Source organism: Scyliorhinus torazame, chromosome 8 (assembly GCF_047496885.1).
Source record: "Scyliorhinus torazame isolate Kashiwa2021f chromosome 8, sScyTor2.1, whole genome shotgun sequence".
In the NCBI taxonomy this organism is placed as follows: domain Eukaryota; kingdom Metazoa; phylum Chordata; class Chondrichthyes; order Carcharhiniformes; family Scyliorhinidae; genus Scyliorhinus; species Scyliorhinus torazame.
This window is the reverse complement of record NC_092714.1, coordinates 231,704,042-231,992,399: the sequence shown is the minus strand read 5'-3', so window position 1 is coordinate 231,992,399 and position 288,358 is coordinate 231,704,042. Positions and strand designations below refer to the sequence as shown.

Below are 288,358 nucleotides of genomic sequence, written 5' to 3'. Positions count from 1 at the left end.
GCCAAGTTGCAACAACACATCCCTACTTTTATACTCTATTCCTTTAGCTATAAAGGCCAGAATTCCATTTGCCTTCCATATTACCTGCTGTACACTCAATCATCAAAGAAAATGAGCGTGGGGAAAATATTTCACTCACTTCACTGACAAAGTGCAGTATCGGCATCAAAAGAGGAAGTTTTGATTTCTGATTAATAATATTGATATGTTGTGAGCTAGTAATTTGTGAAAAATACTAAGAAGTGCAAATCCAGAGAGAGTAAGATTGTAAGTCAAGAAGTCAGACAATATCTAATGTATGCTATGTGCAAAATCCTGAAGAAGATTTAGTTAGAGGAATCACTGATTTAAACATAGCTGTCTGGTTAAAATTGTACTTCCAGGTTTTGTGACTCCTAGTTGATACAATGGGCATGGTGTGCACCCACATGACACATTCTAAACTTTGCTGTGAAAAAACAAATGGAAAAATAGGATTTGGACGAGCTAAGAGGCTATGGAAGAAGATTGGAAGATTTACACAGCATTACATAGAATACAGTGCTAAAACCTCCATTTGGCACAACCAATCCATGTCATTTATTCAAGATGGGTCAGGCAATCAAGATCAGCTTTAAGATTTAATAATGATTCTCCTTGATAGGAGCAGGGATTGGGGGCATAATCTTCCCCGGCAATGTGAGGAAGAAACCTGTTACGGTCAGCAAGAATGCCTGGTTAGTGGTGGCTTAGGAGGTAAGAGCAGAGTTTATCTTAATTCTTGGATACAGTACAGGAACAGTTTAATGACCTAGCCAGGTCATGAAAAATGAGTACAGTTGCTGAATCACCTATAGCCTGTGGTGTATGACGGCCACCTGCAGTCCCACCCCCAACTCTGTCCAGCTACTCTCACATCGCTCTTCACACCTACTTACATTTCGTGAGCATTCAGGTTCACTTTTTACGTACCTTCTCACCCCCCATTTATCTATTCAAGGCTCACCCCAATCTTTATGCAATGTGGTGTATCTGTCTCATGATGAACAAATTCACTGCTTCCAGCAGGTGAATATCCCACCTTCATTCACTAACAGCTCACACGTGAGCAAACAACCCAAGAGAGAGAAATAGGACTGGAGGTGGTCAGTCACAAATTGTGCGGCTCATAAATGCAAAGGAGGAATCCACGGAGATAAGTGGCATCGCTACATCCCTGATAATCAGAGAGGAAAGACTGGGAACTCACAGTTGCCTGGTGACAGAATGAAAAACATCTTTGACAAATGTTTGACTTTATTTCTCAAATGGCAGATCCATGAGAAGCCGGTGGCAAAATGGTTACTTTGCCAAGATGAACTGAGATTTGTTTCTTCTGTCTTCCAGGACCCTCAGACATGGTGCAGCATTCTGTGGATATGCCTGATGACAATTCTTCAGAGAAGCTTGTACCTTTTGAGGATGTCCCATCACAGAATGTACAATCAAGCTGTAGCACATGTGCACGCACTGTGGGTCCAGTTAGATAGGTAGTTGGTTATTCACTAAATGGTTCACAAATCAACAGCAAGCACACATAGGCACCAGTAGCAGGGGCATCTGTGGAGAGTCCAAGCACCTAGTGGGAGGGCACCCCTTTCCAAGTTTTGCCCAGCTGAATGCAGATACTGAAGCCATAAGGCCATCATTGGAAAGGAGAATGATGGAGGGACAGCAGTGAATTTGCAAAGAACTTACAAATGTGTCATGCTCATAATACTCAATAGCCGAGGAATGGAGAATGTCAGCTCCAAACATCGTGGACAGGTTGTTAGTGTTGTATATTGCACTTGCAGGCTAAAAGAAAGGAATTGCTGAAACACATGGGCTGAACGCAATAATCAACAGGTTTATTAGATGGTTGTTAACTATACAAAGGCCTGATCTAGACTGACTTTAAACCCGCGAAGTAGCCGATGGCGTCACGGACTATCATGTGATTCAATTCTTAATGGGACAGTGGAACAGCACAACAATATCAACCCACATACTTAATAGTTACAACCGGTCCGCAGACGATTTCTCAAATTTGTTATCCCGGATGAGATCCTTAATTTGCTACATTCCGGATGTGTACCCTCAAATTGTTATATCCTCGGTGAGGAGATATGAACTGGCTCCTTTTCTTTATTCAAACCCCTTGAATAAAGAATGGTTGGTCGGAGCAAGATTCATTTAAAAGGAATCCCTTCGCTTGTGGATACCTTTTCCCATCCCAATATATTGATGTTTTAAAAGGAGCTGATTTAACCAGAGTTTCTTGAGTTAAAGAAAGAGTGGGTTTATTAGCTACAACGTGCAAGAAAAATGATAAAGCACATGAATGTATATTTTCACAGATTAGAAATGAGAATTGAGGGGGATCACATGATGTGAGCATTGGAGCAGCTGTGTTTTCGCGAGCTCTGGCTCTGCTCATCTTTTAATCCTATATTTTACCCTTGTGCGCATTTTATAATTGTCTTTTCTTGGGACATATAATATAATAATCCTGACTGGGGTTTTGCGATGGCGGGCCAAGTGAAATTGAAAAGAATGATTGTGTAAGCGAGACGGTCGCAGTTGGATGGGGTGGGGCCCAGCTTGCTGTGGCGTTGGTGCTGATGAGTGCAGCTAAGCCTCGGCAGTGCAGTGGACATCGGGATGATAACTACCTCTGAGAGTGTTGTTCTGGGTTCTGATCTCAGCTCTGTGTTGCAAGTCTTTGGAGCATACATTCAACAACCTGCCTTCGGTTCGTTGAGAATCTGCTGCATATCCTGACATTTATGGGAGGCAAGGGCTGGACAAGACGTGCCCCTGTATCCGGTTTCTGGCAGGAAGTGAGAGGCAAGTTCCCGACTGAGTTTGAAGATTGGCTGCCATGCTTTTGTAATCCTGATTTGGAGGCTGGGTGTAATAGGTTTGACGGAGCATGAGTTATCCAGTCTTCTAGGCCTATATGTTAAGTAATGGTTAAGATAAATTCCAATTAGTTGTCTCATTTATGTCAAGTATCCAATAATTGACACTGATGTGTAAAGAGGCTTCAGGTGGCCTTTGTGTCAAGTGATGTGAAGATAGAGTTTTGTGCAGAGTTTGTTAAAGTAAAATAAAGGTGTTTGTGAAAAGGAGCAGAACCTTTGACTCTTTATACAACAGCAGCTAAATGTCTAACACTATGGGCGGTCGGGCCCACCTAACGCTGGCCTTATATTATCCTGTCTTCAATGATCATTGTGAGGGGATGGAGGTGGCCGGTTGTGTCGAGTTACACTATCCTTCGGCCGGTTCCTAAACTGCTGGTCGCTTGGATGTCGGGGCGACGACTTGGTGGAAATGATTGTGCTTCATTCATTAGAATCCTTGAGAAACTCTGAGAAATGTTTGATGAACTGTCATAGTTTTGGCCTTTTCAAGCAGCATGGATGGTGTCATCATCCTGCGGTTCTTCAATAATCCTGGACGTTTGACAAAGGGTCATCTGGACTCAACATTAGCTCTTTTCTCTCCCTTCAGATGCTGCCAGACCTGCTGAGATTTTCCAGCATTTTCTGTTTGGTTTCAGATTCCAGAATGTGCAGTAATGTACTTTTATGAGTGGAGCCACTGTAGGGTTATGGGTGGATGGTTGGTGGAGAGTTAGGTGGTTGGATTACTTAATTAAGATTGAGAATAGTCCCCCAGTTAGAGCTAATCGTACCAGGGTTTTTTTTCTGAGTTTTTTGTTATTTTGAATTTATCAATCTGTGCCTATCTCTGTCAATGGCATGGCAGATTATGTATCCTGGGAGGATTGGGTTCCTTCTGGCTTTTCTTTGAGATTGGCACACTTTGGAAATGAGTAGTGGCACCCGCTGAGGTGGGCTCAGTTAATCTTTGATTGATTTGTTGATCGTTCCTCGACCCAATCGTTGGGTGTCTTGATGATTTTTCTTCTCTTGGGTGGTGAGATCTCCCTGGTTGGAGCTGGCATAATCTTTTTCAGAGTAGCAATGGGGAAAGTGCACTGCCCTGAGTGTGGTTGAGAAGGTGCAGGACCAGGTGAAGTCTAGGTTTTGGGGGGTATTGGAGTCCTAGGGGTGCGGCTTTTTGTGTGTCGGAGTGTGCTGGGCTAGCCAGCTCTAATGCTGTAGTTTGTTGCCCTCTGGAGCTTTGGATGTCCCTTCTCAAAGGCACTTATTAGGGACATCCTGAGAGGACTCTTCATGTGCAGGGGCCTGGGGTTGAGCCAAGTTCTGTACTTTAGTTGATATCCTGTTGCCCCCCTTGTGGTCGGGACCCTTCTTATTTAATTGAGCAGTTCTTTTTCTCTTTTCCGTTAGGATAGTTGGCATATGCCAGGGGAATATGGCCCATGGTTGGGTCCTGGCTCTTATCCTGCGATCCACTCCTGGTAGTTCTCTTCCCTTTTGTTGGGAGATGTTGAGGGCACTGATCATAATCCGAATACATAACTGCTGATCCTCTCTGTATAATTGCTTGGAATGATTATAGAATCCCTACAGTACACAAGGAGGCCATACGGCCCATCGAGTCTACACTGACCCTCCGAAAGACCACTCTACCTAAGCCCACTCCCCCACCATATCCCCATAACCTGCACATTTGTGGTCACAAAGGAGCAATTTAGCATGGCCATTCCACCTAACATGCACAGCTTTGGACTGTGGGAGGTAACCGGAGCACCTGGAGGAAACCCACGCAGACACGGGGAGAACTTGCAAATGCTACATAGTCACCCAAGGTTGGAATCGACCACGGGTCCCTGGCCCTGTGAGGCAGCAGCGCTAACAATTGTGACACTGTGCAGCCTATGATGTTGGTTCTGTACTGGGCCTGAGCCTCAGGTTATGGAACACCCCTTTCAAACTGGGGTTTTCGCACTTTTTCGTTTTTTTTCTTCTTTTTATGGGTGTGATAATGATTCTGTGATTGAATCTTGCAGAGGTACAGACAGTTCTGGTATCTAGGGGAAGCGGGCAGCAACGCGTCATTGATGTCTCTGGTACTGCTGATGTTGAGGGAGGAGAATAGTGGTACGTACCTGAACATGGCACAAAATACTTATCCTGAACCCTTGTAGTTCCCGCATGGAAAGGTGTGCACCATTTTACCATGTTTTCATGGCCTAATCATGTTTCTCCCTTCTTCCCGGTGAGGCTTTTAGAGATATCAAGTTATGTCTAATGATTGTATTGCCAATTGTACTCCTGTTCTCCTGTTCCCCTCTGTATTCATGTATGTTGAGCCTTTACTTTTTCTTGTAGTGCTGTATCATTCCCGTGGTCTTGTTGCTTTGCTGTTAAAATGTAAAATCTCAATAAATATAATTAAAAACATGAAATGAAAATTGAGTCCAGAAGTAAGTAAAGAAAAATACAAACCAGTTTTGACTTATCCTTGAGGAGTAGATGGTGGAACGTTGCAGCCGTTGCAATTTGTGATTCCAGCAGTGCTGATTTCAGTGAGTGAATAGTCGGTTTTGAGATTCCAGTGTTCTGCAGTTTAACTGAGAAATTGCCCTGTTTCCTTTCCAGCTATAGCTTTACTAAGTTGGCTTCCTTCAGCAAACAAGAGAGAAAGAGTTACCTGCAAATATTTGCACGTGTCTGCTGCTGTTTTCCCGCCCATGTCACATATGAACACACCCAGCACTAGTCTACACTGACCAACTTTTACAGCTAGCTTTTATCCCAGTCTTTGTATATTCCTGGAATGCACAAATCAACAAACCAGTCTGTTTCACAAGACATGATTATTGCTGAGATGATAATCAGCTCCCATTATCCCCACAGGAGATTGAAGTTAGTTTCTGAATGACTTTTGATCTGTCCTTGACTGGAAAAAGGGTGTGATTCCGTTCTCTCTCATAGTAACACCCACCAGCGATTCAACCAAGGATTGACTTTATATCCTCAGCCACCGTTGGCTTGCATGTCCGTTTTGAAAACTACAGGTCTTATTTAAAAGTTCAGTATGCCCATACATAATTCAGAGTTCTCCTCCATCATCACAATAAGGTTTCACAAGTAATTTCAAAATTGCCTATCATGGAGTGAGTTGCCACTTTCATGGAGCTTCAAGCAACACTCACAAATAAATCTCTACAGGTCATAACAACAGCTGTGTATCAGATGTCACCCCACTTAAACAAGATGACGGATTCCTTATCTGTGGCCTTACAGCATGCAATTGATATGTACTGAGCTGCTCTCTATAATTGGAAATAATGATGTGACACTTGTGCAGTAGAGAGATGAGAGCAAAAGAGGACACCACTCAAAAGTTCCTCCACTTCCCATCACCCCCGCCTAAGCACCCAGTACCCTACATGCTGCCTCAATTTCCACTGGCCAATGCACCCCTGCACAGGTACGGGGGAAATAATTTTTGGTGTTGGTGTTGGGTTCCAAAGCCCAGGAGCCGTAAACCAGAAGCATCTCAGCAGTCAATGCCAGAAAATGTGCATCGAACCACTGCCTCTGCTGAATCCACAGGAGTTGCACTTGTAGAAGCAATTGGAAGTGTATGAGAAATCCATCTCAATTCACCAAGGGAATGTTGAGGAGTGTTTGACAAGATGTTATGTTGTGAAGTTTCCTTTTTAATAACATTACATAAAACTTTGTGGTTTGGACTATTTCCCCGTCTTGAGGGCTAACTCACCCTTTCAGTTGCTTCATGATGAATGACAACATGAGACAGGTCCTAATGGGAGATGTACATTTAATTGAAGGATAATTTTGTGCAATGAGAGGAGGGTGGCAGAGGAGTTATTTTATCCCCAGTTTTATTATTTGAAGCTATGAAGACATCCCCAGAGCCCCAAGGAGCAAAGTACAAAGCTGGCCTGCCAATTCTTGCCCATCTTCATATCGCTCTTGATCTTCCTTCTATTCAATTGTCACTTCATCAGAAGATGATTAATGAAGACTCTGTTGGTCATCACCTCTTATCTTTTCTGCTGCACAATGCTGTACAGAAGCCAAGCACACCACTATGATTCTGGAGACCCTGACTGGTGACTACTGAAGGGTTCCTCCAGAACTGTCTCGGCCCTTGAAGCACATTTTTTAAATGCCAGCGGCTTGCTCAGCAATACATCTGTGGTCATAAGGCTCTCGTTGTTGCACTCTTGCACCTCATTAGTGGGATTCCTCATGGTGTCAGTAGCCAAGACTGTCTCCTATCAACTGTCCTTTGAATTGGATTTCTGGTACAAAGAGTGGGATATTAGCATCCTGAGGTATAAATGCAGCACCCAGGGAACCTGGCATGTATCTGCATGAACCTTTTATTGTGATTGCACACCAGCTGTACAGTGATAGAACAAAATCACTTGTAATTGATAAACACTCTTGATTGCTCCAATTGTCTTTGGTTTGTCATGTGTGTGCTATTGATCGCACTCCATACCTGTGGGAAGCCAGCTGGGGATGCTTTCTACATTTATATGCAGCGAACTGAGAGACTCTTAATGTGGCAGAGGAGTTTTTATTAATCCCCAGTTTGATTAATTGAAGCTTTGGGCTATTATTATAAGTTGTTTTTCTTCACTCGATTTATTTATCTTTATCTGATTCAACAAAGATTTATGGGTTCACTTGTTTGCGACAACCCCCCAATCGCAAATCACATCAGTTCTAGAGACTTAACCACATGGCAAGAAAAACACTTTAAATGATGAATTCAGAAAGTATATTAACCATTAAAAAGGTGACAAGTTGGAAAGATAAAAAGCAAAGTACCAATAAGCAATAATTAACAGTAAGAGGATCAGGCTTAACTTTAACTGTTGAAAAGACTTCTCACCACCCTTCTCCGACCAGGTCATGAAGTGACAACATTGAAAACAGCTCTCAGCAAGTCACTCTCTTCCCTCCTCTCTTCTTCTCTACCACTGTCCATTTTTATCCAAAATGACTTCTCGAGACTCCTTTTTATATACCTTACAAATTGAAAGCCCATCGTAGCCAATTGTTGGGAAATAGCCAATTGGTCTATAACCTGTCAATAATGAAATAAGAATTAGCCCATCAGTTTTTAGCGAATTATGCTAACTAGTGATTTTCAAACTACCAACACTATGAATGCATCCCAAAAGTTGTTGATCCAGACAAGACCCTTTAATTTATCACCGTCCGGCTGGGATATCCCCAAATTCTTACAAACCTGGGTGAGGGGGATGACTAGCTCTGTGTCTTTATTCAACCCACCGCTTCTGGTAGCAACAAGGTTTAAACTAACAAGGTTCCCTTTCCCTTGGATACCTTTCCCAGACCAATTAGTTAGGTTTAAAAAGGAGCCAGTTTAACGAGGCTTTCTTGAGTTAAGAGAGAGGAAGTTTATTAACTATTAAAAAGGTAAGGCGAAATGGTAAAACACATGCATCGACATTCATGTGGATTAGAAGTAAGAATTGAGTCTAATAGTAAGTAAATATATATAGTAGGTTATACAGAACAGTCCTTGAGTTGCAAGGAGTAGGTGATGAAGTGTTGAGGCTGTTACAAATTGATTCCAGTATAGCTGACTTCTGCTGGCAAATAGTTGAATCTTCAGTTCAGGTGTTTTGTGGTTTGGTAGACATAGTTCAGGGTTTTTTTTTTCAGCTGCAATCCCTTTTTGTTGGCTGGTTGATTTTTACAATCTGAGAGAGAGAGATTTAGATATTCATGCAAAAGATGGTTATTTCCTTTTGCCATGGCACTGTTTTAGTTACTATATCTCACACCTTCAGTGTGGAAAACATCCAGATACTTTTGTTCACATCACACACACACGTTCAGGCTGGCAGGGCAGACATAGGCAGGCAGGCAGCTGCTCTCTCAGCTAACTTTTTAACCCAGTTCTTTGTGTATTCCACCGAACCTGGAATCCACTAATCGGTCTCGGGAGGCAATTACACCGAGGATCTTTTAGATGGGATGGCCATTATATCACTTTGTCTTTATCGGAGCAGTCTTTGGATGCTTTTACAAGAACTTTGTCTGGAAACACAGGGGAATATTCTATTGTCCCTCAGAGAAATGGCCTGCAGCCATTCCTGTCAGTGGCTAACTACCATCTCAGCCATCTTTATGGTTTGTATCCATTTTAAAATATAAAACTCAAGTCTTTTTGAAGTACAATATTTTTGTGTATAATTCCATGTTTTTTTTCTCCATCATCATAACAACCTAGTGAAGCCCTGGAAAGTGCCAGTGGTCAAGACATTGAGATAGTTAAGTCCGGAATGGGAGGACTGTACAGATGTTCTAGTCCCATTATTTTGCAGGCCACACCATTAGTTTAAAAGTTTAATTCACTCATCAAAATGACCAATTATTTACCTTTGCTGTTGTCAGACCCAGAATAAAAGAGACTTTAATTAAATTTCTTTCAATAAACTCAGAATGATTTACTTATTATAAAACAAAACTTCTTTTATGAAACAAGTTGCAAGAACTGGCACACACATAATTTACTTGGATGTATAACTAGCTATCCCTTTTTTAAAATTTCCCAGCACGCATTTGCGCGCACACACACACACACACACACACACAGCCAAACAAAGGACAAACATGGGGCGCGATTCTCCGCTCCCACAACTATGTGCCCACGCCGTCGTGAATGCCGTCGGTGGGCACCGATCGCGGGCCAGACCCCTATTGAGTTCTACCCCGGTGAAAGAACCCCCCTCGCACCCCCACAGGCCGCCCACCCCCCCCCAGCGTTCCCGTGCTGTTCCCGCCGGCAGTGACCAGGTGTGGATGGCGCCGGTGGGAAGCCGTCGTTTTGGGCAGGCCGCTCGGCCCATCCGGGCCAGAGAATAGCGGGTGTAGCGGAGAATCGCATTTTTGGGTGTCCCGGGCGATTCTCCGGCCTGCGCCGCGCAGAACTTGACGGGGCTGTTCTCGCCGCTTGGGTGAATCACGGGAGGACATCAGACCGGCGTCGCGAGGAAAAATGGCGCGCCAGGCGATTCTCCCAACCGGCATGGGAGCGGAGAATCGCGCCCATGGTTTCTGCAGAATTGGGCTTGGTAGGATTGTCTTTATAAAATTAAAGGGTAAAGTTCATAGGTTTTTGATGCTGTCGATCTGGAGTTCCCTCGTGTGAAAATGGGCCACTTGTCCCAGTAGATCTCTGTAGCTTCAGTGTGGAGTAGAATATAGGACTGGATCAATTCTTCTCATCTCAGCTTTTCAGGTCTCCAAATGCAGACAAGTTATAATCAGATGAGGATTCCCTGGCAGCAGGTTGATAACCACACACAGAATTTCAGGAAAGGCAGGGAGAGAGCGAGTTAGGCCAGCCTTCCTCCTCAGCTTATTCCCCAAACCACTCTAATTTCAGAAACATCAGGTCCAAAACCTAAAGCTTGTCTCTCCCATGTGACTCCCAGTAAATCACTAGCCTTTGCCTTCACTGACTTTTCCCCATCAATTAAAATGATTGTAATTCAAAACAAACAAATGGCTCTTCACCCTCATCCCCCTCAAGTACCATGCTGGTTAGGTGATTTATTAGAAAAAGCATTCTTGTTGATAGTCCAAGTTGAATGCATTACCTTCTACAAAAAAAGTGTCCAAATAATACTTTGTTTTTCCATATTTTAAAGGAAAAATATAGTTTTGAAATATATGATGCTAACAAGATCAGTAATGATTTTGGCAGTTGCTGGCAATATGTGGTCACCAAGTGCGGCAGAGAACAACTCTTCTAGGAGACCACAGATGTCTGCTATCTCTGGCTACCACCCTGAGCCTTCTGAGGCACAGCTCTTCATATAGGTCAACACTTGGCCTGTAATACTCTTACATTCGTAGAAAATAGAAGCAGGATGAAGCCAATCGGCCCTTCGAGCCTGCTCTGCCATTCATTATGATCATGGCTGATCATTAAGTTCAATACCCTGGCCCCCCCCCCCATATCCCTTCATTCCTTTTATAGGATGTGCACATTACTGACAAGGTCAGCATATGTTGCCCATTCCTAATTGCCATTTGAAGGTGGTAATGAGCCACCATTTTGAACTGCTGTAGTCCATCTAGTGTGGGTGTACCTACAGTGCTGCAATAGACCTGGGTTCCAGGATTTTGATCCAGCGACTGTGTAGGAATACTGATATAATTCCAAGTCAAATGATGTGTAGCTTGGGAGGGCACTGGCAGATGGTGGTATTCCCAGGCATCTGCTATCTTTGTGCTCCTAAGTGATAGACATTGTGAATTTGGAAGGTGCTGTCGAAGGAGCCTTGTCAGTTGATAATCATCAGTCACTATATGAAAAGAAACTCATCTCATTTTTTTGCCAATTATCTGAAATCTATGATAATAAAGTCTGTGTGGTTATATATGGCTCTGCTAGTGCATTCAGTTAATTGTATAGCCCATAATGTAAAGATCGGTTGGTAAGGGTTTTTCATATGATCTGAAGCCATGTTAGCACCTGGAATAACTGACCAGGGTTGATTTGATTGTTGGGACAAATGTATGTGGGTCTGAATGTTTTGGATCGCCGGGACCTGACTTGGAAAGTTATCAGGAAACACATGCCCGCCAACCTCAACAGGCCCAGTGCCAATTTATGCTCAAGTGAGTAGTGATTGGCAGCAGGTGGGACATACATCCACTCTTGAAAGGATGTGCCGCCTTGGAGAGAGGCTGACAGCTCTCCAGTATTCCAGACACAGCACTGCAGTGGCCAGAAGAGACAGAACACAGTGCAGGGAGCCAGTGTGAGTTAAGTGGCAAGGTTCCCAGCGAGTGAACATAAGAACTAGGAGCAGGAGTAGGCCATCTGGCCCCTCGAGCCTGCTCCACCATTCAATGAGATCATGGCTGATCTTTTGTGGTCGGGGTGCTCTGAGGAGATGCAAGTGGGTCGAGTGGGTAATCATGGCATAGGCCAGCAAGGGAGGTAGCCAAAGGTGTCCAGTCCATGAGGGGAGAGTGCCCAAGTCAGAAAGGGGGGGGCTTCCCCACTTCCCGCCTAAGATTGAGACCAGTGAATTTTTCTGTTTCCCACCTTCAGTTATTTGGTGCCCGCCACCCTGAAAGTTGAGGGTGGGCAAAAATAGGCCATAATAGGTCAAGGGTGGGCTTCCCATCCAAGACCCTGCCCAACCGTAAAATCGCATTTGGGTAAGGGCGTGATCCCAGAGGGAATCCTGTCCACGCAATTTATGCTTCCCCCTGCCTCAAAACCCGACGAGGGAGCGTGAAATTCAGGCCCTAGTTTAAATTAACCTGGCTGTAATGGACTTTGATCTATGTCTTTACTAAGTTATCATTTAGTTTCTCTTGCTACAATTTATGCATGAAATGCCTTCTGGAAAATTCATACTGACAATATTGAATAGATGGAGGAGGAATAACTGATTCTATATTCATAGGGATGAAAACAGACCTTTCATGTTAGTTCCACCTTTTTACCAATTGCTTGATATTTCATCGTTTTGCTTAATACTGTTGCTTTCCAAGTAAATATCAACTTTTACAAGAACGTTCATTGACATGTCAAACACTTCTGAAGCTTTCTCACAGATATTAAAGAGTACCACTCTGTTAGGAAGGTAGATCGACAACTTCAATGTGCAAAGGTAGATCAAGGACATATATATTTGTAGGACACAAGTGATATCTTGATGTCATAGTCAATGAACGGCTACAGAGTCTTGTTATCTTTCTGGAATGTTTGGGGTAGAAACAGTTGAGGCAGAATGAAGGAGCCACTTTACACACATATTCATGATCTGAAATCCTCTGTTAATGTACATAAAGCATTGTGGAAAGGTATCTGTAGATGTGAATAAAACAAAACGATAGCAACTTGGTAACCTGGTAATGCTGAAAATAGTTTATCTGTTTTCAGATGCCGTTGCTGAGTTTCAGGGAGGTTTAATGAGCAGAGATGTCCAGTTTAACAGGATTACTGGGTGTGTGCAGTCCAACAGTGGGCTGCAGACCCTTTCCCTTGTCGGGCTGGGAGCGTTTGTTTTTAACCGTTTGCAGGATGGTTTGAAAGCAGGAACCAAATTGATACTTATATTTATGCATTTGCAACCGGCAATTCCTGCTTCTGAGCATCTGTAAATCAAGCATTTCAAGCTCAATAAAATTCAAAAGTATTGGGACCCCACCCCCCCCCCCCCAGAAGATTAATACATTAATTCTGAGCAAATTTTACTTTCTATCTGAATGGATGGGCAAGTCGGAGACACTGAGGTATAATTGGTGCTTTTAGATTGACCGATAGTCCCATTTCACATGCCTACGCTGAAGACATTATGCTAATTTTGACATTTAGAATTTTAAGGATTTCCCGTACTCATTTTTTCATCTTTACCGTCTTAAAGATTTTACCAACGCTATTGAACTTCTAAAAGTATTTTATTGCATTTTTAAATCAAACTTTATTGCATTTATTATACAAGCACCCTAAAGTAGACCTTTTTGATTTGTGTAAAAGTGATGCTGCTTTATTGCTAAAACTATGAATTCTATATCATATATTTGGCCTCTAATGTTCTTTAAAATCTTGCCCTGTAGATTACAGATTCAGACTGTTTTAACTGTTAACATGTTTGTTTATAATAGTCTAGGTTTATCAGGAACAGGGGATCTCCTTGTGTGCCACATTGGATATTTTGCTTTGTTCTTCAGCTGAAATGTTTTGCCCAGTGAATTGCTGGAAGTACAAGCCAATGATGATGCAGCAAGTTCATCATGACATACAAAGAACAAAGAACAAAGAAAAGTACAGCACAGGAACAGGCCCTTCGGCCCTCCAAGCCCGTGCCGACCATGCTGCCCGACTAAACTACAATCTTCTACACTTCCTGGGTCCGTATCCCTCTATTCCCATCCTATTCATGTATTTGTCAAGATGCCCCTTAAATGTCACTATCGTCCCTGCTTCCACCACCTCCTCCGGCAACGAGTTCCAGGCACCCACTACGCTCTGTGTAAAAAACTTGCCTCGTACATCTACTTTAAACCTTGCCCCTCGCACCTTAAACCTATGTCCCCTAGTAATTGACCCCTCTACACTGGGGAAAAGCCTCTGACGATCCACTCTGTCTATGCCCCTCATAATTTTGTAGACCTCTATCAGGTCGCCCCTCAATTCCTCTGTCGTTCCAGTGAGAACAAACCAAGTTTATTCAACCGCTCCTCATATCTAATGCCCTCCATACCAAGCAACATTCTGGTAAATCTCTTCTGCACCCTCTCTAAAGCCTCCACATCCTTCTGGTAGTGTGGCGACCAGAATTGAACACTACACTCCAAGTGTGGCCTAACTAAGGTTCTATACAGCTGCAACATGACTTGCCAATTCTTATACTCAATGCCCCGGCCAATGAAGGCAAGCATACCGTATGCCTTCTTGATTACCTTCTCCACCTGTGTAGCCCCTTTCAGTGACCTGTGGACCTGTACACCTAGATCTCTCTGACTTTCAATACTCTTGAGGGTTCTACCATTCACTGTATATTCCCTACCTGCATTAGACCTTCCAAAATGCATTACCTCACATTAGTCCGGATTAAACTCCATCTGCCATCTCTCCGCCCAAGTCTCCAAACAATCTAAATCCTGCTGTATCCTCTGACAGTCCTCATCGCTATCCGCAATTCCACCAATCTTTGTGTCGTCTGCAAACTTACTAATCAGACCAGTTACATTTTCCTCCAAATCATTTATATATACTACAAACAGCAAAGGTCCCAGCACTGATCCCTGCGGAACAACGCTAGTCACAGCCCTCCAATTAGAAAAGCATCCTTCCATTGCTACTCTCTGCCTTCTATGACCTAGCCAGTTCTGTATCCACCTTGCCAGCTCACCCCTGATCCCGTGTGACTTCACCTTTTGTACTAGTCTACCATGAGGGACCTTGTCAAAGGCCTTACTGAAGTCCATATAGACAACATCCACTGCCCTACCTGCATCAATCATCTTTGTGACCTCTTCGAAAAACTCTATCAAGTTAGTGAGACACGACCTCCCCTTCACAAAACCATGCTGCCTCTCACTAATACGTCCATTTGCTTCGAAATGGGAGTAGATCCTGTCTCGAAGAATTCTCTCCCCTACCACTGACGTAAGGCTCACCAGCCTGTAGTTCCCTGGATTATCCTTGCTACCCTTCTTAAACAGAGGAACAACATTGGCTATTCTCCAGTCCTCCGGGACATCACCTGAAGACAGTGAGGATCCAAAGATTTCTGTCAAGGCCTCAGCAATTTCCTCTCTAGCCTCCTTCAGTATTCTGGGGTGGATCCCATCAGGCCCTGGGACTTATCTACCTTAATATTTTTCAAGACGCCCAACACCTCGTCTTTTTGGATCTCAATGTGACACAGGCTATCTACACACGCTTCTCCAGACTCAACATCCACCAATTCCTTCTCTTTGGTGAATACTGATGCAAAGTATTCTTTTAGTACCTCACACATTTCCTCTGGATCCACACATAGATTCCCTTGCCTATCCTTCACTGGGCCAACCCTTTCCCTGGCTACCCTCTTGCTTTTTATGAACGTGTAAAAAGCCTTGGGATTTTCCTTAACCCTATTTGCCAATGATTTTTCGTGACCGCTTCTAGCCCTCCTGACTCCTTGCTTAAGTTCCTTCCTGCTTTCCTTATATTCCACACAGGCTTCGTCTGTTCCCAGCCTTTTAGCCCTGACAAATGCCTCCTTTTTATTTTTGACGAGGCCTCCAATGTCTCTCGTTATTCAAGGTTCCCGAAAATTGCCGTATTTATCCTTCTTCCTCACAAGAACATGCCGGTCCTGAATTCCTTTCAATTGACACTTGAAAGCCTCCCACATGTCAGATGTTGATTTACCCTCAAACATCCGCCCCCAATCTAGGTTCTTCAGTTCCCACCTAATATTGTTATAATTAGCCTTCCCCCAATTCAGCACATTCAACCTAGGACCACTCTTATCCTTGTCCACCAGCACTTTACTGAATTGTGGTCACTGTTCCCGAAATGCTCCCCGACTGAAACTTCTACCACCTGGCTGGGCTCATTCCCCAATACCAGGTCCAGTACAGCCCCTTCAATAGTTGGACTGTCTACATATTGTTTTAAGAAGCCCTCCTGGATGCTCCTTACATGCTCCTGTGAAGAAGGAGGCCATTCGGCCCATCGAGTCTGCACCGGCCCTTGGAAAGAGCACTCAACTTAAACCCACGCCTCCACCCTATCCCCATAACCCAGTAACCCCACCTAACCTTTTTAGACAGTAAGGGCAATTTATCATGGCCAATACATCTAACCTTAACATCTTTGGACTGTGGGAGGAAACCGGAGTACCCGGAGGAAACCCATGCAGACAAAGGGAGAATGTGCATGTCGTGTTGGGTGTTCCAATACACAAATGAACCAACATAGTTGTAGATGGTACAACCCTGTTTTATTGTCTTGAACAATAATAACTAATAACTGCTGGCTGAGGTTCGTGCTTCACCAGCTAACCGGTGGACCCAGCCCTTTCACTATCTTGGTGAGGCACTCAGCACATGGTGTATGTCTGAGTGGCACGCTGTGAGCTCTGTGCTCTGAGCTATCTCCTGGTAGAATGAGCGGGAACTCTGGTGTTCCCTGTTTTATAGTGCGTGTGCTCTCACTGGTGATTGGCTGCGATGTTGTGTGTGTGTTGGTTGGTCCAACTACCTGTCCATCAGTGTGTGTGTGATTGCACCATGATATGCTAATGTGGATATCATGACATCCCCCCTTTTCACAAGGATATTTATTAGTCTACATGCTAATAAATATTAATGTGTACTGAGTGCATCTGAGTATGTGTGTGCAATATTTACAACATGTACATGAGGCTGAACTATATACAGAGCAAGGTGTCAGGTGCAACAGAGCAACGAGGTTGTACCAATAACAGAACAAAAGCAATCAGCAAACGACGAGAGAAAACTTCTGGAACGACAAGAAAGAAACACGTTAACAGTATGTAAAACAATTCAGTGAGTCCAATGTGCTAACAGGCTCATAAGTCAAGTCTATCAGGTGGGCGACGAATTCGGGTTGACCGCCTTAAGGGTGGGTCAGGATCCACCGGCTGAGGAATGGGCCTGGCCACGGGCGAGAGAGGAAGATGCAGAGTGGCAGGAAGCTCAACGAAGTCGACATCAGGGACAACAGGAGGGCGTGGCACCGGTGCATGATCTCGTAGCGAGCTCAGCCGAAGGGCCCTCCGATTACGTCGGCGAATGGAGCCATCAGGCATGCGATCCAGGAACGAGCAGGGAGCCATGCGGTGGAGAACTGCGGCGGTTGCCGACCAGCCACCCTCCGGTAGTTGTATGCGGACGTTGACTCCAGGCGCCAGGGCAGGAAGATCAGTTGCCCGAGCGTCATGTGCCACCTTCTGCTGAGCACGCTGTTGTTGCATCCTTCGCAGTACTGGAGCATGGTCGGGTTCAGGAACATGAATGGACGGCACAGTGGCCCTGAAGGTGCGACCCAACAACAGCTGGGCTGGTGAGAGGCCCGTGGACAGTGGGGCCGAGCGATAGGCCAGCAGGGCTAAACAGGAGTCAGATCCAGCATCAGCAGCCTTGCAGAGGAGCCGCTTCACGATGTGGACGGCCTTTTCCACCTTGCCATTCGACTGGGGATGCAAAGGACTGGACGTCACATGTGTGAAGTTGTATGAAGTGGCAAAAGAAGACCATTCTTGGCTTGCAAAACAAAGCCCGTTGTCAGACATGACGGTGAGCGGAATTCCATGGCGAGCATGCCCGGATGACAGCTGATGATGTCATGTCGTGCAGGCGTATGACCTCCGGGTAATTTGAAAAATAGTCAATCAGAATGACGTAATCCCTGCCGAGCGCATGAAAGAGGACCACACCCACCTTCGCCCAGGGGGACGTGACCAACTCATGGGGCTGAAGTGTCTCAGGGGGTTGCGCCAGCTGAAACCTTTGGCAGGTGGGGCAGTTGAGCACCATGTTGGCGATGTCGTCACTGATGCCCGGCCAGTATACCGTTTCTCGGGCCCTCCGCCTGCACTTTTCAACTCCTAGATGGCCTTCGTGTAGTTGTTCGAGGACAAGCCGGTGCATGCTGTGTGGGATCACAATCCGGTCCAACTTCAGGAGGACACCATCAATGACGGCCACGCCGTCCCGGATTTTGTAGAATTGTGGGCACTGCCCCTTGAGCCACCCTTCCGTCATGTGGCGCATTACACGCTGTAGAAGGGGGTCAGCCGCAGTCTCACGGCGAATATGGGCCAGACGTGCGTCAGTAGCCGGCAGATTGGCCGATGTGAAGGCTACTTGTGCGTCAACCTGACAAACGAGCCCCTCCGATTTGGGCAGTGTGCTCACTGCTCTGGACAGAGCATCCACGGTGATGAGGTCCTTTCCCGGGGTGAAGACAAGTTGGAAGTCATACCTCCGGAGCTTGAGCAGAATGCGCTGGAGGCGAGGGGTCATATCATTGAGGTCCTTCTGAATGATGCCGACCAGGGGGCGATGGTCGGTCTCCACAGTGAACTGCAGAAGACCATACACATAATCGTGGAATTTGTTGATGCCGGTCAACAAGCCTAGGCACTCCTTTCCAATCTGCGCATAGCACTGTTCTGTGGGGGTCATGGCCCGTGAGGCATAGGCGACCGGGGCCCATGATGCTGTGTCGTCCCGCTGCAGGAGTACCGCCCCAATGCCTGACTGGCTGGCGTCAGTTGAGATCTTTGTTTCCCGTGTGGTATCGAAAAACGCCAGTACCGGGGCGGTGGTGAGCTTGACCTTGAGTTCCTCCCATTCACTCTGGTGTGCGGCAGCCACTGGAATTCCGTTGTCTTCTTGACCAGGTGGCGAAGAGCCGTTGTGTGCGAGGCAAGGTTGGGAATGAACTTCCCCAGGAAGTTGACCATCCCGAGAAAGCGCAGCACTGCCTTCTTGTCTGCCGGCTGCTGCATGGCTGCGATGGCTGCCACTTTGTCGGCATCCTGCCACACCCCTGACCAGGATATGTGGTCCCCCAAAAGCTTTAGCTCAGTCTGGCCAAAAGAGCACTTGGCTCGGTTGAGGCGCACGCCCTGATCTCGTATCCGTGCAAAGACACGCTGGAGACGACTGATGTGCTCCTGTGGTGTGGTGGACCAGATGATAACGTCGTCTACATAGACGCGGACCCCTTCGATGCCCTCCATCATCTGTTCCATGATGCAATGGAACACCTCGGAGGCCAAGATGATGCCAAATGGCATCCTATTGTCGCAGTATCTGCCAAATGGAGTTGAAAGTGCACAGTTTCCTGCTGGACTGATCCAGTTGAATCTGCCAAAAACCCTTTGAGGCATCAAGCTTGGTGAATGTTTTTGCCCGAGCCATTTCGCTCGTGATTTCTTCTTGTTTGGGTATTGGGTAGTGTTCCCTCATAATGTTGTTGTTCAGATCTTTTCGGTCGTGCAGATCCGGAGCTCGCCGGAGGGCTTTTTGACGCACACCATGGAGCTGACCCATGGTGTTGGCTCCGTGACCTGGGAAAGCACTCCTTGGTCCTGCAGGTCCTGCAGCTGCTGCTTGAGGCGGTCCTTGAGTGGTGCTGGGACTCTACGAGGTGCGTGAATGACCGTCTGGTTTGAGCCGTATTCTGTATGTGTAGGGCAGTGTGCCCATGCCCTCGAAAACCTCCTGGTGGTGCGCGAGGAGTGAGTGGAGCTGCGCTCTAAAGTCTGCATCTGGGAAATCGGACGTGCCTTCTGGAGACAGAGTGTGTACCCGCTGAACGAGGTGGAGGACCTTGCACGCCTGTGCGCCTAACAGAGAGTCCTTCGAGGATCCAACTATTTTCAAAGACAATGTGGCTTTATGTGAGTTGTGTGTAACCTCGAGCTGGCAGGACCCCGTGGCCGGGATAACGTTTCCGTTATAGTCAAGCTGACAGTGGGATGGCAGAATCGGTGGTTTAACCTTCAAGGTCTGGAAGGTTGACCATGCAAGGAGATTGGAGGAGGCACCAGTGTCCAAGCGAAATGTGATCGGTGATCAGTTGACCGTTAGGGTGGCACACCACTCATCGCCCAGATCAATGCTGTGCACTGGCATCGGCTGGTGGTTCCGACTTGGGGACATCCGGTTCTTGTGGATTACCGCAATGCGGAAGGGTTTCCGGTCGTCGGATTCACAGGTCTGCATGTTGTCAGGATATGACTCAGTGTATGGGGGCTGAATGGCCCGCACGTTCCTGCGAGACTGGCGGAATTGTTGAGAGTTGGCAGGTTGAGCTGCTTGACAGCAGGCAGCGTAGTGGCCCATCCTGCCACAGCGGAGGCATTGTCGCGCTTTGGCCGGACATTGCCGCTTTAAGTGTGCGGAGCCACAGTTGCCGCACGTCGTGACGTCATGGCGTTCGTTGCGCCACCGCGCATGCGCGGTGCGGTCCTGCGTAGAGCGCGCCTGCGCATCCCGTACCTCTGCGTCAACGTCCCCTCTTTTGGCGCGTACACGCGGGGAGACCTCGGAAAGTGCGCGAAATGGCCGCCCTCGTCCGGGCCGCAGGCCGGGAGGAACTCAATCGACTGGAGCCGTTCAGCCTCGTAGGACCCCTGCCGTGCCGATTCGGCCGCCTGGATTTGGGAGTACCAGCTGTTCGCGTTTTCGTGGAGGACGCAGGTCTCGATGGCAGTCGCTAGGGTGAGGTGCTTTATTTTGAGGAGCTGCTGGCGTAGGGTGTCCGAGGTGACCCCAAAAACTATCTGATCCCGAATCATGGAGTCGGAGGTGGCCTCATAGCCGCAGGACTGCGCGAGGATACGGAGGTGTGTCAAATAAGATTGAAAAGGCTCATCCTTACCCCGCAGGCGCTGCTGGAAGAGGTACCTCTCAAAGCTCTCATTAACTTCCACGCTGAAGTGTTCCTCAAACTTTAGAAGCACCGTCTTGTATTTCGTCTTGTCCTCGCCTTCCGCGAATGCCAGGGAGTTGTAGATGTGGATGGCGTGTTGCCCCGCCGTGGAGAGGAGGAGGGCGATCTTCCTGGTGTCCGATGCATTCTCCCTGTCTGTGGCTTCTAGGACGAGCTGGAAGCGCTGTTTAAACAGCTTCCAGTTGACGCCAAGATTTCCAGCGATTCGGAGCGGCTGCGGCGGGCTGATGTTTTCCATGGAGCAGGATGGCGGATTTCTGAAGAGGTGCAGGTAGGTCTCACAGTCGCTGGCTAGTTTCCAGTCCTGGTATCATGTCGTGTTGGGTGTTTCGATACACAAATGATCCAACACGGTTGTAGATGGTACAACTCTGTTTTATTGTCTTGAATAAAAATAACTAATAACTGCTGGCCGAAGTTCGTGCTTCACCAGCTAACCTGTGGACCCAGCCCTTTCACTATCTTAGTGAGGCACTCAGCACATGGTCTATGTCTGAGTGGCGCGCTGTGAGCTCTGTGCTCTGAGCTATCTCCTGGTAGAATGAGCGGGAACTCTGGTGTTCCCTGTTTTATAGTGCGTGTGCTCTCACTGGTGATTGGCTGCGATGTTGTGTTTGTGTTGGTTGGTCCAACTACCTGTCCATCGGTGTGTGTGTGATTGCACCATGATATGCTAATGTGGATATCATGACAGTGCAGAGTCCGCACAGACAGTGACCCAAGCGGGGAATCAAACCTGGAACCCTGGAGCTGTGAAGCAACTGTGTTAACCACTGTGCTACCGTGCTGCCCTTGAGAAAGAAACAGGGGAAGAACTGAGAAGGAAATGGGGTGAATTAGAAAGATAAACAGACTGAGAAATAAAGAAAAGATTAGATTCAAAGAGAAAAAAAGAGACAGAATGTATAAGTAAGAGTAAAAAATGCTGAAATATAAAATTGTAAATATCAGTAACAACAATTTACTTCCTGCTGGAATAGAATCATGGGGCCAGATTTTCCAGTTCCCCCTGCAAAATGGTTTCCGGCAATGGGGACAACACCCCATTGGCCTCTGGTGGGATATTCCTGTCCCGTTGATGTCTATGGCATTTTGTGTAACTTGCCTATCCTGCTGTCAGGGAACCTGCTGCGCACAGGGGCGGGGGGGGGGGGGGAGGGGGGGGGGGGGGCTGGAAAATTCCACTGGTGGGAAGAGCCAGAAAATACCGCCTGTGGTATTTTTAATGTGTAGGCTTGCAGACCCACAAAGATAACAAACAAACAAGAGCTTTATTGGAAAGGTGCTTTCTCACAGGCTGCTAGAATAGACTGACTGTTAGTCCGCCCAAACTGCCGATGACGTTATCAGTATGTTACACGGTAGCATAGTGGTTAGCACTGTTGCTTCACAGCTCCAGTGTCCCAGGTTCGATTCCTTGCATGGGTCACTGTCTGTGTGGAGTCTGCACGTTCTCCCCGTGTCTGCATGGGTTTCCTCCAGGTGCTCTGGTTTCCTCTCACAGGTCCCGAAAGATGTGCTGTTAGGTAATTTGGACATTCTGAATTTTCATCAGTGTACCCGAACAGACGCCGGAATGTGGCGACTACGGGCTAGGGGCTTCACAGTAACTTCATTGTAGTGTTAATGTTAGCCTTCTTGTGACAATAAAGATTATTATTATTATGATCAAACTCTTCCTGTGTATTTGTTAGCGAACCTCAAGTGCCTGCTTTCTAAAAAAACGTTAAAGTACCCAATTCATTTTTTCTCAATTAAGGGGCAATTTAGCTTGGCCAATCCACCTACCCTGCACATCTTTGGGTTGTGGGAGTGAGATCCAGCCAGACACGGCGAGAATGTGCAAACTCCATACAAACAGTGACCCGGGGCCGGGGTCGGCACCGTGAGGCAGCAGTGCTAAACACTGCATTACCATGTTGCCCGGAGTGCCTGCTTTTTCGTGTTGACTGTAATCTCTGGTATTTTCAGTGTATTTTGGACATCATCCATTTGTTACCTCATCTAGAACCAATATAGGATTTGGAGGTTGACTCGGTTTTGAAATGTCCTCAACTGACGTACTGTCTTCCACTGTTGTTTCTGGTATTGTCAGATTCTTAGGTATGTACACATCTTCACTTTGCACAGTTGGCTGTGGACTCTTGGAAGACTCTCTCTGGCAACCTTATTCGAGCTGCTAAAAGCTGTACAGCATGTCTTCTTCACACAACATCACCTCGAGTTTGAACAGTGTAGGAGACCGGTTCTGTCTGTGCTAATATGATGGCATGTATCTACTTCTTACTGGTGGTATAGTTCCTTGCCAATACATCTTGACGTTTATGAAAAGCACAGTATTTAGCCCTGTTCTCACATCACAGAGCCTGATTCGGATGATCTTTTAGAGCTTTCACTTCAGAGGCTAGTTCTTTAGTTCTTGTCCCAGGCTGTCGATCTCAACTGCTGCCCCTCCATCCTGCATCGCAATGTCTCCTTTACCTAAATCTCGTGGCACAGGCTCTGTGGTGCCTTCTCTAGTTTGTGGCATGCCTTTGTCAGACATTGCGTCTCTCCTCTCTCGAGGTTTCATTCATCGCTGCATTCACCTTCGTATTTTAGGTTTTGGGCGCGATCCAATGGCCACGCTGTGCCCGAAAGGCAGCTCGCCCCAGCACAGTGTGGCCAATAAAAGCTGGGAGATCCAGCTCCCGGGATCTACCCGACATGCAACACCTCACTAGATCACTTTTTGCCAAATCTGCAGGTTAGAGCGAGACAGCTAATCTCACTCTAACGTGCAGATTCCTGAGGTGCTTGAGGCTTTGGGATTTAACCCCTACATCTCGGAGAGCTTGTGCGAGGGCCGTTCAGCATTGGTCCCCACAAACAGGGACCAGACAGAACAGCACTCGTGGTGGTCTCCCTGGGGATCGGAGGCCCCCAGCTGCATTGCTTTTGGGCAGGGTGGTACCCTGGCATACTGGTGCCACCTGGGAACCCTGGAAGAGCCAGTCTGGCATTGCCAATGTGCCCAGGTGGCACTTCCAACTGGCATAGGCTTTGCCAGGTTGGCACTGCCAAGCTGGCGTTTTTTGCCTGTGCGCGATTGGGCTAGGGGTGCCCTGTGTGGGGAGGGGGCTGGTGCGTGGGGGCCCTTCCATAGCGCGTTGGGGCTGGGATGGGGTTGGGAGTCGCTTCGGGGGCCTTGGAGCTCCCCAGTGTACAAAACGGTGCTATGTGCGGCCTCGGCCATGCATTCCCTTTATACAACGCGAGTTACAAGTCGAGTTGTATAACCATGTGTTTCTTGGCGCTGCGAGTGCTGGGAAATATGCGACTAAACCCGCTCGCTATGGGGATTTGTTCCCCATTAGTTGAATCGAGCTCCTTGTTTCTGGAATGCAGCTTCTAATCTCTCCAGTTGAAGTTGTTGCTCCTGAGGATTCTGGAAAGATTCTCACCCTTTAAGAACATATCAAATTTAGCCTTTAGGGTTGGATTGTTAAGCAAATTCAAGTTATGGTAATTCTTCTTACTGTTGGTTTATTCATTGAACTTCAGATGCTGCTGTACAGAGTGCGACAGGAGAGGAATATCGGCATTGCAGACAGCACCCCGAGCAACTCCAACTCTTTTCATTTGGTCATCTGGAGCAACTCCCATCCAAACCTCCTTCATGGGTTTTTGTACTGGCTCCTTTTGCTCCTGTTGTTGCCGTTGTTTCTGATCAGCAATCTTTTTATTCTTGTTGACCAGTAATGCAAGAAGGGGGTCAGCAGCTCTTTTTCCAAACTGAATGTTCTGTCCAATGAACACAAGAGTTTCCTTATGGTCAGGTGTTTTGAGGTGTGCCTCAATTTCTCATTCCTCTGTGGTTCGGAATTTACAAGGGGAGCATGTGAATGCATTCCGGACATCCTCAGCAAATTTTTCAGCGTACCGTTGACCTTCATTTTTTGTCAAAGTGTTCATGTGCATCTTCCATAGGCTCTTCATTCTTTGTTTCTTGATCTTGAACAACAATTGTTGCAGTATACTGAGCCATTGCTGTCTTGGTCCCAGCACTATTATCCTGAGCCTTGGCCACAACTGCTTTTAGAGCTTTTTCAGCAGCTGCTACTTTCTGTTCTTTTAGGATTTTGGTCAGGCCTGTTTCGGCACCTTATATTAAATTTGTCTCGGTCTAGTTTTGTTTTATTCTCTCCAGCCAGGTTCGCCCCATTAGGGCGGGATAGTTACCTTTATCGACATGCAGGGAAAGGTCTGGGGCGGGATTCTCCGACCCCCTGCCGGGCCGGAGAATCGCCGGGGGGGGCGGCGTGAATCCCGCCCCTGCCAGCTGCCGAATTCTCTGGCGCCGGGGTTTTGGTGCGGTGGGAATCGCACCGCGCCTGTCGGCTGCCGCTGGCAGCGGTCCCCCCGGCGATTCTCCAGCCCGCAATGGGCCGAGCGCCTGCCTGTTTTAGGCCGGTGCTGCCGACGTGAATTAGGCCTGGTACTTACCGGCGGGACCTGGCTCTGCGGGCGGCCTCTGGGGTCCTCGGAGGGGCGCGGGGGGATCTAGCCCTGGGGGGTGCCCCTATGGTGGCCTGGTCCGCGATCAGGACCCACCGATCCGCGGGCCTGTGCCGTGGGGGCACTCTTTCACACCGCACCGACTGCTGTCAACCTCCGCCATGGCCGGTGCGGATATGAACTCCCCTGAGCATGTGCTGGGATGACGCCAGCACACGCTGGCGTTCCTGCGCATGCACCAACTTGCGCCGGCCGGCGGAGGCCCTTTGGCGCCGGTTGGCATGGTGCCAAGCCCCTTCAGTGCCGGTTGGCACAGTGCCAACTCCGCCGGCACCGGCCTAGCCCCTGAAGGTGCGGAGGATTCCGCACCTTCCGGGTGGCCCGACGCCGGAGTGGTTCACGCCACTCCTCAGCGCCAGGATCGCCCACCCCGCCGGGTAGTGGAGAATCCCGCCCCTGGTGTCTGTCCGTTTAGCTGCACATTTCAATCTATATGGCTCCTTAACGGAACCACTTTGTCGTATAGGTTTTGAGTACAATCTTTGAAGGTTTCACGGTGATATGCCATAGTTTCTTTCGTTAAAAAGTTTCTGGGATCAGTGAAATGGCTGCGCCAGTGTCCACCTCCATTTTCACCGTCCAGTAAAGGAGTGACCCAGTAAAGGTTTGTTGCACCAGCAATGGCCAGCGTGTTCAACTACAGTTCGTCATTTGACTGTGACGCTGGTCCTTTTTCACACACTTTTTGTGTCACGTGGATACTTTTCCCTCTATTTGATTTTTAATTTGGTTCTTGCTTTTTATAATTCTTGGTTGATACATGTTTCTTTCTCCAACACGTACATTCAATGATGGTAGGATTGTCATATGAGGAGTGATTGACTCGGTTGGGGTTGTTCTCGCTGGAGTTCAGAAGAATGAGGGTTATTTTAGCTGCACAAAATCTGACATCTAGGGCGAAATTCTCCTACCCGCCCCGCCACATTTCTGCGCCGACCGGCCAGCGGGAGTCTCCGTAACACCGGCCAGTCAATAGGGTTTCCCATTGTGGGGCACCCCCACGCCGTCGGGAAACCCCCGGGCGCCGGCAGAACGGAGACTCCCGCCGGCGGAGAATGACGCCCCTAATCTCTAACTCCGCCCTGTCCATGTTTAGAACTTTTTCAAGTAGCCTTTCAATCTGTTTGGTAAAGGTTACTGCAGAAGAAGACAAAGAATGTTTAATTTACCTACAAAGAGAAAGTTTACAAGCCATGTCCAAAGTTCCTTTCATGAAGATGACATTTGCCATGTAATGGACTTTATATTATGGAGGGGGTGGATGGCTCAGCCCCGCAGAAGTAGAGTAAGCCAGAAGCTGACTTTCTCCACACCAGCCTGCCCTACATCCATAGCTCGCTGCAGGCAGGCTAAATTGCTAAAGAGTGAGATTCCACTCCACTCTGACTCCTGACTCTGTTACCCTGGCACTGTCAAGGTACCTGGGTGGCAGAAGCACTGCCAGGGCGGCAATGCCAGGGTGCCCAAGTGCCAGTGTGCCCAAGTGCCAGGGTGGCACTGCCAAGGGTCAGGGCCTGAGAGGAGCCATGCCCATGAAAGGAGTGATGAGGGTGGGAAAGGTGATAGGCGGCTACGACAGGGCCTCTGGAAGATTGGTGGATAAAAGGTGGTGGTCCTGGAAGGGGGCGGGAGCCCGAAAGGGGGTGTGGAAAAGCCTGAAAAGGGTGGGGGTGGGGGGCAGGGGGTTCTCACTTGGAGAGTTGTCGGGTAGTGCCCATGTGCGTGGAGGGTGATATTGCCCATGAGTGCGGGGGGGGGGGGGGGGGGGGGAAACCCTCAAGGTCACTTAGCTATCAGAGCATCCTTTCAAAATGGTGACCCATTTCTGTGGAGCTGGTCTGGCCAGCGAGTTCAGCCCACGAGTGATGGAAAAAATTCTAAGTATGGGCAAGCTCAGAGAGAAAACCCCCAAGGCCCACAAGTGTGGTTAGATAGCGGTGGGGAACTCGCTGACAGAGCCGGGGAGAAACTCCAGCCAAACCTGCCTGAAATAATGTTTAGAAACCTTTCCATTTGATCGCGTCCCCAGTCTTTCTACATCTCCATCTTCTACCAGGACCGCGTGAGGGCTACTTATTCCTCAAACAAAAGGTCAAACCTCCCATCAATGGATCCTCACCTGAATAAATTTATTCTGTCATTGAATAATTTATCCTTTGATTTACCTCATTTCCTCCAAATAAAAGTTTTCATTATGGGTATGTGCTTGAGTCCCAGTTATTGTTTGAGTTTTCTTTGTTTCAGTCCTATTCAGGCCCCAAACTCTTTTTCTGGTGCGCAGGTAAGTATATGGGTGCCATTTCCTCTTTTCACATGGAACTGGAAAACTTCATCAACTTTGTTTCCGATTTCTATCATTCTATTACATCAACATGGTCCATCTCTGACACTTCCCTTCCCTTTCTCAACATTTCTGTCTCCATTTAGAGGGAGATGGTATGGAATAGTGATAATGTCAATGGAGTAGTAATTGGAGGCCCAGGGAAATGTTCTGGAGACACGGGTTCAAATCCCACTGGTGGAATTTAAATTCAATTTATAAATCTGGAATATAAAGCTATTTGCAGTGATGGTGATCATGGCAACTATCATAGATTTTCGTAAAACCCCATCTGGTTCACTAAAGTCCTACCATGCTTACCCGATCTGGCCTACATGTGAATCTAGACCCACAGCAATGTAGTTGACTCTTAACTGCCGTCTGCAATGGCCTAGCAAGCTACTCAGTTCAAGAGCAATGAGGGATGGGCAGCAAATTCTGGTCTTGCCAGCCACTCCCGTGTCCCATGAAAGAACAAAATAAATTCTGGGGATATGCTGTCTACTAATATTCATTATAAGCCAATCGACTCTCACAGCTACCTCGACCATGCTTCCTCACATCCTGCCTCTTGTAAGGACTTAATTCCATTCTCCCAGTTTCTCCGTCTTGGTCGCAACTGTTCTAATGATGCAACCTTGCTTCACAACAGCGCTTGGTAAATATCCTTCATTTTCCATCATTGTGATTGTCAGGGTCTTCAACTGCAGCTGACCCATTTCCTGCACTTCTGCTCTCACTACTTCCCCTCCTCCCAGACCACTATTCCATTCCACAAGTCTCTAAATTCAAAGGATCATCCTCCTCCATTTCTGCCACCTCCAGCATGATGCCACCAGCCAACACATCTTCCCCTCCTCTTCCCTGTCATCATTCCAAAAGCACTGGTCCCCCATGGTCCCCTCATCATTCACCCGCAACACCTTGTGCCCATTTCCACGCAATTGCAGGAATTGTAACACCTGTCCTTTTACCTCATCCTTCCTCAACATCCAATGCCCCTAACCCTCCTCCAGCTGAAGTAGTGATTTACTTGTACTTCTTTCAATTTACTATATTGTATTCTCTGCTCACAATGTGTTCTCCTCTACATTGAGGAGGCCCAACGCAGATTGGGTGACTACTTTGCGGAACACCTCCATTCAGTCTGAAAGCATGACGCCAAGCTTCCGGTTGCTTGACATTTTAATTCACCACTTGTTCTCTTGTTCCCATTTCTGTCCTCAGCTAGCTGCACTGTTCCAGTGAATCACAATAAAAGCTTGAGGAACAGCACCTCATCTTACGATTCGGCACTTCACAGTTTTCTTACTCAATACTAAGTTCAAAAATTTCAGACCACAAACTCGCTTCCCCTTTTTGATTTGTTTTGTTTGACCATGTGCTGGTCTGAATCTATTTTTCATGTTTTGCTTTCTGCCAATCACATTCAACCTGGACAAATGTATTGGGTATGATTTTCCAGCCTCGCCTAAAGCCAGGGTCATTCCGGTCCCGCCAATCAATGGACATTTTTCTGGGCCGCCGAATCTCCCGCAACGGTTCCTGCCATGACAGAGCCAGAATATCCCGGCCTTTGGTTTCTTTACTACAACCGTTGCCACTCCTCTGCATTTTGTTCCATGACATCTTTGTCATTTAATCTCTCCCATCCTCCATTCTATCCCAGACCTCCCTTTTTGACATTCCTCCCTTTTAAGGGCAGAAAACCCACCACATTTCTACCTTTCTGAAGAAGAGTGATATTTGACTTGAAACATTAACCCTCTTTCTCTCTTCATAGGTGCTGCCAGACATGCTTTCAACACTTCCTGGTTTTGTTTTAGATTTCCAGCATCTGCTGTATTTTCTTCTGCTTTGGTGCAAAATATAATGACCTGGCTTGTTTCTGTCTTTAAGATGATAAAGAGCAAGTTAGTTGGTCTATTCTATTCTGCAGGATAGTATAGAAACATGTCTGAATGATCATTCTTGAAAACAGTTGTCAGTTATGCAGCTCTCTACTGCCAGCCTTGGTGCCAGAACCAATATGTATTCCAAGAGCCAATGAGGCCATTTTTTGTATCAATCCCAGAAGATTGCGGGCATGAAGTTTCTTATTTCATGGACTCTTTTCCCAGATTGTATTCCTGCCAGGTCTCTGTGGCACCTATGCAGAGGGGGGAGGAGGGGGGCGACACTCATGTGCTGGAGCAGAATTGTTGCCACATCTTCTTGCTTGCTCTTTAACACCCAGAAAATACCTCCAAATTTATCTTTCCGTCAAAAATCACGAGAGTTGGATCTGTCCCCTTGCAGTTACTTCTGCTGCATCTGCATGATTCAATCTCTATATTTTTTCATTAAAATGAAAGAGCATGTGTGCAACTTACTGGGCTGAGGAGGAAGGGAACATATGAAATAAATATAAGGAAAGCAAGTAGATATACAACCAATATGGATATATCAATTTAAACAGTCATCACTGATAGAGAAAAACCTGGAGCCAAACCCATCATCTGGGAAATGCCCTTTGAAGCACCTTTTGACCTTTTTCAGTTCCAAGTATGCTTGTAACATCAGGAGGACTTTAAATAAACTTATGATAAGGCTTCCAAAAAAAATTATCTTTTGTACATTCACTAACATTTGTATTCAAATGCCTCAGCCAATCAATAGTTTAGAATTTGGGTTCCTTCCACAATAGCTAATGTTTCAGCCTAAAGGGACCTTATTTTAATTTCCAACAAGCAATGTTTTTTTTTCTTTTGGGTAACTGTACACAGCTCAAAAGCGTGAGGCTGTAACAGTAATTTAGTTTCGTTTACTGAATTACCTTTAGCTAAATTAAAAGGATTAGAACATTTTGCTGAGAAATTCTGGTGGGAAAAAGTATGTGCTTATTTTTAATTCAGACAGAGAACCAGGGCCTGATAATTTAAGACTGATGGGATGAAATCCTTACGTAAGACTTTTTACATGCTGAGTATTCAGAAATGATTGTTCATATAAATCAGTTCATTTGCCTTGCAGTAATATTTAATTTAATGTAGACGTTGGCAAAAATTCTGAAGGAAGGCCATTTGAAACTGTTATTTAGATACAACAAGCATGTGGTGTGTCCTATTGATTTAAGGTTGCAATGCAAGATTAGAATAAATATTTAACTAGCCAATGCTTAGCACATGAAACACTGAGATGGCAATTGGATTATCAAGTCCATTGCAAGACCCCCCCACCCATGGTCCAGGAAGCCATTGACTGCACATATGTGGCCATGTATGCCCCTCATTTAAGCGAGTGGGGTTCAGAAACAGGAAAGGATTCTAATCCTTCAGTGTACAACTTGTCTGCGACCAACAGCAGTGCATCATTGCAAGTGAATCCCTGTTACCAGTGCATTTATTATGAGACAGTCATCTTGCCAACAGACCTTTGAGCCCCAATACATTGTGCATGATGCTTACTAGATAACGAAGAATATCTTCTGCTGCCATTGTTTTGTACCTTTAAAACATCTGATACGTTTGACCAGTTTACTTACTCAAAAGTTTTACTCAGGTGTCTTTATTTGTGAGTTGAACAAAGGACTAAACAGGTTCACAGTTTAACGCAATTTTATTCACAATTCTATTACTCAAGAAAATATGACTCAGACTCACAGCTGAGCTTTGGGTTTTACCCACACTTAGTAAAGAAGGCTGGCAGGCTTCGATCACTCCATGTTGATGTCTTCTCTGGGTTCAAAACCCAGGGTCCTTTCTTCTTGCGATGGCTGTGCCTGGGCATCTCCCAGGTTATCGCTCAAGATCTGTTCGATGCGGGCTTCCGGTGGCGACCATGGATGAGTAGGTCGCACATTCGATAGCTCCCGCCGAGAACGGACTTTCGGACCTTTTTTCCCAACTTTTCTTGGACTTTAGGGGATAGATCGGTGCAGTGGACAATATTAAGAAGGATTCCCCCTCCGATGTATGGCTAATTGGACTAGAAGAGGCCATGTGAAAAGACTCAGCCCGGATAGAGTGAAGCAGACGGAGCTGGTATCGCGGCATAGTATGGCGGAGGGTCAGGACCAGGGAGCGGGGGCTCGGTGGTCTAAGGAGCAGCAGATGAAGTTCTTTAAGGAATGTTTCGCTGAGCTGAAAAAGGAAACGCTGGACCCGATCAAGGCTGCGATTGATCAAATGGTATTGAGTCAGGTGGCCCGAGGGATAGCGATACAAGAAATTGAGCTGAAGTTATCTAACCAGGAGGATTATCTAACCGTGCTGGAGCACAAGGTGGAGGTGTTGGATGAGCGCCACAAGAGATGCAGGAGAAGCTGGAGGACCTGGCGAACAGGTCCAGGAGGCAGAACTTAAGGATTGTTGGCCTCCCCAAAGGATTTGAGGGGTTGAATGCGGGAGCATATGTGGCAAGCATGCTGGAGACGCTGATGGGGGCCGGGGCATTTTCTCGGCCCCTAGAAGTGGATGGAGTGTATATAGCCCTTGCAAGGAAGCCTAAGGTGAATGACCCGCCGAGGGCCATGGTGGTGCATTTCCACTGTTTTTCAGACAAAGAACTCGTCTTGCGGTGGGCCAAGAAGGAACGGAGCAGCAGATGGGAGAACAGGGAGGTGCGCATCTATCAGGACCTGGGAGCGGAGCTGACCAAAAGACGTGCTGAGTTTTATCAGGTGAAGGCGATCCTCTTCAAGAAGGGGGTGACATTCGGGATGCTGTATCCAGCGCGGTTGTGGGTAACGCACAAAGACAGGCATTTTTACTTTGAGGCACCGGGCGATGCATGGTCATTTATTAAAGAAAAAAAGTTGGATGCGTCTTAAAGGACGCTTAAGTCTCGAAGAAGTTATGTGACGGCGGTTTGTAATCTGTGTAATTTTTGTATTGGTTCAAATAAGATTGTATGTAGTTCTGGGTTAAGTACTGGGCTGGGGTAGTGGTTTGAGGGTGCTTTGTTTTTGCAGGGATTTGTTGCGGAGGGGGGAGGGGGCCCTGAGGTTGGTGCTATTCTGTGGGAGGTTGGGTCTTGTTTAAAGCGATTGTTTCTTCATTGGTTTATGTTAATTTCTTTTACTTGAGGTTGTTTACTTACTGGGGAATGTGTTGTTGTTAAATGGTTTATTCAGGTCGGGAGAGGGGTTTGAACAATAGGGAGCCAGACTGTTTGGCACCAGGGACTGGCGTTGTCGGGATCAGCATGGTTCAGCTGACCCGCAAAAGCGAGGTGGGGGGTGAACATGTGCTAAGATGGCGCTTGACCTGGGGGATCAGGTTTTGGGTGCTGGTGTGGGAGGGGGGGAGGGGGAGGGGGAGGCTGCATCGCTGACAGGGGAGGAACTATTATCAGGGTGCTGCTTGTGGGGGAGCTCGGGGAAGCAGGGGGTGCGGGCTCGGGCTGGCCAAAAAAAGGTTATGGCTAGTCGGCGGGGGGGGGGGGGGGGGGGGGGGGGGCAGCCCCCCGTCCAGGCTGATTACGTGGAATGTGAGAGGTTTGAATGGGCCGGTCAAAAGGGCTCGTGTTTTCGCGCATTTGAAGGGACTGAAGGCAGACATAGCAATGCTTCAGGAGACACATCTAAAGATTATTGACCAGATGAGATTGAGAAAGGAGTGGGTTGGTCAGGTGTTTCACTCTGGGCTGGACTCAAAGACCAGGGGGGTAGCAATATTGATCAGCAAGCGGGTGACATTTGAGGCTGGAAGAATTGTGGCAGATAAAGGGTGTAGATATATATTGGTGAGTGGGAAGTTGGAGGGTGTACGGGTGGTGCTTGTGAATGTATATGCGCCGAACTGGGACGATGTGGGATTTATGAGGCGGGTGTTCGGCAAGATCCCGGACCTGGAGTCTCACGGCCTGATCATGGAGGGGGACTTTAACACTGTCATTGATCCCGATCTGGACCGGTCAAAATCCAGGACTGGGAGGAGGTCTGCCGCGGTGAAGGAGTTGAGGGGTTTCATGGAGCAGATGGGAGGAGTAGACCCGTGGAGAATCGAGCGGCCGAGGGCGAAGGAGTTTTCATTTTTTTTCCTCATGTCTTGAAAGTTTACTCCCGCATTGATTTTTTTGTTCTGAGCCGCCGCTAATTCCGAAGGTGGCGGGGACGGAATATTCGACAATTGCAGTCGCTGAACATGCCCCGCATTGGGTGGATTTGCGGTTGAGTGAAGAGAGAGGGCAGCGCCCGCCAGTGGCGGACTTACATTTTTGGGGCCCTGAAGTTTGTCCCTTCGCAACCAGCAACGAGGTCTGGGTGACGACTGTTATCTTCTTCAATGGGGTTGTTCCACGACAGATCACCACAATTTAAAAAAAAAATTTAACCACTACATCTCAGATTTTGATTAAACTTGCTGTACTGGATTATCTCACATGTCAAAGTCACTGGTGTGAATAGAGATTTCCTATGCCTTGTTGTTTTCGAGTTATGGGGGGACGAAAATTAGGGAAATGTTATATACATGCATGATGCATCATAGAATGATGAAATAAAACATAGAAAAGACCACAGTCAATATAATCTTTTATTTTAGACACCTATGAGAATATATGCTACATGAAGCACATTTTACAAAATACTCTTTTTTCTGTTTTTTCGAGCAACATATTCACATGCAGTTTTGTCATATGAGAGCTTCCTTGCAATGTAATTTTCTAGAGACAATATGCATAAAGAATTTAAGCGCTCTTCAGTCATGGTAGACCAAAATTTGTTCTTTATAAACGATAGCTTTGAAAAATTCCTTTCTGCTTCACAGCTCTTGATAGGCATTGTCAAGTACAGCTTAAGCGCAGTAGTAATATTGGGGAACACTTCAATTAGGTGTTGCTCACAAATAAGCTGAAGAACTTCTGCGCATTGCATTTTAGATGGTGTGTTTTCTTCTGTGTTCTGGGATTTCCTAAGTTGCAAATATTCTTAGAACTGATAACACCCGTTTACTAATTTGTGGTCAATATCATGAAAAATGAAAATCGCTTATTGTCACAAGTAGGCTTCAATGAAGTTACTGTGAAAAGCCCCTAGTCGCCACTTTCCGGCGCCTGTTCGGGGAGGCTGTTACGAGAATCATCTTGTTATTATCTTTGTAATACGATATTATAAGTTTAATACTGTCCTCATCAATTTCAGAATTATTCATAAATTCTGAGAGGAACTTGAACCTTTTTGCAATCTGCTCATATGGGTCATTCCTCTTGCGTAACTGGATTATCAAGCAGTCATAGAGTTTGTCATAATATACACCAGTATATCATGGTGCAGACACCCACTGATGGACAATCAACACACACAACACCGCAGCCAATCACCAGTGAGAGCACACGCACTATAAATACAGGGGGCATCAGAGTTCCCGCTCATTCGAGTTGCAGCCAGCTAGGAGGACAGAGCTCACAGCCTGTAACACAGACATTCACCATGTGCTGAGTGCATCGACTGGTTAGAACAAGGTGAAGGTCTTTAGTTAAAGCTAGTATCGTATAAACCCACAGTCTGAGTATGTTTAAACAGTTAATGATTCAATAAAATAGTGTTGCACTATTTCAAGTGTTGGTGACCTGTATGTGATCCAGAACACCCAACACATCAGAGTTGATATAGAACTTCTATCCTAAATTTGTCAGCTCCTCTCAAAGAAGCAATACCACTTGTTCCATCTGAAAATTCCCTTGTAACAATGCGTTTGGAAGCATCAGAATAACTTGAGGTGATATCTTCACACAAACCTTTTGCTTCTGATTCATAGTGTGCAATCCTAGCAGCTGAATTTTCTCTGAGCTCTTTAACAAACGAAAGTAAAGATGATAGCAGAAGATAGCCTTCAAATACATCAAAACCAGGGGTTTTGAGTTTCTTATTTGTTTTGTTGAAACGTTCCAGCACTTCTTCCAAAATGACTGTTAAAATAGCATATTCCAGCTTTACCAACTTGTAGTATAAATTCTTTGCATCTCGTTTACATTCAGGCTTCTCTTCTGAGTCTTCAAAAATATGTTTGAGAGTTTGTAAAATACCCATATATCCATTTGTAATTCCCTGGACTGCTTCATAGTGTGCAGACCATCTAGTTACACTTAAGCTCTTTAGAGAAAAATGTAGATTGCCCTGTGTGTTTAAAATCCCCCATCTTAATGGAGATCCAGAAAAGAAAACATACAGCTCCTGCAAAATGCCAAAATAGTCAACAACTTCAGGTACCATAGACACTGCCTTTTCTCCAACAAGGTTAAGTGAATGGGCTGCACATGATACATAGTCTGCGTACCTGTTAATGTTTTTAAAGAGTGCTTGCAGCCCTTTCTTTGAGCCCTTCATGTTAGATGCATTATCGTAGGACTGACCACGGATATTTTCAAGTGAAAGCTTATGTTCACCCAGGACTTGTTGTATTTTGTTGAACAAGGTCATGGATGAATGGTTTTCTATCGGTAAAAATGTTAAAAATCTCTCTCAGGGTTTTCCATTACAGCAGTATCGAACCACAATTACCAGCTGGTCAACATGTGTCAGGTCAGGCGTACAGTCAACAATAATAGAATAGTATTTGGTGTCTAGGTTGTTGATTTGATTCACAATTTCATCTTGCACATGTTTTCCCATGATTTCTATCAATTCTTCATACACGGGTTTGGATAGGTAAGTAGCATTTACTTTTTCATTTTTACATTTCTCGAGATGTTCATGCAAAAATGGGTTGAACTCTGCAATGAGTTCAATGGCCCCCATGAAGTTTCCATTATTTGGTGAGCCCCACTTCTCCTCATGACCTCTAAATGCCAAACCTCTTCACTTAAAAACTTTATAATAGCTACAACTCTTTTCAGTACTTCAAAAAGTACTGTATGGTTTTTCTCATCTGTTCTTCAAGTTGCTGATCCACAGTATTTTTATTTGACTTTCTTGTTATCCAACACAACATCGCCCTCTTATGTTCCATGCTGTCTTCATGATTCTCCAGAGTTCTGATTACATTCATCCAGTCCGAAAACCCACCTGTTGTGAGTGATGTTTGGCATTTAGAAAAGAGTTTGCAAACAAAACAGTGTATACAGCTTTTGCTCTTTGAGTAAACTAACCAGGATCTCATCACAGTCTGGCCATTTTTCAATCTTTTTTCAAAATATTTGTTTGAGAAACTTCTGTTTTGCTCCTTGTGATTCAGTATATACATCATCTGTTTTTTTATTTTGAAAAAAACCTGTCTTGCATTAAAAATTCTGTATGAAATCATTATCAACTGTTATGGGCCAGTTTTCGAGGTCACTGTATTCTTTGAAATCACTGAATTTGCTTCCTGTTTCATGTTTCTGCTCAGTCTCTGCTTGTTCCGCAGTACTTTCATGTTGACCACTGTGATCGTCATCTGTATCAAAAGCATCAATATTGCTAGAAAGAGCTCCCACGGTTTGTGCACTATCACTGGCTTCAATGGTGTTTGCTTGGCTTGTTTCAACTGTAGGTGTTGACAAACTTGACATTGCAAAATAGTTTGTTAGTTTTTGACATTTAGAAATTTCATCAGATCGCTTTTCATTGAGTTTGCGTTTTTGGTATCCACTTAAGTACTTCGTGAACTCATTGTTATTCCTCTAGGGTCTTGACCTCTGTTGAAAAGGGAAAAAAATTACATTAGCCACAGCAGAACAGCCAACTTACCGCGACACTCGACCTTTACAACATCTGTGCGACTGGCTCTCAAACTTTGGGATTGTTGAAATATATACAACAAAAAATTAATCAATTTGAGTCATGCGACTATTGTCGCATGCTTTGAAAGGAAAAACATTTAGGTCTACTTTCTGAGAAAGATTTAAAAAAAAAACCCTTCTCAGAAAGTAAAGCGCCATTTTTAAAGATTTGTAATAAATAAGCTAAATAGGCTAAACTAGGTTATGTTCAAGCTAGCCTACGCTAGGCTAGACTAAGTTAGGCAAGACTAGGCCACCACAACTCATAGGCTAAGGTAATGTAACACAATTTCACCATTATTTGAACACTTTTCATAATAAACACCTGTAATTTAACACAAATTCACCCTTTTATTACTTTTTCATAAATACTTGTAATCTAGTGTTAGCCTAGGCTATGCGGTCATAGCCTACCTTCCGTTCACCTCTTCATAAAAACAATAGGCTTAGGCTAATCTAACACTATTTCACCTTTATTACTTACCTTACTTTTCTAAATATAATATTTATTTTTGAGTAGGGGTAATTAAAATATTGTATCCTTATGAACACTTTGTTGAAAAAAATTCTTGTCTAGATCACTATCACGAGTGCTATCACGTTGAAAATTCACGTTAGCATTGTGATTGCCTTTTCAACGGCTCCCCTTTTTTTGTAACAACACGTCATCTACTGTTTGTATTTCTGTCATAAATGTTAATAGTGTTTTAAGTTATTTATAATTATTTTATATTGAATATATTTAGAATGAAACATCCCTAATTTGAACATTTTTTTCGTTTACGGCTAGCCTACATGATAATTTAATAACCTTTTAATTTTTATTTTAACTATTATTTGTATTGAATTACACTATATTATTAATATTTTTATTTTTTTTAAACTCCTTCTCATACAGTAGACCCAAAATTTTTAAGCAATGTGGACTAAAGTCACTTCTGGGGCCCCTCTGATGAGGACCTTTAACGAGGCTAAAGAGAGGGAGATCCTCCCCCCAACGATGTCGCAGGCCTCGATTTCACTCATTCTTAAACGAGAGAAGGACCCGGAGCAATGTGGGTCATCTAGGCCGATCTCGCTTTTGAACGTAGATGCCAAGCTGCTGGCTAAGATTTTGGCCACTAGGATAGAAGACTGTGTCCCGGGAGTGATAGGGGAGGACCAAACCGGATTTGTTAAGGGCAAATAGCTCAATGCTAACGTTCGGAGGCTTTTGAATGTAATTATGATGCCCTCAGAAGGAGAGGAGGCGGAGGTGGTGGTTGCGATGGACGCGGAGAAGGCTTTTGATCGGGTGGAGTGGGAGTATTTATGGGAGACGCTGGGAAGGTTTGGGTTTGGTGAGGGCTTTATTGACTGGGTGCGGTTGCTCTACTAGACCCCGGTAGCGAGCGTGTGCATGAACCGGCTGAGGTCGTGGTACTTTAAGCTACACCAAGGGACGAGGCAGGGTGCCCCCTCTCCCCGTTGCTGTTCACTCTGGCTCTAGAGCCGTTGGCCATGGTGCTGAGAGCATCAAGGAAGTGGCAGGGGCTGATTCGGGGGGTGGGGAGCACCGGGTTTTGCTGTACGTGGACGATCTGCTCTTGTATATCTCAGACCCGGTGGAGGGGATGGGGGAGGTTATGCAGATCTTGGGGGAATTTGGCAGGTTTTCGGGGTGCAAATTGAACATGGGAAAAAGTGAATTGTTCGTGATCCAGGCAAGGGGGCAAGAGAGGAGACTGAAGGAGCTGCTGCTTATGGTGGTAGAGAGGAACTTCCGTTACCTGGGAATACAGGTGGCTCGGAACTGGGAGGCATTACACAGGCTCAACCTAACCTGGCTGGTGGAGCAAATGGAGGGGGACTTTAAAAGATGGGATATGCTCCCACTATCGCTGGCGGGGAGGGTGCAGACCGTGAAAATGACGGTCCTCCCCAGATTTTTGTTTGTCTTTCAGTGCCTCCCCATCTTCATCCCGAAGGTCTTTTTCAAGCGGGTTAACAAGATTATTTTGGGCTTTGTATGGGCGAAGAAAATCCCTCGTGTGAAGAAAATGTTGTTGGAGCGCAGTCGGGGAGAGGGTGGGTTGGCGCTGCCGAACTTCTGCAACTACTACTGGGCGGCGAATATAGCGATGATTAGGAAGTGGGTGGTGGGGGCGGGGTCGACATGGGAGCGGATGGAGGCGGCGTCATGCAAAGGCACCAGTTTGGGAGCACTGGTAACGGCACCTCTGCCGTTCCCGCCAGCCCGTTACTCCACTAGCCCGGTGGTGGTGGCGGAATTGAGGATCAGGGGGCAATGGAGGAGGTATAAGAGGGTGGAAGGTGCGTCGGTCTGGACCCCGATTTGCAATAACCACAGGTTCACACCAGGCAGGATAGATGGAGGGATCCGGAGTTGGCAGAGGGCAGGATTTAGACGGATGGGAGATCTATTCATAGACAGGAGTTTTCCCAGTCTGAAGGCGCTGGAGGACAAGTTCAAGTTGCCGCCGGGGAATGGTTTCAGATATCTGCAAGTGCGGGACTTTCTGAGGAAACAGGTGTTGGCTTTCCCGCTGTTTCCGCCACGGGGGATACAGGACAGAGTAGTATCCCCTGGGTAGGGGAGGGGAAAGTGTTGGATATCTATCAGGAGTCGTTAGAGGCGGAGGAGACACGGGTGGAGGAACTGAAGGGCAAGTGGGAGGAGGAGCTAGGAGGGGAGTTAGAGGCGGGTCTGTGGGCGGTCACCCTAAGTAGGGTTAATTCCTCCTCATAATGTGCCAGACTCAGTCTAATACAGTTTAACGTGGTACACAGGGCACACATGACGGCGGTGAGGATGAGCAAGATTTTCGGGGTAGAAGATAGATGTGCGAGGGAAGCCCAGCAAACCATACCCACATGTTTTGAACATGCCCGAAGCTTGGAGGATTCTGGCAAGGGTTTGCCAAGACAATGTCCAAGGTGCTAGGTACGCGGGTGGTGCTGAGTCCAGAGATGCCAATCTTTGGAGTGTCAGAAGACCCGAGAGTTCAGGGAGTGAAAGAGGCCGACGTTTTGAATTTTGCCACCCTGGTAGCCGGGAGACGGATCCTTTTAATGTGGAGGGACTCAAAGCCCCCGAGTGTGGAGACTTGGGTCAATGATATGGCTGGGTTTCTCCATGCCCCCCTTCTGTTCCTCCCTCCATCTCCCCCTTCCATCCCTCACGCTACCCTCCTCTTCCTCACTGCCCCCCCCCCTCCCCCCCCCCCCCCCTCCCCCCACCCCTTTGGCTTGATAGTGCATACAGAATATTTTATGCTACTGGTAGCTTCACAATGTTGCTAGGTCTATAACAGGCATGGATATTATGGACCAAATGGCCTCCTCTGTATTGACGCTGATCAAAGTTATCCTGCGGGATAATGGCTACCCTGATCAGATTTTCTATGAATACGAATCCTAATTACGGAAACAGGAAATAAAATTGAGAACCATCAAAAGATTTGGGGATTTTTTTTCTCCAGTTATTCTGCTTCTTTTGATAAACCTTTTTCTTGGTTTTTCTGGTTTCTTCTATCCCTCTATTATCTCCCTTCCCACCTGCTCTCTAATTCCTAATTCCCTGAGGTCATAGGTATATCCATGTTTCAACGAGTCTTTCCATAACTGGAAGTTTAAAAGCCGTTGGACCAACTTTGGCAAATAAACTCGAATTCTCTACATTTCCCTGAAGAATTCCGCAATTACAGATAAATACGATATTGCAACATAACCTTGTCAATATTTGTAGTCTGTGACATTTGAACTTTTTCTGTAAATCCTGTTACCAATCATGTCATTGTACCTTTGAGCACTGATTTAACTGCACAAGGTAATTATTCCTATTGCATTTAATTTTTGACAGTGGAAATAAATGAACCTTTAGCATTGCTGCAAAAAGGAGACATTCTGACAAACCTTTTCACCTTGCACTCATCAGATTTCACTGGAGTCTATCCTGTGCTCAAATTCACCTTTGAAATGGAGCAGTCAAATGAGCTCCCTTTCCTTGATGTGCTAGTTGAGAAAACTACCAGTGGGTTCCCTAATACTGTCTACCACAAGCCCACTAACACTGGTCACTATACAAGTTGGGATTCCTATAAAATTGTCCTTATCGGCAACACCATAAATAGGGCTCAAGCCATTTGCTCACCATGCAAGCGGGATGCTGCAATAGAGCTTATCAAAGTTATCCTGCGGGATAATGGCTACCCTGATCAGATCATTTCTCACTATGTGCCCTACAAACTCATGAATGGGCCTAAGGCCGCCATTTTCAGTTCTGAAACGTGTCCAGTTTACCTCAGATTATCCCGGAAGGGTAAAATGTCTCACAAATTGGAGCAACAGGTGAAGTTAGCAGTTTATGCTATTGCTATGCAGTAGTAACATGAGTGGTAGTCTCCACTCACAGGATGCTGCCATCAAGCCAAAAGGACCTACTGCACAAATGAGTAATGTAGTTTATGAGTTTCATTACGGTGCAATGCCAGGTATGTAGGCCGTACATTCCAACACTTGGCAGATTGTATCAAATGTCATGTCCCTTTGGCTGTTCGCAACAGACAAAATACTGACCGTACTCAAATAGCCCGTGCTTGCAAAGCTTAGAAACTATGTCCAACATTAGATACGATTCTGCAACTGGACAAAACTTGCAAAACAATGCTGATTGTGCTAAGAATTACACTGACAATCAATTTAAGGTAATCAGTCAGGCTCGCAGTGTGGCTTGCTTACCCAAGCTAGAAGCTATGTATATTCAGACACAGGGCACTGTTCTTTACAAACAGGAAGAACATGTCAATGCTTTGTGCCTTTTTCAACTGAACGAAAGTTTGGGAGACAGCCATTCCTTGGTTCATTTCCCATGGCAATGCCTTGACCAGTCAGAGTTAACCTGCATGGTAAGAATTTAATCAAATGCTTGCCAGTTAACTGTCCCCTGTTGCATTTTCCATTGCAATACCTCTCCCACCAGAGCCAATTGGCAATCAATCAGCACCCTCTTCTCATGCAGTGTAAATTGTTGTTCTCTTTGAGATTTGGTATTGTGCGAATGTGTCCTGATGAGTGCAAAATGATAAACTTCGATCAGCAATATTTAAGTTCTATACTACCAAATGATTATAAATAAACACTTCCTGTAGTCTTGAGATTGTGTGTATGTCGTATTTTATCCCATGTGTTCTGGAGGAGCAGGTTGATCATGGCTGTTATATTCTACTACCTTGGTAGTGTTCCCTCGCAAAATGCTGCAATTGACACTTAAGCCACTCACCAGATTGATGGGACCAACTCTGCTTTTGAAAGCTGGTGTGGATACTGTGGCAGGGATGAAAGAATAGTTTACGACCAAAAATTGCGCCACACCAAGTAACATCTTACTATAGGGGTGAGAGTCATAGATCTGCTATAAATGTCAAATCAAATAATTTGACCATTTCTTCTTGTACTGTTTATGACAATAGCTGGCCTCACGTGGCAGAATAGGGGTGCCTAAGTTATATTCTCAAATTGTGGAGTACAACTGGAGTTGAGACCATGATCAGTAAGGTCTATTACCATCCTTGTAGAAGTTGATAGTTTTCAGAAGAAGTTTTGAATTTCTAGCGGTTGACTAGAAAGGATCACGCAACAAGATTTCAAGCTTTTAAGGCTTATGCTGTAATAGACAAAATAAAAGCAACCTTTCCTAAACACTATTCAGTAGACAATTTACACTCTAAACTACAGAAAATATCTCCCATTTAACTTTTAAAGATGCAGAAAATTCCTCTCTACAATTAAAATTACTCTGTCCCTTAAATGGGCACTTCATTCTGCAGGAACCAGTCCAATGCTATTCTCAACTCCTGACGATTTGCAGCCAGATAACTTCTAAACTCCAAACTGACTTTCATAGTGAGGGTCAAATTAAATCCTTATGAACTTGATCTCTTCAATCTGAACGTGAGCTCCCAACCACATTCTGCATGGTGACCAAGGAGACCAATATTTTCTTTGCTTAAGGTGCAGGACTAGCGGCCTCCATCACTCTGCTCTTTCCCTCCCTCCTCTGACTGACCTGTTTATGAGGTTCAGGAGTCTTTAAGGAAAACCTGTAAGCCTTTCTATGACCTATTTTCCTCCCCATAAATCCATCTCAATGGCAACATTAATCAATTGGTCTTTGTATCTAGGTAGGAATGCTGATTAAACATCTTCAAACCCCAATTCCATTCTGTCTTGGAATTAAACAGATTATAAAATATAACTTTATATGAAGCCTGACATTCCTAACACCTCCTTGTGGCTTGGAGATTACAGCCTATTTAACATCAGCACAGCTGCCCTGGTCATTGTTCACAGGTGTGAATATCTTGTATCTTCTTCACAGTGAGAAAACCTGGGCCTCTTTTAGCCTATAACAACTAAGCTTGTTGTTGGGAAGGATTCCGAATAGGTCACAGATCCACTTTACCCCAAATTAAAAGGACAGTCCCAAAACATAACAGTCTTAGGAACTTCATATTTGTAATAGGTCCAGTTACATTGGCCTGGGCATATTGTTCACATGTCTGATTACAGAATTCCCAAAGCTGGCTCATAATAATAATCTTTATTGTCACAAGTAGGTGTACAACGTTGAATCTATTTGGCGCATCCCTTAAAATTGTTTTTTTTACAAGTCAGTTACTGTGAAAAGCCCCTCGTCGCCACATTCTAACGCCTGTTCGGGTACACAGAGCCAGAATTCAGAATATCCAATTCACCTAACTGAACGTCTTTCGGTACTTGTGGGAGAAAATCAGAACACCCGGAGAAAACCCACACAGTCACAGGGAGAATGTGCAGACTCCACACTAGCAACAATCTTCAGCCAGAAGTGCCAAGTGGATAATCCATCTTGGCCTCCTCCCAAGGTTCCAACTGTACAGATGCCAGACCTCAGCCAATTCGATTCACTCCACTTGATATCAAGAAATGGTTGAAGACACTGGATACTTCAATGGCTTTGGACTCTGACAACATTCTACTAATAGCCCTGAGGACTTGTGCTCCAGAACTAGCTGCACCCTTAGCCAAGTTGTTCCATTACAGCTACAACATTGACATCTACCCAGCAATGTAAAAACCAGAGCAGGTATGCCCTGACCACAAAAAGAAGGATAAATCCAATCCGGCCAATTACCGTCCCATCTATCTACACTCAATCATCAGCAAAATGTTGGAAGGTGTTGTCAACAGTGCTTTCAAGTGGCACTTACTCAGCAATAACCTGCTCACTGAAATTCTGTGTGGGTTCTGCAGGGCCACTCAGCTTCTGACTTCATTACAGCCTTAGTTCAAACATGCACAAAATAACTGAACTCAAGAATGAGGTGAGAATGACTGTTCTTGATATCAATGCAGCAATTGACTGAGCGTGGCATCAAAGAGCCCCAGCAAAATTGGAGTCAATGGACTTCAGGGGGAAAACTTTCCACTGGTTGGAGTCATACCTAGCACAAATGAAGATGGTTTGGGATGTTAGAGGTCGATAAGCTCAAGGGAGTGTCCGATTTCCAAACGTCTTCAGGTGCTTCATCAATGACCTTCCCTCCATCATAAGGTCAGAAGTAGGAATGCTCTCTGATGATTCAGCAACATTCACAACTCCTCAGCTACTGAAGCACTTCCTGCCCACATGCAGCAACACCTGGACAATATCCAGCCTTGGGCTGATAAATGCAAAGTAACATTTGCACCACACAATTGCTAAGCAATGACCATCTCCAACAAGAGAGAATTCAACCAACTTTCCTTGATATTCAATGACATTACCATTGCTGAATTCCCCACTAAAAACATACTTGGAGTTACCATTGATCAGAAACTGAAGTGGACCAGCCACATAGGTACTGTGACTACAAGAGCAGGTTAGAAGCTAGGAATCCTGCGGCAAGTAATTCGCCTCCTGATTCCTCAAAGCCTGTCCACCACTTACAAGGTGCAAGTCAGGGGTAAGATGGAATACTCATCCAAGCATGTGGGATGAGTATCCGCTTGCTTGGATGAGTGCAACTCCAACATCACTCAAGAATTCAACAACAGCCAGGACAAAGCAGCCCGCTTGATTAGCAACCCTTCCACAAACATTCACACCCTCCACCACCAACGCACAGTAGCAGGGGTGTGTACCATCTACAAGACGAACTGTAGCAACTTCTCAAGCTCCGTAGGCAGCACCTTCCAAACACACAGTTACTACCACCTAGAAGGACAAGACCAGTAGATACATGTGAAGACCACTACCTGAAGGCCCTCTGCAAGTCACTCACCATCCCAACTTGGAAATACATCATTGTTTCTTCACTTGTCATTGGGTCAAAATCCTGGAACTCCCTTCCTAATAGCACAGTGGGTGTACCTACACCACATGGACTGCAGCGGTTCAAGAAGGAAGCTCACACCACCTTTGCAGGGACAATTATGGATGGGCAACAAATTCTGGCCCAGCCAGCGACCACTAAAAAAAACTAAAAAAGAAAAGTAAGATACTTTAGTGTAGAAGACTTCAAAAAGGTGCATCACAGAAGCGTAATCAATGCTTAACATAATCATATCAGATATTTTGAAGTTTATTATGAACACCATTGTAAATGTTTCCATTTGTGATTGGATTACAAAATGAAGTGTAACAATGCCTAATAAGGTGTTTCCTTCATTTCCTGTCTTTTTTGTGGAAACATGCTTTCTTTGCAAATTTAAGTACCTTCAAACTTCCTGTTGTAAAGTCTTTTGGTGCTGTGAGCATTGCTGATGAGGCTGGCGTGTATTGTCTAATCCTTGTTTCCCTGAGAAGCTGCTAGTGAGTCTTCATCTTGAACCACTGAAACCTGTATAGTGAAAGTACTTGAACAATGCTTTTATGGAGGACTTCAGAATTTTCACCCAGCGATACTGAAGGAATTTCTTTTGGCTTGTTGGTTTTTTTCACAAAAGATTAAAGAGCTAGATATTTAAATAATGACAGCTTGGCAGTTCCACACACCTTATCCACTTTTTATGCACATTGATGTCTACTCTGAATAATCCCAAAGGGTACCCGACCACTCCCAAAGGGGATAAAATCTTGCTAAAGAACTCCAGCAGGTTTAGGCTTTTTCTCAAATTTATAAAGCCCATCAGTCATGTTTTAACACCCATATGAACAATATTGTTTCTGAGTGGAAGTGCAGCTGCCTGCATGAACACAGATGGGCAATATACATCCCATCCAGCTGCCAGTGAAAATGGTGGGTGTTGGGTTTGGGGATGTGTTTTCCAGATTTGGGGTTGCAGGCCCATTTTGTCGAAGGCACAGAGCTTCTCTGACTCAGTGAAAATTCAGGCCTTTGTATAATTCAAAATGGGTTATATAATTGAAATATTCCTTTTAGCCTGTGCACCTAAAGAATAGCAGCAATTCCTCACTACTGCACTGATGTGCCAGCCTAGAATGTTTGCTTAAGTTCTGCAATGAGACTTGAACCCACAACCTTCTCACTGAAAGGTATGAAAGCTACAAATTGTCACTAACCAAATTGAGCTACAAATACATCTGACCTGCTCTTGCAACCACAGTATTTATCTGACTAGTCCAGTTCAGTTTCTGGTCAATGGTAACCCCAAGATGTTGATAGTGAAGGATTCAGTGATAGTAATGCCATTGAATGTCAAGTGGCGATGGTTTGGTCTCTCTTATTGGAGATGGTCATGGTACTTGTGTGGCACGTATGCTACTTGCCACTTGTCAACTCAAGCCTGGATATTGTCCAGGTTTTTGTGTATTTGCACATGGACTGCTTCAATATCAGAAGAGTTGCAAATGGCGCTGAACATCCTGGCATCGGACCTTACGTTGGAAGAAAAGTCATTGATGGAATAGCTGAAGATGGTTGGATCTAGGACGCTACCCTGAGGAACTCGTGCAATGAAGTCCCGGGACAGATGATTGACCTCCAACAACCACAACCATCTTCCTTTGTGCCAGGTATGACTCCAACCAGGGCAGCACGGTGGCCTAGTGGTTAGCACAGCTGCCTCACGGCGCTGAGGTCCCAGGTTCGATCCCGGCTCTGGGTCACTGTCCGTGTGGCGTTTGCACATTCTCCCTGTGTCTACGTGGGTTTCGCCCCACAACCCAAGTAGGTGGATTGGCCACACCAAATTGCCCCTTAATTGGAAACAATAATTGGGTAATCTAAATTAAAAAAAAAAGAAAGGTATGACTCCAACCAGTGGAGGTTTTTCCCCCCGATTCCCATTGACTCCAGTATTACTAGGGATCTTGATGTCATACCTGATCAAATACTGCTTTGATATCAGGTTAGTCACTCTCACCTCACCTCTGGAGTTCAGCTCTTCTGTCCATGTTTGAACCAAGGCTTTAATGAGGTCAGGAGCTGAGTGGCCCTGGCAGAACCTAAACTGAGTCAGTGAGTAGGTTATTGCTAAGTAAGTGCTGCTTGATAGCACTTTTGCTGACCCCTTCCACCACTTCACTGGTGATTGACAGTAGACTGATAAGGTGGTAATTGGCCAGTTTGGATTTGTCCTGCTTTTTGTGTATAAGACATTCCTGGGCAATTTTCCACATTGCTGGGTACATGCCAGTGTTGTAGTTGTACTGGAATAGTTTGGCTAGGGGAGCAGCAAGTTTTGGAGCATAAGTCTTCAGTACTATTGCCGGAATATTGTCAGGGTCCATAGTCTTTGCAGTAACCAGTAACTTCAGCCATTTCTTGATATCGTGTGGGGTGAATCAAAGTGGCTGAAGACTGGCAACTGTGATGCTGGGGACCTCTGGAGGAGACCGGGATTGATCATCCTCTCGGCACTTCTGGCTGAAGATTATTGCAAATGCTTCAGACTTGTCTTGTGCTGGTCTCCTCCATCATTGAGGTTGGGGATATTTGTGGAACCCTTCCTCCAGTGAGTTGTTTAATTATCCACCACCATTCACGACTGGATGGGCCAGGACTCCAGAGTTTAGACCTGATCCGTTGGTTGTGGGATATCGTTTTTTGCTTATGTCGTTTGGCATGCAAATAGTCATGTGTTGTAGCTTCACCAGGATGTCACCTCATGTTTTGGTATGCCCTCCTGCACTGTTCATTGAACCAGGGTTGATCCCTTTGCTTGGTGGTAATAGTAGAGTGGGGGGAAATGCCAGACCATGAGGTTACAGATTGTGGATGCGTACAATTCTGCTGCTGCTGATGGCCCACAGTGCCTCATGGATGCCTAGTCTTGAGTTTCTAGGCTTGTTATGAATCTATCCCATTTAGCACAATGGTAGTGCCAAATAACACGATGGCGGGTATATTCAATGTGAAGATGGGACTTTGTCTCCACAAGGACTGTGCGATGGTCACTACCGATTCTGTTATGGACAGATGCAGCTGTGGCAGGTAGGTTGGTGAGGATGAGGTCTAGTATGTTTTTCCCTCTTGTTGGGTTCCCTCACCACCTGTTGCAGACTTTGTCCAGCAGCCATGTCCGTTAGGACTCGGCCAGCTTGGTCAGTAGTGCTGCTACTGAGCCACTCTTGGTGACGGACATTGAAGTCCCCCAAACCAGAGTACATTCTGTGACCTTGCCATGCTCAGTGCATCCTCCAAGTGGAGTTCAACGTGGAGCAGTTTTGATTCATGGTGGACAGTACATAGAACATAGAACATAGAACAATACAGCGCAGTACAGGCCCTTCGGCCCACGATGTTGCACCGAAACAAAAGCCATCGAACCTACACTATGCCATTATCATCCATATGTTTATCTAATAAACTTTTAAATGCCCTCAATGTTGGCGAGTTCACGACTGTTGCAGGTAGGGCATTCCACGGCCTCACTACTCTTTGCGTAAAGAACCTACCTCTGACCTCTGTCCTATATCTATTACCCCTCAGTCTAAAGTTATGTCCCCTCGTGCCAGCCATATCCATCCGCGGGAGAAGGCTCTCACTGTCCACCCTATCCAACCCCCTGATCATTTTGTATGCCTCTATTAAGTCTCCTCTTAACCTTCTTCTCTCCAACGAAAACAACCTCAAGTCCATCAGCCTTTCCTCATAAGATTTTCCCTCCATACCAGGCAACATCCTGGTAAATCTCCTCTGCACCCGCTCCAAAGCCTCCACGTCCTTCCTATAATGTGGTGACCAGAACTGTACGCAATACTCCAAATGCGGCCGTACCAGAGTTCTGTACAGCTGCAACATGACCTCCCGACTCCGGAACTCAATCCCTCTACCAATAAAGGCCAACACTCCATAGGCCTTCTTCACAACCCTATCAACCTGGGTGGAAACTTTCAGGGATCTATGTACATGGACACCTAGATCCCTCTGCTCATCCACACTTTCAAGAACTTTACCATTAGCCAAATATTCCGCATTCCTGTTATTCCTTCCAAAGTGAATCACCTCACACTTCTCTACATTAAACTCCATTTGCCACCTCTCAGCCCAGCTCTGCAGCTTATCTATATCCCTCTGTAACCTGCTACATTCTTCCACACTATCGACAACACCACCGACTTTAGTATCGTCTGCAAATTTACTCACCCACCCTTCTGCGCCTTCCTCTAGGTCATTGATAAAAATGACAAACAGCAACGGCCCCAGAACAGATCCTTGTGGTACTCCACTTGTGACTGTACTCCATTCTGAACATTTCCCATCAACCACCACCCTCTGCCCTCTGTCTTCTTTCAGCTAGCCAATTTCTGATCCACATCTCTAAATCACCCTCAATCCCCAGCCTCCGTATTTTTTGCAATAGCCTACCGTGGGGAACCTTATCAAATGCTTTGCTGAAATCCATATACACCACATCAACTGCTCTACCCTCGTCTACCTGTTCAGTCACCTTCTCAAAGAACTCAATAAGGTTTGTGAGGCATGACCTACCCTTCACAAAGCCATGCTGACTATCCCTGATCATATTATTCCTATCTAGATGATTATAAATCTTGTCTCTTATAATCCCCTCCAAGTCTTTACCCACTACAGACGTGAGGCTCACCGGTCTATAGTTGCCGGGGTTGTCTCTGCTCCCCTTTTTAAACAAAGGGACCACATTTGCTGTCCTCCAGTCCTCTGGCACTATTCCTGTAGCCAATGATGACATAAAAATCAAAGCCAAAGGTCCAGCAATCTCTTCCCTGGCCTCCCAGAGAATCCTAGGATAAATCCCATCAGGTCCCGGGGACTTATCTATTTTCAGCCTGTCCAGAATTGCCAACACCTCTTCCCTACGTACCTCAATGCCATCTATTCTATTAGCCTGGGGCTCAGCATTCTCCTCCACAACATTATCTTTTTCCTGAGTGAATACTGACGAAAAATATTCATTTAGTATCTCGCCTATCTCTTCAGACTCCACACACAATTTCCCATCCCTGTCCTTGACTGGTCCTACTCTTTCCCTAGTCATTCGCTTATTCCTGACATACCTATAGAAAGCTTTTGGGTTTTCCTTGATCCTTCCTGCCAAATACTTCTCATGTCCCCTCCTTGCTCGTCTTAGCTCTCTCTTTAGATCCTTCCTCGCTACCTTGTAACTATCCATCGCCCCAACCGAAACTTCACACTTCATCTTCACATAGGCCTCCTTCTTCCTCTTAACAAGAGATTCCACTTCCTTGGTAAACCACGGTTCCCTCGCTCGACGCCTTCCTCCCTGTCTGACCGGCACATACTTATCAAGAACACGCAGTAGCTGATCCTTGAACAAGCCCCACTTATCCAGTGTGCCCAACACTTGCAGCCTACTTCTCCACCTTATCCCCCCCAAGTCACGTCTAATGGCATCATAATTGCCCTTCCCCCAGCTATAACTCTTGCCCTGCGGTGTATACTTATCCCTTTCCATCATTAACGTAAACGTCACCGAATTGTGGTCACTGTCCCCAAAGTGCTCTCCTACCTCCAAATCCAACACCTGGCCTGGTTCATTACCCAAAACCAAATCCAACGTGGCCTCACCTCTTGTTGGCCTGTCAACATATTGTTTCAGGAAACCCTCCTGCACACACTGTACAAAAAACGACCCATCTATTGTACTCGAACTATATCTTTTCCAGTCAATATTTGGAAAGTTAAAGTCTCCCATAATAACTACCCTGTTACTTTCGCTCATATCCAGAATCATCTTCGCCATCCTTTCCTCTACATCCCTAGAACTATTAGGAGGCCTATAAAAAACTGCCAACAGGGTGACCTCTCCTTTCCTGTTTCTAACTTCAGCCCATACTACCTCGGAAGAAGAGTCCCCATCTAGCATCCTCTCCGCCACCGTAATACTGCTCTTGACTAGCAGCGCCACACCTCCCCCTCTTTTGCCTCCTTCTCTGAGCTTACTAAAACACCTAAACCCCGGAACCTGCAACATCCATTCCTGTCCCTGCTCTATCCATGTCTCCGAAATGGCCACAACATCGAAGTCCCAGGTACCAACCCATGCTGCCAGTTCCCCTACCTTGTTTCGTATACTCCTAGCATTGAAGTAGACACACTTCAAACCACCTACCTGAACACTGGCCCCCTCCTGCGACATGGTAATCAGCAGGACGTATCCTTGCTCATGATTAACCTGAAGCCAAGAGACTTCATGCGGTTCCAGAGTCAATGTGAAGACTCCCAGAGCAACTTTCTCCCGACTGTATACCACTATGCTGCTACCTTAATCATAGAATTTACAGTGCAGAAGGAGACCATTCGGTCCACTGAAGCCCACGCATCTACCCTATCCCTGTAACCCAGTAACCCCCACTTAACACTTTTTGGACAATAAGGGCAATTTAGCATGGGCAATCCACCTAACCCACACATCTTTGGACTGTGGGAGGAAACCGGAGCACCCGGAGGAAACCCACGCAGACACGGGGAGAACGTGCAGACTCCGCACAGTGACCCAGCCAGGAATCAAACCTGGGACCCTGGAGCTGTGAAGCAACTGTCCTAACCACTATGCTACCGTGCCGGGTCTGTCCTGGGCTAGAATGGTGATAATGGTGCCTGGGACGTTATCTGTAAGGTATGATTCCGTGAATATGACTATGTCAGGCTGTTGCTTGACTAATCTATGAGACAACTCTCCCAATTTTGGCACAAGCCCTCAGATGTTAGAAAGGAGGACTTTGCAGGGTCATCAGGGCTGGGTTTGCCGGTGTTGTTTCCAGGGCTTCGTTCGATACCTGGCGATCTGTCCATTATTTTTCCATTTTATTGACTTTGTAGTGGCTTGATACAATTGACTGGTTTGCTAGGCCATTTAAGAGGGCATTTAAGAGTCTAGTATGTAGCTGTGGATCTGGAGTCACATCTAGGCCAGATCAGGTGAGTACTGAATATTTCCTTCCCTAAAGGACATTAATGAACCATCTGGATTTTTAAATGACAATCGACAATGGTTTCATGGTCATCATTCGACTTTTAATTCCATATATTTACTGGATTTAATTTCCACCACGTACTGTGATATTATCCTGCGTCTCTGAATCACCAGTCCAGTGACAATACCACTACACCACCGCCTCCTCTCTTTCTTCTACAACAGTGGTGGGCAACCTGCGGCTCAGGGGCCACACGTGGATTGTCTGGGTTCTGAGTGTGGCCCATGATACATTTTGATGACTGTTGCTCACGCACAGGTTTGCCATATTCCACTGGTTTCCATCCGCATAGTTTTTTTCCTACGGGTATGACTAAAGTGATAAGCGTGCAAAGCAAGGGGATGCAAAGTGAAGTTTGTGCTAATTGCACACGACATTGACTATGAAAGCCATGAGCACCCTCTGCATCTAATCAAAACCAAAATATTAATTTTATTTTTTACCATTTGAGATTGATGACAGTTCTATTAATATGGAAATGATTAAGCATTTTCTCTAACTCATTGTGAAATATTCAGTGTGTATTAAATGTATTTAATCTTATTCATGGGACCATGGTTGGTGAACATGCCCAATTTAATCTTATGGCCCACTGAGGTGAAGGAGGGTCAATCATGTGGCTCACTCACTAGACTAGGTTGTCCACCATTCATCTACAACCTATGATGGACATCACGCAAGTGATGTTAAACAATTCTGAATAATATCCATTCTCAGTGTTTGACCCTCAGTCCTGCCTCAAAATGAAATCCATTGAGCATAAAGTTTAAATAAATGATTAACTACGGTGAGGCTCTTTGGCTGAGATTTTATCACAGACATTAGGAATTATGGGAGATAAGTCACTACTTCGTCTGGCCATAGTCCAAAATCACGTAAACAAAATCAAAATCTCAATCTACCTAATTGAACAATGAGAATACATGAAAGATAATTTTACATTTAAAGTTTTGGGTTAGATTTTATAGTGAAATTGCATCAGATTCTTATTTAAAACATGAACACTTTGTGACAGGGGTGCGGGTGTGCGACTTGGTATAATTTCTGCAGCTGGAAAAGATCAAGTTTGCCATTCGAGGGGGATCCGTTTATTGACTTTCTTAAGGAGGATTAAGCCAGTAGCGAGGTGGAGGGAGGGAGGGAGGGGTGGTTTTGGGTTTTGTTTGGTTTGAGGTGCAGTCTCTGATTGTGTGGGGGGGGGGGGGGGGGGGGTGACGAAAGGTTGGAAACAGAAGGCAGATACCGCGGTGGTAGGCGGGTGAATTAATGTTTTTTGCGGGGAGGGAGGGGTCCTGGTATGCTGGTGTAGCCATCTGGAATGGCCACTTACAAAGGAAACATGGATACTTGCAAAGACTCAAGGGAAATATGGCCAATACAGGATTCAGGCAAACTCAGAGCCTAAATGTATATTTGCTAACAGAGAACCAGACAGTAGCGAAACCCCTAGCCGATTTGCATTCTAATGGCCCATTTTCCCAGGACAAAGGACTGGTACTCGGGTATTAGAATCAATTCCAGACACATAGGCGCCACTCCCTTCACCCAGGAAGCCCAAACAGCCAAGGTCAATGACAGCTCAGGACACGCCCAGCCATCAAGGCACCCGCCCCTTTATTGGCTCAAATCGAAGGCAGTAATCGAAGCCTGCCGAATTATTGGGTCCAAAGCTAAGGACCGCCCAAAAGAGCGCGAAACCCCAAAGGATAAAGAGAGACACTGCCATGTGTGCGATCTCTTTTGGCCCTGGCACACCGGCACTCTGCGGCCCGGCCTATACCTAAAGCCAACTGCAGCACCACGACCAGAAGCAAGTTCAAGATAAACGATCGCTACCAGACGGAGTCCAGCAGAACCAAAGTTACTTCTCCAGACCCAGTCACTCCAGATCCGAACAGAGGCCTTGTTCCTCTGCCAAAGCTGGGTGCCTGAAGTTAAGTACAGGTTGTTGTAGTGTTAGGTATAATTTAGCTTGTAGTGTATTTATGTTGCATGTGTGAGTTAATCTTGTGTGTAAATAAACCATTATTGAACTTGAACTGACTGGTTCTTGGGTCTTTGATCAATATACGGTTGAACCTTGTGGTGGTATCATTTGATACCTGGTAACTCTGAAAAGCAATATCATTATTAATTGGCAACATTCTTGGTGACGCTGGTGGGATAGTATCCAACTCAGTATTAAAAACGGCAACAGTGGTTGGGGCTTGTATTGCTTTGTCCTTTTGGATTTGCCGTTTTGTGTTTGTAAATATTTTAAAATGCCTTCCATAAAATCTTTTTTTAATAAAAAGGACAAGGCTATAGTTTGGCCCTGGAAGCATCCTGGTCATCGTGCTGAGGACCTATCAGAAATGTTAGTTAATTTGAGGCCAAATAAAGCTCTTTCGACTTCTGGTGCTTACATGTACGTGGAGGTCACACGTTTGGTGGCTCCTGCTAGAGCTTTCATTTTTGTGGCCCTTTTCACCCTGATTTTGGGGGAAACTTTATATGGTTGTTCTTCAGAAAAGCTGTGGTAATTAGAGGATGCCGAAAATCCAACGGAAGAATATGGGACGAAAAGGAATGAGGGCGAGTCCACCTGAGAGCTCGAGTTCAGTGCGGAGTTCTGTGGAGGAAAGATGATGGGAGCAAGCTCACCGGGTGGGGCTTCGCCCATTACAGTGGACACACTGGTCAAGGTGATGGTGATGGAGTTGGAGCGGCAGTTTTTCAAGCATTTTGAGCAGCATGGAAAGGAGATGTTAGTAACACTCAAACAGTTGGTGGACGATACGCTGACCCCGATAAAGGAGGCTCTTGGAAAGACGTCAACAGTGGTGCGGGAGCAAGGAGAGGTGTTGATGGGGATGGAGGAGGCATTGTCATGGCATAACAGCCTTGATGGGAGAGGAGCTGCAGAAGGTGGAAGAAAGTAATAAAGAGCTGAGAGCTAAATGGAGGACCTGGAGAACAGGTCACAGTGGCAGAATCTGTGGATCGCGGGTCTGTCCGAGGAGCTGGAGGGCGACGGAGTACGTCTTGGAGATGTTCGCTAAGCTGTTGGGGTAGGAGAGAATACCTCCCTCTTTGAGTTGGATTGGGCTCATTGGTCGCCCCGGCCAAACCTAAAGGCAAATGAGCCACTGAGAGCTGTGGTAGTCTGTTTCCACAGCTATCAGATGAAGGAGAAGGTGCTGAGATGGGTCAAGCAAAATCGAGAGGTGAGGTGGGATGGTAGTGGCATTCATATATACCAGGAAGTCATGGTGGAGCTAGCAAGACGGTGAATGGTCTTTAACAGGGCGAAGGCAACACTTTACAAGAGTAATGTGCAGTTCAGGGTGGTATACCCAGTGAAGTTGAATGTTATGCAAGGATTTAAGGGCGGCACATTGGCACAGTGGTTAGCACTGCTGCCTCACAGTGCCAAGGATTCAGGTTCAATTCCAGCCTTGGGTGACTGTGTGGAGTTTATATGTTCTCCCCATGTTTGCATGGGTTTCCTCTGGGTGCTCCGGTTTCCTCCCACAGTTCAAAGATGTGCAGGTTAGGTGGATTGGACATGCTAAATTTCCCCTAGTATCCAAAAGGTTAGGTGGGATTACTGGGTTATGGGGATCGGGTGGGGGTTCTTTCAAAGGGTCAGTGCAGACTTGTTTGGCTGAATGTCCCCCTTCTGCACTGTAATAATAATAATAATAATGTAGGAATTCTTCATAGAATTTACAGAGGCCATTTGGCCCATCGAGTCTGCATCTATGATTCTATGTCTATACTTTGAGGCGGCGGAGGAGGCGGAGGCATTCGTGAGGGCCCAAGGATTGGGCCCGAAGGGAGTTTGGACTTTGTTTTCGTATGTGATGGTTGGGAGGAGATGGTTTGGGTTTATCATGATTGGTTGTTTAGAAGGGTTGGGGTGTTTTTTTTTTCTGTTGGTTTTTGTACTAGGTATGTGAGGGAAGGGGGCTCTGGCGGGGGCCACCTCACTAGTAAACATGAGTTGGCTGGAGATCGGGAGTGAGGTGGGTAAAGTGGGGTACGGCCAGCCAAACCTGCGTGGACAGGTTTTGATGGGCCTGGAGGTGTGAATGTGGGGGGGTGGGGGTGGGGGGGGGGGGGGGGGAGTCGATGGTGCTAAGGTGCTGGCAGCGTTTATGAAGAAGATGGGGGAGCAGACCCGTGCAGGTTCTTACACCCACGGGGTAGAAGGTATTCCTTTTTTTCCGTCAGTGCATAATGTGTAGTCAAGGTTTGACTTCTTTATTCTGGGGAGGTTGTTGCAGTTGGGTGTGAGGAAAGTGGAATACTCGGTGATTGTCATTTCGGATCATGCTCCACATTTGTTGGATGTGGTCTTGGCGAAGGGGTCTGCACAGAGGCCGGCGTGGTTTGGATGTGAGGCTGCGTACGGATCCGAGTTTTTGTGCGAGGATGGGAGGGATGACTGATGATTATGTGGGGTTCAATAAGAATGTGGAGGTCTTGCCATTGGGGGTTTAGAAGGTGCTGAAGGTGGTGGTAAGGGGAGAGAGCATCGATATAAGGCACAGGTGGATAGGGAGCTCAAGAGAGGAGTGGCAGCGGCGGGTAGATGAAATCTTGGAAGTTGATGGGAAGTATGCAAAAGATCCCACTCTGGAGCTTTTGGTCAGTAGAAAGGTTTGACCTTTTGCCTACAGGGAAAGCGGTATGTCAGTTGAGGCCGGCGAAGGGGGAAGTATGTGAATATGGGGAGAAGGCCAGTCACTTGTTGGTGGGACAGTTCCGTCAGCAGGCAGCCTCACGAGAGATTGTTGAGGTCCTGGATGGGGCGAGGGGGGTTGCTGGTGGTGCCTGAGCTGGTGAACAAGGCATTTGAGGAGTTTTATAAACGGTTGTACACATCGGAGCCCCCGGAGATGAGTCAGATATGAGGGATTTCTTTGGGGGGCTGGAGTGTTTTAAAATAGGAGAGGAGGAGAGGGCATGGTTGGAGGAGTGAGGATTGAGGCGGGTGTACGTACGAATGAGCTAAACTCGAGATATTTTCAGCTGCATAGGAGAACAGGGTAGGGGTGTCCATGTTCCCCTCTCTTGTTTGGTGCTTCAGAAAGGGCGACAATCAGGGGTTTGGCTCTTCCAAATCTTTTGCATTACTATTGGGTGGCGAATGCTGGGGTAGGTAGCCAGAGGCAATGTGGGTGTGGAGGTTCAGAGGGCGAAAGGGAAGATGCAAACGGGAAAAGCACCGGGGCCAGATGGGTTCCTGGTGGAGATATTTGAGCATGCGGTGGCTAAGACGCTGCCCCCTGAGATGATGGGACAGGCATCTATTTCACTTTTGTAAGAAAATGATAAGGACTCGATGGAGTATGGGCCGTATCGGCCAATATCCCTGCTAAAGTGGATGCCAAGATTCTTGCCAAGGTGTTGGTGCTTAGGTTGGAAGAGTACCTTCCACATGTGATAGGGGAGGACTAGACGAAGTTTGTAAATGGTAGGCAATTGTTGAATGTGCGGTGCTTGTTAAACATGGTGCTCTCCCCATCGGAAGGGGGGGGAAGCTGGAGGTGGCGGTGACGTTGGATTCGGGCAAGGAGTTTGATCGAGTAGAGTTATTTGTTTGCGGTGTTGGAGCAGTTTGGGATTGTGCCTAAGTTTGTGGTATGGGTCAAATTGCTGTATAAGGAACCAAAGACGGATGTTCGTATGAATGAGCTTAACTCGAGATATTTTCAGCTGCATAGGGGAACAGGGTAGGGGTGTCCCATGTTCCCCTTTCTTGTTTGTGCTGGCGATACAGCCCTTCGCCATTGCGCTGAAGGTTCGGATAAGTGGAGGCGGATAGCGAGGGGGTGAGGGGGGGGTGAGGCTGAGGGGATAGAGCAAAAAGAGTCCCTGTCTGCCGATGACGTTTTATTGTATATTTCTAACCCGGGTCCTATGCTGGGGGATATAATGGGCTGGTCAAGGTGTTTGGGGCTTTTATGAGATATAAACTGAATTTGGAAAAGAGCAAGTGTTTTTTTGGTTTCTTCTCCGTGGGCAGGAGATGGCTTGGGGAGATTATTGTTTCTTGTGGCGACTACTCACTTCAGGTAATTGGGGGTGCAGGTAGCTCGAGATTGGGTTTGGCTCTGTAAGTTGAATTTTACAAGCTTGGTGGGTAGGGTCAGGCAGATTTGTTGAGATGGGACACCTTCCCCCTATCATTGACAGGTCAGATTCAGGTGGTAAAGATGAATATCTTGCCACGCTTTTTAATTTTATTCCAGAGTTTACTGGTCTTTCTGCCGAAGGCATTTTTTATGGGGTTGGGACCATTGATTTTGTTGTTTGTCTGGGCAGGTAAGGTAGCGATGATTTGGAAGACGGTGTTTCAGAAAGGGCGACAGTAAGGGGGTTTGGCTCTTCCAAATCTTTTGCATTACTATTGGGCGGCGAATGCTGGGGTAGGTAGCTGGAGGCAATGTGGTTGAGAATGGAAACGCTCTTGTAGTGGGTCGGGGTTGCGGGCACTAGCAATGGCACTGTTCCCCGTTTGCCTCAGGGAAATACTCGGGTAGTCCGATGGTGGTGGACATGCTGAAGATCTGGAGGCAATTTCGGCAGCATTTTAAGTTGGGAGCGGGGTTGAGGTTGTTGCCAGTCTGAGAGATTCAAGTGTTTGAGCCAGCGAAGCTGGATGCGAGGTTTCAGGGGTGGGAGGAGCAGGGGAGTGATGGAAATGAAGGACTTATTTTGGAAGGCCGGTTTGCGAGTTTGGTGGAGTAGGGATTCCACGGTGGGAGGCCTCTAGATGTATACAGGTATGGGACTTTGTAAAAAAGTTCTGGTGACTCTGCCCTCCTCGTTATTGGAGGGGGTATTGTCGGTGATGGAGTTGAGAGGGGGTCATCTTGGCGATTTACAAGAAGATTTTAGAGGAGGATATGGCGTTGCAGGAGGAGGTTAAGGCCAAGTGGGAGGAGCTGTGGGTGGCACTGGAGGAGAGGTTGTACTGTGAGGTGCTACAGAGGCCGAATGCCTCAACCTCATTTGCGAGGCTGGGGTTAATACAGTTAGTGTTGGTGCACAGAGGTCAAGGATGAGCCGGCTGTTTGAGGGGGTGGAGGATACTTGCGAGTGGTATGGGAGAGGTCAGGCCAACCATGTGCATTGGTTCAGGTCCTGCCCAAAGTTGAAGAAATTTTGGAGGTCTTTTTTCAGAATCATGTTGCCGATCCTGCACGTTAATTTGCAGTCTTGTCTCCTTGGGGCAAATTTGGGCTGAGGGATTTGCCAGACCTGCAGATGGGAGTGTTAGCAGATGTTTTAGCCTTTGCCTCGCTGATTGCTTGCAGGCGAGTCCTGTTGGGGTGAAGGTCAACTTCTCTGCCCTGTGCCTCAGTGCCTTGGGCAAAAAAAGAGGGTCTGATTAAAGGTCATTTACCTGAAATGTTAACTTTGACTCTCCATAGATGGTGCCTGACCTGGTGAATGTTTCCAACACTTTAGGCTGAATTTTCCGTGGAGTGGCAATCACCATTGGATTGACACTTCCCTCCTTTTGACTTCCTCAGTCTAGAGCTGCACATTTCTCCCTCCAACCTGGTCCTGCTGAGAAATATACAGCGTATCTGCTCCTACAGTCCTTCAATGTAGCACAGGATTGTTGGGGGTAGTGAAGCCCTGCCCCCTTTTTACGGCATTAGCTGCCGTATTCTGTAGATTTGAATGTGCCAGACATTAGGACAAGCTGGGAGAGAAGGTAAGCAAGCATGTAAGGTAAGGGTGTGACAGGGTAGGATTGGTGTCGGCAGGGGAGGGGTAGTCAGGTGGTGGGTTGGGGATGTTAGCCGATTGGGGAATAGTAGGTTAGGTTGGGGGCAGATGGGTGGTCAGGGGGCAGTTGGAGGGTGGTGGTTTAGTCAGGGGTCAGGTGGACTAGAGTAGGGTTGGGGAGGTTGGGGATGGAGGGGCAAGTTGGGGGCTGTGGGTAGTTGGGTGGGCATGGGGTGCGGAGGGATAAGTCAGGGGCTGGAAGGGTAATTGGAGTATCAGGGTGTACACTGGGGCTGGTGGGGATGAGAGGTTTTGGTGACGGTGGGGAATTGTAGTTGGTATTTAGTGGTGGGGGGGGTGGGAGAGGTTAGTTCCGGGGGCGGGGGTGAAGTGGGGGGGATAGCCAAGGGGATTTGGGATTGTCAGTACCATAATTACCCAAGTGTTAGAATTGGTTTCAATCTTTATAACTCTTCCTGGGTAACTATTCTTCTAAAAGAGTCGGAACCATCCAAAGCCTCCTCAGAGTTTTGGAGGGTCCCAATATGCGTTAATTGCCCAATGGAGGTTGAATTTACCCAGGCAATTCCCATGCAGTCCTTGCATGGTGATCTCCAAGGGATGCCCCGGCACATCTTCTGGGGTACCAGTGGAGTACAACCCTCCAGAGATCAGAAGACCTAGGTCTTTCTTGTTTATTACAAAGAAAAGAGCAATTTGATTCACAGAGATAGAGACAGTCAGTTTCTTTCCTCATTCTAATTTGATTTAAAAAAAAGTCATGTTGTTTTTTAAAAGCAAACATGACGCTGAGGGAAATATATTGGTAAGGGTGGAGGGAAATTAACTGACATAGAGGGGATTCCATCCTTTTGGGGTGAATGATTGCAAGTGATTTGAACTGGATATAGAGTTAAAGGGAGATGAATGACAAGTGGAAAGGTTGAATTCAGTGGTTAATGATATAGTTCAAAGGACAAGTGGCAGTGATGTGAGTAAGTAAAGCAATGATAGGAAGGTAAAAGGACAGAGGACAAAATTGTATTTAGGGATGAGGAAGGCACAGTTAATTGGGAACGAAGATGGAAAGTCAGCTAGTCACATTTTTCCCACAACCCTCACCCTAAATACAATCTATATTAACTGCAGCGGACATAAAATCAACACAGAAAATCAGTTACAAATTCACTCTGAGCATGTTTTACGCTGCTGGCACAGAACATTTTTACCCTCCTTATGTTTGTCAAATTTATATTATGTATTTCTATATTTGTAATACCACAATTGGCAGAGGTTGAAATTGCATTGTAACAATTTTAAATTAGGCAGTTTCCAGTAAAATATTGACATAGTTGTTTAGAAGCTAAAATTAAGGCTGCATTTGATTGAGAGTGGCATCAAGGGGCACTAGCAAAGCTGGAGTCAATGGGGGTAAATTCTCCACTGGTTGGAGTCATACCTGGCACAAAGTAAGATGGTTGTGATTATTGGTGGTCAGTCAACTCAATTCCAGGACATCACTGCAATTGTTCCGGAGGGTAGTGTCCTAGGCCCAACCATCTTCAGCTGCTTCTTCAATGACCTTCTTTCCATCATAAGGTCAGAAGTGAGGATGTTTGCTGATGATTGCACCATGTTCAGCACCATTTGTGATTCCTCAGATACTGAAGTATCCATGTCTAGATGCAACAAGACCTGGACAATACCCAAGTGAAAAGTAACATTCACGCCAAACAAATGCCAGACAATGACAAGCCCCAATGAGACAGAATCTAACCATAGCCCCTTGACTTTCAATGGCAGTACCATCACTGAATCCCCCACTATCAACATCCTGGGGGTTACCATTGACTAGAAGCGGAATTAGACTATCAATATAAATACAATGGCTACAAGAGAATGTCAGAATCCTGCAGCAAGTAACTCACCTCCTGACTGCCAACCCTATCCACCATTTACAAGGCACAAGTCAGGAGTGCGATGGAATACTCCTTCACTTGCCTGGATGAGTGCAGCTCCAACAATACTCAAGAATCTTGACACCATCCAGGACAAAGCAGCATGCTTGATTGGCACCCCTTCCAAAAGCATTCACTCCCTCCACTGACGCACAGTAACAGCAGTGTGTACCATCTACAAGGTGCAGTGCAGGAACTCACCAAGGCTCCTTTTGACACCACCTTCAAAATTCAAAACCATTGCCCTCTAGAAGGACAAGGGCAGCAGACAGATGGGAACACCACCATCTGGAAGTTCCCCTCCAAGCTACTCACCATCCTGACTTGGAAATATATCTCAGTTCCTTCACTGTCACTGGGTCAAATTCCTGGAAGTAGGTTCCCAAAAGCACTGTCGGTGCACCTGCACCACATGGACTGTAGTGGTTGAAGAAGGCAACTCACCACTACCTTCTCAAGGGCATATCCCGGTGCCCGGGATAATTTCCTGGTACAGTATGTAATGGAACCTACAAGGGAACAAGCGGTCCTAGATCTGGTCCTGTGTAATGAGGCAGAATTGATTAATGATCTCATAGTTCGGGATCCTCTTGGAAGGAGCGACCACAATATGGTGGAATTTAAAATACAGTTGGAGGATGACAAGGTAAAATCAAACACTAGTGTTTTGTGCTTAAACAAAGGCGATTACAATGGGATGAGAGAAGAACTAGCTAAGGTAGACTGGGAGCAAAGACTTCATGGTGAAGCAGTTGAGGAACAGTGGAGAACCTTCCGAGCGATCTTTCACAGTGTTCAGAAAAGGTTCATACCGACAAAAAAGAAAGACGGTAGAAAGGGGAAAAATCGATCGTGGATATCTAAGGAGGTGAGGGAGAGTATCAAATTGAAGGGAAAAACATACAAAGTGGCAAAGATTAGTGGGAGACTAGAGGACTGGGAAGTCTTTAGGGGACAACAGAAAGCTACTAAAAAAGCCATAAAGAAGAGTAAGGTAGACATGAAAGTAAACTGGCTCAGAACATAAAAGCAGATAGTAAAAGCTTCTACAAATATATAAGACAAAAAAAGAGTGGCTAAGGTAAATATTGGTCCTTTGGAAGATGAGAAGGGAGATTTAATAATAGGAGACGGGGAAATGGCTGAGGAGCTGAACAGGTTTTTTGGGGTCAGTCTTCACAGTGGAGGACACAAATAACATGAAATGAAATGAATGAAATGAAAATCGCTTATTGTCACGAGTAGGCTTCAATGAAGTTACTGTGAAAAGCCCCTAGTCACCACATTCCGGTGCCTGTTCGGGGAGGCTGGTACGGGAATCGAACCGTGCTGCTGGCCTGCCTTGGTCTGCTCTAAAAGCCAGCGATTTAGCCCAGTGAGCTAAACCAGCTAAACACGCCAGTGACTGATGGAAATAAAGATATGATAGGTGAGGACCTTGAGATGATCGTAATCACTAAGGAGGCAGTATTGGGCAAGCTAATGGGGCTAAAGGTAGACAAGTCTCCTGGCCCTGATGGGATGCATCCCAGAGTGTTAAAAGAGATGGCTAGGGAAATTGTAAACGCACTAGTGATAATTTATCAAAATTCACTAGACTCTGGGGTGGTCCCAGAGGATTGTAAAGTAGCAAACGTGACACCACTGTTTAAAAAAGGAGGTCGGCAGAAAGCGGGTAATTATAGGCCAGTAAGCTTAACTTCGGTTGTAGGGAAAATGCTGGAATCTATCATTAAGGCGGAAATAGCGGGGCACCTGGAGGGAAATTGTCCCATTGGGCAGACGCAGCATGGGTTCACAAAGGGTAGGTCGTGTCTGACTAATTTGGTAGAATTTTTTGAGGACGTTACCAGTGCAGTAGATAATGGGGAGCCAATGGATGTTGTATACCTGGATTTCCAGAAAGCTTTCGACAAGGTGCCACACAAAAGGTTGCTGCATAAACTAAAGATGCATGGCATTGAGGGTAAAGTGGTAGCACGGGTAAAGGATTGGTTAACTAACAGAAAGCAGAGAGTGGGGATAAATGGGTGTTTCTCTGGTTGGCAACCTGTAACTAGTGGGGTCCCTCAAGGATCAGTGTTGGGCCCGCAGTTGTTCACAATTTACATAGACGATTTGGAGTTGGGGACCAAGTGCAATGTATCAAAGTTTGCAGATGACACTAAGATGAGTGGTAAAGCAAAAAGTGCGGAGGATACCGGAAGTCTGCAGAAGGATTTGGATAGGTTAGGTGAATGGGCTAGGGTCTGGCAGATGGAATTCAATGTTGCCAAGTGTGAGGCTATCCATTTTGGGAGGAATAACAGCAGAATGGATTATTATTTAAACGGTAAGATGTTAAAACATGCTGCTGTGCAGAGGGACCTGGGTGTGCTGGTGCACGAGTCGCAAAAAGTTGGTGTGCAGGTGCAACAGGTGATTAAGAAGGCTAATCGAGTTTTGTCTTTCATTGCTAGAGGGATGGAGTTCAAGACTAGTGAGGTTATGCTGCAATTGTATAGGGTGTTGGTGAGGCCGCATCTGGAGTATTGTGTTCAGTTTTGGTCTCCTTACCTGAGAAAGGACATATTGGCACTGGAGGGAGTGCAGAGGAGATTCACTAGGTTGATCCCAGAGTTGAGGGGATTAGATTATGACGAGAGGTTGAGTAGACTGGGACTGTACTCATTGGAGTTTAGAAGGATGCGGGGGGGATCTTATTGAGACATATAAAATTATGAAGGGAATAGATAGGATAGATGCGGGCAGGTTGTTTCCACTGGTCGGGGAAAGCAGAACGAGGGGGCATAGCCTCAAAATAAGGGGAGGTAGATTTAGGACGGAGTGTAGGAGGAACATCTTCACCCAAAGGGTTGTGAATCTTTGGAATTCCTTGCCCAGTGAAGCAGTTGAGGCTCCTTCTTTAAACATTTTTAAGAAAAAGATAGATGCCTTCCTAAAGAATAAAGGGATTCGGGGATATGGTGTACGGGCCGGAGAGTGGAGCTGAGTCCACAAAGATCAGCCATGATCTCATTAAATGGCGGAGCAGGCTCGAGGGGCCAGATGGCCTACTCCTGTTCCTAGTTCTTATGTTCTTATTTAGGGATGGGCAAAGAATGCTGGCCAAACCTGCAATGCCAGATTCCTTGAATGAATCTTTAAAAAAAATCACAATTATAAGGACCAGGGCCGGGATTCTTCCCTACTCGGCGGGGCGCGGGGTTCCCGCGGGATGGAGTGGCGGGAACCACTCACCGGAGTTTCTCCGCACCTTTAGGGGCCAAGCCCTCACCTTGAGGGGCTAGGCCCGCGCCAGAGTGGTTGGCGCGCTGCCGGCCGGCGGGAAAGGCCTTTGGCGCCACGCCAGCCGGGGCGAAAGGGACTGCGCCGGCCGGCGGAAGTCCGCACTTGCGCGGGAGCATCAGCGGCTGCTGACGTCATCCCCGCGCATGCGCAGGGGGGTTGTCACTTCCGCATCGGCCATCGCGGAGGCTATGGCCAAGGCGGAAGGAAAAGAGTGCCCCGATCACGGGCCAGGCCACCGTGGGGGCACCCCCTGGGGTCAGATCATCCCGGCCCCCCCCAGGACCCCGGAGCCCGTCCGTACCGCCAGTCCCGCCGGTAAGGTAGGTGGTTTGAATCACGCTGGCGGGACTGGCATGACAGCAGCGGGACTTCAGTCCATCGCGGGCCGGAGAATCGCCAGGGTGGGCCCGTCGACCGGCGCGGCATGATTCCCGCCCCCGCCGAATTTTCGGTGCCGGAGAATTCGGATCAACCAGTATGCATTCTGTTCAGTAGTTACTGAATCAGACGCAAAATCAGGAGAGATGCAAAACAGGCTATAAAGTTGTCATCTCATGTTTTAGTATTACCCCAAGTTAAAATCTTTGTAAATGTATGGTGAGTTCTTCTTAATTAAATTAATGCTCCTTCTAGTTTGCATCCTAGTGGCAGAAGGATATAAAATGGTTGGCTGCTGGATAGCCTTGTAAATTTTCTAGGATGTGAGTAATTCATTATCTTCTTCCGCGGGAACAGAGGATGTGCTGTCACTGCCTGTGCTATCTTCTACTATAAATTCTGCCCACCAAGTCTCTGTTTTGCATAGATCATTCCAGTGGGATGTCTGGATGGCGTGGATGATAAGAGTTGTTTCAAGGTGCAGTTCCCTACCTGTGGCACCTCCTCCAATCCCCCTGTGGCTCTGCACTCCCTGAGCATTTCCCATCATGTGCTTTGGTTTGTGGAAGGCACACAAGCCTTTCAGTGAGGATGTTGAAGCTTGTATTAGAATCCTGTCAACATGGTCTTCCAGAACATAATCAAACAACAGATACTGGAGCACAAGTCTCTGTGGCATCAGTTATACCAGTCCTAAGAATAGATTTCGCCAAACGTTTATGGTTGTTCCCGCCAGCCGGATCTTCCGGCCACGCTCATGGCGACATCGCACTGCAGGTTCCCTGGCAGCGAAGGGCGCGAATAATGGGAAAATCCATTGACAGTGGCAGGACCGGAAGATTTTGTTGCTGGCCAATGATGGGCCATCTCCATCACCACAAAACATTCTGTTGGGCGGGAGGGCAGAAAATCCCATGTTTGGGAATATTTAAGGGGGAGGCGCTCCCATGCAGATCTGGAGGTATCGTAACCCACCCAGGCATGTGTAGATTACAAGTTTATAAAGCAGTCAATGATCATTTCACAGATATCGGTAGTGGATATTGGGATAACTCTTTTCTGCTCTTCTGTGACGACGTCCATTTGCTCCTCATCATTTGTACTGGGCATTTCTGCCTCTTTACAATCCCCATCTAATTCTATACATTCTGCTGACATGGGTGACCTTTACAGATTTCAGGTCAGCCTTAGATATTCTCTTGCAGTAGTGTGACTGATTCCTCCCTGAAGCCAGCCTGATACCTTCATACTGTTATGATCCTTGGACAGACCCCCAAGTTGTTGGAGAGACCCGGTCGGGGGCAAATAACATTTTGTTTAAAGCAAAGTTTGAGATTCGAGACACTTACTCAGTGGATAAATCCACAGGATTCTACAGGGTTAGAACAAACAAAAATACACGTTACTATACAAGGTCAGAAAGATAAAAAATTTACATCATCCAACTATTGCTCTATGAGGTACATATGAATTAACAGGTAAACTGTGGCCAATTACACGACACTGCAGAATAAATGGAAGATGCAATCAAGACAGTGTCCGTGGGTCTTTCAACAACCCACCCAGATGTCCATGACATTGTGAGTCAACTATTATCACTGAATCTCCGCATCTTTCACGAGGGATTTCAATCACTTCTTTCAAATATCTAACCTTGGAATTCTCTCCAAATGTCACTGCAACGTAGATGGCATCAACAACAGTCCACCTCGCAGGGTTTCGACATCGATATCCCATTCTTCTGGATTCTCGAGTCTACTCTCAGGCATTAACTCAGAAGCAGTTTCGCCCTGCAGCCATGCCAAGCAGAACACTACTGCTCCAAAGGAGTACCTTTGTCCAAATGGCCTGCAGCATGGAGTCACCAACCTATGGCTGCCATCTTGGATCTCCAGGGCCTCTTCTGAGCCCTTTCAATTACCAGGGCTTCTCCCGGGCCCACTTCACTTGAAGTCTGCTACCCGCAGTCCTCTCTCTAATTGGAACCTCTTTCTTTGCTCCACGCTTTTGTTACATTATCTTTTTTTTAAATTTAAGAGTACCCAATGGTCTTTTCCAATTAAGGGGCAATTTAGCGTGGCCAATCCACCTACCCTGCATCTTTGGGTTTTATGGGGGTGAAACCCACGCAGACACGGGGAGAATGTGCAAACTCCACACGGATAGTGACCCAATGCCGGGATTCGAACCCAGGTCCTCAGCGCCGTAGGCAGCAATGCTACCCACTGCGCCACCATGCTGCCCTTTTGTTACATTATCTTAACTGGGATCTATCTTGGTCTCTCATCTGAAACTTCCTTTTGGGACCTCTCCCTGTCCACCATCTGGGACACTTACCGGCTATGGCATTCCATTCCTGGTCACCTGATTCAGGCTTTTGTGCCAAAAAAAGTTTAAAATACCGATTTACAAAAATGAGGCTTGCTCCCAGTCTGCACTTGTGCAAAGCTCTAAGACCCATCGGGCGTTGAAGGTCCCAACCTCTGTTGTCAACTTTGAGCCAAGTATAAATTTCATAATACTACCCAACGTTTAGATGTTAATCCAGGGTGCATGAGAACAAAACCCTGTTATAATTATTGGCAACATTTGATATTGTTCTTTGTACTTACTTTGTTTCTAGGGTGTCTTTCGGCTCCTCTGGGTCTTAAAGATCCAGCTTTCAATGCACCACTTCAGCATGAGCAGCAGCAGTCTGGGCTGGTTTGCAAAGAGGCAATAGCAAGGGCACAAACAAAGTGGCACTGGTGGGAGTTTGAATGCTGTCATTCTCAGAGGGTTCAGCAGGTTGCTGCTCAATGGAATCACTAGCACACTTCAGGGGCAGTATTTCAGCACTTCCAGTAATCTCTTGGAACACAGGTGGGTGGACTGCTGCAAGAGGTCTACATGTCCATTTGCACATTATGATTCACAGTTGTGAAGTCAGTAATCTGAGTCAGTCAGACTCAATAGTCTGGCAGTAAGAATGGATCTCGGGAACTCCAGAGTGCTGTATCATGGGTGGTTCACAAGTGCTGTCATGGATTTGTCCGCGGTGGAAATTATGGATTGCAAGCTTTGATTGCCGTCCTGTGCCAAGTTGCAGTCAGACTCTTCCACACTTCCTGACAGTGAAAACAGCCTCACACTGCACCGGGTTTGTCTGAATGCGTGCTCCTCAGCCTCCTGCTATTCTTACAAACCCAGCTGATTTTAATATTGGACAAGTTAGACCGCAGAGTGAAATGTGGCTTAAAAGCAAATTACTGCAGAAGCTGGAATTTGAAGCAAAAACAGAAAATACTGGACAATCTCACCCGAATCATTTCCTATAGCGCAGACACCGAATGTGTGTGGATGTATAAATGTACATGCTCATGGACCCGAATCACTGCATGAGGGCCAAGTGCTTGACATTGCACGTTTTATTACTATTTTTCTCAGGTAGGGGTTAATAAATGAGCTCTTTCTTTGACTCCAGAACACTTTGATTGCCGTGCTCCTTACTGCTCAGAGCTAAAATATATTCTGATTTAGGAAAGGCAGAGCCTCGTGAAAAAGAAACTTAAACATTTGTTGTGACCAACTGAGATTGAACATTGACGTACTGAATATTTTGCCATGTTCAGACATTCTGATGACAGTTTCCAGTTTCAATAAATAGTTGAAATCCACATTGTTAATCTGAACTTTGAAAATGCCAACATGTTAATGGTAAAGCTAAATCTGAATTCCTCAGTGCATATAAGTTAGTTTTTAACAAAACTGCATAGAAGTAATAATAAATGAGAATGTACTCGAAGGAGGGATGCTTATATGGACTTTTGTTTCTCCCAGAATCCATACAAGTTTTTCAGAAAACTAAAAATAAAAGCACTCTAGAATCTTTATTATTTTTGTGTGAATTCAGAACTTTACTCAAAAATGCTGTAGGATATGAGTGTGAGTAAACACTCATCTGAAATTGCTCTTTCCTGTTTAAAATAAGTTGGTTATTGTCTCTGGTAAAAAAATGAAAGAGGGAAGCATTTCAGACAATTACACTCAAGAGCTTTTATGGAATCCCTACAGTGTAGGAGGAGTCCATTTGGCCCATTGACTCTGCAACGACATTCCAAAAGAGCACCCTACCTAGGCCCATTCTCCCACCCAACCCTCATAACCCCACCTAACCTGCGCATCCCTGGACACTAAGGGGCAATTTAGCATGGCCAATCCACCTAACCTGCACATCTTTGCACTGTGGGAGGAAACCGGAGCACCCGGAGGAAACCCAAGCAGACACGGGAAGAACCTGCAAATTCCACACAGTGATCCAAGGCCGGAATTGAATCTGTGTCCCTGGTGCTGTGAGACAGCAGTGCTAATCACTGTGCCACCCCTCCATAATTTCAGAGCTTATATTTATGGCTACATTTTAGCGACCACAGCTATACAATATACAATCTAAAATGTATTCACTTTTGTAATTGTGGTGAAAATGTTTAGTCTAACACGTTTTAAGTAAACTTCAAACGAAAAGCTGCACCATAATTTGGGAATTTTTTTTGGGGCAATTTAGCATGGCCAATCCACCTACCCTGCACATCTTTTGGTTGAGGGGTGAGACACATGCAGACACGGGGAGAATGTGGAAAATCCACACGGACAGTGACCCTGGGCCGGGTTCGAAGCTGGGTCCTTGGCACCGTGAGGCAGCAGTGCTAACCACTGCATCGCCTTGCTGCCCCCATAATTTGGAAAATTGACTGTGGCATAATACTGTGTGCTATGTTTTATTTGTTGGTTTTATTTATTTGAAGCTTTGCAAGGAGAAAGTTGCATTTATTGTGTTTCTCAGAATTCCAAAGCAATGAATTAATCCACAATGAATTACTTAAAGTTATATGTAGTGTAAATAATTTTTGAACAATAACAAAACTGTGAATTAGTGATTATTTCATTACACGTGCAAACAAAGAAAGAACTTGCATTGATATAGTGTCTTTCAAAGGCTCAGGACATCCTACAATGCATTGCCGTCAAATAAGTCCTTTTTTCTATTTATTATTTTGTGGGATGTGGGTGTCAGTGGCTGGACAACATTTTTGTCCATTCATAATTGCCTTGAGAAGGTGAATGCGAGCCTTTTTGACGGCTACAGTACATATAGAAAATACAGCACAGAACAGGCCCTTCGGCCCACGATGTTGTGCCGAACCTTTGTCCTAGATTAATCATAGATTATCATTGAATTTACATTGCAGAAGGAGGCCATTCGGCCCTTTGAGTCTGCACCGGCTCTTGGAAAGAGCCCCCTACCCAAATTCAACACCTCCACCCAACACCAAGGGCAATTTTGGACACTAAGGGCAATTTATCATGGCCAATCCACCTAACCTGCACATCTTTGGACTGTGGGAGGAAACTGGAGCACCCAGAGGAAACCCACGCAAACACGGGGAGGATGTGCAGACTCCGCACAGACAGTGATCCAAGCCGGAATCGAACCTGGGATCCTGGAGCTGTGAAGCAATTGTGCTATCCACAATGCTACCGTGCTGCCCTTAAGAACAAATAAATCTACACTATATCATTTTACCGTAATCCATGTACCTATCCAATAGCCGCCTGAAGGTCCCTAATGTTTCTGACTCAACTACTTCCACAGGCAGTGCATTACATGCCCCCACTACTCTCTGGGTAAAGAACCTACCTCTGATATCCCTCCTATATCTTCCACCTTAAATTTATGTCCCCTCGTAATGGTTTGTTCCACCCGGGGAAAAAGTCTCTGACTGTCTACTCTATCTATTCCCCTGATCATCTTATAAACCTCTAACAAGTCGCCCCTCATCCTTCTCCGTTCTAATGAGAAAAGGCCTAGCACCCTCAACCTTTCCTTGTAAGACCTACTCTCCATTCCAGGCAACATCCTGGTAAATCTCCTTTGCACCTTTTCCAAAGCTTCCACATCCTTCCTAAAATGAGGCGACCAGAACTGTACACAGTAATGTTGTAAGGACACCCACAGTGCTGTTCAGAAGGGAGTTCTAGGATTTTGACCCAGCAACAGTGAAAGGATGCGATTATAGCTCCAAGTCAAGAGGTGGTGGTGGTCCCATGCGTCAACTGTCCTTGTTCTCCTAGCTCGTAAAGGTTGCAGGTCTGAAAGGTGCTGTTGAAGGAGTTGCTACAGGGTATCCTATCAATGGTACACACACTGCTTCTGTCTGCCATAGTGGAGGTAGTGAATATTTAAGGTCGCGAATGAGGTGCTAATCAAGTGACTTCTTTGTCCTGAATGGTTCAACCTTCTTGAATGTTGTTGGAGCTGCACTCATCCTGGCGAGTGGAGAGTCTGCCATCACACTCTTGGCTTGTGCTAGACTGGGACAGGTGTTGGGGAGTCAGGATGCGAGTTACTCGTTACATAATTCCCAGCCGCTGACCTACTCTTGGAGCCACAGCATTTATATGGCTGGTCCAATGTGTCAACCCCTAGCACAAATGTTATTTGAAAAAAATGATTTCATTAGATGTGGGTGTTGCTGGCAAGGCCAGCATTTTTGCCCATCCCCAATTGTTCCTAAAACTGATCTGGAGTCACATGTAGGCCATACCAAGTAAGGATGCCAGATTGCCTTTCGTCATAACACCCTGGGCTAGTCACTGTCAATTCCACCTCCAATTGACCCAGAGTCACAACACAATTGAAATTAGATGTTGGGCGTAATTCAACCAAAACATTTCTAAGGACATGACCCAATGGCCATGCTGTGGCTGTAACGCAGTGCACCGCTGTAAAAAGCTGGGAGATACCGCTACCAAGATCTACCTGGCTTGCTATGTCTTGTGAGAGACAACGCAATCTCGTGAGATGTTGTGATGTAAATCCCATCCATTGTGGGCAGGATCACTTTTTGGCAAATCTGCATATTAGAACAAGACAGCTAGTCTCACTCTATAATGTGCAGATTCCTGAGGTACCCAAGATTTCGGATTCATCCCTTCGCCTCGGAGACCTTGGGTGAGTGCCGTTCAGCACTGGGGAGCAGATGGAACGGCACTAGTGGTTGGCAATGCCAAGGTGAGAGAGAGGTAGAGAGAGAGACAGACTGACAGACCGACAGGGCGAGAGAGACTAACCCTTCTCCTTCAAAGGTCTAATCACTTCTGCCAAGCTCTCGCAGAAATCATCACGCAGGAACGAATCACTGACTGTTGTCAGGCAGAACACTGTCCCTGGCCAACCCACAGGTTGCCAGCAAACCAATCAAACCAACTTCCTCCAAAGCTGGTTCCTAAGATCCACTCGATGTCGAAGCGTCTGGATTCTCCTCTCCAAAATATAAAAACTGGAACACAATGTCCAGTTGCAGCTGGAGTCCCTCCGCTTAAAGGCACGGGCCAAAAACTATAAAAATAAAATGAAAGAAATGGGAACAAATGAAATAACTGGGCTCCTACACTTCCCTAAAGGGTATTAGTGCATCAGATAGGTTTTTAGGACAATCAACAATGGATTCATGGTCACCATTACTGAAACCAGATTTTTAAAAAAATTGAATTGAAATTCCACCAGCTTCCGTGGTGGAATTTGAACCCATGTCCCCAGAACATTAGCCTGGTCCTCTGGATTACAATACCACGACACCGCCATCACCCCACTTATCAGCTCAAACCTGGTCTTGCTACACATGGACACAGAACAGCTTCAGTATCCGAAAGTCATGAATGGTACCGAATATTGGGCAATAGTGTTGGCCTTGCCAGCAGTGCTCACATTCCAGGAAAGGATAAAACAAGAAGATTGCTAACTTTATTTTGTTGTAGATATGCAATTAAAAATGCAATTAAAAAATGTACAGCACCGTAATATCATTTAAACACAGCATAATCCTCTGTATTATTACTTGGGCTACTGTTTGTTGCAGGACCTACCAAAACTAAAACAGGAGTGGGTTTTAACTTTTACCAGGCTTCTTAAACCGCAGCAAGGAGTACCACTGAACAAATTTCCAATTACAAATAAAAAGTAAAATCACCACTGGCACAGATGAGCATAGGCTGCTTTCCCTTTTGAGGGGAAGAGCTGGCTGTTGGTGATTTAACCTGAGGATCACCACACCTCAGGCGAGGGGCAAGCTTGAGATGCATGAATAACCTCCGACAGTACGGGAATTAAACCCGCGCTGTTGCATCACGAACCAGCCGTCCAGCCAACTGAGCTAAACCCGGCCCCGTATCTATAAATACATCGATGTAAAAACACATAGATTTATTTTATTTAAGAGGCAGAGATAATTGGTATTGTAAAGGTCAAAATTTCTTACAAAATATTTTGGACTTGCATTAAAAGAATAAACAGCTGCTGGTTCTTGTACTGTCCTTTTTTTCTTAGTTTCCTCCAGCCTATCAGTGTAGCATTCCTTCCAGACGGTGCATTCCTAGAGATTTCGGTTTAAATTCCTTTAATTTAGACAACCTTTGTCTAGTTTGAGATGTTAATTCAATCTTATTTGGCTTCTCATTTTCAAGTTTGCATTAAAAAAAGCTGATAAAAATGATTTTCCCTAAAAATGTAGAAAAATGTAAATATTTGCAACAACGTTCCAAGTATATATCGAACTGAAACACAGAAATAGCATTTATTATAGAATATTTAGATGTGGTCAGGGGTACATGCATGGACAACAATTGCCTATTTAAAAACTTCAGTCAAGAAATTAAACCATTACAAATACTTCATATACTTTATGAACGCATGAAATGTAGGACAGGGGTAGGCCATTCAGCCCCTCGAGCCTGCTCTACCATTCAATGAGATCATGGCTGATCTGTGGTCTAACTCCATGGGCGGGATTCTCCGACTCCCCGCCGGGTCGGAGAATTGCCGGGGGCTGGCGTGAATCCCGCCCCCGCCGGTTGCTGAATTCTCCCGCACCGGATATTCGGCGGGGGTGGGAATCGCGCCGCACCGGTTGGCGGACCCCCCCCCCGGCGATTCTCCGGCCCGAAGTCCCGCTGCTGGAATGCCTGTCCCACCGGCGAGAATCAAACCACCTCTCTTACCGGCGGGGCAAGGCGGCGTGGGCAGGCTCCGGGGTCCTGGGGGGGGGGGGCGCGGGGCGATCTGGCCACGGGGGGTGCCCCCACGGTGGCCTGGCCCGCGATCGCGGCCCACCGATCCGCGGGCGGGCCTGTGCCGTGGGGGCACTCTTTTCCTTCCGCTTTCGCCATGGTCTCCACTATGGCGGAGGCGGAAGAGACCCCCTCCACTGCGCATGCGCGGGGATGCAGTGAGCGGCCGCTGACGCTCCCGCGCATGCGCCACACGGCAAAGTCATTTCCGCATCAGCTGGCGGGGCACCAAAGGCCTTTCCCGCCAGCTGGCGGGGCGGAAATCAGCCCGGCGCGGGCCTAGCCCCTCAAGGTGAGGGCTCTGCCCCTCAAGATGCGGAGAATTCCGCAAATTTGGGGCGGTGCGATGCCGGACCGATTCGCGCCGTTTTTGGTGCCGGTCGGCGGACATCGCGCTGATTGCTGAGAATCCCGCCCCATATACCTGCTTTTGGCCCATATCATTTAATACCCCTGCTTAACAAAAATTGACTATCTCAGATTTAGAATTAACAACTGATCTAGCATCAATTGCTGTTTGTGGAAGAGAGTTCAAAACCTCTTTCCACCATTTGAGTATAGAGGTGCTTCCGACCATCTCTCCTGAATGGTCTGACCCTAATTTTTTAGAATATGCCCCCCCGGCGCTAGAATCTCCAACCAGTGGAAACTGTTTATCTTTATCTACCCTGTCATTTCCTGTTAATATCTTGAAGGCTTCGATCAAATCACCCCTTAACTCTCAAAATTCTAGTGAAAACAGGCCTAATTTGTATAATCTCTCCTCACAACTTAACCCCCGAAGTCCAAGTATATTTCTTGTAAACCTATGTTGCACTCCCTCCAACACCAAAATCTCCTTCCTAAGTGTGGTGCCCAGATCTGCCCACAGTACACCAAGTGGGGTCTAATCAGGGTTTTGTAAAGCTGCAGCACAACATCTGCATCTTTATACTCCAGTCCTCTGGATATAAAGGCCAGCATTTCATTGGCCTACTTGATTACTTTCTGCACTTGTCTGTGGCATTTTAACTACCTATGCACCTGGCCCCCCACGTGTCCTTGGACATCTACTGAATGTAGCTTCATATAATCTATAAAATACCCTGATTGATCCTTTTTTGGTCCAAAATGGCTAACCTCACACTTGCTTACATTGAAATCCATCTGTCACAGTTTTACCCATTCACCTACTCTATCAATATCCCTTTGAAAGGAGTTCACTTGTCTGATATTTTAAGAGTCCATTTGAATTAGGTAATTTGGACATTCTGAATTTTCCCTCTGTGTACCCGAACAGGCGCCGGAGTGTGGTGACTAGAGGTTTTTCACAGTAACTTCATTGCAGAATTAATGTAAGCCTACTTGTGACAGTAAAGATTCTTCTTCTCATTATTATAAATAATTGATTATTTAAAATAGTGCAGAAGGAATATTATAAGAACACTATCACAAAAAACTAATAATTTGATCCAGGCATTTTAAAAATAATTTCAAAGGCAGCAGGTCAAATAATTTGGACCCAGCAATTACGATAGCCATCTGACTTGAAACAAAGGGTGAATAAATGATTAAAAATCTAAGACAGTCCAACTAATATTGCTATTCTTTCTCCACCATTGTTATTTGACTATCCAAAGTAAATGTTACTGTCGAACTTATTCTAACATAGGCCGCGATGTGATATATCTAATAAATTATGCTTTAATATACTAATCCAATAGAAATGGGCAGATTTATCTTTAAGAAACATTATAATATGAAAATCAAAATAATTTTATAGGAAACAAATATTTCTAAGCAACTTCCAACAAGAGAATATGTCAGTTTGATTTTTCAGTCAATGCAAATATTTTGAGAGTTTAAAAGTGAACTCCAACAGGAAACAAAAGGGCTGGATGAGTAAGTATCAAGTTCTAAACATAACGGCATGAGTTATCGGCCGCATCCCGCTGAAATCGGGATGGGACACAGCCAGTAAATCATGTGAGAGGCCGCTTCCGGGTAGCCCAACGGTTATCACGCCCGTTGAGATCTAGCAAGACATTGAGATCTGGATCCCGCCCACCATAACTCCGACTATCCCCGGCACCCCAACAACCTCCCACACCTGGACTATCTACCGGACCGGCTACTACTCCATCCTCTAACCACCAACTTGACCACCCCCCAGCTCCCCTAGATCCAACCGTACTACCCACCTCCCCCTCCAAATCCACACTAACTCTTGCCACCTGACTACCCTGACAAATTGGACTACCCCTCCTGGCATGACTTGGTTATCCCCTGACCCATCTATCCACTCACCCATCTACCACCCACCCACCTGCCACCCTACTGGCCTGTCATCTCCCCACCTACCCACTTATCTCATCCACATACCGATTCAATTATTTACCAATTTACCCATTCGCTAACCTTACACTGAACCTTTATATTGACCATATGACAACTAGTGCTGTAAAAAGGGAGTGTGTCATGCCTTCCTCCAACTTTACAGCGCTACAATGGTGTATCAGAGGAGGCTGCACTCCGTATTTCTGGTAAGGTTGGGCACAGAACACCTGGGTCAAAGTTCAAGCAGAGCAGTAATCTGACAATGACTGCCCCTCCTCAAAGAACCCGGGCTGGCTGCTTTGACTAAATGTCCTCGATTTGTTTGCTCGTCTTCTAAAAATATGTTCGTCAGACTCCATGTCTCATTGATATGGACATTGATGTCATTCTGACTTGTTGAAAATTGCTTGATGTTGATTCCTGGGTTTATGTGAATGTGCCGTTGTATATTTAGGCCAGAACATTTAGCTGCAGCATGGCCTAAAGTTACCTGATACTAACTTAGGTTTCTAGGATTTTGAAGTGATATCACCCACGATTTAAAAAAATATACTGTGACCTGCACTATGCTTAACCAAAGTCCCATGGTAGAAGACAGGAGTCCATTGACTATTATCCCTATTGATTACCTTGCATCTACACTTGTTTTATGTCAGCTTTTACAATCCGGTGCTGACAAATAAACTGCGCAGGATACTTTGCTGCAAGTTACCATGGGCATAATTGTCACTGAGACCAGCATACATTTCAGCATTATGGTATATGATCCAGAAATTTGGAACCTTGTGTTAATGAGTAAATTACTGATATTTACCACTTCGAGGAGGATTAATTTCTCCTTCAAAAATTAATATTAAACATGTCAATCCAAAAATGACAGTTGCTGATATTAGCGATGATCGCTGAAGATGTATTCCATCTCCATTAATTTAAAGCAGGTGGGTTAATGTTTTCATACATTCCTCTGTTCATTATGTTGCGTGTTCATCCACTAATATTGGCAACTATACTTTGTAGGTTATTTTATGTTCTATATTCCAGCCATTGAATTAAAAAGGTTTGTAACAAGTAAGGCATCAGGGATGGTTCTAAAATAATCACATTGTTGCAGGAGTCATTTAATTTAGATTCCTCCATCCTTGCAAACGCTCAACTAGAGTCCTGTTATGTAGACCTCTTTGCCATCCCCTGACGTTAGCACTTGTGTACGTGTACGGCTCTGCTGCAGCTCACTGATACTTTCATAATAGTTTTCGGTTTGCCTCTCATGAGCAATCTTTTGTACCTTGCCACTCTTAATTGCAAAGTTAATTTTCTTCCATCTTGCATTAATTGCTTCATAACCTGGTTCCGGTTCTTCTTCTTCATCTTCTTCTTCTTTGTCTCCATTCCTGCATTTCATTCCCCAGGTCCTTTCATTAACTGAAGCATATTCTGGGTCATCCCCTGCCAACTGGCTGCCTGAGTGCCACCGTGGACTTTTGATAGACTCATACTCTGATTCTTCTTCATTTAGGTTTCCTGTTGACCAAGAGTGGTAATTTAGGTTGCCGTCTTTTTGGAGTCCTGTAGTTAGAGCTAATGGCATTTCCTTTCTGTGACCTTTTTTTGCCACCTTGGAGTACATTGCTGCAATCTGTAAGAGAATGAGAGAAAATGCATATTAAGTAGAGAAGTGAATGGGCAAAGAGAGAGTCCATGGGAAAAACATAATCAAAAATTAAGATTGGTGAAATATGAAGTTCATATTTCATAAAGGTCTCATACCACAGGAGTTGGCTAAAATTGCTCTCTGATATTTGCCCTGATGTTGGGCTACTTTACTAATGATTAATAATTGCTTAATTGTGTTACATCAGGTCTGGAATGTAGCTCCTGGGAAGCTTGAACCTAATGCCTTAAACATAATGAATTAATGCCTTTTGGATATACTATGAATGACATCATTGTTGTTGTAATCCTGCTTATCAATATCTGTGGCTTAGCCATTATTAAACGCTCAACTGTTAGAAAAACAGAGGAACTGTGCTGCATGTGCGTCAGTCCTTAATGACATAATGATAGTTAAATGAGAAGTTACAGATTTAAGTTTCACCAAAACAATTAAATGGGAGATTTGAATGAATTCTTGATACAGATGGCAGTTATAATGTGGAATAATCAACACTAAACTATAGAAGTCCATTCCCTAAATGTTGTTCAAAATCGATTGTTGCTTGAAAGAGGAATAATAAAGGTAAGGGAAATGGGCATGAGATAAAACCATCAGCAGACTTGCATCATTTTTGAAAAATTCTGTAACACTCTAGAATGTTAGACTGCTGGTTTGTATTGCAGAACAAGACCAGCAGCGCCGGTTCAATTCCCGTACCAGCTTACCTGAACAGGTGCTGGAATGTGACGACTAGTGGCTTTTCACAGTAACTTCATACTTGTGACAATAAAATATTATTATTATTAATTATATTATTTATTAGCTGCGTTTGCTTTTCACTTTTTTTGGTTATTGCACAATATCAGCCGAATACAATAATTTTGAAAGACGACCAGAATTGTCGTTTAGAACAGAGTTTTCCAACTTGTGTGTGTGCTGGACCCCCTGCAAATACTGTCGCACTCTCAAGGACCAGTGTCTTAACTTACAGAGAACATGGTGACAACTACCTATAGTGAACACTTCGTAGAGAGAGTTTAAAAAAAAATTAAACAACATACAACAATGTTAGTAAATTAACATTAGTAAATTAATAATTGCAACAAAAAAAAAAACAATTCTAATGATAGAAATGTGATGATCATCCAAATCCCCTGAGACTTCTTTCTAAACCTCTTGGGTCCAGGGAACTAATTTGAAAAGTTACCCTTGGTGAGGTATTTTTGGACGTTTATCTGACTGACTTAGGTCTTAGAATATCCAGGGACAGCTTGTCCTGAAATTTTGCTTTGGAAGAACTTAACAAGTTTATGCTACAACTGATGCAATGTTTGCTGCATCATGACCTTTTGCAAGCACATTTTTAGATAGCCCATGTTACGGTTTTAAATACTGTCTGAAATAATATCAGCAAGAATGTTAGCATAGCTCGGAGTTGTCGCTGGGGTTTCTCATAATTGATTATAAATCTTAGCCCTCGGATGTTGCTTAGTATCTGAACAATTGTATTCAGTCAATCGACTGCATATAGACATTGGGAAGATATTCCCAATAAGAAGTGTTGTGGCCATGGATATGTTTTCCACAAAAGCCTTGGAGTACCTCATACTTCTTCAATTTCAACCAAATAAACTTCTGGGAGGAGGGTAGTTTGAGAAAAAGACGGAAACATGTTTTTTTAAAAAAATGGATTTTGGAAAACTTTTGAAAATTAGGAGGATCATTTCCAGAGGCAATTCATGAGGAAAGGATAAGGGAAATGAGCACAAGATAACATCATCTCAATTATTAAATTATTAACTTATGCCGGAGTAGATGCAGAACAATCCGGGGGTAATTTCAACATGAATTGGCCCAATAGTTAACCAATGTGAACAGATCAGCCACACATGTTACACACCACCTGAATTTACTTTCCAGCGACAAAGGCAGAGAGCCAGAGGAACAATTATCCTGTTGAGCTTCCATTGTCATCCAGTGGTGGAACCTCAGTGGAAAACTGAGGCCACAGCAATTAATTACTGGGTGAGCAAATTTGGCATCTGCCGAACCCAAAAAGCAATGGTGTATGCAGCAAAGCTGTTTAAGTACTTTGCCACGCTGCAATGTCATGGCTGGAGAGTCCAGTTTTCAAGTGGCAATCTTAATAGTAATCTTTATTAGAGTCACAAGTCAGCTTACATTAACACTGCAATGACGTTACTGTGAAAATCCCCTAAGTCGCCACACTTGCCTGTTCGGGTACACTGAGGGAGAATTCAGAATGCGCAGTTCATCTAACAAGCATGTCTTTCGGGATGGGCAACCAATGCTGGCCTTGCCAACGATGATCGACCCCATAAAATAATCCATTAAAAAAAAACGCTGCCCTTTGCAGCATGACTGGGCATCAGGCATGAAAGTAAACAAAACCTCTCCTCTAAGAGAAAACATTTCTCCTCACTTTGGCCCGAAATGGGCAACTCCTTATTTTGAACAGATTCTCCCACAAGAGGAAATATCCTTCCTCATCCACCCTGGTCCAGACCTCTCAGGATTTTGTATGTTTCAATCAAATTGCCTGTTACTCTTCTAAATTCCATAATAATATTAATCTTTATTATTGTCAAAAGTAGGCTTACATTCACACTGCAAAGAAGTTACTGTGAAAATCCCCGAGTTGCCACATTCCGGCACCTGTTCGGGTACACAGTGAGAATTCAGAATGTCCAATTCACCGAACAAGCATGTCTTTCGGGACTTGTGGGAGGAAACTGGAAGACCTGGAGGAAACCCACGCAGACACGGGGAGAATGGGCAGACTGCACAGTGACCCAAGCGGGAATCGAACCCAGGGCATTGGCGCTGTGAAGCAACAGTGCTAACCACTGTGCTACCGTGCTGTGGATTTGTCTATCCACTGCCCCATTCTCTTGTCTTTTGAAATATTTATCCATTTCCCTGTTTTTGGTTCAGTTTCCAATCAGGGTTTCTATGTATTAAAACTCTGCATTAGAAAACGTGTCCCCAAAACTTCTTCCATTCATTTCATAATCTGAATTTGATGCCCTCTAGTTACAGATTCACCAAGCAGCAGAAATAGTTTCCCCCAATTTACCTTCTCAAAACCCCTCATATTTGAGCAAGTCTATTACACTTCTAGATAAATAATAATTTCAACATGTATTTTTGTTTTTTGAAACGTACCAGCAGTATACCAGTGGATACAAGCCTAGCCTGTCTAACCTTTCCTCAGAAGAGAACCTGCCTGATCCAGATATTAGTCTAGCAAACCTTGAACTGCTTCCAATGCATTTACATCTTTCCTTAAATAGGGAGACCTGTGTTGTATACAGTACTCCAAATGTGGTCTTACTAATTAATGCCTTGTATAATTGAAACATAACTTTCTACTTTTCTATTCAATTCCCCTTAATAAATAATAAACATTCTATTAGCTTTCCTAATTACTTGCTGTACCTGCATAATAGCCTTTTGTGATTCATGCGCGAAAGCACCTAGAGCCCTCTGTATCTCAGAGCTCATCAATCTCTCACCACTAGGATACTATGCTTCTTTTTTATTTTTCCTGCCAAAATGTACAATTTGACACTTTCCCACATTATACTTCAATTGCAATGTCTTTGCCCACTCACTTAACCTATCTCACAAAATCACAGTATTGTTACAGTGCAGAAGGCACCCATTGAGCCCATCATGTCTGTACTAGCTCTCCCAAAGAACATCACGGCTTAGTCCCATTCTCCTGCCTCAATTAAACCTGCCTCCACCACACTTCGAAGCAGCGCATTCCGGACCCAACACTCGTTGCGTGAAAAGGTTTTTGGTCACATTATATTTGTTTCTTCTGCAAATTACTTTAACTCTGTGCCCTCTCCTTCTTGATCCATTTATCAGCAGGAACAGTTTCTCCCTATCTACCATGTCCATCTCTATCAAAATTCCTCTTAATCTTCTCCTCTCCAAGGAGAACAATCCCAACCTCTCTCGTCTATCCTCATAACTCAAGTGTGTCTAAATCCCTCTGTTGTCTCCTTATGGACACTTCACATCTAACTATCCAAACTATCTTTGTGACATCAGCAAATTTCGGAACTTCAATCCCTTCATTGTAAAAGGTTGAGGGGCCAGCACAGATCCCTGTGGTACACCAGACATCTTTACAACCAGATAAAGACCCATTTATACCTACCCTCTTGTTTTCTGTTCGCTAGCTAATCTTCTATCCATGACAATATGTTACCCCTTACACCACAAACTTTTATTTTTCACAATAACCTTTGACGCAACACGTCTGGAAATCTATAACAGAACATCCACCTGTTCCCCTTTATCCACAGCAGCTGTCACTTCTTCAAAGAACTGCAATAAATTGGTTACGCATACTTTCCCTTTCACAAAACCACACTGACTCTTCCTGATTGCCATGAATGTTTCCAAGTGCACCGCCATAATGTTTTTAATAATCGCTTTTTACATTTTTCCTATGTCAGATGTTAAGCCTGTAGTTTCCTGCTTTCTGTCTCCATCCTTTTTTGAATAAAGGAGTTACATTTTCTATTTTCGAGTCTAATGGAACAGTCCCTGAATCTAGGAAATCTTGGCAAATTAAAACCAACACATCAACTCTCCCACTAATCTCTTCTTTTTAAGACCCTCGGATGAAATCCATTAAGGCCTGGGAAACCCGCTAGTCCACAGACCCAATAATTTACTCAGTACCACTTCCCTGATGATTGTAAATTTTCAGATTTCTTCTATCCCTTTCCTTTCCTGATTTACAGCTATTTTTGGGATGGAATGTTTTCCTCGAGAGTGAAGACCATTGCAAAATACCAGTTTAATTCATCTACCGTTTCGTTATTTTTCGCTATTAATTCCCCAGACTCACTTTTGAGGACGACCAATGCTCACGTTTGTCAACTCTCCTTTTTCCAACATCTGCAGAAACTCTAACAATTGTCTTAATATTTCGAGCTAGCTTTCTTTCGTACTCTAATTTTTCCTTCCTTATCAATCTTTTGGTTATTCTTGGTTTCTACTATATTCTGTCTAATCTTCTGACCTGCAATCCATCTTTGTGCAATGATATGCTTTTTCTTCAAGTTTGGTACAATATTTAATTTTTTTCAGTTAACCATGGATGGTGCGTCCTCTGCTTGCAATCTCTATTTCTTGTTGGAATATATCTATTCTGCGTATTCTGAAATTTCCCTTTAAATAATCACCATTGAATCACTGTTAACCTATCCCTTAAAGAAATTTGCCAGTTCACTTTAGCTCGCTCTGCTTTCATGCCCTCTAAATTGCCCTTATTTAAGTTTCAAATACTAAGGCAGCACAGTGGCATAGCGGTTAGCATTATTGCCTCACGGCGCCGAGGTCCCAGGTTCGATCCCGGCTCTGGGTCACTGTCCGTGTGGAGTTGCACATTCTCCCTGTGTTTGCGTGGGTTTCACCCCTAAACCCAAAGATGTGCAGGGTAGGTGGATTGGCCACTCGAAATTGCCCCTTAATTGGAAAAAAAATAATTGGGTACTCTAAATTTATAAAAACAAATACTAGCCTTGGACTCACTTTTCTCTCCCTCAAACTGAATGTTAAATTTGATCATATTATGATCGCTGCTACATAGGGGTGCCTTCACTATGAGGTAATTAATAAATCCTATCTTGTTGCACAACATCATGTCTTGAAAAGGCCTGCTCACTGGTCGGCTCCAGAACATGCCATTCAAAGAAAATTCCTCATCTAGGCTACTGTGTCTACTGTGTGACATTATGTGAAATGTTCAGAATACAATGGGTTAATGTCATATAATTAACCACTAGATAGAGCTAGGTGCAGAACTGTATAAAGCACTGACTCACAGGCTTCTGGGAGAAGGCTGGAGAGGAGCAGAGAGAGAGTGTAGAGTACAGTTATAGATAGAGTGTAGAGACTAGTGTTAGTAGAGTGTAGATTGTAGATTCCTAAATTATTGTTTACTATATGGGTAAGTGGTAGAGCTTTTATAAGTAGTGTAAATAAGTGTTAGCTTTGTTAATGAACTTAGCTTCTGTGGTCTTTGTGAACACTACAACATCCATCCTGAGAAGCAGAATCAAAAAGAACACCACATACTGTTGCAGATTAAATTTCTCAATGATTATTGCCGTTATCTTTTTGATAAGCTCCCATTATTTCTTCCTTTATACCCTGTCTTACCATATGGTTACTGTCCTGTGCACCACCTGCCTTTATCAAACTGTTTCCACATTCTGGTTGCCTGAACTCAGGTCATCCCTCTCTAGTGCGCTGTTACCATAATTAATTAACAAACATAGCTATCCCTCTATCTTTTCCTAGCTTTTTATCCTTCCTAAATATCACCTACCCCATCAATATCATCCTTCAGCCATGTCTCTGTGACGGCTATCAGATTGTATTTATTTATGTACCCTGTGCCAATTTGCAATCCAGAGATTATTACCTCGGGAGGTTCTGCTTTTCAATTTAGTGCTTAGTTCCTCACACTCACAGGACTTCTTTCCGAGATCCATCGACGTTGTTGATAACTGACATGGACCACAATAACCAACTGGATCCCCGGCAGGAAAAACACCAATCTGGTCTCTTGCCTTTTGCTACAGAGAACAGTGTCAAACCTCCTCACTATACTTTCCCCCTTGAAACTAGTAATACAGGATATGGGAAAGGAAGACATATGGGGTCAGAACTGCTGTTGTGGAGATGACAAACACCAACACATGCTGTTGGGGCTGAATGGCCTCTTCCTTTATTGCAATTTCTACGTAATCCTGTCCAGATCAAATTGCTGGTTAAACAGCTAAAGATTTAACATTTGTATTCGGATTACTTTTGCCTGCAGCTTAAAGAAATTCTTTTCCAAGTACAGTTCTTAGTGAATAAAATATATTCACAGAACTGAACAGTAACATGTTGCTGGGGTGCCACAGTTGATAACGTTAATGGGATCAGACTGACTATAAAGCTGTCTGTTTACTTCTCAGTTGTAACAGAGGAATACTTAACACATCCATGCTGAATTCCTCTGGCTCTGCTATTTTAATAGAGGAATTAGCTACTTTCTGCTAAAAGGGTTGATAGCTCCATAAAATCAACAGAAAGAGGAATTTAGCATGTTGCATTTGAACAATAACACCAATGGCAATAATTTCTGCCCTTATGTCACATGGAAGGAAACTCATCCTGTTCTGTAACCAATGTTTCAATCACTTTAATATTCTATGTGACTGTTTTGCCTTCCACGTTATGTTGAACTTAAAGTATTCTGGCCCAGAGTGATTGGAAAACGAATTTGGGGTGCTGTCATGTAACAATCATGATGGTTACAAATCTGGAGCGTTGTCATGCAACAATCATGATGGTTACGAATCTGGGCCGCTGTCATGCAACAATCATGACGGTTCTGAATTTGGGGTGCGGTCATGCAACAATCATGATGGTTACAAATCTGGAGGGCTGTCATGCAACAATCATGATGGTTACGAATCTGGGCTGCTGTCATGCAACAATCATGATGGTTTTCATGATGGTTATGAATCTGGGGTGCTGTCATGTAACAATCATTTTTTTTTTGTAAATATATTTATTAAAGTTTTTTAACACAATTTTTCTCCCTTACAAACAATACCCCCCCCCCCCCCCCCCGCCCCCCGCCTCGTAACAAAAAAAAAAAACGAGAAATCGCACAGAGCAAGATATATACATGGCAAAATGATATATTTACACAGCTTTGTACACTGGCCCTCACCCGTACGTGCCGGTTTCCCCAACCCTTCATGTTATCTCTTGCTCATCCACCCTCCCAGGCAGTCCCCCCCCCCCCCCCCCCCCCCCCCCCCAGGACGTCCCCTCTCTCCCCCCCCCCCCCCCAAGGTTGCTGCTGCTGACCGACCTTCCTCTAATGCTCCGCGAGATAGTCTAGGAACGGTTGCCACCGCCTGTAGAACCCCTGCGCAGACCCTCTCAAGGCGAACTTAATCCTCTCCAACTTTATGAACCCAGCCATATCATTTATCCAGGCCTCCAGGCTGGGGGGCTTCGCCTCCTTCCACATTAGCAAGATCCTTCGCCGGGCTACTAGGGACGCAAAGGCCAGAATGCCGGCCTCTTTCGCCTCCTGCACTCCCGGTTCGTCCACTACTCCAAATATTGCTAGCCCCCAGCTTGGCTTGACCCGGACTTTCACCACCTGAGATATTGCTCCCGCCACTCCTCTCCAGAACCCCTCCAGTGCCAGGCATGACCAAAACATATGGACATGGTTCGCCGGGCTCCCTGAGCACCTTCCACATCGGTCCTCTACCCCAAAGAACCTACTCAACCTCGCCCCCGTCAAGTGCGCTCTGTGGACCACCTTAAATTGTATCAGGCTGAGCCTGGCACACGAGGAGGAGGAATTAACCCTACCTAGGGCATCAGCCCACAGACCTTCCTCGATCTCCTCCCCCAGCTCCTCCTCCCATTTACCCTTCAACTCTTCTACCAGCGCTTCCCCCTCTTCTTCCAACTCCTTGTGTATTTCCAACACCTTGCCCTCCCCGACCCATACACCCGAGATCACCCTATCTTGAACTTCTTGTGCTGGGAGCAACGGGAATTCCCTCACCTGTCGCCTCACAAAAGCCCTCACCTGCATATATCTAAAGGCATTTCCCGGGGGTGTCATGTAACAATCATGATGGTTACGGATCTGTGGTGCTGTCATGTAACAATCATGATGTTTTGATAGCATATGTGGTTTCTATTCAGGTTGTATCTTTTGGACCTTTTCGCCCGTTTTGCAGGGTGGTGGAAAATGCAGGAAAGTGAGAGCTAATGAGTCTCCTTCGGCAGGAATTGTCTTTGCCCTACGAAATGAGGAATGCAACGAGTAAAGGGCAACAGTCAGACCAGGAGGACTCTCGAGGTGCGTCGGGGAGAAGATGGCAGAGAACTATGTGGCGTAATTGCCCGCACAGTGGCCAATGGAGCAGCTGGTGGAGCTTTTAAACAGTCAAATTCCAGCAGCATGGCAAGGAGGCCTCAGAAGACTGAGCTAAGGTGGCAGAGCCAATTCGGGCTACCCTAGAGCAAGTGGTGCAGAGGCTGGAGGCGCAGAATGCAATCGCTCCAGAAGGTGGAGGAGTCAGTGGCTGACCTTGAGGACAGTTTGGCCTCGTTGGAGGCGGAAATAGTGATGATGGCAGAGGGCCAGAAGACACTGCAGGAGAAGGTAAATGACTTGCAAAATCGCTCGAGGAGGCAGAATCTCGGGATCGGGGGGCTGCCTGAGGGGATAGAGGAGACGCTTCTGTTAATTAGCCTACCTGTTAGCAGGGTGACTCGGATGTTCAAGAGGTTGGTAGGGGAGGGGATCTTTGAGCGACTTCCTGAAGTGGTGTGGGCGCACAGGTCGCTGAGGAGGTCACAGGTCGAAAGCTGCCGAGGGCGATCATTTTGAGGCTACATTGCTAATTGGACAAGGAGAAGATTCTACGTTGGGCGAAGGAGACGAGAGAGCCTCCCTGGGATGGTCACATGGTGTGCATTTACCAGGGCTAATGTTTCGAGTCCAGATGACCCTTTGTCAAAGCCTACCAAAGGCTTTAACAAAGGGTCACCTCGACTCGAAACGTTAGCTCTTTTCCCTCTCTGCAGATGCTGCCAGACCTGCAGAGATTGTCCAGCATTTTCTCTTTTGGTTTCAGATTCCAGCATCCACAGTAACTTGCTTTTATTTATTGTGCATTTACCAGGTCTTGGCAGCAGAGCTGGCCAACCGGTGGGCCGGATTCAATAGGGTCAAGGCGGCCCTATTCAGGAACAAAGTGCAGTTCGGAGTGTTGTACCCTGCTTGTTTGTGGGTCACAAATGAGGGTCACGAACATTATTTTGATATGCCAAAGGAGCCAAGTTCCAAAGGGACCATAGACTGGTTGCAACTTGGATGAAACAGATTGGAGGTGCTGTATTCAGGGTGGCAGGGGAACTGTCATGTTTGTGCCGGGTTACTATGTTTGACGTTGTTTATAAATACCTACTGGGGTTAATTAATTGTTTGTGTTAAGGTACAACTGTTGTAACTTCTTATTTCACCTCCCCACCCCCCAGCATTGGGAGAAATGCTTGATGCATATTACCATGTGGAGTTTTTGGTGGGCAACGTTGGGTGGGGTAGTGGGGGATGAAGGAGTACGGGATGAAGGAGTACGGGAGGGCACAGAGGCTGGGTGGGGAAGAGGGCGCCGACCGTGGTCTTGGGCGGGGGTCACCCTGTTAGCAGGTAGGATAGTTAACAGAAGTAAAGTGGGGGATGGCGTGGTGGAGATGGAGGAGGGGGGTGTTTTGGGAGGCTTGGAAGGGGACAGGTTTCTTTGTTTGTGGTGGGGTGTCTGGTGTTTGGGTTGGGAGAAGGGTAGATGGGGGAGGGACGGATTGTTAAGGTGGAAGGAGCAGGTCCGGCGCTGTTGGTTCGGGGGTTGGCCGCCATCACCTTGAGGAGGTTTGGGAGGTGGGCGGAGCGTGGGCCTGGAAGAGCTTGTTAAACAACGGATATGGCTGATCAGGGTGGGAATGGGGCAGGGATGCCTAGAGCCCTCCAACCAGGCTGATCACCTGGAATATTACAGTACTGAATGGGCCGACCAAGAGGTCCTGTGTCTTTTGCACTTAAAGAGCTTAAAGGCAGATGGGCGGGATTCTCTGACCCCCCCGCCGGGTTGGAGAATCCCCAGGGGGCGGCGTGAATCCCGCCCCGCCGCTGTATTCTCCGGCGCCGGTTTTCGGGCGGGGGCGGGGATCACGACGCGCCGGTCGGGGGCCGTTGGCAGCGGCCCCCCCCCGGCAATTCTCAGGGCCCCAATGGGCTGATCGGCCGTCGGTTTCTGGCCAGTCACGCCGGCGTGGATTGGACATCGTCACACACTGGCTGGTAGGCCGGCTGGTGCGGTCCTCGGGGTGGCGCAGGGGAATACAGCCCCGGGGGGGGGGGGGGCCCACAGTGGCCTGGCCCATGAGCGGGGCACACCGATCTGCCGGCGGGCCTGTGCCATGGGGGCACTCCTTCCTTCCGCGCCAGGCACTGTAGGGCTCCGCCATGGCCAGCACGGAGAAGACACTCCCCTGCACATGCGCTAGAATACGCCGGCCGGTCTGTGCATGCGCGGAACCACACCGGCGGTTCTGCGCATGCCCTAACACGCGCCGGCCCATCGGCGCTGGTTGGCGCGGTGCCAACCCCTCCGGCACCGCCCTAGCCCCCGGAAGTGCGGAGGATTCTGCAACTTCCGGTGGCTCGACGCCGGAGTGGTTCGTGCCGCTTTTTATGCCAGCGTTGTCAAGTCCAGTTTCTTCTCTTAATAAAAGTCCAAACCTGATCAGGACAAATTAGATTAACAAACCGCCGCCACTGTACAACACTGGAAACTAAGTGTCCTTCAGTTCAAGTCCAGTTTCTTCTCTTTAATAAAAGTCCAAACCTGATCTGGCGACTCAAAGTAGTAATGATGCTCTTCGAACGTTACCCAAAGCTTCGCAGGATACAGCATTGCAAACCTCACCTTTTTAAAGAGGGCCGCCTTTACCTCGATAAACCCCGCACGCCTCTTGGCCAGCTCCGCTCCCAGGTCCTGGTTTATGCACACCTCACAGTTCTCCCACCTGCTGCTCAGCTCCGTCTTGGCCCACCGCAGCACACGTTCCTTGTCTGAAAGCCGGTGGAAGCGAACCACCAGGGCCCTCGGTCGGTCGCCCGCCTTGGGCTGCCTTGCGGGGGCTCTGTGCTCCCCATCCAGCTCCAGGGGTCGAGCAAAGGCCCCCGGCCCCATCAACGCCTCCAGCTTACTCGATGCGTATGCTCCCCCGTCCGATCCCTCACTGCCTTCGGGAAGGCCAACGATCTTTAGGTTCTGTCTTCTGGCTCAGTTTCCCAGCTCCTCAAGCTGCTCCTGCATCCTCTTTTGGCGGGATTTCAGTTCCTCCACCTCGTGCTCCAGCACCGTTATCGTGTCTTCCTGGCTGGAAAGCTTCGACTCATCCTCCTTGATTGCCTTCTCCTGGACCGCCTGTCACTCATCGGGTCCAGCGTGTCTCTTTTCAATTCGGCGAAGCAGTTCTTAAAAAAACTCCATCTGCTGCTCCCTTGGCCAGTGAGCCTCCGCTGTCTGGTCCCTGCCGTCCGCCATGCTTCGCCGCCCGGTCTGGGGTCCCCGCTGCTCCTGCTTCGATCCAAGCCGCTTCACTTGACCACTTCTGGTTCAGCCATCCATACCCCGGGGGGGAAAACCTCTTTCCTGTTGTTTCCTCCACCGATTCAGGTCGCAAAGTTCCGAAAAATCCAGTCGAAAAAGGTCCGTTAGCCCATCACCGGCGGGAGCGATTGGACCTGCGACCTACTGTAGCGCACAAAGACTCCGTGAGACGAATAGAGTGAAGTCGATGAGGCTTTATTAAGCGTGTCTGTTCCCCCGCAGCTCGATAGTAAACTGGCCTGCGGGGGAAGACTCCGGCTTCTTATACTCCGCCTTCAGGGCGGAGCTTGAGGTCAACGGCCAACCAGGACCCGGGATCTGTTAGCCAATGACATTAGGGCTTCCAGTCCCACATGACCCCCAATACATACTACCACATTCACCCCTTGTCAAAAATGAACCCGGCGGGGTGATGCTTCGTATGGTGGTAAGGGTTTACAGGGCTGGTCCTGGGAGGACAAAACATTCACATGGCAATACAGTATTGGACAATTTTGTCCTGTTGCAACTATTTACAGAGGGTATAGGAAGAAAAGCAAAATGTTCTTGTGAACAGTCCATATTTGTTTTACATCGACGCCACGAGTCGGTCGGGCGGTCTGGTCGTCCATGTCGATCGCCTCGTCCCCGGCGGTGGTGGTGGTGCTTGTACCAGTGTTGTCGCCTCCAGGAGCCGTACGGTTTCAGCTCGGGCTTGATTCTTGGTCGGTGCTGAGGGGAGGGGAACCGATCCTCCTGGGAAGGGGGCGGTCGCGGGGTGCGGCGGTGGCAGGAAGGGGGGGGGGGTTGGGTTGATGGTGTCGGGGGGGTGTGCGTGTTGCCGGCGGGCACCAGATCCCGCAGGGAGACCGTGTCCTGTCGGCCGTCGGGGTACTCCACGTAGGCGTACTGGGGGTTCGCGTGGAGGAGGTGAACCCTTTCGACCAACGGGTCCGCCTTATGTGCCCGCACATGCTTTCGGAGCAGGATGGGTCCTGGGGCCGCCAGCCAGGTCGGCAGCGACGTTCCAGAGGAGGACCTCCGTGTCGGGGTGTATAAAGCTTTCCGTGCTCCCGGAGTCGACTAGGCATGGCGTCTCGTGGCCGTTTATTAGGACTGTTGTCGTCGTCGTCTGGAGTGTCCGGGGCCGAGCTTGATCGAGCGTAATTGAAGCGAGCCGTGGGGGAAGACTCCGGCTTCTTATACTCCGCCTTCAGGGCGGAGCTTGAGGTTAACGGCCAACCAGGACCCGGGATCTGTTAGCCAATGACATTAGGGCTTCCAGTCCCACATGACCCCCAATACATACTACCACACCTACTTCATCCTCCACTCTAAAGAAGTTGATAATGTGGTGGCGGTTTGTTAATTTAACCTGTACTGTACTGCTCCATTCAAGAAGGTACTTAGCCTTGGCAGAGAATACGGTTGGAGGGCGCATTGTTTCGGGAGTTTGCATGGGGGGGGGGGGGGGGGGGGGGGTAGGGAGGGGGGCCCTGCAGTCAGTATCTTTCGGCGGGAGAGCAGGGCCTCTGTTCTGGGGGACTGGCTCTGGGCTGGTTAAGGGCTATGTAAATGTCCTTTAGGGAATTGCTGTTTACTCACTAAGGAATGCAATCAGGTTAATGGGTCTTTTCTGTATGGGGGGGGGGGGGGGGGGGGCGGGGGGGCGGAAAGAGTGCCCGAGTGGTTGGGTGGTAGTCGGACAGGCGCCAAGGGTAGGGGTCAGCGAGGCTGGCGTAGGTCAGGGGGCACTACGGAGCTTAGGAGGAGGGGCGAGCTAGGGCCAAGCAGATTGCTGACCTGGGAGTTCAGGCTTTTGGTGCTGGGGAAGTCTGGGGGCGGGGGGGGGGGGGGGGGGGGCTGCTGTGAGATAGGGTAGGGGAGGCACAAGTGGGCCAGTGGTGGGGACCAGGGATACCCCAGAGGGGGAAGTCGCTTGTCGAATTTCAGGGAGAAGTCTAGGATACCGGCAGCAACAGCATCCGGGGGGGGGAGGACGTTTTGTGAGATCTTGGCAGAAGCATCATAGCCTTATAAGGACTTTGAAATAAGTTCAAAAATTAAACAGGAAGTCCAATGTACTACTACTTGAACACTTTTTACATCTGGCTTGTGCTGTATCGGAGTTATCCTGCACAGTGTGTTAAAATCAAGTTCCTGCAAAGAGTCTCAGATTGCTTGCTTCAGTGCTTTCATTCAATTAGAATCTTGACTCCATAGATATCCTGCTACTTATGTGGCAGCACGAAAGCAGTAGTATAACTATATCCTAATAGTGGGAAATTTGCAAAGTTCACAGTTTTCCCATGTGGAGAGAGCAAGTCAGAGGTAGGGTTGTATCATTAAAACCAAAACTTTGTTACCCGCACTTGGAACTAGTGAAATTCTATTGCACAATTCAGCTTTGGAAAATTCATTTTAAAAATTCCAGTGACATCATTATTCACATCAAACCAAATTATAGGTACATACCTTTCCATACGTTGTTATTGGAAAAAGTTATAGCAGGTTTGCATTGTACTTTGTATGGGTTTATGGAGTGTTATTGTGCAGGAAGCATGTAAAGGAATTGAGATTGATTAGAAAAACAAAACTTGGGCTGAATTTAACGGGGAGTGGGGGTGGGTGGATGCGATTGCTTGCTCCGCATGTTACAAAAGTCAGTTTCAAACCCGGCAACTAAAAAAAAAGGCCATCCCTATGGTTAACACCACTAGTAACACATTGCATGTATTACGGTACTGCCACTGTATTACAGGTACCACAGTAAATCCCAGCCTGCTGGCTCCTCCCAGCAGGCGGTGTATAAAAGTGTATGCTCTCCTGCCTTGCTCCCATTCTGGTTCCAGCTGCAGGAGGCACAACATCTTGTACAATAAAGCCTCGATTGTTTCACCATTCCCGTCTCGTGGTAATTGAAGGTACATCAATTTATTGCATAAGATTTTAAAAGATTGACTTCCTAATCAAGCCTGATCGCCTGGAGCTGAGCCCTCACGCAGCCAACGCCACGTCCGCCTTCGAGCACTGGCTAGCCTGCTTTGAAGGATACCTCAGAGCAGCCACTGAAGAACTCTCGGACCCACAGAAGCTCCAAGTCCTCTACTCACGGGTGAGCCATCAAATTTTTCCCCTCTTCCGGGATGTGCCCACCTACACAGAAGCGATGACGCGATTAAAGGGTAAGTACATCAAGTCGGTGAATCAAGTGTAGGCCAGGCATCTCCTGGCCACGAGACGGCAACTCCCGGGGGAAACTCTGGATGATTTCTTGCGGGCTCGACAGATTCTCAGTAGGATGTGTGACTGCCAGGCAGTTTCGGCAGTCCAACACACCGAACTACTAATCAGAGACGCTTTATGTCACGGGCGTTAAATATGCATACGTTCGCCAGTGGCTATTGGAAAGGGGTACCTTCGATCTTGCAGAGACTGAGCAGCTTGCCAATTCCCTGGAAGTGGCCTCCCATAATCTGGAGGCCTACACCTATGACCGCGCGGCACCCTCGTGGGCATCGTGGGCCCCACCAGCTGCCGACTCGAGTACACCGCAAGCCTGCGCCATGCGGCAGCCAGCCAACTTTGGAGGGCCCAAAATGTTATTTTTGCGGCCAGAGCAAACATCCCAGGCAGCGCTGCCCGGTGCGGAGCGCGACCTGCGTAGGGTGCGGGAAGAAGGGCCACTTCGTTTCCGTTTGCCAGGCCTGTTCGGTCGGCGTGGTTTCCAGGACCGGCATTGCTACACCCCCCCCCCCCGTGATCCAGGAGCGCTGCCATCTTCTCCACCACAATCCACGTGCAGCCCGTGGGTGCCGCCATCTTTGACGCCGCCCACCATGTGCGTCCCATGGGCGCCGCCATCTCCAGCGCCATTTTGGAACGCGCCTCAGGACCCCTGCTTGTTGGGCCGTTCGCTGCCCGCTGATACCTCCGCCACCGCTGATCAGCCTGGGACCTCCCAACATCTTCCGCAGCTCGCCTCCATCACCCTTGTCCAGTCTCGGCCCCGCAACCTCGCGACCGCTACGACGACGGTAAAGATCAACGGGCACGAGACGACCTGCCTCTTTGACTCCGGGAGCACTGAGAGTTTCATCCACCCCGCTACGGTAAGGCGCTGCTCCCTCCCGGTATTCCCCGTCACCCAGAAAATCTCCCTGTCCTCTGGATCTCATTCCGTGGAAATCCGGGTACTGCGTCGCGACCCTCACTGTTCACGGTGTAGAGTATAGTGACTTCAGGCCCTACGCCCTCCCCCATCTCTGCGCAGCCCTGTTACTAGGTCTTGATTTTCAATGCCACCTCCAAAGCCTTACTTTGAAATTCGGCAGACCCCTGCCCCCCCCCTCACCGTCTGCGATCTCACGACCCTTAAGGTCGATTCATCTTCACTATTTGCAAACCTCACCCCGGACTGCAAGCCCGTCGCCTCTAGGGGCAGACGGTACAGTGCGCAGGACAGGGCCTTTATCAAGTCCGAAGTCCAACGGCTTCTGCGGGAGGGGCTCATTGAGGCCAGTAACAGTTCCTGGAGAGCTCAAGTGGTGCTAGTGAAGACTGGGGAGAAGCACAGGATGGTCACTGACTACAGTCAGACCATCAACCGGTACACGCAGTGTACCCCCTCCCACGCATATCTGACATGGTCAATCAGATTGCGCAGTATCGAGTCTTCTCCACAATAGACTTGAAGTCCGCCTACCACCAGCTCCCCATCCGCCCGGAGGACAGCCAATACACTGCGTTTGAAGCAGATGGCCGCCTCTATCATTTCCTTAGAGTTCCCTTCGGCGTCACCAATGGTGTCTCGGTCTTCCAGCGAGAAATGGACAGAATGGTTGACCAGTACAGACTGCGGGCCACCTTCCCATAGCTAGATAACGTCAACATCTGCGGCCACGATCAGCAGGATCACGACGCAAATCTCCAAAAATTCCCCAATACCGCCAAACTCCTTAACCTCACCAACAATAAGGAAAAATGCGTGTTCTGCACCAACCGCTTAGCCATCCTTGGCTACGTAGTGGAAAATGGAGTCAGAGGGCCCGAACCCGACCACGTGTGGTCCAGCAGAGGGCAGTAGAGCGGAGCTGCTGATTGGTGTTACAAGGGAAATTTGCATACCTCCATCGTGGTTCGGAGGAGGAGGAGGAGGAGGAGCAGTCTCTGTCAGGGAGAGAACCTGAGAACATCTAAGACACTCAGAAGGTAAGAAGGTAAGTAAGTGATTTTTACTCATTTTTACTTTTATAGCTTTTTCAAATTGTGTGTGTCGGGGGAAACAGAAAAGCTGTGACCTGAGTGGCTGGTTGGGAATCTACACTAAATTTAAAAAAATTAAGCATTGGTAACTAATTAAACATAATTACTTAATTATAATTTAGAGGGGTATCTAAGCCAGAGATCGGAGAGTACTATATTTAGCTTTCGCATTTATATTAGAAATCTAGTGCTAGGAGACAGATAGTTAACAGTAACTTTAAAAAAATATATATATTAAAACATTTTTTAAAAAAACTTTTAATTTTAATTAATTGACGCTATGTCAGTTAGAGGGGTGCAGTTCTCTGACTGTGAGATGTGGCAGGTCCGGGAGGCTTCCAGCGTCCCGGATGGCTTCATCTGCAGAAAGTGCACCCAACTGGAGCTCCTCACAGACCGCATGGTTCGGTTGGAGCAGCAATTGGATGCACTTAGGAGCATGCAGGTGGCGGAAAGCGTCATAGATCGCAGTTATGTAAATGTGGTCACACCCAAGGTGCAGGCAGAGAAATGGGTGACCACCAGAAAGGGCAGGCAGTTAGTGCAGGAATCCCCTGTGGTTGTCCCCCTCTCGAACAGGTATACCCCTTTGGATACTGTCGGAGGGGATAGCCTATCAGGGGAAAACAGCAGCAGCCAGAGCAGTGGCACCACGGCTGGCTCTGATGTTCAGAAGGGAGGGTCAAAGCGCAGAAGAGCAATAGTAATAGGGGACTCTATAGTCAGGGGCACAGATAGGCGCTTCTGTGGACGTGAAAGAGACTCCAGGATGGTATGTTGCCTCCCTGGTGCCAGGGTCCAGGATGTCTCCGAACGGGTAGAGGGCATCCTGAAGGGGGAGGGCAAACAGGCAGAGGTCGTTGTACATATTGGTACTAACGACATAGGCAGGAAGGGGCATGAGGTCCTGCAGCAGGGGTTCAGGGAGCTAGGCAGAAAGTTAAAAGACAGGACCTCTAGGGTTGTAATCTCAGGATTACTCCCTGTGCCACGTGCCAGTGAGGCTAGAAATAGGAAGATAGAGCAGCTAAACACGTGGCTAAACAGCTGGTGTAGGAGGGAGGGTTTCCGTTATCTGGACCACTGGGAGCTCTTCCGGGGCAGGTGTGACCTATATAAGGACGGGTTGCATCTAAACTGGAGAGGCATAAATATCCTGGCCACGAGGTTTGCTAGTGTCACACGGGAGGGTTTAAACTAATATGGCAGGGGGGTGGGCACGGGAGCAATAGGTCAGAAGGTGAGAGCATTGAGGGAGAACTAGGGAATAGGGACAGTGGGGCTCTGAGGCAGAGCAGACAGGGAGAAGTTGCTGAACACAGCGGGTCTGGTGGCCTGAAGTGCATATGTTTTAATGCAAGAAGTATTACGGGTAAGGCAGATGAACTTAGAGCTTGGATTAGTACTTGGAACTATGATGTTGTTGCCATTACAGAGACCTGGTTGAGGGAAGGGCAGGATTGGCAGCTAAACGTTCCAGGATTTCGATGTTTCAGGCGGGATAGAGGGGGATGTAAAAGGGGTGTCGGAGTTACGCTACTGGTTAAGGAGAATATCACAGCTGTACTGCGGGAGGACACCTCAGAGGGCAGTGAGGCTATATGGGTAGAGATCAGGAATAAGAAGGGTGCAGTCACAATGTTGGGGGTTTACTACAGGCCTCCCAACAGCCAGCGGGAGATAGAGGAGCAGATAGGTAGACATATTTTGGAAAAGAGTAAAAACAACAGGGTTGTGGTGACGGGAGACTTCAACTTCCCCAATATTGACTGGGACTCACTTAGAGCCAGGGGCTTAGACGGGGCGGAGTTTGTAAGGAGCATCCAGGAGGGCTTCTTAAAACAATATGTGGACAGTCCAACTAGGGAAGGGGCGGTACTGGACCTGGTATTGGGGAATGAGCCCGGCCAGGTGGTAGATGTTTCAGTAGGGGAGCATTTCGGTAACAGTGACCACAATTCAGTAAGTTTTAAAGTGCTGGTGGACAAGGATAAGAGTGGTCCTAGGATGAATGTGCTAAATTGGGGGAAGGCTAATTATAACAATATTAGGCGGGAACTGAAGAACCTAGATTGGGGGCGGATGTTTGAGGGCAAATCAACATCTGACATGTGGGAGGCTTTCAAGTGTCAGTTGAAAGGAATTCAGGACCGGCATGTTCCTGTGAGGAAGAAGGATAAATACGGCAATTTTCGGGAACCTTGGATAACAAGAGATATTGTAGGCCTCGTCAAAAAGAAAAAGGAGGCATTTGTCAGGGCTAAAAGGCTGGGAACAGACGAAGCCTGTGTGGAATATAAGAAAAGTAGGAAGGAACTTAAGCAAGGAGTCAGGAGGGCTAGAAGGGGTCACGAAAAGTCATTGGCCAATAGGGTTAAGGAAAATCCCAAGGCTTTTTACACGTACATAAAAAGCAAGAGGGTAGCCAGGGAAAGGGTTGGCCCACTGAAGGATAGGCAAGGGAATCTATGTGTGGAGCCAGAGGAAATGGGCGAGGTACTAAATGAATACTTTGCATCAGTATTCACCAAAGAGAAGAAATTGGTAGATGTTGAGTCTGGAGAAGGGTGTGTAGATAGCCTGGGTCACATTGAGATCCAAAAAGACGAGGTGTTGGGTGTCTTAAAAAATATTAAGGTAGATAAGTCCCCAGGGCCTGATGGGATCTACCCCAAAATACTGAAGGAGGCTGGAGAGGAAATTGCTGAGGCCTTGACAGAAATCTTTGGATCCTCACTGTCTTCAGGTGATGTCCCGGAGGACTGGAGAATAGCCAATGTTGTTCCTCTGTTTAAGAAGGGTAGCAAGGATAATCCAGGGAACTACAGACCAGTAAGCCTTACTTCAGTGGTAGGGAAATTACTGGAGAGAATTCTTCGAGACAGGATCTACTCCCATTTGGAAGCAAATGGACGTATTAGTGAGAGGCAGCATGGTTTTGTGAAGGGGAGGTCGTGTCTCACTAACTTGATAGAGTTTTTCGAGGAGGTCACTAAGATGATTGATGCAGGTAGGGCAGTGGATGTTGTCTATATGGACTTCAGTAAGGCCTTTGACAAGGTCCCTCATTGTAGACTAGTACAAAAGGTGAAGTCACACGGGATCAGGGGTGAGCTGGCAAGATGGATACAGAACTGGCTAGGTCATAGAAGGCAGAGAGTAGCAATGGAAGGATGCTTTTCTAATTGGAGGGCTGTGACCAGTGGTGTTCCACAGGGATCAGTGATGGGACCTTTGCTGTTTGTAGTATTGTAGTATATATAAATGATTTGGAGGAAAATGTAACTGGTCTGATTAGTAAGTTTGCAGACGACACAAAGGTTGGTGGAATTGCGGATAGCGATGAGGACTGTCAGAGGATACAGCAGGATTTAGATTGTTTGGAGACTTGGGCGGAGAGATGGCAGGTGGAGTTTAATCCGGACAAATGTGAGGTAATGCATTTTGGAAGGTCTAATGCAGGTAGGGAATATACAGTGAATGGTAGAACCCTCAAGGGTATTGAAAGTCAAAGAGATCTAGGAGTACATGTCCACAGGTCACTGAAAGGGGCAACACAGGTGGAGAAGGTAGTCAAGAAGGCATACGGCATGCTTGCCTTCATTGGCCGGGGCATTGAGTATAAGAATTGGCAAGTCATGTTGCAGCTGTATAGAACCTTAGTTAGGCCACACTTGGAGTATAGTGTTCAATTCTGGTCGCCGCACTACCAGAAGGATGTGGAGGCTTTAGAGAGGGTGCAGAAGAGATTTAGCAGAATGTTGCCTGGTATGGAGGGCATTAGCTATGAGGAGCGGTTGAATAAACTCGGTTTGTTCTCACTGGAACGAAGGAGGTTGAGGGGCGACCTGATAGAGGTCTACAAAATTATGAGGGGCATAGACAGAGTGGATAGTCAGAGGCTTTTCCCCAGGGTAGAGGAGTCAATTACTAGGGGGCATAGGTTTAAGGTGAGAGGGGCAAGGTTTAGAGTAGATGCACGAGGCAAGTTTTTTACGCAGAGGGTGGTGGGTGCCTGGAACTCGTTACCGGAGGAGGTGGTGGAAGCAGGAACGATAGTGACATTTAAGGGGCATCTTGACAAATACATGAATAGGATGGGAATAGAGGGATACGGACCCAGAAAGTGTAGAAGATTGTAGTTTAGTCGGGCAGCATGGTTGGCATGGGCTTGGAGGGCCGAAGGGCCTGTTCCCGGGCTGTACATTTCTTTGTTCTTTGTTCTTTGTGTGCCCCCTCCTGAAACTCCCCTTCCCCCACTGCCCCAAGGTCCTGAAACGATGCCTGGGGTTTTTCTCGTATTACGCCCAGTGGGTCCCTAATTATGCAGACAAGGCCCGCCCACTCACCAAGTCCACAGTTTTTCCCCTGACGGCTGAGGCCCGCCAGGCCTTCAACCACATCAAGGCGGGCATCGCCAAGGCCACGATGCACGCAGTCGATGAGACCCTCCCGTTTCAGGTGGAGAGCGATGTATCAGACATAGCTCTGGCCGCCACCCTCAACCAGGCGGGCAGACCCGTGGCTTTTCTTTTCCTGCACCCTCCCTGCCTCTGAAATTCGGCACTCCTCTGTCGAAAAGGAGGCCCAAGCCATTGTGGAAGCTGTGCGACATTGGTGGCATTACCTGACCGGCAGGAGATTCACTATCCTCACTGATCAACGGCCGGTTGCCTTCATGTTTAACAATACGCAACGGGGCAAGATCCAGAATGACAAGATCTTGAGGTGAAGGAACGAGCTTTCCACCTACAACTATGAGATCTTGTATTGCCCGGGGAAGCTTAAATGAGCCCCCTGATGCCCTATCCCACGGTACATGTGCCAGCGCACAAGTGGACCGACTTCGGGCTCGCCACTATGACCTCTGCCATCCGGGGGTCGCCTGGTTCTTCCATTTTGTCAAGGCCCGCAACCTGCCCTACTCCATTGAGGAGGTCAGGACCGTAACCAGAGACTGCCAAGTCTGCGCAGAGTGCAAGCCGCACTTCTACCGGCCAGATGGAGCGCACCTGGTGAAGGCCTCCCGCCCCTTTAAGCGCCTCAGCATGGACTTCAAAGGGCTCCTCCCCTCCACCGACCGCAACGTGTACTTCCTCAACGTAATCAATGAGTACTCCCGGTTCCCTTTCGCCATCCCATGCCCCGGCATGACTTCCGCCACGGTCATCAAAGCCCTGCACAGCATCTTCACTCTGTTCCGTTTCCCCACCTACATCCACAGTGATCGGGGATCCTCCTTCATGAGTGATGAGCTGCGTCCGTTCCTGCTCAGCAAGGACATCGCCTCAAGCAGGACGACCAGCTACAACCCCCGGGGAAATGGGCAGGTGGAGGGGGAGAACAGGACGGTCTGGAAGGCCGTCCTGCTGGCCCTTTGGTCTAGAAATCTCCCGGTCTCCCACTGGCAGGAGGTCCTCCCCGATGCGCTCCACTCCATCCGGTCGCTCCTGTGCACCACTACTAATGAGACCCCTCACGAATGCGTGTTTGCCTTCCCTTGGAAGTCCACCTCCGGGGTCTCGCTCCCAACATGGCTGACAGTTCCTGGACCTGTCCTCCTCCGGAAGCATGTGCGGAACCTTAAATCGGATGCTTTGGTTGAGAAAGTCCACCTCCTCCATGCAAACCCGCAGTACGCCTACGTGGCACACCCTGATGGGCGACAGGACATGGTCTCCCTCCGGGGCCTGACACCCGCTGGGTCCCTGAGTCCCCACCCACAACCCCCCAACCAGATACCGCTCCTCCCCCCCCTCCCCCTGTTGCCTCATTCACCCTTGCGCCACCCACCCTCCCACCAGCGAACCTCACTGCAGCCCCCACCACAGCAGGATCCGTCCCCTCACTGGATCCACTAAGGGGTGACGAAGAAGAGGACAACACGCTCCCGGAGTCGCAGGTGACCAAGTCGGTGCCCACATCACCACCAGGACTGAGGCGATCGCAGCGGAGGGTCAGAGCCCCCTACAGACTCAATCTGTAATGCTTTTCTTCACCCCCGCTGGAGTCTTTTTAAACAGGGGGTGAATGTGGCAAACACCACTAGTAACCCACTGCATGTATTACGGTACTGCCACTGTATTGCAGGTACCACAGTAAATCCCAGCCTGCTGGCTCCTCCCAGCAGACGGCGTATAAAAGTGTATGCTTTCCTGCGCTGCTCCCATTCTGGTTCCAGCTGCAGGAAGCACACCATCTTGTGCAATAAAGCCTCGATTGTTACACCAGTCTCGTCTCGTGGTAATTGACGGGACATCAATCCCACAAGAGGTTTTAGGACAGGAACGCTTTGGGCACCCAGAGGGCAGGGAACGAGTGAAGTGGGTGGGGGGGGAATGGGTTTTGGAAGTCATGTGGAGAGACACAAAGGGAGCATATCATCTTTGGAGGGGGTGTTCCCCCTCCCCCCCAAAGTGCACATGAGACCTAAAGGATGTACCCCCCCTCCCTTTTTAATCAGTTATGTTTAAAAACAGAGTTCTAACCCTCACTCGTCTGGCCACACTGACTGTATTGTGGCCTGGACAGTGTAATCTTCGGGTCAATTGGCTTGTCAACAAGCTCAACTGCCTGTTAATTTTTTTTTTAAATGGTGGGCAGGCTGCTGATTTCAGTGCCTATTGCATTATGGGCATCAGGTTGGGAGTGGATGGGAAGGTAGTGGGTTAGCCACTGTGACGAATGCAGGATTTTGGATGTATTAGATTGTAAACATTTGGCAATTTAAGCGTTAAAAGCCTGGGTTAGAGTGTGTTTGACTGCAGTAGCCGTGTTTTTAAAATAATCTTGTTTTGCAAGACCAGAACGCTTTTAGGAGCCAGAGGTGAAATTGACCATCCTAAAGCCTAGGCTAATGCACTGTTGTTTGACTAGGAGGGATTCCCTGGGGAGTGAATTATTTTTCAGCTTGGGGAGATGATTTCAATCCTGGGTGGAGCGAATGCATTGAGACATTTTGAGAAAGCTTTTGAGTTGAGGTCTGATCTGCTAACACTGAATCCACAACTAAGTTATTTTGCTCTCACAGTAGGATAGGATAGTTAAAAAAGGATTAATAATCTTTAAAGCTGTGCAGACTTGTCTGAGGACAAGGAAGAAGCTGAATCATACCAGTTGAAAACAGCTTTTTGAAGACCTCTAACTGGAGGCTGCAGGAGTACTAACAGGAAGTATCACTCTGTGCCATTGGGTTGCAGGATGGATTGCGAGCCGAATATTTTTCCTTTCTTGTTGTTTAATTGGGAATAGAAATAGTAATTAAGTGTATTGTATTTACTGTACTTAGTAGTATTGTTTAAGGGGCAATTGCAAGCTATTTTTCGGTTGTGATGTTAAAGATTTTAATACTGTGTTAATAATAGTTTTTAAAAAAATCAAATCCAGATTTCTTCGTGTAATCACTTCTGGTGTGAAGTATTCTTTCCCACAGTCTTACAAAATAAATGAAAATATTGGTGTGCCGGTCTAGTATCTTAACCACTGTTGCGGTTTGTTCTGGGATCATAATAGTCAACATCATATTTTACTCACCATTCCTCACCAAAGATACTCCCAGTGGGGGGAGGGGGTCTGTAATACCCAGCCCTTGTATTTACCTCAGGGCGTCACAAAGCACTTAACAATCAATGAAATATTTCTTGAGGTGTAGTCATTATTGTAACGTAGGAAATGCAGCAGTGAATGTGCACAACAGCAAGGACCCACAAGCAGCAATAAAATAAATGACTAAATCATCTTCTTAATGATGATTCTTGAGGGATACATTTCAGCCATTATATTAGGAGCAAGCACTCTCTTGCTCTTCTACTCATGCTGTGGGACATTCATCATCCAGCTGAGAGGGCAGTTTGGATTTTAGCTTAACATCTCATCCAAAGGTCTACACTATATCCAGTACTGTACCGAAGTATTCGCCTGGATAACGGACTCAGATCTGTGGCAACCGGCTTGAACCCACACCTTTCGACTTTAGAGACAAGTGAGTTATTATTGAGCCAGGATGACACATACAGACAAACGGATATACAGGCAGAAACAAGAACAGTAAACACATTTGCACATTGATAAATGAATAAATTGCTGAAAAAAGATATGTGCCGGTTAAATCTGTCCTGCACTCGTCAGGATAGAATCAAGAATGCCAAATTTCAAAGGGACCAACAAGTTATACTGCTTGAGAAAAGGGATGCTGGTTGGTTGGCAAACTGGCTCTGATTGGTGACAACAACATCAGAGCAAGAGCACCAGCGAGTTATTGTACCACAGGCTTTTGTTTATTCCAGAAAAGGTGTAATGTCCGGACTTACTATTTTTGCCTGCAGAGGAATGGTCCCAATTTATGAATATATGTAGCTTCTAGCAAGCATAGGTAAGCTACATTGAGTGCCCGACTGATAATCCTAAATTGGTTGTTAATATGATTCTTTGTACTCTTGGTATTGTTCAGCAAGTGATGCCCAATCACAGAATCACATCTAATATTAGACATAGGGCGAGATTCTCCGTAGCCCAATGCCAAAATAGTGTTCAGCGATCAGGCGGAGAATGGATTTCCACGCCGAAATCAGGGCCGGCACCGGTTTGATGCCGGTCAGCCATGCCCCTCCAAACTGCCGTTATCGTGGCGGGTGCCGTTTCAATGGCATTGCCGCATCATCGGCTGGCCCTCCCACGATGCTCCACCCATGATGGGCCGAGTTCCCAACGGAGCGGGACATGTGTGGTCCCAGCGGTCGGGAACCCGGCATGCCAGCTGCAGACCGTGTCCAGCACCGCCACACCCGGCCGGGATCCATGTCGCTGGCCAGGGAGGCTTCTGCAAGGGCTGGGGGAGGGTGGCCAGGGTGTGGGCTGCGGGGTAGCGGATTGGGTTTGCGTACGGGCGGCGCCATGTTGTACAGCGCGACCGTTGCAGGTCATCATCCGTGCGCATGGGCAGCCCGGGACCCGGCCATTCTCCGTCCTCTATAGGCAAAAGGAATATGTCCAGATATTGCACCCCGTATTGAAAAAAAAGCATTGGGACAGTAGCTCAGTGGAGCATTTGTCATGGCCATTTCTCACCCAAAGTGCCAACCAAACAGTACCCTTTTTTCATGCAGCATAAGCTGTTGTCCCCTTTGAAACTTGGCATTCTTGCGTCTGTCCTGATGAGTGTAAGATGAAAAGCTTCGACACCATATCTTTTTTTTTCAGCAATACTCAAATTCTGTACTACCAAGCGACTATGATAAATGGATATAAATAGGAGATAATCAAACATATAATTATGCTAATAGAAATTGATAGATAGGCAAACAAATAAATAGTTTGGTGAACTGATAGATAGGTAGGTAGATGGGAACAATTTGCACAATTAGAAAGTACAAACCTCTTCATCTGTAAGTGAATGGAGCTTTTCATGAGATTTATTGAAGCTGTAGCTTTCCCTCTGTAATTTGGAAAATATTTGGTAAGTACAATGCAATATAACATTTTTTACATAATTTTCTTGCAGCCTGCTTTAAAACATACTTCATAATTAGCTAGTTTACAGAGATTCAGATTTGACTCTATAAACTACTTCAAAAGACCTGTACCATATAGTAGTGCTTTAATTTTCTCTACATAATCAGCTGAATAAAGTAAAAAATTTGTACCATAAACTATTTGAGAATAGGTAATCGACAATAACAGTTAGGGCAACAATTTTAGCCCGGTATGATGTTGCAGGGCTGGTGGGGACATGCATGTTGACAAGTCTTGAAATTCTATTTAGAAGCCATTTTAATTACAGCATTGTTGTTTAGGACAGTAGAGGAAAGCTTCCAGGGAAATGGAAGCTTCATACCCTTTGCTGAGACAAAGAATAGACAGCAGATTGGGTACATGTTTATGGAACCATAGAAACAAACAGCATAGAAGGAGATCATTAAGCCCATCGAGTTTCTGCCACTTCCTTTGAAGAACAATCCACTTAGTCCCACTCCCCTACTCTTTCCTTATGTTCCTTATGCAAATGTTTCTCCCTCACGCAAGCATGTTATGGTGTGTTGGGCAGCAAGTATTTCAGAAGGCAAGTGGAAAGTTGGCCTTTATTGCAAAGGGGTTGGAACGTAAAAGCAGTGAAGCCTTTCTACATTTGGAAGACCACACCGAGAGTACTGTACCGAGTTTTGGTTTCCTTATTTAAAGGAGAGATATACTTGATGACGGCTGTTTACAGGAGATTCCTTAGGTTGATTGCGAGGGTGAAAGGTTGATTTGTGAGGAATGGTAGAACAAGTTGGGCCTATATTCTTTGGCATGTAGAAGAATTAAAGGTGGTCTTATTGAAACATAAGAGGGCTGGAAGGGTTGATGTGAGAGGACATTTCCCCTCGCAGAGGAATTTAGAACGGGGGGGGGGGGCACAGTTTCAAAATAAGAGTCTCCCATTTAAGACAGAGATAAGGATTTCTTCTCTAAAAGGGTGGTTAACCTCCAAATTTCCAACCCCATTGTTATGACTAAGACCTAGCCTTTGAGATTGACCAATTGGAATAAGAGTTTCCTGATTAGTGGACCAATCAGAGAACCTCTTCTTTGTTTGTAACAGGGCGTGTCAGATCCTCTGCACTCCCAGTGTAGACAGCAAGCTGAATGTACATGGTTGTATTGCTGTTGGTTTTGTTAATAAAAGGGATTCTGGTGAAGGGACTTCTGCCCCCGTGGACTGATAACACCTATGAAGCCGGTCATTGAAGACAGACTAGACAAATCTTCCAAGGGAGTCATGATTTGTGGGGGCTGGGAAGTGGAGTTAGGCCACAATCAAATCAGGCATGATTTTATTTATTAGCGAAGCAGAGCCAACGGGCTGAATAGTCTACTCCAGCTCCTATTTCTTATGTTCGTATCTTCCTATGTATTTAAGCAATTCCCTTTTGAAAGTTACTATTGACTCTGTTTACACCACCCAAAGACAGTGCATTCTAAATCTTAACTGCTTGTTACATAAATACTGTCAATGATCATTCATTTGTTCCCTCAGATTATTGACTGTTCAGCCAATGGACACAGCTTATTTCAGTTTATCCTATCTAATAACCTTCAAGAGTTTAAATACCTTTATCAACCCTCATCTTCTCTACTCGAAGGAGAATATCCCTCGCTTCTCCACTCTATCCACGTGACTGTAATCCCACACTCCTGCTTTAAATTGAAGTTTATTGGAAGATGGCATATAATGAGTTGGAAGAGAGTCCAGAAATTAAAAACACCAGCATTTGAGCAGGGCCTCCTTAGACATCATTGGGTACGGGGGCATTGAGAGAGTAGGGAAACGAGGAGGAGTGGCCTCCCCGAAATCAGAGTAGTATCACTCTGTTGTTATGTTTTACCATCCTCCCCCCTCCCCTCCCCACCCACCCCGCCGCCAATCACTCATAAATAAAAACACACACTCAAGTCATTCAGAGAAACATCACATCCAGCATATTGCAGTGCACGCATTATTAAAAAGTGTCTGTCACAACCAGAATTCTGACACATCTGCCTCTTATTACAGGCTCGAAGAATAGCCTGACAATAATACTTGTGCCCTATGCAAGCCAGCACTTTGCAGGACCCTGAATCACTCAACAACTTTGTAAGCATCAGCAGAACTACAGACACTGGGGAAAATGCAGGTAATGGAGTAGTTCCAGATGAATCACAGTACAGTTAAGAGGTGGATTAAGTGGTGAAGACTGGGATGCAGCATGCACATGTTACCAGAAATCCAATGAATTCATTTCTCGGCCACATTGCCTAAGATTCAGAACTCAGGATTTTAATGTTAAAAAATTTACTATCTTACCAGAATTATCTGCCAAGAGTCACTTGAGTGTTTTGAAAATGCAATTACAAAACATATACACCACAGCAACAGGTCATTCAGCCCAAACAATGTATGCTGGTGATCATGTGCCACTCGAACCTCCGGCTATCCTTCTTTATCGAACTATATCAGCATTATCCTCTATTTCCTTTTCTCCCTCATTTGCTCATCTAGCTTCAATGCATCGATAGAAATCACCTCAACCACTCCATGTGGTTGCAAGTTCCACAATCACACCACTCTCTGGGAAAAGAAGTTTCTCACAATGCAAGATCTGTATAGGTGTGTGTGTGGTGGAGTCCGCTAGCTGCATATGTGCAGCCACAAGTTCCAAGCCAAATGATAGTGGGTGGGACTCACCGTTCCCCAACATCGATTCCGTGATTGAGGATCGGGCGGAGAATACCTTCTATGCTGAAATCGAGGGCAGCGCCTGTTTGACGCAGGTTTTGTATCCTCTGAAATGGCATCATCGCATCGTGCACCGCACGCCGTTGGAACGGTGTTAGCGCGCCACCTGAAGGCCCTTCCCTGATTCTCTGCCCCCGAAGGGCCGAGTTCCCAACCGCACGGTTGATGTGTGGGGCTGGATTCTCTCAGCCTGGGGCCGGGCCAGAGAAACCCCGCGCCATTGGCGCCGGCATGGATGGCACGGCGCCAGTCAGGGGCCACTCTACGCGGCACCCCCCGACAATTCTCGGCCCGGATGGGCAGAGCGGCCATCGTGAAATCGCCAAGTCCCACCGAGTCGGGGGAGCGGCCTGTGGGGGGAGGGAGGGGGGTCAGACCCCGGGGGGGGGGGGGGGGGGGGGCCTCCGATGTGGCCTGGCCCGCGATCGTGGCGCACAGTTCGGTGGGCTGGCCTCTCTGGCTGGGGGCCTCCTTTCCTACGCGCCGGCCCCTGTAGTCCTGTGCCATGTTGCGTTATGGCCAGCGCGTTGAAGGAAGCCACTGCGCATGTGCAGATCCCGCGGCACCCAGTTCGCACCGGGATCAGCAGCTGGAGCGGCGTGAACAGCTGCAGTGCCGTGCTGGCCCCTGAATTAGTCGTCGGGTCGGCCTGTTCACAGCGTCATAAAACATGCCGCCATTTATGATGGTGTGGACACTTTGCCGCGGGATGAGAGTCTCAGCGGTCGGGAACACATTGAGGTGGCTGCTGACTGTGTCCAGCGCTGCCACAGTCAGGCGGCTGACCGGGGGGGGCTTCCGCAAGGGCTGGGGGGTGACCAGGCGGGGCACTATCTGGCAGGTAGCATCCGCGCACGACCGGCGCCATGTTTTATGGGTAACCACTGCACGGCCATGGAACCGGCCATTCTCCAGGCGTTTATATTGTCGGAGCAGGGAGTTTTACTCGGCGCAGCCCCTCACCGGTTACAGGACCGGGAGGGGTTGACTCCGATTTTGACGTCGTAAAACACCACAGTTCCCACGTTAGCGTCGGAACTTAGCCTCTAAAATGGTGGATCCAGCCCAGGATTTTTGAGTGTGTTCAGTCTGCCACCAGAGTCCCGATTTCCAATCCAACGTTACATGCTGGATGGCTGAACATTGATGCAAGCTGTCACAAAGCCTCAGCAGCAGCAGATATGACATGAAGCAATGCATGGGGCTAACAGAAAACAACAAATGCTCTCACTGAAGACCGGGAGCCAGGCAGTCCACTTACAAATTTCTGAGGAGATTCATTCTGAAAAATTGAGGCGCCACATCACTTGGGTAAGCGGTAGTGTGGGAAAGCAGACTGCAGCACTAAAACTTAAATTTCTGGCATTGTGTTTGTTCAGAGCTTGTATCTGATTGTGTAGAACAGGGGACCAGCACAACGAAGAAAGCCATGATATTTGAAGATGAGCAGGTACAATGGTTCAGAAAATTCTTGGAGCCTTTGTTCATGTGTGTTACAAACAGCAACAAACAACTGAGGCACTTAAATGCTCAGTTAAGTGCCTGGTGCATCAGTCATCTTGTTGCAGTAGTGTCTATCGTAACATTCACTAAATGTTTATGTTATGTTATGTACTTCGTACTGTGCTCACCCCAGTCCAACGCCGGCATCTCCACATTATGTTATGTTATGGCAGTGGACTAGCAATACAGAGGTTAAGTTCAAAGCCCACCATGCCGAAATTGTGAAATCAGGTCAGTTGAAATCTGCTTGAATGCGATAAACCCCTTACTATTGTCCTTCGGGGAAAGGACCTGCCATTCCAACCCAGACTACCTTCAACTCCAGACTCATACTCTATAGCTGGTTTGGTTCAATCCTCTCATTAATGCATTGGGATGTCAGCCTCAATTATGTGCGCAAGATCTGAGTGGGTACTGACCGCAAGCAGACTTCTGTTCGAACATAGAACATACAGGAGGCCATTCGGCCCATCGAGTCTGCACCGACCCACTTAAGCCCTCATTTCCACCCTCTCCCCGTAACCCAATAACCCCTCCTAACCTTTTTTGGTCACTGAGGGCAAGTTATCATGGACAATCCACCTAACCTGCACGTCTTTGGACTATGGGAGGAAACCGGAGCACCCCGGAGGAAACTCACGCAGACACGGGGAGAACGAGTAGACACCGCACAGACAGTGACCCAGCGGGGAATCGAACCTGGGACCCTGGTGCTGTGAAGCCACAGTGCTATCCATTTGTGCTACCGTGCTGCCCATATTGGTCATTATCACATTGCCGTTTTTGGAACTTATTGCGTGCAAATTGGCTACTACTTTCCTGCATTATAATACTGAATACACTTCAAAAAATATTAAATCATTGCAATTAAATTGTACAGATATTGCTTCTTTGCCCATTTCTGGCCCCAGGATCAATTAATGAAAAATCATGAGCTTTGTGCACAATTTCCCTCTTTGGTGGATGTAGAAGGTCCCATGGCACCATTTCCTTGGTGTCCTGGCCAATTTTCGGTGGCCCCTCGACGTCAAAGATAACGTTCGGCAGGTTTGGTGAGTCTTCAGATGACGGAGCCCAATACTGGATTCCACAAGCTCTTCTGCAGTGGGGGCATGTTGTTGTACGGGGGAGTGGATTTCGCAGTCCCAGGTTGGCTTCTCTCTCCTTCCTCTGCCGCCACCGTTCTGCCTTGCTGTCAAGACATTGAGCCTCGAAGCGGCTTGTGCCTTGATGGACCAGGTGGACCAAGCTGAGCCGTCCACAGCCTTCTCCTCTCAGTCACTGGTGTTAAGGCCTCCATACTTTAGGGTGGCCTCGAGCCCTCAACCATCATCACCGAAACAGATTGGTCATTCTCACATTGCCATTTTTTTGAACTTATTGCGTGCAAATTGGCTACTACTTTCCTACATTATAACAGTGAATACTCTTCAAAAGTATTAATTTGGCTGTACAGTTCATTGCGATGGCCTGAGGGCTTGCAGCCATCTGGGATGGCCACTTCCCGATTACAAAATGGACACTTTGCAAAGATTGCAGGGAAAATGGACAATACTGAGAAAACAAGCAGGTTCAGGGTTTGTCTGTTGATTGGAGCCGCAGCTCCCAGACAAGACCAAAACTGTAGGCCCATTAGCATACTAATGGCCCATCTCCGGGAACAAAAGAGTAACATTTGTGTAACCGATACTAAGGCAGACACCCCGGCGCCAGAGGAGACCAAAACAAAGCAGGCCAATGGCCACCTAGGACACGCCCAGTCATCAGGGCAACCACCCCTTTATTGGATGAAATCAATAGGAATGATCAAGAAACGGCCCATTGATTGGGGCCAAGTTCAAGGCCTGCCCAAAAGTGCACGAAGCCACTTTGGGTATAAGAAGGAGCCCCCAAGAGAGAATCGTTCTCTTGGACCCGGCTCTCACCGAGGAGAGACCTGTCCACCAGAAGCAAGTAAGTCCAAGGTCAACGCACACTACCAGACAGACAACCTTAGCTGTTCCCCTGTACCAGTTCGACCCCTGTGGTCTCAAATCCGAAAAACGGCCATTGTTCCTCTGACTGAGTGGGTGCCCGAAGCTAAGTATAGGCTTCAGCAGTAGTGATAGTTTAGTCTGTAGAGTTTCGTGCATGAGTATATTTAACTGTGTGTGTAAATAAATAAGCGTTGACTTTGAACTAACTAACTGGTGTATCGAGTCTTTGATCAGTATTGGGGTATGAAACTTGTGGCAGTATCGAAAGATACCTGGCGACTCGAGAGCAACGTAATTAGAATTAAGGAATGCGACTATATTGACCGCCATATTCAGAACCAACCAAAGAGAGCAACATTTACTGGCGACCTCTGACGGGACTCGACCTAGGAAGAGGCCTAGTCACTCAGAGAGAACCCAAATTTGAATTGGAATCCAATTGGAAACAGAAAAACCACAAGTGTGAGAACGATACTGATCAAAGCTCCGAGATTCGGGGACTTCTGGTTGCGGCTATGTCGAGGTAGGTCGCACGTTCGGCAGCTCCCGCCGGGAACGGACTTTTGGTGCTCTCCAGAGGGGCCCCAACGGCAATTGTTCGACGGCTTCCAGTGTGGGAAGGTGACAGCAAGGTCCCCCTGACATTATATGGATTGGAACAGGAGTGGAGCGGTGAAAAAAGTGATCTTGGGGCAGCGAAAAGTACGAGAGAGGAAAAGCAAGATGGCGACGGGTGGAGACCAAGCAGCATGGGCGCAGTGGCCGCAGGAGCAGCAGGAGTTTCTTAAACGCTGCTTTGAGGAGTTGAAGACAGAAATGCTGGCGCCAATGAAGGCGGCGATTGAGAAGCTTGTGGAGACCCAGAAGTCCCAAGGGGCGGCGATCCGGGAGATGCGGCAAAAAGTCTCGGAGAACGAGGATGAGATCTTGGGCCTGGCAGTGAAGGTGCACGAGGCGCTGCACAAGAGGTGGGCGGGAAAATTTGAGGCCCTGGAGAATAGGTCGAGGAGGAAGAATCTTCGGATTCTGGGTCTCCCTGAGGGAGTGGAGGGGCCCAATGCCGGGGCATATGTGAGCACGATGCTCAATTCGCTGATGGGCGCGGGAGCTTTGCCGAGGCCCCTGGAGCTAGATGGGGCTCAGCGGGTCCTGGCAAGGAGACCCAAAGCCAATGAGCCGCCAAGGCCTGTAGTGGTGAGGTTCCACCGCTTTGTGGACAGAGAATGGGTCCTGAGATGGGCCAAAAAAGAGCGGAGCAGCAGGTGAGAGAACACGGAGATCCGAATTTACCAGGACTGGAATGCGGAGGTGGCTAAGAAGAGAGCTGGTTTCAATCGGGCTAAGGTGGTGCTCCATCGGAAGGGGGTGAAGTTCGGTATGCTGCAGCCAGCGCGATTGTGGGTCACGTTCCAAGATCGGCACCACTATACTGAAATACCCGATGAGGCATGGAACTGAAAAGTTGGACTCAAATTGAGGGTTTGTCGTGGGGGGATGTTTACTGTGTTTATTACGTTTGGGGAATGTTCTTTTGGTTTGAGTGCTGGGTGGGGATGGGTGAATGGATTTGATGTGGGGGCTGTGGGAGAGTGTGGGCGTCGGTGTTGGAGGGGCAGGGCCCCTTGGAGGAAGAGGGGGAGTGGAGGCCCGGGGATGGGGAGTTGGGGTAAGGCCGCAAAAAGGAGCTGCGCCAGAGGGGGCGGGGCCGACTCAGGAAAGCACGGGCTTTTTCCCGCGGTAGGGAAGGATGGGGGGGTGGTGCTGGAGAGGAGCGCACACTGACTGCCAAGGGGAGGGGGGATTCTCACACTGGGGGGTCAATGGAATGGCGGGAGAGGCCGGGGTCAGCAGACTTACGGGAGTGTCATGGGGGGAGCAAAATGGCTAGATGTGGGTCTAGCGGGGGGAGGGGAGAGGGACGAGGGGGAGTGGGGGGGGAACAGGGTTGCTGCTGCATTGGCCAAAGGGGAGCTGGAAGTAGGAGAGGTAGTCGGGGCGGGGGTCCGCCGCCTGGGGCACTGGACGGTGCGGGAGGCGCGGGCACGTGGCTGGCCTAGAAAAGGAGATGGCTAGTCGGCGAGTAGCCCCCCAATCCGGCTGATCACTTGGAATGTGAGGGGCCTGAACGGGCCGGTCAAGAGGGCCCGGGTGTTCGCGCACTTAAAGGGACTGAAGGCAGACGTGGTTATGCTCCAGGAGACACATTTGAAGGTGGCAGATCAGGTTAGGAGGGCAGGTCTTCCATTCAGGGCTGGATGCGAAGAACAGAGGGGTTGCAATACTGGTGGGGAAGCGGGTGTTGTTTGAGGCAATGAATATTGCAGTGGATAATGGAGGTCGATATGTGCTGGTGAGCGGTAGGTTGCAGGGGGTGCGAGTGGTACTGGTGAACGTATATGCCCCGAATTGGGATGATGCCGGATTTATGAAACGCATGCTGGGTCGGATTCCGGATCTGGAGGTAGGAAGCTTGATAATGGGGGGGGGACCGCTCTAGGTCCAGGACGGGTAAGAGGCCGGCTGCGGCCAAGGTGCTCAGGGGGTTTATGGACCAGATGGAGGGAGTGGATCCATGGAGGTTTGTCAGGCTGCTGGCCAGGGAATTTTCCTTCTTTTCCCACGTCCATAGAGCCCGCATAGATTTTTTCATTTTGAGTAGGGCGCTAATCCCGAAAGTGGAGGGAACAGAATATTCGGCCATAGCCATCTCGGACCACGCCCCGCATTGGGTGGAGCTGGAGTTGGGGGAGGAGAGGGACCAGCGCCCACTGTGGCGCCTTGGTGTGGGACTATTGGCGGATGAGGAGGTGTGTGGGTGGGTGAGGGGGTGCATTGAAAGATATTTGGAGGCGAACGACAACGGGCAGGTTCAGGTGGGGGTAGTCTGGGAGGCGCTGAAGGCGGTGGTCAGGGGAGAGCTAATCTCCATTAGGGCCCACAGGGAGAAGAGAGAGGGGAGGGAGAGGTTGGTGGGGGAGATTTTAAGGGTGGACAGGAGGTATGCAGAGGCCCCCGAGGAGGGGCTACTCAGGGAGCGACGGAACCTCCAGACGGAGTTCGACCTGTTGACCACAGGGAAAGCAGAGGCACAGTGGAGGAAAGCGCAGGGGACGACGTACGAGTATGGGGAGAAGGCGAGTCGGATGCTGGCACACCAGCTTCGTAAGAGGGAGGCAGCGAGGTAGATTGGTGGAGTTAAGGATAGAGGGGGGAATACGGTGCGGAGTGCGGTGAGAATAAACAAGGTATTTAGGATCTTCTATGGGGATCTGTACAGGTCTGAGCCCCCAGCGGGGGAGGAGGGGACGCGACGATTCTTAGATCAGCTGAGGTTCCCGAGGGTGGAGGAGGAGGACGTGGCTGGTTTGGGGGCACTGATTGGGCTGGAGGAGCTGGTTAAAGGATTGGGGAGCATGCAGGCGGGGAAGGCCCCGGGGCCGGATGGGTTCCCGGTTGAATTCTACAGGAAATACGTGGACCTGCTGGGCCCGTTGCTAGTGAGGACGTTCAATAAGGCGAGGGACCTTGCCCCCGACAATGTCTAGGGCGCTGATTTCTTTGATCCTGAAGTGGGACAAGGATCCACTGCAATGTGGGTCGTACAGACCGATCTCGCTCCTCAATGTTGATGCTAAGCTGCTGGCGAAGGTGCTGGCTACGAGAATTGAGAACCGTGTCCCGGGGGTGATTCATGAGGACCAGACGGGATTTGTGAAGGGTAGGCAATTAAATACAAATGTGCGGAGGCTCCTCAATGTGATTACGAGGCCCCCGGTGGAGGTGGAAGCGGAGGTAGTGGCAGCTATGGACGCGGAGAAGGCCTTTGGCCGGGTGGAGTAGGAGTATCTTTGGGAAGTGTTGCGGAGGTTTGGGTTCGGGGAGGGGTTCATCAGTTGGGTCAGGCTGCTATATAGAGCCCCGGTGGCGAGTGTGGCTACGAATCGGCGGAGGTCGGAGTACTTTCGGCTGTACCGGGGGGAGAGGCAGGGGTGCCCCCTGTCCCCCTTGTTGTTTGCACTGGCAATTGAGCCTCTGGCCATGGCACTAAGGGAGTCCAGGAAATGGAGGGGACTGGTCCGGGGGGGGGGGGGGGGGGGGGGGGGGGGGGAAGAGGAACACCGGGTGTCGTTGTAAGCTGACGACCTGTTGCTGTATGTGACAGATTCAGTGGAGGGGGTGGCGGAGGTCATACGGATCCTAAGGGAGTTTGGGGACTTTTCGGGGTAGAAACTCAATGTAGGGAAGAGTGAGCTCTTTGTGGTGCATTCAGGGGACCAGGGAAGGGGGATAGACGAGCTACCGCTGAAGAGGGCGGAAAGGCGCTTTCGGTACCTAGGGATCCAAGTAGCTAGGAGTTGGGGGGCCCTGTACAAGCTCAATTTGACGCGGTTGGTGAGCAGATGGAGGAGGATTTTAAAAGATGGGATATGCTGCCACTCTCACTAGCGGGTAGGGTGCAGTCGGTCAAAATGACGGTCCTCCCGAGGTTTCTCTTTGTGTTCCAGTGCCTTCCCATTATGATCCCCAAGGCCTTTTTCAAACGGGTAAGTAGGAGCATCATGGGTTTTGTGTGGGCGAATAAGACCCCGAGGGTGAAGAGAGTGTTTCTGGAGTGTACCAGGGACAGGGGGGGGGGCTGCCGCTGCCGAATTTGTGCGGCTATTATTGGGCAGCCAATGTGGCGATGATCCGTAAGTGGATAATGGAGGGAGAGGGGGCGGCGTGGACGAGGTTAGAGATGGCGTCCTGTGTGGGCACGAGCCTGAGGGCACCGCTGCCGCTCTCGCCGACAAGGTACACCACGAGTCCGGTGGTGGCGGCGACGTTGAAGATCTGGGGGCAGTGGAGGCGACAGAGGGGCGAGGTGGGAGCCTCGGTTTGGTCCCCGATTCGGGAGAATCATCGGTTCGTCCCGGGAAGGATGGATGGGGGATTTCGGAGCTGGCATCGGGCAGGGATTAGAAGAATGGGAGACCTGTTCATCGATGGGACGTTTACGAGCCTAGGGGCGCTGGAGGAAAAGATTGGGTTACCCCCGGGAAACGCTTTCAGGTACATGCAAGTGAGGGCGTTTGTGAGACGGCAGGTGAGGGAATTCCCGCTGCTCCCGGCACAGGGGATTCAGGACAGGGTGATTTTGGGTGTATGGGTTGGAGAAGGCAAAGTTTCAGCGATTTACCAGGAGCTGAAGGAGGAGGAGGAGGCCTCGGTGGAGGAGTTAAAGGGCAAGTGGGAGGAGGAGCTTGGGGAGGAGATAGATGAGGGTCTGTGGGCTGATGCCCTGAGTAGGGTTAATTCTTCCTCCTCTTGCTCAAGGCTCAGCCTAATACAGTTCAAAGTTACTCACAGAGCGCATATGACAGGGGCGAGGTTGAGTAGGTTCTTTGGGGTGGAGGACAGATGTGGGAGGTTCTCGGGAAGCCCGGCAAATCACGTCCATATGTTCTGGTCGTGCCCGGCACTGGATGGGTTTTGGAGGGGTTTTGCGAGGACTATGTCCAAGGTGGTGAAAGCCCGGGTCAAGCCGATCTGGGGGTTGGCATTATTTGGGGTAAAGGACGAGCCGGGAGTGCAGGAGGTGAAAGAGGCCGGTATTCTGGCCTTTGCGTCCCTGGTAGCCCGGTGGAGGATTTTGCTATTATGGAAAGATGCGAAGCCCCCCAGTGTGGAAGCTTGGATCAATGACATGGCAGGGTTCATCAAGCTGGAGAGGATAAAGTTTGCCTTGCGAGGGTCTGTGCAGGGGTTCCTCAGGCGGTGGCAACCGTTGCTAGACTATCTCGCGGAGCGTTAGGAGGAGGTCAGCAGCAGCCCAGGGGCGGGGGGGGGGGGCTTCCCTATTGGTGCTTTTAAATGTCATATGGGGGTTATTGCATATGGGGGAAAACCAATGTATAATTTTTGATTGTTTTGTTCTTGTTTATTTCTTTTTGTGGGGGGGGGGTTTGTTGAAAATCTGTTGAAAATTTTGAATATATATTTTTTTTAAAACCTCTGAGATTCGGAAGTGTGTTAATGCATGCGTACTAACAGGGATAGAAGGTAAACCTGAGAGATTTTGTTGCGTAAAACTGTCGGGAGTTTTGTAGGCCGGGAATTAGCGTAAGCCGTACCCGTGTTTACATCACCACTTTATCACCCCCTGTTCCAAATTCAGTAGAGAACCCAGGGATAGGGAGAAAATGGCAATGAAGGCAATGGAACTCCTTATGAACCCCCAGGAATTTGAGGTCGCAATGACCAGTAGAGTAGGACAGTGTCCCGTATGGGAAGAGGAAATCAGAAAGTACCTCAAAGGGAAAGGATGGCCCCTTTGGAGCGAATTCTGCACGAATGACGAAACAGGTCCCGGGAGTATAGGACATGCTTGGTGGGCGAACCTGTCAGAGATCCAGAAGAAGAGCTTAGGGAAAGCTCGCAAGCCAATGGCAATCGTGGCCTGCTTGGCACAATTGCGAGGCACAGAGGAGGTCGTTAGGACGCTCCTTAGAGAGATAGAGGAGAGAGACAGAAATAGTGAGGGGGATGTGAACGAAGTAGAAAAAGAGAATAAAGATTTAAGAGAACAGTTAGCAGTGAGGGACAGAGAGGTGGATGATGCCAAGTGGGCACACCAGCCTTGTCTCACCCATTTGAGTAATTATCAGATGCAATATGATAAGGCCTACCAGGACACGCAACGTGCGGTCTTGGTAAGACAAGAAACCGAACAACAGGTAGAGAAATTGCAGAAACATTGCAATGAATTGAAAGCAGCCCTACGAGCGCTCCACACTTCCACAACGGAACAAAGGCAGAGCTCGGTAGATCACGCAAAGTGCCAGAAGCAAATTGCAGAATTGCAATCCCTGCTTTCCGTTCAGAATGGTTTTCAAAATACGTTTGAACCCCAATTAGACCAGGAAAACGGCCCCGATTGGCAAGAGTTAAATGAGACTGCCCACAGATACGTACATGGGACATGTACGCAAGAAAAACCCCAAAAGAGAAAAGCACCCCAACCCCCGACTGAACAGGCAGAACACACCCCCATGAACCCTGTAACCACACGCCGCAGGGCCGCAGCAGAAGGAATCGCAGATTTCCTATTTACAACCCCGTTAACCGTGACCCAATTACGGGACGCGTGTGGAAAGATTACACTGTTCCTTCCCCCAACAGTTTTTTGCTAGAGTTAAACAGCAGGTTACCATGTACGGCCTGGACGAAAAGGAGCAAGTGAAGCTCACAGTTTTAAGCCTCGACCCTTCAGTCGTGGCAGCTCTTTCCGACCCACAGAATGTTGGAGGAGGCACTCTCCAAGAAATGCACAAAGCGATCCTGGATGCGATCGGCTATAACAGATGAGACCCCGTAGAAGGCCGAAACAAGTGTAGGCAAAAGAAAACAAAGCATCCCACAGCATTTGCTGGACGCTTGTGGTACATTTCACAGCAGTATTTGGAGAGTTAACCCGCGCCCATTTGTCTGCGGATAATATGGCCAAACGGACTCGAAGCCTAGTCTCTCATGCGACAGAGGCAGGACAGAGAGCTTGCGCAAATTCCGACCCCTCAGACGAGGCCCACACCGAGAAATGGGTTTTGAAAAGATTGTCCCGCACTTGGGAACAATCCGTCCAAGGCAAAATCGCGTTTGCAAAACCAGAGGAAGAGCAGGCAGACATGCATCCAGTTAGGACGCACCAGACACCTGCATGGGTAAATGAGGGCAGGGACAGCCCACCGCAGCCTAAATCCCAGGAGTGTTACAATTGTGGACATGAAGGTCACTATGCACGAGAGTACAACGTGCCCCCAAAGCAGCAGAGAAACCAAAAGACAGGCAGCCTAAATAAGAATAGGGCAAAGCCAATCCATAGTGTCAGCACCCGTTCAGAGAACGTAGACATGAACGGCACCGACTGACGGTGTTTGGGCTCCCCAACCTGGGTCCGCGACACCCTTTGGGACAAGTCCGGAGGACCGGTAGTAGCAGGCGAAGTCCGGGGACACCCCGTAGAATTTCTTTGGGACACAGGAGGGTCCTGCACCACGCTCAATTCCTCCACGCTCTTTCAACGAGACATGTGGCCCACAACAGACACCATCACACTCAGCGGCTTTACAGGTCATTTACAACAAGGACAGCTGCAGCGATACAAATAGGGAACATTACGACTAAACACCCCGTAGTTTTGGTCGATCTACCCCAGACAGCTGAACACATCCTAGGAATCGACTTTATGAGCTCCCACAACCTCTCATTTGATCCGGTAAATAAATGTGTATGGAGAATGACAAAGGCAGCACGAGCCCCCGCCACGCTCACAGTTGGAGAGTATGCAAACAGAATCAGCGCAGTAGGAAACTTCTGGTTCGACCCTCGAGCCATTAGTCAGGACAAAGAAGTTAGGGAAGTCCTACAGCAACACAAAGCAGCATTTGCACAGCACAAGCACGAATGTGGCAAGATCGCTGGCTTAGTGAATATTACAGGTCCTGACCCCAGACCCCAAAAGCAGTACGGTTTTCCCCAAGAAGCAGAGGGAGAGATCTCCAAAGTAATAGTGAGTCTACTTGATCAACGCGTACTCCGATCAGTAGCCTCCACAAATAACGCACCAACTTGGCCCGTCGGTACAGCCGATGGATCATGGTGACTGACCATTGATTACCGGGAACTGAAAAAAGTAACCCCAGTAGCAGCCCCCACCGTAGCCACGAGTCCCGAGACCATGCTCAAACAGGGACTCCAGTCAAAATGTTTTTTGGTTTTGGACATTAGCAACGGCTTTTGGTCCATTCCATTGGATAAAGCGTGCCAATACAAATTCGCCTTTACATTCGAGGGACAACAATTCACGTGGACATGCCTTCCACAAGGCTTCCACAACTCCCCCTCCATTTTCCACTGACAGCTGGCAAATGGACTAGCAAACTTTTCCCGACCTGGTTGTCTGGTCCAGTATGTAGACGACTTGTTACTACAGACAGACACAAAGGGAGAGCACATTTTGCTTCTCGCTGAACTCCTAGGTCTCCTAAAAAAGATTGGATGTACAGTCAATCCCAAGAAGGCCCAGATTTTGCAGGCAAAAGTGATTTACTTGGGAACAGTGATCACTCATGGTAAACGCGAGATCGAGCAAAAGAGACTTGACTCAATCATCAAATTGCCCCTTCCCCACAACATTTTTAGGATTGGTTGGCTCCTGCCGAAACCACATTGATGGTTTCGCCACAAAATCAGCGCCCCTATCCGAACTTCTCAAGAAAAAGATACCTTGGGAATGGCTTCCACAGCATACGGTTGCCGTGGATGCTTTAAAGAGAGCCCTCAGCACAGCCCCCGCATTACAGGTCCCCGTACGCAATCGAAGTAGCAAGCACCGACCAAACCCTTGTCGGCCGTGTTGCTCCAAGAACGCCATGACCGATTGGTCCCCGTGGCATACGCCTCACGCGTGTTAGATCCTGTCGAGCAAGGATTTTCTGCCTGCGAAAGGCACCTGCTCGCAGTTTTCTGGGCAGTACAGTACTTCACCTACATTACAGGACTCAACCCCATCACCATTCTCACTGAATACACCCCAACACAGCTATTATTAGACGGTCGACTTAAAGATGGCACAGTCAGCCAAATCCGTGCAGTCCGTTGGACAGTTTGTTTACAGGGACAGGACATTATGGTTAAAAGAACCAAGACCCACACTTTCCTAGCTGACAATTTGCAATATGCAGGTACCCCACACGAGTGTGAGATCATCACCACAAACCATAATTCAAGTCCATTTATACCCAAGTCAGCTCCCAGGAAAGCAGGTAATACACCCCAGAGACCCCAGCCCACAGACATGTGCGCACCCCTGAAAATTTATGTGGATGTCTCCTCCACAGTTTTGAATGGAAAGAGAATCACCGGCTGCGGCATTTATGTAGAGGACGCGCAGGGACTTGAAGAGATTTCATTAAAGTTGCCAGGACATCTAGGCTCACAGGCCGCAGAACTGGCAGCCATAGCTTACATTGTAGACCACCCTGACTCGTTTCCGACCCCAGCGGACATAGATTCGGATAGTTTATATGTCTGTAATAGTTTAACAGAATTCCTTCCCCTGTGGGAAACTAGAGGATTAGTTTCCGCAGACAGAAAGCCCCTATCCTCAGCCCCATTATTCCGGCATATCCTAGAGACAGCTAAAGATAGGAAATATGGTATCATTAAGATTCGCAGTCATCGCCGTTCTTCCCCCCCTGGTAACGCTAAAGCAGACGCCCTAGCGAAGGCAGGTTCCAGACATGGTTACTTTTGGAAACCCCCCACGAGCACCCCAGTACACGGGGTCCTGGTCTCCCAGACCACATTCAGGATCTAGCAAAGGCCCAAAAGGAAGATGAAAAGCTCAGGGAAGTTTTAAAGGAACCTTCCCAGCCCCGTACGATAAGTTTAAGCACGCAATAACCACACATGACGATGTGATTTTGAAAGATGGCATTTATATAGTTCCCAGCCAGGACAGGAACCAGATTATTTGTCAGTTCCATGACAATCGTGGACACCAAGGCATTGAACCCACCCTAGCCCACCTCAGACCGCTCTGCTGGTGGCCTGATTTAAAAGCCGATGTAACCCATTACATTGAAAATTGCTTGATCTGTGCCCAGAACAATCCGGACAGATATGCAAGAAAGGCTCAGCTTAGTCACACCCGCCCCGTTAATGGCACCTGGCCGAATTTACAAATAGATTATATAGGACCCCTACCTCCCTGCAGAAATGGTTTTAAGTATGTGTTGGTGGTCATCGACACCTTCACAAAATGGGTGGAAGCTTTCCCATCCAGAACGAATACGGCCAAAACATCAGCTAAAATCCTAACACAGCACATCTTTACAAGATGGGGCCTCCCACGCAGTATAGAGTCCGATCAAGGCTCCCATTTTACAGGATGAGAAATGAAAAACGTCCTCATGTAGAAATGTCCCATCAGGCGGTGCGGCCGGGACTTCCTTCTCTTTCCGCCATATTGACCGAAGCGGCATGGGGTGCGCATGAATGTTCTCGCTGATGCCCTGACCAGCATCAACAATGCAGAGAAACATGGGAAAACGGCAGGTTCTCATCCGGCCATGCTCCAAAGTGATTGTGAGATTCCTGACTGTAATGATGAAGCATGGCTACATTGGAGAGTTTGAAATTATTGATGACCACAGGGGTGGGAAAATAGTTGTCAATCTCACAGGCAGACTGAACAAGTGTGGTGTCATTAGCCCCCGATTTGATGTTCAAGTAAAGGAGCTAGAAAGGTGGCAAAATGGTCTACTGCCTTCCCGTCAGTTTGGGTATCTCATTCTAACGACCTCGGCTGGCATCATGGACCATTAAGAGGCCAAGCGAAAACATACGGGGGGAAAAACCCGAGGATTCTTTTTCTAAAACGTGAAACCAGTCTATAATAAAACATTTGAAACTAAAAGAAAAACGTCCTCATAATTTTCAGAATTAGGCAGAAGTTTCACATCGCATACCACCCCCAGTCAAGCGGCATTGTAGAGAGGATGAACAGAACTCTAAAAGCCACTCTCAGGAAAATGATGCAGCAGAACAACAGCACCTGGGATTCAGTTCTCCCATTTGCTTTAATGTTCCTACGAAACACGGTATCCACGTCCACAGGATACACCTCCCACAACCTCATGACCGGACGCCCCATGAAAGGGACAACGTTTTTATTAGGACTGGATTTGGCCAGCCCCACAGTCACCGCCCTCACGCATGAAAATGCTGTACAGCAGCTTATTGAGAATATAAAGGCAGCCCAGCTCGCAGCAGCTGTGAGACTTGAGACCAGGAGGAAACAAAGCAAAGCTTGTTTCGATAAAACGGTACACACCACCGAGTTTGTAGTAGGGCAGCAAGTGATGCTTTCCCTATACAACCCCAGTTCATTCCTTTCCCCCAAATTGTCTGGACCATACTCCATCTCTGACAAAGTCAGCCCCTCTGTATACAAGATCACATATCCCAATGGCAAGTCTGCGTGGTTTCACATATACCAGCTTAAGGCTTATGGCTCGCAGAACCATGCACACCACATCTCGCTCGCAGCAGCAGACGAGCACGCCCCACCCACAGATGACGCATTCCTACCCTCCCCCAGCCAGTCCAGGTCGTCCTCAGACACATCTTCAACTCCATCCCCAGAGGCATGACTCTGCCTCTCCCTTCCTTCAACCAGCAGCGACAGTGGTAGCGATAGCAATGACAACAGCCACAGCACACCACGTTATGATTACACCCCTGCACCAGGCCCCACTCCCAGCGAATCCGAGCATGATTCCAGTGACCCCGTCGAAATCACATACATTAAAACCCCTGACCCAGACCCACCGCCCGACAATTACGGATTAAAACCTAGTAGCTCCAACCTTGACACACGATTCTGGCACCGAGACAATTTGTTCAGGCTCATCCGGAATGATGAAATGGACCCCAATTCGCCCCAAGCAGCTTTAGCCAAACTACTCCAGTCAAGAGTATGGCAGCCGGGAGAAGATGATGACATAGAGTCTGACTCCCACCAAACGAATCCCTTTGCGACCCTGTTCGCTACTGAGCAATGAGGTGTCCACATGATGGTAAAGAGGAACTGATGGAGAGATACGGTGTCCTTTCTGATGGAACCTGCACCATGTTTGTTGTATGTTTGTTCGTTTAATGTACATGTTAAATGTTGTTTGTGAATTTAAAAGTTTTCATGGCCCCACGCCACCACTCTTTTAACGCCCACTGGCAGTTAATGGAACAGTTTTGTCGGCAGACAATCAATCATAACTACTCTCCTGATTTGAAGGTAATCACGACGACCACATTCTTACCCGTTCTTGCCGGTCGCTCAAGCAGTGGAGAAACGGCACTGGTCCCCGCCCTGCCTGAGGACCCCCCTCTGGTCAGCTACGCTCGGGTAGAGCACAAACATCACTGACCACCGTCCTACCCGGGGATTCCACCCAGTCTTACCCACCGCGGCCCATACACACCCCATTTTGGAACTCTTAGTTCAAAACTTTTTTTGTTTGTTTCTGGCGACCCATAGGTTGCTTCCGTATGCTATTTGCATCCTCAAACACTAGGATGGTAGATCGCACGGCTGCGAGATGGCTCGCACTGTGTCAGTATTTTTCTCGGATGTCTTGTCCAAATATTCGTTTTTTTTTTTAAAAATGAGGGAGTCACAGATGGTGACCAATTATAATGGGTAATTGGCAACAAAGGACAGACAGACAGGCATACGAGATCTTAAGCAAGATAATAACAGATATTATGCTTGTGTTCACAGAACTCCGGAACCTCAGGAACCCCAGAGGAAGAAAAAGAAGAATTCCGACAAAAGGAAAGATGAAGACAACCTTCATGCTTTTCTCCTGGATCTTAGCGGGATCCCTTCAGTTGCGCGCGGACGCTACCCCCCTGACCCCTACCACACAGGCCGTGAATGATTCCCACCCGTCATACACTGTACCCCGAGATAGTTACCCCCGAGACAGTTACCGACACCCCGACCTGGTGTGACAAGTTTATCACCTGGTATTCACCACCTTACATCGTAGAAGCACTATTAGTACTGGCGATACTCTGCAGTGTCGTGCAGACACTTAGACTCAGAAAATTGCGGAGGAGAGCCTCCCGCAACCGCACTCTGGTATACACACTTAGATCCCCTATCTTCAGACTCCAACAATCCCCCCAACCCCTTTAAGTGAATTAAAGGGCATCCGTTTTTTTTGTGTGTGTTTTGTTCGTTTAATAAAGAAATGTAAACCTCTGTGCTTGACTGCCAAGCCAGAGAGACTTGTGTTGCTGCTATTTGTACATTTAAAATGTTGTAGATTATTTTTGATTGTTTAAGTGAGGATAGTTTATTTAAGATAGTTAGAGGTTCCAGTTTTTTTATTTTGTAATGCATGCCTGAATGTCATAGCGTCCCGTAGAGTTTTATAAGATGTATATAAAATAACTTAGGTAAAGTTGCAATTCAGTGTAGAGCCTATGAAGTGCTTATGCGTGCCCAGCTTGGTCAGAGAACGAAGACGACGCGGTAATGTGATCCTTCACGCTTCACGTTGAGGATCACAAGGAGGATGGCCACCTCCCAATTATAAAATGGACACTTTGCAAAGATTACAGGGAAAATGGACAATGCTAGGAAAACAAGCAGGTTCAGAGCTTGTCTGTACATTGGAGCCGCAGCTCCCAGACAAGACCAAAACTGTAGGCCCATTAACATACTAATGGCCCATCTCCGGGAACAAAAGAGTAACATTTGAGTAATCGATACTAAGGCAGACACCCCGGCGCCAGAGGAGACCGAAACAAAGCAGGCTAACGGCCACCAAGGACACGCCCAGCCATCAGGGCACCCACCCCTTTATTGGATGAAATTAATAGGAATGATCAAGAAACCGCCCAATTGATTGGGGCCAAGTTCAAGGCCTGCCCAAAAGAGCGCGAAGCCCCTTTGGGTATAAGAAGGAGCCCCCAAGAGAGAATCGTTCTCTTGGACCCGGCTCTCACCGAGGAGAGACCTGTCCACCAGCTGCACCAGAAGCAAGTAAGTCCAAAGTCAACCCACGCTACCAGACAGACGACCTTAGCTGTTCCCCTGTACCAGTTCGACCCCAGCAGCCTCAGAACCGAACGGCCATTGTTCCTCTGACTGAGTGGGCGCCCGAAGTTAAGTATAGGCTTTAACAGTAGTGATAGTTTAGTCTGTAGAGTTTCGTGCATGAGTATATTTAACTGTGTGTGTAAATAAATAAGCAATTACTTTGAACTAACTAACTGGTGTATCGAGTCTTTGATCAGTATTCGGGTTTGAACCTTGTGGCGGTATCGAAAGATACCTTGCGACTCAAGAGCAAACGTAATTAGAATTAAGGAAGGCAACTATATTGCCGCCATATTCAGAGCCAACCAAAGGGAGCAACAGGGCTGATGTAAAAGACTCTATATAAATAAAAGTTTGTCGTTCTTTTTCTCTTGCGGGCTCAGGGTATTGCTTTTTGACTTCAACTAAGTTCCATTAAAGCTGACATTCGGCATTTCAAACTTGAGCAAAATCATTATGTGTATAAATTCTTTCCACTAAGTCTTTTCAAACACAGTGTAAATATCTGTGATTAAATTCATGCTGAGCCTATGTCCCTGTGGGGAGCTAAGCTTAAAGGGAGCATGAGTTGGAGAAGGGGTTGCAACACTGCAGTGCTGATGCCTGACCTTTGCTCCTTTTGAGTCATGCTCCTTGCGGGGAGCACGAGATTTCTGCATTTATCCTATTGTACTATAAGAATCCTACAATCCTTTGCACCAAGACAAACCAAGAACACCAGTGGGGCACGATAAGGCTATGTAAACAAGCATTAAACAATGGTATTGTTTTGTTCCTCCGTTTTCATTACTGTGATCATACCAGGTCACAAGAATAGCTTAGATGAAGAAGGCTCATGAGCCAGTCTGCTCTTGTGCTATCTTAAGATCGATCTCTGTGGCCAAGCTGTTGGTCATCTTCCCCAACATCTCCTTATGTGGCGCAGTTTTATGTTTTGTTTCATAACGTCCATTAAAGGGGTCCTATAAATTTATACATCAATGGGCAAGTTTTGGTTGTTGTTTTGTTATGATAGCAATCTTGCTGTCTCTCCATTAAAGCATCTTACCATTTCTTTTTTAAAAATATTTTATTAAGGTATTTGAAATTTTTTATAACAGTAACAAAAACAATGACATCAACATGGTAAAATAAACATTTCCCCCCCCCCCCAGCCCAATCTTCACATACCTCATCCATAAAACAACAATCCGCCAGCCCCTCCCCCCCTTGCAATACTGCATCTGCTGACATCTTGAATTTTCCCGAGAAAGTCGACGAACGGCTGCCACCTCCGGGTGAACCCTAACATTGACCCTCTTAAGACAAACTTTATTTTCTCAAGACTGAGAAACCCAGCCATGTCACAAACTCAGGTGTCTACACTCGGGGGCTTCGAGTCCCTCCACATTAATAAGATCCGAATCTGGGCTACCAGGGAGGCAAAGGTCGGCCTCTATCGCCCCCTGAACTCCCGGATCTTTCGACACTCCAAAGATCGCTACCTCTGGACTAAGCACCACCCATGTTTTTATCACCGTGGACATCGCCTCAGCAAAACCCTGCCAAAACCCTCTAAGCTTCGGGCATGCCCAAACATGTGGACATGATTTGCTGGGCTTCCCGTGTACCTCGCACACCTATCCTCTACCCCGAAAAACTTGCCCATCCTAGCCACTGTCATGTGTGCCCGGTGGACTATCTTAAATTGTATCAGGCTAAGCCTGGCACACGATGAGGAGGTATTAACCCTGCTTAGGGCATCCGCCCATAGACCCGCCTCTATCTCTCCTCCTAGCTCATCCTCCCACTTGCCCTTAAGCTCCTCCACCGGAGTTTCCTCCGCCTCGGAAAGCTCCTGGCAAATATCTGATATCTTCCCCTCTCTCACCCAGGTACTGGAAATTACTCTATCCTGTATCCCCCGTGGCGGCAGCAGCGGAAAGGCCGGCACCCGTTTTCTCAGGAAGTCGCGCACCTGCAAATACCTAAAACCATTCCCTGCTGGCAATTCAAATTTATCCTCCATGGCTTTCAAGCTGGGAAAGCTCCCATCTATAAATAGATCCCCCATCCTTCTAATTCCTGCCCTCTGCCAACTCCGGAACCCACCACCTAGCCTACCCGGTACAAACCTGTGGTTGTTATAAATCGGGGTCCAAATCGATGCTCTCTCCACTCTCTTATATCTCCTTCACTGCCCCCAGATCCTCAGAGCCACCACTACCACCGGACTTGTGGAGTATCGGGCCGGCGAGAACAGCAGAGGTGCCGTTACCAATGCTCCCAGACTAGTGTCTTTACATGACGCCACCTCCATCCGCTCCCATGCCGACCCCTCTCCCACTACCCACTTCCTGATCATGGCTATATTAGCCGCCCAGTAGTAATTGCAGAGGTTCGACAGCACCAACCCATTCTCCCCACAACTGCGCTCGAGCAACACTTTCTTCACTCGCGGGGTTTTACCCGCCCACACAAAGCCCAAAATAATCTTATTCACCCGCTTGAAAAAGGTCTTAGGGATGAAGATGGGGAGGCACTGAAAGCCAAACAGAAATCTGGGGAGGACCATCATTTTCACGGTCTTTACCCTCCCCACCAGTGATAGCGGGAGCATGTCCCATCCCTTAAAAGTCCCCTTCCATTTGTTCGACCAACCGGGATAGGTTTAACTTGTGTAGTACCTCCCATTTCCGGGCCACCTGGATTCCCAGATATCGTAAGCTCTTCCCTACCATTCTAAGCGGCAGCTCTCCCAATCTCTTCTCCTGCCCTCTTGCCTGGATCGCAAATATCTCGCTTTTCCCCATGTTCAATTTATACCCCGAAAAATTAGCAAATTCCCCCAAGATTCGCATTACCTCCCCCTTCCCCTCCAACGGATCCGGAATGTACAAGAGCAGGTCATCTGCGTAGAGCGAGACGCGGTGCTCCACCCCCCCCCCCCCCCCGAACCAGCCCTTTCCAGTTCCTAGAGGCTCTTAATGCCATGGCCAATGGCTCCATGGCCAGAGCAAACAGTAACGGGGAGAGGGGGCACCCTTGCCTCGTCGCTCGGTCTAGTTTAAAATACCCCGACCTCAGCCGGCTCGTACGCACACTCGCTACTGGTGCCTGACAGAGCAACCGCACCCAGTCAATAAAGCCCTCACCAAACCCAAACCTTCCCAGCGCCTCCCACAGGTAATTCCACTCCACCCAATCAAAAGCCTTCTCTGCATCCATCGCTACCACCACCTCCACCTCCTCTCCTTCTGAGGGCATCATAATAACATTTAGAAGCCTTCGAACATTGGCCTGGAGTTGCCTGCCCTTAACAAATCCCGTCTGGTCTTCCCCCATCACCGCTGGGACACAGTCCTCTATCCTTGTGGCCAGTATGAGCCAGCAGTTTGGCATCCACATTGAATAGTGAAATCGGCCTGTATGACCCGCATTGCTCCGGATCCTTCTCCCGTTTCAAGATCAATTAAATCGAGGCCTGCGACATTGTTGGGGGGAGAGCTCCCTTCTCTCTTGCTTCGTTAAATGTCCTCACCAGCAGTGGGCTCAATATCTCTGAAAACTTCTTATAGAATTCCACCGGGTTGCCGTCAGGCCTCGGGGCCTTGCCCGACTGCATGCCCTCCAGCCCCTTGATTATTTCCTCAATCTCAATTGGGGCTCGCAGTCCCTCCACCAGGTCCTCCTCCACCCTCGGGAACCTCAACTGATCCAGAAATTGCCTCATCCCCTCCACCCCAGCCGAGGGTTCCGACTCATATAATTTACTATAAAGTCCTTAAACACCTCGTTCACCCCCGCTGGGTCCAGGACAGTATTACCGTCTCTACTCTTTACTTTACCTATCTCCCTGGCCGCCTCTCTTTTCCTGAGCTGGTGCGCCAACATTCTGCTTGCCTTTTCCCCGTACTCGTAGATCGCCCCACTTGCCTTCCTCGTACTCATAGATCGCCCACCTTGCCTTCCTCAAGTGTCCGGGGCCCCAGTGTATCTCCTGTCCACCTGGAGTATCTCCTCCACTAATGTATCCCTCTCAGCCCGTTCCACCGTTTCTCTATGGGCCCCGTTTCGAGATTAATTCCTCTCTGACTACTGCCTGCAAAGCTTCCCAGACCGTCGCTGCAGAGACCTCCCCCGTATCATTTGTTTCCAGGTAGTTCTGGATGGACTTCTTAACCCACCCACAGATCGCTTCGTCCACTAGCAACCACACATCCAGTCTCCACAGCGGGCGTTGCCCTCTCTCCAGACTAACCCGTAGATCCACCCAATGCGGGGCATGATCCGACACTGCAATTGCCAAATACTCCGTATCCACCACCTTCGGTATTAGCGCCCTGCTCAGAACAAAAAAGTCGATGCGAGAGTATACCTTGTGGACATGTGAAAAAAAGGAAAACTCCTTCGTCCTCGGCCGTGCAAACCTCCATGGGTCTTCTCCCCCCATCTGTTCCATAAATCCCTTCAATTCCTTTGCCGCAGCCGGGCTCCTCCCTGTCCTGGATTTTGACCGTTCCAATTCTGGATCAATGACTGTGTTGAAGTCCCCTCCCATGATCAGGTTATGTGACTGGGATCTTACCTAACACCCGCCTCATAAATTCCACGTCGTCCCCATTTGGAGCATATTTGTTCACAAGTACCACTCGCACCCCCTGCAGCTTCCCACTCACCATTAAGTACCTACCCATCTTACCATTTCTTAAATGAGCCCAGCATCCTGCCCTCAACCATTCTTCGTGGCAATTTGTTCGAGCTGTTAAATCCATCTCTGTGGAAAGAAATACTCCCCGACAATGTCCTAAATTTGCTTTTCACAGCTTAGGGCAAGATTCTGTGGCCTCCTGGTCCTGCCATTGCCAATGGGAATTCCCAGTGAATCTACCCACACAGCTCGCAAACTGGCAGCAGAGGTGTGGCATCGGAGGGACTTAAAGATCCTGCCATACAAGTGCAATTTTACTTCTGACGCTAAAGACCCGTCAAAGTAGTCAAAGAGCTAAGTAGCTCGCCACAGAAAATGTGGCAAAATTGTCACAACTTGAAATGGTGAAGAAAAAGCATGAAGTTAGAAAGTGTTTCTCACTTATTTAGAACAACAGAGCAGGAGCTGGGTAGGTCAAGTTCCTGCTAAATAAGCAGTGGGGAGTTTACCCACAACCTTATGGTAAGCGTAGTAACCTTTAGCTGTGCAAATGGCATCAGTATCCCTGCACACTCCCGGGAACCTCCAGCACATCTCTGATCCGGAGGTAATTGATGACGCTGTCGGAAACGCCCCCCCCTCTCTCCCTACAGGCCGCTCCCGGACCCTACCATGCTGAGGTCCCGCCGGCTAGGAGCAGGTTAGAACGGCACCGGCGGGACTCAGGATTTTTGTTACGGCTGCTCGGCCCATCCAGGGCCGAGAATCGGCATGAGCGGCGCATAGAGTGGCCCCCGACCGGCGCTGCGCCGACCATGCCGGCACCAATGACGCCGATTCTCCGCTCTGCGGGGAATCACGCCCTGACGTCGGGGCAGCGTCGCCCGGGCTGAGAGAATCCTGCCCAGTATTCTTCTAACCTGCACCTAATTTGTGTGGATTTGAGTAGGTAGGCTGTGTCTGTATGGAGTGGTCATGCACTACCCAGACTGGAAAAAGGGGAATGTGGACTTTTCAGTTGTTTCAATTGGAGACTCTGAAATATGGTTATGGGTTAGTACACACAATAGGTTTCTTTTCAGTTTGTATAAAGTTCCATGCCTCATCAGGCGTTTCGAAATTGCGGTGCCGATCCTGGAACGTGACCCACAATCGCGCTGGCTGCAGCATACCGAACTTCACCCCCTTCTGATGGAGCACCGCCTTAGCCCGATTGAAACCAACTCTCTTCTTAGCCACCTCTGCACTCCAGTCCTGGTAAATTCGGATCTCCGTGTTCTCCCACCTGCTGCTCCACTCTTTCTTGGCCCATCTCAGGACACACTCTCTGTCCATAAAGCGGTGAAACCTCACCACTACCGCCCTTGGCGGCTCGTTGGCCTTGGGTCTCCTTGCTAGAACCCGGTGAGCCTCATCTAGCTCCAGAGGCCTCGGAAGGCTCCAGCGCCCATCAGCTTTTTGAGCATCGTGCTCACATATGCCCCAGCATCGGGCCCTTCCACTCCTTCAGGGAGACCCAGAATACGAAGATTCTTCCTCCTCGAACTATTCTCCAGGTCCTCAAATCTTTCCGCCCACCTCTTGTGCAGCGCCTCGTGCGCCTCCACCTTCACCGCCAGGCCCAAGATCTCGTCCTCGTTCTCCGAGGCTTTTTGCCGCACCTCCCGGATCACCGCCCCTTGGGCCTTCTGGGTCTCCACAAGCTTCTCAATCGCCGCCTTCATTGGCACCAGCATTTCGGTTTTCAGCTCCTCAAAGCAGCGTCCAAGAAACCCCTGCTGCTCCTGCGACCACTGCGCCTATGCTGCTTGGTCTCCACCCGCCGCCATCTTGTTTTTTCTCCCTCTCACTTTCCGCTGCTCCAAGATCACTTTTTTCACCGCTCCACTCCTGTTCCAATCCATATAATGTCGGGGGGACCTTGCTGTCACCTTCCCACACTGGAAGCCGTCGAACAATTGCCGTTGGGGCCCCTCTAGAGAGCCCAAAAGTCGGTCCCTGGCGGGAGCTGCCGAACGTTCGACCTAGCTAGGCATAGCCGCAACCGGAAGTCCACACAATAGGTTTCTGTCTGACCAAAAGAAAGGCTCGTTGGCAATTACAGTAATTAACTCAAGGGCTCGGCGGAAGGACTTAATTCAGGGGGTGTCCTCTGTGCCCCTCCACCTCTATTGAGTTCTGGCATTGTTGGCACTCCGCCCTCAGGGAGGCCGAAGTCCCACTCTCACCTATTTTAGTCTGTCCCCAGTGTGTTATAGCTGTGGAGCAGGCTTCTTATCGGTGTGTCAGCTGACTTTCTTTCCAGTCAGCAGTCTGCTGCCACACCTTCAGGTTCACAGGATAAAGCAGCGATATTTAAATACACATGCACGGATCATACCAAAAACAAGCAGCACAAATGAAAGGTCCGAGGAAGAGTTATATTGGACTCGAAACATAAACCCCGGGCGGGATTCTCCGACCTCCCCGCCAGGTCGGAGAATCTCCTGGAGGGGGGGGCGTGTGAATCCCGCCCTACCGCTCTGACTCCTGCTGCAAAATTCTCCGGCACCGGTTTTCGGGCGGGGGCGGGGATCACGCTGCCCCGGTCGGGGGCCGTTGGCAGCGGCCGCCCCGGAAATTCTCTGGGCCCCGATGGGCTGAGCGGCCGCCCGTTTTCAGCCAGTCTCGCCGGCGTGAAATGGACATGGTCCATCCCGCCGGGACCTGGCTTGGAGGACAGCTAGCCGAGTCCTCGGGGAGACGCGGGGGGATCCGGCCTCAGGGGGGAAGCCCCCACGGTGGCCTGGCCAGTGATCGGGGCCCACCGATCTGCGGGCGGGCCTGTGCCGTGGGGGCACTCTTTCCCTCCGCGCCGGCCTCCGCGCTGGCCTCTGTAAGGTACCGCCATGGCCGGCGCAGAGAAGAAACCTCCTGCACATGCGCAGGAAACACGCCTGCGGTTCTGCGCATGCACCAACTCGCGCCAGCCCACGGCAGCCCTTCGCCGCCGGTTGGCGCGGTGCCAACCCCGGCCTAGCCCCCGGAAGTGGCGCCGGCTTCGGGCCGTCCTGCCAATTGCGGGAGAATCCCGGCCCCCGTTTCTCACTCCACAGGTGCTGCCAGATTCTGCTGAGGCTTTCCAGCAAGTCCTGGTTTTATATTAGAACAAATAAATATTTCAGCAACACACTTTTGCTTAGTGCATAGCACTACAAAATTGACATTTTCTTTCTCCACTTTATTATTTTAGGCTGATCCGTCCATTTTGAAACCCCAAACTGCAGCAAGATTCATCCTCCTTTACCTATTGAATCATCAAATTTAGTTTGGAAATCGAGCGCCATTTCTGTGTTTCTTTAAAGTGAGGATCCCTTCGCAGCAATACAAAAATAGAAATGTGACACAGTTGGCTTGAATTGAAATCCAAAATAATTATTACACTCAGGTTAACTAGTATGGTTTATCAATGTCAGTCAAGTTGAATGTGTAAATTAAAGAGTAATCAACTGCAGGGTGATCTTGACATTAAATGAGGAGACAGCTACAGACTAGATTGCCTTGTTTTCCAAATCAATGAATGCAGAATGGATATAGCAAACCAATGAGGGATAATGTAGCGAAACTCTGACCAGCAAGAACGTACCTGCCGTGAAAGAAATTGAATGCTGACTTGCTGCTATTTCCTCTCAAAACTGCACCCACCTCATCCATGTATCACTCCACAAACCCCTTTATTTCCCATATGTTACCTACACACATGACTTCACCATTACTTTTCGATCCATCTCGCTCTGCCATCCAAGCACACATGACATCAATTCCAAGTCATCCAATACTCTTCTGTCTGCATCCTGTCCCATAACAAGTCCTCCTCTGCCATTATACAGGCAATTCCCAGTGTCTCTCCTTGCTCTTCATTACTTCCATAATGTTCTTCAGTCCTACACGCCAGGTAACATCCCATGCTTTTTAAACCAGGATGAACTCTTGAGCCTACCATGGTGTTCTCCACCCGTCCCTCAACCAACTCCACAATCATTACTTGCAGTGCCTTTAGTCAGAGCCTGTGTTTTGAAGTTTACTCCAGAAACTCTTTTTGCCTGGTTACATCTCTCCCATCCTCAACAGAACCGACCTCCTCAACTATGTCAATCAGGGGACTTCAGTGGTGTTATGTAGGGGGAAGATGAGCATGAGGCGGCTCCCTCTTTGCCCTCTTCTCTTCGTTTCAGGGGGTATTTTCTTTTGAAATTCCACATAATTAATGGGATATTGATCCAATATAGGTGAATTGCCCAGAAACGTCAGGGGGAAAAAAAAGGCTGACAGTAGAAGTTTGTCGACAGAATCGGAGGCCTCTCAAGTGTTCATCGGCAAATAAAATGGCGGAGGCAGCCTCTGGGGCTCCGGCCACTCAACTAATGGCCGAGGTGCTTTCGAGTACTTTGGTGAAAGAATTCGATAAACACTGGCAGGTTGCGGAGGACCTCCGGAGATTGATGGAGGAGGCCTTAGCCCCCATCCGAGGACCGCTAGAGAAGACCAACGGAACTGTAAAAGCCCATGATAAAGACATGGAAGTGGCCCTTTTGAAACATAGTGACTGGAATGTTGCACTGGACGCAGCAATGTATCTAGTGGCTGATGTGAATAAATTGGTGAATCAAGGTAAATGATTTAGAGAACCGGTCCAGGAGGCAAAACGTTCAAATTTTGTGGCTACCAGAGGGGACGGAAGTCCCAAAGCCGACGGAGCAGTTTACAGAGATGTTCGAAAGGTGGTGGGGGAGGGTGGATTCACGTCCCCTCCCGAGTTGGATCGCCTCTCATTCTTCAAAACTTCAGTGAGTACAAGTCCAGTCGATCCAGTCTTCCTTCATATGTCAGTCCTGCTATCCCGGGAATTAGTCTGGTGAACCTTTGCTGGACATCCTCAATAGCAAGAATGTCCTTCCTCAAACTAGGGGACCAAAACTGCACACACTACTCAAGGTGTGGCCTCACCAAGCAAGGCCTTGTATAACTGCAGCCTCACCAAGGCCTTGTATAACTGCAGCAAGACATCCCTACTCTTATACTCAAATCCTCCCGCTATGAGGGCCGGCATGCCATTAGCTTTCCTCACCACCTGCTGTACCTGCATGCTAATCTGCATGCTGTTCCACCATGACACCCAGATCCCGATGCACTTCCCCCCCCTTTCCTAAACTGACACAATTCAGATAATTATCTGCCTTCCTGTTTTTGCCACCAAAGTGGATAACCTCACATTTACCCGCATTATATTGCATTTGCCAAGTATTTGGCCAGCCTGTCCAAGTCACCCTGCAGCCTCTTTGCATCCTCCTCACAGCACACATTGGCACCCAGCTTAGTGTTGTCTGCAAATTTGGAGATATTGTATGCAATTCCTTCGTCCAAATCATTAATGTATATTGTGAACAGAACAGCTGGGATCCCAGCACGGAACCCTGCGGTACCCCACAAGTCACCCACCGCCTGCCACTCTGAAAAGGTCCCGTTTATTCCTTCTCTCTGCTTCCTGTCTGCCAACCAGTTCTCTATCCACATCAATACATTACTCCCAATACCATGAGCTATAATTTTGCTCACTAATCTTGTGTGGGACCTTGTCAAAAGCCTTTTGAAAGTCCAGATACACAATATTCACTGGTTCACCCTTGTCCACTCAACTGGTCACATCTTCAAAAAGTTCCATAAGTTTTATCAAGCATGATTTCCTTTCATTGAACCCATGCTGACTTGGACTGATCCTGTTCCCACTTTCCAAATGCTCAAGTTATTTCATCCATAATAATTGACTCCACCACCGATGTCAGGCTAACCAGTCTATAATTCCCCATTTCGCTCTCCCTCCTTTTTTAAAAAGTAGGGTTACATTAGCTACCCTCCAACCCATCGGAACTCTTCCAGAGTCTATAGAATGCTGAAAAATGATCATCAATGCATCCACAATTTTTAGGGCCACTTTCTTAAGTACTCTGGGATGCAGCACATCAGGACCTGGGGACTTATCAGGTTTTATTCCCATCAATTTCCCCAATACAGTTTCCTGACTAATAAGGATTTCCTTCAGTTCCTCCTTCATGCTGGACCCTCTGTCCTCTAGTATTTCCGAAAAGGTTATTTGTGTCCTCCTTAGTGAAGACAGATCCAAAGTATTTGTTCAACTGGTCTGCCATCTATTTGTTGCCCATCACGAATTCACCTGATTCTAACTGTAAGGGACCTACATTTGTCTTCACCAGTCTTTTTCTCTTCACATATCTATAGAATCTTTTGCAGTCAATGTTTATGTTTTCTGCAAGCTTATGTTTTCTGCAAGCTTACTCTTTTATTCTATTTTCCCCTTCTGAATTAAACTCTTCGTCCGCCTCTGCTGAAAGTAAAATCTCTCCCAGTCCTCCGGCTTGCCCCTTTTCCTGGCTAAGTTATATGCCTACTCTTGGGCTTTAACACTATCCCTGATTTCCCTTGTTAGCCATGGTTGAGCCACCTTCCCCCTCTTACTCTTGCACCAGACAGCGCAAGCTGAAGCTGCTTGGGAGTTTTGGCTCCTTCTCTGGGTACAAGTTGAAATGAAATGAAAATGAAAATGAAATGAAATGAGTTGAACTTGGACAAGAGTGAATGCTTCCTGGTAATCCCATGGGGGAGGAGAGCCCAAATGGGGACACTATCTTTCCGCCTTGCCAAATCTAGCTTTCATTACCTGGGGGTCTGAGTGGCCAGCAATTGGACCTCTTCATAAATTAAATGACAATAGTCCAGTTGATGGTGTCAAGTCAGACTTGGAGGTGGGATAACCACCCCTGTCCTTAGCGGGCAGGGTTCAGACTATTAAAATGAACATACTCCTGAGATTTTTAATTCTTTTTCAATGTCTCCCCAAGTCCTTTATTTGTCAAAGCCAATAAATTAACATTCTCCTTTATTGGGCGGGTAAGACTCAAAGGATCCATGGGGCTTCGCTCCAAGGAGATAGGCAATCCAGGGCCTTGGCTCGAACTAATTTATTGTTTTACTCTTGGGCAGCCAATATTTAGAAGATATTTCTGTGATCCTGATTTCTTATGGGCACAGATGGAGGCGAGCATTGCACCGCTTCTAACTTTGGTGCAATAGTGACCGCATTCTTGCCTATCTCTCTGGTAAGATTTTCCCTGAATCCAGTGGTGGTGTCCACCTTGAAAATCTGAAAACAGTTCAGGCAGCATTTTAAGTTCTGTTCCCTATCTTCACTAGCTCCCATCTGCAATAACCACCTTTTCCAGCCAGCGGGGCTGGACCTGGATGTTTAAATCATGGGAGGGGAAGGGTTTGGATACCTGTTGGTGGAGGAGAGGTTTGCCAGTTTTAAGGAGCTGACGTAAAAATTCCAACTGCCTGGTCAGTCTTTTCAGATACACGGTTTTTCGTGCAGGGTTTTCCCCTCCTTTCTCTTGGTGCCACCCTCTTCCCTGGTGAAGAGGATTTCGTCTTTGGCTGGGTCTCGTGTGGAGATTATTTCGGGCACATATGGCCATATCCTCTCAGCAGAGTCAGCTCTGTTGAGTGAGGTGAGGATGAAATGGGAGGGTGAGTTGAGTCCCATTCTGGATGATGAAGTATGGAGTGAGGCTCTTCACAGGGTCAACTCCCATGTCTTCATGTGCTCGGCGAAGTCTGATCCAATTCAAGGTGGTGCACAGGGCTCATTTAACTAAAGCGAGGACGAGTGGGTTTTTCTCTGGGGTGGAGGACAAGTGTGAGCGTTGCTCTCAGGGGTGGGCTAACCACACTCCGATATTCTAGTCTTGTTGGATTGGATTTCTTTATTGTCACGTGTACAGTGAAAAGTACTGTTGTTTTTACAGCTCAAACAGATCATTCCATACATGAAAAAAAACATAGGGCATACATAAATACACAATGTAAATACATAGACACAGGCATCGGGTGAAGCATACAGGAGTGCAGGACTACTCAATGGACAAGATGTGTGAAGAGATCAGATCAGTCCAAAAAAGGGTCATTTAGGAGTCTGGTAACAGCGGGGAAGAGTCTGTTTTTGAATCTGTCAGTGCAATGGAAATGTGGAGCTTGTTCAAGGAACAGCTACTGCGTGTCCTTGATAAGTACGTGCCCGTCAGGCAGGGAGGAAGTGGTCGAGCAAGGGAACCGTGGTTTACTAAGGCAGTCAAAACACTTGTCAAGAGGAAGAAGGAGGCTTATGTAAAGATGAGACATGAAGGTTCAGTAAGGGCGCTCGAGAGTTACAAGTTAGCTAGGAAGGACCGAAAGAGAGAGCTAAGAAGAGCCAGGAGGGGACATGAGAAGTCTTTGGCAGGTAGGATCAAGGATAACCCTAAAGCTTTCTATAGATATGTCAGGAATAAAAGAATGACTAAGGTAAGAGTAGGGCCAGTCAAGGACAGTAGTGGGAAGTTGTGCTTGGAGTCCGAGAAGATAGGAGGGGTGCTAAATGAATATTTTTCGTCAGTATTCACACAGGAAAAAGACAATGTTGTCGAGGAGAGTACTGAGATTCAGGCTACTAGACTAGAAGGGCTTGAGGTTCATAAGGAGGAGGTGTTAACAATTCTGGAAAGGTGAAAATAGATAAGTCCCCTGGGCCGGATGGGATTTATCCTAGGATTCTTTGGGAAGCTAGGGAGGAGATTGCTGAGCCTTTGGCTTTGATCTTTAAGTCATCTTTGTCAACAGGAATAGTGCCAGAAGACTGGAGGATAGCAAATGTTGTCCCCTTGTTCAAGAAGGGGAGTAGAGACAACCCCGGTAACTATAGACCAGTGAGCCTTACTTCTGTTGTGGGCAAAATCTTGGAAAGGTTTATTAGAGATAGGGTGTATAATCATCTGGAAAGGAATAATTTGATTAGACATAGTCAACACGGTTTTGTGAAGGGTAGGTCATGCCTCACAAACCTTATTGAGTTCTTTGAGAAGGTGACCAAACAGGTGGATGAGGGTAAAGCAGTTGGTGTGGTGTATATGGATTTCAGTCAAGCGTTTGATAAGGTTCCCCACGGTAGGCTACTGCAGAAAATACGGAAGCATGGGATTCAGGGAGATTAAGCAGTTTGGATCAGAAATTGGCTAGCTGGAAGAACAGTACGAAGTCTTACAACACCAGGTTAAAGTCCAACAGGTTTGTTTCGATGTCACTAGCTTTCGGAGCGCTGCTCCTTCCTCAGGAAGGAAGGAGCCTCACCTGAGGAAGGAGCAGTGCTCCGAAAGCTAGTGACATCGAAACAAACCTGTTGGACTTTAACCTGGTGTTGTAAGACTTCGTACTGTGCTCACCCCAGTCCAACGCCGGCATCTCCACATCATAGCTGGAAGAAGACAAAGGGTGGTGGTTGATGGGAAGTGTTCAGACTGGAGTCCAGTTACTAGTGGTGTACCACAAGGGTCTGTTTTGGGGCCACTGCTGTTTGTCATTTTTATAAATGACCTGGAGGAGGGCATAGAAGGATGGGTGAGTAAATTTGCAGATGACACTAAAGTCGGTGGAGTTGTGGACAGTGCGGAACGATGTTACAAGTTACAGAGGGACATAGATAAGCTGCAGCGCTGGGCTGAGAGGTGGCAAATGGAGTTTAATGCAGAAAAGTGTGAGGTGATTCATTTTGGAAAGAATAACAGGAAGACAGAGTACTGGGCTAATGGTAAGATTCTTGGCAGTGTGGATGAGCAGAGAGATCTCGGTGTCCATGTACATAGATCCCTGAAAGTTGCCACTCAGGTTGAGAGGGTTGTTAAGAAGGCGTACGGTGTGTTAGCTTTTATTGGTAGAGGGATTGAGTTTCGGAGCCATGAGGTCATGTTGCAGCTGTACAAAACTCTGGTGCAGCCGCATTTAGAGTATTGCGTGCAATTCTGGTCGCCGCATTATAGGAAGGATGTGGAAGCATTGGAAAGGGTGCAGAGGAGATTTACCAGAATGTTGCCTGGTATGGAGGGAAGATCTTATGAGGAAAGGCTGAGGGACTTGAGGCTGTTTTCGTTAGAGAGAAGAAGGTTAAGAGGTGACTTAATTGAGGCATACAAGATAATCAGAGGATTGGATAAGGTGGACAGCGAGAGCCTTTTTCCTCGGATGGTGATGTCTAGCACGAGGGGCCATAGCTTTAAATTGAGGGGAGATAGATATAAGACAGATGTCAGAGGTAGGTTCTTTACTCAGAGAGTAGTAAGGGTGTGGAATGCCCTGCCTGCAACAGTAGTGGACTCGCCAACACGAAGGGCATTCAAATGGTCATTGGATAGACATATGGACAATAAGGGAATAGTGTAGATGGGCTTTAGAGTGGTTTCACAGGTCGGCGCAACATCGAGGGCTGAAGGGCCTGTACTGCGCTTTAATGTTCTATGTTCTATGTTCTCAGACTTTTGTGTCTCCTGCCCGATTGAAGAAGTTGGAAGTGTGAATAAGCCGGGTGGGAATGGTCTGTGATTATGCTGCCTGCTGTCCCAATGCAGTGGGAGGTGTCGACAGAGTCAATGGATGAGAGGCGGGTTCACGTGATGAACTGGGCTGTGTCCATGACTCACTGCGGTTTCTTACGGTCTTGGGCCGAGCAGTTGCCAGACCAGGCTGTGCTGCAGCCAGATCGGATGGTGCATCTGGAAAAGTTGGTAAGAGTCAATGGGAACATGCAGAATCTCCTTAGTTTCCTGAGAAAGTATAGGTGCTGTTGTGCTTTCTTGGTCATTGCGTTGACGTGGGTGGAACAGGACAGATTGTTGGTGATGCGCACACCTAGGAAGCTGTCAACTATCTCCACCTCAGCCCCGTTGATGCAGACATGATACGTTGATACGTTGCTTCCTGAAGTCAATGACCAGCTCTTTCTGGAGAAAGCGAGAGAAAGCAAGAGCTCAGAGAGCGAAAGCGAGAGTCCAGAGAGAGAAAGCGAGAGTCCAGAGAGAGAGCGAAAGAAAGAGAGAAGAGAGAGAGAAAGCGAGAGAGAGAGAAAGCTAGAGAGCGAAAGAGAGAGAAAGCGAGGGAGAGACTCCTTGCCCCCGTGCTTCCTGGAGTCAAACTGAGCACCTTCGGACTCTGACGACCATTCCACTGGGATAGGATCCAATCACCACCTGTTGCCAGGCAGAGTACAGCTTTTTGGTCAGTTCATTGGCCACCAGCCAATCAATCAAACCAAGTCCCCACCCCATATCTCTCACTGGTACCTGTACAGTTCGCTTTATTACAGGCAATTTCCTTCTGTTTTCAAAGTCGATTTGTTTAATTCCCAAATTGAAAAAAAAACTAGAGGAGTTAAAATTTATGACATCCTCAAAAAATACCATAGTTTGGATGAGATAATGTCAAAAATACTGCAGAGCAATTATTCCTAAATGCATGCATCATTTTGTGCAGCTTTTAAAGATTTCTTTGAACATCTTTTGCACACTAACTTGCATTGCAGCACTAATAGCAGACAATTCTGAAACATAATACATTTTTGACCCGAGGTAAGCACTCCTGAATGGGTTTACATTTGTATATTTGAGTTAGCATTTATTGAAGGCTCATTCCACTTTATTAAATCAGGCGTGGCCTTTGATTGGAATAATTATAATGCTGCACTTGGCTTGAATGTACTACAGTGCATCTGGAATTTAACCTTTGACAGAAGTAATTCTAGTACTGCCAAATTGTATTTTGATATTGCTTGATTAATTGTTTTTTCTTAAAGAAAATCTTTTCTTCATTAGTTATATACTTTTTTCATGCAGCTATTCCAACTAAGCCTTTGCACTGTAATACTTTAATTCTGGTTTAAAACTTGAAGGTTATGACAACAACTTGGATGTTATGTAGTGATTTTAATGTAATAAATCACAGTAAGATGCTTCACATGAGCATAATTAGCAAAACAAAAGAGTCGCTTGATAGCACAGAACTTAAATTTTGCTGAAAAGAGAGACAAGTTGCCAAAACCTTCAACTTTGCACTCATCAGGACAAATGCAGGAATGCCAAATTTCAAATGATCACAACAACTTATGCTACAGGAGAAAAGGGTGCTGATTGGTTGGCAAATCGACTCGGATTGATGGACCCATTGCGTGGAGAAAGCAACGGAGAGCTATAAGCACTCCCAAGTTGCTGGATAATTCAAAAAAGGTGCATGGCTTGAACATATTCTTTTTGATTGCAGAGAATATGAATATAGGTCACTTCTAGCAAGCGAAGGTGTGCCACATTAAGAACTCAACTGATGATCTTAAATTGGTTGTTTGTGTAGCTCTTCATGCATTCAGAATTGTTAATTAGTTGCTTCCCAATCACAGACTCACATTGAACAGCTGAAGTGCGGGTTGGTTGAGTATAGTTTTCAAGTTTCCTATTACGAACTGAAGGAACATATGGTTTGATTCGATCATGGGACTTACTGCCTATATCGCACTGGCACTGAAATTCGTACACAACGTTACTCAATCATGTAACGTGATTGAGAATGTCTTTTTGGACTGATGGCTGCGGTATATGCCTATGGGCTATGTCATAGTTGGAAGGTGTGCGACCTCCAACCAGCAGGTGGCGGTACAGACACACTATGCGGTCTCTGGTCTCATGTGACCTGTGACTCTGATATAAAGGGAGACACATCCGACCATCTTCAGAAGAAGATTGAGAGGGTAATAAGACATACATGTGAATGGTCAGTGCTAGGTGCAAGTTCCAGAGGAGTAGTTAACAGACTCCATGATAATGTGTTCTGTATTAGACTGCTATCCTACCACACGAGACTCAATAAAATATTCTGGTTTGGACAAGTCGAAGTGTTTGGTAAGTCCTTCGTGAACACAGAGGACTAAACACAACAATGGCAACATCTTGTTTGTGGGAAATATAATGCGCGTAGCCACTACGTAGTAGCAGTGTGAAACGTTTTACTTGACCCGTTGTTCAAATCTTTGCCTTTCCAGGGTAAGTTGAGGTGGACCGGGCACTTTTCAGGTCCGAAAGTCCTGTGGTCCACTTATGGATTTGCATGATATGCAGTGAATGATGATCTGATCAAGATAGCCATCCTCCCAGGATAGCTTTGATGTTCTCTATTTCTCCATCAAGCTTGTAAGGGGAACAAATGGTTAAGGCCATATTTTAAAAGATGGTTGATAAAGCCAATCTTATTGGTTAAGCAAGCCATTTCTGAAGAAATATTTTCTTTAGTATCATAACTAGTTAAACCTGTAATTTATCTATTTTTAAAAATGTTATATAAATTTAGATTACCCAATTCATTTTTTCCAATTAAGGGGCAATATAGCCTGACCGAGAATCCACCTGCCCTGCACATCTTTGGGTTGTGGGGGTAAAACCCACGCAAACACGGGGAGAATGTGCAAACTCCACACGGCAGTGACCCAGAGCCGGGATTGAACCTGGGACCTCAGGGCCGTGAGGTTGCAGGGCTAACCCACTGCGCCACCGTGCTGCCCGTAATTTATCTCTTTCAACACCACTTGTGCTGTGAGGCCTTGAAGATACTGAATGTAAATCATGATATTAAAGAGGAGACATCATGAGGGAAGAGAGGGTCTCGTGGTGAATCTTTAGTTTTGTTAAGTGCTCCTTGTTGCTTCAGTCAACAGAACAAGTTGCTTGTTTGGATTCTGTAGTCAGCTGTGAACTCAGATGCAAGGACCTGCTGCTGAAAGTGAGTTTAATGGCACAAATTGTGATCAGAAGGAATTGGGATCTCAAGGCCAGGGGAAGGAATTGAGCATGAATATTTTATTTATGATATTCAGATTATTGAGCATGAATATTTTATTTATGCGATTCAGATTATTGAGCATGAATATTGTATTTATGTGCGACAATCTGATCCAAATCGGATTAACTGCATTCCTAGCTAATTTATTGAGAATCATTTTTATATAGGTTCTGCTGAGTACAACATTCATCATGCAGGTTGTCAGCAGTTGAGCAAATGCCAGATTTTGATCGACTTAGTTTGAAGCCTTCCATATTAATTTGTACGCCTGAAGTAGCTATACCCAACAATGTCTGTTGATTTAAGGCCAGCACACTCTGTTGATCCTTATCTAGTGGTTTCCACAGTTCATGAACATGTGCCAAATATGATTAGGCAAACCTTTGCCCTATGGTACTCTGAACCCTGAAGTGTGCGAGACAATCCCTGAAGACACTTTCTCCAATCTTCATGCCTGGACTATGGTGCCTGTCCTTATTCATTTGCTGCAGCAACTTTGATGGAGATCAGAAAAACCTGAAAGTTTAGAACCAGGAACCAACTTCCCAGTTTTCATATTATTTCATCAGATATCGAATAGGTAAAATCCTCACTTGATGCTTTTCAAAGAAAGTGCAATTGTGACACATTGTCTAGATTCTGTAGATAGCTGATCATTTATGGAAGGCGGTCACATTGCTTGAACTTGCATGCCAAGTAGATTTGGACATTAATATGCCACCCAAATCACCTGGCACTGCTCAGATTTCAAAAGATACACTTATTTGGTTCATAATGGAGGTACAGGTTGATTAAAGACATCTCTCATATTCCAACTGAATTACAAAGCTAAATTTCAGAACAGCACCACATCAAAAATACTGGAGACAACATTACCGAATGGTCCACTGCATATCAATGACCTTTGATATTCCCAGCATTTCAGTAAAGGCTTTGAATTGATTTCAAAATCTACTCGAACCTTATTTTACCATTTCTAACCAAAACATTTCGAAAATAATAGGAGTCTGAATCTTATGCCCCCCCAGGTTGGAGTTGGCAGGTGAATTGGTGGGGGGGGGGGCATACAATTGGATACAATGCCATCACCTACACACCCACCCCTCGCAATTCTACACCCAACGTAGGTGGTGTCTTGTGGCCCGCCTACCTCTGGACCAATTAATGGCAACTTAGATCCTCTTCTGTTCCAGTGCAACTGTGGTGGGCACAGAGCGGTGCTGAGGGGGACGCTGGGCAGCATTTACTACTCAGGCTGGTGGTGGTGCAGTTCTTTCGAGATACCCATCGCCCCCGCTTAACCCTCTGCATTCTGACCCCCTAAACCACTCCATGGGGCCTGCCAGCAAAACGCTGTATTTTTGCCACCATTAAATCACTCGTATGGAAGAAATACCTTGGCAGGAACAAGGGGTAGAATCCAGTCACTTAACTGGGGTGGATTTGGTTTCCAATATTTGACTGATTAAATAAAATTATTTTCTTTTCAGCTTAAAATTCCCCAAATTTATACTTCTTTGAAGACAAGTCAGAATTTATTTAAAAAATAGTGCAATGCTCGAGCAGTCTGTAGTACTGCACAACTGCAAGTAATCATTTCTGCTGTATATTTCCCCTGCCAACTATATTACTCCGAGTTGTCAAATACATTTGACAAACAGCTGTAGTCTAGCAACAAAAATCTGTTTTGGCATACCAAATGAAATCTCAAATGAAGGCAAGCTTGGTATCCCACAGGTTGCTTAAGTTAGCATCATTCCTATTTGCACACACGTCCCACATTCACACTCTCATTGGTACTCTTGTATGACTTTTCAACACTTACTGTGGAATCTTGCATCCCCTAACATGACTCAGATAATCAGGTTTTGGGGAACCTTATCAATCCGTTTATCATGTTGTACAATGCAGGAGTTGACGTCTTAAACTGAAAACGTATTATCAGTATGAACGCTTGGAATGAAGTTTCAGGTCATAGTTTGGTCCTCCAACCCCCCACACTGCACCCACCACCTTCATTGCTACCCAGAAGAACCATACACTCTCCAGCAGACTGTTAAACCACTACTAAACCACAAACAAATGCATTTAACAGATTAAGGCATAAGTTCCAACTAATTATCAAAGTATTTTTCTTTAATCTTTGATATTCAACTTTTGATGAGAAATGACAATGAACTTGGAGTTCAGCTCTTTAACGGAATAGATTTAGTGCAATATGCAAGTTTAACACAAATTATAAGTAGCATCAATTCGTTCCTTAACCGGCAATCTTTTCAACACTCCATTGGCAGAACCCCAACTTTTATTTTACTTATGATGTCTTCATTTTGAAATCATGTCCACCTGTTTCTCATAAAAGGCTTCAAGTTTCAACTTGAGCAACTCACTTCAGTCTCATTTCTTTATGAACAATGTATTCTATTTGACTGTCAGACCTTCGAACTGTTTCAGTTGCTTAGTAACCACCTCTTTCTGGTGTTTCTCTTTTGGTTATTAATATTTAAACATGCTCAGGAACAGTACCAAAGAACTTTATTTGCATGTTACTTTGATTTTCCCTTTGATTTCCCTGCTCATTCGGAATTGATAACTTATTCTTCTGTCTTCCAGTGTGGAGGCAGAAGGAAAAGAACATTGGCTAAACAAATAAGCCTGTAATGCTTGCAAACTATAGTGAACCCTACTCACTTCTGTTCACACCTTCTCAATCTAGTATGTATTAATACTGGTAATCTGTTCTACCATCTTGAGAATGTGATAACACATCAGTTTTGTTTTTGTATTATTCTATCTCTTGTCTCAACAGATCCATAAGACGATAAGACATAGGAGCAGAATTAGGCCATTCGGCCCATCGGGTCTGCTCTGCCATTCAATCATGGCTGATATGTTTCTCATACCCATTCCATCCCCATCTCCAAAGCAAAATCCTTGTCCTCATTTACAAATCCCTTCAAGGCCTTTCCTCATCCTGATTTCAGTAACCTCCTCGAGTCTGAAGGAGACTTATGTAAGGCTGAGGAAACAAGGTTCAGACAGGGCATTGGAGGGATACAAGATAGCCAGGAGGGAACTGAAGAAAGGGATTAGGAGAACTAAGAGAGGGCATGAACAATCTTTGGCGGGTAGGATCAAGGAAAACCCCAAGGCCTTTTACACATATGTGAGAAATATGAGAATGACTAGAGCGTGGGTAGGTCCGATCAAGGACAGTAGCGGGAGATTAGGAGAGATCTTGAACGAGTACTTTTCTTCTGTATTTACAAATGAGAGGGGCGATACTGTTGGAGAGGACAGCGTGAAACAGATTGGTAAGCTCGAGGAAATACTTGTTAGGAAAGAAGATGTGTTGGGCATTTTGAAAAACTTGAGGATAGACAAGTCCCCCGGGCCTGACGGGATATATTCAAGGATTCTATGGGAAGCAAGAGATGAAATTGCAGAGCCGTTGGCAATGATCTTTTCGTCCTCACTGTCAACAGGGGTGGTACCAGGGGATTGGAGAGTGGCGAATGTCGTGCCCCTGTTCAAAAAAGGGACTAGGGATAACCCTGGGAATTACAGGCCAGTTAGTCTTACTTCGGTGGTAGGCAAAGTAATGGAAAGGGTACTGAAGGATAGGATTTCTGAGCATCTGGAAAGACACTGCCTGATTAGGGATAGTCAGCACGGATTTGTGAGGGGTAGGTCTTGCCTTACAAGTCTCATTGAATTCTTTGAGGAGGTGACCAAGCATGTGGATGAAGGTAAAGTAGTGGATGTAGTGTACATGGATTTTAGTAAGGCATTTGATAAGGTTCCCCATGGTAGGCTTCTGTAGAAAGTAAGGAGGCATGGGATAGTGGGAAATTTGGCCAGTTGGATAACGAACTGGCTAACCGATAGAAGTCAGAGAGTGGTGGTGGATGGCAAATATTCAGCCTGGATCCCAGTTACCAGTGGTGTACCGCAGGGATCAGTTCTGGGTCCTCTGCTGTTTGTGATTTTCATTAATGACTTGGATGAGGGAGTTGAAGGGTGGGTCAGTAAATTTGCAGACAATACGAAGATTGGTGGAGTTGTGGATAGTGAGGAGGGCTGTTGTCGGCTGCAAAGAGACATAGATAGGATGCAGAGCTGGGCTGAGCAGTGGCAGATGGAGTTTAACCTGGAAAAGTGTGAGGTTGTCCATTTTGGAAGGAAAAATATGAATGCGGAACACAGGGTTAATGGTAGAGTTCTTGGCAATGTGGAGGAGCAGAGAGATCTTGGGGTCTATGTTCATACATCTTTGAAAGTTGCCACTCAAGTGGATAGAGCTGTGAAGAAGGCCTATGGTGTGCTCGCGTTCATTAACAGAGGGATTGAATTTAAGAGCCGTGAGGTGATGATGCAGCTGTACAAAACTTTGGTAAGGCCACATTTGGAGTACTGTGTACAGTTCTGGTCGCCTCATTTTAGGAAGGATGTGGAAGCTTTGGAAAAGGTGCAAAGAAGATTTACCAGGATGTTGCCTGGAATGGAGAGTAGGTCTTACGAGGAAAGGTTGAGGGTGCTAGGCCTTTTCTCATTAGAACGGAGAAGGATGAGGGGCGACTTGATAGAGGTTTATAAGATGATCAGGGGAATAGATAGAGTAGACAGTCAGAGACTTTTTCCCCGGGTGGAACAAACCATTACAAGGGGACATAATTTAAGGTGAAAGGTGGAAGATATAGGAGGGATATCAGAGGTAGGTTCTTTACCCAGAGAGTAGTGGGGGCATGGAATGCACTGCCTGTGGAAGTAGTTGAGTCGGAAACATTAGGGACCTTCAAGCAGCTATTGGATAGGTACATGGATTACGGTAAAATGATATAGTGTAGATTTATTTGTTCTTAAGGGCAGCACGGTAGCATTGTGGATAGCACAATTGCTTCACAGCTCCAGGGTCCCAGGTTCGATTCCGTCTTGGGTCACTGTCTGTGCGGAGTCTGCACGTCCTCCCCGTGTCTGCTTGGGTTTCCTCCGGGTGCTCCGGTTTCCTCCCACAGTCCAAAGATGTGCAGGTTAGGTGGATTGGCCATGATAAATTGCCCTTAGTGTCCAAAATTGCCCTTGGTGTTGGGTGGAGGTGTTGAGTTTGGGTAGGGTGCTCTTTCCAAGAGCCGGTGCAGACTCAAAGGGCCGAATGGCCTCCTTCTGCACTGTAAATTCAATGATAATCTATGATTAATCTAGGACAAAGGTTCGGCACAACATCGTATGCCGAAGGGCCTGTTCTGTGCTGTATTTTCTATGTTCTATGTTCTATGAAGTCTCAGCCCATTTTGATATTCATAGAATAGAATCATAGAAAGGAGGCCATTTGGCCCACCGATTCTGCACCTCTGAAAGAATACTTCATCCAGGCCCACTCCCCTGCCCTATCCCCGTAACTGCACCTAATCTTTGGGCACTAAGGGGCAAATTAGCATGGTCAATCCTAACCTGCACATCTTTGGACTTTTGGAGGAAAGCGGAGCACCTGGAGGAAACCTATGCAGACGCGGGGAGAGCATGCAGACGGCACCCAGACCCACAGTCAGAATCAAACCCGGGTATCTGGCCCTGCGAGGCAGCAGTGCAAAACACTGTGCTGCCTCATATTCCTTTGACTCTAGACACTTCTGCATTATCCCTCCCAGATTTCCTTATTTGCTGTCAGCTTTCTGGCTCTTACCTTCTGGGAATTTCACCATTAAAAGGATGGACAATCAAGGATAGCAATCTCATAATTTCCTGATTTGTTTAACCAGCAGCAAAACTCCCTGCTGGCAACATGGACTTGGAAAATTGGCTCTTATACATCCAAATTAACAAAACACTAACAAAAGGAAAATTGTGTTCCTCAAGCAGTTTGGAAACTGCTTAGTCTGGTTGGTAAAGTTAGCAAACAATGTTCATATGGTATTCTTCCGACCAATATATTATGATATTCTTCCAACCTATATGTTAGCAGAGGAAATATTAAGGTAAATTGCTGTGTGGTTCTATTAGAGTGGTAGACAAATTAAAATCAATAGCACAGTTATTGTATTAAAGATTCATTCACTATACCTCCCAACGGTAAGTTCTAGGCTTATGTGGCTTTTATAATTTTGAGAAATTGTAGGCGACAGTTTGATTGTCATTTCCAAACTGATCAAAATGTAACGCAGGACAACAAAATGGGCTGGTGGTCAGCCTGTTACTGCTTCCCAAGGGACCCGGGTTTGATTCTGACCTGACCGTGGGCCTGGGTGGCGTCTGCATAGGTTTCCTCCAGGTGCTCCGTTTTCCTCCAAAAGTCCAAAGATGTGCAGCTTAGGATTGACCATGCTAATTTGCCCCTTAGTGCCCAAAGGTTAGGTGTAGTTACGGGGATAGGGCAGGGGAGTGGGGCTGGGTGAAGTGCTCTTTCAGAGCTGCAGAATCGGTGGGCCGAATGGCCTCTTTAATTCTATTCTATGAATATCAGGATGGGCTGCAACTTCTGTTATCCATCCAATTTTTAAAATGGTGAAGTATGACAATCGATTAAAGCAAATTGAATACAAGCAATAAAATATAATTGCCTGTACACAAAGTCTTCAAACTATAGTATAAAAATAAGAGATTTGCTTGTTTGTGCTGTTCAGTTCAGTCAAGTCAAAATGATCAGTGTATTTTTAAAAAAAAAAAGTTCTGGTCTCGTTGGTGCACATACCTTAAAGCAGGCATTATCGGCATTTGGCTGTCCTTCAGTTAGATTGGCATATGCAATCCTCTCCTCCCCACATTCCTCCAGTGAGTTTGTTGCTTCACACTCTGTAATAGACATCAGGCTGCCTTGTATCCCAGCACAGTGATTCTGGAATGTAAAATAGATTTAGAGGGGGCTGCCAAAACCGGATTGCCATTTTAACAAAAAAAAGGCATTTTGCCAAAAGGAGCAAAGTCCAATTTACAAGTCTGCCTTTTAAAAAGTTTAAAATGTGAATACACTTGAATTTAGACCGACTCAAGTTGGCTTTTATGTTTTGAGGAGATTTTAATTGTTTTAATACCGCGGGTTTCAGAAGATATTCTAATTCTTAAACAAAATAGAAGGCAAAGGCTTCCCCCTGGCCATTTCTAAAAACTTATCTTAATTACAAGATGGGTAGTAGACACACAGCCTTTGTGGGAGAATAGGCGATTGATTGTGTTTGGGCAGACTCATCTGCTATAGTTCTATCTTAATAAATTTGTTGATAAAAGGGAATGTCATCTCCACAGGGTCACCAGCACTTCAATGTATCCACCACCACCGGGGAAGTTACGCGATTACAGAGTTTCACTCCTGATCGAGAATTTTAAATAAGCCATGTTCCATTTTGAAAAACATTTGTAGAATTGCAAGCCAGCCAATGCCCCCTTGACACAGGAACTGAGGGAGGAAAGACATTTCTTCCCAATTAATTTGATGCAAAGTAACAAGGCATCATTGAAACCATCTTGCTATGGATAATGGCTATTAAAAAAAATAAGAAAAAGATAGTCGAGGCAATAGTTTGCTCAAGGGAGAAAGGTATAATGTAAAAAGGAGCATGCTGCTGTACAAATTCCTCTGATAAATGTTGTCATTTTTTTCAATGAAGCAGTTGCAGGGGAAATGGCACACACAGCCCAGGGTGAGTTTGTAGCAAGGTGGTGAAGGAATGCGGTGTGTGTTTCAGAGACCTTTGAAATGCTTCACTTGACCTGATATAGAATCACAACAGCACAGAAGGAGGCCACTCAGCCCATTGAGTCTGCACCGACCCTCTGAAAGAGCACCCTACCTGGCCCACCCCCACCCCCGTATCCCCACCTAACCCCTTAGATACTAAGGAGCAATTTAGCATGGCTAATCCACCTAACCAACACATGTTTGGACTGTGAGAGAAAATCGGAGCACCTGGAGGATACCCATCCACGGGGAGAACGTGCAAACTCGACATAATCACCCACGGCCGGAATTGAACCGGGGTCCCTGGTGGTGTGAGACAGCAGGGCTAACCACTGTGCCACCCATATATCTACGTTAAGAATATTACATTAAAACCATGTTGCGAGCAGGGATATAAGGGTTTGAGTGGATAACCCAATAATATGTTCCTTTGGTTTTTAAATGCCATGGTTCTGAAAGGTGAATGTGTCACATATCACTCACGACCAATGGGATTGAGGATATGACAGAGATTTTTAATGATTCAATAGAGTATTTGTTGCATTCTGTATGTTCTGTGGGGATACATCATGATTATTAAAGAATCCTGACTGCATCCTATAGCTAGAACAACCAGGTACCTTTACATTGTTTGGTATAGCCATTGAAAGGATGATTTGTATCATTGGAAGCTTTTACTTAGGAAAAAATAAATATTTTTTTAAAAATGACAGATCGTTGATTTTAAAGAAAGAGGAAAATGATGTACCTCAGTCTGTGAAAAGGCAGCAGATTTTCCTTTCAGTTTTAATTGTTCCCCATGGTTACGGAATCCTGGTAACAACACACAGCCATTCTTTAAATTTCTCCTTGGTTGTTTTTCCTGTGCAACCTCCTGATTTGTGATCTTTTCTTTCTTCTTTACTTTCCGAATTGAGGCGTACTCTGGTATGTTCATGCTTCCAGCTGGCTCCTTGAAACCATGAGCCACTTGCCTTTGAGACATTAAAAGTGATTCCAGTTCATTAGCCCCACGTTCAGATTTTGATTGCCCATCACGTTGAAGATTAATATGATCTACTTCATATTTTGTCCCAACACTCTCATACAATGAGTCTTCAATTGAGTTCTTCTGACTGGGATAGTCATTAACTTGTGAATAAACAGAATCCATATCATGTGCTTTTCTCAAAGTGGGCAGCTTTCCGCCGGTGTAATTATTACCAGGAACTTTGGGCAACATTCTGTCCTGCCGAATTCTTGAATTTCCTGCATCATCCTCTCCGTCCTCCGAAGGTTCGGTTTCCGGCAGATGTAGATAGTCCGTACTGGCTCGCCAGTTTCTGAGACCATCTGCGCACAAGATGATAACATCAAATCATCATCTACAGGAATGTAATTCTGAGAGTACTTTTCCTACAACCTATTTAGGGATCAATTTATATCAGACATTATTTCCACTTAATGCAGCACTTTTACTATTTGGACATCATGTTAGAATTTGGCAAGAGAGTTTTTGGAAATGTCCAAAGGTTGAAGAAATTGGTCTTGGGGAGATTACTGAATGTACGAAGAAATGAAGGAAGGCAGACAGGGGAAACAATTCCAGAGAGGAGGTTCATAACCATAAAGCACTCGAAGGATGGTTTGCTGGGGGGCGGAATGAGGTTTGGGAGCACAGAACACTCAATCATCTCATTGGTTATGCACTCAAAATCAGGCCACGACCAATTCTTTCCCAACAAGTCTTTGACAACAACTGTTCAACACTTACAGCAGAAAAATAAAATAAAACCAGGGTGGAAGGGAGAAGGTTCAATATGGACAATGAAGTAATACAAGTATTAAATGTATTGACCGTGAATTTGCACTCAACTTTGTCATTGGCTGTTGCATCCATTCAAAATTATGTTGAGTACAGATGAGAGATTATTTGACCCATCTAGTTCAGCCCCAGAAGGAAACCTAAAAAGCTCCTATGATATCATCTCATCTCTTTACTTCCTTCAACTTTTGTGGTCATTGCTCGAGGTGGAAATGAATTTCAGTTATTAAGTCCACCTGCACGAAGAACAGCTTCAGATATTAATCCTGAACTTGCCTTTTGCCCTGTCTGCTTGTCCTGTAATATTATTTTACCTTAAAATAGTGTTCAGAATTAACCATTTTTAATCCACTGAGTATAATATGTACATCTCTGATGCTCCTACTTCCAAGTACAAAGAGTTCAAGTTGTTTTAACCTTTCTTTTGAACTGACTCCTCTTACTTCCATTTGCAACCATGTTAGGGTAAGTGCAATTGATATAAATTACAATTTTGTGTTTTTACTTACTTTCACCATAGCAAGACATTCTGTTCGGGTTATGTATTTCCATGTCAGGCGTATTAACAGGTCGAAGCTGTGGTGTATGCCCTACAGACTAAATACAACAACATTTCAGTGAAACATATAATTGACCAAACGACTTGGCACTACATCATTTTTGTGTAACTAATTTTATTATGACACTGAGATATTATGGATCTACTAATCTTTAGGAACATAAAGTTAACAATTATATCCACGAGCAGTATATTACAACTTACAATGACAAATTTTGCAGAGCAACAAAAATAATTAGCAGCTTTTAACGCAAGAACCAAAGATGCTGACACTCAACTACATGGTCACTGATTAAGGCCCAGATTTGTCTATTACCTGTTGCCATAACCATTGAGAGTTTAATCCAACTTAGTCTGGAGAATTGGATCAACCCTCACAATAACAAGTACTTCATCAAGTTGTTAGCTTGAATTAATGGCACTTACACCTCGGAGTCGGAAAGTTCTAAGTTCAAATCCCACTACTACATGAACACTTACTTAGGTTTCAACTTCAATGTAGCACAGAGGGAGTGTTTCTGGAGGTGTTGCCCTTCAGATGAGATAATAAACATGGGCAATGTGAGAGCTTGGGTGGATGTTAAAGACCCCAAAGTACGATTTGAAGGAAAAAGTGGAGTGTGGTAGTCACCACTGTTGTATTATATTGTATATACTGCACTGCATACGAGGGTATTACGATAAGGCCCCTGTACTACAGGTACGGGGGTAGATCCCTGCCTGCTGGCTCCGCCCAGGAGGCGGAGTATAAATGTGTGTGCTCTCCGAACAGCAGCCATTTCGTAAGCTGCTGTAGGAAGCCACACATCTCTGTGTAATAAAGCCTCGATTACATTCTACTCCCATCTCGTCGTAATTGATAGTGCATCAATTTATTACACAGATTTTTCAGAGATGGAACTCTGCATCAAGCCGGATTGCCTGTAGCTGCATCCTCAAGCAGACAACGCCAAAAAGGACTTTGCACATTGGCTAGCTTGTTTTGAAGCATACATCGGGTCTGCGCCAGACCCAATCTCAGAAGCACAGAAGCTCCAGATTCTGTACACATGGCTGAGCTCCAACGATTTTTCCCTCATTCAGGACGCGCCTATCTACGCAGAGGCCATGGCGCTACTGAAGGAGAATTACGCTCAGCAGACCAACAAGATCTACGCCAAGCACCTCCTATCCACGCGGCACCAACTTCCCGGTGAGTCTGTGGAAGATTTCTGGCGTTCCCTGCCTGCCCTGGTGAGAGACTGTGACTGCCGGGCCGTTTAGGTCACTGAACATTCGAACCTGCTAATGAGAGACACGTTCGTTACGGGCATAGGGTCTGACTACATCTGCCAGAGCCTCTTAGAAGGGGCCACGCTTGACCTCGCGGCGACTAAGAAACTAGCGCTCTTGCTCACGGTCGCCTCACGAACCGTACAGGTTCATGCCCCCGACCGCACGGCCCACCCCCCCGTGCATCGTGGACCCCATCAGCGACCGCCCTCAGCCAACCCCCCTCCTGTGCTGCGCGGCAGCCAACCAACCCCGGGGGACCCAAGTGCTACTTCTGCGGACAGACAAAACACCCCCGGCAGCGCTGCCCGGCACGGAGCGCGCTCTGCAAAGCCTGTGGCAAGAAGGGACATTTCGCTGCAGTGTGCCAGGCCCGTTCAATCGCCGCTATTGTCCCGGCACCCCCCACGTGCGGCCCGTGGGCGCCGCCATCTTGCTTGCCTCAGAACCAATGGGCACCGCCATCTTGCCTGCCCCAGGACACATGCGGCCCGAGGGCGATGTCATCTTGCCTGCCCCAGGACATGTGCAGCCCGTGGACGCTGCCATCTTACCCACCTCAGGAGCCCTGCCCGTCGGGCACCTCATCAGGTCACTCATCGCCTGCAACCCAGACGACCAGCCGCGTCTCGCCTCGGTCACGATCAACCAGTCTTGAACGCACAACCTCGTGACCGCTTCGACAAAGGTGAAGGTCGACGGACATGAGATATCCTGCCTTCTGGACTCCGGGAGCACTGAGCACTGCATCGCCACCCTCACCGTCCAGGGCGTAGAGTTCAGTGGCTTTCGGCTCTACAACCTCCCCAACCTCTGCGCTACCTTGCTACTCGGCCTGGACTTCCAGTGCAACCTCCAGAGCCTAACCCTGAAATTTGACGGGCCCCTACCACCCCTTACTGTTTGCGGCCTCGCGACCCTCAAGGTCGACCCGCCTTCCCTGTTTGCAAACCTCACCCCGGATTGCAAACCCGTCGCCACCAGGAGCAGACGGTACAGTGCCCAGGACAGGACCTTCATCAGGTCTGATGTCCAGCAGCTGCTGCGGGAAGGTATCAGCGAGGCCAGCAACAGCCCCTGGAGAGCCCGAGTGGTAGTGGTGAAAACCGGGGAGAAAAACAGGACGGTCGTTGACTACAGTCAGACCATCAATCAGTACACGCAGCTCGACGCATACCCCCTACCACACATATCTGATATGGTCAATCAGATTGCACAGTACCGGGTTTTCTCGACAGTGGACCTGAAATATGCCGACCACCAGCCCCCCATCCGTAAGGCAGACCGCCCATACATTGCTTTTGAAGCAGATGGCCGCCGTCACCATTTCCTTAGGGTTCCCTTCGGCGTCACCAACGGGGTCTCGGTCTTCCAACGGCAGATGGATTGAATGGTTGAACGGTACGGGCTGCGGGCCACTTTCCCGTAACTTTCTCGTTGGCCGAAGATGGATAACGTCACCATCTTCGGCCACGACCAGCAGGACCACGACGCTAACCTTTCCAAATTTCTCCACACCGCCACACTCCTCAACCTAACTTACAACAAGGAGAAATGTGTGTTCAGCACGAACTGATTAGCCATCCTCGGCTATATGGTTCAGAACGGAGTTCTAGGGCCCGACCCCGATCGCATGCGCCCCCTCATGGAACTCCCCCTCCCCCACTGCCCCAAGGCCCTCAAACGATGCCTGGGGTTCTTTTAGTATTACGCCCAGTGGGTTCCAAACTATGCGGACAAGGCCCGCCCACTCATTCAATCCACCGCTTTCCCACTGACGTCCGAGGTTCACCAGGCCTTCAACCGTATCAAGGCCGACATCGCCAAGGCCGCGATGCACGCAGTCGACGAGACGCTCCCCTTCCAAGTCGAGAGTGATGCATCAGACGTCGCTCTGGCCGCCACCCTCAACCAGGGCAGGCCCGTGGCATTCTTTTCCCGCACCCTCCATGCCTCCGAAATTCAGCACTCCTCTGTCGAAAAGGAGGCCCAAGCAATCATTGAAGCTGTGCGACATTGGAGGCATTATCTGGCCGGTAGGATATTCACTCTCCTCACTGACCAACGGTCGGTTGCCTTCATGTTTAACAACACACAGCGGGGTAAGATCAAAAACGATAAAATCTTGAGGTGGAGGATCGAGCTCTCCACCCAGGATTACGAGATTTGGTATCGCCCTGGTAAGCTCAACGAGCCCCCCGATGCCCTGTCCCGAGGTACATGTGCCAGCGCACAAGTGGACCGACTCCGGATCCTGCACGACGATCTCTGTCACCCGGGTGTCACACGCTTTTACCACTTCATTAAGGCCCGCAATCTGCCCTACTCCATCGAGGATGTCAGGGCTATCACCAGAGACTGCCAGGTCTGCGCGGCGTGTAAACCGCACTTTTACCGGCCAGACCGTGCGCGCCTGGTGAAGGCCTCCCGCCCCTTTGAACGCCTCAGCGTGGACTTCAAAGGGCCCCTCCCCTCCACCGACCGCAACACGTACTTTCTTAATGTGGTCAACGAATATTCCAGATTCCCCTTCGCCGTCCCATGCCCCGATATGACGTCTTCCACCGTCATCAAAGCCCTCAACACCATCTTCGCTCTGTTAGGTTTCCCCGCCTACGTCCACGGCGACCGGGGATCCTCATTTATGAGCGAGGAGCTGCGCCAGTACCTGCTCAACAGGGGCATTGCCTCGAGCAGGACGACCAGCTACAACCTGAGGGGAAACAGGCAGGTGAAGTGGGAGATTGGGACGATCTGGAGGGCCGTCCAGCTGGCCTTACGGTCCAGAAATCTCCCGGCCAACCGCTGGCAGGAGGTCCTACCCGACACCCTTCATTCCATTCGGTCGGTCCTGTGCACCGCGACCAACGAAAACCCCCATGAACGTCTCTTTGCCCGGTCTACCTCCGGGGTTTCGTTCCCAACGTGGCTAGCAATCCAGGACCCGTTCTCCTCCGCAAGCACGTGCGGCTCCACAAGGCGGACCCGTTGGTTGAGAGAGTACAGCTACTCCATGCGAACCCGCAGTACGCGTACGTAGCATACCCCGACGGCCGCCAAGACACAGTCTCCCTCAGGGATCTGGCACCATCTGGCACCAGCTGCCCCCCCCCCAACCCCGCGCCACTCTCCCCTCCCCCAGCACACCCCACCACAGCCCCCACTCCAGGACAATCCGTCCTCCCTTTGCTCCCACCCGGAGATGAAGACAATTTCGACACACTCCCGGAGTCACCGAAGACCAAGCCGACACCTGAGTCGCCACCATCACTGCGGCGCTCTCAACGACAAATCAAGGCGCCCGATCGTCTAAATTTGTAACCTTCTCTGTAATTTTAAAACCAATCTGTATGTATATAGTTTTCCACCCCCCCCACTGGACTCATTTTTAACAGGGGGTGAATGTGGTAGTCACCCACTGTTGTATCATATTGTATATATGGGTATTACGGTAAGGCCCCTGTACTACAGGTAGATCCCTGCCTGCTGGCTCCGCCCAGGAGGCGGAGTATAAATGTGTGTGCTCTCCGAACAGCAGCCATTTTGTAAGCTGCTGTAGGAGGCCACACATCGCTGTGTAATAAAGCCTCAATTACATTCTACTCTCGTCTCGCCGTAATTGATAGTGCATCATGGAGTTCTCCTGATGTTATGGCCAATGTTTCTCTGTCAATCAAAGCTACCAAAAATGGATTAACTTGACCATGTATTCCAACACTATTAATGGGACCACACCTGGCTGCCAGGGATGGTATGGCGGCACAGTGGTTAGTGCTGGTGCCTCACAGTGTCAGGGACCCAGATTTTATTCCAGGCTTGGGTGACTGTCCGTGGAGTTTGCCCGTTCTCTCCAGGTTTGCGTGGATTTCCTCCGGGTGCTCCGGTTTCCTCCCACAGTCCAACGATGTGCAGATTGGCCATGCTAAGTGGATGGCCATGTTAAATTGCCCCTTAGTGAGCCATGTTTAAATGCAGTTACAGGGTTGCAGGGATAGGGCGGGGGGAATGGGCAGAGGTTAGGGTGCACTTTCAGAGTGCCGGTGTAGATTTGATGGGCTGAATGGTCTATGTTTCGTCTATACAGAATAACCGTGATTGCTATTCCAAGTAATTAAGTATGCATGAAGTACTTTGGGATATTTTTGAAAAACACGATAAGGTGCTATGCAAGTTATTTCTTATCAAAGCTGCAAAAATCACAAAATAACATTCATGGCACTGAGGAGTGTAACACTGAGACACTTAGTTAGAAATATTAGATGGGGGACAATGACGCAAATAGATAACAAAATCATTTGATAGCTCCAGGGTATAAGATTCAATTCCAGTCAATGTCCCCACAAATCATATACTGTACAAGTGCTGCCATTCTTAGCACACCAGGCCACAGCCTTTGATCATTTGATGAATCCGGAGGTCATTATGAATGTCACCCTGCTTTTAAATGGGTTGATGACGCTACTCAACGGTGCCACAAGGTGGGGCTAAATCTCATTTACTTGTGATTTACTTATTCATCCTCTTTGAGTTAAGGGAAACCTTAATGAAGTCATTAAAATAAAACTGTGGTTAAACAAAATGGAGAAGTGAAATTTACACATTACTTCTATCAGGTTCACAGTTAAGTACTTACCATACCAACTAGCTTCACTCCATCAATCTTGATTTTCTTTTCTTTGTTGTTTCTGCTGAATTAATACGAGATTTAAATTTGTTTGGACACATGTAAAAAAAAAAAATTGCAAAATAATTCATTCCTCCATTTTTTAAAGACCAAAATATTCTATCCTATGTTTAATCGCTTATTGGGTTTTGTCTAACAAAAAGGTGCACAGGGAATCCAAATGTCTTCCAAAAGCATAAAAGAAGGCGGTTGACGGGGTAGAGATTGCAGAGACAATGGTCATAATCTTTCAATAGGAATTATGCAATCTTATATACAGGAGATAATGACAGGGGGCTAGAGAATTGCAAACATTCAAAAAACAAAGGGTCCTCGGATAAACCCAGCAATTATAGGTCAGGTCAGTCAGTTTATCCTTAGTTGTGGGAAAGCTTTTAAAATGATAATCAGGAACAAAACTAACAACCACTTGGTCAGATGTGGATTAATTAAGGAGAGCCAGCAGGAATTGTTAAAGGCAAATTACATTTAAATAACTTGACTGATTTTTATTGATGAGATAAAGAGGGTTGATGAAGGTAATGCAGTTGATGTGGCTGTGTGTAAAGAGTAGAATTCAAAAAGAGGTGCAGAAGGAGAAAGACCTTAGGGGTATGTGCGCAGAAATTGTTGAAGGTGGCAGGGCAGGTTGAGGAAATGTTTAATCAGGCATACCAATGGGATAAGGCTGTTAAATAATAATATAATAGTATTATTAAGTGGGCATAATTGTCCAATTAAGGGCACAGTTAAGGGCCAATTAGCATCCAGGTTATCCGGGAGCCTTCCCGCTCTGGACTTAATAAAAGGCAGAGGTCGGAAGACAGTGGGGTACCCAGCCTGCACTTTCCTAACCCGATTAAGTACCCCCCTCCTCCAAACTTATCGCCGAGGATGGAGGGGATGTGGGGAGGGGCATTACATTCTGCCCTATAGGTCACTACATTCTGCACAAAATGGGAAATAAGTCAATAAAAAGCATCGTTCCCACCTAACCAAACTGCAAAAATCACTGATGGTAATAATGTTTAACTCTTAAAAACATAAAACATATATTGAACTGCTTATGCTCTTAATATATTTCCTATGTCCTCTTTGGTAAGGATCATTTCCAGTTTGAGAGAGTAACCCACTTCAAACTGTTAGCACGCAAGCTAACGCCAGGAGTACACAAGAACAGCCCAGTCTGACTTGCTCTCCAATCGCTCTTCTTCATTGCAGCATAAGAAAAGAGGCTGCAATCCTGCCAGGCAGCTCCCAAGGGCCAGACTTGCAAACATGGCATGTCAGAAACCGCTGGCATAGATCCGCTTTATTGAATCATCCATATAGCCTTCCTTTCAATTCAAATTTGAAAATAAGACAAAACGTACATACAACGTTATTGTACTTGAAATCATTTTCTGTGTCTGGTTTGTCTTTTCTAATTCAATATTAACATCCAACCGAATGTTCTACATGGACAGAGACAAATTATTGCAATTGCAGACTTCAGCAGATAACGGTTTAGTGAAGTAACCATAGGCTGCTTTCCACTTGGAGGGGGAGAGCTGACTGGTGGTTATTTAACCTGAGGATCACCACACCTCAGGCAAGGAGCAAGGCGGGGCCTTCCCGGTACAGAAATTGAACCCCTGCTGTTGGTTGGCCTTGCTGTGCAACACAATCCAGCTGTCCAGCCAACTAAGAATGATCGAGTATAGTATACACAATTCATGTAATAAAGTTGTTACATTCATTGTAAACCTCACAATCATTACTGTGATTACCCCGCCCTTTAAAAGATCACAAAACGTGATGTCAGTTTTACAGGCTGTTAATCATTCATGAATTTTACAGTCAGCAAGTTTGGGTTGGGGGAAAAAATAGATTATTTAATGGCTGCAGTTATTTGGCCTTCAGTCCACAGCAGACAGAAACCTAAAGAACATTTTCATATAAAACACGGAGATAAAAACAGAAGCCCCTGCTCCTATAATGTAAAGAAAAATCAACGTTGGCTCAACGGATTGAATGAAACCCAAAATAAGCCAGCAAGATCTCACTTGGAAGCCGTATCAAAGACAGCAATTAATGAGGGATTTGCTGACAGAACAGATATAGGACTCTTCTAATAGCTGCTGTGTCTCCAATGCCAATTAATATTATGTTCAGCTTTGCTCAGTTGGAAATATTAAGTCACTCAACCTTAAAATGCAGCTGCTGTGTTTATTGAGTGTGTCATGTTATTTCCAATGTAAAAGTACAGGCTTTCTAACAAAAAGATGTTCTTCATATTGACTTGATTGGCACGTTACTGATGTGCTTCCCACTATTTTTTAAAAATAAATTTAAAGTACCCAATTCATTTTTTCCAATTAAGGGGCAATTTAGCATGGCCAATCCACCAAGCTTGCACATTTTTGGGTTGCGGGAGCGAAACCCACGCAAACACGGGGAGAATGTGCAAACACCACACGTACAGTGACCCAGAGCCGGGATCGAACCTGGGACCTCGGCGCCGTGAGGCCGCAGTGCTAACCTACTGCACCACCATGCTGCCTTGTGCTTCCCACTATTGACTGTTTTCTACGCCTCCGTCTCTGCTTCAATTGCCTGGAGTAATTCGAAAGCTTAATAATGCCGCTTCTGCTGGAACCTAGGTATAGTCTTGTTAACGGATTTAGAGGGCAGGTATCATTGCAATCAATTCTGTAATTTCATAGTTTTGATCTTCCAATGGTAAACCTGCCTGACACACAAGGATAGACTTTGACTTGGTGAGATAGTGTAAAATGGATAACAGCAAAACGATAGCCCGTTTTGCATCTCACCAAAATTTGACTTCCATTAATGTCAACGGAAGTAATGACCTACTCCATGGTGAGGAGCAGCTTCTGCACATCTCAGGCTAGAAAGTATCAACCTTCCTGCAGTGTAAATTTGAACAGTTCACAGGAGGAACCATGTTACATGGTGGTACACGTTACATGGTGGTACCCACGTTACCATGCGGCACATGTTACATGATGGTATGCCTCTGCAATACAAGGGAAGACGGAAGGAGAAATGTAGAGAGCAAATTCAACACTTTATTTTGCAGCGGCTTTAACACAGGAATCTACCATAAACATAGATTGCCCTCAATTCATACTTCCTTTGAATTATGACAATTATAGTGGCAAACAGCAGCTAAATTATTGACTCAATATTTTATCTGTTTCTAAGACTTACGGAGGTATATAAAACACCAACTTTCACCAAGGAGACCAACATGTTCGAAATTGTTTGAAAGAAAACTGTTGTAGCCATCTGGGATGGCCACTTCCGGAATACAAAATGGACGCTCGCAAAGACTGTAGGGAACTGTGGACAACGTTAGGAAAGCAAGCAGGCACAGAGCCTGTCTGCATATCGGAAAGACAGCTCCCAGACAGAGCTGAAACTATAGGTCAATTAACATATTGATGGCCCATCTCCGGGAACAAAGGAAAGACACTCAAGCAACCAATACTGCTCCAGACATCCTGGCGCCAGTTCCCCAACCGAAAACACAAACAAAACCAGGCCAACGGCCACCAATGATACGACCAGCCATCAGGGCACCCACCCCTTTATTTGTCAAGATCAATACCAGTGATCGAGAAGCGGCCCAATTAATTGGGGCCAAGTTTAAGGCCCGCTTAAAAGCACGCGAAGCCCCTCCGGGTATAAGAAGGAACCCCCACGAGAGAATCACTCTCTTGGATTTGGCTCTCAAAGCAGAGACCCATCCACCAGCTGCACCAGAAGCAAGCAAGTCCAAGGTCAACGCTCGCAACCAGACGGATGACCTTAGCTGTTCTCCTGTACCATCTCGAACCGAACAACCTCAGATCCGAACGGCCATTGTTCCTCTGACTGAGTGGGCACCCGAAGCTAAGTGTAGGTGTTAGCGTTAGAGATGGTTTAGTCTGTGGTACTTTGTGCATGTGTAGATCTTACTGAGTGTGTAAATAAATAGTATTGACTTTGAACTAACTAACTGGTGTATTGGTTCTTTGATCAGTATTCGGGTTTGACCCTTGTGGCGGTATCGGGAGACACCTGGCGACTCTAAAGCAAACATAATTAGGATTAAGGAAGGCGACCATATTGACCGCCATATTCATAACCAGAGAAACAGAGCAACATTTACTGGCGACATCTGACGGGACTCGACCTAGAAGTGGCTAGTCACTCCGAGAGAACCCAAAATTTGAATTAGAATCCAATTGGAAAAAAGAAAAACCACAAGCGTAAGACCAATACTGATCAAACCACCAAGATTCGGAAGTGCGTTATTTGCATGCGTACTAACAGGGATATAAGGTAAACCTGAAAGATTTTGTTGCGTAAAACTGTCGGAAGTTTTGTAGGCCGGAAATTAGCGTAAGCCGTACCCGTGTTTACATCACCACTTTATCACCCCTATTCCAAATTTGGTAGAGACCCCAGAGATAGCGATAGAAATATCAATGAAGGCAATGGAACGCCTTATGAACCCCCAAGAATTCGAGGTCACAGCGACCAGTAGAGTAGGACAGTGTCCCGTATGGGAAGAGGAAATCAGAAAGTACCTCAAAGGGAAAGGATGGCCCCTTTGGAGTGAATTTTGTGCGAATGATGAAACAGGTCCCAGAAGTATAGGGCATACTTGGTGGGAGAACCTGACAGAGATCCATAGGAAGAGCTTAGGGAAAGCTCGCAAGCCAATGGCAATCGTGTCCTGCTTGGCACAATTAGGATTAAGGAAGGCGACCATATTGACCGCCATATTCATAACCAGAGAAACAGAGCCACACCGTGCATCTGTATAGTGCCTGTGTACAAAACTAAATCCACTGGGATGCAAAAGCATGATTTATTCTTTTCCTGTAATTAACAATGTCAGAATGCTATCTTGGAAATAAAATTGCAACTGTAGTTCACAATGAAGATAATATTTATTTGTTGGCATCAGTGACATGTGCGAGACTTAGTTTTGGTGTCTCACAACCCAAAATATATAACTGTATTTTCTGGACTCATTTATCAATTTCTACTGGGAGTATTATATCTTCATGAGATACGTAGCTTGGCAAAACAATTTTTCAGAGTTTACCAGAGAGGCAAAGCACAATAAAATATGTTACTTTGCTGCAATAATGCTATCGTCAAGCAAATGTTTATTCTGTTCTTCCTTCCCAGAAATAAAGTGCACTTTATTGCCATATTTTACTGTGCTGTCAAAATGTATTTAGTGGTTGTGCTGTTAAAGTTAATAAAACAACTATATATTAGGTTCAGAGTAAGTTTTGATGGAATACTGAGAAACTAGTCATTGCTTCAAAAGTAATTGTCTTAACTATCTGCCTCGGAATATAAATTGAAGGCTGTAAAGATACGTAGAGATGTTAAGCCATTCCATGGAGTATGTTGGTTCCCAGGCATTTGTGGAAAGCGCCAGGTTGGAGTTAAATAGTGGAGATCAGGAGATATGGGCAGCTGTGACATTTTGCTTCATTATCTTTCGAGATTCAGACAAAAACATATGTAGAGCTCTCCATCAGGAGATGGAGAAGGGCTGGCGTGGAGTTTATGGAGTGGGCTAGAGTTTGAGGCCAATAATACGATGGCAGATGCTTGTTCTCTGGAAAAATCTGGCTAAGGATAGAAACTTATTTTGCCATCTAAAAGCGGACTAAATGCCATACCCTTGAATATATATATTTCAAGTCATGCATCCGAGTACACCTCCAGTTTCTTACATTTAATATCACAATTTAGTCACGGTTGGGTCATGTCTATCATTTTTTTCGCATGCTTGGAGTGCTGTTTGGCTGTTTTAACTGCAAAGATAAATGCATTTACCATTTTAATTTATCTTTTAAAAGTTGCTACCATAGAGGGCACTGTTACTTTTCAAATTATGATTCTTACAGCCTTTATTCTGGGTGAGGTTGAAAATGAAATGAAATGAAAATCGCTTATCGTCACAAGTAGGCTTCAAATGAAGTTACTGTGAAAAGCCCCTAGTCTCCACATCCCAGCGCCTGTTCGGGGAAGCTGGTACAGGAATTGAACCGTGCTGCTGGCCTGCCTTGGTCGGCGTTAAAAGCCAGCTCTTTAGCCCTGTGCTAAACCAGCCCCCGAGGTTGGCATCTTCTCTACATTTTACAATTTGTGCTACCCCTCCACAACTCACCTTTCTGATAGCCATACCATGAACTCTGTATCTGGTCGGATGCATTGTCACCAAATTGGAAGCAAGTGCAGTGCTGGTCTCTCTCGTTTAGTAACTTGGCAGGAATGTTATTTGGCCAGAGGCCCAGAGTAAAGTTCCAGAGACAGACGTTCAAAGTCCACTATAGCAACTAGTGGCATTTAAATTCAATCGATTAAGTAAATCTGGAATTAAAACTTTTGGGAGCAATCTGCCGGCCACATTGCGCCCGAAAGGCGATGCGGCAGATCCCTCTTCTGGGGTCTAGCTAGGTCGCCATGCCTCGTGAGATTTAACGCGATTTCACGATCTGAATCCCACTCATTGTGGGCGGGATCACTGCCTGGTAAATCTGCGTATTAGAGCGGGACAGCTAGTCTCACTCTCATATCCACTTGCCTGATCTACCGAGGACCTGGGATCTAGCCCCTTCACCTCGGAGACCTTGGATGAGCGCCATTCAGTGCTGGCTCCCACAAACCAAAAGGAACAACATTTTTTTGGGGGGGGGGGGCTCCCAGGGGACCCGAGGCTCCCAGGTGGTTGTCCTCTGGTGCCAGCCTGGCACCCTCTACTGCCACCTGAGTGCTGGCCTGGTACTGCCAGGGTGCCCAGGTGGCACTGCCAGCTGGCAGGGGCACTGCCAGGGTGCCAGGCTGGCATTTTTCCCATGCTAAGGATCAGGCACCGGGGTGCCCTGCACTTGTGGGGTGGGGCCCCTTATCGGTGAGTTGGGGGTTCGGAAGGTCGAGAGATCGAGACACCATTTTAAATGGTGTCCAAATCTATTCCTGCACTGAGGAGTCTGCACCGGCTCTTGGAAAGAGCACCCTACTTAACCCCACACCTCCACCCTATCCCCGTATCCCTGCAACCCCATCTAACCTAAGGACAATTTGGCATGGCTAATCCACCTAACCTGCACATCTTTGGACTGTGTGAGGAAACCGGAGCACCCGGAGGAAACCAACGCTCATCTCCCTGACTCAAGACTCTCAGTTCCTGTTCCAATGCATTTTTGCTTGGCAAAGCTTTTCATTTCCATACTTTTTCTTAAACTCTTAATAAAATTAGATTGCTATATTACTTTCTTTTAGAACGGAATAGAACAGTCTGGTTTCCTTTGGTGAAAATAGGGTATTGGAACTTGGTGCCATAAAATTCCCAGGGTGCAGGAGGCCGTTCAGCCCATCGAGTCTGCACCGACCCTCTGCAAGAGCACCCTACCTAGGCCCACACCCCTGTCCGAACCTCATAACCCCTCCTAATCTGCACATCTTTGGACTCTGGGAGGAAACCAGAGCACGTGGAGGAAACCCATGCAGACAAGCGGAGGAAACCCACGCAGACACGGGAAGAAAGTGCAAACTGCACAGACAGTCACCCTAGGCCAGAATTGAACCCAGGTCCCTGGCGCTGTGAGGCAGCAGTGCCAACCACTGTGCCAACCCTTCAGGAACCAATCCCCAATTTCTAACATTGTTCTTGTGGGAAAATCCGTTCTGACTTAAGACGTTTCGACAAGACACGGTTTCCATGAACCAAATGTGTTGCAAGTCTGAGGACTGCCTGTAAAAGCAATTGGAAAATGATTTTGGGCAAGTATCATAGGATCTTTACTTCCTGTACTATGTAACAGTGCCCCCAGGTGGCTATATCAATTCTTATTAACTTTCATCTCCAGAATAAAAATCAGTAAGGAGATCATTTGCCTTGAGAGGAAGAGAAACATTTTTGTACATAGCTATTTTTAAAAATGCATTTGAGACATTCGAGACTGTTCAGATTTTTATACATAGGAATCCCAGTTATGCAACCATTATTCATTTTTCCCCTTTGGAAAGGAATTTCTATTTTAGCAACCTTGGGCCAACTCAACCAACTAACTGCCATTTTGCCTTCCAAAATTCTCCAATTCCTTCCCTTTTCTCTATCTTCCAAAGTACAATTAAGGATGGCAACAAATGCTGGCCATGCCAGTAATACTCAAATCTCGTGAATGAATAAAAAAAGGTTAATATGCCTATTTCAAGTGTTTATGTTTTTATAAATATCTCAAATGTCATAATTAGGTAATTTATCCGTTAGGAAATTTGGACCTCCGTGAATTCTCCCTCCGTGCACCCGAACAGGCGCCGGAGTGTGCCGACTCGGGGCTTTTCACAGTAACTTCATTGCAGTGTTAATGTAAGCCTACTTGTGACAATAAAGATTATTATTATTATTATTAATTGCTTGGTGTTGTGGAGCATTGTAAGTCACAAACTGGCTCACTGTGAATTTTAAGATTATGTTACTTAAGATTAGTTCCGAAGTACTATTCTGGTCTGGGGGGAAAAAAAAGGGGTCAGCATTTAAAAGTTCAGAAAGGGGAAAAATCTAGTCATATTTCACATACCAAGCATAACTGAGACGACAATTGTGTGAATACTTTAGGAAGTAAGATAAGCCCACATTCCTATAACAATAAAAAACTACTCGGTATGCAAAATATCAAACTTACCTCACCCTTTGGAATGCACTGATGATGTTCCAGTGTGCTGAAGATAAACCTCCGGTGAAAGATAATAATCATTGCCAGTTACTATGTGGAACATGTGCTTCACAGCATCAATTCCCGCTTGGATCACTGTCTGTACGGAGTCTGCATGTTCTCCCTGTGTCTGTCTGAGTTTCCTCCAGTTTCCTCCCACTGTCCAAAGATGTGCAGGTTCGGTGGATTGGTCACGTTAAATTGCCCCGTAGTGTCCAAAAGTTAGGTGGGGTTTCTGGGTTACGGGGACAGGGTGGAAGTGTGGGTTTAGGTAGGGTGCTCTTTCAGGGGCCTGTGCAGACTCGATGGGCTGAATGGCCTCCTTCTGCACTGTAGATTCTATGATTCTAAGGCTTAGATGACAATGACTTGTTTTTCTTGGTGAACCTTACAATGGTTTGAAGTTTGAGAGATTTTGAACAGGGGGCACCCATATTGATGGTTATGATAGAGAGCACAATCTAAGGATATATGGTAGGCCTCAAAACCATTGGCATCCAGAAATAGAAGTATTGGGTGCGATTTAACCACCACATTGTACCGGGCACAGATCTGGGCTTCCAGTTAAATAGCAGGTAAGGACAAAACAGAGATTCGCACCAGGCGTGAATCAGTTTGCTATCTAACCGGCCCACTCCTGGCCGGCCCGCTCCTGATGGAGAGTTCTGAATCACGCCCAAATATAACGAGCATATAATTAACGAGATTGAAGTTGAATACAATGGCCTCCCAGAAACTTACCGGCTCCCAGCGAGAAATCACGCAGACATAGTTTAGTACTCCTTTTTAAACACATGAAGCTGGCGCAATGGCTGCTGAGGGGAACCGAGGAGGTGAGTAACCATTTCCATTTCTGTCATGCAGCTCAAGGGCGCTGGAGCTGCTGCCCCAGTGCTTGGGTGAGGGGGGGGGGGTGGCTTGGTCAGTGAGGAGCTTTTTGCCTGTGATGTCTTCAAGCCATCTTTAAATATCATGGAGATCCATAACAGGGTCTACTACAACTGTTGCCTGGCTGCCCTATCAAACATTTCCAGGACAGAGCCCTGCTCTTGGTTCTATGCGGAAGGTCACTCCCATTGACTGTGAGCAGCCTCTAGCTTCACAGATGAAGGCTATTCTGAATGAAGAGTTAACATCGCTAGTTCTTAGAGCACTTCACAGCTTCAGGTTGTGTTTGCTGCTGGTGGCTGAAAATGGCTGGAGGCTGCTGTTACTTTTTCTTTCCTTTCCTGTAGCTAGAAAGGACAATATTTTCTGAGATTTTTAAAAAAAATAAATGTTTTGATTCTCCATTTTCACATTTTCCATCAAAATTTACACCCCACCCACAAACAGTAAACGGTAACAAATACAAAATCAATCCCCTTAACAAGACCAACGAACCCATCCTCCCACCACCCCAAACAACGGCCCACCTGTCAATATATGCATCCAATAAAACAAACCCTCCCACGGTGGCAACAAAAAAACAAACGAGAAAAAGAAAAAGGGGTCCGGGACCGCCCATGGTCACCGTTGACCTATAGAGTCCACTCCCCCCCCCCCCCCCTACACTCAACGCCCTCCAACCTCTGAAAGAGTACCGTACATGATACCCAAGAGTTGCACCCCCCCCCCCCCCCCCCCAGTCTCCAACTCCTTATATTTTCTGAGATATCTGGGTTCTGGAACACAGACCGGGGGGGGATGTATCAGTCCAGAAGGCAATCAGGTGTGACGCAGGAAGAGGCTGCGGAACCTGGTGTGCGACACTGATCCAAATGGGCCACCTCATGACACCGTTGAAGAAATGTTTTCGCAGATTGCTGATGCTTTTGTTGCTGGTGTGGTGAGTGCTGCATGTAACTGGCTCATCACCGTGGGTTAAACACACTGGAAGTCAAGGCTGTTCAACTGCACCTCAAGTGCCAGTGGAATATGTGGATGGTAGAATTTGGTTACGGTGAGATTGGGCCGCCTGGGAAGGCTTGCACAGCTGTAGCTCCTGAATGGAGAATGGCACTGATTGTGCCCCAGAAGCGTGTCCACTAATGCCACCCACCGAGGTGCGTCTCTCTGCACTAGTGGAGGATAATAGCTGTTACGCCTCGATGGTGGTCTCCTCGGAGCTCTCCTCCAAAATGGTCTTTTGGGGTGCCAAGGGGGGAATGTCCCCGGATGGCCCAGCCCCAACAGATGGAGATCATGCGAGACAATAGACATACAGGGAGGGATTCTCCGCCGGCAGGATGTTCTGTTTTGCCGGCAGCCTGGGGGTTTCCCAACAGCGTGGGGCTGCCCCACAATGGGAAACCTCATTGACCGGCCGACGTAATGGAGAATCCCGCCGGCGGGTTGAGGCAGAAATATGGCACGGCGGGGCCGAGAATCCCGCCGATGATCAGTGAGAGGGAAGGATCATCACTTTAGATAGGTGATTTAAGTGAAGAGGCAATGGATCCTCACCTCTGCTGTTGGTGTCTGCTCTCACCTCAGACAATCCAGGGCCCGTTCCTCATAGAGGGTGAGGACTCGAATCTCTGGTACTCTACACCCCCGCCTTGGCCCTTTCCCACTTATTATGGGCTATCTTTTCCTGTGGAGACAGAGAAAAGGGCATTGTGAGCCCCACGCTTGATGGGTCGATGGATCTTTAGCAGATGGCATGTGTGGGCACTGCACCTGGACATAAAGGGGTGCACTGGTAGATGCGGGTTCTGATTACCATTCCAGCTCGATGGTGATCTTTGGTCTTCTTCCAGCATTGTACGGTCCTCCTGATGATGCTGCTCGCACTGCCAGCCGCTGTCACTGACTCCCAGGTGGCATTGGTGACCCTGCTGTCTCTGACCCCCTCGAGGAACAGGATGTTCCCTATCAGATCGACAGCATCGAGAAGCCTGGTCAAGTCTGCACGCTGCTATGCTTGTGTTGACTGCGAGTGAATGGTGAGGGAGCTGTTGCCCCACGTTAGCAGCGAGGCGCGGAGGCAACGAGTCTGGCAAATCGAGAAACTCATGCATGCTGATTTCCAATACTAAGTTCCATTAAATCGCACCCAGTAAGGCCTGTCACCCCCAGAGATCTCTTTGGTTGTATTTTCTAATTGTATGTAGTGCCCTGTTCATCGGTTCATATTTCTTTTATAATGCATTAATGTTGATTTTTTTTCTCACTGCAGAGTGCATGGTTTCTGTTTTGCAGCAATATTAAAGTTGTAGAATAAATCTGCAGTCAGATACTCATCTGGGGCGCGATTCTCCGACCCCCCACCGGGTCGGAGAATCGCGCCCCTGATCTTGAACAGAAGTGATGGGAAGACGAAAGCAGAAAATGTCAAACCAATTGAGTTTGGCACCATTTCCAGTTTAATAACAAGTGTTTAGCGAGTTCCTCTGATCTCCTGAAGTTCCTATGCATTACTTTCAATATTTACATTGTATAGGAAAGTTTTGTAGTTTAGTTATGGTATTGGTCAAATAACCAAAGTATGTCAACCCAATTCGACTTTGTGCTGAATTCTGGGACACTAGTGCATCACATGACTTGGTCTTAACTCAAAATTGACCAGGGGTGAAGAAGATATTGCCCTTCAAGCTACTGATGCAAGACGTCAAAGATGAACAATAATTGGTAGGGAATCATCGATCTCCCTCACAATTAAAACATTCAGCCTTGTGCATTAAACAAGTGCAGTTTAACTTATGATGTTTAAGGGAAGTAACTTGTTTCACACAATGTAACCATCTTCAATTTTGTAAATTTAGATTAAGGTCTGCAATTAGTTTTTGTGGAGTTCATTTAAATTTTCATATCTGTTAGCTGAATGCATTGTGTTACATTTAGCACACCAATCACCTTTAAGTATTGATATGTATTTTATATAGACTTTGTGTAAGTGCTGTAACTTAGTTTTACAGAACTATTCTGCAAGTTTTATTGACTTGTACCAAGCAGTGAAAGGTACAATAAAACATACTATAGCAAAGTAGTTGTCCCAGCAAAAATACGGTGTCTGTTTTAATGAAGTTACCGATAGATCAATTAGACATCCAATGAATCCATGTTTCCAGGCATCACACGCTGTTTTATCTCAACTAAAAGCAGAAATATTCTCCATATATATATTCATAATTTGTAAACTTATTTATTAGTTTCAAGTTATAAGCAACTTTATATTCTATTCTTTTATTTTAAAAGCAAGATAACTCATTCCAAATAACAAGTAACAGGAATTTTCAAATAACCTGGACAAAATAAAGTCACTGATAAAGGTCTGATTTAATATCAATCATGGGGGCAGGACAGAATATTTTCCCCATCCTGGACAAATGGGCAAGTGAGATATCATAAAACATTCTTTTATCTTCACAAAAAGGACATTCCCACAAGTAACTTGACACTTTGGATGGCCAATCAGTGGACAACGAGAAATTACACCAGTAGATGACCATCATCCTCAAGAAACCAATTAGAAACTGATCATGCCGCACTGTTCTTATGGAGATGACGTTCTGTCTTCACATTTAGGATACTGTCAATCGTGTTGCATGGCAATACCATTGTGAAAAATGGGATAGATTCAGAATAGATCTAGCAGCTCAAGACTGGGCGTCCATGAGGTGCTGTAGGCCATCAGCAGCAGCAGAATTGTACTCGACCACAATCTGTAACCTCATGCCCCGGCATATCCCCCACTCTACCTCTCCCACCAAGCCAGGGGATCAACCCTAGTTTAAAGAAGAGTGCAGGTGAGCATGCGAGGGGCAGCATCGGCATATCACAAAATGAGGTGTCAACTTGGTGAAGCTACAACACAGGACTACTTGCAACAAAAGCAGCAAATGATGATAGAACTAAGCGGTCTGACAACCAACGGATCAGATCTAAGCTCTGTAGTCCTGTCACATCCAGTCGTGAATGCTGGTGGACAATTAAACAATTCACTGGAGTAGGCTCCACAAATTTCCTCCTCTTCAATGGTGGAGGAGCCCAGCACAAGCCAAAGCTGAAGCATACACAACAATCTTCAGCCAGATGTGCCGAGTGGATGGTCCATCTCGGCCTCCTCTGGAGATCTGCAGCATCACAGATGCCAGTCTTCATCCAATTTTATTCACTCCAGGTCATATCAAGAAATGGCTGAAGGAACTGGATACTGCAAAGGCGACGGACCCTGACAATATTCCAGCAATAGTACTGAAGACTTGTGCTCCAGAACTTGACGCACCCCTAGTCAAATTGTTCCAGTACAGCTACAACATTGGCATCTACCCGGCAATGTGTAAAATTGCCCAGGTATGTCCTGTACACAAAAAGCAGGACAAATCCAACCCACCCAATTACTGCCATATCAACCTACTCTCGGTCATCAGTAAAGTGATGGAAGGCGTCCCCAACAATGCCATCAAGCGGCACTTACTCAGCAATTTTTTAATAAATGTTTTTTATTGTGTTTTTGAACAAAGTATATTTACCGTCATGTGCACAGAATAAGATATATATAAAAAGAGAAGAGCACACACAAACATACCAAAAAAACCCATAAAATAACTGGTATGGTATTATGCACCAGCTCAACAGCAGCAACTCTGTACAATTGGCAATAGTATTTTTAACACATAAGTAGGCATCAGTTTGTGGGGGGGGCGGGTCAGATGTGGGGATGTTCATTGATGATTGCGCAATATCCATTCATGACTCATCAGACACTAAAACAGTACACGTGCGAATACAGCAAGGCCTGGACAATATCCAGGCTTGGGGAGGCAAGCAACATCACGTCACACAAGTGACAGGCAATGACCATCTCTACTAAGAGAGAATCAAACCACCTGCCCATGACATTCAATGGCATTACCATCACTAAATCTCCCACTATCAACATCCTGGGAGTGACCATTGACCAGAAACTGGCAATATAAATACTGTGGTTACAAGAGCAGGTCAGAGGCTAGGAACCCTGCGGTGAGTAACTCACCTCCTGATTTGTGAAAGCCTTTCCACTATCTATAAGGCACAAGTCAAGAGTGCAATGGAATACCCCCCACTTGCCTGGATGAGTGCAGCTCCAACAATCAAGAAGCTCAACAGGACAAAACAGCCTGCTTAATTGGCACCCCTTCCACAAACATTCATTCCCTCCACTACCAATGCATAGTAGCAGCAGTGTGTATCATCTACAAAATGCACTGCAGGAATTCATCAAGGCTCCTTAGGCAGCGCCTTCCAAACCCACAGCCCCGAACTTCTAAGACCAAGGGCAGCAGATACATGGGAACACCACCACACGGAAGTTCCCCTCAGAGTCATTCACCATCCTGACTTGGAAATATATCGCTGTTCCTTCATATTCGCGGAATCAAAATCTTGGATTTCCCTCTCTAATATCACAGTGGATGTACCTACACCACAAAGGACTACAGCGGTTTAAGGCAGCTCACCACCACCTCTTCAACGGCAATTAGTGATGGGCAGCAAAGGCTGGCCTAGCCAGCGAAACCCACATCCTGTAAAAATTAATTTAAAAAAAGACAAATCAGAGATTGATCACTCAACCTTAAAGAACTAAGCTTGGTTCATTAATGTGATTAGCACTGCTACCTCACTGCGCCAGGAGCCCGGGTTCAATTCCGGCCTCGGGTGACTATCATTTGCACTTTCACACCGCGAATGCGTGGATTTCCTCCGGGTACTCTGGTTTCCTTCCACAGTCCAAAGATGTGCAGATTAGGTGGATTGGCCATGCTAAATTGCCCCTCTGTGTCCAGAGTGTACAGGACAGGTGGGGTTATTGGGAAAGAGCAGGGGAGTGGGCCTAGGTAGGGTGCTCTTTCGGAGGGCCTATGCAGACTCAATGGGCTGAATGGCCTCCAAACAGCACTGTAGAGATCTATGATTCTATGTCAATTAAAATGCAATAATATCTTTGATCGCACGGAGGGCTGTGGCTTTGAGTGAGTTAATAAGCAGAAGCTTTCAGTGCGCAAGTTGCGCAGCAAATGACTTATCTAGAGGGAAGCAGAAGCAGAAGGGAATGAGTGTTAACCTGCTCCCAAGGCAGAACCTGAAAACAAGAGCTGTAGTATGCTAGTCAAGTTCCGCCCTGCCTTTAATGGGTATTAATCTACAACTTATTGAAGTTTTCCTGAGTTAATTCACCAAATTGTCTTCTGTTGCCTAAATGGTTAAAGTCTCAAATGAACACTATTAGAATGGAAATTCAAATAATGCCTACTACTGAACTGCAGATGCAAAACTATGTTGCTCTGTCTGGCTCAGCAGGATTTCAGGCAAAATAAATGGATACTGCCTGACTGGGTCCAATTACTACAACTACCAATCTCAAAGTACTTACGTATGCTAATATACTCTTGTGTATTCAACCAGCATACAGAGACAGGCCTCTGTGTCATCCCACTTGTGCTGGGATCCCTTCTCCATCCTGAACAGTAAGGCCCAACCTTTAAAAATGTCCGCCTACAGGTAGAATTTATTTGTGTATCGAGTGGGGGTGGAAACGGGCTGAAATAGGAGTTGTGGCGGGCGACCCCAAATTGAGTGGAGGCTTCTGGATGAAGAGGCAGGCCTGGTGGAAGGCACCGTGTTTAAATAAATAGAAGAAAAGATTAAAACTAAAAACATCCCTCTCGTCCTCACCCTTCACCCCCCCCCCCCACAGTCCCTATGCCTCATGCTTGCCAAGCTATGTCTTCTTCCTACCTCCTTGCCAACTCAGGTAGTATCCTTGGGCACTCCCTTGACACATTTGACACTTCTATACAGTTTCGTGACAGCAGGACAGTTCAATGACAGCCAGACAGTCCTTTGACAGCTTTCCAGTTCCAGTGAGTTTGTGCGTAAAAAAACACATAATCATGTTTAAATTGAATAATCCCAAAGGGTGCCTTATTTTCCCCAAGGTGTCCCGCCTATCCACAAGGGTACCGTACCTCCTCACATACTTAACAGGCAGAAATATGGAGAACAGTTTACAAGGAAAAAAATATTTGGTCAGCAAAAGTGATAATTATTCCTTACCTTTGGCAGTTATTACAGAGGAATGCAAGTAACACCAGTAGCAGGAAGGCTCCCCCGGCCACTAAAAAACCACAGAGAAGGATCTGAGGCTGGTAGTCCTGTGTAAATCCCATCGCATTTCTAAACCTGTGCAGAGGAGGAGGGGCCATAATCATCCCTCTGTTGGACTAACTGTGAAACAATAAGAATTGTCACAAGACTGCCATGTAGCCACATTTTATAACTTTCACATATGTATCACCATATAACCTACATTCTTGTTTGCCATTTTGAGTACCAAATGGAGCATTATTTGAAATGTCAGACAGCATCATATCAAAATTACAGATGTACTAATGTTTTCACTGCAAAGTCTTCATTGCTTCTTCAGCAATGGTTCAGTTGGTAGCAAACCTCTGCGCCACCCCCCCCCCCCCCCCTACAAGGTTTGGTGCTCACGTTCTCCAGGGTTTGAGCCTGGCTAATAACATAGGCAAAAAAGCAACTTAATCTAACACTTCTCAGTGAATTCACAATACTGGGGCAAAATTCTCCGTAATCGGCGCGATGTCCGCCGACAGGCGCCAAAAACGGCGCAAATCAGTCCGGCATCGCGCCGCCCCAAAGGTGCGGAATCCTCTGCATCTTGAGGGGCCGAGCCCTAACCTTGAGGGGCTAGCACCTCGCCGGACTGACTTCCGCCCCGCCAGCTGGCGGGAAAGGCCTTTGGTGCCCCGCCAGCTGGCGCAAAACTGACATTGCCGGGCGGCGCATGCGCGGGAGCGTTAGCGGCCGCTCATGGCATCCCCGCGCATGCGCAGTGGAGGGGGTCTCTTCCGCCTCCGCCATGGTGGAGACCGTGGCGAAGGCGGAAGGAAAAGAGTGCCCCCACGGCAGAGGCCCGCCCGCGGATCGCTGGGCCCCGATCGCGGGCCAGGCCACCGTGGGGGCAGCCCCCGGGGCCAGAACGCCCCGCGCCCCCGCCAGGACCCCGGTGCCCGCCCGCGCCGCCTTGTCCCGCCGGTAAGAGAGGTGGTTTAATCCACGCCGGCGGGACAGGCATTCCAGCAGCGGGACTTTGGCCCATCCGGGCCGGAGAACCGCCGTGGGGGGGGCGCCAACTGGCGTGGCCCGATTCCCGCCCCCGCCGAATATCCGGTGCCAGAGAATTCGGCAACCAGCGGGGGCGGGATTCACGCCAGCCCCCGGCGATTCTCCGACCCGGCGGGGGGTCGGAGAATCTCGCCCCTGGTTCTGAATAAAGTTGCCGAGTGTCAGTACACAGCAGCTCCAATCTAGCCTTTCTTTTCTTCTTCTTTCCCCCCCACCTGCTGATTCTTTCATTCCATTTTTTTTATTCGTATTGTTTTATGTAACTTTCCTCATTTGTTATTTGCTTAATTTAGCCACTTTCAATTTATATAAATTTGAGTTTTTGGGGGTATAACTTTTTATTTATCATATTATTTTTTCATGTCATCGGTTTCTTTATTATTTTTTTTGAGGTTCTTAACTCACCACTGGTTACCTCATTCATGCCATGCGTCATCAGTGGGTGAATGAGTGGCATATGAAAAGTAACTGAGTCGGTGCTACTTCCTTCACTCTTGTAGGGATACCCACTGTGTTATCACCTCTGCCCTTTTACTCTCAACTCATTCTGTTCTGCCGCCTTTCTGTCCAGCTTCAGATATTCATGGAATGGAGAGTGGGAGAGACTGGTAGAAATTTGGAAGATGTTACTGTGGAACCAATGTTTGCTTCTCTGCTTCTAACTCGTTTTTCAGTTAAGTCTCAATAAAGTTTTGTTGCACAATCCACATTCAATTGCACCAGAATTATCCTCATAATATCTAGGCCGGAGGACAACACACACACAGAATGCAGCTGCCACTTCACCCATCGCTGCTACAATACATCTATATTTTTCAAAGTTTGAGAGCAAGACTCTGCCCTACTTTCTCTCTATGGAAATGTACTAACTGTAGTTGACTGGAAGGCAAATGACTAACAGCACAAATTGCACAACAATGGCACAGTGGATGACTCTCTTTAGCGGCTCTCTATTTTTAAGCAAGCTCCATAAATGTACAAGGTGATAGGCAAATAAATGGATCCCACGTTCTCAGGCAATCAAATAAAGAATCAGCAAGAAATTAATTTAACCTGCAGCACAATTTCGGCATTCAAAATAGTTTACAAATTTCAGATTTCACAATTCTATTAACGAATTGAGGCAATGGTTATTATGTAGTAAATGCTAACACAACAGGAAAAAGATGTTCAACCTGTTGTCTTTGTGGGCTCCCTAGTGCACATGGAATTAAGGGTCGCATGCAATGTTTGAATTTATGATCCCATAAATTTACACGTCCAAGCTAACAAATCCTGAGGTAGAGTTAAGGCCAAATTTTCACTCCTGAGTCACGAAAATTTCCAACTCCGCAAACCCGACTTGGGAGAAAAGCCCTGGTTGGTCAGGAAGGTGGATGCTATCTGGAGTCATGCACGCTTCAGCCGCAAAGATTTGGAGACAGCCACAGGAGCTGTTGGGTGCTGAGATGGCCTGGTTAAAAGGTCCGCTTTGGTGTTCTGGGACTTTGTTTGAATTGCAAAAATAAATAAATAAACCAAAAACAGCCCTCGAGACCTCATCCCCCTCCATCCCCTCCCCCAGCCCCAACACAGTTCCTTATCACCGCATGCCAATCATGTACCCTCTACTAACGTAGCACCAACACATACAAATTCAGGCCCCCACACACCACACTTTATCCTTACACTCTCCATACCAACTCACCCAGTATCCACCATCGACAGAACTCAGGAACCATGGCAAGATAAAACAAAATAAAGTGTGTATTGCAGACCACAATTTAAAAAATACTCACATCCATTAAAAAAACATTCAATGTATTTAAATTTCATCAAGTACTTAAACTCTTAGAAAAACAAACATTTTGTTCAAGTAGTTAATGCCTTGTGAAAAACCTGTATTAATAGTCCCACATCAAAGGCAATTAATCTCATAAGCACTTGGATCTTACAACCTCTGAACTTCCAGGACTCCCGCTGTGCTAATGATAGCAGAATTCTAGAATGAAATTCCTCAGGCTTATTTAAAGAAACACCTAATAAGTTTGCAAGCAGAGTCACATCAGGCTGTATTTTCCCAAACATTTAAAGGGCTTGAGGACTTAAAATGACTTGACAGCGCCACTGAACTTTCCACATTTATGCATGTTCATGTCAAATCTTACAAATCCCAAAAGTGTACCTTGCCTCTCCCAAATAATTCCAGCAGCTTCAGACCTTTTCCTCAAACGTCTAAATCCCATGAGTCATGTTTTGGACATTGGACATTGCACCTGTTGAAGGCAACTTCACTTTTATATGGGCAGCTGCTTCTGTGAACTATGGATGGGGAAACTATAACCTGCCCCCACTCTCTCCCCCCCCAATGAAAATGGTGGGTGCCAGGTTCGCAAATGGGATTTCTGGAATTGTGGCTGTGGCACCAATTTGGCTAACTTTCCAGCTTTGCAAAAATTCAGGCCATAGGATTTATCTACCAGTGAGGTAACAGTGTTAAAAAGGCCATTTCCCAAACTCCAAATGCACAAAATGGAAAAAAGGAGAAACCCTTAAGGAATATATAAAAACAGATAGGACTTTAATGGCCAGCCTGCCAGGAATCATAGGCTTCATCTGGACACTCCTCATTCAGCAAATTATCTTTAACTTTTAGTTTCAGATTTGAAGGTCATTCTCATCTTTTGCAGATGATTTCAACTCAGACCAGTCTCAAAATCAGAGGTAAATTAATCTAATCTCGGGTGCGATTATATAGGATTTTGCTGTTCAAATAAATGTTTACTAAAGTGGATCCTGCGATGATGATTAAATATGTATTATTGAAAGCTTACTGTGGTTCTGACACAATAAAGAGGTTCACCATTAATAAGGTCGGGACAGTGCAACAACGTGAGGGACACAGATTGTAATAGCCTAACAAATCCACTACATTACTCCATTATTATACAAAATAGCGCCTAAGAAAATGAAGTGGTTTTCTCAGAATCCTAATAAATCCTAGAATAAATACAATTTATTCTACTTGGTATATAGCTTTTGAGGACAAATCCACAGAATTACTGGTAGTCTGTGTAAGAAGGTAAATAACCAGGCGCTATAATCCCTGGCCACAAGCCAACACTAAACTGTCTGACTGCATTAGGCCAACAGTCCGATGAAGCAGAACAGCACAGCAGTTGGGGACTGTATTGATTCAAGAGGACCAACCTGAATGGATTAAATGTTGATTGAATGATGGGATTCAGAATGCACACATTACCTCAACATTTCCAAAGATAATCATTGCCATTTCAGAGACATAGAAATTACAACATTTGAGGTTACCCATCCAGTTTATTGCGCTAATACCAACGCCAGGTCACCAAGTTAAAATGATCAACTCTCATCCTAATTCCGTTCCCTGAAATGCTACCGTTTTCTCTTTTTCCTTCACCAGAACACGCTCAAGTCCTTTGAAGATGGCCTCAATATTCACTTGTGATAAAGCACTCCATATTCTGACTATGCGTGGAAAGGTTTTCTTAAACCTTTGGCACCTTACTCTTCAAGTGATAATCCCAAGTCTGCAGTTCAAGCTAATTCCGGAATCTGAACATATTAAAAAGAAATAACGTCGCCCAAGATTTTACATGCAAATAAAAACCTTAACCAGACACAGGATAATATAAATTAGTTCATGACAGTATTTCAGAGAACAGGGAAGTTATCCCTGGTGCCCTGGCCAGTATGCGCCTCCCAGTCAACATCACCAGAACAGATTACCTGCTCTTATCTGAAGTAAAAATCTCACCACTATTCTTAGAATTCCCCCTGTACCAAAAAGGGTCAATAAGACATTCTAAATGGTGAACAGGGATTCTCCCTCCCTGACTCCTATGTAAACTTAGGTGGGTGCTATTCGGGTCAATCTATATTTTCAAGTTATCCCTCGGTATAACCCATATCTTCATAGAAGATTTCATCTACTTACCACTTAGTAACCTGGGTCCCGCATTGCTAAATAAGTAGACTTTGTAATAACCACTGTTTTAGGTTAAAACTTTAAGATATTTTATTTATTTATTTTTCTTTTAAAAGATAAAATCACTGTCTTTACAGAAAAGTAAAAAGATCTTGCTTCTGGATTCTCCTGGGTGGTTGCAAAGACCTTCAGGTCTACCTTGACAATCTCTCTTCTTTATCTTTTAGTTTTCTCCTGATGGATTCGCTGTTCTGCTCGGTTTCTGTGTTCTATCCTTCCCATGACCGAGGGCAGCTATGAGAGCTGACTCTGCTGGCTGTTACCGATTTAGGGTTTATATTTCCCTTCTAGCAGTTATTAAGTTTATATGACATTATCGTAAAGTAACTTTGTTTTGCTCTTGATTGTTCAATGTACCTTTGGTCTTAATTACTTCTAATACGACTACGTATTCATGTTGAGCATGACTTTAGTTCATCGAACTCGGATTACATTTTTTCTCTTGTAATGTTCAAAAGTGCTTTGATCCTAGAGGGGTGTCACTTCTAAAGTTGCTTTATTACCAAATAGTGCCCTTAGCTTGTCAGAACTCTGACTCCGATTTGGTGTTAACCTGTGCTCTCGTGGGCACGTCGTCTCCGGCTTCCCACATTCACCTGGTGTCAGCAGGATTTTACACAAACATTTGTCACCTAATTCAACTAATTCGCAATTCTTTAATAACTGCTTACTAAAATAATTAACTTCAAAGAAGTTGCGAAATATTGTTTCCCTTCACATAACTAAAAGCTCAATCTGTTTTAACTTGAAAGACCGGCATCAGTTTTACAGCTTGAGCTGTTACAAGCTGTTTTCTTAACACCTGTTTGATAAAGGCTCTCTGCATTTCAAAACCTTCTTTTGTGGCTGCTGTTAACCCTTAGTGGGATTTTCCCCTATATTTTCTTATGTACCCTCAGGTCAGGTTTTGCCAGACTTCCATGTTTCAAATGACATATTTTCCCATTTTTACTTTACATATCACATTGCTGTCTGTTGGATCATGCTGGGCACAAATTGGTTACCTCATTTTCTACATTACAACAGTGATTTCACTTCAAAAGTACTTCAGTGGCTGAAGTAATTTGGGACATCTTATAAATAATGGAAGTCATTCTTCCTTTACTCCAGGATTTTTCCAGGAAGAAAAAAACCCAAATAATGCTCAAAATAAATGATAACACCCAGGCTACGAGTCCTGAAAGTTAAAGAGGTTCAGATGTGCAATTGGCTCTTTACGTTCTAAACACTGGAACATACTGAAGACGTAAAATCAAAAGCCTGACATTGCTGCAAATATCCAGCTAACATCGGAGAAGGAAGAAAATGGGTTTTTGTTACAGAATATAGACCGTTCATCACACTGACAGTATTCTGATGAAATGTCAACACCTGAGCATTAACCTGTTTTTCTCCCTCCCATTCCCCCTCCAAATACTGACAAACTTGCTGCGGATTTCTGATTTTCTTAATTTGGTTTTACCAAAGGCTCGGAACTTTTCACAATGCACGGCCATGGCAGAAATATGGTGTGAGACGATCCATGAACCTAATTTACACCCTGCATTTTAAAATGAACCGATGAAAATCATGCAGATTCCCAATGCCCAGTCCAAGTGACAAGAACAATATTTTGCTCCTGACTGTTCAATATGTGAAGAAATACTGACATCTGTGGTCTGAAAGAAGAATAGCACCGTCAGATTTTATTTTCAGCTCTAGGGAGTCTTTTCAAATGTGAGCTGACTTTGAGTAATTTTGACCAAGTTCCTACAGTTTCACAATTTCTACAAATAAATATGATGGACAATTCCAGCTCATTTCAGGGGTTCTAATGCCATGTTATGCCACAGCTATTTTAAAAATTCATTTGAACAACTATTTCAGGACCAGGTCGACCCACAGTCACTTGGTAAGGTAATAACAGAAACAGAAGTGGTTTAGAGTACATATCATGAAATATTTGTAGCTTTTCTATCAAGATAACCTGTCTGCATTCTGGATGTTACCAAATCCTGATCAAATTACTAAAAAGCTTATGGCATTATTCAGATGTCCGTTACTAGGAAAATATATTCATAAATTCAGTCCTAAAGAGCATTGAAATGATCAACTTCCCCAAAATTCTTCAATGATGATAATGCTGCCTGTAGTTAATGTGGTCTGAACGGTCGGGAACCCGGCAGTGGTGGCCGGTGTCCAGCGATGCCACAGTCGGCTGTGAGCCGTGCTGCTGGTCAGGGGGGCTTCCGCAAAGGCTGGGGGGAGTGTGGCCAGGGGTTGTCCTGTGGGGTTGTATTTGGCAGGTCGGGTCCGCGCACGTCCGGCGCCATGTTGCATGGTGCGACCGCTGCAGGTCGTTGTGGTGGGCATGCACGGCCACGGACATTCTCCAGCTGTTTTTTGGCGCGAGAGCTGGGAGTTTTACCCAGCGTCGCTGCTAGCCCCTCACCGGTCTCGGAATCGGTGAGGGTTCGGCACCAATTTTGGCGTCGGCACAGTTCCCACACCGGAGTTGGCACTTAGCCGCAGAAACGGAGACTCCAGTCCCAGTGTTTAGGTGTAGGGTAGTTGAAAGCAGAGCTGCCAATAAAGAAGTGATTAAAATCAGGAATACTCACAATGCCAGAATTGGAAAGCACCATTATCTCAAAGTCTTGGAAGGGCTGGAGGTTAGAGAAGAGCAAAACCAGAAGGGATTTGACAACAAGGACAGCTATTTTAAAATAGAGTCGCTGTTATAGACCAGGAGCCAATCTATGTCAGTGAGCATAGGTGTGAAAGTTAAATGGGATTTGGTGCGAGTGAAGGTTTGGATAGCATCGTCTTGGGACAACATCGTCTTAGATAAGTATAAATTTATGAGGGGTGGAAGATGACCTTGTGAGCATTGTAATAATCAAATGTAGTGGTAACTAAGGTTTCAGTAGGGTCGGATGTTATGGAACTGGAGTGGACATGTGACCAAAAGTTCATCTTGGGTTCAAACACAAGATCAAGGTTCTGAAGGGTCTGATTTCAAGTTCAGGCAGTTACCATGGAGAGGGATATGGAAATAGTCTGGTCTACATGGGACTCAACACCCACAGCAATGTGGGTTGACTCTGAAATGCCCAAACAAGCCACTCAGTTCAAGGGCAATTAATGCTGACACAGCCAGTGACACCCACATCCAATCAACTAAAAAAAAACACATTTATTTGACAGTCTGCTAACAAATGTAAAATGCAGTGTTTGTGCTCCAACACAGTGGATAGCTAATCAGACTGAGCTAACCTAGGTGCCATCAGCAACCCATTCAGTCTCCGCGCTTTATCTTCACTTGGTAAAAAAGCTACAAAACTAGAGATTTTAAATCATACTCTCATTGGAAGGTCAAAAAACTATCACGACACTAACACTGAGTCTTTGCTTGTTATGTCAATAGAAAACTCTTTTGAGCTGTCACAAACTGTATTAAAACTGCACATCCTGTGGGCTGGTATAAAAGGCAAATGTTTCAACATTCTGAAAGACATCATTTCTGTCAAGTTCCCAACGTGCGACACAGTTATTCTGTACATACGTAAAACCTACTTTCCAAGTGTGTGGTTTAGGCTTTGCTGTATTTAGAAAGGATATGAATTTGGGACAAAACAAGATGATTGCACAGATAGTGTATGATAGACTATACCTGCAAATAAAACCTAACATGCATGAATGTGGTCTGGTTTCTGCACAGCCCAAGACTGGGCTGACTTCACGGTGATCTGTATACAACCACTTCCTCTGTCAGAGAAAACTCACAAAATGAATTGATCATAATTGAATAACAACCAACGTTCAGTTTTCTTTCTGCACAAGTGCTATCCGACAGCTTTAGTACTTGTGCAATGGGAATATTGAAGGATTCATGAGAATAGCATAGTTAATTGGATAAAGGGGGAAGTCAGGGAAATGGGATTTAAATGAGGAGAGCTCCACCTGAAGAGCTAGCATTGGTTAATGCACAATGGGTTTAATGGTCTCTTGCATTGTAACTTCTACAATGAAAAGAAATGATGTGGAGATGCCGGCGTTGGACTGGGGTGAGCACAGTAAGAAGTCTTACAACACCAGGTTAAAGTCCAGCAGGTTTGTTTCGAATCACTAGCTTTCGGAGCGCTCCATTCACCTGAGGAAAGAGCAGCGCTCCGAAAGCTAGTGATTCGAAACAAACCTGTTGGACTTTAACCTGGTGTTGTAAGACTTCTTACAATGAAAAGAAAGGCATTGAGAACACAAGGGAGCTGGTTAGCTCAGTTGGTTAGATCACGAGCATGTAATTCAGAAAGATGCCATCAGCATAGGATTCAAGTCCCCATTCTGGCTGAGGTAGACTTCGGCTTGTCTCCTCATCCTGCCGGGTAGTAATGTCACAGCATAAGCCACAGTTCTGTGACCCTCAAGTAACGGGGATACTAACTGGGGAAGAATTGAAAATGTACAGTTTGTAAAAATATGTTACTTTGATCGTAAAAGTTTAAAGATTGGTTTTGTACTAAGTAATATGCCCATCACATTTTAAACAACTTGGGCATTTTCTATTATGGGGAAAATTGTCCTTGGGTGAAAGCAGCCTGAACACCGATTAGACAATATAACACAACTAATCAGTCTAAGGGAGCAGGTTTCTCCTTTTCATCAGTTCAGACACCAAATTAGATATTATTGGAGAATGATTTTCTTTGTGCATTAGAGGCAGTAAAATCATAAACTAATTGGAAATATATATGGTAATTCTTTCCCCTACACTGAACACTCTGGAAGTCTTTTCACAATTTGTAGCTGATTTGTATCCAAGCATTAAGTTAATAGGACGAGGTCACGTTCTATGTGAAGTGGCCCCCCTGGCCCTCCGGGCTTCCCAGACCCTCGCTGCTCCCACTTATCATTCATCCCTTGCTAGTTCTGCGGGTACTCCCCGGGCCCCTCCTGGTCTGGCGCCTCCTCGTCCTCCTCCGGGAAGGTGGACACATGTTCCTCCCCCTCCAGCACGTTGCCCTGCTGCTGTGCCAGTTTGTGGACGGGACAGCAGACCACCACAAAGCGAGCGATCCTCCGGGGAGTGTATCAGAACGGTCGAGGCATCGAAACGGCATTAGGAGCAGTCCGATGTACCGCTCAATAACAGCCCATGTGGCCAGATGGGCCTGGTTATATTGGGCGCGATTTTCCAGCCTTGTTGTGCTCTCGCTCAAGTGAAACAAGGCTGGTTATTAGTGGCAAAGGCCAAAAATGAGATTCGTGCCGTGTGGCAAACAGTTCGCGATGCAATCAGCCCATTCCAGTGGGCAAAATCGGGATCTCGCCGTAGCGTGGTGAAAAACCAATTATCACTAGTTAAATCCCATTTACATATAATTAACGAGAGCCTCCCATCATTCAGTGGCCTCCCCAGCATGTGCTCAAGCTGGCGCCGATTAGTACTCCTTTTTAAAAACGTGAACTTGGCAGAAGGGCTTTGGTGGGGAGATGAGAAAGTGAGTAGTCATCCTTGCTCAAAGGCAAAGAGCCCGGGGGCGCTGGGGTTCCTGCCCCTGTGCTCGTCGGGGGATGGGGGACTCTTGGCTGCGGGTGGGAGGCACCCTCTGCAGGGGTGGGCCACCATGGGAGGGTGGGGGAGATGCTGGGGGGTGCAAACGGGGGGTAACCGCTCACTGCACCACCATGCCAACCCTTGGATCATGTGTATCCGTTCCTGGGGCAACACATGCACCTGCCTGTCTGCCCCACTGACCACCCATAACCCCCGTGGTGATATGCCTGTGAATAATATTGCACACATTCAGCATTGCGATCTCCCACCAGCAGGTGCCGTCAGACATCAGTCATGTGACACCCGACTACCGGCAGTTGGTAGTAAGGCGTACACAAGGACAGTCGCACATCGGGTACTTCCAGAGAAACCCAGTCTGTACAGATTCTGTATGTTATCCTTCCACATGTTAACTAATAAATCATCATTATAAGTCATCAGCAGTTCTGTATGAAGCATTGCAAAGACAAGACAACAGAACACAACATGGTACCTTGAGTGTTGAACATTTAAGGAAACAGCAGAAAAGATGAAGGAGAGAACGAAACAGAATAAAGAAGATTCTTCAACCAACCTGGTAAACTACAGCCTGTGGCAACTCAACGGAATAGAAGACAGTGAAGCTCGAGTTGGAGAGTTTGAAAGCACCACACCAGCTTCAGGTATCGGGTAATGTAGACGAAAACTGGTGCATTTTGCAAACAACAGTTTAAGCCCTATGTTTCAGCCCTCGGCCTGCAGGCACAGCCTGATGACAGGCACATTGTGTTGCTGCTCACGGTGGCAGGTTCACAAGCTATTGAAATCTACAACACATTTACTTTTGATAGCGAAGAGGAAAGCAAGAGATACAATCAAGTGATAGAGTACTTTGATCGGCATTACACCCGCTCCCCCCGCCCCATAAATGAGACATCAGGCTAAGGAGAGACCCAGAGGGGGAGTCCCGCGATGGCCCAGGGTGTACAGGTGCCACTGGCCCTTTGAACAAATGACGGACAGCAAGTGCCGCAAGAGGCTCTGCTTCAACAAGGTGACGTGCGACCTGTGCCATGTACTTACAGACTTGGCACCACGTGGAGGAAGAGAATACCCGCTCCCGATGGCCATCAAGATCACCGCAGCCCCAAACCTTTATGCCTCAGGATCCTTCCAAGGCTCAAGCGGCACCTGGTGCGGCATCTCACAGGCCACAGCCCACAGGTGCATCCGGCATGTCACAAATGCGCTGTATGCCCGGGCAGAAGACTACATCGTGTTTAACATGGTCCAAGCACAGCAAGATGCCTGGGCAGCAGGCTTCTCCGCCATCGCTGGGATGCCCCAGATCTAGGGTGGGGGGGGTCATAAATGACACGCATGTTGCCATGCACTCACCAGGCCATCTGGCGGTGACCTATATCAACTGAAAGAGGTTCCATTCCCTCAATACACAGCTCGCCTGCGATCACCAGATGAAGATAATGCATGTGTGTGCCCGCTGCCCAGGGAATGTGCACGACAGGTACATCCTGGGGCAGTTAGTCATCCCTGCCCTCTGCGAGCAACACCCCAAGATGGGTGGCGGATATCCGCTGAGAACCTGGGTCACGATGCCAGTACGGAGGTCGGAGACCGAAACGGAGATCCGTACAACGGGTCCCGTGCAGCCACCTGGGCTGTCGTTGAGCTGTGCATCGGACTCCTCAAGATGCGGTTCGGGTGCCTCGACCGCTCCGGAGGTACCCTCCAGTACACCGCCCAGAGGGTCGCCCGCTTTGCTGTGGTTTGCTGTGTCCTCCACAACCTCGCACAGCAGTGGGTATCTTCCTCCTCCATGTACCGCACTGTGTCCTTGGTGAGGCAGAGCCTCCTGCAGCACACTGTCATGAGAATGTCATTTTAAGAAATGTCTGTCTGCCCATGTTACTGCAGTGATGTCAGAGTGTAGGTGGAGCTGAGCTCTGGCTCTGCTTTTTAGTTTCACTTTGAGAAAAGCTTGGGTGTGTGTGTTTTTTTGGTTTCATTTTTTTCAGTGTTGGAGCTGAAGCCAGACAAAGCAGGTGTACTGCTGTTCTCTCTGCCATGAAAAGACTGTCTCTTGATCATTTGGTGAATTCAGAATTATAAATGTTCTCAGTAGTGAATGCAAACCTGATGTGCTTCTGTTAAAAGGGATTTCTTTTGTCTTCTGGATGTTGTTTGGGAAGTTATTAATGATTACTTAGCGTTGTATTCTTTGGGAGTTGTATTTGAATTGATGGTTGCTGAGATGTTTACTGTATGTTTTAAAAAGGTTAACTTGAGTTTATAGAATAAACGTTGTTTTACTTTAAAAAATACTTTTCCATTTCTGCTGTACCACACCTGTAGAGTGGGCCGTGTGCTCCCCATACCACAATCTATTAAAAGTTATGGGTCAGGTGAACTCCATGATGCACTTTGGGGTTCTTTAAACCCTAGCCCATAACAACACGCTGTCCATCATCTGTTCAAAAGGCCAGCAACACCTGTACACTTTGGGCCGTTAATGACCTCCCCCTCTGGGTCCCTCTCTGGCCTTTGGGTGGCCGGGTCCGCAGGGTATGAGGCAGGGTCCTTCGCATGGGCCGCCACCTGAAGGCTCTGTCGATGCTGCTGCCACTGCCTTCTCTGCCATTTGGCTGCCTGGTCTGCCAGCAGCACCACAAGGGCAAGTTCAGCAGGGTCCAAGATATCATCATTCCCGTGTAATATCTGAAAGGAATTGGGAGAGGGCGAGGGCCGACAAGTACCCCATAGCTCACCCCTGCAGCCCCCCTCCCCCCCCGGCCCAACACACCCTGCCCACGTACCCCCAGACGCAGCGGGGAGCCCTGCTCACCGGACCCCACACCCTGTACCCCAGACACCTCTACGTGACATTACCTGGACGGACGCTGGGCCCCTCCCCACAGTACTGTCCCCAGTGATGGGATCCAGCCCCTGGGTGGTCGGATGCTGCCCACTGTGTCCGTGATGCAGCCTTCCACATAGTTCATGCACATTGTCCATCCGTTTGAGATGCTAGACAATAATTCCCACATACTACATGGCACATCTACAAACGGGAGTCCACTTGGTTGGCAAGTGCTCATTTAACCATGATTGCCAATAGCCTTCAGCCGTGTGGCCAGTGGCCTCCGCGGTCATTGGGGGTTATGGGTAATCGGTGGGGCAGGCAGGCAAGGGCTGCTCCCAGAACGGGAGCCCACAGCCCAGGGGTCGGCATAATGGACTGCGGGTACAGGGGCATCTATCTCCCCCTGATGGCGATTCACCCTGACCAAGGCTCCACCCCCAGGGGCTCCTCCAACTTCCTCTGAGCACCGGGACATCAGCACCAGTGCCCCCCGGGCTCTGTGCCCGTGAGCAAAGATGGCTGCTCACCTCCTCGGGTCCCCACAGCAGCCCTTCCGCCAGGTTCACATTTTTGAAAAGGAGTACTAATTGAAGCCTGCGTGACCACTCGTTGGGAAGGCGGTCCAATCATGGGAGGCCATTCGATAGGTGGTCATGCTCGTTAATTATATGGAGATGGGGCCTATGTGGTGATAATTGGTTTCTCACCGTGCTCAGGCGTGATCCTGATTTCGCCACCGAGGGCAGGTTGTTTAGGTCGCAAACCAATCGGCTCCCGGCACGGTTCTCGATTTTGGCCTCTCCCGTGATTTAACGCACTCGTTGCCCTCTCGCTTAAGCACAACGCGGCCACAAAATCACGCCCATGATATACATGTAAATTCTAATTGGTTTACCTCTCTTAGGAAATCCTACTGCATTTGCAAAAGTCACAAATCAGGATGTCCTTGGCCAAGTGCAGTGGGGGTTCTCCTCTGCTCTTGCAGGTTGTCATTCTCACCCATTTTCTCGAGTGATGCATTTGGTGTTTCTGGCACTATCGGTGTTTCTGGCACGATCGTTAGGCTGTTCATTGACTAGATCCTTTTGGTACAGAGGGGAGCAGGAAGGGAAATCAACTTTTCCTTGATAAGTTTGTTTTGCAGTGCTTTTATGGCAAGCTGAAGATTAGATTGTTGGGTTTATTTTTCTGAATCCCAAAATCTTGGGATCTCCATAGCAACAAACTTGGAAAACTCTAGAGGCTCGTTCTTATAGTTCTCAATTGTTGTATGCAGCAGTGAATCTTCCACAGCCGCACTCACATTTGGCTCGAGAGAAAGGCATATCCTTCAGCTGTGACAGTCTGTCAGCATTACCAACACAATAAGTTTTATATTTTACTCCTTGATCTTTTGCGGCGTCACACCCAGTAAGTCAGTCAGACAGTACAGGCCGAGTAACTGGATCATGCCCAAGTTTGGTACAACTTCAGCAACAACAACGAACCACCAGGAAAGATTACAATACAAAAGTGGCCCAATGCATCATCACGATACAACCTCGATGATGGGGCAGGAACACTGCTTGCTTCAGTCAATCACGGTGCGATATCAAAATGGGGTCAAAGAATAGGCACTAAGAGTATAGATTTGCATATCCAGGTGGAGCACATTGACAAACAATAGGTCACCCTGACCAATATGACAAATAATGCAAGTTTGCCAAAGAACAAATGTACACAACACAATTTGTCAAAGCCATAATAATAATAATCTTTATTATTGTCACAAGTAGGTTATATTGACGCTGCAATGAAGTTGCTGTGAAAATCCCCTAGTCGCCACACTCCAGCACGTGTTCAGGTACCCAGAGGGAGAACTCAGAATATCCAATTCACCTACCAACGCATCTTTCGGGACTTGTGGGAAGAAACCAGAGCACCCGGAGGAAACCCACGCAGACACTGGGAGAACGTGCAGACTCCGCACAGACAGTGACCCAAGCAGGATTCGAACCCGGGACCCTGGCACTGTGAAGCAACAGTGCTAACCACTTAGCTGAAATATAAGTAGGAAACGCCAGAAGTACTCCTCACAGGCAGAGAAAAACAGCGTTAATGTTTCAGTCTCTTGACCTTTCATCAGAACTGGAAAAAGATAGAGATGAATGTTAACAGGTTTCAATGTTAACTTGGTTTCTTGCTCCTTCTGCTGCCTGACAAGAAAGGAACGTGTGTGTGTGTGTGTGTGTGTGTGTGTGTGCATGGAGTGGAGTGTGTGTGTGTGTGTGCATGGAGTGGAGTGTGTGTGTGCATGGAGTGGAGTGTGTGTGTGTGTGTGTGTGCATGGAGTGGAGAGTGTGTGTGTGTGTGTGTGCATGGAGTGGAGTGTGTGTGTGCATGGAGTGGAGAGTGTGTGTGTGTGTGTGTGTGTGTGCATGGAGTGGAGTGTGTGTGTGCATGGAGTGGAGTGTGTGTATGTGTGTATATGGAATGGAGTGTGTGTGCGCGTGTGCTTGGAGTGGAGTGTGTGTGTATATATATATGGAGTGGAGCGTGTGTGTGTGTATGGAGTGCAGCGTGTGTGTGCGCGCATGGAGTGGAATGAGTGTGTGTGTGCGCGTGTGTGTGTGTGTATATATATGGAGTGGAGTCTGTGTGTGTATGGAGTGGTGTGTGTATGTATGGAGTGTGTGTGTGTGTATGTATGGAGTGTGTGTGTGTGTGTGTGTGTGTATGGAGTGTGTGTGTGTGTGTGTGTGTGGAGTGTGTGTGTGTGTGTGTGTGTGTGTGTGTATATGTATGGAGTGTGTGTGTGTGCGTATGTATGGAGTGTGAGTGTGTGTGTGTGTATGTATGTATGGAGTGTGTGCGTATGTATGGAGTGTATGTATGGAGTCATGATGTGGAGATGCCGGCGTTGGACTGGGGTGAGCACAGCAAGAAGTCTTACAACACCAGGTTAAAGTCCAAAAGGTTTGTTTCGATGTCACTAGCTTTCGGAGCGCTGCTCCTTCCTCAGGTGAATGAAGAGGTATGTTCCAGAAACATATATATAGACAAATTCAAAGATGCCAGACAATGCTTGGAATGCGAGCATTAGCAGGTGATTAAATCTTTACAGATCCAGAGATGGGGTAACCCCAGGTTAAAGAGGTGTGAATTGTATCAGGCCAGGACAGTTGGTAGGATTTTGCAGGCCAGATGGTGGGGGATGAATGTAATGTGACATGAATCCCAGGTCCCGGTTGAGGCCGCACTCATGTGTGCGGAACTTGGCTATAAGTTTCTGCTCGGTGATTCTGCGTTGTTGCGCATCCTGAAGGCCGCCTTGGAGAACGCTTACCCGGAGATCAGAGGCTGAATGCCCTTGACTGCTGAAGTGTTCCCCGACTGGAAGGGAACATTCCTGCCTGGTGATTGTCGCGCGATGTCTGTTCATTCATTGTCGTTGCGTCTGCATGGTCTCGCCAATGTACCACGCTTCGGGACATCCTTTCCTGCAGCGTATGAGGTAGACAACGTTGGCCGAGTCGCACGAGTATGTACCGCGTACCTGGTGGGTGGTGTTCTCACGTGTAATGGTGGTATCCATGTTGATGATCTGGCACGTCTTGCAGAGATTGCCATGGCAGGGTTGTGTGGTGTCGTGGTCACTGTTCTGAAGGCTGGGTAGTTTGCTGCAAACAATGGTTTGTTTGAGGTTGCGCGGTTGTTTGAAGGGACGTAGTGGGGGTGTGGGGATGACCTTGGCAAGATGTTCATCTTCATCGATGACGTGTTGAAGGCTGTGAAGAAGATGTCGTAGTTTCTCCGCCCCTGGAAAGTACTGGACGACGAAGGGTATTCTGTCGGTTGTGTCCCATGTTTGTCTTCTGAGGAGGTTGGTGCGGTTTTTTGCTGTGGCGCGTTGGAACTGTCGATCGATGAGTCGAGCACCATATCCCGTACGAGGGCATCTTTCAACGTCTGTAGATGTCTGTTACGCTCCTCCTCGTCTGAGCAGATCCTGTGTATACGGAGAGCTTGTCCATAGGGGATGGCTTCTTTAATGTGTTTAGGGTGGAAGCTGGAGAAGTGGAGCATCGTGAGGTTATCCGTGGGTTTGCGGTAAAGCGAAGTGCTGAGGTGACCGTCCTTGATGGAGATGAGTGTGTCCAAGAATGCAACTGATTTTTTGAGAGTAGTCCATGGGGAGTCTGATGGTTGGATGGAACTTATTAATGTCATCGTGTAGTCGTTTCAGAGATTCTTCGCCGTGGGTCCAAAGGAAAAAAATGTCATCGATGTATCTGGTGTATAACGTCGGATAAAGGTCCTGTGCGGTGAGTAGGTCCTGTTCAAACTTGTGCATGAAGATGTTGGCGTATTGGGGTGCGTATTTGGTCCACATGGCTGTTCCGTGCGTCTGGATGAAGAACTTGTTGTCGAAGGTGAAGACGTTGTGATCCAGAATGAAGCGGATGAGTTGCAGAATTGCATCTCAGACCATGCAGACGCTGCAACAACGAATGAACGGACATCGCGCGACAATCACCAGGCAAGAATGTTCCCTTCCAGTCGGGCAACATTTCAGCAGTCAAGGGCATTCAGCCTCTGATCTCCGGGTAAGCGTTCTCCAAGGCAGCCTTCAGGACGACAACGCAGAATCGCCGAGCAGAAGCTTATAGCCAAGTTCCGCACGAGTGCGGCCTCAACCGGGACCGGGGATTCATGCCGCATTACATTCATCCCCCACCATCTGGCCTGCAAAATCCTACCAACTGTCCTGGCTTGACACAATTCACACCTCTTTCACCTGGGGTTACCTCATCTCTGGATCTGTAAAGATTTAATCACCTGCTAATGCTCGCATTCCAAGCATTGTCTGGCATCTTTGAATCTGTCTATATATATGTTTCTGAAACATACCTCTACATTCACCTGAGGAAGGAGCAGCGCTCCGAAAGCTAGTGACATCGAAACAGACCTGTTGGACTTTAACCTGGTGTTGTAAGACTTCTTACTATGTATGGACTGTGTGTGGGAGTGTGTGTGTGTGTGTATGGAGTGTGTGTATGTGTATGTAGTGTGTGTGGGTGTATATATGGTGAGTGTGGAGTGTGTCTATGCATGTATGGAGTGTGTGTGTGTATGTATGGAGTGTGTATGCATGTATGGTGTGTGTGTGTGTGTGTGTGTGTGTGTGTGTGTGTGTGTATATATGGCGTGTTCTTCAAGACAGGATCTACTCCCATTTGGAAGCAAATGGACGTATTAGTGAGAGGCAGCATGGTTTTGTGAAGGGGAGGTCGTGTCTCACTAACTTGATAGAGTTTTTCGAGGAGGTCACTAAGATGATTGATGCAGGTAGGGCAGTGGGTGTTGTCTATATGGACTTCAGTAAGGCCTTTGACAAGGTCCCTCATGGTAGACTAGTACAAAAGGTGAAGTCACACGGGATCAGGGGTGAGCTGGCAAGGTGGATACAGAACTGGCTAGGTCATAGGAGGCAGAGAGTAGCAATGGAAGGATGCTTTTCTAATTGGAGGGCTGTGACCAGTGGTGTTCCACAGGGATCAGTGCTGGGACCTTTGCAGTATATATAAATGATTTGGAGGAAAATGTAACTAGGCTGATTAGTAAATTTGCAGACGACACAAAGGTTGGTGGAATTGCGGATAGCGATGAGGACTGTCAGAGGATACAGCAGGATTTAGATTGTTTGGAGACTTGGGCGGAGAGATGGCAGATGGAGTTTAATCCGGACAAATGTGAGGTAATGCATTTTGGAAGGTCTAATGCAGGTAGGGAATATACAGTGAATGGTAGAACCCTCAAGAGTATTGAAAGTCAAAGAGATCTAGGAGTACAGGTCCACAGGTCATTGAAAGGGGCAACACAGGTGGAGAAGGTAGTCAAGAAGGCATACGGCATGCTTGCTCTTCATTGGCCGGGGCATTGAGTATAAGAATTGGCAAGTCATGTTGCAGCTGTATAGAACCTTAGTTAGGCCACACTTGGAGTATAGTGTTCAATTCTGGTCGCCACACTACCAGAAGGATGTGGAGGCTTTAGAGAGGGTGCAGAAGAGATTTACCAGAATGTTGCCTGGTATGGAGGGCATTAGCTATGAGGAGCGGTTGAATAAACTCGGTTTGTTCTCACTGGAACGAAGGAGGTTGAGGGGAGACCTGATAGATGTCTACAAAATTATGAGGGGCATAGACAGAGTGGATAGTCAGAGGCTTTTCCCCAGGGTAGAGGGGTCAATTACCAGGGGGCATAGGTTTAAGGTGAGAGGGGCAAGGTTTAGAGTAGATGTACGAGGCAAGTTTTTTACGCAGAGGGTAGTGGGTGCCTGGAACTCGCTACCGGAGGAGGTGGTGGAAGCAGGGACGATAGTGACATTTAAGGGGCATCTTGACAAATACATGAATAGGATGGGAATAGAGGGATACGGACCCAGGAAGTGTAGAAGATTGTAGTTTAGTCGGGCAGCATGGTCGGCACGGGCTTGGAGGGCCGAAGGGCCTGTTCCTGTGCTGTACATTTCTTTGTTCTTTGAGTGTATGTATGGAGTGTGTGCGCGTGTGTGTGGAGTGTGTGCGCGTGTGTGTGGAGTGTGTGCGCGTGTGTGTGGAGTGTGTGCGCGTGTGTGTGGAGAGTGTGCGCGTGTGTGTGGAGAGTGTGCGCGTGTGTGCGCGTGTGTGCGCAGTGTGTGGAGTGTGTGTGTGTGTGTGGAGTGTGTGTGTGTGTGTGTGGAGTGTGTGTGTGTGTGTGGAGTGTGTGTGTGTGTGTGGAGTGTGTGTATATGTGTGGAGTGTGTGTGTATATGTGTGGAGTGTGTGTGTATGTGTGGAGTGTGTGTATGTGTGGAGTGTGTGTATGTGTGGAGTGTGTGTATGTGTGGAGTGTGTGTATGTGTGGAGTGTGTGTATGTGTGGAGTGTGTGTATGTGTGGAGTGTGTGTATGTGTGGAGTGTGTGTATGTGTGGAGTGTGTGTATGTGTATGTATGGAGTGCGTGTATGTATGGAGTGTGTGTATGTATGGAGTGTGTGTATGTGTGGAGTGTGAGTATGTATGGAGTGTGTGTATGTATGGAGTATGTGTATGTATGGAGTGTGTGTGTATGTATGGAGTGTGTGTGTATGTGTGGAGTGTGAGTATGTATGGAGTGTGTGTATGTATGTATGTATGGAGTGTGTGTGTATGAATGGAGTGTGTGTGTATGTGTGGAGTGTGTGTGTATGTATGGAGTGTGTGTGTATGTATGGAGTGTGTGTGTATGTATGGAGTGTGTGTGTATGTATGGAGTGTGTGTGTATGTATGGAGTGTGTGTGTATGTATGGAGTGTGTGTGTATGTATGGAGTGTGTGTGTATGTATGGAGTGTGTGTGTATGTATGGAGTGTGTGTGTATGTGTGGAGTGTGTGTATGTATGGAGTGTGTATGTATGGAGTGTGTATGTATGGAGTGTGTGTATGTATGGAGTGTGTGTATGTGTGGAGTGTGTGTATGTGTGGAGTGTGTGTATGTGTGGAGTGTGTGTATGTATGGAGTGTGTGTGTATGTATGGAGTGTGTGTGTGGTGTGTGTGGATATATGGAGTGTGTGTATGTATGGAGTGTGTGTATGTGTGGAGTGTGTGTATGTGTGGAGTGTGTGTATGTGTATGTGTGGAGTGTGTGTGGAGTGTGTGTGTGTATGTATGGAGTGTGTGTGTATGTATGGAGTGTGTGTGTATGTATGGAGTGTGTGTGTATGTATGGAGTGTGTGTGTATGTATGGAGTGTGTGTGTATGTATGGAGTGTGTGTGTATGTATGGAGTGTGTGTGTATGTATGGAGTGTGTGTGTATGTATGGAGTGTGTGTGTATGTATGGAGTGTGTGTGTATGTATGGAGTGTGTGTATGTATGGAGTGTGTGTATGTATGGAGTGTGTGTATGTATGGAGTGTGTGTATGTATGGAGTGTGTGTGTATGTATGGAGTGTGTGTGTATGTATGGAGTGTGTGTGTGGTGTGTGTGTGTATGTGTGGAGTGTGTGTATGTGTGGAGTGTGTGTATGTATGGTGTGTGTGTATATGTGGAGTGTGTGTATGTATGGAGTGTGTGTATGTATGGAGTGTGTGTATGTATGGAGTGTGTGTATGTATGGAGTGTGTGTATGTATGGAGTGTGTGTATGTATGGAGTGTGTGTATGTATGGAGTGTGTGTATGTATGGAGTGTGTGTGTGGTGTGCGTGTGTGTATGTGTGGAGTGTGTGTGTGTATGTATGGAATGTGTGTGTGGTGTGTGCATATGTGGTGTGTGTATGTATGGAGTGTGTGTGTATGTATGGAGTGTGTGTATGTATGGAGTGTGTGTGTGGTGTGCGTGTGTGTATGTGTGGAGTGTGTGTGTGTATGTATGGAATGTGTGTGTGGTGTGTGTATATGTGGTGTGTGTATGTATGGAGTGTGTGTGTATGTATGGAGTGTGTGTGTGTGGTGTGTGTGTATATGTGGAGTGTGTGGAGTGTGTGGGCGTGTGTGTACGTGTGGAGTGTGTGTACGTATGGAGTGTGTGTACGTATGGAGTGTGTGTACGTATGGAGTGTGTGTACGTATGGAGTGTGTGTATGTATGGAGTGTGTGTATGGAGTGTGTGTGTGTATGGAGGGCGTTGGGGTAGAGATGGATGAATGATGCAGAATAACAGAGAAGGGCGGATACAGGAACTGAGCAAACAGTTCAAAGGAGGAACTGGGGCTGCACTTTCAGCAGCAGTTGCACAGAAAAATGTGGCCTCAAGCTCTCAGCAGCTGCCGTCCTCATCATTTGTACTTTGCCAAATTCTTCACTCCTCTGTCCCCACATATCCAAGCCTGAATATTTCCTGCTTTTTAATCACACCCTCTCTTCTATCGCTCCCTCTTTGAACTGTTTTGCTCAGTTTCTAAGCAACCCCCTTCCTAATGTTCTGCAGTCACTCAACTCGCTCCTTTATCCAATTCTCCCTCCCTTCGTCACTCAACTCGCTCCGTTATCCATTTCTCCCTCCCTTCGTCACTCAACTCGCTCCTTTATCCATTTCTCCTCCCCCTCGTCACTCACCTCACTCCTTTATCCAAATCTCCCTCACCTTGTCACTCACCTCACTCCTTTATCCATTTCTTCCTCCCCTCGTCACTCACCTCGCTCCTTTATCCATTTCTACCTACCCTCTTTCAAACTTCATCTTACATGTTTTTTTTTTTTACTTTAAAACAATGTTTAAATTCATTTAGAGGATGTGGGGCATCGCTGGTGAGGCCAGCATTTATTGCCTGTCACTCGTTGCCCTTCAGAAGGTGGTGGTGCCTTCTTGAACCGCTGCAGTCGCTACAGTATCAATGAACGCATTAAGAAACACAAAAGACAATGCAGTGGAACATCCAGATTCATTAAGGCCCAGATTTTTACCACAGTGGAGAGTCTGTCTTCGTGAAAGTCCCAGGAATGGCCATAGATTCTAAGTCCCGCTCCCAAACCCAGCATTTGCCATCTTCACAGGGGGTGGGACTGAATTCATGCCTGTGTGAATCGTAGATGTAGTTAGCCATTTAAAATCGCCAACGGACTCCACTAACTTCTGTATTTTGAGCTCTAGCTGCATGAATCCCAGTGTGCAGTGCGGACCATGAAAGAGGAGATCTGGGGCTGGGTTCCCACGCTGATACACCATCAATAACTCACGATGAGTGATGAACGTGACTGAGGCTTTAATACACTAAACAGCAAACCTCTGGACCCGAACTGGGTCCGGAGGCGGAGACTTGCCACTTGTATACAGAAGCCTGAGGGGAGGAGCCACAGACAGAGCCAGCCTGGACAAGCCCAGGCATGTACAATACAATACAGTACATGTAATGCAATAACGTAGTTTACCACACTCACCCAGTTTAAAAAAGGGTCTGGCGGGGGTGAAGTGGTCTTAAAGGGCAAGTCTGTCGGGGGCCTTGACCTTCCGCTGCGATCGCCTCAGTCCCGGCTGTGGTGTGGGCACCGGCGTCGAGACCTGCGCGTCCGGGAGCGTGTTGTCATCTTCTTCACCCAGATGTTGAGTCGGCGAAAGGGGGGTGCGGTGTATGGGCGGAGGTGGTGGTGATGGTCGCCGGTGGGCCTGCGGGTGTCAGTTCGTGAGGGAGGTGGGTAGAGGTGGGGGAAAGACGGTGTAGGGTGGGGGGTGATGGTGATGGTCGCCAGGGAGCCAAATCCCAAAGGGAGACGGTATCCTGCCGCCCGTCCTGGTGTGTCACGTGGGCGTATTGGGGGTTCGCATGGAGGAGCAGGACCTTCTCGACGAGGGGGTCGGTTTTATGGCTCCTCACATGCTTCCGGAGGACAGGCCCCGGGACTGTCAGCCAGGACGGAAGTCCTGGGGCTGTTTAGCACAGGGCTAAATCGCTGGCTTTGAAAGCAGACCAAAGCAGGCCAGCAGCACGGTTCAATTCCCGTACCAGCCTCCCCGAACAGGCACCGGAATGTGGCGACTAGGGGCTTTTCACAGTAACTTCATTTGAAGTCTACTTGTGGCAATAAGCGATTTTCATTTCATTTCATTTCAAGTAAGACCCCGGAGGTGGACTTCCTGGGGAAAGCAAACACACGTTCATGAGGAGTCTCGTTAGTGGACGTACATAGGAGCGACCAGATGGAATGGAACGCATTGGAGAGGACCTCCTGCCAGCGGGAGACTGGGAGACTTTTCGACCATAGGGCCAGGAGGACGGCCTTCCAGACCGTCGCGTTCTCCCTTTCCACCTGTCCGTTTCCCCGGGGGTTATAGCTGGTCGTCCTGCTGGAGGTGATGCCTTTGCTGAGCAGGAACTGATGCAACTCGTCGCTCATAAAGGAGGAGCCCCGACCACTGTGGATGTAGGCGGAGAACCCGAACAGGGTGAAAAGACTGTGCAGAGCCTTGATAACGGAGGCAGAGGTCATGTCAGAGCAGGGGATGGCAAAGCCGGAATCTGGAATACTCGTCAACGATGTTGAGGAAGTACACGTAACGGTCAGTGGAGGGGAGGGGCCCTTTGAAGTCATGCTGAGGCGCTCAAAGGGGTGGGGAGGCCTTTACTAGATGTGCTCTGTCTGGCCGATAGAAGTGTGGTTTGCACTCCGCGCAGACCTGGCAGTCCCTGGTCACGGACCTGACCTCCTCGATGGAGTAAGGCAATTTGCGAGCCTTGATGAAGTGGAAGAAACGGGTGACCGTCAGGTGACAGAGGTCGTTGTGGAAGGCCCGGAGCTGGTCTACTTGTGCGCTGGCACATGTACCGCGGGAGAGGGCATCTGGAGGCTCATTGAGCTTCCCAGGTCGGTACAAGATGTCACAGCTGTAGTTGGAGAGCTTGATCCTCCACCTTAGAATCTTGTCCTTCTTGATCTTGCCCCGCTGTGTATTATTAAACATGAAGGCAACCGACCGTTGGTCAGTGAGGAGAGTGAATCGCCTGCCGGCCAGGTAATGCCTCCATTGTCACACAGCTTCTACGATGGCTTGGGCTTCCTTTTTGACGGAGGAGTGTTGGATTTCGGAGGCATGGAGGGTACGGGAGAAGAAAGCCACGCGTCTGCCCTCCTGGTTGAGAGTAGCGGCCAGAGCAAAGTCCGACGCATCGCTCACCACGTGGAAAGGGATGGACTCGTCCACAGCGTGCATTGCGGCTTTGGCAATCTCTGCCTTGATGCGAATGAAGGCCAGTCGGGCCTAGCCATCAGGGGAAAAGTGGTGGATTTGATCAGTGGACGGGCCTTGTCCGCATAATTGGGGACCCACATGGCATAATAAGAGAAGAACCCCACGCATCTCTTCTTTTAAAAAAAAAATATATATATTTATTCAAATTTTTCAACAGATTTTCAACAAACTCCCCCCCCCAACAAAAAGAAACAAGAACACAACAATCAAAAATTATTCAAAAGTTATACATTGGATTTCCCCCATAGACAATAACCCCCCATATGACATTTAAAAGCACAAATAGGGACCCCCCCCCTCCCTCCCTCTCCCCTGGGCTGCTGCTGACCTCCTACTAACGCTCTGTGAGATAGTCTAGGAACAGTTGCCACCGCCTGAGGAACCCCTGCACAGACCCTCGCAAGGCAAACTTTATTCTCTCCAGCTTGATGAACCCTGCCATGTCATTGATCCAAGCTTCCACACTAGGGGGCTTTGCATCTTTCCACAGTAACAAAATCCTCCGCCGGGCTACCAGGGACGCAAAGGCCAGAATACCGGCCTCTTTCGCCTCCTGTACTCCCGGCTCGTCCGTGACCCCAAATAATGCCAACCCCCAGCTCGGCTTGACCCGGGCTTACACCACCTTGGACATAGTCCTCGCAAAACCCCTCCAAAACCCATCCAGCGCTGGGCACGACCAGAACATATGGACGTGGTTTGCCGGGCTCCCCGAGCACCTCCCACATCTGTCCTCCACACCAAAGAACCTACGCAACCTCACCCCTGTCATATGCGCTCTGTGAGTAACTTTGAACTGTATTAGACTGAGCCTGGCGCAAGAGGAGGAAGAATTAACCCTACTCAGGGCATCAGCCCACAGACCATCATCCATCTCCTCCCCAAGCTCCTCCTCCCACTTGCCCTTTAACTCCTCCACCGAGGCCTCCTCCTCTTCCTTCAGCTCCTGGTAAATCGCCAAAACTTTGCCTTCTCCAACCCATACACCCTAAATCACCCTGTCCTGAAACCCACGCAGACACGGGGAGGACGTGCAGACTCCGCACAGTGACCCAAGCCGGAATCGAACCTGGGACTCTGGAGCTGTGAAGCAATTGTGCTATCCACAATGCTACCGCGCTGCCCTTGAGAACAAATAAATCTACACTATATCATTTTACCGTAATCCATGTACCTATCCAATAGCTGATTGAAGGTCCCTAATGTTTCCGACTCAGCTACTTCCACAGGCAGTGCATTCCATGCCCCCACTACTCTCTGGTAAAGAACCTACCTCTGATATCCCTCCTATATCTTCCACCTTTCACCTTAAATTTATGTCCCCTGGTAATGGTTTGTTCCACCCGGGGAAAAAGTCTCTGACTGTCTACTCTATCTATTCCCCTGATCATCTTATAAACCTCTATCAAGTCGCCCCTCATCCTTCTCCGTTCTAATGATAAAAGGCCTAGCACCCTCAACCTTTCCTCGTAAGACCTACTCTCCATTCCAGGCAACATCCTAGTAAATCTTCTTTGCACCTTTTCCAAAGCTTCCACATCCTTCCTAAAATGAGGCGACCAGAACTGTACACAGTACTCCAAATGTGGCCTTACCAAAGTTTTGTACAGCTGCATCATCACCTCACGGCTCTTAAATTCAATCCCTCTGTTAATGAACGTGAGCACACCATAGGCCTTCTTCACAGCTCTATCCACTTGAGTGGCAACTTTCAAAGATGTATGAACATAGACCCCAAGATCTCTCTGCTCCTCCACATTGCCAAGAACTCTACCGTTAACCCTGTATTCCGCATTCATATTTGTCCTTCCAAAATGGACAACCTCACACTTTTCAGGGTTAAACTCCATCTGCCACTTCTCAGCCCAGCTCTGCATCCTATCTATGTCTCTTTGCAGCCGACAACAGCCCTCCTTACTATCCACAACTCCACCAATCTTCGCATCGTCTGCAAATTTACTGACCCACCCTTCAACTCCTTCATCCAAGTCATTAATGAAAATCACAAACAGCAGAGGACCCAGAACTGATCCCTGCGGTACGCCACTGGTAACTGCGATCCAGGCTGAATATTTGCCATCCACCACCACTCTCTGACTTCTATCGGTTAGCCAGTTCGTTATCCAACTGGCCAAATTTCCCACTATCCCATGCCTCCTTACTTTCTGCATAAGCCTACCATGGGGAACTTTATCAAATGCCTTACTAAAATCCATGTACACTACATCCACTGCTTTACCTTCATCCACATGCTTGGTCACCTCCTCAAAGAATTCAATAAGATTTGTAAGGCAAGACCTACCCCTCACAAATCCGTGCTGACTATCCCTAATCAAGCAGTGTCTTTCCAGATGCTCAGAAATCCTATCCTTCAGTACCCTTTCCATTACTTTGCCTACCACCCAAGTAAGACTAACTGGCCTGTAATTCCCAGGGTTATCCCGAGTCCCTTATTTGAACAGGGGCACGACATTCGCCACTCTCCAATCCCCTGGTACCACCCCTGTTGACAGCGAGGACGAAAAGATCATTGCCAACGGCTCTGCAATTTCATCTCTTGCTTCCCATAGAATCCTTGGATATATCCCGTCAGGCCCGGGGGACTTGTCTATCCTCAAGTTATTCAAAATGCACAACACATCTTCCTTCCTAACAAGTATTTCCTCGAGCTTACCAATCTGTTTCACACTGTCCTCTCCAACAATATCGCCCCTCTCATTTGTAAATACAGAAGGAAAGTACTCGTTCAAGACCTCTCCTATCTCTTCAGACTCAATACACAATCTCCCGCTACTGTCCTTCATCGGACCTACCCTCGCTCTAGTCATTCTCATATTTCTCACATATGTGTAAAAGGCCTTGGGGTTTTCCTTGATCCTACCCGCCAAAGATTGTTCATGCCCTCTCTTAGCTCTCCTAATCCCTTTCTTCAGTTCCCTCCTGGCTATCTTGTATCCCTCCAATGCCCTGTCTGAACCTTGTTTCCTCAGCCTTACATAAGTCACCTTTTTCCTCTTAACAAAACATTCAACCTCTCGTCAACCATGGTTCCCTCACTCGACCATCTCTTCCCTGCCTGACAGGGACATACATATCAAGGACACGTAGTATCTGTTCCTTGAACAAGTTACACATTTCAATTGTGTCCTTCCCTGCCAGCCTATGTTCCCAACTTATGCACTTCAATTCTTGTCGGACAACATCGTATTTACCCTTCCCCCAATTGTAAACCTTGCCCTGTTGCACGTACCTATCCCTCTCCATTACTAAAGTGAAAGTCACAGAATTGTGGTCACTATCTCCAAAATGCTCCCCCACTAACAAATCTATCACTTGCCCTGACTCATTACCCAGTACTAAATCCAATATTGCCCCGCCTCTGGTCGGACAATCTACATACTGCGTTAGAAAAGCTACCTGGACACACTGCACAAACACCACCCCATCCAAACTATTTGATCTAAAGAGTTTCCACTCAATATTTGGGAAGTTAAAGTCGCCCATGACTACTACCCTATGACTTCTGCACCTTTCCAAAATCTGTTTCCCAATCTGTTCCTCCACATCTCTGCTACTATTGGGGGGCCTATAGAAAACTCCTAACAAGGTGACTGCTCCTTTCCTATTTCTGACTTCAACCCATACTACCTCAATAGGGTGATACTCCTCGAACTGCCTTTCTGCAGCTGTTATACTATCTCTAATTAATAATGCCACCCCCCCCACCTCTTTTACCACCCTCCCTAATCTTATTGAAACATCTATAACCAGGGACCTCCAACAACCATTTCTGCCCCTCTTCTATCCAAGTTTCCGTGATGGCCACCACATCGTAGTCCCAAGTACCGATCCATGCCTTAAGTTCACCCACCTTATTCCTGATGCTTCTTGCGTTGAAGTATACACACTTCAACCCATCTCCGTGCCTGTAAGTATTCTCCTTTGTCAGTGTTCCCTTCCCCACTGCCTCATTACACGCTTTGGCATCCTGAATATCGGCTACCTTAGTTGCTGGACTACAAATGCGGTTCCCATTCCCCTGCCAAATTAGTTTAAACCCTCCCGAAGAAAACCTCCCTCCCAGGATATTGGTGCCCCTCTGGTTCAGATGCAACCCGTCCTGCTTGTACAGGTCCCACCTTCCCCAGAATGCGCTCCAATTATCCAAATACCTGAAGCCCTCCCTCCTACACCATTCCTGCAGCCACGTGTTCAACTGCACTCTCTCCCTATTCCTAGCCTCGCTATCACGTGGCACCGGCAACAAACCAGAGATGACAACTCTGTCTGTCCTGGCTTTGAACTTCCAGCCAAACTCCCTAAACTTGTTTATTACATCCACACCCCTTTTCCTACCTATGTCGTTGGTACCAATGTGCACCACGACTTCTGGCTGCTCACCCTCCCCCTTAAGGATCCTGAAGACACGATCCGAGACATCCCTGGCCCTGGCACCCGGGAGGCAACATACCTTCCGGGAGTCTCGCTTGCGACCACAGAATCTCCTATCTATTCCCCTAACCATTGAATCTCCTACAACTATTGCTTTTCTATTCTCCCCCTTCCCTTCTGAGCCCCAGAGCCAGACTCAGTGCCAGAGACCTGGCCGCTAGGGCCTTCCCCCGGTAGGTCATCCCCCCCAACAGCATCCAAAACGGTATACTTGTTTTGAAGGGGAACGGCCACGAGGGATCCCTGCACTTTCTGCCTGTTTGTTTTTTTCCCCCTGACTGTAACCCAGCTATTTTTGTCCTGTACCTTGGGTGTGGTTACCTCCTTGTAACTCTTCTCAATCGCCCCCTCTGCCTCCCGGATGATCCGAAGTCCATCCAGCTTCAGCTCCAGTTCCCTAACACGGTCTTTGAGGAGCTGAAGTTGGGTGCACTTTCCGCAGGTATAGTCAGTGGGGACACCGGTGGTATCCCTCACCACCCACATCCTACAGGAGGAGCATGTAACTGGCCTAGTCTCCATCCCCTCTTACAGAATATAGCTGCCCTGTGGACTAACTAGATCTCCGCCCTCCGACCCTGCTCCCAGTCAGCTACACTTTCTGTAAACTCCTGGCTCTCTTCGCACGCTTTGCGGAAATGTCGGAAACAAAATGAAAGGAGCACCTTACTCCCTCCTCACCTAACTCCCTCGGTCACCAAACTCTCACTATCGCACTCAAATGCACCAAATTCAGCACTCAGTGCAAAAACTGAGTTCGACCTGTTTCCTGGGGGTTGCCCACACTTCTCCAGCGCCCCTAGGCTCGCAAACGTCCCATCAATGAACAGGTCCCCCATTCTTCTAATCCCTGCCCGATGCCAGCTCCGAAACCCCCCATCCATCCTTCCCGGGACGAACTGATGATTCTCCCGAATCAGGGACCAAACCGAGGCTCCCACCTCGCCCCTGTGTCGCCTCCACTGCCCCCAGATCATCAGCGTCACCGCCACCACCGGACTCGTGGTGTACCTTGTCGGCGAGAGCGGCAGCGGTGCAGTCCCCAGCGCCCTCAGGCTCGTACCCACACAGGACGCCATCTCTAACCTCTTCCACGCCACCCCCTCTCCCTCCATTACCCACTTACGGATCATCGCCACATTGGCTGCCAAAGAATAGCCGCACAAATTCGGCAGCGCCAGCCCCCCCCTGTCCCTGCTACACTCCAGATACACCCTCTTTACCCTCGGGGTCTTATTCGCCCACACAAAACCCATGATGCTCCTACTTACCCGTTTGAAAAAGGCATTGGGGATCATAATGGGAAGGCACTGGAACACAAAGAGAAACCTCGGGAGGACCGTCATTTTGACCGACTGCACCCTACCCGCTAGTGAGAGTAGCAGCATATCCCATCTTTTAAAATCCTCCTCCATCTGCTCCGCCAACCGCATCAAATTGAGCTTGTGCAGGGCCCCCCCAACTCAGAGCTACTTGGATCCCTAGGTACTGAAAGCTCCTTTCCACCCTCCTCAGCGGTAGCTCGTCTATCCCCCTTCCCTGGTCCCTTGAATGCACCACAAAGAGCTCGCTCTTCCCCACGTTGAGTCTATACCCCGAAAAGTCCCCAAACTCCCTAAGAATTCGCATGACCTCCGCCATCCCCTCCACTGGATCTGCCACATACAGCAACAGGTCGTCAGCATACAACGACACCCAGTGTTCCTCTCCCCCCCGGGCCAGTTCCCTCCATTTCCTGGACTCCCTTAGTGCCATGGCCAGAGGCTCAATTGCCAGTGCAAACAACAAGGGGGGGGAAGGGGGCAACCCCTGCCTCGTCCCCCGGTATAGCCGAAAGTACTCCGACCTCCGCCGATTCGTAGCCACACTCGCCACCGAGGCTCTATATAGTAGCCTGACCCAACTGATGAACCCCTCCCCGAACCCAAACCTCCGCAACACTTCCCAAAGATACTCCTACTCCACCCGGTCAAAGGCCTTCTCCGCGTCCATAGCTGCCACTACCTCCGCTTCCCCCTCCACCGGGGGCATCATAATCACATTGAGGAGCCTCCGCACATTTGTATTTCATTGCCTACCCTTCACAAATCCTGTCTGGTCCTCATGGATCACCCCCGGGACACAGTCCTCAATTCTCGTAGCCAGCACCTTTGCCAGCAACTTAGCATCAACATTGAGGAGTGAGATCGGTCCGTACGACCCACATTGCAGTGGATCCTTGTCCCGCTTCAGGATCAAAGAAATCAGCGCCCTAGACATTGTCGGGGGCAAAGTCCCCTCCCTCCCTCGCCTTATTGAAAGTCCTCACTAGCAACGAGCCCAGCAAGTCCACGTATTTCCTGTAGAATTCAACCGGGAACCCATCCGGCCCCGGGGCCTTCCCCGCCTGCATGCTCCCCAATCCTTTAACCAGCTCCTCCAGCCCAATCGGCGCCCCCAAACCAGCCACCTCCTCCTCCTCCACCCTCGGGAACCTCAGCTGATCTAAGAATCGTCGCATCCCCTCCACCCCCGCTGGGGGCTCAGACCTGTACAGATCCCCATAGAAGTCCCTAAATACCTTGTTTATTCTCACCGCACTCCGTACCGTATTCCCCCCTCTATCCTTAACTCCGCCAATCTCCCTCGCTGCCTCCCTCTTACGAAGCTGGTGTGCCAGCATCCGACTTGCCTTCTCCCCATACTCATACGTCGTCCCCTGCGCTTTCCTCCACTGTGCCTCTGCTTTCCCTGTGGTCAACAGGTCGAACTCCGTCTGGAGGTTCCATCGCTCCCCGAGTAGCCCCTCCTCGGGGGCCTCTGCATACCTCCTGTCCACCCTTAAAATCTCCCCCACCAACCTCTCCCTCTCCCTCCTCTCTCTCTTCTCCCTGTGGGCCCTAATGGAGATTAGCTCCCCCCTGGCCACCGCCTTCAGCGCCTCCCAGACTACCCCCACCTGTCGTTGGCCTCCAAATATCTTTCAATGCATCCCCGCACCCGCCCGCTCACCTCCTCATCCGCCAACAGTCCCACATCAAGGCGCCACAGCGGGTGCTGGTCCCTCTCCTCCCCGAACTCCAGCTCCACCCAATGCGGGGCGTGGTCCGAGATGGCTATGGCCGAATATTCCGTTCCCTCCACTTTCGGGATTAGCGCCCTACTCAAAATGAAAAAATCTATCCGGGAGTAGGCTCTATGGAATTGGGAAAAGAAGGAAAATTCCCTGGCCAGCGGCCTGGCAAACCTCCATGGGTCCACTACCCCCATCTGGTCCATAAACCCCGAGCACCTTGGCCGCAGCCGGCCTCTTACCCATCCTGGACCTAGAGCGGTCCAGTGCTGGGTCCAACACCATGTTGAAGTCCCCCCCCCATTATCAAGCTTCCTACCTCCAGATCCGGAATCCGACCCAGCATACGTTTCATAAATCCGGCATCATCCCAATTCGGGGCATATATGTTTACCAGTACCACCCGCACCCCCTGCAACCTACCGCTCACCATCACATATCGACCTCCATTATCCACTACAATATTCATTGCCTCAAAACGACACCCGCTTCCCCACCAGTATTGCAACCCCTCTGTTCTTCGCATCCAGCCCTGAATGGAAGGCCTGCCCTCCCCATCCCTTTCTCAGCCTGACCTGATCTGCCACCTTCAGATGTGCCTCCTGGAGCATAACCACGTCTGCCTTCAGTCCCTTTAAGTGCGCGAACACCCAGGCCCTCTTGACCGGCCCGTTCAGGCCCCTCACATTCCAAGTTATCAGCCGGATTGGGGGGCTACTCGCCGACTAGCCATCTCTTTTTCTAGGCCAGCCACGTGTCCACGCCTCCTACACCCTCCAGTCCCCCAGGCGGCGGACCCCCGCCCCGACCACCTCTCCCACTTCCAGCTCCCCTTTGGCCAATGCAGCAGCAACCCAGTTTTCCCCCCCCTCTAGATCCACATCTAGCCATTTTGCTCCCCCCATAACACTCCCGTAAGTCAGCTGACTCCTGCTGACGCCGGCCTCTCCCGCCATTCCATTGACCTCCCAGTGAGAATCCCCCCTCCCCTTGTCAGTCAGTGTGTGCTCCTCTCCAGCACCGCCCTTCCCCCCCACCCCCCGGCCCCACCCCCATCCTTCCCTACCGCGGGAAAAAGCCCGCGCTTTCCTGAGCCGGCCTCGCCCCCTCTGGCGCAGCTCCTTTTTGCGGCCTTACCCCAACTCCTCATCCCGGGCCTCCGCTCCCCCTCCAACACCGACGCCCACACTTCAAATCCATTCACCCATCCCCACCCAGCACTCAAACCAAAAGAACATTTTCCAAATGTAATAAACACAGTAAACATCCCCCCACGACAAACCCTCAATTTGAGTCCAACTTTTCAGTCTGTATAAAGTTCCATGCCTCATCGGGCATTTCAAAATAGTGGTGCCGATCTTGGTACGTGACCCACAATCGCGCTGGCTGCAGCATACCAAACTTCACCCCCTTCCGATGGAGCACCGCCTGAGCCCGGTTGAAACCAGCTCTCTTCTTATCCACCTCCACACTCTAATCTTGGTAAATTCAGATCTCCGTGTTCTCCCACCTGCTGCTCCGCTCTTTTTTGGCCCATCTCAGGACGTACTCTGTCCATAAAGCGGTGGAACCGCACCACTCAGCCCTTGGCGGCTCGTTGGCCTTGGGTCTCCTTGCCAGGACTCGATGAGCCCCATCTAGCTCCAGGGGCCTCAGGAAAGCTCCCGCGCCCATCAGCGAATTGAGCATCGTGCTCATATATGCCCCAGCATCGGGCCCCTCCACTCCTTCAGGGAGACCCAGAGTCTGAAGATTCTTCCTCCTCGACCTATTCGCCAGGTCCTCGAATTTTTCCGCCCACCTCTTGTGCAGCGCCTCGTGCGCCTCCACCTTCACCGCCAGGCCCAAGATCTCATCCTCGTTCTCCGAGGCTTTTTGCCGCACCTCTCGGATCGCCGCCCCTTGGGCCTTCTGGGTCTCCACAAGCTTCTCAATCGCCGCCTTCATTGGCACCAGCATTTCTGCCTTCAGCTCCTCAAAGCAGCGTTTGAGAAACTCCTGCGCCCATGCTGCTTGGTCTCCACCCGTCGCCATCTTGCTTTTCCTCCCTCGCACTTTCCGCTGCCCCAAGATCACTTTTTTCACCGCTCCACTCCTTGTCCAATCCATGTAATGTCGGGGGGGGGGGACCCTGCTGTCACCTTCCCACACTGGAAGCCGTCGAACAATTGCCGTTGGGGCCCCTCTGGAAAGCCCAAAAGTCCGTTCCCAGCAGGAGCTGCTGAACGTGCGACCTACCTAGGCATAGCCGCAACCGGAAGTCCCCCACGCATCTCTTCAGGGCCTTGGGGCAGTGGGAGTTCCAGGAGGGGGCGCATGCGGTCGGGGTCGGGTCCTAGGACTCAAGTGTTCCACAACGTAGCCGAGGATGGCTAGGCGGGTTGTGCGGAAAACGCATTTCTCCTTATTGTACGTGAGATTAAGGAGCTTGGCGGTGTGGAGGAATCTTTTGAGGTTTTCGTCATGGTCCTGCTGGTCATGGCCGCAGATGGTGACGTTTGTCTAGGTACGGGAACGTGGCCCAGCAGCCCGTACTGGTCGACCATTCGGTCCATTTCCCTTTGGGAGACCGAGACTCCGTTGGTGATGCCGAAGGGGACCCTGAGGACGTGGTAGAGGCGGCCATCAGCCTCGAAGGCAGTGTATTGGCGGTCCTCCAGGCGAATAGGGAGCTGGCGGTCGACTGTCTGATTTATACACCACTGAATCAAACACACACTGCTGATTTAAACACCACTGAATGTCAGACATGCGGGGGAGGGGGTACGCATCGAGCTGCATGTGCTGGTTAATGGCCTGGCTGTAATCGATGACCATCCGGTGCTTCTCCCCAGTCTTGACGGCCACCACTTGGGCTCTCCAGGGGCTGTTACTAGCCTCAATGATCCCCTCTCGCAGTAGTCGCTGGACCTCCGACCTGATAAAGGCCCTGTCCCGGACACTGTAGCGTCTGCTTCTGGTAGCGATGGGCTTACAGTCCGGGGTGAGGTTTGCGAAGAGGGAGGGTGGGGCGACCTTAAGGGTTGCGAGGCTACAGACGGTGAGGGGGGAGGGGGGGGGGGGCAGGGGTCCGCTGAACATTAAGCTAAGGCTCTCGAGATGGCATTGGAAGTCAAGCCCCAGTAGCAGGGCAGCGCAGAGATGGGGGATGACGCAGAGCTTAAAGTTGGTGTACTATATGCCTTGTACAGTGAGGGTCGCGACACAGTACCCCCGGATTTCGACTGCGTGGGATCCGGAAGTCAGGGAGATTTTCTGGGTCACGGGTAGGATTGGGAGGGAGCAGAGCCTTACCGTATCTGGGTGTAGGAAGCGGTCTGTGCTCCCAGAGTTGAAAAGGCAGGCAGTCTCGTGCCCGTTGATCCGGACGGTCATCGTGGACTTCGTGAGGTGGTGCGGCCGGGACTGGTCGAGAGTGATGGGCCCCGGCGCAGGCGCCCTGTCGGAGCGGGGGCCCCGGCGCAGGGGCCCGGTCGGAGCGGGGGCCCCGGCGCAGGGGCCCTGTCGGAGCGGGGGCCCCGGCGCAGGCGCCCTGTCGGAGCGGGGGCCCCGGCGCAGGCGCCCTGTCGGAGCGGGGGCCCTGTCGGAGCGGGGGCCCCGGCGCAGGGGCCCTGTCGGAGCGGGGGCCCCGGCGCAGGGGCCCTGTCGGAGCGGGGGCCCCGGCGCAGGCGCCCTGTCGGAGCGGGGGCCCCGGCGCAGGCGCCCTGTCGGAGCGGGGGCCCCGGCGCAGGCGCCCTGTCGGAGCGGGGGCCCCGGCGCAGGCGCCCTGTCGGAGCGGGGGCCCCGGCGCAGGGGCCCTGTCGGAGCGGGGGCCCCGGCGCAGGCGCCCTGTCGGAGCGGGGGCCCCGGCGCAGGCGCCCTGTCGGAGCGGGGGCCCCGGCGCAGGCGCCCTGTCGGAGCGGGGGCCCTGTCGGAGCGGGGGCCCCGGCGCAGGCGCCCTGTCGGAGCGGGGGCCCCGGAGCAGGCGCCCTGTCGGAGCGGGGCCCCGGCACCGGGACCCTGCCACTGTAGAGCACATAGTATATATTCCCTGTCTATTCCATGGAGGGACACTTTCTGTCACCCTTTGAGATTTTAAATAAGGTGTGGTAGTCACCACTAAGTAGTATTACATGTATTACGGCACATGGGTAAATCTAGAGGTACATGGGTAAATCCCTGCCTGCTGGCTCCTCCCAGTAGGCGGCGTATAAATGTGCGCGCTCACCGGTGCTGCAGCCATTCTGGTTCCAGCTACAGGAGGCACAACATCTTTGCTCAATAAAGCCTCGATTATTCCACTACTCTTGTCTTTGTGGTAATTGATAGTGCATCAATTTATTGAGCAAAGATTTTTTTAAACTATGGATCTGCGCATCAAGCCTGATCGCCTGCAGCTGAGCCCTCAAGCAGCCAACGCTACGTCCGCCTTGAGCACTGGCTAGCCTGCTTCGAAAGCTACCTCCGAACATCCGCTGAGGAACCCTCGGACTCGCAGAAGCTCCAAGTCCTTTATTCACAGGTGAGCCCTGACATTTTTCCTCTCACCCGAGATGCGCCCACTTACTGCGAAGCAATGGAGCTCCTGAAGGGACATTACGTTCGACCAGTCAATCAACTATATGCCAAGCACCTCCTGGCCACCAGACAGCAACTCCCCGGGAAGTCTCTGGACGATTTCTGGCGTGCCCTGCGGATCCTAGGTAGGAACTGTGACTGCCAGGCAGTTTCGGCAGTCCAGCACACAGAACTTTTAATTCGAGACACTTTTGTTACGGGCATGAGGTCTGCGTACGTCCGCCAGCGGCTACTGGAAGGGGGTATGCTTGATCTTGCGGGAACTAGGCAGCTCGCTAACTCGTTAGAAGTGGCCTCCCGTAACGTCCAGTCATACGCCCCCGACCGTGCGGCACCCTCGTGGGCATCGTGGCCCCCGCCAGCTGCCGACTCTTGCTCACCGCAAGCCTGCGCCGCGCGGCAGCCAGCCAATCCTGGGCAGCTCATGTGCGATTTTTACGGGCAGAATAAACACCCCAGGCAGAGGCTGCCCAGCGCGGAGCGCGACCTGCAATGGAGGTGGGAAGAAGGGACACTTTGTTTCCGTTTGCCAGGCCCGGTCGGTCGCTGCTGTTCCCAGGCCCGGCGTTCCTGCATCCCCCACGTGCGACCCAGGGGCGCCGCCATCTTCCTCATTGCCAGCCACGTGCGGCCCGTGGGCCCCGCCATCTTCTTCACCGCAAACCACGTGCGGCCCATGGGCGCCACCACCTTTGATGCCCCCCGTCATGTGCGCCCCGTGGGCGCCGCCATCTTCGGCGCCATTTTGGACCCCTGCTCGTCTGGCCGTTCATTGCCTGCCGCGACCTCCACCGCCGCTGACCAGCCCGGGACCTCCCAGCATCTGCCGCAGCTCGCCTCGATCACCCTGGACCAGTCCCAGCCCCGCAACCTCGTGACCGCAACAACGACAGTGAAGGTCGATGGGCACGAAACGACCTGCCTTTTTGACTCCGAGAGCACGGAGAGCTTCATCCACCCCACTACGGTAAGGCGCTGCTCCCTCCCGGTACACCCAGAAAATCTCCCTGGCCTCCGGATCCCATTCCGTGGAAATCCGGGGGTACTGCATCGCGACCCTCACCGTCCAAGGCATAGAGTTTAGCAACTTCCGGCTCTAAGTCCTCCCCCACCTCTGCGCTGCCCTGTTACTCGGCCTGGACTTCCAGTGCCGCCTCCAAAGCTTAACCTTAAAATTCGGCAGACCCTTACCCCCCCTCACTATGTGCAGCCTCACGACCCTCAAGGTCGACCCACCTTCCCGGTTTGCGAACCTCACCCCGGATTGTAAACCCGTCGCCACCAGGAGCAGACGTTACAGTGCCCACAACAAGACCTTCATCTGGTCGGAGGTCTAACGGCTTCAGCGGGAAGGGGTCACAAGGCCAGCAACAGCCCCTGGAGAGCTCAAGTTGTATTGTAAAGACTGGGGAGAAGCACAGGATGGCCATTGACTACAGTCAGACCATCAATCAGTGCACGCAGCTCGACGCGTACCCCCTCCCACGCATATCTGACATGGTCAATCAGATTGCGCAGCATCAGGTCTTTTCCACAGTAGACCTGAAGTCCGCCTACCACCAGCTCCCTGTCTGCCTGGAGGACCGGCAATACACTGCGTTCGAGGCAGATGGCCGCCTCTATCATTTCCTTAGGGTTCCGTTCGGTGTCACTAATGGGGGTCTCGGTCTTCCAGCGAGAGATGGACTGAATGGTTGACCGGTACGAACTGCGGGCCACCTTCCCGTACCTAGATAACGTCACCATCCGTGGCCACGATCAGCAGGACCACAACGCAAACCTCCAGACATTCCTCCAGACCGCCAAACTCCTTAATCTCACGTACAAGAAGAAGAAATGCGTGTTCCGCCACCAACCGCTTAGCCATCCTTGGCTATGTCGTGGAAAATGGAGTTCTAGGGCCCGACTACGACCGCATGCGCCTCCTCATGGAACTCCCAATCCCCCATTGCCCCAAGGCCCTGAAACGATGCCTGGGGTTTTTTCTCCTACTATGCCCAGTGGGTCCCTAATTATGCGGACAATGCCCGCCCACTCATTCAGTCCACAGTTTTTCCCCTAACGGCTGAGGCCCGCCAGGCCTTCAACCGCATCAAGGCAGACATCGCCAAGGCCACAATGCACGCGGTCAACGAGTCCCTCCCCTTTCAGGTCGAGAACGATGCATCGGACGTAGCTCTGGCCGCCACCCTCAACTAGGCGGGCAGGCCCGTGGCCTTCTTCTCCCACACCCTCCATGCCTCCGAAATTCGGCACCCCTCTGTCAAAAAGGAGGTCTAAGCCATTGTTGAAGCTGTGCGACATTGGAGGCATTACCTGGCCGGCAGGAGATTCACTCTCCTCACTGACCAACGATTGGTTGCCTTCATGTTTAATAATACACAGTGGGGCAAGATCCAGAATGACAAGATCTTGAGGTGGAGTATTGAGCTCTCCACCTATAATTACGAGATTTTGTATCGCCCGGGGAAGCTCAACGAGCCCCCTGACGCCCCATCCTGCGGTACATGTGCCAGCGCACAAGTGGACCGACTCCGGGCTCTCCACTATGACCTCTGCCACCCGGGGGTCACCCGGTTCTTCCATTTCGTCAAGGCCCGCAACCTGCCCTACTCCATTGAGGAGGTCTGGATAGTCACCAGAAACTGCCAGGTCTGCGCAGAGTGCAAGCCGCACTTCTACTAGCCAGATCGAGCGCACCTGGTGAAGGCCTCCCGCCCTTTTGAACGCCTCAGCGTGGACTTTAAAAGGCCCCTCCCCTCCACCGACTGCAACACGTACTTCCTGAACGCGATTGACGAGTACTCCCAGTTCCCTTTTCACCATCCCATGCCCCGATATGACTTCTGCCATGATCATTAAAGCCCTCCACAGTATCTTCACTCTATTAAGTTTCCACACCTATATCCACAGTGATCGGGGATCCTCTTTTATGAGTGATGAGCTGCGTCAGTTCCTGCTCAGCAAGGGCATTGCCTCGAGCAGGACGACCAGCTACAACCCCCGGGGAAATGGGCAGGTGGAGAGGGAGAACGGGATGGTCTGGAAGGCCGTCCTGCTGGCCCTACGGTCTACAAATCTCCCGGTCTCCCGCTAGCAGGAGGTCCTCCTCGACGCGCTCCACTCCATCCGGTCGCTCCTCTGCATCGCCTCCAATGAGACCCCTCACGAACGTTTGCCTTCCCCAGGAAGTCCACCTCTGGAGTCCCGCTCCCAATATGGCTGACAGTTCCTGGACCCATCCTCCTTGGCAAGCATGTGCGGACCCACAAGTCGGACCCCTTGGTCGAAAGAGTTCACCTCCTACACGCGAACCCGCAGTATGCCTACGTGGCACACCCCAATGGGTGCCAGGACACAGTCTCCCTCCGGGACCTGGCACCCGCTGGATCCCCACCCACGCCCCCCGACCGGACTCTTCCCCCCCCCCCCCCCCCCCCCCAGGGCTGCCTCATTCACCCTTGCGCCACTCACCCTCCCTCCAGCGAACCTCACCGCTGCCCCTGCACCAGTAGGATCCGTCCTCCCACTGGTTCCACTCAGGGGTGACGAAGAAGAGGACAATACGCTCCCGGAGTCACAGGTGACCAAGTCGTCGCCCACATCACCACCAGGACTGAGGCGATCGCAGAGGAGGGTCAAGGCCCCCCGACAGACTGAACTTGTAATGTTTTCCACCGCCCCCGCCGGACTCTTTTTAAAAAAAAAAAACAGGGGGTGAATGTGGTAGTCACCACTAAGTAGTATTACATGTATTACGGAAAGACCTGCATAGTAGAGGTACCTGGGTAAATCCCTGCCTGCTGACTCCACCCAGTAGGCGGCGTATAAATGTGCGTGTTCGCCGGTGCTGCAGCCATTCAGGTTCCAGCTATAGGAGGCACAACATCTTTGCTCAATAAAGCCTTGATTATTCCACTCCTCTCGTCTTTGTGGTAATTGATAGTGCATCATAAGGCTTTATAATTAAGCTCAGTTCTACAGAGGTTAAATCCACAATACACAGTTTTTAGGAATGTGGAGGTAATTTAGCACACAAGGCATTCGGAGCCAGTTGAACAAACGAGGACTGAATTTTATTACATTCTGCCCAACATATTCTCTAACCATCTCAAAACTATAATCATAGCATTACAAATAACCCTGGTTTTCATTTTACAAGTAGCCTCCCGCTTGGGACAGTGGCTATCTGGGCTTCTCATCTTGGGTCACAGACGAGATGGTAGTGGCTGGATCAGCAGCATAAACAGGGAGGTGGTAAAGTGACCAAGGCCACTTTGGGCCATTCCAGGTCCACCTGTACTAGGCAGACGGAGGTAAAATTGGCCTATGTTCCGCATATCAGATCATCTGGAGACAATGAGGTCACAAAAGAGTCTATATGAAATGGAGTTACTTTCTTTCTTTCCTTCCAGCCTGTTAATTATCTAACCTTATTTTTTGCTTGACACATCACCGAAGTCCATGCAGCAAAGCATCATGTTACATTACATTTGCAGAAAATGCTTTGGTTAGGCAAGTACAGCACATTAATATGCTGGGCGTTGCAAAAACATTTAGCTACTGATTTGTATCATCGCCTTTATAGAATTTGCCCCAGGTGTCTGTTCTATGTGACTCAACTCAAGGGGTGACAGATAACCACAGAGTCATTCATCTGCTTTGAGGCACTGCACACTGAGCAGCTAGTGTTGCAGATAAAAATGAGATGGTGTTTAGAAGAATCTTCACCTAGGCACATTACAATTGTTATCTGAACATTCATAAGCACCACTCCCTTTGTAGTTGGCAATTGGATAAAAAGGCACATTACAATTTCTTGTTCAGAACAAGTGTCACATACACTGTACTGCTTCCAAGTTCATTAAGGAGGGATTAGTAGCCTTTTTTCCGCAGATTAAGCAACACATTTCTTTCAGTAATCCTATCGGAGCTTTTTCTGCTGGGAATGTTTTTATGTACAAGAGCATTGATACAGAAATGACTGGTGATAGTGCTGACAGCACAAGCACTATGTAGGCAAACAGGGTAACTGACCCTGTAACATGAACATGTGGAAAGCTATTCATGTACATATTCTCTTTCTGCCCCACAAAAAAAAAAAAAGTACTTACTTGGGGCATTTTCAGCATTGCCTCCAGCAGTCCCTAGAAATAAGCCCCTGATTTGCACAGCGACCAGGTCCTGCCTGTTTTGGGTGGAATTGCTGGCTGACTATTTTTGACTGACTCTAAAATTGTACTAGGTGGGAACAGTAGTAGGTGGGAATATTTTCATAATATCATAGAATTTACAGTGCAGAAGGGAGCCATTTGGCCCATCGAGTCTGCACCGGCCCTTGGAAAGAGCACCCTACCCAAGCCCATTCCTCCATCCTACCCCGTAACCCCAGCCAACCCTTTTGGACACTAAGGGCAATTTAGCATGGCCAATCCAGCTAACCCACACATCTTTGGACTGTGGGAGAAAACCGGAGCACCCGGCAGAATCCCACGCTGACACAGGGAGAACGTGCAGACAGTGACCCAAGCCAGAAATCGAACCTGGGACCCTGGAGCTGTGAAGCAACAGCGCTAACCACTATGCTACCGTGCTGCCCTTTTAGTCTCTTTTCTGTCCTGTGCCCATCAAAATAAGAGCAAACCACTCAATATATTTTTAAAAAATTTTTAGTTTACGGAATATTAGCATCGCTGGATGGACATTTCACAGAATCCCTTCCGGCTGAGTGTCCAGTTGGAGCTAAAAGGGCTAGATTCTCCGATCGCTGACGCCAAAATCGCCTTCACCGATAGGCCGAAGAATCCATTTTAACACCGGAACTGGGGGTGGCTCCGTTTTTCCGATGCTCCGCCCCCTCAAAAACGGCGTACTCGAGGTGTACGTCGCACGCCATCGGGACAACCTCAGGACGTCACCCGAGGCCCACCCCCGATGAGACCTCGTGTAGCGGCTGCGGACTGTATCCAGCGCCACCACAGTTGGGGACAGGAGCCGTTCCGCTGGCAGGGGGGGGCTTCGATGGGGGCTGGCCCGGCAGGTTACAGGGTGGCAGTTATTGGCAGGCCGGGTCCGCGTGCGGCTGGCGCCATGTTGTACGGCATGGCCGCCGCAGGCCACCGCCGTGCGCATGGACCTGGCCATGCTGCATCCATAGCGGCAGGTAAAGCTGGGGGCTTTATATGGCATGGCTGCTGGTGCCCCACCGGGCAGAGCATCTGTGCAGGGGCACCGCGACGTTTTGGTCGTAAGACCAGACGGATCCTGTGGACATAGCTGCGGAAACGGAGAATCCAGCCCAAGATCTGTGGTACCATTCTGAAAGCAGCTGTATGTTCTGGCGGCCAGGCCAATGTTCTTTTCTCAACAAAAAAACACCAAAAATAGATCAACTGGTCATTCGTTACATTGCTCTATGTAGGATCTTGCTGTCCATTTGTGGGTTTATTTTCTGAACAATAACAATTAATGAATTGTGGGTGAAATGGCTTGGGACATCCTGTGGGATGATGGGGCACTTCACACATATCAAGTTCTTTCTTGACAGTGAGTTACCACTGTCCTCTGATTGACCACGGTGGTTTAGAAAAAGCAACAGTTTCAGGAATTAACTTTTTTCCTTTTCCCACAGGGAATAGTTGTTCAAGTGTTAAAGGAACAGGCCAAGTTAGTATCGAAGCACAATAGCTCAGAAATGTGGGGAGCCCTCACTCAGCTGCCATTAGCGGTCAGGGTGGAACTTCTACCTGCCCTTCTGGCCTCACCTTAAATCCTGGCGGCAGGTCATTTCCAGTGCGCCCATCCTGTAGGGGCACTGAAATTCCTGTCCATTTCCAAAGCCACCTGACCAATGTATCTATGGGTAAGAATTTCTCTAGATAGTTACCCCCACGTTCTACCATTACCCCAATGGCAATCACTTTGGAGATCAGTTGCTGCACGGCTGCGACACTGTAGGCTTCACAGATAGCTAGTTGGTTTAGCTCACTGGGCTAAATCGCTGACTTTTAAAGCAGACCAAGGCAGGCCAGCAGCACGGTTCAATTCCCGTACCAGCCTCCCCGAACAGGCACCAGAATGTGGCGACTAGGGGCTTTTCACAGTAACTTCATTGAAGCCCACTTGTGACAATAAGCGATTTTCATTTCATAGTTGACTTAGAGCAAGTCTGCTTGCTTCATGCTGGGATGTCTGCAGAGCAGATCTGTTGAGATTTCCAGAGGAGTTTGGCCTTCCACCTGTCTTATCCTCAAAAGCTATGATAAAACAGGGTGGGCAAAAGAAACACCTGCCCTGGGTTGGAATTCCTCAGTGAGCCTGGGAAGGGACTTAACCTGAAATTCCACCCCGCTGGCCAACATGTGTTAATTGTGTCAGAATTTCTAAGTCCACTGCTGTGCTCCAGGCCTACGTTTGGCAACACTACAAAAGATCTGCTTACATTATAAATAACAGATGCTAAAGCACTGTTGTCCACTGTGTTAGCCACAAGCCACGTGCGCCTAATTAGGAATCTAGATGTGGCTAACATGCATTTCTGAACAGTACATTTTTAAAAAATGAATCATTGAGAGGCATGTGATCTTAATTCATGTATTTGCATATTGCATGCATGTGAACTGTGTGCATTTTATTTTAGTAACATTGTAGGGCAAAATAAAAAACTTTTCTTATCATTAGTTGATTAGCAGTGATTGGTGTTTGATAAATATACATGTGAAATGCAGTATGTTGTGTGAATGTATAGGAGGTGCTTTCAACCAAAGTCAATGCCTGTGGCTAAAATGGTGTCACTTCGCCACATTTGTGGCGAGTCACAAGACCATAAGACAGAGGAGCAGCATTAGGCCATTTGGCCCATCGAGCCTGCTCCGCCATTAACCATTTAGAAGGAATGGCCGATAGGTTTCTCATTCCCATTCTCCTGCCTTCTCCTCAAACTCCTGATCCCCTTAATAGTCAGCAATACCTGCTTGACAAAACTGCGCTAAGGAGTGACCTTGGAAGCTGTCTGCAATGTTTGTGATTTTGATTATCTTTTTAAAGCATTCAAGACCATCTCCACTCCCAAGTCTGTTCCCCAATTTCACCAGGTATGGCCACGATTAAGATTCAAGAGTCTCTCTCTAATTTGGCTTTCCCTGTAATTTTGCAGCACTCCTTCCCTCTCATATCATTAGCACAGTAATATTTGCTGATAACCACTGTGGACTGAACATCACACTATACTCTCTAGCCTTGTAATAATAATAATAATAATAATCACTTATTGTCACAAGTAGGCTTCAATGAAATTACTGTGAAAAGCCCCTAGTCGCCACATACTGGCGCCTGTTCAGGGAGGCCGGTATGGAAATTGAACTTGCGCTGCTGGCCTTTTTCTACATTACAAACCAGCTGTTTAGCTCACCGTGCTAAACATTGTGTGTATTATAAAAGGTTTTGCAACAGTAACAACAACTTGCATTCATAGAGCGCCTTTGACAAAACTACAGAGGTATATACAGAGGCATAGTCAGAGAAAATGGATGTCGAACCAAATATTAGAAGGCTTGGTCGAAGAGATTCTTTTGTATTATTACGCAAGTCTGAAAGGAGGGGAGGGAAATCGAGAGGCAACAGGGTATGGGAAAGGATTCCAGAGTGTGGGGTGATACAGCTGACGGCATAGCCATCAACATTGTGATTAAGGCGGAGCAGACAAGGGGCGCCAAAGCCAGGGTGGGTGCGAGGTTATGGGTCAGACATGGAATATAGAGAGAAGGGCCATGGGGGATTTAAATATGAAAATGGAAATTTTGAAGGTGGAGTATGGGGCAAGCCTGGGAGTGACAAAGGCATGGATGAGGGTTTCAGTGGCAGAGGGGCTGAGGTGAAGGAAGCGAAAATAGGTATTTGTGATGGGGGTCAGAATCTCAGTTGGAGGTCAGATAAGACCCCAGGATTTGAAAACAAATTCTGAAACAGTGCCTGGGAAGAGGATGGCATCAGATACAGGATTCAGGTTGGGAGCAAAAATGATGGCTCTGGTCTTTCCAGTATTTAACCATACTGAACTGCAACTCACCCAGGGCAGCATGTCAGGCAGGAAATCTGACAACACAGACAGTGCAGGGATCAGGAACCGTGCTGGAGAGATAGAGCTGGGTGCTGTCAGCTTAATTTTGAGAGCTTCAGTACCGCAGAGCGTTACCTATTTTATTTAGTTGATGCAAGCCAAACACTGCAAAAAAGCAATGAAAATATTCAAAGAAGGAGACTGTCTCTCCGCTCACAATGTAATCCCATGCCAGAATGGGTCCTCATTGTTTTCTAATTCCTATAGTCTTTAATGCTGCTATAATTTTACTGGTGCAAGCAGATTCTTAAGCAAATACCCAATTTTACAACTTAGGAAACGGATTAAAAGATTACTAAAAGCTACAATGTCGACAGCTGGTGGACACGGTTATTTCAAACCATCGATCTTGGCTGAATTCAAATAACCCATGTCACTCAATATTCCTATCTTTAAAAAAAAAAATCAATAACCCAGCATTACGCACATCCTCCAAACAACACCAGATTTTGCTGAGGAATATCTCACAAGACTGGGTTCATCAGCCTCGAAAGAGGCAATTGAGAGGAGACCTTGCAGAGGTGACTACACAACATACAACAGCAACTACAACTGATGTTTACGCAGGCCGGAATTTGCCAGGGGGACCTTCCAGTCCTGTCAGCAATGCACCCACACAGTGGGTTTCACAGCATCAAGGGGTGCATTCAACGGAAAACCCTATTGACAACGATGGGACCAGAAGATCCTGCTGCCGGCTAATGGCATGAAATACGCGTTAGGGTGTGTGGAAAATCTCGGCTGCAATGTAACTTTGCAAGGTGCCTCACAGGTGTTAAGGTACAATTTGACATTGAGAGTGGGATTTATCGACCACCCCGAGACAGCCAGCCAGCGGATCTACTGGTCCCGCCATTGTCAACGGGATGTCCTGTTGACTGCACCCCTCATCACCGGAAGTCCCACGCGTCGACGTGGGACCGGAATTTCCTGCCGGCGTGAACAGCCAGTAATTCCTGCCCCGAGTGACATAAGGAGACATTAGGTCAAATAAACAAATGCTTGGTCAAAGATGTAGGTTTTAAAGAGCATCTTAAGGGAAGAAAGTGAAGTGGAGTGGTTTAGGAAGGAAATTGAGCATTTGTGGTGGAGTGATTAAAAACAGGGTTGCTCAGGAAGCTGGAATTGGAGGAAAACAGATCTCTTGGGAGGATTGAGGGGCTGGAGGAGATTACAGAGATTGGATGAGGCAAGGATTTGAAAACAAAGAGGGGCTGAATTGACCACTGTCGGGATTCTCCGTTTTGCTGGCAGCCCGTTTCCTGATGGCTTGGGACTGCCCCAAAATGGAAAATCCCATTGATTAGCCGGCGAAACGGAGAATCTCAACGGCGTGCTATCCCTGGTGCGGCGGGACGGAGAAACCTGCCCGCAAATTTTATCTTACCTAGGAGCCTGTGAGCACAGGGATGATAAGCAAACAGGACTTGTTGCAATTTAGGACATATAGAAGAAATTTGGATGACCTCAGGTTTAAAGGAGTAGAACGTGAAAGGCCAGCCAACAGTCAAGCCTAGAGGTGAATTAAGGCCTGCCAAGTTTTGGTAGTAGATGAGCGGAGACAGGGATGGTCAGGCTAGGTAACACAAGTAGAAATAGGTGGTCTTAGGTGATGGAGTGCATGTTTTGAAGCACATTCTCTGGTCAACCATAATACTAAGGTTGTGAACAGTCCAGTTCTTTCTCAGTCAGGGACTGGGATAGAGTTAGTAGCTAAGAAATTGAGCTTTTTAATGGCTTTGGCCTTCCTATTATTTAATAGGAAGACATTTCTGTTCATCCAGCACTGGATGTTGGCCAGGCAGTGTGGCAATTTAGAGATAATTGTGAGAGGTGGTGCTAAGGTAGAGTTTGGGGACATGAGCGTATATGTTGAAACTAATGCTGTGTTTTTAGACCAGAAGGGTAGCATGGTGATGAAAAATAGGATGGGGGGGGGGGGGGGGGAAAGAGGGGGTCAAGTTTAGACCTTTAGTGGACATTATGAGGTAACAACCGAGGAGTGTGAAGAGAAGCCATTGCAGATGGCTCTCTGGCAATAATTAGACAGATAGGAATGGAACCAGGCACGTACTCTGGACCAGTGTTCTTCAAACTTTTATTCCGGGGACCCATTTTTACCAACCGGCCAACCTTCGGGACCCATGCCAGCCGACCTTCGCGACCCACGCCGGCCGACCTGCGCGACCCACCATTTTCTCTCACCTTGTTTGCTGCTGACAAAAATGGAGGAAATGGTTTTGGGTCCCTTTGGCCCTCGTACACGCTCCTCCAATGGAACCTGTTGGATGAAGGTGAAGCCTTCCGGTGTCGGAAAGTATGGAGTCTCCATCTGTCCAAAGTTCTGCATTTTTTCCCGGTAAAATTTTATCAAATAAACCCCCGCCCCCCGAACTTGTAAAAAAAATAAAAAATAAAATAAAATAAATGAAAAAAATAAAAATTAAATGAATAAAATAAATGAATAAACCCCCCCCCCCCGAACTTGTAAAACAAAAAGCTGCGACCGTTTAAACAAAAAAGCGGCCGCACTGCATATGTGTGCCCGATCATCGGTGTGCATGCGGATCGTGTTGCGCATGCGTGCCGATGATCTGGCACGCATGCGCTGTGCGGTCACATTTGTTTTTTTTTTTAAACATGTTTGCGGCCATTTTCAAGGCCGCTTGCAGCCGGCGTTTTTAAACAGCCGGCTGCTGCGGCTGTTGCGCGCAGATTTGCACGATCGGGAGCGCCGCGACAGACGGCTCCACGACCCTCCCAACACCCGCCTGCGACCCACCCGCGGGTCGCGCCCCCGAGTTTGAAAATGCCTGCACTAGACGGTACAAAAGTAACTGTCCTGCAGTAGGACAAGGAACACAGGTTCAAGCTTTGACGAAGTAAAAGGCCAATTTTAGGATTTCTGTTTGGGATCTCTTCATATTAAAAAAAGCGATTTACTTCCGAATTGCATTTTTAAGCAAGTTAGTGGAAAAATCTTTAAGAAACAGTTGGATCCGGGTAATTCAGAAATATAAATCTTTCCTAATTGGCGTAGCTAAAATGAGCTAAATGGCCAGATTTTGGGGGATTTTGTGGTGAATCAAGCTATATTAATAATGAGCGATAATTTGTGAGGAATGACGTCTATATTGCTCGGAATGACGTCTCTTATAAGTTAAATGCACATAGGTGTTAGAATGTTTTGCAAGGTAAATAGCTGAAAGTTTAAGATAGCATTTCAGCAAGGAAAACCGGTCATCTGGGAGCCAAGTGAACAGGAAAAGCAACTCCATGGCCTGTATTTTCAGAATCATGGAGATTCTGTGCCATATCCAAAATGGTGCTGGGACCCTGGGTAAAGAGATCCTGTCCACATTTGTGGCAGATTCTGTTTTCGCTGGGGGTGTGGGGGAGGGAAGGGAAGGAGGCAGGTCGTGATTCACACACAGGGGAAACCCAAACCCAGCAGGGACATTTGAACTCTGTGACTGAAACGTCAGTAAGGTCCATAGAACTGTCAAGTTATTTAAATACCCAGTCCATTAAATTGTTAAGAAAAAAACTACCACCTGTTGCGTTGAGAAATAAAATTGGTGCAAGCAATTGCTTTTTAAAATAAATTTGAGTACCCAGTTCATTTTTTCCAAATTAAGGGGCAATTTAGCATGACCAATCCACCTACCCTGCACATCTTTGGGTTGTGGGGGCAAAACACACTTAACACAGGGAGAATGTGCAAACTCCACACGGACAGAGCCGGGATCGAACCCATGAGGCAGCTGTGCTAACCACTGTGCCACCGTGCTGCCCAGATGCAAGCAAGTTCAATAGCAATTGGTTGACAGAATAAAAATAATAGGCCTGATGGCTCTCGAAATAGTACTATTACTGCTTGACTGCTTCCACAAGCTCATCATTATCAGTGATAGTGTGGGAGTCGGGGTGGGAAGTTTATATTCAGTTCACAGTTGATTGACAACTCCAAAAGGTTATAAATGGATTAACTGTCTCTGATGAGGGGTTATGAATGCAAATATTTGGTATAAGGGATTAAATACTTGATGGAATTTACATGTATTGAATAGGCTTTTATCAAAACCAATGTTTTTTTATATAGTGAAGTCTGTAGTAGCTCTTAGAACTTTATTTTATTTCACCTCAACTTAGCTCCTGAGGTTTTCCCATGATGGATACTGCGTGAGCTGGCATGGAGAGTGCAAGGGTAAAGGGTGGTGCATGGGAGTCCATGGGTTGGCACAGGGGCTAGAAGAGGCCAAGGCAGTGGGTGGGGGCATGAGGATTGTGTGACTGAGGGCTTGCTATTACAACTAAGACAAACTCCCAGAGCACAGATCACCTTTTAATCATGCCCACCTCAGTACACAGCGGGCACCTTCCTGGAGTGGGGAGGTGGGGGGCGGCGGGTGCAGGCTTGACTTGAGCTTGCACTCACCCTCACAGAAGAAAATCCAGGCAATTGGTGCTGCTTCACCCAAGGCGGGTGCACAGAGCAGTATAATTTGGATAAGTGCGAGGTTATTCACTTGGAAGCAAAAACAGGAAGGCAGATTTTTACCTGAATAATTGTAAATTGGGAAAGTGGAGTGTGCAGCAGGACCTTGGTGCCCTTGTGCACCAGTCACTGAAGGTAAGTATGCAGGTGGTAAAGAAGGCTAATGGTATGTTGGCCTCCATTGCGAGAGGTTTAGAGTACAGGAGCAGGGAAGTTGCAATTATACAGGACCTTGGTGAGGTCACACCTAGAATAGTGTGTGCAATTTTGGTTTCCTTTTCTGAGGAAGGATGTTCGTGCTCTCGAGGGAGTGCTGCAAAGGTGTAGCAGACTGATTCCAGAGATGGCGGGACTGTCATATGAGGAGAGATTGACTAGGTTAGGATTGTTCTCGCTGGAGTTCAGAAGAATGAGGGGGGGATCTCATAGAGACTTATAAAATTCTAACAGGACTAGACAGGGTAGATGCAGGGTAGATGTTCCCGTTGGTGGGTGGGTCCAGAACCAGGGATCACAGTCTGAGGATTCAGCGTAAACCATTTCGGACAGAGATGAGGAGACATTTCTTCACCCAAAGAGTGGTGAGCCTGTGGAATCCATTACCACAGGAAGTAGTTGATGCTAAAACTTTGAATATATTCAAGAGGCGGCTGGATATAGCACTTGGGGCATATACGATCAGCGGTTATGAGGAGAAATCAGGATTAGGCTATTGAGTTGAATGATCAGCCATGATCGTGTTAAATGGCAGAGCAGGTTCGAAGGGCCAAAAGGCCTCCTCCTATCTTCTATGTATCATGTATGTGTCTATGAGCCAGGAATTATCCCAACTCTGTGCACCTGCCTTAGGAACTCTGGGCCTTTTTCCTCTGAAGGGCTGGGAAATGAACAGCTTAGATACAGAGAAGGAAGTGTATACTAGAGTGGGGGAATGAAGTTTCAAATCAGAAAAAGGAAGAAAAATAGGAGATGGAGGGTTAGGTGGCTGTTTCTGACCAGTGCAGACGCGATGGACCCAATGGTCTTTTCTGTGCTGTATGACTCAGGGGGCGGGATTCTCCCAGCCCTGCGCCGGGCCGGTGAATCCCTGCAACTGCACCATGCCGCCCCGACGCCGGCATGCTGCGGAGAATAGCCGCCAATGGCGCCGGCGCGTTTAGCCGCCGCCGCTCGCGGGCCGCTCTACGCGGCCAGGCCGCCAATTCTCCGGCCCAGATGAGCCCAGCGGCCGCTCTAAAAAGGCAGAATCCCACCGGAGCCGTCCACACCTGGTCGCAGCCGGCGGGAACTCTGCGCGCAAAGTCGGGGGGGCCTCCGATGGGGCCTAGCTTGCGATTGGGGCCCACTGATCGGTGGGTCAGCCTCTCGCTACCTGGGTCTATTTTCTTAAGCACCGGCCCCTGAACTCCCGCGCCATGTTGCGTCGGGGCTGGCGCGTTGAGAGAAGCCCTATTACCCAAAGATGTGCAGGATAGGTGGATTGGCCAAGGTAAACTGACCCTTAATTATTGGAGTTTAAAAAAATATATTTAAATTGACAAAAGAGTTATATTTTTCCAACTTTAATTTTTATATTTTTAGAAGCTCGAACAACAATTAGAACCTCAAGAAATGAGAGTACTTTCTGAACTAGCTCATTTTTAGTGCTAGAGAGGTTGACTGGCAGAAATTGACAGCTGATAATAATAATCACTTGTCACAAGTAGGCTTCAATAAAGTTACTTATTTTGTAAAAGGGCGTTGAAGACTACAATGGGCAAGACTTCTTTCAGTGGCAGGTTTAGCTCCCATCTACCATCCAAAAGCAGCAACTACACGCCAGTTAGTGAGTTGCAATGGTGGACCAGACACCAGGAACCAGTTTTTGTGAAGCTAACAACCTGGAGCTTCAGAACTCCAACCAGTTTTTAGATATTCATATTTAAACTGCACAAAATTATGAATCAGTCTTCATAATGATCATAGATACAGAATTTTTAAATTAAATCATCTTTATTGTCACAAGTAGGCTTACATTAACACTGTAATGAAGTTATTGTGAAAAACGACATTCCGGCGCCTGTTCGGGTACACCGAGGGAGAATTCAGAATGTCCAATTCACCTAACAGCACGTCTTTCGTGTCTTGTGGGAGGAAACCAGAGCACCCGGAGGAAACCCACACAGACACAGGGAGACCCAAGAATTCTAGTACATTTGGTGTAAAAGTAAGAATGTTTGCTATATTTTCATTGATTAATACTCCAGAATGACCTGTCACTGCAATCTACCAGCCACATATGCAATTAATTTAATGAATACTTAACAGAGGTGAATTGCTCAATAAAACTCAGTATTTTATGCCGAGAAAAAAACCAGACGATTTTTATTTCTCTTTGAAAAAACATTTTCTGGGAGACGATAGTGAAGACTGACACTTATGCATTTTATAGCAGCTATGGAAATCTAAACAACCCTTTTTGATCATTTATGCATGGTAGCACAGTGGTTAGCACTGTTGCTTCACAGCACCAGGGACTCAGATTTGATTCCCAATTTGGGTCACTGGCTGTGCGGAGTCTGCACGTTCTCCCCATGTCTGCGTGGGTTTCCTCCGGGAGCTCCGGTTTCCTTCCACAAGTCCCAAAAGACGTGCTGTTAGATGATTTAGACATTCTGAATTCTCCCTCAGTGTGCCTGAACAGGCGCCGGAGTGTGGCGACTAGAGGATTTTCACAGTAACTTCATTGCAATGTTAATATAAGCCTACTTGTGACACTAACAAAGATTATTGATATATTCTTCGGAATTCATTTTCACAAACATTATTGGTTTCTTACACATTGTTTTGACAGCACAGAACTTGGGCATTGAGAGGGAACTGAAATGAGATGGCTTCCTTAAAATAGGTAGAAGCACATGTGAAGCATAAAACACATACCAGCTGGGTGATAACATTCAACATAGGTTTGAATGTTTGTATGGTTGTAGCCATTAGTTTTCAGCGGCAGAAATTAACACTAAGCAGATCTTTAACATAGTACTTAGATAATCCAATTTTCAACTTCTTCAGCTAATGTGAAATAATCATTATTCTAATTGAAGTAAACTCATGTTTTTGGATTCTTTCATTATCACATGGCCTATAATCTGCATTTTGTAACCAACCGAAAGTTTATATCTTATTTAGAATCATAGAATTTACAGTGCAGAAGGAGGGCATTCGGCCCATCGAGTCTGTACCTGCCCTTGGAAAGAGCACCCCACTTAAGCCCACGCCTCCACCCTATCCCCGTAACCCCACCTAACCTTTTTGGACACCAAGGGCAATTTATCATGGCCAATCCACCTAACCTGCACGTCGTTGGATTTAATGCTGATTGCACTCATTCACCGTCTCTGGTTTGCCCCACCTGGTTGCTTACTTATTTTACAAAAGCAAAATGTAATTGATATCATAAAGTTGAGGTGGTGGCATAATGGCATTGTCACGGAACTAGTAATCCAGAGACCCAGGGTAGTGCTCGGGGGACCCAGGTTCGAATCGCATATGATGAAATTTGAATGAATTAAACAAATCTGGAATTAAAAGTCTAATAATGGGCATGAAACCATTGTCGATTTTTGTAAAAACCCATCGCTAATATACTTTAAGAAAGGCCTGACTGATACTTACTACTCCCTCAAGGGCAATTAGGGATGGCAACAAATGCTGGCCCACATTCCATGCAAGAATAAAAGAAATCATAAGCAACAAAGCATCAGCTACTTTTCTACTTTCACAAAGACCAAACATTAACTCATCACAACATTCAAACTCAGCCAATATTTTAACAGTAGCTTTTTGTCACTGATACCTGGTCACTTCTTTTTAAGGAGACGTGCACTTTTTCTGTGAAACAAGATACTAAATACCATGCTACAGCAGTTGATTTTAAAGAACGAGAAAGAACACAAGATTGTATCCAGTTTTCTCACAATTCAACTCTTCAACTCCTTTAACTTGGCTGTTTCTGAAACCTAACGAAGACATTATTGTAAACTCTACAGAGCTTCAAATGGCAATTAGCTTTCTTACATGTCGCTGAGCGTTTGCGGATCTTCCTTATGGTCTTCATAAGGCCAACTCAAATCTGCAGTATGACTACAGATTACCTTTTCGTTTAAAAGACTCCTAACCTATGCCCCATGAACCTTAAACCTTGAGTGAACTCAGATCCAAATGACATCTCCTCATTAATGATCCAAAACTTCAATCAATGAGTGGCTGTCACGAGTAGAATGAAGCCCTTCTTCCATAGGAATGCAGGGAACAGCATGTATCAAAAAGACAATGCTGCACATACTACATTTCTGGATAAAAAGTATGATTCTTGTAATCTGGATGAAGCTAAATAGAGTTCGGTGAATGACAAAAATTAAGAAAATGAAATATTTCCATATCTTTACAAGTGGTTTAAAAGCACGGATTATAGCTCAATTTAAAAAGGGGACTCGAGAAGTATTTGAAAGAAAAGAGTATAAAAGTGACAGAAAAGTCAGGAATTTAATTAGAATCAATGAACTCCAGATAAAGGGCTAACAGCAGCTCAGGAATAATAAGCTGGTGGCTTTCTTCGGCGGTTCAAGTTCTGTATAAATTTTACTAACAAATAATCTTCAAGGGAGGATATGCAAATCCAGTAGATGGATGACTTTCAACATAGAATTCTTAAAATTAATTTCTTGTGCTTTTTGAAATTCCATCAAAATGTATCTTCACATTACTTTAGAAATTGACAAGATCTACACTTGTGGTGATGAGTAACTCTGCATTTCTCTTTTCAGAGAATTTAGAACTGGGGTCACCACTGTTTAAAAATAAGGGGTTGTTTGTTTAAGATGGAGATGAGGAGAATGTTCTTCTCTCAAATAAGGAGTTGCTTATTTAAGATTGAGGGGAGGAGAAACATTTTCTCTCAAGAGGGCCATGAGTAGGGCAGCACGGTGGCCTAGTGATTAGCACAGCTGCCTCACGGCGCTGAGGTCCCAGGCTCGATCCCGGCTCTGGGTCACTGTCCGTGTGGAGTTTGCACATTCTCCCCGTGTCTGCGTGGGTTTCGCTCCCACAACCCAAAAATGTGCAGAGTAGGTGGATTGGCCACACTAAATTGCCCCTTAATTGGAAAAAATAATTAGGTAATCTAAATTTATTTTTTAAAAAGAGAAAAAAAAAAGAGGGCCATGAGTCTCTGGAACTCTCTTCCTCAAAAGGCAGTGGGCGCAGAATATTTTAAGGCAAATCCAGATAGATTCTTAATTAACGAGTGGGTGAAAGGTTGCCGGGGATAGGCAGGAACGTGCGGTTGTAGTTACAATCAGATCAGCCGTGACCTTTCTGAATGATGCAGCAGGCTCGAGAGGAGAGTGGCCTACTCCTGCTCCCAATTCGTATTGTCATACATATGTTTGTATGTTCTCACTATGAAAGCAACAATGCATCATTTTTTCCATTACGTTATACTAATGTAAAGTGATTTCAAATTTTGACTTTAAGATACATTTTGTTACAGGAAAACATCTTGCTTACACTGTATGGTTGTATTAATTTCTAGTTTTACATAAATGTTTTTCAATGTATGAACAAAAAGCTTCAATTTTAAAAAAAATAAATGAACAGTAATCAAAATAAATCCCATCCCAGAATTATTGTGGGCGATTTTGTAAAAATACTTGAAGATTTGGACTTGACTTTTAATTCCAGTATTATAATGAAGACACCAACTGATTTAAAATGTAATTCGGCAAAGAGCGGAATTTTGTCCAAAATTGTTAATTGTTCATTTGTTAATACCACCAACAGTAATTTCTAACATACAGCAGTGAAGTCTGGATTTTTAAATGATTTTTTGATTTAAGGTTTCCTAAAATTCTGGAAAGAAAAATATTTTATTCAGTGTTACATATTTAGCACCAATTCCTGTTGTAGGTCCTAAAATCCATTCTGCCTTCAATGTAGCACATCACTATAGTAACACATTGGAGACTGGCAACACGGCACCACCATTAACAGTGTCTTCACTCTTGTCTGCTTCTTGATAATTACCTCCGAGCTATACTGGAAGTGACCTACAAGTAGGCCATAGAAGAAAGTGGACAAGGGAGATCGAGAGAAGGAATGAATTAGGCCAACAGCCTCCAATTAAAGAGTGTACACATCTTGAATAAGTATATTTTTATCTTACAAGTGTGACATGCCGTAACAAATTAAACTCCACAAAAAGTATAAATTGGCAATGCATAAAGTAGAGATACGATGAAACTATAGGATGTGATTTGGAAGGATGTGCCTTTATATGACACCATATAATGTGAGGGCATCTCAAAATCAATAAGTGAGGATATAATTAATAAATGCAAACTAGCTTAGTGTTAAAAACATTCACCACATTTATTTTTCAATGAATTAATGCCCCTGCTTAAATAACGAAGATGGAATTTCAGACAAAAGCGTTTTATACACCAGAAAATTATGCCATTAGTTCAAGCCGTAAAGTTCCCAAATAGTTCAGTTTTCCCCCAGCTTCTCATCTGTCTTTCTCCGTTTGATGTTTTCAGAGAATATTTCTGTGTTCTTGTTCTCACAATTGAGCCGAAACATAATTATTTCCGTAACCATAGAATCCCTACAGGGCAGGAGGCCATTTGGCCCATCGAGACTGCACCGAACCTCTGAAAGAGCAGCTTACCTTGGCCCACTCCATCCCCGTAATCCCACCTAACCTGCAAATCCCTGGACACTAATCTTCTCAGCATTTTTCAGATACATACCAGTTGAAGTCCACATTCAGATTCTCACAGTTGTCACAATTTTCTTTCCTGCTGGGGTGAGCATTATACAGCTATTTAATTTCCACCTGTATGGTTTATTCCCAGATATTCATGGACTGAACTCTGCCCTTCATTTTCTTGCTCTGATGTAACCCATGGTTGGCAAAGTGGGTTTAACAGTCTCCGTGTATAACTTACATAATCCTGAAACTGACATAAAAAAACAACTTGACTAATCTTCCAGGGTGAAAAACACAATGGACAATCCCCGCTCTCCTCAAACTGACATGCTTTCTTATCTTCTGGTCACCTAAATCAGGAAACATATTTTGCTTCAGCCATTTGTTTGAACTCCTAGAATAGGCTTGGCCTCTTCTTTAGTACAGACAACTCCGAGATGGGTGGGGGGGAACCCCAATTTTTAAAAAATCTCTAAAATTACAAAGCAGTTTGAAAGAGAGAAGTTAGAATTTGCCGTCACATGGGGTAGATGGGTTGAGGAGAAGCGAAGTTAAGTGCACGAAGGAGAAAGGGGTATGCTTTTGTAGATAGGATTAAGTAGGATGGGAGCAAGTTACTTTCAGCATAAACACCCACATGGCCCAGTTGGGCCGAAAGGCCTGTTTTTTGGGGTCTAATCTTTTTCCTCGCGCGCGAGCTACGTTTTTCTATTTCCAGACCTCAAAATTACTGAAACTGAATGATTTGATTGGGAAAACCGATTCAATTGTACAGAAGCGGAAAATATTTTTGCAATAGTGAACACCTGATCGTTTGTTTTAGGTCTGGTTATAAATAGGCAAATGAACAAATTCACTGAAGAAACATGGGAGGTGGAAGTGGAACAATGCACCAGCAGGCAACAGCTGCAGATGAAAAAAAACGCGGAGAATTGTCGAGATAGTGCGATTGCACCAGTTTTATTAAGATCCTAAAGACAAGACAATTTTGACAGTTTGAAGTTCGAGCGACATCTTCTGATTTCAGCAAAACACTGGAGAGAAATGCTTGCTGGCTGATGGCATCTTAAATCATCTGGGTGCTCACTGTAACCTAGTGACCAGAGTGGGGTGGGGGCTTATTTTACAGCGTTCATTGAGGTCACGTTACATATTTGCCCAAAACAAATCCTCTCCGATTTCTAATCTAAAATGTTCAACGCAACAATGCAATTTGAAAAAAAAAATTCTACTGCTTTTACATATGCATCTCATCACAGCATCGGGACGTTTTCTATGTACATACTCCTCCCCCGCCTCCCCCCCCAAAAACATGCACAGCACATCTCGCCCTGTCTAATGCAAACACACGCGCGAGAGAAATAAGAGTGAAGAGTTAATGTTTGGATCAGCTACCTGGCGACATTCCACCTCCCCCCCCCCCGAACAGTTCACCGACACACGCCATGGAATTAACTAGTCTTTATAACATGAAGACAAGGGTGAACAGGTTAAAACAAAAACTTCGCCTCTCTGTTCAGGCTCAATTCAAAACGGTTGGTCTTATTGCTAGGAAACTGTGCAATGCATAAACGATTGCTGAATAGGATACTCACTCAGAAAAAGAAACCTTGGAAAAGTGAGCTATTGCTTCTGGATTTCTGTGTCATGTGCCTGTCGGTTTCCCTGAAGCGAATATTCCTAATGCAACAGCAGCATTGTCCGGCATTGGTTCCAACACATATATTGCATCGCATAATGTCGCTTCTCAAGTAAGGTTGGGTTGGGGGGGGGGGGGGGGAAATCGCAATGCTCTTTAAGCGTTCAAGGCGAGCAATCATTTATTCAGCTTACAGCTGGCGCACTCACTCATCTTTAAGTCAGGACTCAAACTCTGACACTAACCACCAGCTTGAGCCATGTGATGAAGCTGAGACAGAACTGCAGCGACCCCTATAGCGATTGCCATCAGAGATGCTCCAACTCTTCAAAAGCAGCCCCGAGTGAATGGGGAACTGGTCGTGGTTTGTGACCCCGCCTTTTTAAACTGGTGAAGGGATGCTTTCAATTTGATCCATCTTTCAACAGATCGCACTGCACACTTACTCCCAAAAAGGCGCTTGACCCCAGTGTCACACAACATATTTTGGGCAAAGTTAACAAGCTCCAGAGAAGGGGCAGTAGCAACTGGATATGGAATTGGCCCAGTGACAGGAAGCAGAGAGTGGAGGTTAATGGATGTTTTCAGGTTGAAGGAAGGTTTGTAGTGGAGTTCCCCAGGGGTCAGTGTTGACCTGGGCCTTGATGTGCAGGACAAGATTTCAAAGTTTATGGATGAGTGCAACATTCGGTAGGGTTGTGAACTATGAAGAGGATTTCAAAAGGACATAGGCAAGTTGGTGGAATGGGCAGACAGGTGTCAGATGAAGTTCAATGCGGAGAAATGTGAAATAGGGTGGCATATTAGCACAGTGGTTAGCACTTGCTTCACAGGTCCAGGGTCCCAGGTTCGATTCCCGGTTTGGGTCACTGTCTGTGCGGAGTCTGCACGTTCTCCCTGTGTCTGCGTGGGTTTCCTCCGGGTGCTCCGGTTTCCTCCCACAAATCCTGAAAGACGTGCTGATAGGTAATTCGGACATTCTAAATTCACCCTCTGTGTACCTGAACAGGTGCCGGAATGTGGTGACTAGGGGCTGTCCACAGTAACTTCATTGCAGTGTTAATGTAAGCCTCCTTGTGACAATAAAGATTATTATTATGAAGTTAATGAAGTGCTCTTAATAGTTGAGGACTTTTCCATCTTTCCTGGGCATTGAGACAAAATTTCGCTTCAGCCTAGTTTAAAAGCGTACCCTGTTGGAACATTAAGTAGCTGAAAGAGAAGTTTGGATAAAGGATAATTGGGCATGGATGTGTGGAGGAATTGCACTACTTAAAACAAAAATAACAAGTTGCATTTATACGGTTCATTTAATAAAGTGTTCTGCGATGCTTACAGGCAGAGGCAGACTAAGTGGTAGCAGAAGGATTCAACAACCTGAGGACTAGGTTTTGAGAAAGTGATTTGAGCGCAGAGGTTTCAATATAGGCAACTGTAGAATCATTTTTTTAAAATTAAACATTTTTTATTAAAGGTTTTCATAAAATATCACTAACAAAATGAGAAAGAAAAAAGAACCCAACAGGGTTAAGTACAAAACACAATCTAAAAAAGCAACCCCCCAAACCCCTCCCACCCCACCTTACATAAATAATAAATTAACATTCACACCCCGACTTAACACAACAGGTGTATACACCGCCTCAAACTCTCCAGTGTAAATAACATAAACAAAAATAAAGTAACCCCCCCCCCCCCCACGAGCTGCTGCTGCCATTGACCAGTGTCTATCATTCTGCCAGAAAGTCTAAGAACGGTTGCCACCGTCTAAAGAGCCCTTGTACCGACCCTCTCAAGGCGAATTTCACCCTCTCCAATTTAATGAACCCTGCCACATCGCTGATCCAGGATTCCACGCTTGGGGGCCTCGCATCTTTCCACTGAAGGAGAATCCTTCGCCGAGCTACCAGGGACGCAAAGGCCAGAATTCCAGCCTCTTTCGCCTCCTGCACTCCCGGCTCCTCTGCCACCCCAAATATTGCGAGCCCCCAGCCCGGTCTGACCCTGGATCCTACTACCCTCGACTCCGTCCTCGCTACGCCCTTCCAAAATTCCTCCAGCGCTGGGCATGCCTAGAACATATGGGTGTGATTTGCTGGGCTCCCTGAGCACCTAACACACCTGTCCTCACCCCCAAAGAACCGGCTCATCCTTGTCCCGGTCATGTGTGCCCTGTACAGCACCTTAAACTGTATGAGGCTAAGCCTCGCGCACGAAGAGGATGAATTCACCCTCCACGTCATCTGCCCATGTCCCCTCTTCGATCTCCTCTCCCAACTCCTCCTCCCACTTACCTTTCATCTCCACCACCAAGGCCTCCTCCTCCTCCTGCATCACCTGGTAAGTTTCCGAGATCTTCCCCACTCCCACCCACCCCCCCGAGAGCACCCTGCCCTGTACTGTGTGTGGCAGTAGCCGCGGGAATTCCACCACCTGCCCTCTGGCAAACGCCCTTACCTGTAAGTACCTGAAGGTGTTCCCCGGGTGGAGCCCGTACTTCTCCTCCAGCTCACCCAAGCTCGTGAACTTCCCGTCCACAAACAGGTCCCCCAACTTTCGGATCCCTGCCCTGTGCCACCCTGAAAACCCTCCACCTGTTGTTCCTGGGGCAAACCGGTGGTTCCCCCATAATGGGGTCCACGCCGAGGCCCCAACTTCCCCCTATGCCACCTCCACTGCCCCCAAATTTTGAGGGCCGCCACCACCACCGGGCTCGTGGTATACCTCCTTGGAGGGAGCGGCAGCGGCGCCGTTGCCAGCGCCCCCAGATTCGTACCCACACAGGACGCCATCTCCAGCCTCTTCCATGCAGCCCCCTCCCCCCCCATCGCCCACTTGTGCACTATCGTCACATTTGCGGCCCAGTAGTACCCACAGAGGTTGGGCAGCGCCAGCCCCCCCCATCTCTACTCCGCTCCAGGAACACCCTTCTCACCCTCGGAGTCCCTCGCGCCCACACAAACCCCATTATACTCCTGTTAACCCGCCTGAAAAAGGCCTTCGGGATAAACACGGGGAGGCACTGGAACAGGAACAAAAACCTTGGGAGCACCGTCATTTTGATTGACTGCACCCTACCCGCCAAGGACAGCGGCAACGCGTCCCACCTCTTGAACTCCTCCTCCATTTGGTCCACCAGCCTTGTAAAGTTAAGCCTATGCAGGGCCCCCCAGCTCCTGGCCACCTGGACCCCCAAATATCTGAAGCTCCTCTCCGCCCTTTTTAGTGGGAGCTTGCCAATCCCCCTCTCCTGGTCCCCGAGCTGAACTACGAACAGCTCGCTCTTCCCCATATTGAGCTTGTACCCCGAAAAGTCCCCGAATTCCCTAAGGATCCCCATTACCTCTGGCATTCCTCCCACCGGGTCCGCCACATACAGCAGCAGATCGTCTGCATAAAGCGACACCCTATGCTCCTCCCCACCCAGCACCAACCCCCTCCAGTTCCTCGACTCTCTCAGTGCCATAGCCAGGTGTTCAATCGCCAGTGCAAAGAGCAGGGGGGACAGGGGACACTCCTGTCTCGTCCCTCGGTGCAACCAAAAGTACTCGGACCTCCTATTTGTGGCCACACTCGCCATCGGGACCTCATACAACAGCCTAACCCACCTGACAAACCCCTCCCCAAACCCAAACCTCTTCAGGACCTCCCACAGGTATCCCCACTCTAACCTATCGAAGGCTTTCTCACCATCCATCGCCACCACTATCTCCGCCTCCCCCTCCCTCGCCGGCATCATGATAACGTTCAAAAGCCTCCGCACATTCGCGTTCAACTGTCTCTCCTTCACAAACCCCGTCTGGTCTTCATGGATGATCTGCGGCACACAATCCTCAATCCTCGTGGCTAAGACCTTCGCCAGCACCTTGGCATCTACATTTAGCAAGGAAATCGGTCTGTAAGACCCACATTACAGGGGATCCTTGTCCCGCTTCAGGATCAAGGAGATCAGTGCCCGGGATATCGTCGGGGGTAAAGCACCCCCCCCCCCCCCCCCCGCCTCATTAAAGTCCTAACTAACAGCGGGCCCAACAGGTCCATATATTTTTTATAGAACTCGACCGGGAAACCATCCGGCCCCGGTGCCTTCCCCGCCTGCATGCTTCCTATCCCTTTGATCAGCTCCTCCAGCCCAATCGGGGCCCCCAGTCCCGCCACCAGTCCCTCTTCCACCTTTGGAAACCTCAATTGGTCCAGGAAACGGCCCATTCCTCCCTCCTCCCGTGGGGACTCGGATCGGTACAATTCCTTGTAGATGTCCCTGAAGACCCCATTGATGCCAACCCCACTCCGCACCACGCTCCCTCCCCTGTCCTTAACTCCCCCGATCTCCCTAGCTGCGTCCCGCTTCCGAAGCTGATGCGCCAGCATCCGGCTTGCCTTTTCCCCATACTCCTAGACCGCCCCCTGGGCCTTCCTCCACTGCACCTCCACCTTCCTGGTGGTCACCAGGTCGAATTCGGCCTGGAGGCTGCACCTCTTCCTCAACAATCCTTCCTCAGGCTCTTCCACATACCTCCTGTCTACCCTCACCATCTCCCACACCAGCCTCTCCCTCTCCCCCCCGCTCCCTCCGCTCCTTGTGGGCCCTAATGGAGATCAGCTCTCCCCTCACCACCGCCTTCAGTGCCTCCCATACCATCCCCACTCGGACCTCCCCGTTGTCGTTGGTCTCCAAGTACCTCTCTATACTTACTCGGACCCGCTCGCTCACCTCCTCGTCCGCCAACAGCCCCACCTCCAAGCGCCACAGCGGGCGCTGGTCCCTCTCCTCCCCCATCTCCAAGTCCACCCAATGCGGGGCGTGGTCCGAAATGGCTATTGCCGAATACTCGGTATCCTCTACTCTCGCTATCAGCGCCCTACTCAAAATGAAAAAGTCGATTTGAGAATAAGCCTTATGGACATGTGAGAAGGATGAAAATTCCCTAGCCCCCGGCCTTGCAAATCTCCAAGGGTCCACCCCTCCCATTTGGTCCATAAATCCCCTCAACACTCTAGCCACCGCCGGCTTCCTACCCGTCCTAGACCTGGAGCGATCCAGTGCCGAATCCAACACCGTGTTAAAGTCTCCCCCCATTATCAGGCCCCCCACTTCCAAGTCTGGGATCCGACCCAACATACGTCACATAAAACCCGCATCGTCCCAGTTCGGAGCGTACACATTGACCAGTACCACCCTCTCTCCCTGCAACTTACCACTTACCATTATGTACCTACCGCCATTATCTGCCACAATGCTCGACGCCTCGAATGACACCTTCTTTCCCACCAAGATCACCACCCCTCGATTTTTGGCATCTAGCCCCGAGTGAAACACCTGACCTACCCACCCTTTCCTCAGTCGTACCTGGTCTGCCACCTTCAGGTGTGTCTCCTGGAGCATAACCACATCCGCCTTGAGCCCCTTCAGGTGCGCGAACACGAGGGCCCGCTTAACCGGCCCATTCAGTCCACTTACATTCCAGGTTATCAGCCGGATCAGGGGGCTACCCGCCCCCTCCCCCGCCGACTAGCCATGACCCCTCCTCGGCCAGCCACGCGCCTGCACCCCAAACCCGGCCCGTTCCCCACAGCGGCATACCCCCGTCTCGGCCCCCCCCCCCCCCCACTCGCTCCAGCTCCTCCTTAACCTTAGCAGCAGCAACTCGATCCCCCCCCCCACCCCCCCACCCCCACCCCACCCCCCAGGGCTAGGACCCATCTTAGCTGGTTTACTCCCCCCATTGCACATCTGCAAGTCAGCTGACTCCTGCTGACCCCGGCCACTCCCGCCTCCCCTTCGACTCCTCCCATTGTGTGGCACACCCTCCTCTCCCGCTCCCCATCCACAGGCTCTCCCCCTCCCCCCTCCGTTCTAAGCGTGGGAAACAATCCTTGTTTCCCCGCCCCGGCCCCGCCCCCCCCGTCTTCGGCGCGGGGAAAAAGCCCACGTTCTCCACCTACCAGGCCCCGCCACCAACCAAAACAGTGCCCAACCCGCCCCATCCACCCTCCCCAACCCGAAAGAGAAAAACACAGAGAAAAAGAAACTCAAATCAATGCAAAGGCCCGCCCCCCCCCGAACCAAAAAATAGGCATAACTTATCCACCGCAGTCCCCAATCGCCCATCCCGACCCTCAGTCTGTGTCCAGCTTCTCAGCCTGAACAAAGGCCCACGCCTCCTCCGGAGACTCAAAATAATGGTGCCGGTCCTTGTAGGTAACCCACAGTCGCGCCGGCTGCAACATGCCAAACTTCACCCCCTTCCTGTGCAGCACCGCCTTCGCTCGATTGTACCTGGCCCTCCTCTTTGCCACCTCCGCACTCCAGTCCTGATATATCCGAACCTCCGCGTTCTCCCACCTGCTGCTCCTCTCCTTCTTGGCCCACCTGAGCACACACTCCCAATCGACGAACCGATGGAACCGCACCAGCACCGCCCGCGGAGGCTCGTTAGCCTTGGGCCTCCTCGCCAACACTCTATGGGCCCCTTCCAGCTCCAGGGGCCCCTGGAAGGACCCCGCTCCCATCAGCGAGTTCAACATGGTGACCACATAGGCCCCCACGTCCGGCCCCTCCAGCCCCTCCGGGAGGCCCAGAATCCGCAGATTCTTCCGCCTCGACCGATTCTCCATCTCCTCGGACCGCTCCTGCCATCTCTTGTGGAGCGCCTCGTGCGCCTCCACCTTTACCGCCAGTCCTAAGATCTCGTCCTCATTGTCAGAGATCTCTTGTCGAGCCTCTCGGATCGCCACCCCCTGGGCTGTCTGTGTCTCCAGCAGCTTATCAATAGAAGCCTTCATCGGCTCTAGCAGGTCCGTTTTAATCTCTCTGAGGCAGCGCTGTATGCCCTCCTGTTGCTCCTCCGCCCACTGCCTCCATGCTGCCTGGTCTCCACCCGCCGCCATTTTGTCCTTCTTCCCTCCCTTCTTCTGGTCCACCACCACCTTTTTTGTCGCCCGCTCCTAGTTAAAGCCATATACTGACGGGGAGCTATTATTAACTCCTTTCCACACCGGGAAACGTCAAAAAAGTGCCCTTGGGGGACCTGAAAAGAGCCCAAAAGTCCATTTTTGCGGGAGCCGCCGAATGTGTGACTTAGCTCCGCTTAGCCGCAACCGGAAGTCTCAAGAAGGAATCCTTTCAGCAGTGTTCCCTTCACCAATCTGCCCCAAAAAGTCTGTGGAAACTCCTGAAAAAGGTCTGAGAGTCCGTTCCAGATGGGAGCTGCCGAATGCGTGACCTACTCCTCTATGGCCACCACCGGAAGCCTCGTCCCCGCTTCTTCAATGGCCTTGGTAGATCTTTTCACAGTTGTTCCCTCTGCTGCTAGAATTCACCTTGAATACAGGCCCTCAAGTCAGCTTGCAGCTTTAAGCTTGCCCTTCCCCCGCCTGCATGCTGGAAGAGGCCCCTCTCTCCCCTGCAGTTACAGCCAAATCTTTTACTGTTTGTGCCGGGTCTGGTAACCAAGAGACATACCATTCCTGGGGGACACTGTCAGGGGAATGTTGCAGTCTTCCTCCCACACCGGGAAATGTCAAACAAATGCTGTGGGGGCCCTGTAAAGAGCCCAAAAGTCCTTTCCAAGCGGGAGCTACCGAATATGCGACCTAGCTCTGCATAGCCGCACCCGGAAGTCGTAACTGTAGAATCATGATGGTGATGGAAAGAAGCACCTGGAAGTGGGTACTGTGCCTTTAGAGAGACTTTGAAGGGTCAATGTATTAACAAGTTAGTGAAGGAGCTCTCTCGAAACCTATCATGACAATTGTGAGGTAAGGTGCCCCATAAACGCAAGCTCTCGCACAATCATTCTCCATTCATTTATAATAAAGAAGAAAGAATTAGAGTTACATGTCACTCAGTAAAGCCTCAAAATGCTTTTTATGGGATATAAAAATGAATATAACTGGTGTGGGGGGGGGGGGGGGGGGAAACATTACAACCTATTTGTTCCAGCAGTAGAATGAATCATTTTGAAGATCAGTCTCGGCACCTAGTACATTCTCACAAATAGCAATGTGGTGGCTAGTTAATCTATGATCTGGAAATTTTGGAATGGAAAAGAATCAAACCAGAATCAATGGCAGCAAGAAGTTGGAATGTAAAATGATCAGTAAGACTGAAAGACAGGTCGTGTGCAAGTGAGAAATGAACTGCCAGAAAAGGCAAACTGAAAGTCTACATGTGAGGGTGTTTCTACATGCTTAATAGTCCCAATGACACATATTTAAGAAACAAGCCACTACTGTAGCAGTGACACCATAGTCATGAAACCAAGTTTTATATATATTTTCAAAATGATTTTACTGTCTGAAACCCCAAATTGATGTTTAAAAAAGTCTAAACCCGCATCCCAGTAACTTGGGATCACAATTAAAGATGGCTGCACATTTGTATCACTGTAGACCTTCTACATTCCAAAGCCCATTGAAATTGAGATCATCTATCTGAAAGGTCGCAACAGGAACAATGACCTTGATAGGGGGTGAAAAAGGGCCTTCTCCCATCCCAATAGAAAAGCTTCCAGACAATCACCTGGGGACTCAATTAGGTGGACATAAACTATTACACATTTTTACTTGGACAATAATACCCTGGGTGAGTGAGGAATTCCCAGCCATGATCTAATCAAGTCACAATTGGAATACACTAGCCATGACCATATTTAGGTCATTGGGCAGTTGGAGAGACAAAGGCATGTGACAAGCCAGCTCTTTGTGCGGTTTAAGCACCTGCTTACTCTGCAGAACAGAACAAGCAACTGAGATGCTAAAAAAAACAAGATCAGGGGAATGCTCCTTTTTACTATTCAGGTGCTGCAGAGAGGGATTTGAAACTAACTCAACCCAGTACTATTAACTACAAAGAACATTAAATTGTCTGTCTATAACTTTACTACAGGACCACTAAGTTCAGCCTGAAGCCAGCTAATTCAGTAATCATCATGAGCCATGTGCCCCTTTAACTTGACTGGACACTAAAACACTTAGTCTATCCTCTCCGCACTGTAATCTATTTGTCTGTGAAAGTCTTCGCATTTTTAAAAATTATTTTAATTAGACCAGATTAAGCACAATAAAAACAAAACCTGTGTGACACAGTGGTTAACACTGCTGCCTCACGGCGGCAAGGACCTGGGTTCGATCCTGGCCCCGGGTTACTGTCCGTGTGGAGTTTGCACATTCTCCCCGTGTCTGCGTGGGTCTCACCCCCCACAATCCAAAGGTGTGGATTGACCACAATAAATTGCCCCTCAATTGGATTTTTAAAACAAATCTGTGTAATTGTTGTTTTTTTATGGGATCACATATTCCAGTTAAACACTCAGTATTGACAAGTAGATCCATTCAGCAAAAGACCTGTTGTGATCAAAAAAGGAGGGGAGCCGTTCAACCCCTCCACACCTGATTACCTACATATACATGGCAAGATAAAGTAGCTATAGTCCCAGATGACCATAGACTGCTTTCCTCTTTGAGGGGGAGAGCTGACTGGCGGTGATTTAATCTGAGAATCGCCACACCTCAGGCAAGGGGCAAGGTTGAGAAGGCTGGGCCTTCATGAATAACATCAGCCAATATTGCAATTGAACCGGCCCCCACTCTATATATATATCAGATGCTGAGCCTCTAGACCAGGTTTATCTGGAGCTGATGCAGACGCTAGGGTACGGCCATGAGATTCAGAGGGGGTTGTCAGCGACACTCCAGCAGGTCCACAGCCGATTGGAGAAGTCCCAGAGGCTATGGGCATAGGTGATAGCGCTGGAAATGCGTGGCACCGAGGTCAACACCGTTAGGGTGGCGACCGCAGTGGAGAGCCTGGTGCACGACATCAACAGCATGAGTGGAGATATCCAATGCATGGCGCAGTCAGTGAGCACCATGGCTGAGCGCGTTGACAGCATGTCCCAGTCATTGGGGGACGTGTCCCAGTCCCAGGTGGACCTTGCCGAGGCACTGCGGAGCATGTTCCAGTCACAGGTGGGTATTGCCGAGGCCCTCCAGAGCATGTCCTGGTCGCTGGGGGTGGTGTCCCAGTTTCAGATAAGCTCCAGAGCATGTCCTGGTCACTGGAGGATGTCATGGGAATCTCACTTGAAGAAATGTTTGTCTTCTCAAGTGGCTGCAGTGGTGTCATTGTGTGGGTGGAACTGGGCTCTGGCTCTGCTTTTTACTTCCGTTTTGGAGCTGGAAGCTGTTTGTGGCTCTGAGTTTTACTTTCGGTTTTCAGTTGGGGAGCTGCATTCAAACCCAGAAGGTGTATTTTGGTCTCTCTCTCTGCATTCTAAAGAATGTCTCCATATCACTTGATAATTTCAAAGTAATACCTGTTTCTGTAAGGCATGCAAACCTACTGTTTTTGTAGGAAAAAAGGGTGTTTGGCTTATGGATGTTGTTAAGAAAGTTACTAAGGGTTACCTATAGAGTACTGTATCTTTGGGGGGGGGAGTATTTGTGTTGGTAGTTGATAAGATGTTTACTGTGTGTTTATAAAATGTTAACTGGATTCATAGAATGTTTTGTTTAAAAATACTTAAGATCTCTGTTGCATAACACCTGGAAAGTAGGCCCTTGTGCTCCTCAAAACCAAAATCTATTAAAAGTTGTAGGTCAGGTGAACTCCATGATATACTTTGGTGTTCTCTGAACCCTGGCCCAGAACAGGGAGGTGTCCCAGTTTCAGGTGAGCATTGCCGAGGCACTGCGGAACATGTCCAAGTCTCAGGTAGGCATTGCCGGGTCACTCCAGAGCATGTCCCAGTCCCTGATAAGCATCACCGAGGGCGTCGACATTGTATTGCAGACATTGGGGAGCCGCCAGGGCTGGCAGAACCAGATTACGCAGGGGCAGCCGGGGCTTGATACAGCTGCCCCTTTGTCCTGAGGTGTATACCAAGGTGCATCCCAGGGCTTATGGGAACTGACCAGGCGGGGCGCTAGGTGCCAGCTTGGAGCCACCGTACAGAGTGGCAATGGTGGCCTCCCGCTCTCCCAAGACTCACTCCCCTGAAAGAGGCGCATCTTGGAGTCAGCACCCGGAACAGGATGGGACAGCGAGCCATGTACTGCCGGCATGTGAGCCAGGTCCCTTTGGCCCCAGGGGCCCCAGAGTACGCCTGCCAGGGGCATCGAAGACCACGGGACTCAGTAGGCAGCAGGCTGCCTCCACCTCAGATGTGCATCCAGGGGACACACCTAGGTGAGGCGGTGGAGCACATCAGGCTAAGCAGGTTGAGGATCACTGAGAGGGCATGAGAGGGAGGGGTTGGGTGGAAGGGGGGGGGGGGGGGGAGAGAGGTGGCACCACTGGCCTCTGGCACTTTACTCTGCAATGCAGACCCAACACCAATCTTCTGCCCCAGCTTCCTCACCCCCCCCAAACCAGGTGCAGGCAATGGGTATGAGTGAGCATTCAGCTGACAGGCAGGTGTCAGACTATGGCATAGATTGGGGAGCACCAGCGCTCAGCTGGTTATCACCATCCCACTGTCCTCAACAGTGACCCGCTAACAGAGCCGACACAGTCCCATGGCCCTGGAGTGATGTTAAACAGACCCTGGGAGGACATCCGGTGGCAGCTATGAAGGAGTAAGTCGCACATATGGTGGCTCCCACTTTGGTCTGACATTTGGACCTTTCCCCCCCGACTTCGTTCTGGTTTTAAACTGTAAATTCAAAGGCTGAGGCAATTGGGCACCGTTTCCAGTATCGGTGTATGGAGAAATGAACCAGAAGTGCACGAAAAGGCAGAAATAAAAAGACAGGCAAGGGCTGTGCTGAAGCTGCAGCAGGAGACAGCATGGCCGAGGACCGGACCCCTGGTGTGTCGGCCCAGCGATCAATGGAGCAGGTCATCCAGGACGGCTTTGCCAAGCAGGAACGGGACTGCCTGGACCCGACTAAAGAGTCAACTGATCGGCTGGAGCACAGATTGGACGCCCAGGATTGGGCGATCCAGAGGAGGTCGGTGGCGGGGGCTGTCGGGGGGGGGGGGGGGGGGGGGGGGGGGGGGGGGGGCGGGCCGGAGGAGGCGCGGCGCATGGGCTGGAGGCGGGCTCAAGAAAGGGGATGGCTGATCGGTGGAGGGGGGGGGGGGGCACGTTGCCTCCCAACTAGGCTGATCACCTGGAATGTTCGAGGGTTAAATGTGCCGGTTAAGAGGGCACGTGTGTTCGCGCACCTGAGGGGACTGAATGAAGACGTGGTAATGTTGCAGGAGTCGCACCTTAGAGTCGTGGACCAGGTTAGATTGAGGAAAGGCTGGATCAGTCAGGTCTTCCACTCGGGGCTGGACACAAAGACTAGAGGGGTTGCGATCTTGATTAATAAGCGGGTGATATTTGAGGTGTGTAGAATAGTTTAGGATGTGGGAGGTCGATATATTATGGTTAGTGGTAAGCTGGAGGGCATGAAGGTAGTGCTGGTTAATGTATATGCGCCAAATTGGGATGATGTGGAATTTAGAGAGAGGATGTTGGGGAAGATACCGGACCTGGACTCACACAAGCTGGTCATGGGAGGGGACTTTAATACAGTTATTGATCACGGCCTGGATCGGTCATGCTTGAAAACGGGCAGGGTGCCAGCAATGGCAAAGGAACTGAAAGGGTTCATGGAGCAGATGGAGAGTGTTGGGGTGTGTGTGGATCCATGGAGATTTAGGCAGCCGAGGGTGAAGGAGTTCTCCTTCTACTCCCACGTGCAGAAGGAATACTCTCGGATCGATTTCTTTGTTTTGGGTAGGGCCTTGCTGGCAGGGGTGATGGACACGGGGTACTTGGCGATCACAACCTCAGACCATGCTCCACACTGGGTTGACCTGCAAGTTAGTAAAGATAGCAATCAGCGCCCGCAATGGAGGTTAGATGTAGGGCTGTTGGCGAACGAAGCGGTGTGCGAGCGGCTGAGGAAATGCATACAAAATTACCTACAGGTAAATGATACGGGGGAGATCTCAGCAGCGGTGGTCTGGGAAGCGCAGGAGGCAGTGGTGAGAGGAGATCTGATCTCGATCCAGGCTCACAGGGACAGGACGGACAGGGCAGAAACGGACCGACTGGTAAAAGAGATTCTACAAGTCGACAGGAGGTACGCGGAGACTCCGGAGATAGGGCTTTTAAGGGAATGGCGGAGGCTACAGGCGGAGTTCGGCTTGTAAACCACAGGGAGGGCAGTGGAACAGCTCAGAAAGGCGAGGGGGGCGATTTGCGAGCCTGGTGAGAAGGCCAGCAGGATGCTTGCACAGCAGCTCAGAAAGAGGGAGGCAGCTAGAGAAATAGGGAAAGTTATTGACGGGGATGGGAACTTGGTTGGGGATTAGGCAGGGGTGAGTAAGGAGTATAGGGATTTCTACAGAAAGCTGTACAGGTCGGAACCCCCTACGGAGCCAGAGGGGATGAGGCACTTCCTGGAGGGGCTGACTTTCCCGAAGGTGGGCGGGGAGCTGGTAGAAGGACTGGGGGCCCCGATCGGGTTGGAAGAGATAGTGGAGGGCTTGAAGGCCATGCAGTCGGGTAAGGCCCCGGGACCGAACGGGTACCTAGCAGAGTTCTATAAAAAGTTCTCCGGGATATTGGGACCGGTGCTGATGAAGGTGTTTAATGAGGCAAGGGGAAAAGGGGTTCTCCCCCAGACGATGTCACAGGCCACGCTTTTGCTTATCCTGAAACGGGACAAGAACCCGGAGCTAGGTGGGTCCTAGAGGCCGATATCCCTGTTGAATGTAGATGCCAAACTGTTGGCCAAAGTTTTGTCCTCCAGGATTGAGGATTGTGTACCGAACGTTATTGTGGAGGATCAGACGGGGTTCGTTAAGGGCAGGCAACTGGTCGCCAATGTAAGAAGGCTATTAAACGTGATCATGATGCCCCCGGAAAGTAGGGAGGTGGAGGTAGTGGTCGCAATGGATGCGGAAAAAGCTTTTGACTGGGTTGAATGGGATTATTTATGGGAGGTTCTGGGGCGGTTCGGATTTGGGAGGGGCTTTATTGGCTGGGTCAGGTTGCTGTACCAGGCTCCTGTGGCAAGTGTACGGACGAACAGGATGACTTTGGACTATTTTAGACTGCACCGGGGGACGAGACAGGGATGCCCCCTCTCCCCACTGCTGTTTGCGCTGGCTATAGAGCCGCTGGCAATTGCTCTGAGAGCCTCAAGGGCCTGGAAGGGGCTGGTCCGGGGGTGGTTGCGGGGGGGGGGGGGGGAGTGGAGCACAGTGTCTCGCTGTATGCGGATGACCTGCTCCTGTATGTTTCAGATCCAATTGAGGCAATGGAAGAAATCATGGGAACTTTAGGGGAATTTGGCCCATTCTCGGGGTATAAGCTTAATATGGAAAAGAGCGAGGTGTTTGTGGTCCAGGTGAGGAGTCAGTAGAGGCGACTGGGTGAACTGCTGTTTAGATTGGTAGGGGACTGTTTCAGGTACCTAGGTATTCAAGTAGCGCGAGATTGGGACCGGCTACATAAATTGAGCTTGGCCTGTTTGGTAGATCAGATGAAAGATGATTTCCGGAGATGGGATGCACTCCCATTGTCTCTAGCTGGGAGAGTCCAAATGGTGAAAATGACGGTCCTCCCGAGATTCCTGTTTGTATTTCAATGCCTCCCCATCTTTATTCCACGGTCCTTTTTTAAGCGGGTCAATAAAGTTATTGCGTGCTTCGTGTGGGGGGGGGGGACGTCCCCGCGAGTGAGGAGGGTAATGCTTGAGCGGAATCGGGCAGAGGGCGGGCTGGCGCTGCTGAACTTTAGCAATTATTACTGGGCGGCTAACATAGCCATGGTTCGGAAGTGGCTCGTGGTGGGGGGGGGGGGGGGGGTTCCGGCATGGGTGCGTATGGAGGCGGCTTCATGCAACGGCACAGGTTTGGGGGTGCTGGTAACTGTGCCTCTGCAGTTCCCACTGGCGTGGTACTCCACCAGCCCCGTGGTGGTGGCGGCCCTGAGAGTCTGGGGGCAATGGAGGAGATATGTGGGAGCAGTGGGAGCATCGGTCTGGTCCGCAATCTGCGATAATCACTGGTTTGCCCCGGGGAGTATGGATGGGGGGGGGGTTCGAATCTGGCGGAGAAGGGGATTGAGAGGATGGAGGACTTGTTTATAGAGGGGAGCTTTCCGAGTATGAGGGCGCTGGAGGAGAAGTTTGCATTGGTGAGGGGAAACAAATTTCGATATCTGCAGGTGCGGGACTTTCTGTGTAGACAGGTATCAACCTTCCGGCTCCTACCGCTGAGGGGGATTCAGGACAGGGTAATTTCCAGAGGATGGGTAAGAGAGGGGAGCGTCTCTGACATTTACAAGGAACTTATGGGGTCAGAGGAGACGCAGACCGAGGAGCTGAAGCGAAAGTGGGAGGAGGAGCTGGGGGGGAGAGATAGAAGGGGGCCTGTGGGCGGGCGTGTCGAGTAGAGTCAATGCGACCGCGACTTGTGCCAGGCTCACCCTGATTCAATTCAAGGTCGTTCACTGGGCCCACATGACAGTGGCCCGGATGAGCAGATACTTTGGGGTGGAGGACAGGTGTGCAAAATGTGCGGGAGGACCAGCAAACCATGTCCACATGTTCTGGGTATGTCCAAAGCTTAGGGGGTTTTGGCAGGGGTTTGCAGATGTCATGTCAAGGTATTAAATACAAGGGTGGCATTGAGTCCAGAGGTGGCGATTTTCGGGAAGGATCCGGGAATCCAGGAGGAGAAAGAGGCAGATGTTCTGGCCTTTGCTTCCCTGGTAGCCCGGAGACAGATACTATTAGCTTGGAGGGACTCAAGACCCCCGAAGTCGGAGACCTGGTTATCAGACATGGCGAGCTTTCTCTGTTTGGAGAAAATCAAGTTCGCCTTGAGAGGGTCACTGTTAGGTTCGCCCGGAGGTGGCAACCAGTCATCGACTTCTTCGCCGAAAATTAATCGTCAGCAGAGTGGGGAGGGGGAGTTAGGTTAGCATAGATTAGGGGGTTAATTAATGGTGGGACCTGTTGGGGAGGGAGGTGGTATTTGCACTATGTTTATATTCTCATGTACATTGTTTATATTGCTGCTGTTACAATGCCAAAAATATACCTCAATAAAATGTTTATTAAAAAAAAAACACACCCTGGGAGGGTGGAGGGGAAGAGGGGAGAGGGGGAAGGCTGAGGGGTGGGGAGAAGGAGAGGGGGGTAGGGGGGGAAATTACAGATGACGCCAAATTCTCTGTGAAGTGGGCGAGCATAAGGGCCTCCCTAGCCCTCCGAGCCTGCAGGACCTCGCCACTTCTGCCTGTCTTCCATCTTCCAGCTGGTTCTGCGGGTCCTCCCTGGGCTTTTCTTCGAGCCCCTCCTGGTCTGGCACTTCCTGCTCCTCCTTCTCCTCCTCCTAGGTGGCCACATGTTCCTCCACCTCCTTAAGTGGGGGAGGCTTAAGTGGGTGCTCTTTCTAAGGACCGATGCAGACTTGATGGGCCGAATGGCCTCCTTCTGCACTGTAAATGGGCAGCATGGTATCACAAGTGGATAGCACTGTGGTTTCACAGCGCCAGGGTCCCAGGTTCGATTTCCTGCTGGGTCACTGTCTGTGCGGAGTCGTCTGCACGTTCTCCCCGTGTCTGCGTGGATTTCCTACGGGTGCTCCAGTTTCCTCCCACAGTCCAAAGACGTGCAGGTTAGGTGGATTGGCCATGATAAATTGCCCTGAGTGACCAAAAAGGTTAGGAGGGGTTATTGGGTTACGGGGATAGGGTGGAAGTGAGGGCTTAAGTGGGTCGGTGCACACTCGATGGGCTGAATGGCCTCCTTCTGCACTGAATGGGGTATGTTCTATGTTCTAAATTCTATGATTCTCTGATTCACCTCCAGCACGCCACCCCGCTGCTGGGCCAAATTGTGGACGACACAGCAGACCATCACAAAATGTGTGATTCTCCCAAGAGGTGTACTGCAGTACACCACCAAAGCAGTCGAGGCAATGGAACCGCATTTTGAGCAGTCCGACGCAATGCTCAATGACAGCCACAGTGGCCGCATGGGCCTCGTTGTATTGGGTCTCCGCATCGGTCACCGGCCTCCGTACTGGCGCCATTAGCCAAGTCCTCAGCAGGTACTCCTTATTCCCCAAGAGCCAACCAGCCATCCTGGGGTGATCCTTGAAGAGGCCGAGAATGACTGTCTTCCCCAGGGTGTAGTTGTCGTGCACACTCTGTGGGAAGCATGCACACACGTGCATGATCTTTATGTGGTGGCCGCACACGAGCTGGTCGTTCTGGAGGGGGAACCCCTTCCCGTTGATGTAGGGAACTCCCAGACGGCCCGGTGAACGTAAAGCGACATGCGTGCCATCTAGTACCTACTGAATCTGGGGTATCCCTGCAATGGTGGAGAATCCTGCTGCCTGGGCATCCTGTTTGGCCTGGTCCATGTCAATGTTTACGTAGTTAGCTGCCCAGGCAAACAGAGCATCTGTGACCTCATGGATGCATTTGTGGGCTGTAGCTTGTGAGATGTCACACAAGTCACCATTCGAACCCTGGAATGATCCTGAGACATAGAAGTTCATGGGTGCGGTGACTTTGACAGCCACCGGAAGTGTTCATGTCACGAGGTCTAGAATACAAAAGCAGGGATGCACTTCTGAGGCTGTACAAGGCTCTGGTCAGACCTATTTTGGAATATTGTGATCAGTTTTGAGCCCCGTATCTAAGGAAGGATTTGCTGGCCTTGGAAAGAGTCCGGAGGAGGTTCACAAGAATGATCCCTGGAATGAAGGGCTTGTTATATGAGGAACGGTTGACGACTCTGGGTCTGTACTCGTTGGAGTTTAGAAGGATGAGGGGAGATCTTATTGAAACTTACAGGATACTGCGAGGCCTGGATAGAGTGGAAGTGGAGATGTTTCCACGAGTAGGAAAAACTAGAACCAGAGGGCACAGCCTCAGACTGAAGGGATGACCCTTTAAAACAGAGATGAGGAGAAATTTCTTCAGCCAGAGCGTGGTGAATGTGTGGAACTCTTTGCCGCAGAAGGCTGTGGAGTCCAAATCACCGAGTTAAGACAGAAATACATAGGTTCTTGATTAATAAGAGGATCAGGGGTTATGGGGAGAAGGCAGAAGATGGCAATGAGAAAAATATCAGCCATGCTTGAATGGCGGAGCAGACTCCATGGGCCAAGTGGTCTAATTCTGCTCGTATGTCTTATGGTGTTAAGGTGTCCTCCTCCTCCATGTAGTGTCAAGTCCACAAGGGCATGGCACAAGTGCAGCACAATCCCTTGTTGAGGCAGAGCACACGCTGTCCATTATCTGTTTGAAAAACCAGTGACGCCTGTAAATCTTGGGCCGTCGCCAGCCTCCCCCTCTGGGTCCCTCCCTGGCCTGGTGGGTGGCTGGGTCCTTAGGGTGTGGAGTGGGCCCTGCCCATGGGCCTCCGCCTCGAGCCTCTGTCAAAGCTGCTGCCGCCTTCTTCTCCGGCATCTGGCCGCCTGGCCTGCCAGCAGCACCACGAGAGTAGCCTCCGTGGGCTCCAAGGTGTCATCCATTCCATGTAATATCCGTAAGGAATTGGAGAGGGCGTGAAACTGACAACCAACGGTGTCTTCCACCCCGGGACTCTCTATTCCCCCATTGCTCCCCCTCCACCCCCACTTCTCTGCCATCTGACACGCAGCAGGGGCCCTGAACACTGGACCCCAGACCCTGTATCCTGGACACCCACATGTAACGTTACCTGGACCGGGCGCTAGTCCCCTCCCTGGTGCACTCACCAACCCTTGGTCGCGGAAATGTCCACGGCGCTGGGACCCAGCCCCTGGGTGTTGGATGTTGACCTCTGCGTCCGTGGCGTTGCCTCCGCAGTGTTCATGCATCATCAGGATACTAGGCAATAACTCCCACATATTACATGGCACGCCTACCCACAGGAATCCACTTGGGAGCTGTGAAGTGCTCATTTATCTATGATTGCCAATTCCCAATTAGCAATAGCCTTCAGCCACGCGGCCAGAGGCCTCCGCAGTCAATGGGAGCTATGGGTCATCGATGGGTCAGACCAGCAGGAGCTGGGGTACCCTCTGGAATGGGAACACACGATCCGGGGGTGGCATGGCGGACCCGTGGGCGCTGAGATACCCACCCCTCCAGGCCATGGCCAGGCAGCCCCCCCCCCACCCGCCACTGGCTCCAGCCACCCCTCTCCCCCCCCTCGATATTGGGCCACCACGACCGAGACCCCCCCCCCCAGGGGCTCCCCTCCGAGCACCGGGGCTGCAACCCCAATCCTCCTGGGCTCTTTGCCTGTATGAGTGAACATGGCTACTTATCTCCTGAGATCCCCACAGCAGCTATTCTGCCAACGTCACATTTTTAAAAAGGAGTACAGACCACTTGTTAGATCACGGGAGGCCATTAGGTAGGGGATCACTTCTGTTAGATATGGAGATTGGCCTTAGGTGGTGATTATGGCTTCTTGCCACACTACGGCAAGTTCCTGATTTTCCAACAGGAGGGCCCCGGTTAGATCGCAAACCAATCGCCGGCTGGCACAATTCTCATTTTTGGCCTCTCACGCAATCTAATGGCCTCGTTGCGTTCTTGCTTAAGCGCAACATGGCCATTATATCATTTCCTAAATGTGGGATAGCCCGGTGAGAAACTCCCCAGGGCCCAGAAACGTGACTAAGTATGGTTAGATAGCGGTGGGTAACTCGCCGACAGAGCGAAATCCCCAGCAAGACTCACCACATTGGACACTTAGAAATGTTTCCATTAGATCGCGCCCTAGATATCTTTTATTTAATCAAGTTTATTGAACAAATTTAGGACAATGACTTTTACAGCTTCAGCCCGTTGTGTATTTGTTGAAGTATCACCCTCTCAGGATTCTGGTCTCAAAGCCCCTTGTGGAGATTGACAGGTCTTTTATTGTCTCTGGCATCTCCAAAAGTTGACTTGCAACTAAACCTTACGGAACCCCTGAATTTAACCCTTGTATGCTCATCACACTATGTCAGAGACAGGCTTTTGTTGACTCAGTGATCAGCTGCAACTGTTTCTAAGTAACGTTGGTTTGCTTTTACTTGCATCTCCCCTCCGGAGACAATTTTGCCTCTGCTCAAACTGAAGTACATGGGACTATTTCACACTTTTCTTCTTAACCGGATTCTGAACAACTGGACTTTCCCATGAGAGAGAGAGGTTTTCAAACTATAGAGTGATTATTCATTGACACTTAAATTAAAACTCAATCTTTCTGATATGATTATCAATTACATTGATCCATAGTAGAACTCAATCAAGGTTCAATACTTCTTTAAACATCTGTTTCGAGACTGGCTGCCACTTCATACCGTGATATAAAATGGCTTAAATCCATGTGCCCTAGCTCAAGTTGCTGATATCAAACGATCTTGGTGCTCTGGTCGAGAAATGAAGGATCAAAAAACACAATAAAAATGCATAATTTCAAATATCCAGGCCCGCAAAATTTGCAGGACATGTAAATGAGTAATACATATAATCATTAATAGAATTCATTGCCAGAGTTCATATGGCCCACTGGCCACAGAACGGATTGTCCTCATTAGGGTTCTGCATCTGTTGGTAGCTGGTTAAAAGCATTCCCACATTGTGTTCTGCCAATTAAAAGAACAAGAAGCAGAATTTATGCTTCTCGAAAGACAAAGCTGATTTTGGTCTGGTTGTGAACCATCCAAAATGCTCTTCTCAGCCTGCGAAATCCAGAATAAAATGTATAGAAGAGCATCAGAAGCTCTGTGTGGTATTTGTTGACATGGCGAAGGCCTCCAATTCCCTGAGATATGATGTCCTGGGAGAGATTGTTCTGAAGCTTGAACTATACCACTCCGCCAACCTCCATCTTGATACCACCACCAAACAAACTTTTTCCTTCCCCTCCTTCAGTCTTCCAAAGGGATCATTCGCTCTATGAAACCCTGCTCCATTTCTCAATCACCACCAACATCAGCTCCCCTTCTTAGGGTAACTTCCCATGCAAGTGCAGGAGATGCAATATCTGCCCTTTTGCCACCTTCTATCTCACTACCTTGGCCCAATACACTGCTTCCAGTTGAAACAGCAATTTTTTTGTATTTCTTTCAATGTAATATTTTAATTTTGGAATCCTGTTGCAATTAGGTGTATGCTGGGATTGTAAGTGACAACAGCTGTTATTAATTGGGGAAAGGTTAATGCATTATTCCTTTTAAAAAAAATTTAGAGTACCCAATTTTTTTTCTCCCAATTGAGCAATTTAGCGTGGCCAATCCACCTACTCTGCACATCTATTTGGGTTGTGGGGGTGGAGAATGTGCAAACTCCGCATGGACAGTGACCCAGGGCCGGGATCGAGCCTGGGTCCTCAGTGCCACGAGGCAGCAGTGCTAACCACTGCGCCACTGTGTCGCCCCGTTAATGCATTATTCCCACGTATATATGAATTGGTTTCCATTTATGTGGGGAGAGGAAAAGGGAGTCTGTGTCCGTGTCCTGAGTTATGTGAATAAATCTATGTTATAGGAAATACTGGCTTCAGATTCCACCTTTATTCAGTATATGAGAGGTGAGTTCTAACTTAATACGCTGTAGTCACTGCTGTCATGAGTATGTCACTTTAAGAAATGGTAGTCTGCTAAAGTTACTGCAGTGATGTCAGAGTGTGGGTGGAGCTGAGCTCTGGCTCTGCTTTTTAGTTTCACTTTGAGAAAAGCTTGGGTGTGTTTGTGTTTTTTTGGTTTTGTTTCAGTGTTGGAGCTGCAGTCAGCCACAGAAGGTGTAATGCTGTTCCCTCTGCCATGTACAGACTATCACTTGATCATTTGGTGAATTCAGAGTGATAACTGTTCTCAGTAGTGAATTTAAACCTGATGTGCTTATGGTAAAAGTTTATTTTAATGTCTTATGGATGTTAAAAGGAAAGTTTAAGGATTACGTAGTGTTGTATTCTTTGGGGGTTGTATTTGAATTGATGGTTGCTAAGATGTTCACTGTATGTTTTAAAAAGGTAACTTGAGTTCATAGAATAAACATTGTTTTGCTTTAAAAAGTACTGTTAGATGTTTGCTGCACCACACCTGTAGAGTGGGGCGTGTGCTCCCCATACCACAATCTATTAAAAGTTGTGGGTCAGGTAAATTCCATGATACACTTTGGGATTCTCTAAACCCTGGCCCATAACACTGCTCACGATGTTGTCTTTTCTACATTAGAGAGATCAAGTACAGATTAGGTGTCTGCTTTGAGAAATACATCCATAAATGTGACCCTGAGGATGGAAATTGGACACAAAGTTGATGAAATTTTCCAGTTCAAGGTGAAAGCAGGAAATGGTACCAAAATTCTATTGGAGAAAGAGGTGAGGCTAGGGGAGATGAGTAGGACTGGAAGAACAAAGGCTCCACAGGTGCCATGTAAAGGCAGGAATAGCTATGACCCATTTGGTTCCAATAGCAACACAATCTATTTGGGGAAAGTGAATAGAGTTTAGCGAAAAGTTGTTCAATATGAGAAAAAGTTTAGCCAGGCAGAGGAGATGAATGGAGGCTGGTTTAGCTCAAGGAAGAAACAGAGAGCTCTGTGACTGACCTGATGGGGGCTAGGCGGTTGGATTGGATTTGTTTATTGTCACATCTACCAAGGTACAGTGAAAAGTAGTTTTCTGCGTGCAGCTCAGACAGATCATTCTGTACATGAAAATAAAATACATAATAGGGCAAACATAAAATACACAATGTAAATACATAGACACAAGCATCGGGTGAAGCAAACGGGAGTGTAGTACTACTCGGTAGAGAAGGTGTGTGAAGAGATCAGATCAGTCCTTAAGAGGGTCGTTTAGGAGTCTGGTAACAGTGGGGAAGAAGCTGTTTTTGAATCTGTTAGAGGGATACTATGTCCATGGTGAAAAAGAGGTGGTTAGGACTGGGGAAATAGAAACTGTTAAAATGGCAAAGGACATTTGAAAAGGCATGGATGTAGGGAGAAGGAGACTGAACAAGGAGGCAGAAAGAAAAAAGAGCCTCTCTGTCCATTTACATTTCCTCTAGAACAACAGTTGGTGCCAAATTTGTTTTTCTCATTTACACATTTCACACATGTGTATGCGTTTGGGGAGGGGGAGTGGTGCGGTGCAGTGTAGGCTGGGGTCAGGCCAGCTGACCACAGAAAACATTAGGAGGTAGCCACAAGAGCTATCAGGTGCAAAGGTGGGTTGTAAAAGGCCTATCTCAGTGCACTGGGGCTTTGTCCCAGTTAAAATAAAAACAGAAAGGATAAGACTTCCGGTAGTGGCCATGAAGTGAATGGTTGCACATAAGGTGGCTCCTGCTTGGGGATTTGGCTTTTGGCCCTTTTTGCTAGTTTAACGGGTGCTGTTCAGGTGGAAAAGTGGTATAGTTGGAGAGATTAGATTCCTCCTTCCGCATGGGATGCCTGGAGGCTACAATATGAGGAACAAGTCGGGTAAAGGGGCCATGCCTGTCGCTGGAGGGGAGAAAATGCAGAGGTCTTTGTGCAGTCGTTGCCCTCTCAGTGGGCAACTGAGAGGCTGGTGGAATTCCTGTTCAGGAAGTAGAGGCAGGTGGGCACGGATGTTCTGGCAAAGGTGACTGAGACCATTCGGGCAGCTCTGGACAGGGTGGAACAATGGTTGGAGGTACAAGGCTTGACGATCCAGAGGTCATGGATCATTATGCGTGGATAGCCTCCTTGGAGGCAGAGATGGCAATGTTGGCAGGGGGGGCAGAAGACATTGAAGGCCAACGTTAATGAACTGGAGAATCACTCCAGATGTCAAGAGTTGAGGATCGTTGGGCTGCCAGAGGCATAGAATGTGCGATTACTATGGACTATGTGGCAAAGATGTTTGGGAAGCTGGTGGGGGAGGGGGTCTTTGCAAACCCTCCCGAAGTGGACCATGCCCACTGGTCGATGTGACAGAAGCCCAGATGTGGGGAGCTGCCATGGATCTCCGACTCCACAGGTTTTTGGATAAAGAAAAGATCCTGAGGTGTTTTAGTGAGAAAGAATTCCTGAATGAAACGGGCAAAAAAGGCTCTGAAAAGCAGATCCTGGTGGGAGCTGTCATGTGAGGGTCCTCACCGCATGTGACGTCACCGGAAGTCAACTATTTACATTTTTATCATAATCCAAAGAGTTCCCTTCCTCCTCCCCCTCTACCAAAGTCACTGTCAGGCTCTTCGAGTCAGAGGGCGAGACATAGGTGGCTTAATAATCTGCCTGACCACATCATCTTTTCTTTCGGATGAGGGGTGGGAACACCGGCATCCTGCGGAGGAGAATGCAAACAATCCACTGGGGGTGGTCGGAGCATCCCCTCTTTCATCTGGACAACCAATCCAGGCCTGCAAATGCTGCTTGAGGGTAGACACCAACGCTGATCTGCTGCATCTGAGAAAGCTGTGGCCAATGCTGACCAAGTGTTGACCTAGGATGAATTAAGGGAATCAAAACGCGGCCAGGGTTAGTTTTGGCCCCGGATAAAGGCAGACACCTCAGGACAGAGTGCTGGAAATTCCTGCACCTTATGGTGGCAGTTGAAGGTGACAGTGTGATTTTGCATGATACCGATCCTATTTTAGCCAAAGCTTATCCAAGTCGGGGTCTGTGATATCAGGTTGAAGAGTATGTGGGAGACTTGAGAGCCAAAGTACTCAATAGGAGCTCCGAAGGAGTCAGACCATTGTGTAAATTTGTGGACTGGTAACGAAACAATTAGGTCAGGTCGATTACATTGTTTTCTTTAACAGCACCATGACTGTAAGAATTGCTGACCCTCGGGTATCTGTGCGATGTGTCTCTGATGTGTGTGAAACCACACAATTCAGTGAAATGTGAGCCACTATCTTAAATGACCATATATGGAATGCCATGCATGGGACAAATTGCTATAGTGATAACAGCCATTGAGAAGGGCCCATGGTAGTTACTTGACCTCAATCCATCAGGGATAGGAGTCAATGACAATGAGAAAGATGAATAGATCTATTCCGAGGCACTCCCATAGACAAGTTTGAAAAGATGATGCTATCAAGGTTCCTTGTGGTATTGCCTGTGAAGAGCACACATTGGACAATTAGAGTGGTTTATCTTCAATGGCCTTCAATTACCAGGCCACCAGATAGAGTTGTGGGCTAATTCCGGCACTCAGTAATGCCCAGGTGTCCCTGGTACAAGCGTTGGAAATGTCCGGCCTGAGGGCCTTGGAAATAACAGTATGGTTGATGTACGCTAGCAGCTCAACAAACGTTGTTTGAAGTATTGCTTTAAATTCAATCAATCAGTGGGAATATATGCAGGCCAGCCAATGACAGAATAATCCCAAATTTGCACACCATTTAGCACAGGCTTTTCTGAGCGGTCGCCGGGAGAAACTTGATCAACAAAGAGGCATTGGACTCTACATCCGCAAAAAAGGAGGCATCATTCTGAGCAGGCATCTCAACAGGCATGCAGGGTAAAGCATCCTTCATGGTCTGGAATTTGGCCCAAACGTATTCTGTGGTATGGTAGAATCGGAACCTCTGGCTTTGGGTTAGTATCTTTGTCAGCTCCTTGGTATTGAGGAGGGTTAATGATATCTTATGTTCTGATTGCCTTGTGAATTTGAGTCCGAGAACATAATCAGAGAGATCTCCCCGCAGGCCCATGTAACTGCCAGGGCCTCATTTCCGATGACAGTGCACCATTGTTTGGTATCCATCAGTGTCCTGGAGGTGTTCTAGACAGGCCATTTGGAGCCATTGCATCGGGCTTGAAATAAAACCACTCCTAAGTCAATGGAGGAGGCATCGGCTACAAAGCTAATGGGGATTTCGGGTCATACTGGGCAGGGTTTGGGTAGACGTGAACATAGAACATAGAGTGCAGAAGGAGGCCATTCGGCCCATCGCGTATGTACCGACCCAATTAAGCCCTCACTTCCACCCTATCCCTGTAACCTAATAACCCTTTTTGGACACTAAGGGCAATTTAGCATGTTCAATCTACCTAACTTGCACGTCTTTGGACTGTGGGAGGAAACCGGAGCACCCGGAGGAAACCCACACAGACACGGGGAGAACATGCAGACTCCGCACAGACAGTGACCCAGCGGGGAATCAAACCTAGGACCCTGGCGCTGTGAAGCCACAGTGCTCACCACTGTGCTACCGTGCTGCCATTGTTGGTGTATGTCCCAATACCAAGTCTGCTCCTGTTTTAAAAGGTACCTCAAGGATTCTTTTATGTGTGCCAGGGTGGGTGGAGACTTGCTCAACTGATTAACCGTTCCCATAAAGGAGTTTTAAGGGGTGGCTGAAAACGCTTGATGGCCACTATTCTTTTTGGCATCTGCTTGGACTCCTAATGTTTTGACAATGTGGTCCAGGAAGCTGGTGGTGGGTTTGGAAGATTCTCATGTATGGTTTACTGTGAGACCGTCAGCCTGCTGCCCATACCCTGGTATTGTGTTCCGTCATGGTGGAGCCATGGATGAGGATGTGGTCCTTGATACCTTCAAAGCCCTCTAAGGTTTTGGGTGGTGATACCAAGTGGAAGCTGATCAATCATTCTCAAAGGGAGTGATAAATGTAGTTAAGAAGTTTGGCTCTTTGTCCAGTAGAAGCAACCAAAAGCCACTGTTAGTACCTGAAGCCTGAACTCCCCGTGTGTTTCATTAAACTGTCGTCAATCAGTGCCATGGAGTCAATTTCTCTTTCGACCGACTTATTCAGTTGTGTAAGTTTGACACAAATAAACAAAGACCTGTTAGTTTGAGGTACGTGCACCATACCAGAGCGCGAAGGTGTCAGGTGATTTCACTCCCTAAAACACCCTCCTGACCTTTCGTAAGAGAAGTTGAGGAAACGGCCATGTGGTAAATACACACAACGGCTTAGCAGTTGGTTTCAAGGTGATGTGGAATGCTATTTCTAGCATCCCCAGTCCAGTGCCCAATTCAAGGAATTATCTCTTGAATATGTCAGGTGATTGATGAGTTCATCTATTTTTTAAATTAAAATAAAATAAAATTGAGTCCCCAATTACTTTTTTTTCCAATTAAGGGGCAATTTAACGTGGCCAATCCACCGACCCTGCACATCCATTGGTTGTGGAGGTGAGACCCACGTAGACACGGGGAGAATGTGCAAACTCCACACAGACAGTGACCCAGAGCCGGGATCAAACCCGGGTCCTCGGCGCCATGAGGCAGCAGTGCTAACCACTGCGCCACCGTGCCATCCCTCATCTATTTTGCAAATAAGGCACAAGCCAATGAGAGCTCTGCAGCTCAGGAGGGAAGACTCCTGATTGTGGATGACGTAAAATATTTCAGTAATTTATCTTCCTTTATAATGAAGAGTGGCAGTCATCTGGCCTTGTCCTTTCAGTGGCCCTTAGGCCATGGAGTTGGATGGTGGATGGCTGTTACAAAAAATCCAGGTTTCAACCAGAGTGTGTTATCAGACAGAATGGACGCTTCCGCTTCTGTATCTAATTTAAAAGTCATCTTGTGGCCTTTAACTATTATTTTGATGGTCCAGAAATGCCCTTTGGATTCTGTGACGGCAGCTAAAAAGTGTGGTTGATGCTCAAATTTTTGACCTTGAGCTTCCTGTCTTGGCAGACTTCTTGAAAAACACTCGAGTGGTTGTAGTGGCACTCTGCGTTAATGGCTGGACAGGCTTGGCGGTGATGTGATTGTTTCGAAGAATGGCTGCCACCATGCCCGGTTGATTCCTGCCCTGCGCATTGGCGAATGTTCTGGGTGTCCTGTCATATCCCCTGTGACCTGGCAGCCAATAGCAATCATTTTTAAAGACATCAATACTTGCTGTAGAGTTGTGGGTGGTTGTGTTGAACTTCATTCTGTCTGTATCAATATCACCTTTTGTAGTGATCTGTACATCTGTACATACATCTGCACATACACCAGGGACTGCAGCACAGATATAACAGCCACAGCATCACTCGAGGGCAGCATCAGAGGCGGGTATAAAGGGTTGAGCCCAAGGCAGGATCCGCCTCTTTCAGAAGCACAGGGCTAGGGAGCAGCAGCACACAGAGACAGCTCAGCATAGGCAGCTTACCTTAGCTTCACTGGTCATATCTCTTGATTGTATTATATTTAGTTAAGCTCTGGAAACAGAACAAACCCATTGAATAAAGTATTTGTGTTAACTGGAAGTCTACAATCTTTATTCAGACTTAGAGAATAACATATGGTACCCGGAGTGATTTCAGAAAGCTAGCTAGACACCAGCAAGAGAAGAAAAACTTAAACCGGATATTCGACTGTGGAACACTTCGCAGCAAATGGATCCTCGACGACTAACTGATTCGATGGAACTTGTTGGAACTCCATGGCAGCTGGAAACAACCGGTAATTTAAGTTATAACTGGAAAATGTTTGAACAGATGTTCCAAATATTTATCACAGCTAATGATTTAAGCACTGCCTCTGACGCAATGAAAATAGCCCTACTACTCTCAACAGGAGGTCATGAAGCTAGAGAAATGTATAATTGCTTTAATTACTTAGAAGGTGAAGACAATACCAAAGTAGACAGTGTTCTCGAAAAATTTGCTAAACGCTGTAACAGTCAGGATGGTGAGATGCTGGGAAGATTTAACTCTTGTCAGAGAAACGGAGGGCCCATCTCTGATTTTATCACAAATCTCGTTAATACCACAAGGCTGTGATTATGCTGATTTCAGAGACTCTGTGATAATGCATCAATTAATATCTGGACTATCTGATAAAAATTTGAGGGAAGAACTATCACAAAATAAGCATCTAACTCTAGAAACTGCTATACAAAAATGCCTTGCTTGTGAACAAAAACAAAATCAATACTGTCAGTCTTTACAAACACAGAATCAGTGTCTAGAAAAGAAAATCAGAAAAAACGGCCCAAAATCTTACCACTAGGCAGAGGCAGGATTGAAAGAAGTTCTGAGCGGCAGCCATCTTGAGAAAGGAACCGCATATGCGCAGTTGCGAAAAGAGCGCACAGTACAGGAAACTCGGAGTGCGCAAGGGTAATTGAGTCCTACGCATGACGTCACGAGCGTCATGACGTCAAAGGGCCAGGACCATGCCCACTTAAATGGGAAATGCACAAAAATTAACAAAAAGAAATTTAAAGCTGCAAAACCCAATTTTCTTGCCTCAAAAGACAGAACAATGCCCAAACTTACACCAGCAGTTGAAAATACCTGTCACAACACCCTGAAACAAGCAGTTAGCATTGCCCTCGAAGCTGATCTGGTCCTTGTAGACTACGACTCAGATGAAGATTTCATCTGGGAAGGTGGCTACCCCAGTACCAAATCCGAACCGCAACTAGAGGTGTTGTACCGTGAAGACCCCGACGATGAGTTTTTCGGATTGGGGAATCTTCAGCCCAGCATATATGACATCCCGACTCGTGAGTGCAGGATTATGCTGCAGCCTGACGCCAAGAAACAGAGAGTAGTCCACGCACCATGAAGGGTCCCAGCCTCCACACAAGATGATTTGTTCATTGAACATGAAGAGAATGATCACAACTCCGAAACAGAAAGCGATGATTTGTCCAACGAACAATACACACAATACTGCTCAGACATGGCTGAGTTATTCGGAGATCCTGATCACAGCATCAGCAACACGGTTGAAAAGCTCAATACGACTCTTCTCATGGTAGATGAATCCAATACCATGGTGCCAGGGCAGATCGTCGGCACATTGGATGACAGCAATACCCAAGACGAAGACGGCGTCTCACAGAGAGCACAGAACGACTCCGTTGAGAGAGCACAGATCGACTCTACAGCGAGAACACTGCACGACTCCACAAAGAGAGCGATGACAGACTCCACAGAGTGAGCGATGACAGACTCCACAGAGAGAGCGATGACAAACTCCACAGAGAGAGCGATGAAGGACTCCACAGAGAGAGCGATGAAGGACTCCACAAAGAGAGCGACGCAAGCCTCCACAAAGAGAGTGACGCAAGCCTCCACAGACAGCTCGGTGACAGACTCAAAAATGGAAGCAAGCAAATACTCCATAGCGAACGCCATGCATGTACAAGACCATGAAGATCTATCAAGCTTATTTGAGCCACCAGAAGAAGACACTGAATGTCTACCCACTGTATGTGAGATAAGTGACGAAGAAATCACAATTTCCATACAGGATGTGCAGGATCACAGTGAGACTGACATATCTCAGCTCGTCTGCACAGAAGCACTCAATAATCAGAGGACAGCCACCATGAGTCCAGAGAGACCATGTCAATTGAAATCTTGAAGATTTTTACTCCAGAAGAGGAGCACCAAGAGTCCAAAGAGACCACTTCAATAGAAATCCTGAAGATTTTTACTCCAGAAGAGGAGCACCAAGAGTCCAGAGAGACCACGTCAATAGAAATCTTGAAGACTTTGACTCCAGAAAAGAAGCACCACAACCCACAACAAAATGAAATCGTGAAGATTTTGACTCCAGAAAAGGAGCACAAAGTGATCACAAATGATTCAAATGAACCTGAAATGACTCCAAAAAAGGAGCACCTAGAAATCAATGATGATTCAAGTGAACCAGAAATGACTCTAGAAGAGGAGTACCAAGTAAGCAAAGAAGAGGAATCGAATCCACCAAAAATGACTGATGTCAGCAACATCAATGCAACATCAGATCATTCTCACAATTCTCAAGAAGAAATGCTCAATGTAGCAAATACCACAAAGGACACTGACACCAATAACTGTGACAATGACTCAAATCATCCACATGGCACACTCATTGAGCGCAACAAGAACAACAAAAACCGCAAGAAGCACAGCAGAAACAAGAACAACAGCAACAACAAAAACAACATGCAGCGCAACAAGAATGACAAAAGCAACAAGAAGCATCCCAGAAACAACAAGCACGACAAGAAAAAGAACAAGAATAAAAGCGAAAACAATGAAAACAGAATCAACAAGCGCGACAAAAAGAACAAGGACGACAACAACAAGAACGCCAACGAAAACAACAAAGACAGAATCGACAGAAACAACAACAATGAAACAATGACCTGTACAACATGGTACAACTCTGCACATGAAGGACAATGCCACAGCACACTGCAAAACAATGACAAGACTACAAACATCCCATGGCATGATAAAGAATCTCACAAATTCACATCTGCTCAAGAACAAACAAGCAAAACAGCTTTCACGAACGATGACATTCGGAATCAATACCACAAACACGGGAAAAGGTCGAGGTCAGACAACGGTGCGACACAGAATCGCTACTCGCAATCAAATGGAACAGGGGAAAAAGGTGTTCACATCATTAAACGACTCATCAGCAAAGCAGCCGAGTCGCGTTCTGACATCAACCTAGCTCTGTTATCATACCGAGCTACCCCATTGAGCTCAGGACTGCCAGCGCAAATGCTCTTCGACAGAGACATCCGGACAACCCTACCAGGCAAAGCAATTCTGAGACCCCGGCAACGCATCGGTTCTCGACGACATGCGGGCACTATGCTCCAAACAAAAACTATACTAAGATCAACATGCGATCCCACTCAAGCCACTGAAAATAGGTGACACCATCAGAATCAGGGACCCAGAAGGCGGATGGTCTGAGTCAGCCACGGTGATCAGGCAGGAGGCACCACGGTCGTACATTGTCAAATCGTCTGCGGGAGTACTTTTTCGCCGTAACCGCCGGGATCTATTAGAGATTCGACCTACAACACCAGTATTTCCCACACTGGACTTGACCGAGTCCATTTGTCCACAGGACGTTCCTCGCCACACAAAGCAGTACTCTTGGTGATATCAAACCATCATCCCTACTAGCACCGTTAAGATGCTCCAGCAGAAGCCGTAAGGCACCTGACCGATAAATTTGTAACAACACTTCAACACACCCACAAGACGAATATGAACATTTCTCACGATGGACTCATAACACTGTTAATTGTTTCTGTATTACTTTATCATTTTTGCAGTGTGCAGATTTGCTTATTCTCACCACTTGTTCTGTCCAGTTTTCTTGCGGCCAATCTAGAAAACATATCAAATCAAAAGAGGGGGGATGTAGTGATCTGTACATCTGTACATACATCTGCACATACACCAGGGACTGCAGCACAGATGTAACAGCCACAGCATCACTAGAAGGCAGCATCAGAGACGGGTATAAAGGGTCAAGCCCAAGGTAGGATCCGCCTCTTTCAGAAGCACAGGGCTAGGGAGCAGCAGCACACAGAGACAGCTCAGCATAGGCAGCTTACCTTAGCTTCACTGGTCATACCTCTTGACTGTATTATATCTAGTTAAGCTCTGGAAACAGAACAAACCCATTGAATAAAGTATTTGTGTTAACTGGAAGTCTACAATCTTTATTCAGACTTAGAGAATAACATACCTTTCAATCTAAAGTAGAAATCAAAGGCACTGAGACTCCTGCATATCTAATGGTTTCCTCATCGACCCACTGTCATATTAAAATATCTTCAGCTCTGCTTCTGATTGTATCCAGCAGCATACTGACCTGATCCTGGTTTCTCCACAATCCTGGAGGCGATGCAGTAACGCTGAAGTGGTGATGCCATTTGATCGAACCAGTGACCTGGTTGAGGCCCAGGGGCTTGACAGGGGGAAGGCTTTCTCCATATCTCTATGGAGCTATTTTCAGCAGTTGCGGGACTCCACCAACAATTTGTTTCTCCATTTGGTCCTAAGGGCATCTCTCAAGTGTGCTCTGTTGAGCTGACTCCATTTCCACTTTCTTGTCTTTATAGGTGCCAACATAAAAAATGGTTCGCAGACTGCTGCCACCATGTATTAATATCACAACCACGCTCTGGGTATCTTTGATAGTAGCAAGCTAAAAACCATGCTGTTGCAAAGTAGTGAACATTTATTAACTATTTACAGTGTTAGCAGACACAGAATCTACAAGACTCCATGAGATCCTTCTTCCTTCAGCTTTTTGTTACATGTAATCTGATGTCACTGATGATGCAGGTTAGCTTTTAGCATGATAGCTATTAATGCTCAACTGCATCGTGAATCACCCTTCATTGAAAACCTGACCGACTCCATGAAAAACGTAGAGGATGGGACATGTCTACCTCTGCAATGGAGTCGGCCAGGTTGGGAGTGCAGCGTGTGGGCTTTTGGTCTGAACCAACCCACACCCTTAAAAGGCACACTCGAAAATCAGAAACCCTGGAATGGGATCGAGAATCCCAACATTGGGTCCTGGCAGCTGTTTTTAAAGAGTCACCCCGATTTGGTCATAGTCCAGCCCATTAACTCAATTTCTCCATAGGTGCTGCCTGACCTGATGAGTGTTTCCAACATTTTCTGTTTTCATTCGGCTGCTGTCTATTTAACTTGGATCATGAACAGCCAGGATTGTTTAGTACACTCTACATGTGACATTGTTGGATCTATTGCATAGAAATACGTGTAAATTACAAGAAATAAACAGGTCATTCAACCAATCCATGCCAGCATTTGATTTTCATACTATTAATAGATCTAATAACTTGCAAGCCTTTCATCTTTCTTTATAGACCCCTTAATCAATGAGACACCTACTTTGATCTCCCTGTCCTATCTTTTTATAACCATGAATATTTCTAGCATGTTGCCTGCAATGTTCGAATTAAAAGGACACTTTTTCAAAATCTTTCATTATATTGGTAGTTCCTCGTGATTGGCAGTATCCCCATGAATCTATATTGTGTCCTTCCTGTCATAGAGAGCCCAGGACTTTACACAGCACTCTAACTGAGGTCTTATTGAATTTCTGTGCAGTTTCATTGTTACTGGTCGTCTTTTCTGTTCTATTCGTCTTGAGATAAGCCTAGAATTCTTTATTATGGGCTTTATCTTTTTTTTTAAATTTAGAGTACCCAATTATTTTTTTCCAATTAAGGTGCAATTTATCATGGCCAATCCACCTACCCTGCACACCTTTGGGCTGTGGGGGCGAACCCCACACAAACACGGGGAGAATCTGCAAACTCCACACAGCAGTGACCCAGAGCTGGGATCAAACCTGGGACCTCGGCGCCGTGAGGCAGCAAGGCTAACTCATTGCGCCACCGTGCTGCCCCGCCACTGTGCTGCCGCTATTATGTGCTTTATCAACCTGAGCTGCTGCCTTAATATCCAATTAACCTGTATCCCCAAATTTCTCTGCTCTTTTCAGCAACAAGTCTTCTTCCATTCAGAATAAATTATTGCTGTTTTTCCTTCTTTATCAAAATGTATCACTGCAGATTTGAATTCCAGCTATCACTATTCAGTCCATTCCCTCACCTCACCTTCCTTTGGTCTTCCATAAAATTAACTATAGACTTAATTTTGAAACCACTTCCTCTAGGTCAATATCAGACTCCATTTTTCCTACATTTCACTCGTTAGTTTATCTCTTCTAACCAATTTTTGATCCTAATTCAATTATCCGTTGATTTCTCATGTCGTATCTTGTCAGAAGACTTTCCTGAAGTCCAGTAGACACAATCCATTACATATTCCCATCCATTATGTGTGGTAACTCCTCATAGAATTATATAAGCTTTATGAAGTATGGTCGTCCCTTTTGAACTCTGTGCTGGCTGTTTCAAATTATATTCTCTTTATCTAGATAATTGACAATTTCAGTCCTAACTAAAGACGCCAACATTCTCTGCCACAGGTAAAATTGTGTGGATTAGGGCTGTCTCCCTTTTCGAAAATGTGCCCTCCATTGGCCATTCTCCAGCCTTCTGGTGAATATTCACATTCGATTAACCCTGAACTATAATCTCTGGAAAAAAAAAAATCACTCCACTTTCCCTCCTTCAGGGTCCTAAGAGATATCTCAGCCAGGTCCTGGTACTTTGTCTTCCCTTCACTTAATTAACTTAACTAAAATTTTCACCCATCTACCAGACGATTGCCAATCTAGCTCATCTCAATCACTTCAGGATTCACCTCTTTTTTGAAGCACAGCTCAATGCAAAGCACTTATGAAATATTCATGCTATTTTTGATGATGCACTACATGTTGACAATTGTCCCCTCTCACAGGTCCCATCTAACTTTTGACAACTCTCTTTTTGCTGATATACTTGTAAAACACCTTACTGTTCTTTTGATGTCTTTGCAAGTATCTTTTATCTCTCTGTGTGACTTTCATATCATTTCATATTCCTTTAGCTTTTGAACCTTTCCATCTCGGTTTCCTTTTCTATAATTACGAAGGTGATTTTAATCTACCCCACCCAACAGAAACTAGACAGGTGGCCAGTTAAATTGCCCTTTACCGACTTGCATGAAAGTTGCTTGGATTCCACTGACTGTAATTTTTACTCAGGCAAGCTGCCGGGGCACCTTCTCAAAACTGGAGATTCCTTCTTTAACTATGTAAATCAGGGCATGATAACATCATCAGGCGCCGATTGCAAGTTTAACTGCCAACTATACTGGCCAGCACAAGGGAAAATGAAGAGGGCCAAACAGATAGCTTTTTGCTTTCTTTTCACTTACCTTAATGGACCCAGGTTCGACCATCAATTCACACAAGACGGAGAGTTGAAGTGAACAGTGGTTTTAATCAGCTAGAACTGTGCCTACCTGCGACTGCTCCATGCTGAGTGCCGCCTACAGGCTGCAGCTCTATATACGTCCCCCAAGGGTCCGGAGCCATAGGCGGAGCCCACAAGGGCACCAACATAATACAATGTAATGTAATGTATTACAATGGTGGGCCATAGGCGGAGCCCACAAGGGCATCAACATAATACAATGTAATGTAATGTAATACAATGGTGAATGGTAGCAGTAATACATTCACCACATTCACCCCCTGTTAAAAATTGAACTCCAGCGGGGGTGAAGTGGGCTCACAGGTTGAGTCTGTCTGGCGCCTTGATTGTTCGCTGCGATCGCCTGAGCTCTGGTTTCGCTGCGGGCACAGGTGTTGAACTCGTCGCTGCGGGCACGGGTGTTGAACTCGTCGCTGCAGGCATGGGTGTTGACTCCAGGAGTGTGTCTTCTGGAGCTTCATCACTGCAATGGGGGGAGGGGGGGGGGGGGGTGAAGGCCATGTAGGAGCGGGGGCGGTGTTCGGTGTAGGGTGGGGGGTGGAGGTGATGGTCGCAGGGGAACCGGCGGGTGCCAGGTCCCGGAGGGAGACTGTATCTTGTTGGCCATCGTGGTGCGCCACGTTGGCATACTGGGGGTTGGCATGAAGGAGCTGGACCCTCTCGACCAGGGGGTCGGACTTATGGCTCCTCACGTGCTTTCAGAGGAGGACAGGCCCCGGTGTCATCAGCCAGGATGGAAGCGAGACCCCGGAGGTGGATTTCCTGGGGAGAACAAATAGGCGGTCATGAGGGGTCTCGATCGTGGCGGTGCAAAGGAGTGACCTAATGGAGTGGAGCGCGTCGGGGAGGACCTCCTGCCAGTGGGAAACTGGGAGACTCCTAGACCATAGGGCCAAGAGGCCTTCCATACCGTCACGTTCTCCCTCTCCACCTGTCTGTTTCCCTGGAGGTTGTAACTGGTAGTCCTGCTCGAGGCGATGCCCTTACCGAGCAGGTATTGACGCAGTTCGTCGCTCATAAACGAGGAGCCCCGGTCACTGTGGACGTAAGTGGGGAAACCGAACAGGGTCAAGATACTATTCAGGGCCTTAATGACAGTGGTCATGGCGGGGCATGGGATTGCAAAGAGGAAACAGGAGTACTCATCAACGACGTTAAGAAAATACGCGTTGCGGTCAGTGGCGGGGAGGGGCCCTTTGAAATCGATGCTGAGGTGCTCAAAGGGCCCGGATGCCTTCACCAGGTGGGCCTTATCTGGTCGATAGAAGTGCGGCTTACTCTCCGCGCAGATTTGGCAGTCCCTGGTCATGGCCCTGACCTCCTTGGTGGAGTAGGGCAGGTTGCAGGCCTTGATGAAGTGGAGAAGTGGGTGACCCCCGGGTGATAGAGGTCATTGTGGATGGCCCGGAGTCGGTCATCTTGCACGCTGGCGCATGTGCCGCGGGACAGGGCATCTGGGGCTCATTGAGCTTGCCAGGACGATACACAATATCGTAATTAGAGGTGGAGAATTCAATCCTCCACCTCAAGATTTTATCATTCTTGATCTTGCCCCACTGTGTATTGTTGAACATGAAGGCTACCAACCGTTGGTCGGTGACAAAGGTGAACCTCCTACCAGCCAGGTAGTGCCTCCAATGCCGCACAGCTTCCACAATGGCTTGAGCTTCTTTTTCGACTGAGGCGTGTCGAATCTCGGAGGCATTGAGGGTATGGGAAAAAAAGGCTACGGGCCTGCCTGCCTGGTTAAGGGTAGCGGCGAGGGCGACCTCTGACGCGTTGCTCTCCACCTGGAAGGGGATGGACTCGACCACCGCGCGGATCGCGGCTTTGGTAATATTTGCCTTGATACGGCTGAAGGCCTAACAGGCCTCAGTCGTCAGGGGGAAGATGGTGGCTTTGATAAGTGGGCGGGCTTTGTCCGCATAGTTGGGGACCCACTGGGCATAATATGAAAAGAACCCGAGGCATCTTTTCAGGGCCTTGGGGCAGTGGGTGAGGGGGAGTTGCAGGAGGGGGCGCATGCGTTCGGGGTCGGGCCCTCGGACTCCGTTTTCCACGACATAGCCGAGGATGGCCAGTCGGGTTGTGCGGAAAACGCATTTCTCCTTGTTGTAGGTGAGATTGAGGGCTTGGGCGGTTTGGAGAAACTTCTGAAGGTTGGCGTCGTGGTCCTGCTGATCATGGCCGCAGATGGTGACATTGTCCAAGTACGGAAATGTGGCCCGCAGCCCGTACTGGTACACCATTCGGTCCATCGATCTTTGGAAGACTGAGACCCCGTTGGTGACGCCGAAGGGGACCCGGAGGAAGTGGAGGAGGCGGCCATCTGCCTCAAAGGCCGTGTAGTGGCGATCTTCCGGGCGGATTGGAAGCTGGTGGTATGCGGACTTCAGATCTACCGTGGAGAACACCCGGTAGTGTGCAATCTGATTAACCATGTCCGCTATCCAGGGAAGGGGGTATGCATCGCGTTGCGTGTACCGGTTTATGGTTTTGCTGTAGTTTACAACCATCCAGTTCTTTTCCCCGTCCTGACGACCACCACTTGAGCTCTCCAGGGGCTATTACTGGACTCGATGACCCCCTCCCTCAAGAGCCGCTGGCCCTCTGACTTGATAAAAGTCCTGTCCTGGGCACTGTACCGCCTGCTCCTGATGGCGACGGGTTTACAGTCGGCGGTGAGCTTCGCGAAGAGTGGGGGAGGAGCGACCTTAAGAGTCGCGAGGCTACATACGGTGAGAGGGGGTAAGGGTCCGCCGAACTTCAGGGTCAGGCTCCTGAGGTTTCACTGGAAGTCCAGTCCCAACAGGAGAGGAGCGCACAGGTCGGGCAGGACATATAGTTTGAAATTGGCGTACTCGGCGCCCTGTATTGCGAGGTTCGCGACACAGTACCAACGGATCTGCACCGAATGTGATCCGGAAGCAAGGGAAATTGTTTGAAATGCGGGGGATATTTGGAGCGAACAGCGCCTTACCGTGTCTGGATGTACAAAGCTCTCCATGCTCCCAGAGCCAAACAGGCAGGGCGTTTCGTGCCAATTGACACGGACGGTCATCATTGAGTTCCTGAGGTGCTTGGCCATGACTGGTCGAGGGTGACAGCGCCGAGCTGCGGGTACCCGGCGTGTTTGGAGGTGGTCCCAAGATGGCTGCCCCCATCGGCCGGACGTGTCGGGCGGCGTTGGAGATGGCGGCCAAGATGGCGGCCCCCGTCAGTCGCACGTGTTGGGCGGCGTTGAAGATGGTGGCCAAGATGGCGGCCCCTATTAGTCACACATGTTGGGTAGGGTTAAAGATGGTGGCCCCACGGACAGCACGAGGCTGATGACGCGTCCGAAGGGGGCGGAACCGGCAGGCACGCCGCCAGGCTACCGGGTCTGCGGGCCTGTGAGTCTGAAAGTCAGGCCTGTGATTTAGAAGATTTGGATCTGGCCAGGCAGACTTTGGCAAAGTGTCCTTTTTTGCCGCAGTCGCTACAGGTCGCGTTTCAAGCCGGGCAACGCTGCCTGAGGTGCTGGTTCTGGCCGCAGAAATAGCAGGGCAGCCCCCCGGGTTGGGCGGGCAGCCGCGCGGCACAGGCCTGGGGCACCCTCTGGTCGGGTGTCCCTGAGGGGATCGCGTGGCCGGAGGGGAAACCATTGAGGCTCTGAAACGCTACTTCTAAGGAGGTGGATAGTTCTACCGTCTCTTCGAGGTCGAGGGCGCCCTTTCCGAGCCAGCGCTGTCTGATGTAGTTTACCAGACTCCAGCCACATAGGTGTCCCGGATGGCGAGTTCCATATGCTGCGAGGCTGTGACGTCCTTATAATTGCAGTTTCGAGCGAGTACGTTCAGGTCGCGTAGGTATTCCTCCAACGATTCCCCGGTGCGTTGACAACGAGTGGTGAGGAGATGCCGCGCGAACACTTCGTTCACCGGCCTCACGTACTGCCTTTTCAGGATCGCGACCGCGTCTGCGTACTTGGTCGCTTCCTCGATCTGCACGGAGATTCTGTGGCTCACCCGGGCATGGAGGAGACTCAGTTTCTGTTCCTCGGTGACGGTGGGCAAGGAGGAGGCGGCAAGATAGGCCTCAAAACAGCGGAGCCAGTGTGAAAAAATTCCTTTGGCTTCTGCTGCCTGAGGGTCTAGTTCCAGTCGATCAGGTTTGAGGGCTGCTTCCATAGCGATATTGTAGCTGATTAAATTGATGCGACCATCAATTCACACGAGACAGAGAGTTGAAGTGAACAGTGGTTTTAATCAGCTAGAAGTGTACCTGCCTGCGACTGCTCTGTACTGAGTGCCGCCTACAGGCTGCAGATCTATATACCACCCCTGAGGGGGCGGAGCCATAGGCGGAGCCCACAAGGGCACCAACATAATACAATGTAATGTAATGTAATACAATGGTGAATGGTAGCAGTAATACATTTACCACAACAATGTAAATCAGGGCCTGATAATATCATCAGGTGCTGATTGCAAGTTTAACTGACAACTATACTGGCCAGCTCAAGGGAAAATGAAGAGGGCCAAACAGATAGCTTTTAGCTTTCTTTTTGGTTTCCTTTCACTTACCTTAATGGACCCAGGGGGAGCGAAATGTCACTGCAACATTCAATGTCACCACTACTTCAAGTACACACCACTCATACTCTGGAGAGCTTTAATGAGTTGGTAGTGGATGAATCATTGATCACAGATGTGGAAAAGGCAGCGGCTTTGGCTAGACCTTTTATATGGTCTTACTACTCTAATTTAACAAAGAAAATATATATTTTTATGTGTTTTGTCTTTTTTATTAACTGGCGTGATGCTGGGTGTGACAACTAATCAAAAGGTAACTGATGGATAAAACAAAAGTGGGGAGTGCCCCAAAACAACGAGTGGAGCAGAACCCCAAAAGAATGAGAAAGGAAACAAAAACTTACCAAAAACCCGTCAAATTAAAGCGTGAGATTCGGGGTCGAAAAGGCAATCCCAGCCCTGCGGTGCCCACCGAGCACGGAAGGTCTCGAGTGTGCCCGTGGACACCGCATTCTCCCGCTCCAGGGACACCCAGCCGCGAACGAGGCCACAGAAGATGGGCAGACAGTCAGGCTGGACAACCCTCTCGGTCGCCCTCTGCCTGGACCTATAAATGGCAAGTTTGGCCAGGCCCAGGAGCAGGTTCATGAGGAGGTCCTCCGCCTTTCCCGCCCCCCTCCGCACCAGATATCCGTAGATCAGGAGCGTGGGGCTGAAGTGCAAAGAAAACCTCAACAACAACGTTGTCAAGAAACCAAAAAGGGAGTGCAGCCTAGGACAGACAACATAAACGTGCTCCACGGTCTCCACCAGGCAGCAAAAGTGGCAGGTCTCTGGCAGAGCCGTGAAGTGATTTAAACAATGCTTGCACGGTAGCTTTGGCTAGAACCTGTCTACTTTCTGCAGGGTGGAAGCATAGCATGGCAAAGGTCCCTGCACAAGACCAGTAATGAAATTAAAAATGTTTCAGGAGCACAAACAGGTGCTGTTATGATGACCTATGAAGGGCACGGGGGATCGTCAATTGATCTCCGCGTGGGGTTTGCGGAATATGAGTTTCCCTATTGAGCGAAGAAGGCTCTCCCAATTGGAACCGCTCGGTGGAGGGTTCAAAACCCGCAGCCCAAACCTGACCGGCATTCCCGATGGTCCCCAGGCTGGGATGCAAGCACTGTACACAATGGCAGCGGTTCATTTCGTTGTTCGAGTAAACAAGAGTTTTGTATGAAGTTGATGGAGCGATCACAGGTGCATAAGTCACTTGTGAAATGCATGCACTTGATGCACAATTAGGCAATGTTGTGCAAAAGATTTTCTGTTCCAAAGACAGCCACGAACAGCATGTAGCATCAGTAACATCTGCAGAGTAGACCACAGGCACACAGGCGGTGAGCACAGTTGCACTGTCAAGGACAGGTGGGCTTGGATGTGGGTGGGGGTGTTCAAGTGCTGAAAAGTGGCATCAGGTCAGGAATTCTGCCCTCTTCTGGGAGGGTTTGCAGGCAAGTGAACTATCAGGAAAGTAATTAAAATCCTAAAAGTGACAATTAGTTCCGCATTTAACTCAGTACTTTGGCTTGAAGGCCAGTGCATGGGTTTCCTTGGCGACATGGAGCTCACCAGAATAAACCAGTTGAGAGTACATTAAAGAATGATACTTCACTGAAACTGACAGGCTGGGAAGCCTTCAACTGGATAACTGCAGCCATCCCTCGGGGAGAGACTGCTGATCGCAACATCACTTCTGAGAGTATGCTTTTATTGCTTGGCAGGTGATTGCCAACTTCTTGGAAGTCAGTTCACCTGTCCTGGACTTCACTCACTCTGAATAACATTTCCTGTGGGAAAACAACTTACACAAAGGATCTTTTGATAAGGAACAAGATGAGTAACAACACCGACACCAGCAGAACCAGGAACAACACCAGCTGCCTTTCTTTCAAACAGATGCTACTCCTCAGTACTCATAGAATTTACAGCGCAGAAGGAGGCCATTTGGCCCATCGAGTCTGCACTGGCTCTTTGAAAGAGCACCCTAACCAAGCCCACACCTCCACCCTATCCCCATAACCCAGTAACCCCACCCAACACTAAGGGCAATTTTGGACACTAAGGGCAATTTAGCATGGCCAATCCACCTAACCCGCACATCTTTGGACTGTGGGAGGAAACCGGAGCACCCGGAGGAAACCCACGCACACACGGGGCGAACGTGCAGACACCGCACAGACAGTGACCCAAGCCGGGAATCGAACCTGGGACCCTAGAGCTGTGAAGCAATTGTGCTAACCACTATGCTACCGTGCAGGACAGAGGGGTTGGACACAGAGATATCTAGTGTGCAGGAGGTATGACTTACAACGCCTGGGCCAGGATCTTTCCATTCTGGGTCTAAGACCCGTGGAAGGAGCGGGAACCAGGAGCATTTCAAACTACAGGGGCCAGTGGGAATTTGTGTCGAATCGCGTGGTGCTGACCTAATTAATTCTGTAGTCGGGGTTTCCTGACATATTGTGCGGTGGGGCTAGCTGGCTGGTACGTCCACTGCCATCATATTCAGGCGCCATGTTTCGAGCCCATGGTTAAAGGCAGAGATGGCCTGACGATCTCTGAGAGCTCCGGCTCCCAGATTCAGCAACGCTTCCTTCGAAGTGCTGCTGAATGCAGTGAAGGCCAGGAGGGGAGCTCTGTACCCCGAGGATGAAAGGGTGAGGCCGAGCCATGTGACCAGCCCTGCATGGAGCCCTGCCAGGTGGTCAATGCCCACGGCCTCCACTGGAGGACTGCTCTGCAGTGCCAGAAACAGGTGGATGGCTTCATCTGCTCTGTCAAGGTAGGTGAACCCTCAGCTGTTCACACTCCCCTCACTGGATGGTAATGGAGACATAGGCCTGAGTGGCAAGGGCACCATCCTTGTGACCCTGCATAAAAGAGTTACTTAACATGATAGGGCAATGCCCCGTAGCCTTCTGCAGTCTACCTAGTTTGCAGATGGGGAGGCCACTGTGGATCCCTGACCCTCAATAGAAATAACTCAGATGCTGTCTGGGGATGGGGTATGGGTAGGTTGTGAGGGAAGGGGAATGGGTCAGTGGGTCTGTGAGTCTTATCCTTCTATCTGTATGATTTCACTGCTCTTGAGGGTGCTGCCCCAGAACCCTTGTGGCCAACCTGTGATGCATTGATCAGATGGTACACAATCCAGTGGGCTATTTGTAAGACTAAAGGCATGATAAGTTAAGGAGGGGGAGAGAGGGGCAGGGGAGGGGGGTGACAATCTGACTTCAAGAACCTTAATGGGTTTGAGAAGCGGCACCTCAGCTGGCAGGGGAGGAATTGGACCGAGCCTGTGCAGACGGAAAGGTCAGCAGGCAGCATTATCCAGTAAGGCTCCATGCATGTCACATAGAAACCTCAGGATCATGCGTTCCTCCATGTTGGAGGCAGCTCATGCAGTCAGCCGCATTCTCCTCTCTCACTTACAGAGGCCAGCAGGAAGCAGGGACGGGCAGAAGAGGAAGCCCAGCAGGTCTCCAGCCCACCGTGGACTGAGGATTTGGGGGGAGATGGAAGAAAGTGCACCTATAGAGGCGTCACAGTAGTCAGCTCCGCCCTCCACCAGCAGAGAGACACACATCTTGATGGGTACTACATGTGGTTCAGGGCAGGGTCTCGTATTCTGCTGGTCACTGCATGGATACATGGCTGCAGCAGGAGGTAGTGTCAACCAGTTCACTGGCATTTGGAGGACGTCTGGGGGAAAGATACCTACGACATCCAAATTTTGATGTGGCTACGCAAAAGGGGACAGGGCACCTTGGCCCACGCTCCAGGTGCTCCTTCCCCTCAAGGAGTTAGGTAAGGGCCCTCAGACACATTAAGTAGGGGAGGAGTGACTACTGGAACCCATATTCAGGGCTCTCTGAGTTTGTCCAGCCCTTCAGAATCCCCTCTTGCTTGTGACCCCTTCAACTTCATCTGTCACCACAGGGGGAGCAGCTGCCTCACAGCAGGACAGTCAAAGTAAGCTGAAGCCCTCCAGGCCTCGGGTCCCCAGAGGATTGGTGCCAAGGTCATCCAAGATAACAGGGCAAAGTGGTCAGCAGGCTGCCTTCACCCCTGCTGTGGATGTTGGGAGGCCGCTTGAAAAAAATGGTAGGAAACAAAAAGATTAAGAAGTTATTGTTGCACATGTGCACTATGATTGTTAATGTTATGACACTTTTGTAAATAGACTGCACTTGCACTTTATTGAGGTTTGATGTGGCTTATTTGCGATTTGCAGCTTTTAAGCCTGTGTGTTGCACCCCCGCCCCTCCCAAACTCACCAGCTTCGGAAGGACACCCCAGGCTGGGTCTGTATCCCCGGAATCATGCATGTTCAGGGAGGTAAAGATATTTGCCAGGGCCTTTGTCAGCCATGTGCAGGAAACCTCCCATGCATAGAATCATAGAATTTACAATGCAGAAGGAAGCCATTCGGCCCATCAAGTCTGCACCGGCCCTTGGAAAGCGCACCCTACCTAAGCCCACACCCCCACCTTATCCCATAACCCAGTAACCCCACTCAACTCAACCCAATCTTTTGGACACTAAGGGCAATTTAGTATGGCGAATCCACCTAACCTGCACATTTTTGGACTATGGGAGGAAACCGGAGCACCCAGAGGAAACCCACACAGACACGGGGAGAAAGTGCAAACTCCGCACAGACAGTGACCCAAGCTGGGAATCGAACCTGGGACCCTGGAGCTGTGAAGCAACTGTCCTAACCACTATGCTACTGTGCCCCCATATTGCATGTTGAGCCTTTGCCCTTTACACTCTCATCTGTTCCAGCACCGTAGCATTGTGAATGCTACATGCTGGGGTTCCCCTTCAGTTTTGCAGTTGGGGTGATCTGCAACTCCACCTACCCTCAATGAGCCAACTCCCATGCAGTACCTTGAGATTGCCATATGAGGCTCTAACTAATTGCGAGCAGCCATGGTTCATGTTACATTTGAAGTGCATCCAATACCTTTACACCTCCCCCTCCCCCACGCCATGACACACCCTGCAGCCCCCAATAACTATTGACTCCTCCTCCCCAGGTGTAACACTTGACCTTCCCACAGTTACTTTTTAACCCGCCCCCATCACCGTCCCTTGCAGATGAATGTCCACGTCCCCTACCTTCACAAGGAGCCCACCCCCGTGACAGTAGATCTGGCCCCTCCCTCAGTCTGCTGAGCCCCCCAGAATCCCTATTATTTCTGTATTCCCAACAACAGCCCTCAGCACCCTGCTGAACTCCCGCCCCCTCCCACCCTACTGGCTCCACTGGTCCCTTTAACCCACAGCATCGCTTCCAATTAACAATTCCCTCAGTATACCTCCCAAGACCTCTCTGAACTCCTTTCCTCTCTTCCACCCCCCAATGCCCATTCACACCTGCATGCCTGCCCCTCGCCCACCTCCCACTCAACCCGTCCGCACTCCATCAAGGTCCTTCCCATTCTCCTGTTTCATACCAGCTCACCCATTCCATTACCCAATGGCATCTATCTCTTTCTCCTACTACCTGTGACATTATGTGAAATGTTCAGAATACAAAGGGTTAATGTCATATCATAATTAACCACTAGTTGGAGCTAGATGCAGAACTATATAAAGCACTGACTCACAGGCTTCTGGGGGAAGGCTGGAGAGGAACAGTGAGTGTAGAATACAGTTAGAGATAGAGTGTAGAGATTAGTGTTAGTAGGGTGTAGAATGCAGATTACTAGATTATTGTTTATTATAGGAGTAAGAGGTCGAGTTTTAATAAGTAGTGTAAATAAAAGTTAGCTTCGTTAACAAACTTAGCTTCTGTGGTCTTTGTGAACACTACAACAACATCCATCCTGATAACAGCATCACAAAGAACACCACACTACCAACCTGCTCCAGCCTCATCTAGGGTTCCACACCTGCCCCACCACTTCATTCCTCTCTTCCCATCTAACATCACCCCAGCCATCACAGACCATCGCCACCCAAATGTATCTCAGATAGTTTTCCAGCTGCAGAGCGAAAATCCATCTCCTGGTGGCTCCTGCAGTCTGAAGATCCTCATGGAAGATGTACCACCCACTGCTGCATGTGCTGTCCCAAAGTCCATGGTCGCTGGAGTCTTGTATCTTCCTCTCTCCGCAAGCTGCCCCCGATCTTCTTCCAGGTGAGTCTCGGCATGTCCATGCCACATTGATCCAGACTGATGAAATATCCTGCTGTTGACATGGATAATTGGATAGGAGCAGACAATTCCAGTCGGGCCTTCATCTGCATCCCATTAACGGGGTGAAAATGGATTCACAATGGCTCCTGGTGGGAATGGTAACCCGGTATAAAGGGTGGGAACGCATGGTCATGGTGACAGGAAACTGATTTTTCAACTCCCACCGCATTGCTGCCACCCTAGCCCACCATTGAGCCCCCCCGGAGGGTGACTGGAAAATCCTGGCCAGGGTCTCCAGGCAGAAGGTCAGCTCTCTAGACATATGCGAGCTCCTGTGTCTCAGCAGAATCAAGCTGTCATGGTAGGTGCTTCTGACATCTGAAAATCCCAGAACAAGAGGTCCTTTCCACTGAACCAGATGGGCACAAGCTGGCTGTCAGTGGAGACCTCCCCCCATTCCACCCTGGGTCTCTGCCTAAATCTGGAGTGTTGTGCTTCCTTCTTCTGCAAGGTGAGAAAGCAAGAGATGTGAGTGTGGGAAATGGATTCTGTGGAGTACAGCATGTAGAGGGCGACTGAGATGAAACAAAAAAGAGGGTGAGAATGAGTGTTTGCTGTTCATAAAAGGATGTGAGGAGGTCCCTGGAATGAGACGAATGCATGGAACTGCAAGCTGTATTGGTCCTACGAATGCTGGGCATGGGAGTGCTGGGAAAGTCAGTTTTGCTCCTGAAAGTGTGGTGCCAAACTCCTTTCCTTCTACCCTGAGATCCTTGAACCTGTCGGAGCAATGTACCTAGATTTGAGAGACCACATTGCTGCTGAAATCCTTGACCACTTCCATCTATTTGGTTGAAATGGCTAGCCTCTTTCTCCAGTCCGTGGAAAACAACCTAATTTCAGACCTTCACAACCCACAGCAAGACCTCCAGGTCTTGAAACTCAAAGGGGCATCATACCCAGGTCTCATTTCCATTCCAGTTGTTACTGAAGCCACAGGAATCAAGATATAGTACAACGGAATCTGACCCCTACTGAGATCCATCTGATTAGACATTCTTCCATTGACAGATTTGGTGCATCATCTAGTCCACGCTATCTGATTGTTCGGGAAATCAGGAAGTGAGATGCTAATGCAATGGCTGCATTATTGAGCCATGGTGAAGCTCATTGACAGAACAAATGGGCTCACGACCCACTTCTGGTATCCCAACTCTGTGCCAGTCCAAAATCCAAAATTCTGAAATCTGACATTGTACTGAATTGCACTTGCTCACTAATGGTAGTGTTACAGCGCCTAAATCACATTTCCCCACTCCAAGACCTCCACTACAGAGGGACTGCTATGTTTCCCAACCAGTTTTGTTTCTTTAGAATCATAGAATTCCTACAGTGCAGAAGGAGCCCATTCAGCCCATCGAGTCTGCACCGACCCTCCGAAAGAGCACCCCACCCAGGCCCACTCTCCCCCCTAACCCTGCTAACCTGCACATCCCTGGACACTAAGGGGCAATTTAGGATGGCCAATCCACCTAACCCGCACATCTTTGAACTATGGGAAGAAACCGGAACATATGGAGGAAACCCACTCAGACATTGGGCGAACGTGCAAACTCCACACAGTCACGCAAGACCGGAATTGAACCCAGGTGTCTCTGGCACTGTGAGGCAGCAGTGCTAACCACTGTGCCACCCCAATTTGCTTCCCAATTTCTCTAAACATTGTGATTTGACTGTGAATGATTATGTAAACATTGTGTTATGGGCCAGGGTTTAGAGAACCCCAAAGTGTATCATGGAGTTCACCTGACCCACAACTTTTCATAGATTGTGGTATGGGGAGCACACGGCCCACTCTACAGGTGTGGTACAGCAGAAATCGAAAAGTATTTTTTAAAGCAAAACAATGTTTATTCTATGAACTCAAGTAAACCTTTTTAAAACATACAGTGAACATCTTAGCAACCATTAATTCAAATACAACCCCCAAAGAATACAACACTAAGTAATCCTTAATAAAGTCCCAAATAACATCCAGAAGACAAAAGAAATACCTTTGAACAGAAGCACATCAGGTTTAAATTCACTACTGAGAACATTTATAATTCTGAATTCATCAAATGATCAAGAGATAGTCTTTTCATGGCAGAGAGAACAACAGTACACCTGCTTTGTCTGGCTTCAGCTCCAACACTAAAAACGAAACCAAAAAAAAACAAAACACAGACACACCCAAGCTTTCTCAAAGTGAAACTAAAAAGCAGAGCCAGAGCTCAGCTCCACCCACACTCTGACATCACTGCAGTAACATGAGCAGCCAAACATTTCTTAAAGTGACATTCTCATGACACCTCCCCCCAAGAAAAAAAAAATCATCAACTTCAAGATGGTTTCATTTTTCACCTTTTCACTATCCTTTAATAAATGCACACAGTAAATATATTCTTTGTTTAAAAAAACAACACATGCAAACCGGTATAATAATATAGTCCATTTTTTATTTCTTCTTCCTCTAACTGAACCTGCTTCCGTTCATCACATTCGTGACAAAGCATCGGCTGTCACGTTTTCTCGTCCTGCACATGTACTATTTTTAAATGAAATGGTTGTCACAATAAACTCCAGCGAAACAGCCTTGCATTGTTATTCCAGAATTGCTCCAAAAACTTCAACGGATTATGATCAGTATATATAATGGTGTCAGACAGATTGCTGGTCACATAAATGTGAAAATGTTGCAAAGCCAGCACCAAACCCAAAGTCTCCTTCTCAATCGTTGAATACTTTTTCTGGTGAGAATTCAATTTCTTTGAAAAATAACCAATAGGCCGCTCTAGCCCTTCGTCGTCGTCTTGTAGAAGCACCGCACCTACACCCACATCACTCGCATCAACAGCCACTTTGAATGGTTTGGTATAATTTGGGATGGCTAACACAGGAGCAGTGGTTAACACAGCCTTCAGGCCGTCAAATACCTGTTGACACTCTGCTGTCCACTGGAATTTGTTACGCTTCTTGAGCAAGTCCATCAGTGGAGCGACCACACTACTAAAATTCGGTACAAATTTCCGGATAAATCCACTCATATCAAGAAATCGCATTATTTCTCGTTGTGTTGAGGGTATCGGAAACTCCCCAATAACGTTTGTTTTCACATCCCGTGGGACCATTCGACCCTGTCTGATTGTATGGCCAAGGAAAGTGACTTGGGCCTTTCCAAATTCACTCTTGGTTAGGTTTATCACCAAACCCGCCTCCTAAAGTCGATCGAATAACTCCATCAGATGTTTTAAATGTTCTTTCCATGTCTGGCTGAAAATTACCAGATCGCCGATGCATACCGCACAATTGGGTAATCCTGAAACGACTTTGTTAATTAACCGTTGAAATGTGGCTGGGACATTTTTCATGCCAAATGGCATAACTTTGAATTGGTATATACCATCTGGAGTCACAAAAGCTGAAATCTCCTTCGCCCTTTCGGATAAAGGTACCTGCCAGTAACCTTTAAGTAAATCGTTTGGAAATAAAAGCTGATTGCCCCACTTTCTCAATGCAATCCACCAAACGTGGGATAGGATAAGAATCCATTCTTGTAACTGCATTAACCTTTCTATAGTCCACACACAAGCGTTGGGTACCGTCTGGTTTAGGTCCCATCACTATGGGTGAGCTCCATTGGCTGCAACCCACTTCAATTATGCCATTTTTAAGCATACTCTCAATTTCTTTCTTAACCTGTGCCAATTTTAAAGAGTTAAGTCTATATGGGTGTTGTTTGATTGGAACAGCATTTCCCACATCTACATCATGTATAGCCATTTTAGTACTTCCCAATTTATCTCTACAAACTTGCCCATGTGATATCAATAACTCTTTCAGGTCAGTCCGTTTTTCCTCAGGAAGGTAACTCAACAATTTATCCCAATTTTTAAGAACATCCTCATTTTCCAATTTAATTTGAGGTATGTCAAATTCACAGTCTTCTGTATTTGGTTCATCACTTTGAGCTGGAATCATTAAAACCGCATCCTTTTTCGCTCCTTCCCTTTCAAAGTACCTTTTAAGCATACTCACATGACACACTCGGTGAGTTTTCCTTCTACATGGCGTTTTTACCACTTAATTCACCTCACTTAATTTCCTTTCAATCTGTTACGGTCCACAAAACCTTGCTTTTAAAGGTTCACCTACCACTGGCAAAACTACGAACTTTGGATGTCTTGTCCGCTACCCGTTTCATCACATTTTGTGCAGCTTTTAAACGTTGTCTAGCCAATTCACCTGCTCTATTTAGTCGTTCCCTAAAATTTGACACATAATCCAATAATGTAATTTCCGATTTCTCACTCACCAATTTTTCCTTCATCAATTTAAGTGGTCCTCTTCATGACCAAACATGAGTTCAAAAGGACTGAATTTGGTTGACTCATTAGGTGCATCCCTAATTGCAAACAGTACGAATGGAATTTCTTTATCCTAATCCTCTGGATAATCGTGACAATAAGCCCTCAACATTGTCTTTAATGTCTAATGCCACCTTTCTAATGCTCCCTGC

General features: G+C 47.6%; 2 protein-coding genes and 1 long non-coding RNA gene across 3 annotated transcripts in view; 2 read left to right on the top strand and 1 right to left on the bottom strand.

The window, feature by feature from the left end:
* LOC140428446 (uncharacterized) overlaps positions 1-3,131 on the top strand; it is a 7,731-nt gene extending 4,600 nt beyond the window's left edge. Inside the window, exon 2 of the long non-coding RNA XR_011948785.1 lies at positions 1-3,131. This exon is cut by the window's left edge and continues 1,496 nt beyond it. This is a non-coding gene — a long non-coding RNA (uncharacterized lncRNA).
* Positions 3,132-73,990: 70,859 nt separating this feature from the next.
* On the bottom strand, positions 73,991-237,628 carry LOC140428444 (phosphoprotein associated with glycosphingolipid-enriched microdomains 1-like). Its single transcript, XM_072514901.1, has 8 exons — positions 237,472-237,628; positions 178,270-178,440; positions 161,486-161,540; positions 155,531-155,618; positions 153,966-154,549; positions 152,234-152,377; positions 106,170-106,229; positions 73,991-79,277 (listed from the first exon to the last, which is right to left on the bottom strand). Exons 2-8 carry the CDS (start codon positions 178,422-178,424, stop codon positions 78,795-78,797), a joined length of 1,569 nt encoding a protein of 522 aa, XP_072371002.1. The 5' UTR covers positions 178,425-178,440; positions 237,472-237,628; the 3' UTR covers positions 73,991-78,794.
* LOC140428827 (small ribosomal subunit protein uS8-like) lies at positions 123,584-123,926 on the top strand. Its single transcript, XM_072515498.1, has one exon. The coding sequence runs from the start codon at positions 123,599-123,601 to the stop codon at positions 123,893-123,895; it is 297 nt and encodes a 98-aa protein (XP_072371599.1). The 5' UTR covers positions 123,584-123,598; the 3' UTR covers positions 123,896-123,926.
* Positions 237,629-288,358: the final 50,730 nt, after the last annotated feature.

Coding starts and splice junctions, on each gene's coding strand:
- LOC140428827 (XM_072515498.1), top strand. CDS start 123,599: ATGCAGAGAAACATGGGAAAACGGCAGGTTCTCATCCGGCCATGCTCC.
- LOC140428444 (XM_072514901.1), bottom strand. CDS start 178,424: ATGATTATGGCCCCTCCTCCTCTGCACAGGTTTAGAAATGCGATGGGA. Junction 155,619..161,485: donor GAGTGAAGCTAGTTGGTATG/GTAAGTACTTAA, acceptor TGTTGTATTTAG/TCTGTAGGGCATACACCACA. Junction 154,550..155,530: donor AATGTCTTGCTATGGTGAAA/GTAAGTAAAAAC, acceptor TCTTGTGCGCAG/ATGGTCTCAGAAACTGGCGA.